Source organism: Callospermophilus lateralis, chromosome 19 (genome assembly GCF_048772815.1).
Source record: "Callospermophilus lateralis isolate mCalLat2 chromosome 19, mCalLat2.hap1, whole genome shotgun sequence".
Lineage (NCBI taxonomy): Eukaryota > Metazoa > Chordata > Mammalia > Rodentia > Sciuridae > Callospermophilus > Callospermophilus lateralis.
In genome coordinates this window covers 5,912,048-6,162,809 of record NC_135323.1, presented here as the reverse complement: position 1 = coordinate 6,162,809, position 250,762 = coordinate 5,912,048, and the positions used below count along the sequence as shown (strand labels likewise).

General features: G+C 45.1%; 4 protein-coding genes across 22 annotated transcripts; 1 reads left to right on the top strand and 3 right to left on the bottom strand.

Annotated features, from left to right (window-relative positions):
- Positions 1-14,261: 14,261 nt before the first annotated feature.
- Slx4 (SLX4 structure-specific endonuclease subunit) lies at positions 14,262-37,544 on the bottom strand. 4 transcript variants are annotated; one of them, XM_076840622.1, is made up of 15 exons: positions 37,474-37,544; positions 34,868-35,634; positions 32,964-33,188; positions 30,127-30,316; positions 28,810-29,022; positions 27,184-27,392; positions 26,738-27,054; positions 26,034-26,253; positions 25,531-25,619; positions 24,236-24,382; positions 22,914-23,080; positions 19,756-21,914; positions 16,149-16,251; positions 15,198-15,611; positions 14,262-14,839 (listed from the first exon to the last, which is right to left on the bottom strand). In XM_076840622.1, exons 2-15 carry the CDS (start codon positions 35,223-35,225, stop codon positions 14,485-14,487), a joined length of 5,166 nt encoding a protein of 1,721 aa, XP_076696737.1. In that variant the 5' UTR covers positions 35,226-35,634; positions 37,474-37,544; the 3' UTR covers positions 14,262-14,484. The 4 variants fall into 4 exon arrangements, with proteins under 4 accessions (XP_076696737.1, XP_076696739.1, XP_076696740.1 ...); XM_076840624.1 differs by having other exon boundaries at positions 16,149-16,248; XM_076840625.1 differs by having other exon boundaries at positions 32,964-33,137.
- A 135-nt stretch (positions 37,545-37,679) lies between these two features.
- Positions 37,680-53,677, top strand: Dnase1 (deoxyribonuclease 1). 14 transcript variants are annotated; one of them, XM_076840295.1, is made up of 13 exons: positions 37,680-37,799; positions 39,769-46,064; positions 46,592-46,656; positions 48,550-48,670; positions 49,752-50,717; positions 51,089-51,246; positions 51,524-51,612; positions 51,739-51,822; positions 52,195-52,310; positions 52,493-52,605; positions 52,685-52,839; positions 52,930-53,026; positions 53,123-53,677. In XM_076840295.1, exons 6-13 carry the CDS (start codon positions 51,100-51,102, stop codon positions 53,174-53,176), a joined length of 855 nt encoding a protein of 284 aa, XP_076696410.1. In that variant the 5' UTR covers positions 37,680-37,799; positions 39,769-46,064; positions 46,592-46,656; positions 48,550-48,670; positions 49,752-50,717; positions 51,089-51,099; the 3' UTR covers positions 53,177-53,677. The 14 variants fall into 14 exon arrangements, with proteins under 14 accessions (XP_076696410.1, XP_076696406.1, XP_076696403.1 ...); XM_076840291.1 differs by having other exon boundaries at positions 39,769-40,734; positions 42,331-48,670; XM_076840288.1 differs by having other exon boundaries at positions 39,769-41,294; positions 42,331-48,670.
- On the bottom strand, positions 53,259-82,407 carry Trap1 (TNF receptor associated protein 1). Of its 2 annotated transcripts, XM_076840285.1 has the most exons (19): positions 82,291-82,407; positions 75,547-75,714; positions 74,328-74,410; positions 73,088-73,228; positions 70,463-70,534; positions 68,295-68,455; positions 66,864-66,973; positions 66,343-66,416; positions 65,752-65,907; positions 64,008-64,128; positions 63,080-63,149; positions 58,959-59,106; positions 57,429-57,614; positions 57,019-57,157; positions 56,463-56,548; positions 55,216-55,361; positions 54,061-54,130; positions 53,608-53,680; positions 53,396-53,488 (listed from the first exon to the last, which is right to left on the bottom strand). In XM_076840285.1, exons 1-19 carry the CDS (start codon positions 82,376-82,378, stop codon positions 53,481-53,483), a joined length of 2,100 nt encoding a protein of 699 aa, XP_076696400.1. In that variant the 5' UTR covers positions 82,379-82,407; the 3' UTR covers positions 53,396-53,480. The 2 variants fall into 2 exon arrangements, with proteins under 2 accessions (XP_076696399.1, XP_076696400.1); XM_076840284.1 differs by lacking the exon at positions 54,061-54,130 and having other exon boundaries at positions 53,259-53,488.
- Positions 82,408-86,870: 4,463 nt separating this feature from the next.
- On the bottom strand, positions 86,871-219,906 carry Crebbp (CREB binding lysine acetyltransferase). Of its 2 annotated transcripts, XM_076840620.2 has the most exons (31): positions 219,742-219,891; positions 195,934-196,646; positions 164,304-164,480; positions 147,528-147,768; positions 146,187-146,300; positions 135,744-135,986; positions 134,166-134,268; positions 133,718-133,864; positions 131,929-132,046; positions 130,790-130,961; positions 130,431-130,469; positions 128,187-128,311; positions 127,386-127,574; positions 125,179-125,595; positions 123,240-123,419; positions 122,111-122,300; positions 116,302-116,420; positions 115,010-115,249; positions 114,485-114,573; positions 108,839-108,919; positions 105,967-106,023; positions 102,238-102,315; positions 101,751-101,818; positions 99,378-99,528; positions 98,974-99,120; positions 97,959-98,072; positions 96,604-96,769; positions 95,691-95,858; positions 93,427-93,588; positions 92,705-92,986; positions 86,871-91,628 (listed from the first exon to the last, which is right to left on the bottom strand). In XM_076840620.2, exons 1-31 carry the CDS (start codon positions 219,824-219,826, stop codon positions 89,469-89,471), a joined length of 7,335 nt encoding a protein of 2,444 aa, XP_076696735.2. In that variant the 5' UTR covers positions 219,827-219,891; the 3' UTR covers positions 86,871-89,468. The 2 variants fall into 2 exon arrangements, with proteins under 2 accessions (XP_076696735.2, XP_076696736.2); XM_076840621.2 differs by lacking the exon at positions 146,187-146,300 and having other exon boundaries at positions 219,742-219,906.
- Positions 219,907-250,762: the final 30,856 nt, after the last annotated feature.

Genomic DNA, 250,762 nt, shown 5'->3' with positions numbered 1-250,762 from the left:
ACCTGGAAATGATAAGGTTATGAGCAGTTTTCTCCAAAGGAGGGAGAAGAGGAAGTGGCCTGCCCTGTCCTGTGGGAAGGACACGGACTGTGTGACTCCAGCTAGTTAACATGGTAGAACTATAGACTGGGAGATAAAGAGGCAGCCAGGACTGGGGGTGGAGCACAGGCATGACAGTGCTCTGTGTGACACTGCGTTGTGGGTACAGGTCATTTTGCAGGTGTCCAGCCTCAGAATGTCCGACACCAAGAGGGAATCACGCTAGACTAGGCTGTGGGGTCGTGGGGTGTAGGGCATCATCAGAGCAGGCGGAGCCTCTGCAGGGGTACATCTGTGGAGGAGGCAGAGGCACAGCTGCTTGTCTTGGTCTCCTAAGCCTCCTTGGAAGCCCGGGCTCCCAGCCCTCAGGCAGCTCCGCTAGCAGCAGGAGATGATGATGCAGAGGCACCAGGAAGCAAAGCCATGCTGAGACTCAGTCTCTGGCATCGCTTGGCCCTCTCTGCAGCCAGGTGGACACCGAGGACTCCAAGGCCACCCCCACCCTCTGTCCCTCCTTGCCAGCCACAGGGCTACAGCAGTCCTTCCAGCAGGGGCCCAGGGACTCAGGGGGTGGGGACCAGCCACCATCATCTATGGTTCTAGGAGAGAAAACATGATGTGAGGTCAGCAGAGAGCAGGGCTTATTGCTGCTTCATTAAAAATGGCCCAGGTGGGGGCTGGGGTTGTCGCTCAGTGGCAGAGCACTTGCCTCGCACGCCTGAGGCCCTGGCACCACAGAATAAAATAAAATAAAGGTATTGTGTCCATTTACAACTAAAAAAAAAAAAATATATATATATATATATATTTTAAATGACCCAGGTGTTGTCACTGCCAAAACATTAGCCAGGGTGAGGCCACCCTCATTGTGCTTCAAAATCCCATTGACTGGGGCTGGGGATGTGGCTCAAGCGGTAATGCGCTCGCCTGGCATGCGTGCAGCCCGGGTTCGATCCTCAGCATCACATACAAACAAAGATGTTATGTCCGCCGAAAACTAAAAAATAAATATTAAAAATTCTCTCTCTCTCTCTTTCTTTAAAAAAAAAAAATCCCATTGATTCTCCTTACTCTTGTTCTTTTGATGCAAGCAACAGTGTGTACATAGATTCACGTGAGTGTCTGGAGGTTTTTATTTAGTCCTTTCAGTAAGACTTGGGATTTTCTTCTTACCTAGATCTTGCCAAACAACAATTTCTCATTTGTGTAGAGGTATTTTTTTAAAGTTTTTTTTTAAAGATGTTTATGGACCTATATTTTATTCATTTACATTGGTTTTCATTTGTCAATTCATTTTCTTTGAGTTTTCAAATTTCTTTCACAGGAATAATTTTATATATTCATTTCTAAACTGTCACTCTTATTTTGAACAGTTTTACTCCATCACCCAGCCCCCTTCCCGGGAGCAGTGCTGGTCTCAGCCACTGTGCTGTGCTCCTGCTGTATCCGGGCAATACCAGGAGTGGTTCTAGCCCACACTGTTGGGCATGGCAGATTTTTATGACAGTTAATTTTCTTCTTCCATTGAGAAAGATCCCTGCTCTCCTGTTACCATTCAAATAATGCCCCATACTGTATATCAAAGTCGACAGCGTCACAGACATTCTGCTGAGCACCGTTTTGTTATTTAATTTACTTCTTATGAGAAATCTCATTACCCTTATTTTTCCCATTTTATAGATGAGGGCACTGAGACTCAGAGAGCTAAGTGACTTGTCTCAGGATACATGGTGGGAAGAGGTTGAGTTGAGATAGCACTGACCCCAGTGTTGTGCTGTATTATCTCTATCACTTGTAAGAGGTTTACACATCCTTTAAAAATTAGGAACGTCTGTTAAATTAGCAAACAGCTTTTTTCTATATATTGATATCATCACTGATTTATTTCCATCATTCATTCAATGAGGAAAAAAATTATTAAGGGCCTCTTGTGTGTTCTAGGCACCGGGGGTGTGAAGCTGAATAAGTTAGGTAAAGTCCTTATCCTGTGAGAATGTGGGGCAGGGTAACGGAGAGTGACCACAGATCGCAGCCCAGGTGCAGCTCAGTGGAGAACACAGAAGAAGACAAGTGAGTAAGCCAGGGCTTCTGACAGTGACCAGGGCTGTGATGGAGGAGGTGGAGGGCAGGGGCGGGCACGGCTGCTTCAGTCACAGTGGCCAGGGATGGCCTCTTCGAGAAAGCTGCAGAAGACAGAGAAGGGAAGGAGTCGACCGTGCAGAGAGCATTTGAGGCAGAAAATTGCAAGTGTCCTGCGCTCGAGGAGGAGGCAAAGGCCAGAGCTCCTGGGGCACAGTGAGTGAGCAGGTGGCCCACCCTCGGGCCGGAGACAAGGACAGAGGGGAGCAGAGACCAGGTCACTGTCACTTGTTTGGCTTTGTGCTAAGCATGGGGGGAGCCACTGGAGGAGAGATGTGATGAGTGTCCGTAGACCTCCCTGCCAATCCACGAGCTTCACAGGAAGACTTGTGGCTCTTAGGAAGCCTTGCATCTAGATTATGGGACGGTATAAGAATAAACGCATGAGCCAGGGGAACAGAAGAGAGTCGGGGAGAAAATACGTGTGTATATCCTTTACACATGAAGGAGTTTGGTAATGTGAGAAAAGTAGCATTTCAAATCAGTAGAAATGGAACTGGGGCCATTGACCAGCATATGAAAAAAAAAGTAAGAGCTTTTAGTTCACATTAATATAAAACTTAATTTTAGAGGGCTAAAGAGTTTTTAAAAATATGAAACCATAAAGTTCCATAAGAGAATATGAGGAAAATCTTAAAATAGTCCTTGAGCAAGAAAGGCTATTTAAAGTTAGTCATAAAACCCAACATTCTTAAAGAAAAAGACTAACAAATTTGCCTTAAATTACTTAAAATACTGAATAATTAAAATATTTCCAAATAACAATAGGTGCTGTAGGTAAAGCTGGAAAAAACACATAAACCAGGAATAATATTTACAAAATACATGAAAGAACATCACTGTCAATATGTAAAGAACTCTTACCAAGCAACAAGAAATAAATAGTGAAAAAGAAGTATGGACACAAGGGTTACCATAGCAATTCCAAAATCCAGTGAGTCATCACATGCTTCCAAATTTCCCGCTCTGCAGAACAATGTGGGAGGGAAGTTTTGTTTGTTTGTTCAGATATTTTAAATTAAGGAAAAGAATAAAATAGCAAGTTTATGGATAAAGATCCATCTTAGAAAAAAAAAAAGAATAATGGACATAGAAGTAGAAAAATATATATAATTCACAGGTGGCGCACGCCTGCAATCCCAGCTGCTCAGGAGGCTGAGGCAGGAGGATCATGAATTGAAAGGCAGCCTCAGCAAAACTGAGGCACTAAGCAACTGGTGAGACCCTGTCTCTAAATAAAATTCAAAATAGGGCTGGGGATGTGGTCAGCAGTTAAGTGTTACTGGTTCAATCCCTGGTACCAAAAAAAAAAAAAAAAAAGAGAGAGAGAGAGAGAGAGAGAGAAGAAAACATACTAGGCTGCCTTATTGAGAATGTGGTAGTAGTAGGAATCTTAATACATAGTTTGTGTTAAATATAAATTATTATAAAAATTATGGCTGCCTTATTGAGAATGTGGCAGTAGTAGGAATCTTAATACATAGTTTGTGTTAAATATAAATTATTACAAAATTATGGTTTATTTTCCAGTGCTGGGTATTAAGCCTGGGGTCTCATGCATGCTAGGCAAGCTCTATCACAAAGCTCCATCCCTAGCCCTGATTGTGGATCTTAATTTGTCATTTAGTGCCACTAAATAACTTTTGCTCTAGAAATTCCACACGTGGGAATTTATCCTAAAGAAATAACCAGACAGGTGTTCAAAGACAGGACTAGGAGGGTGACCACAGAAACATTGATTGCAGCAGCAAGAAAGGGAAGGGGTAAAAGAGTAAGTATCTACCCAGAAAGGACTGGTAAAGTGAATGACTGCCCTGTTCTGCTGTGCTGAACCATGAGATCACACAGAGCACAAGGCCTGTGTCACACTGGAAGAATGTCTCTTACTATCAAGGTTTTAATCACTTCCTTGGGTTACAGAAAATGGTTTGATTTTCTATTGTGTGAATTTGCAATAGAATGTGCACATTTTGGGGCTGGGATGTGGCTCATGCGGTAGCGCGCTCGCCTGGCATGCGCACGGCCGGGGTTCGATCCTCAGCACCATATACAAACAAAGATGTTGTGTCCGCCAAAAACTAAAAAAAATAAAAAATAAATAATAAAATTCTCTCTCTCTCTCTTTAAAAAAAATATTAAAAAAATGTGCACATTTTAAGTATACAATAGATGAGTTTTGACAAATGTATCCTCTAAGTAACAATTGTCACAATCAAGACATTAAATATTTTTTTCTCCAGAAAGTTCCCTCCGCCCCTTGGCAGTCTCTTCACATCCCATTCAGGCCTGTGGCCATTAGTCTATTATTTTGCTATAGTTCTGCCTCTTGTAGAATTTTGTATAAATAGAGTCCTATAGAATCTCCAATATATTTGTATGTGAAAAAAAAACAAGGTGCATAAGACAGTTGTGATAAGATGCAATTTTTGTACACCTATAGGAAAAAGATGTAGAAAGAAGTATATGATAGTGAATTAAGAAATTTGTGAATTTTAATCACTTAAGTTTTACTAACAAACATTACTTCCCCTCTCCAATTTAAACAGGTTGTTAGCAGAATTATAAATGTAATAATGCTCATTAACAACATTTATTTTTTATTTACTTATTTATTTTTGTGGTGCTGGGGATTTAACCCAGGGCCTGTGCATGCAAGGCAAGCACACTACCAACTGAGCTATATCCCCAACCCCTCATTAATAACATTTAAATAGCTGGGTGTGGTGGTACAGCCCTGTAATCCCAGCTGCTCAGGAGGCTGAGGCAGGAGGATCAGAAGTTAAAGGCCAGTCTCAGTAACTCAGCGATAACTTGTCTTAAAATAAAAAAGGCTGGGGGTATAGTTCAGTGATAGTGTACCCCTGGGTTTAGTCCCCAGTACCTCAAAAAATACCATAAAAGTCAAATGTCTATGAAACAATTTAATAAAAAATTATAAAACCTGCATACTGAAAAATCTTAAACATTTCTTTCTTTCTGGTATTGGGAATTGAACCCAGGGGTACTCAACCACTGAGCCATATCCCTGAGTTGCTTAGGGCATTGTTGTTGCTGAGGCTGGCTTTGAACTTGTGATCCTCCTGTCCCAGCCTCCTGAGCCACTGGGATTTCAGGCATGTGCCACCAAGGCCAATAAAAAATATCAAACATTTCATTTTTTTTTTTTAGAATTTTTTTTCACAACACCTTTATTCTATTTATTTACTTTATGTGGTGCCAAGGATGGAACCCAGGGCCTCATTAGTGCTAGGCGAGTACTCCACCACTGAGCTACAGCCCCAGCCCCAGAATATTAAACATTTCTAAAGGAAACTTTAAAATACCCGTGGAGACATGGGCCTTCTTTAAGTTGATGGTTTAGAGGACTCGATATTATTAAGATGTCAATTCTCTCTAAATTGATCTATAGATTCAATGGCATCCCAATCAAAATCCCAGCAGCTTTTGGGGGAACAGGGGCTAGAAATTGACAAACGGATGCTAAAACATAGCTGGAAATGGAAAGGGCCCCAGAATTTCCAAAATATTTTTTTCTTCTGGTAATGGGGATTGAATACAGGGTGAGGAGGATCTACCTGAGCTACAACCCCAGCCCTTTTTATTTTATTTATTTATTTGGTACCAGGGATTGAACTCAGGGCACTGGACCACTGAGCCCCATCCCCAGCCCTATTTTGTATTTATGTAGACAGGGTCTCACTCAGTAGCTTAGCTCCTCACTTTTGCTGAGGCTGGCTTTGAACTCACAATCTTCCTGCCTCAGCCTCCCAAGCCACTGGGATTACAGGCGTGCGCCACAGCTTCCAAAGTGATTTTGAGAAATGACGAACAAAGCTGAGGACTCCCAGTAGACAGAGTCAAGACGCACTGTGGAGGAGTGAGGAACGGGCACAAGGTAGACGGATAGACCAGGGCAGTGCACTGAGAGCCAGAAGCAGACCCACATCTACACGGTCACCTGGCGGATGACAATGCGCCACAGTAATTCAGTGAGAAAGGATGTTCTTCGCAGTATATTGTGCCAGCCAATGAAATGCGCACATGGGCAAAATAAACCTTGACCCCCAACTTACACCATACATAAAAATTAATTTTAGGGCTGGGGATGTGGCTCAAGCGGTAGCGCGCTCGCCTGGCATGCGTGCGGCCCGGGTTTGATCCTCAGCACCACATACAAACAAAGATGTTGTGTCCGCTGATAACTAAAAAATAAATAAATAAATATTTTTTAAAAATTCTCTCTCTCTCTCTCCTCTCTCACTCTCTCTTTAAAAAAAATTAATTTTAGCTGGACTATCGACATAAATGTGAAGTCTAAATAATAGATCCTTTAGAAAAACAGTGTAGGAGAATGTCTTTATGAACTTGGGCTAGGTAAAAACTAAACACAAATAACACTGACCATAAAAGAAAAGGAAATTGGGCCTGAGGTTGTGGCTCAGCAGTAGAGCGCTCGCCTAGCACACGTGAGGCCCTGCGTTGGATCCTCAGCACCACATAGAAATAAATAAAATAAACATATTGTGTCCAACTACAACTAAAAAATAAATATTAAAAAAAGAAGGAAAAGGAAATTGGGTGGGAGTATAGTTCAGCATGCATAAGACCCTGAATTTGATCTCCAGTATTAAAAAAGAAGAAAGAGAGAAAAGAAAGCTAGAAACTATATTGGAATTAATTCATTAAAATTAGGTCTATAGCTGGGCATGGTGGTACAAGACTGTAATACCTGCTACTCAAGAGGCTGAGGCAGGAGGATCTCAAGTTCAAAGCCAGCCTCAGCAATTTAGCAAGGCTCTAAACAACTTAACCAGACCTTGTCTCTAAATAAAGTACAAAAAAAGGGCTGGGAATGTGGCTCAGTTTTGGTGCCCTGGGTTCAATCCCTGGCACCAAAACAAAACAAAAACAAGATGTGTATTCTCTCTGGTTCAGCAGTTCTCCTCCTGAAACCCAACAGAAATGAGCATTTATGACTGCCAAGAAACAGTTACCACACATTCTCTTTTAAAAATATGTTGTTATAGATGGACACAATACCTTTATTTATTTATTTATTTATTTAAATACCTTTATTTTATTTACTTATTTATATGTGGTGCTGAGGATCAATACCCAGGGCCTCACACATGCTAGGCAAGCACTCTGCCACTGAGCCCCCGCCCCAGCCCTCCAGGCTTTCTTTTTTTTTTTAATATTTTTTTTTTAGCTTTTGGTGGACACAATATCTTTATTTTATTTTTATGTGGTGCTGAGGATCGAACCCAGTGCCTCATGCTTGCCAGGCAAGTGCACTACTTACTTGAACCATATCCCCAGCCCCCCACCAGGTGTTCTTAATAGCTTCATTCATAACCTCCCCAAATAGTAGGACCAACCAGTTTTCACCCACAATCACCTGGGGTATGTTCATACTATCAAATACTATATAGCAATGAAAAAGGGACGAACTGGGCTAGGATTGTGGCTCAGCGGTAGAGCGCTCCCTTAGCATGGGTGGGACCCTGATTCGATCCTCAGCACCATATAAAAATAAAGGCATTGTGTTGTGTCCATTAAAAAAAAAGTAAAGAAAAGAAAAAGGAACGAACTCTGGACACCTTCACCCATGTAGATGATTCTCACATTTTCATACAAAAAAAAAAAAAAATGCTCCATCTAGGATTCTGTTTATGGGGAGTTTAAAATCAGGCAAAACCAATCTTTAGATGCCAAAACAGTGGTTACCCCTGGGGGACGGTTCTCACCGGAACCCTCTACGGTACTGAGTGGTATTTCCACAGGTGTATAGGTGTGTACAAAGCCATTGAGCTCACCATGTCATGTGGAAGTTACACCTTGATTTTTAAGCTAGCAACTATCTAAAAATCCAAAAAAGTAGAGTTCAAAAGGAAGCAGTGACCATTAGTGCCTCAGGCCAGGATACCAGGGGCCCCTTGTGCTCTCAGGCCAGGCAGTCAGGGTGTGGCCCTGGGGTGGATTCTCAGGTGTGCCCACCAGGTGACAACTCTGCTGCTATTGGGGACAACTCTGCTCAGCTCTGAATGACATTATCTAGAGCATTTTTTAATTCAGTTTTTAAGTTGTTACAAAATATGCATAATATAAAGTTGACCATTTTAAGCATTTAAGAATGCAGTTCAGTAGCATGTATTACATTCACATTGTCAAGCAACCATCGCCCTCACCTGCAGGACCCTCACCTTGAAGAATCGAAACTTTGTCCCCATTGAACAACTCCTTGTCCCCCTCCCCAGCCCCTGGCGCCCACCAATCTGCTTCCATCTCTATGAGTGTGGCTGCTTAGGGACTTCACAGGGGATCATGGGTCTGTCCTTCTGTGTCCGCTGCCTTGGCTCAGTGGAAAGCCCTCTCTCCGGCTGGCTCCTCTCCCTTTCATGGTTGGATATGGTATCTGGTAGACCACAGTTTCTCTACGCATTCATCCAGGAGTGCACACCTGGGTGGTTTTTACCTTTTGGCTATGTGAATTATGCTGTTGTGAACACAGGGTACAGACATCTTTTTGAGACCCAGTGTTCAGTTCTTTGGGGTGTGTTACCAGAGGGGGGATTGCTCACCACATGGTCATTCTATGGAGCGTTGTCTTTAACACTCCACTGTTCAAGCCCAACCACCCTGGGATTCCACTGTGAGGCAGGGCCCCAACATGGACCTATTTTAAATCCCCTAGGTACCTGCAGGACCCCAGCAGGAGAGAGTAGCAGGCTAACATGGATGCGGAGCAGGGTCGGGACCTGCATGCACCTGAGAAGGGGTCCCAGCGAGCACCCTGCCTCTGTGGTCTTCTGTGGTCCTCTGTGTTGGGGGCCAACATTCTCTCTTGATCAGCCACACATCTTTTTTACCCCACCAACCTCAGGCCTAGGGTTGCCAAATTAGGAAATCACTTGTGAAATTATAATTTCAGATAACAAATAATTTTTAGTACAAGCAAATAATTTTTAGTACAAGTATAATCCTCGTGATATATGACAAAAAAATTATTGCTTACCTGAAATTCAAATTTTACAATGTCCTGTATTCGAGCTGACACCTCTGCCCAGGCCCTACTCCAACAAGACCCTAAGCCTCCCCAATCTGGCTTTTCCCTGTGGACACTTTCTCCAATAAGGACAAAGAAGGAGGCGCAGGGGGACCCGCAACCCTTCATCTCAACCCCACCCCACCCCAGGGCGTCTACCTGGCTGCCTCTGCCTGCAGGCCCTGAGGGCCCCAGAGCCTCTCTGTGGGCTGGAGCCTCCCACAGACCTCTGAGCTGATGAGGTCAGGAGACCACAGATGCCATCACAGTCATGCTGCAATCTGCCCAGTGTAAATGGCTTCCAGAAAAGCTGCAGGGGCCCTGCAAGCCCAGTTACAGAGGGGAAGACTGGGAACATATGGGCTTCCGGTGGTCTTGGGGGATCCAAGTTGTAGCAAACAGGGCAAGGCTATAGGGACAAGGGGTGGTCACTGCCATCTTTGGGAGCCTTCCAGGTATCCCCATGGCCCATCTCCTGAGCTCTGAGTGGGGAGGGTGGTTCTAGGGACCTCCCTGGGGTTGGTGTGGCTCAGACCCCGCCGCTCAGGCACAACACCTGAGCTTCCACCCTCAGAAGGTCTGGTTGGCTGGGCTCCCTGTTTCCACCAGTGGGTCCTGGGTCCTTCAGCCCTGGGGCTGCAGTGCTACCTGAGCCTGCTGGGCCCTTCCTGAATGGCCAGCCTCCACTCTGCCCACCTGTAGCCCTGGACGGGTGCAGCCTCCCTTACTGGCCACTGCCTGGATGCCATGTGTCTGTGGCCACAGCTCCTTAGGTTCACCTTTCTTCCGAATCTCTCCCTCCCCAGGCCTGGAAATTTAGTACTTTAGCCCCCCTGAGATGGCCCTAGCGCCATGGCCAGCTGCCTAACCCCCGAGTGAAGCCTCCCCAAAGGGAGGAAGAAGTAGCACCTGTCCTCAGATAGACCCTACTGTACTGACCCTGGAGCACCAGTGGGAGGGCAGGCCTGATCCTGGGAGCCAGCACCCCTGGGTAGGAGAGGGGTGCCCCACCTGCAGCCTGGGATGGTCAAAGCTGAGCTCCAGGCTGTGGGAAGCACACGGCTCCAGAGAGGGAACTGGGAAGAGACTCAGGACCTGGGACCCAGGAGCCTGTCCAATTGGGTGGGCCTGACAGCCAATACTCCAGCATGGCCAGCACCCACCTAGCCCAGCTTGGCAGCACTGTTCCAAAGAAGGCCCTCAATGGGTATGTATCTCAGAATGCCAAGTGTCGATTTCCCTGAGGGTGCAGCTGGGAGAGGCCCAGAGGCTGCACACCAACACAAGCACAGCATTTATGGGGCAGGAGCAATGAGCTACACCCAGAGCCACTGGGCACCTCCTCCCTTGACCTCATGACCCTTAGGGAAGGTGCTGATGGTGTTACCTCCATTTGCAGGTTGGGAGCTGAAGCATAGAGAGCAGGTGGACCTGCTTAGGGTCCTCATCTGGGGGAGGAGGGACAGCACAGCTTTCAGCAGCACAGCCTGCAGGGTGCTCCGCTGCCTCCTACCTTTCCCACCCTTCATTGGTACCTGTGGGGACTGGGCTTCCTCCCCTGGGCCTGTCCCTTGGGCATGTTTGTTTATTTCACACTTTGAAACTAGTCTGGCCTCAGCAGCTCCTATCACTCAGGGGAAAATTAACTGGAGACTCCTCTATGCCCAGAGTAACTCAGTCCTTAAAAGTCACCATTCCAGGAAAGCACAGTGGCTATACCTATAATCCCAGTGACTTGGGAGGGGAGACAGGAGAATTACAAGTTCAAGGCCAGCCTCAGCCACTTAGCAAGACCCTGTCTTAAAGTAAAACATAAAAAGTGTTGGGGATGTAGCTCAATGGTAGACCACCCCTGGGTTCAATCCTCAGTACATAAAAAAAAAAAAGAATGAAAAGTTACCATCCTTCCTGCTAGCTGCCCCACCTCCCCGCCTCGTCTGTCCCTCACTGAGGTGGCCTGGACTCTGCTTACCTCCTGGGCCAAGCTGCTGCTCCAGAGATGACAAGAACGGGGAGCCAGGGAACTCCATCTCCTTGCCACTGGGCTTTGCCCTGCCCCAGTGCTGGGCAGCAGTGGGAGGCCCTGGGTATCCCTGTGGCAGGCTATCTGAGTCCTTGGGCTCTGTCCGAGGCTGAGGAAGCCTGGTCAGAGGGATCCGGGAAGCTTAATGCGTGCCGTCACCTGTCACTACGGCCCTGGCTGCTCACCTCTTCCTGTGCCGCCAGGCTCCACCTCGGCCTTCCTTCCTGTCTGATTTCAAAAGCCAACAGTCTCACACAGATCAATGAGCTGGGTTTGCCTCGGGCTCACCTCGCTTTGTCATCACCCCACAAGTCTAAGAGCAGGGAGTGACACTGGAGCCTCGATTCTGGGACCAAGTATCCCTGCAGACTGTGCTTGGCAGAAAGTGGTACAGTGTCAAAGCTGTCCTCATGTCCCTTCCTCCCGCCAAAAAGGGAGACAGGCCATCAACAGATGGCAGGTGGTGGGGAAGGTCAGTGACTGGGTGCCAAGACCTCTGGGGCTGGACTCCTCCCACCTGTGGTGAATCCTCCCTTTCTCTCCCCCTTCTGTCACTCCACAGACACTTTCAGACTAGCTGGACCCCACAATATCTGTGAGTTCAGGAGCCCCTGACGCCAGGTCCCCTGCACCTTGAAACTGCAGAATGTGGCTGTTCATGGCAGGGATCACCCAGGCCTGCAGGCAGACCCCCCAGGTGGTGGATCCCGGCAGGGAAGGGCGTGGGAGGGAGGAATGTGGCCCAGAGTGAACATCCTGAGAAAACTTACAAAAAGGAAAGATGCGGAACATCCTCCTCTGACAGGGAGCCAGCCACTTAACACGTGGACACCGTGGACACCGAGGGAAGTCGGTGACAAGGTGAAGGATGGGGGCCTTGGGGATGCATTTCCTCAGGAAGCAAGCTGGAGCCAGCAATGGCTGTGGCGCAGAGCAGTGAGTCAGGTGCACACAGCAGCTTGTCGCGGGGGCAGGGCACGCACCAGTTCTCCGCTGGTTCTCCAGGTGATGGAGGGGGAACTGGGTTTCACGACACCCTCCATCTGCCTCCCCCGCTCGTTTCCAGTAGTGCTTTCTGAGCACCCAGGGATGTGCCTGGTGCTGAGAGGATGCGACTTTGGGCCCCCAGAAGCCCTGTGAGCCTCCAGGCAGGCAGAACCCAGAACTGGTGGCTGTGCCTAGGCCCTGGGGTGCAGCAAAAGCTGAAGCCAAGCCGCCTACAGGATGCTGGAAACCACAGGGCCTTGGGTCTGTCACATGAGGAGGACACAGAGGCTCACTCTGCCTCCTTCCTAGGTTCCTGCGGACAGATGCTGAGCACACAGGAGAGGAAATGATCTCGAGGAGCCTCCCAGAGCTACACCCCAGCTCACAGGCATGTCCTTCAACCTACACAGAGCTGATCCCTGTTCTTGGCAGTTAACTTGGCGGGGCATTCTGGTTCCTGGGGGTTGGGGATGGATGGGGGATGAAGAGGCTCCTGAGTCTTTAGTGGTCTGGGGCTTTCTGTCCACTCAGCAGCCGCATGAGACATCCTGCCTGCGGAGCCCAGGGCCCTTCCCTGTGAGCCTCGTTGCTTGGGCCAGTGGTTCTCCTCTGACTGTTCTCCTCTGAGTGGATGAACGCAGGCTGTGGCCAGGACCAAGGCCACAGGAAGTGGGCAGGTGTGGCAGTCTGGTCACATTGCATCAAGATTCAGGCAATCCAGCGAACATTCTGCAGGGGCTCAGGGCTTTTTTTCCTGTCAGGGACAGGAAGCCTTTGGAGGGGATGCTCCCTGACTTGGGCTTGAAGCAGCCCCTCACCACCATTTTCAGCTCAGTAACTAGGCCCCTCCATCTGCACTGTTCCTTGACGGCAGCGGCCCACACTACCCCTCCCCTTCTGGAAGCAGCAACCTCCTCCTCAGTTACTGTTTCTGGGTGCCACAGCAACGTAAGCCAGGTTGGGGTCCCTCCTTCTGGTGGCCACCAGCACACACACTACATATTTATGAAGCCCCATTTTCTCCTAAGTGCTATCTGCCCCTAATGCCCAGTTCACAAATCCCTCTTCCAGGAAGCTGTCCCTGATGTCACTCCAGGCCACGGATCCCTGACCCCCATGCTAGGCAGGGGACAGGCCAGGGGCTGCCTTTTGTACTAGGCAGGACAGGATGCAGCCAGGGCCCAGTGTACAGGCCAAGGCAGTGATTGACTGTACAAAGGCAGGTTGACTGGCAGGTCTAAGCACCCCGCTCCTGAAATAACCCCCAGATAAGGCTGGGCACAGTGCCCAGGCCTCCTGAGCACAGCCAGTGAGGGCTCCCTTCAGTGTGGGGACAAGTGAGCACCTGTATCTGTTATCCAGAAACCAGAAAAAGGGGAGACGATGGCCTGGAACCCAAGAGAACAGGCACAAAGAAGTCTCTGCCACCTCAGGTGGGCAGCAGGGGCTGGGGCTCAAGCTCCTGCAAATTTTTCCAGGGCATAGCATTTGGCTTTTAGTCTTTTTTATGTTTATTGCACATCATATAAAACCAACTGTGCTGAATTTGACAGACGAGGTCATTCACAGGATGTGGAGGCCCAAGCTCTGCTCCCCTCCAGCTACGCCGGCGCTCCACACTACTCCCAGGCCAGAGGCAGCTTCCACCCATGGACGGAACCCACTAACAAACAGGGGTCTGCAGGGGTGTGCCGGGCCCTGTGTACTGTTCAGTTTGGAGACTGCTGGTGACAATGACAAGTCTGGGCAGCTGTGCCAGAAGTTGCCCCTGAGGCATGGTGGCGCAGGCAGCCTGCAGATGCCAGGGTCTGCTGGTGGTGACTGGGATTCGTCTGAGTGCAGAGAAGGAAGACAGGCTGGCCAGCTGGGGCAAGCTGGACCTGACAGACACCTTGGGACACACTCATGGGGCAGTCTGCCTGGACCTAAAGGACACCGAGTGGCAGAAGGGGCAGAAATGGCCTTCCCTTGGCCAGCTGGGGTGGTTTACTGCCCCTCTGGAACAGACTGGCAGGGCCTGACAGGCACTATGACCCTCTCACAGGACCCTAACTAAGTGGGCACCATGCTCCAGCTACTGCAGCAGAAGCAGGTCAGGAGGAGGCAGGTGGGCTGATGTCCTGAGGCCCAGGCATGCCTGTGGACATCTGATCCTGGGTACCCAGGCCCTCCTGGAGATGGCCAGAGTGGGTGACTGGTGCTGGGCACAGATGCCATAGGCCACTGGCAGTGGGGACGGGGCAGGGCCCTGTCAATCCCACTCCCCTCTCTTCCTGCCCACACGCCGTCGCCCCTTCTGCTTGAGCTTCTCCTTCCGGGCTGCAGCGGTGGTGAAGGTGATGCAGTGGGCGTCCAGGACGTCCAGCAGCTTGCCTGTGGCCACGCGGATGCCATTCTGCTTCAGTTCGGCCTGCAGCTCTGCCAGCTCAAGGGGCTGGTACGTCAGCACCTTCCGGTATAGGGCTGGTGTGGAGTGGATGTAGCGTCTCACAGCCTCCTCTGTGTCCACTGCCTGGACGGCTGCCTGTGATGCACTGACCGCCTCCTCACCCTCCGCGTCTTCACCTGCAGACTCAAAGGTGGCTCCAAACTCACAGGAGGAAGAACTGAAAAGAACACATGATGTTTTGGAGTGCCCTTCCTCTCTAGCCTGGGGCCAGAAGCCCCTCTAAGGGAAGAAGTGTGTTTCTGTGTCCCTGTGGGGCATGGCATGGCAGAGATGACCACCCCCCAGGGTGGCAGGATCTCCTGATGGTACCCCACAGCTGGGCTGCCTGAGCTGGATCCCCCGTAAGCCATAAACTCTGGGCGTGTGGGCAAGAAAAGGTCTGCCACACGGGCTTCCTACAGTTCAAGCCCAAGACAACGGGCTTCTGAACATCACCATCAGGCCGCGCTGAGCCCACCCTCAGCCCTGCTAGTCAGAGGACACATGAGGCAGCCTTGTTACTTCCATCCAGTTACCTCTGTGAGCTGAAGGAGCTGTCACTGCCGTCCACATAGGTGGCCACGGATTCCTGGGAGGCTGGGAGCTGAGCGTCACCATCAGGGCCTGGAGATGGCTCCTTAGCTGCTGACTTCCTTGGGTGCGGAATGCTTTCACCAGGCTGGTGCTTTGGATGTCGGGGGCCCTTGGCCTTAGTGGGACCTTTGGACCTTTGGGTCCTAGGACCTGTAGTGGCCTTGGACTGGGTGTGGCCTGCCCGTGAAGGCCTATAGGTCTCAGTGGTCAGGGTCTGGCTGCAAGGTGCCTCCAGTGGCACTTGTGAGGACTGGATCTCATCCTCAGAATCAGACTCCAGGGTCTGGTGAGTGTACTGGAAAATCTCCTTCAGTTTCAAAATCATCTGGCGTTTAGGGAGAGGGCGGACTCCAAACCTGGATGGGGAAACAGGTAAACTTTGACACAGCTCTGCAGCCTGCCTACACACTCCAAGCTGTTCCATGTCAGCACAGAGCAAACACCAACGGATTCAAGGAACGTTTCAATGGGACTGACACTGGAGACACCTGTCCTCCAAGAACACTCATGCATCAAGGAAGCTTATGCTGCACAATACCCACGAGGGCATTCCTATAGTGCTCTGCAGCGAGTTTCCCAGATGCCACTCACCCTGTGGAGCATGGAGACCTGTTTCCTTATGGTGACACAAAGGAGTCTCATTGGTTGTCTTCTTTTGGGCTCATGTAATCTGGGAGCAGTATGCAGATAGTCCCAGGCCGTTCACCCCACCCCAAGAGCCACACACTTCCTGCAGAGCTGATGGCACAACTTCTTCCCTGTCCTGGCCCAGCAGTGCCCATCAGATCTGAAAGGCCACCTGTTGGACAGTTTCACTCCCAGTCTTGCTGAGCTTGGTAATGTGCAGGAGGGAAAAGACTACATGCAAGCAAGCTTTCAAGAGCACCACCAACCTGTCCAGCTCTTTCTTCAGCAACGGGGTCTCCATGATGGAATACCTTGGCATTGGAGTTATGGGCACTTTGGGGGGCAAGTTCTTCTTCTGATTAACACCTTCTGGGTAAAACAGGAGAAGCAAAAATCTCAGTCTGAGATGTGGATCTGTGACCACTTCCAGTTCTGCAAGTGTCACCAAGAGAAATACATCTCTCAAAGACTCCAAGCAGCACTTGGCCCCATGAGAGCAGAAATACCCACCCTTGTTTGGAGTCACATCTTCCCGCTGGAAAGCAGCCTAGAGCACAACCTTCTATAGTGCTGATGCCCAGGAACTGGGCCCCTGGGGCTGCTCAACCCAACAGCCCAACACCTGATACAGTGCTGGCTTCTGATAATGGGCAGCACTGACAGGCTTAGACATTAGTACTTTTTAATAATTCAACAATAAAGACAAATAATTAAAAATGAGCAAAAACCTGGGCACAATGGGGTATGCCTGTAATCCCAGCTACTTGGGAGGGTGAAGCAGGAGTTTGAGGCTAGCCTAGGCAACTTAAATCCGGTCTCAAAAAGTGCTTGATGTATATGAAGACACGAATCGATGTGAATATACTGTGTATACAACCAGAGATATTATATGTAATAAGAATTGTAATGCATTCTGCTGTCTTTATATATATATATATATATATATATATATATATATATATATATATATATATAAAGTGCTTGATGTGGCTCAGTGGTACAGCACCTGCCTAGCATGTGCAAGGCCCTGGTTCCTCAAAATCCCCAGCACCTAAAACAAAACCAAACAAACAAAAAAACCAGGCAAAGAATCTGAGCTGGCGATTCTCCAAAGATATATGAATGTCTAAGAAGCACATGAAAAGACACTCGGCATTGTGAGCCATCAAGAATATACAAACCAAAACCACAATGAGATGCCACTGGGAACCCACCAGGCTGGATGAAATGACACAGCAGTGAGTGCTGGCAAAGGCAGGGGAAATCACAACCCTCACAGCAGCTGGTTGAGAAGGATGGAAAATGGAGCAGCCGCTTTGGCAAACAGTCTTGCACTTTTTTCTTTTTTGGAGGGTACCAGGGATTGAACCTAGGGGCACTCTATATGAAGTGTGCAGAGCAGTCAATTCAAAGGGACAGAAAGTGGATGAGCAGCTGCAGGGCTGGCAAGGTGGCTGCTGATGGGCTTTGGCTCTGAGGCGGTGAGAACCTCTGGAACTGTACCACGGGGCGGCTGCACAGCACGGTGACTGCTGCAAACTACCCAACAGTACATTTTAAGAGGGTGAATTTTATACCATATAAATTGTATCTCAATAAAGCCATTGCTTTTAAAAAGAGAGACAAATGAGGGCCACGCAGACTCTCCCTCTCATCCTTCTGTGGCCACAGGGCCTCTCCGAGGCTCTGCCTCTTATGGTTTCAGAGTTTGTCTCTGAGCCTCCCTCAGATTCCAACTGAGGTGTCCAGGTCTCAAGCTGCTGCAAAAGTTCTCATAGCACCACTCTGGGAACTGGTAAGAAATGCAAATTCTGAGTCCCCAGGAGCCTTCTGAAGCAGAAGCTCTGGCATGTTAAAATGGCACATGCACTTTTTTTTTTTTTTTGGACCAGGGATTGAATTCAGGAGCACTCAATCATTGAGCCGCATTCCCAGCCCTATTTTGTATTTTATTTAGAGATAGGGTCTCATTGAGTTACTTAGCACCTCACCTTTGGCAGAGGCTGGCTTTGAACTTGTGAGCCTCCTGCCTCAGCCTCCTGAGTGGCTGGGATTAAAGGTGTGTAACTGGTGACACATGCATTTAAGGAAAAAAAAAAAAAAAAAAAAAAAAAAAAAAAAATATATATATATATATATATATATATATATATATATATATATTGGTAGCTGGACACAATACCTTTATTTTCTTTATTTATTTTTATGTGGTGCTAAGAATCAAACCCAGGTCTTTCACATGTCCTAGGGGAGCGCTCTACTGCTGACCCACAACCCCAGCCCCAGTGACACATGCATTTTAACAAGCTCTCAGCAACTCTGAAACCACTGAAGGGTAAGCACCATCAATGGCCTGACTGATCTGGGATCTTGGAGAGAAGGAAGCACCAGGCTGCAGTGCTGCGTGCTGTGTCCGTCACGTCTCAATTCAGCAGGCCCTTCCTCCCTTCACTCAAAGTGCCTGGCTGGGAGCCGAGGCTTTGAGCCTCCTAGGGTGTCTGAGATGAGCCCCACTTCCCAGAGGGGGTGAGGAAGAGCAGGGGGGCTCACAGTCTCCCCATTCCTTTTTTTTTTTTTTCCTCAAGTCCAGGGGATTAAACCCAGGGGCACTTTACCACTGAGTTATGTCCCCAGCTCTTTTTATTTTCCATTTGAGACCGTCTCAAGACCTTGCTAAATTGCTGAGGCTGGCTTTGAACTTGCAGTCCTTCTGCCTTGGCCTCCCAAGCCGCTGGGATTATAGGCGTACACCACCAGACGCCACCGCACCAGGACCCACTCGGGCTCGAACCAGGACCTCATGCATACTAAGCATGTGCTCCGAGTTGCCCCTAGCTCCTCTTTTGTCTAACGAGAATGGAATTCACATTAAAAATGTGTCACTATATTCAGTGTTGGGCAGCCACCCTCTATCTGGTTCCAAAACATCTGCATCACCCCAGAGGGAAACCCTGTACCCAGTAAGTAGTCACCCATCCCTTGGCTCCAAGCATCTGCTGGTCTTCATTCTATCGCTCTGGATTTCTAGGTATTTCATAGAAAACGAAATCATAAACCATGTGGTCTTTGCTGTCTGGCTTCCATCACTTAGCATAACGTTTTCAAGGTTCATCCACACTGTCGTGTTTTTTTATGGTTGAACCTTCTACAGTGTGGATAAAGCACATTCTGCTTGCCCGTTCGTCAGTAGAGGGACATCTGGGTAACTTACACCGTCTATCAACACTAGTGCTGCTGATGTGCCATAAGCAGCTATCTGAGTCCCTGTCCTGGAGGACTGTGGACACACCGGTGAGTGTGGAATTGCAATTGTGATGTTTGCTGCTGGGAGCTGCCACCTCTGGGGATGCTGGTCCAGGGCTCTGGAGGGGAGTTCGTAAGGTACAAAGCTTTTTTTTTTTTTTTTTAATGGGTACTGGGGATTGAACCAGAAGCATTTAACCACTGAGCCACATCCCCAGCCCTATTTTATATTTTAGAGATAGGTCTCACTGAGTTGTTTAGTGCCTGGCTTTTGCTGAGGCTGGCTTTGAACTTGTGATCACCCTGCTTCAGCTTCCCGAGCCACTGGGATTACAAGCCTGCACCACCACGCCCAGCTGGTACAAGTTCCCAGGTGAGCACTAGTGAGATCCAGGTCAGCTTAGGAACGCTGTCCAACTGGCCACGGAGAATGAGCTCGACAGCCTGCCAGCTTCCCAGCACTGTGGAAACGGTCTGTAGGCAATGGAAGGAAGGCCCCCAAGGTGAGCTCACCCCCCCAGGTGAGCATGCCTTCAGCATCATCAGCCCCGTCCCATTACTGCTCTCCACACCCCTGCGGGGTCAAACAGCCTACAAGACAAGATCCCTCCCCACCTCATGGCCACTCACTTGGTGTCTCTGGCCCTTCTGACCGCTGAGCTCGGTGGGCACTTGGTGTCTGGGCCACAGGCGAAGCCTCTGGAGACTTCTGCTCTTCCCCATCCCAGTTGTCCCACAGAGCTGTGTTCAGGAAGCTGCTCCCTGAGGAGCCGGCCTGTGGGGACTGCTGCTGAGGTTCTCTACGGGCAGCACAGCTTCCTCCAACTGGAGTGGTGCTGGGGAGTCCTGGGGAGTGGCAGTCACTGCTGTCTAGAGCCCCATGGGCCCGTCCGCTGGGACTGCTGGTGCTCAGGGGGCCAGTCCGTTCGAGGTTCAAGTGGTCAATTGGAATTGGTGAGAGGGGCTCAACATGCCAACAACAGTCATCCACTGGAACTGAGGGGTCACTATCCTGCAGTGGACTGCTGTTTCCCTGATGGGAGGCCATTTCCTGCTCATCTTCACTGTCCCCAACTTCCACCACTTCGCTTGCTGCAGCCTGATTCAGCAGGAATGGCCCCAGTGGTGAGAGTTTCTGGAACCTGCTGGTGACATCGGTGAGGCCTCCTATACCCGGCTGCTGTGCACGTGGAGAGGAAAGTGAGCAGTACCTGGGGCGGGGACCGGAAGGGCTTCTGTAGACCTGCCTTCCACTGTCAGAGGCTCCTGGGGTGACAGGTGACATCTGGGGCATGATCACTGAAGACTGTGCAGCTTCCTGAGCGGCCCTGTTTTCTGAGGCGGCATTGGGCATGTGCTGACCCGTCTTGTCCCCTGGAGTCCTGGGGACAAGGCTTGTTATCTGGGTTTGTGATGAGCAGTCACGGCTTTTACTGGCCAGTGGGGTGGCAGGCACCAGCCATGAGGTGTCTGTGCTGTCCTCGTGGAGGCTGCTCTCCTGGTCACACAACAGCCAGGGGACCATTCCACGGCCCAATGCATCCTGATTTTCCAGCTCTCCCTCTTCTTCCTCCCGCTGTATCCCAGCTCCTTCCTTCAGTGGGCTGCAACATTCCTGATCTGCATCAACATCAATGACTGAAAATAGTTCAGAGGACCTGGGGCTGAATTCTAGAACTTTCCTTTCCTCTGGGAGATCATTAGAAATGGACTTTGTTTTGGTCTGTTCCAGTTCCAACTCTTCATCTGAATCCAGTAAAAGGATAATCTCATTCTCTTTGCTCAAGTGGGATGGGAGGTCCTGGGAGCTGGTACTCAAGTGGTCAGGCTGTGACTGGGTCAGGTCAATGGGTGAAGATTTTTCTGGAGAAATCGGGACACCCTTGGTTTTGCCTTCTAACATGGAACTACATCCTTTGCCTTTCCAGTGACCTGGCTCTGAGAGTGAAGTGAGAAAACTATTGTCCCTCTTCTGCCTTAAAGGTACAAGTGGGGACAGTGAGCCTGGGGAGGCCACCCGGGAAGCACCACCGGGGGGCTGTGACAGGAGGTAGCACGGGTGTGGCAGGGATATCTGCTGTGGAGCCAGAGGACAGGCCATCTCCACCTGCCTCTCCCTGACAGTGCCACTCTGCTCCTCAGGGCTGCTCATTATTTGGGACAGTTCAGATCCTTGAGTTGATGAACAGGCCTGTTGGTGATTGTGGATCTTGACTGGATGCAAAAGGAAACCTTCTTTTCCCCCTGCCTGGCAGCCCCCAGAGGGGCTCGGGCCAGGTGCCCCTGTTGGCACCTCTTGCTCGTGGGTCTCTGCCTCCCCTGTGCTGACTGAACGCAGGCCCGGGAGCAGCGGAAGGGAATGTGGTGCGTTTCCCCAGGTGGCCGAGGCCTCCTCTTTGCCAGGCCCAGACAACTCCGATTGTTCTTGCTTTTCTAACTGTTCGTCACTCTGGACCCTTCCCAGCACAGGCCCAGCCACTGGACTGTCCTCCCTGGGGTAGTCACTGTCTTCCTCTGTGTCTGCTTCTCTCTCCCACTGGAGTAGCTTTCGCTGAGTAGCTGCAAATTCATAAATTTCTTCCATCTCTGCTTCATTGACCTGCACTCTGTCTTCTTGGTGGCTCTCTGCTTCCTCCTCCTCCTCATCCGCCCACACTGCCCTCAAGAGCTCTTGGAGACTCTCCACTCTGCTGTCACAGTTCTCATCTTCCTTCTCCTGCTGTTCGCCCTCGGAGTCCATCAGGACAGGCACCTGCTCACACAGGTGAACGAGGTCATTCACACCAAACCTGCAACAGGAAGTACTGTGTCACCACCACTAGGGTGGTGGCCCAAGCTGTCTTCAGGAGGAGGAGCAGCCAAGGGATTCGGCTGTGGCCTTCCCCACTCTCCTAAGATGGCGCCCACTCTCCTGCCCAGGACACCCCAGCCACTAGCTCTAGGAACCAGAGACCTACCACATTTACTGGGCTGCTACAAACACAGGGGTGTGTAGACAGAGTACGGGATGGAGGGGTTGGCAGGGCTGCAAATCTGCACAGTGCAGGCTGCCCTGAGAGGCCCCTGGGACAGTCAGTCAGAGACAGACCAGAGCAGGCCAGTCAGCCACTGCCCCGAGGCTCTGGGACTCAGCATTGCCTCTTAAACACGGGGGCTGAGCTGTTCCTTCACAGGCACTGAGGAATGGGGCAGCCTGGGAGGAGCAAGGCTTCACCCCCAAGGCCCTTGAGGTGGCTGGGAGGCAGGATGCCTGCTGCTGCTGCTGAGCTCACAGGGGATGATCAAGAGGCTGCAGTGTGGGGATGCTGAGGCCGCAGGCCAGCCTCTCACCATGCTTGTGGCCTGGCAGAATCCTCCCTATCCAGGGCTTGGCATCCCAATTTTCAACTACCATACTCTATTCAGAGTTGTCACTGGTCATAAACTTGGGATTAAAATTGGACTTTCAAAGTTTTTGGGGGGAAGGGAGTAATGGGGATTGAACCCAGGCATGCTTAACTACTGAGCCACATCCCCAGCCCTTTTTATGTTTTATTAAGAGATAAGGTCTTAGTAAGTTGCTTAGGGCCTCACTAAGTTGCTGAGGATGGCTTTGAATTTGTGATCCTCCTGCTTCAGCCTCCTGAGCCACTAGGACAATAGGTGTACTAACAGACCTGGCTAGGACTCCAAGTTTTGACAGCCTCAGCCCTGACATTCTTGCAGTACAATCTTCCCCTGAGCTGTTAGTCTGCCAGCCCTCACCACTGACTCAAAGACTGCGAAGCTGTGGAAGGAACAGTCCCAACCTGAGGGCCAAGGAGCTCAGGGCAGGGACCAGGCACGGAGGCAGGCTAGCATCTGCAGTGTAGAGATAGTGCAGGAATGCACAGGCAGCCTCGAAGCTCACGTTGCTCAGTAGGACACGCTGGGTCACATCACCATCTTCTACAGCAGAGAAGCCTTCATTGTTCACCTGAAAATAAAACAAAATACAGAAGGTTAATTGACTGGACAGTTGTGACTTGGAGTGAGCAGATTGTCCAGATGTCCGTGTGTCTTGAGCCTGGGCCTTTGCTGTGCATTTAGTTGGCCACAACTCTGGAGGATGGGCTATAACATTTCTCTTTATTTTTTTTGTACCAGGGATTGAACTCAGGGGTGCTTAACCACCGAGTCACATCCCTAGCCCTTTCTATTTTCTATTTTGTGACAGGATCTTGATAAATTGCTAAGATTGGCCTTGAACTTTCAATCCTTCTGCCTCAGCCTCCCAAGCCACTGGGTGCCACCATTCCTGGCTTGGGATATAACAGTTCTTATTTTCAAAGTCACATTATGGGTGGATGTTTAAGGAGCTAGTTCATTTTCCTTTGACAGGGTCTAGAGTTTTCTGACACAGACTAATTTCTTGGATTCCTATAAGTTAGAAGATGTCTGAACAGCAACTCAATCTTAAAGAGACTGATGTAAGACTTTTTTAAAAGAGTACAAATGGAGGAAAAAGGGAAAAATTCTGAGGGGAAAATAAGGAATTGAAAATCTGGCTAGTTGCAGTGGTACACGCCTGTGATCCCAGAAGCCCGGGAGATTGAGGCAGAAGGATTGTGAGTTCAAAGCCAGCCTCAGCAACTTAGCAAGGTCTATAGCAACTCAGCAAGACCCTGTCTCTATTAAAATACAAAAGGGGGACTGGGGTTGGATCAGTGATAGATCACTTGTCTTGCATGTGTGAGGCACTGGATTTAAAACTCAGCACTATATAAAAATAAATAAATAAAGATATTGTGTTCATCTATAACTAAAAAAAAAAAAGTACTAAAAAAAAATACAAAAAGGGACTGAGGATGTTGCTCAGTGGGATGTTGCCCCTGGGTTCAATTCCGAGTACAAAAAAAAAAAAAAAAATTGACATTTCCCAGCTCTGCAGTCCTCCCTTCTCCACAGAACCACAGAAGCAGACCCTGCTGGCAACCATCAGGAAGCCTGCTCTGCGACAGGACAGCAGTGTGGGGTGAGACGAGGAGTGAGGAAGGGAAAAGGCTGCATGAGACATAAGAGAGGACCCGGTCGGAGAAAGGTGGCAAGGGAGGGTGAGAGGTACATGCTGGCCACTGCCCTGCATACTTACATACTGAATGAGAAGTGGACATCGGGCATAAAGCACAAACTTGTGGGCATAAAGCACCTCCCCACTGTCCATCTGGAACTGGACGTCACTCAGGTGTGGGTTATTGACCATGGCACTGAAGTCAGCAGCCAACAGCCCCAGGGAGACCTGCAGAAGAAGAAAAGGAGGAATCCTAGCTTTTCTAACTGGGCCTTGAGGGCCCCAACAGCGGGGGCGCTAGGGTGGGCTGAGCCAGGACGCTTGCTCTCCTTTCTAGAACATGCCTGCACCACCTCTGGGTTACCTTAAAGCCCTCAGTGATCCAGAGGAGCAAAACACTACTTCTGTCTCAGGTTCCCTAGCATACTGTGCTCCCTGATCCACAACGGGAGGGACCTGCAAGTGGATTATGATAAGATGTCCTCACAGCCTCTGGGATTGTGTGTGCACATGCTGTCACACCCAAGTCCTCAGAGCAGCCTGATGTAGCAGACCAGAACCCTGAGCTCAAGGTGCTCGGGGACCTGCCATTTCCTGACTATACGTGGTGACATCACCAGGCTGGCCCATGGCATGAGGTGCTGGGTCTCCTGGGATGATGTCCACTCTAAAAAGTACCCAACTTCTGGGGCTGGGGTTGTGGCTCAATGGTAGAGCGCTTGCCTAGCATGTGCAAGACATCGATCCTCAGCACCACATAAAAATAAATAAATAGGGGCTGGCGTTGTGGCTTAGTGTAGCGCGCTCGCCTGGCAAGCGCGGGGCCCTGGGTTCAATCCTCAGCACCACATAAAAAACAAATGAGGGTATTGTGTCCAACTACAACTAAAGAATAAAAATTTAAATAAATAAGTAAATAGATAGATAGATAGATAAATAAGTAAAGGTGTAAAAAAAAAAAAAAGTACCCAACTTCTAATGCTCTCTGCCAACAACATGGGACACTGGACCATTAGTTGGAGCCCAGGACCCACACACAGAAGGGTCACAGCAAGTCCCTACACAATGAAGGAAACGAGCATGTGAGCAGATGCCAGGATGAGAAAGCTGCAGTCAGCAGTCCCACTGGGCTCCCAGGACAGAGAGGCTCCAAGGCTTTGGTGCTGAGGTAACCCACAGCATCCAAGGATGAAGGGACAGAAGCACCAGGAGGGGACTCAGGAGGGCAGGTGGGCTCTCTGATGGCTCCATTCAAGGGCCAGTCAGGGTGTCAGTCATCTGGGAAGCAGAGACCAGTATTCGAGCACCAGTCGCCAAGACCATGGAGCTGGAGCAGAGCCAAAAGCCTGGCCTGTGGCACAGAAGCCCATCCTTACCGAAGTGTGGTCACCTCTTTCAGGAGGCTTCTCCTTGAATGGCAGGACAAAGCCAGTCAGTGGAAGGCTGCTGGGCACCGAATCTATCCCTGAGAGAAGGAGTCACTCATTAGAACATCACTTCCTGGCAACATCAACCACCAAGCAGGCAGCACCACCTTAGGCTGGGCTGCACCAGCAGTGCCCTGGCAAACTGCCAGCCAAGGCCACCTGCACTTAAAGCACACCCCCCCAAGACTATTCTCACCACCTTCCTGAGGGGGAGGTAAAAAGACAGTAAAACAGACAAAGTTAGCGAGGATGGCTCAGTCTTTGGTTGAACTTCTTGCAAAACTGTGACAGACAGAAGTGTCCTACATCACATTTCCCTCTAAGGAAAACACCCAAGGCCTGACCCTCACGTTGAGCTGGGATGAGCCTCAGGTCTGAGCTACCTCACAGCTCAGTCTAGCCTGGCCAGCCACATCAGGTAGGGCTGGCCCAAAACCCCACCCAGGGCTCACCTGCAACTCCACTGCAGGGCCATGGGCTGCCACTCAGCCCCTCCTCCGCCAGGTCCATGAGGTCCTGCAGGGCTTGGTGCTCCCTCTGGCTGGCAGAGAGCAACGGGTTCCTGGGGCCAAGGCCTGCAGGGTGGCTGCCGTGGAGAGCAGGTGACTTTTGCACGCTTGGCTCTGGCTGCTCCCACAGCACCAGTGGTAGCTCAGGTTCCTGCCTGGGATCCTGCAAGAAGGTGGAAAACAGCAGTTTGATCACTGTCACGCACTGCAGCAGTCACCTCCCCGCCACATGGCTGGACCTAAAACTGCATAGCAGGAAAAGGGCTGTTCTGAGGGTGGCCAGTCACAACCAGGAGCAGTCCTGGGAGGCTTTCTCCTATCCCTGTATCCTGGGCTCTGTCATGGCCCGGCTGGGCCATGGCATCCATGTCTGCAGTCCATCCCTGGGCTGGAAGGGGGCCTAATGTCATCTAAATGGCTGCATGCAGTGAGTGTTGACTGAGGACCTCCTACAGGAGGATCCTCTAAGGAAAGACTTTACTAGTCCCCCTGGGGGTGGAGGGCACGCTAATTTTTGGAGCCAAAGTCCTTCCTTTCTTATCAAGAGAACCACTTAGTTGCTAGAAGGAGAAATGAGTGACAGCTGGTGCCCCTTTGGCTTTCTCCCCTTCTATTTCCTGTCCATGTGCTAGGAGGGACAGGCTCACCTTGGCTGGCTGCTGGGGCACGATGGGAGGTACCAGGCCCATGGTGTAAAAGGACTCCACAGCCCAGGCCCCAGTCAGGGCACTTCCCTCCCACAGAAAGTTCCTCTTTCCTTCAGGCAGCTGTAGATGCCAGCCTGCCTCTTCCCATTCTTCCTTGAAAATCCTGCTGGCAGGAAGTGGTGGCGTGCTGGACAGCTCAACTTCCTCTGAAAGCAGCTGGGCCACGCGGTCCTCAATCTGTCTACCTGTGGTCTCAGAATCCTGAACTAACAACTGTGGGGGGGATGCCAAGGGTTTCTTCTTGCGACTCTTTTTCTCTAGAGATAAACAGAAGTGTCTCAGTCAGTGATGGATCTATCTCCTTGTCTGGAAGCCCCCACTAAGAGGAACTTAGTCATGGCACAGCAGCGAGATCTCCCGGGGGCCCTGCTCCCAGCCACTCATACCTGCTCCTGGTCTCATTCTCTCAGAAAAAGCGTTTTCTAGTATGAGTGCAGGCACAGCTGGACACTGCTCTATCTCAGATCGGGACAGAGCCATGGCCACCAGCAGGTCCTCGGATGGCATGCTGGGCTTGCTAACTTTCCGCCTCTTCTGTGGCTCCTTCTTATTGGTGGCTCCTTTCCGTTTCAAACCCCTAGTGTGACTGCCGGAGCTAAAAGGCACAGAGAAAGGCTGGTGAGGGCATCCCCAAAGCCTGGGCCTCTTCCCTTTTAGGGGTGACAGGAAAAGGATTGATATGCCATCAGTCACCTCAGATTCCACTGTGCTGATTCTGTTCCTCCTGAGCTCACGCAATCCTAGCCAAAAGTTCAGCATGGGTGGGACACAGAAGGATCTGGGCCCTTTCTATGACTGTTCAGTTGGGTTCTTAGCAGACAGACAAAGCCATTGGTGGTCCCTGTAAACCCTAGTTGTGTCCAAACCTTCTGGTGTAGTCAACACTTGATGGCTCTGAGCTGGCTCCCTAGATTTGCATTGAAACTTCAGGTGGCTCCAAAGCAGCCCTTCCTTCAGGGGCTCCAGGGCAATGTCTCTACCCCAGGCCTAAAGGAAGGGCCTCCTTTCCGTCAACAGTGAGCAGCCTCAGCCAGTGCAGCACCGCTGACATTGGCAGTTAGTGTGGAGGGGTCTCTGGCTGGAGGGAACCTGCCTGCCCTGGCTTTTGCAAATGCTGTGTTCTTGCTGGGTGAGGAAGGCTGGAGATTCCCAGGGGTGGCCTTGGAAGATCAAAGCAAGCCTAGTTAGGACTCAGCTCCAGCTTCCTAGGAACCATAACTGCCAAAGGGAAAGGGGCCAGCTTGCTCCTATGAGGGCAGCAGGGCCTGAGCTCCAGGAAAGCAAGTGAGGAGCTCAGGGGCTGGGTGCCCAGTCAATATAGGCACCTAGGCCAGCGAGCCTGCCAGAGAGCCACATGTCCAGGCTTGGCCTCAGGAGGGTGAGTTCAAAGACCCCTCAAGGGTATCCAATTCCTGTAGCTTTCTATTCAACCTGCCTTCTAGGACCCACATATGTCTAGTTTCACTACTTGGGAGAATTTTAGAAGCAGACATTTAATCTGATTGGCAAGCAATGGGTGAGACAGTCTATTCACAAGCCTCAGGCTGCTCATCCTATAATCTAGTGTGGATGTCTAAATATAAATGGGCTTCTCAGCTAAGAGAACCCTTCTGCCTCTGCAATCTCAGCTTGACCAAGCCCAGCTGCCCATGACCCACAGGCAAGACAGTGGTATAAACAGTCCCCAACCTTCGTCTTCCCTATACTCCTACTAGCTGTCAAAGAAAAGAAGTCCCAAACCTAAAATAGTCTGAGGTCCACAGTGCCTTTGTTCCCTCTAAAGTTGGGATCAACTTGGGTGTCCTGAGCCCCAGGGCAGTATGAGCAGAGCTAACCTGTTTGAGGCACTGGGTTTTGATCCTTTGCACCACATTAAAAAAACAACAAACAAACAAACAAAAAAAAATAGATAAAAGCATTCTGTCCATCTACAACTACCCCCCCCCCAAAAAAAAGTACAAACCACATTATCAACACTATCATTTGGCTCCTTTTTTCTTCATCTGTCTCACCTGGGTACAGGAAGACTGCCGCCTGCCTCCAACTGAGCTGTCTGCAGCCGCGCGGCCTGCAGCAGGAGCTGGGGGCCCACCTCCATCTTCACTGCACACTGCTTCAGGTGACTGATTCTGCTCTTGGAGCTGAGAAACGGTTTGCCACAAATCGGGCACTCAGGGATCTGAGGTATGGAAGGTTTTAGTGCCTTTTCAGCCTCATCCAAGCACCTGAAGGAAAACAGTAAATAGGGGAGAGCCAGCCTACCCAGGAACATAGAAGGCAGCAAATGCTGGTTCATGTCAACATGGATGTGCTGTGGTCTAGGCATGTCCCCAAAGCCAGTCCCCCACAGTCTCCTCATCTCCCCGGCAGTTGGCTCCAGAAACTAAATTTAGACATCTATTAGAAAAGTGGCTAAAGAAAGTAAGGAGAGACCCAACAGAGTTACCTTGGGATCCAGCAACTCCACTCCCAAGCACAAGCCCTGAAGAACTGAAAACAGGTGTTCAAACAAATACATGAAACCTCAATCAGAGCAACTCTATTCACAAAACCCACGAGGTGGGAAACATACAGGGATGAAAAGATAAATATGGGATGAAAGGATAAATATGTGGTGGCTCCATACAACGGCTGTTACTCAGCCATGAAAAGGAATGACACACTGATACATGCACCACACAGATGACCTTTGAAAACATTATGTTAAAGGAAAGAACACATGAAAACATGTAAGTGAAGGAGGAAAACAAAAGGACCAAGTAATGCCTGACTTTACATCTATGTAGTGTCCAGAGTGAGCAAACCCACAAACCACGATCTGTGGTTTCCAGGGGAGTGACGGAGGGGCAATGGGGTAGAGACTTCTTTGGGGTGATGAAAGTAACCCACAATTGATACTGGTGACAGCCGCACAACTGTGTGGATGTAACAAAAGCCTCAGGATTGTACACTTTTATTTTCTTGTGGCACTGAGAATAGAACCCAGGGTCTCAGAAGTGCTAGATAAGCACTGAGCTGTATCCCCCGCCCTTTCTATTTTTATTTGGGGATAAGGGTGTTGCTAATTTGCCTAAGCTGGCCTCAAACTTGTGATCTCCCTGCCTCAGCCTCCCAAGTAGCTGGGATCAGGGGTATGTGCCACCACACCCAGCTGGAATTGTGCCCTTTAAATGGGTGAAAAGTATGATATGTGATTATATCCCAATAGAGTTGTTAGGTGGCAGGGCATGGTGATGACACCCAGGTGCTAGTCTCAATTCCCTCTGGAGTGGGCTGTTCCCCACTTGGGTCGTTTAGGTGGGAGACAGGACGGTCTGTGTTGTTTCTACCTGTTCACGTGCTGCTCCCTCCGGGTCACGTTCATGGCTGAGAGGTTCTTCTGACACATTTGGCAGAAGAACAACCCATTCTCCTCTAGGCTACCATTGTGCGCAGATGCTGCTTCCCTTCCAAACTCCTGCTGCAAGGCCAAGGCCACAGCAGCATCATTGTCTGTGGCAGGGAGCCTGGGCTCATACCCTGTGGAGAAGCAACCAAGATCCATGAGGACAGGGCCACCACCAGACTCTGCCATGTCTATGCCTCTCACAGAACATGAAGAAACCAGAACCCAGCACCACTGTGCAGGCTTGGTGATGGGGGTGCGGCCCACTGAGACTGGGCACGGGGACACTCCTGGAACAGCTCTCCCAAAGTCCAGTATGCACACGAACCACCTGCGAGGCTTGTTAAGATGCAGGCTCAGATTCAGGAGGTCCAGGTGGCACCTGGGACTTTGCATCTCTAATAGCCACCAGATGGGTGATGTGAGTGGTCCAGGCCACTCTGAGTAGTCCTGCAGAAGCTGTCCTTCATCTTCCACTAAATCCTGCACCTCGGGCACTACAGGGTCACATGGCTCCTAGTCCAGCAGAACTAGGTTTTCCTAGTCCAGCAGAACAGGTGCCCATGACAGAAAAACCACAGCAAAGTAAAAGGCCTTCAGTGGTTAAAGGCAGAGTCTCCAACTTAGAATTAGACCAAAGGAGGAACTGATTCTGACCCTGAAATGGCTGCCAAGTGGCCCATCTGATATTACTGGAGCTGAGCATCACTGTGGCCTATCACTGCAGCCACAAAACCAGGAAGCAGCAGCACCCCTTCATTGGCATCCTGTTTTCCTTTCTTCCTGTGGTGCTGGGATCCAAACCTAGGGTCTCACCCATGCCAAGCACATGTTCTACCACCAAGCTTGCTCCCAGGTACCTTCCCTTTTTTTTTTATTATTATTTTTGGTACTGGGGATTGAACTCAGGGGCATTTAATCACTGAGCCACATCCCCAGCCCTATTTTGAATTTTATTGAGAGACAGGGTCTCACTGAGTTGCTTAGCACCTCACTTTTGCCGAGGCTGGCTTTGAACTTGCCATCCTCCTGTCTCAGCCTCCCGAACCGCTGGGATTACAGGTATGCCCACCATGCCGGGCAGCCCTCCCTTTCTTTTCTTTTTTTTTTTAAATAAAGAGGTGGAGCCAGGCACAGTAGCACATACCTGTAAACCCAACACCTAGGAAGACTGAGGCAGAAAGAGCTCAAGTTCAAGATTTGACTTGGTAACTTAGTGAGAACCAGTCCCAAAACTTAAAAAATAAGAAAAGGGGGTATCTGGGGACATAGCTCAGTGACAGAGTGCCCTGGGTTCAATCACCAGTACTGGGGGCAAGGAAGGTCTATCCCTTCCTGAATCTTAGTTGGGCATAATGTGAAAACACCTGGCAAACAACTGAGTCAAATGTATAGCAGGTGCCAGGCTTAGGCAATTGCTGAGTGACTCCTCTGTCCCCCACTTGTGTCACAAGGATCAATGCCTCTGTAGGACATCAACTCACATGCTGTAGACCTTTGTGGCAGCCCAAGAATCCTCATGCTCTTAGGTGAAATCAGGAAATATATTACCAATCTGTATTTATTAGCTGTAGTTCTATCACAATGGTTTCTTTGTACTTCTTTTCCTGTTGTTATGTACTTATCAGAGGATCCATGCTTTTTAGGCGATAAAGAGGACCATCTGACACTACAACACTGACACACTTGCAGTGGCGCAATACAAAGCACACAGCACTGTGCAGTGTGGCTTCACAGTGTTTAACCTGGGCCAGTGGAGCCCGACCCACCCACAGTGCACCACAACCCAAGCACCAGCAGAAGGCATGAAATGACACCAGAGGAAAGAATCAAACACATCCAGAAAGTGGGAGATCTCATAGGACAATTAGCCTGGACTCCTAGGAAAGTTAGTGTTAAAACAAAACAAAACAAAATACAAATAAAAACCAGGGCACTTGGGGCTGGAATTGTGACTCAGCGGTAGAGCGCTCGCCTAGCATGGGCGGGACCCGGGTTCGATCCTCAGCACCACATAAAAATAAAGACATTGTGTTGTGTCCATCTACACCTAATAAATAAATAAATAAATAAAACCAGGGCACTAGTCTAGAATATGACCTTAAGATACCACAGAGCTATAACAATACAAAGTGTATTACTTATACTGAGTCCTCACTAGGAAAAAACAGTTATGAGAGACAGCCTGAAGCAACTGGGAAATAGGACTATGAACTGCATATAAGTTTAATTGTGGAATCAGATGGACGTTGGTGGTGTGGTTATGCAGGAGAATCCAGCAGTGAAGTATCATAATGTCTATAACATTTTCAAATAATATAAAAATATACATTTTTAAAGAAACATACAACAGGAACATTCTGCACCAACTTTGGGACTACTGGCCAATTCTAGAATCACAAACAAAACCAATTAAGATCTGAAAAACTAAAAAAAAGGGTATATATGTGGCAAAATGTTAACATATTGTTGAATCTATATAAAGGTATAGAGAATTCACTGTAATTTTTTATCAATTTGTTGTGTTTTAAAAAACTTTTCTGTAAGCAAAGACTTATATAATGAAATGTCAAAATAAAAAATTTTTTTTAAAAAAGGTACTTTTGTCAAGGAAGCCAATTGAAATGACCAAGGGACCCTTCATCCTTTGGCTGGAAAAGTTTAAACAATAGGCAGAGAGCCTGCCTACAACAGAAATGGAATGAACACTGGTTCCTTTCTGCCCCCGTACTCCAGTACTATAACTTATTTCTGCTTGGAAGAAGAACATGCTTCTCATACCGTTTCCTGCCACCATCTCCTCTTGAGGACTTTGTGGGCTGTTCTCTTCCAGTGCGGCTTCCACGGAGCACTCTCCTGAAGCATGCCTCAAACGCTCAGGGTCTGCACGCTTGAACTGCTGCATCCTCTGGAGAACCAGCTCTGCAGTGCGGGGTTTGGAGGGACTTGGCACAGCTGCTGTCAAACAGGTTGGAGCAAGGTGGGAGTCACCACTGGGAGCATTCTCTGGCAGAAGAAAATATTCAGTGTCTGTACTACTAGAGAAATAAGACTTTCCCCACCAGAGGCAAGTGACCCAAGGTTCCAAGGGATACTTTATCAACCAGTTTAGGTTGGACCTGCAAGTGTGAGCAAGACTGTTTGCTGGGAACTTGTTTGTGGCAATGACAGGAGGAGGGATGTGACTGCTGATGAGCTTGGGGTCTATTTTTGAGGTGTTTAAAAATGTTCTAAAATTAGGTAGCAGTGGTGGTGGCACAACTCTGATTATACCACTGAACTCTACACTTTAATAAGTGAATTAAATTCCAATACATTTCACAGGAAGTGAATTATATTTCAATAAAACTTATTATTAATGACAAATGTTTCTCTCTTTCTAGATCCATTCTCCTTTAACTTGGAATCCACAGAAGGCCTTCAGTGGAGACCATGAACCCTCTGAAGCTGGGTCAATTTTACAGGCATAGGGTTTTCTGGGAACCATGAAGAGCTTTCATTAGATACGCAAAAGGGAGCATGAAGGGCCAAGAGTGTCTAGGCAACATTACTGCTGCCGTCTACAGTCTCTGAGCTAAGGTTTGACTACCACTCCTTAGAGGAGCTTCTGCCCATGTTAGGGGGAAAAATGCTATTTCAGGTCAGGAAGTGAAGGTAAGGAAAATTTAGAAACAGAACAGTAGCTCAGAGGACTTGTGGTGCATTATTCACACATGGCTGGCCTTCAGTTCTGCATGCAGAACTTATGCTGAGGCAGGCCTCAATGTGCTGAGGGCAGCAGGACAGAATGGCTACCTTAAACAAAGAGAAAAGGAAAAAAATAATTAAAGGTCTTTGGAGAAGAGTTAAGACCTGAAGATGCTCCTGGGATCTAGACTCAGCACAACTTCCTCAGCCTTCTCAGTAACCTAAACAAATTGGCTGGCCATTCCAACTTACCCACACTGGAATGAATTCAAGAAAATCACAGCATTATTTTCAGGTTGTGTAACTCCCGTTAGCTACGTAACGTAAACATTCATGAGCAATTCTCAAAGAGCAAAGGGCTCCAAAGAGAACTGCATGGGAGATTCACAAAGGGCTCATGTTTTCTATAGTTACAGTTTATAAGTTGGCAAACTCTGGGCCTGGGGCTGGCTGCCTGTTTTTGTACATGAAGTTTTACTGGCACATGGCCACACCCACTGATTTCCATACGGTCTATGGCTGCTTTCACACTATAGTATCAGAGTTGGGTACAGTGATCCCTCTAGGGAACTGGTTCCAGGACCCCCTACAAATATAAAAATGTACAGATGTTTGAGTCCCTTATATAAAATAGTACGATATTTGCAAAGGACCTTTAAGTCATATCTAGATGACTTATGACACTTAATATAATGTGTTAGGTAATTGTTACACAGTATTGTTTAGCAAATAATAAGAAAAAAAAGTCTGTACTTGCTCAGTACAGATGCAGTTGTTTTTCCTCAAATATTTGCTATATGAAGCTGGCTGAATCTTCAGATTCGTATCCCACCTATAGGGAGGGTCAATGACAGTTCTAACAGATTGTAGGGCCCACAAAATCAAAATATTACTATCTTTGGCCTTTTTCAGAAAGTTTTCAACCCATGGTTGGAGATAGTGCAAATCACTTCTGTGGTCCTCTCTGAAAGGTGTGGCCATGGTTCTTGCCTGGTTACCTGTCTGGATGCTCTGTGCTCTTTCGCAGAGGTTGGGCTGATTCAGAGCAGGAGCAAGCACTCCTCCCTCCCCATTCACAGAGAGAGCTTGTTCATTTTCTTGCAACTTGGTTGCCTCTGGCTTTTTAGTGCTAAGGTCCTGGCTGCCTAATTTAGGTTTCTTTCTTGCAGGGCCAGGAAGTGTTTTGCTCTTGGTGGTGGATTGTTTGTTTTTTTTCAGTTTGTTTCTGATCTGAGTGCTGTTTGAGGCCTTCTGGGTCTTCTTTTCTCCTGACACTTCCTTGGTCCCATTTTTTTTTACCCTTTGGAAAAAGTTGGCACAGAGTTCCTTAAAATCATCATCTGACTCATCCATCATCTGACCAGTTTTGAGTTTTAAGGCTTTGGGGGGGGGGTCTTCAGGGGAGTAAGGACTGATCTGAGGGCATTTCCACAGTAAGAGAGAGAGAGAGGCTGCCTACAAGCCCAGCTTCAGTCACACTTTCAGCTCCGCCAGCTTCTTCCTCGCCTCACCAAGTCCCGTGGAGAGTGCACAACTGAGCAAAAAGTATTGTTTTCCTCTCCGTAATGATTTAAATATCTTTCTTCAAATTGGGCCCATGGTTAAACCACATATTTAAAGCTTCCTTCTGCTAAAGTTCACAGCTGAGAAAATATTCTGCTGTCCAACAGAGGCCTCTGACATAAAACACACATGAACTCCATGCTCAGGTGAATCTCCAAGATCTCCATGATAATGAAGCACATGGGTTGGTTTGATTTCATATCTGTGGAAAACCAAAAACAGAACTGTAATTCAACAAACATTACCATCATATGTCATTTCTTCCAGGAAGGTAAAAACCATGCAGGGTGTGGGAAAAGTCTTCAGAGTAATAACATTCTACAAATGCTCTGTATGGCCTTATTAACATAGTATAATCATCCCACAGGACATCACAACACATCAGGGTATCTAGAAACCTGCCAATGCAGTCTTCCATAGGCAGGAAAAAATATGTGCATCTTAGGAGAGCTTTGCTTTTACTGAAATTTGGAGAACCTTACAAAGGACAGTTGCCAAAGAAATTGGGTAAGCCCAAACCTAGGGAACCTATCTCCCTACACAGGCCTAAAACTACCAGATTTATTAATGGATTGGGGCTCCATGAATAAATGCTGCATAAAAGAAAAAGCATATAACCCCAAACATGTAGCAGAGAAAAGGCCACTTCTCTACCTTCTCAGCCCACAAGAGCTCTCCAAACCCAGAGAACCAGAATACTGCTTATATGCAAAGGCTGAACCAAAGGGCATTATTATTTACTTCAGCACACTATTTAGTGTGGTTCAAAAATCAAAACTGAATTATCAGATGGCAAAGTCCTTCATTTCGAATTCAACAAAATCTCCAATGCCCAGTCTAATTAATCATTTAGTTTTCCAGAACTGGGCAGATAAAGCTGCCCAGAATCTCCTTTGTATGGTGGCTGGCTGAGTCTCATCTTCCATGTTATCTCCTCAGAGCAGCTTCCTTTGATGTTTAAGTGAACACTCTCCATATATTGTCACACATGGTTTTCAAAATGGCACTTATCAAGGTTATAGTCATATACAATGAAAAACCTTTACTGAGTGCTTACTGTGTGCCAGACTGTTCCAATTGCTTTTCAAGTCTTTAACTCATTTAATCCTTACAACTCTAAACAAGAAAATCAACCGTCATCTTTTCTTTACAGCAAGGACCTATGCACAAGCTGAATAAGGAACTAGCTCAAGTCATACAGCTTTTCAAGTGTCAAGGCAGAGATCAGACTCAGGCAGTGTGGTTCCAGAGTATCACTCTTATGTTTTTATTCATTGACTTATCTGTCCCCAACTTAAGTTCAACACTTCAAAGAGGGCACAATGAATTCTTTCTGGCTAATCCAGCACCTGAGCTGTAATAAGGTGCTCAACAACCATTTGTTGATCATGAACTGCAGAGAGTTTGATATAATCGAAGTGAAGGAAGTGGTAGGGAGAAGGTCTGCAGGGAGCAGCAAAGATCGGTTCAGGAGAGCGAGTAACATCAGGCTAAAGCAAACTGATTTCGTCTTGTTGGGGTGGGGGCGGCTAGACCAAATTCCACACGCCACAGTGAGGAGCCCCCACGCCTCGGTCGGTGAGTGTCAAGGCGGTCGGTCCCCGGTGGGTGCGCAGTCACTACCTGCCGGATGACAAACGGACAGGGGCCGGCAGGACAGGGCGCTCTGCGGGCGCGCTCCCAGCAGGCGCCGGAAGAATGAATGAGTCGGGGCAGGGGGACGCCTCCCCATCCCGGCCACTACAGGCAGGGGCTGGGGGTCCGTCTGGGGAAGAGATGCCAAGGGCCCTGAGAGCCCTAAGGCCAGAGAAGGACCCCGATCGCTGGCCGCATCCTCCCGCCCCGCCTCCTTCCGAGCGGCCCCCGGTGCAGCAGGCGCGGCTCCGGCCTCTGGGCCGCGAATGCGGCCCTGCCGAGGCCAGGAGGCCCGCCAGAGGCGGGTGAGTACAGATCGGCCCGCAGAAGAGCGGGAACGGCTCGAGGGGAGAGGCCTTCCTCCTCCCGAGCGCGGACTCCCAGCCCCGAAGCCGGCTCCTCCTACCTCGGGCGCCGCCGCGGCACCTTCTCAACGGAGAGCCTTGCGCTGGCGCATGCGCCCCCCGGCGTCCCACGGAGCACGGCTTGTGCGCAGGCGCAGAGCGGTGGCGTCGGGGATGTGGAGGGGGGGTCTTCCCGTCTTCCTTTGCGGCCTCGGGGGCGCGCTACGGCGTGGGGCAGGGCGAGTGGGCGGGGCGAGGCGCGGCTGTACCGCTCCGAGGAAGGCTGCTCAGGGTCGGGGGCAGAAGCCGGGTGCGCCCCACGCGTCGTGGTTTTGCGGGGACGCTTACGGGTGCAGCCGCGGCCCCGTCGCAGCACCTGCCGCGGAGCGTGAGCGCCGGGAAAGGCGGTGGCGCGGGCGGGAGCCTCACCCAGGGTAGCCCCGAGCCCCAACCTGTTGCGCCGGCAGGACCTGGGGGGACGTCGAGGCCCGCGTAGGGGCCCCGCTGCAGCCCGAGGCCTGGGCGGCAGTGCGGACGGCCGCGCTCAGAGGAGGGGAGGCGCGGGGCGCGAAGGGCCGATGCCAAGGGCTTGGAGCGGCCCGACCCGGTCGCTGTCGGTTACTTTCTGGCCGAGCATCTGAGTTAAGTGGGATCCCAGGCACTGTACGAGTGACCGCTCAAGGAGAAGGAGTAGGTTTGAGGAAAGATAATGTTTGCTGTTTTTTTAAACGTGTGATGCTCATAATGTAAAAGTCACCCCTTGAACCTGTGTGATTCCGTTGTTTTTCAGTCACAAGATTGTGCTTCCATTGCCCCTCTAATGACCCCAGGTGGAAACTGTCTGCTCTCCCTCCCCGTTTCCTTGTGTTCCGTCTCCCCTGAATCGTAAAACCAGGAGTTTTCTGTCTGGCTTTTACTAATTAAGGTTCATCCATGGTGTAACTGACTTAGCACGTCATTCCTTTTTGTGACTGAATAAACATTCCCTGTAGGCATACACCACATTTTGTTAATCAGTTAATTGACTTATGGGTGCTTCCTTTTTTTTTTTTTTTTTTGGTTACTCTAAATAATCCTGCAAGATTTTGTGTTCTAGAAGTGGCCTTACTTGGGTAAAACTATTTCTGGATTTTTTTGGGTAACATTTAGTTTTGCGTTTGTGGGGGGCAGACTCAGTGCCTCCTGCATACTAAACACGCATTCTGGGCTGGGGATGTGGCTCAAGCGGTAGCGCGCTTGCCTGGCGTGCGTCTGTGCGGCCCAGGTTCGATCCTCAGCACCACATACAAAGAAAGATGTTGTGTCCGCCGAAAACTAAAAATAAATAAATAAATAAATATTAAAAGAAATTGTTTAAAAAACACACACACACACACACACACACACACACATTCTATCACTTAGCTTCATCCCCAACCCTAGCTCTGACTGTTCAATTTCAAATGGTAGAAAAATTCCAAGATTTTTTTCTGTGTGATTGAGCTAGGAGGTATTACTTGGTCTCTGGGTTTGGAAATCTTAGTTTGTAGTATGGTTCCCAACTGGACTAGTTAAGTAGATAGGACAAGCCTGGAAGGCAGCAGGGAAGCATGGGTTGTCTGGAGGTTTAGCCGATGGAGATGCCTGCCTGACAATGTGTAGAGGTCAGTGCCATCAAAAGAGGAACTGAGTAGTTTCTCTAGAAGAGAGAGCATGCCAAACCAGTCAGGGCCACAGGGGAAGCCCCAGGGTTTGCTCAGGAGGAAGCAGGAGCAAAGGGAAGCCTAGGTGAGCACTTCCATGGGGCCTTGGCAGGAAAGGCACCTGGGACAGAGTGGACATAGGATTGGCTGATTTTAATAAGTTGGGGGTAGGGGTGCTAGGGCTGAAGCTCAGTGGAGAGCACTTGCCAAGCACATGTGAGGCACTGGGTTCGATCCTCAGCACCACATAAAAATAAAGATGATGTGTCTACCTTAAAAAAAAAATCTAAAAAAATGTATTGTGTCCATCTATATAACTAAATATGTGCAAATATATATGAGATACATTTTATGAATAAATAATTCCAGGGGCTTTGGGCTAGAGAGGGTTGTTCCCCAGATGCCTGGTATCTGGCCATGGGATGGTTTAGAGGAAGGAAAATAATGGTGTGTGAGTTAGATAAAGAGGGCAGTGGCTAGCCTATGAGTCGTACACTCCCTAGTTAAGTCTTGTACTCCCTAGGAATTAGCTAGTCCTGAGAGAGGCGGTGTTTTCCCAACAGCAAGATTAAATATCATAAGATACAGAAAATTTTTAAAAATGACTTGTATTATCTGGACATGGCTGGGACAATGGGAAAGTCAATTATGAGAGTATTTTTTTCCTCCAAACAGATTGGAAATGAAGTACTTCAGTTGCTTTTGGGATTTAACTCTCTTGGAAGCCAGGTGAAGAAAACCCTTTCTACCTCCCCTCCCTAAACCCATGTATTTAAGTAAAATGGATCAAAATGTGGCTTAAAGAAGAGAGTGCTTTAAACTTGGGATTCTCAACTGAATCACCATGTGATTTTCCGCACTTAATGGGTGGTCACTATCTTTATGCTTGAGAAACCTTGAGGGAGGAGCCCTGTTCTCAGATGATTCTGGTGGCCTCTAGATTAGGAAGCACTGTGTTTAACCACAGATGCTGAGTAGATTCTGGAAGCTGAAAGACATGCCAGAAGTCTCTAGGAAAAGGACAACTGGAATTTAATTTTAGGCCTAATCCTTTGAGAAGTGGAGTTATCCCTAACTGGGACAGCTTTCTCTTTGACCCAGGGTGAAGGATGTGAGCCTATTGACCAAGACCCTGTTGTGATGAATCTCCAGCAGAAACACTGGGATTAGGCAGAAGTCATCCACTGTGACTAAGCTGAGAGACAGTGTCCAGAAACTGATACTGGGTCCGTGTTATTTCCATGGGAATATTACTGTATATTTCCTGCTTTGCAAAACCCATAACCCAGGGAGGTAAAGGGACACTTCAAGTATTAAAAAGTGAGGCTTGACCTTGGATGGATGCAGAAGTGTGTGGGAGAAGCCTGTTGTTCCAGGTGTGGGCTCTGTTTTTCTAACCTACTGGAGTAGGTAATTTTTTGAGTCCAGGGGAAAAAGCAAAGAGGTTGAATGCTCTGATTATCACAGCCTAACTGTCCTGGAATAATTACTTTTTAGAAAACTTTTGGCATCTTCCACTGAGTTGATGTTTGAAGCAGTCCTGTGGAAGAAGTGAAAGCACTTGTCTCAGTTCTGCAAAGCCAAAACCTGTCCAGCTCCTCCTCGTTTATCTGGGCAGGGGTCAAGGAGAGTGCAGATTGAGTAAGCAATAATTGTCTTCTCAGTTTTTTTGGTTGTATGTAGTAATTTTACTTTTTCCTTTTTTTTTTTTTCCCAGTTGTACTGGGGACTGAACCAGGGGCACTTTACCACTAAGCTACATTCCCAGCCCCAAGGAGAGATGTCTGCTGGGTTCTTTTGAAACTTGGGGTGCTTCGTTTACTCTCTGCATAAGCAGCCTGTCCTCAGAGGCTCTGTTTGCCTGTTCTGAATAGGACCCCCCTGTCCCTCCAGGCTAATGATTCTCTCTCCTGGGTCTGTAGCTGGGGTGCGGGTTGAGGATTCACAAACACCTTTGTAGCAGGGGGAGGGAAACAGTTGGTCAGGAAAGGCAAGAAGTGTATGTAGAGATTGAACCTGGTAGAGCATTTATATTTTTATTTGGTGGTACTGGGGATCGAACCCAGGGCTGCTCTAGCACTGAGCTACATCCTCAGCCTCCTCTTTTATTTTATTTTGAGACAGAGTCTCACTAAGATGCTGAGGCTGGCCTGAAACTTTCCATCCTCCTGCCTCAGCCTCCCAAGTAGCTGAGATTACAGGTATGCACACCTGGCTGGCTGGCTTCTTTTTAATGATTTGCAGTACAGTAGGTGGAGCCCAGGGCCTCCTGCATGCTAGATAAGTCCTGTGCCCTGAGCTGCACTGCAACCCTCCTCAGTAAATAGTATACTTTTTTTTTTTTTTTTTTTTTTAACCAGGGGATTGAGCCCAAGGGTGCTTAACCACTGAGCTATATCCCCAGTACCCCCCCCCCTTTTTTTTTGAGATAGGGCCTCACTAAGTTGCTAAGGCTAGCCTTGAACGTGTGGCCCTCTGAGTCTCTGGGATTACAGGTGTGCACCATGTGCCTGGCCGTAGTGTGCTTTTTAGCAGGGCCATCTTTAAGATTTTATTTTCTTTGCTAGACCCAGTGGCACAGCCAGTAACCCCAGGGACTGGGGAGGTTCAGGAGTTTGAGGCCAGTCTTGGCAACTTAGCTGATAAGGCAGTGGCTGTGTGGTGGCGTCCCCTTGACTGAGGTCTGTTACAGCAGAATTGGTGTGTCACCTCCACTAAAGGCCCCTGTGGTTGCTGCGGGTGACACCCTCCTTCCTTGCTGCCTGCTGATCTGCTGGGGCTGGAGGAGCATCCTCTGTGCTGCTGCTCTGCTTATGCCTGTTGTGTGATAGGCTGGCCTGTGGGAAACTTGGGTGCGTTAGGCAGGTTCTGTGGCCCCAGCTGGCTCCTGGCTACTTTCTGGTGAGTTTGTGCTTCAGAAAAAGCCAGTCCCAGTGTTTGAGAACCAGCTGCCAAAGGTGGAAGGCATCACAGACCAAAGTAAGAGGACGACAGATCCAGTAATGCACCGACTGCAGTCTCCTGGGGACTAGAGGACGGAAGGTGTCTTGGGTGGTGGTGGCAGGAGGACGGGCTTTCATGCTGAGCTGGACGGAGGTGGGCTGTGCTGTCTGGAATGCACTCGGCCTTTCCCATGAACTCTGAACATGTCCACACAGTAGTCAAGGAGCAGTCCAAGCATGGGTCAAGGGCACAGCCCACTCAGCTGATTGTCTTAATGATCTATTTGCCCTTTAGGAGTTGTGACTCGTGCCAGGGTCTCCTGGTGGCAAGACCAAGATGGCTGCACACTTGAAGCTGGACCCCACACAGCACCCCCACCTCAGGTTTTCCCATCCCTTCCACGGAGAGCCTGCCAGCTGGGTTCAGCACCCCCAGGGGTTCTCGACCCTTGGTCTGGGACACCATGGCAGGGCACCTGTGACACACCCTCCCTAGGTCTGGATCCTTCCCTTGGTGCCTCTCTGCCCTAGGGATTCTGTGGAGTTCTCTTTTGTTGGTTCCTAGTTAATTTCTGTAAGTAATTAATTGTTCTCTGTACTGAACGGCCCTTGTCTCCGCGTTGGACCCACGGACAGACCTGGATTGAAGATATTGTGGATTTTAAATCGCTGGCTCTGGGATTCTATATTTCCTTCAGCAGTGTCGAGTTAGGATCTAGCAAAGCTTGTTCGACTCGGGGGTCTTTAGAGGTGTGCTTCTGGGCTTTGCTCACAGCTGCCTTTAATCCAGCTTTAATTTTTTTTGTTATCAAGGGCCATGCTCCTCTGAGGTTCTACCCAGTCTCCTGTGAGTTAGGAACAGTGACCCACGTGGGTTCTGGGGACTCTTAGTCCACTCCCTGCAGGGTCCTTTCCCTTGGGTCCTTTCCCCCTCACAGGCATTGATTGACTAGTCCCCAGCTGCAGGCCCCAGGGGACCCTCTGGGCATTGTCCTCTTCTCTACCCGCAAATCCTCATCTGTGTTGTCCATGTGTTCAGGGGTCCCTGTTGTCCCACTTTAAGCCTGTCAGGAGCTTGAAGAACAGGTGGCACCCACTTGCCAAGCTGGCCGTGTCAACACCCCTCTTCCCTTCCTTAGGACCCAGCCACCTGGGAATGGGAGCAGCAAGATGGCAGAGGCTGTGAGTGGTAGCCAGGAGGCAGCTGGAATCTGCCACCCCAGCAAGCTTGCACTTCTCCAGTGTCCCACAGCTATGTCATTGGTGACCTGAGGCCCCTCAGCACCTCCGCACAGAGCCTAAGTGAGGAAAGAGCCCGATCACTTAGGAGTTTATTTTGGTACCAGGGATTGAATTCTGGGGCCCTTGACCACCCAGCCCCAGCCCCAGCCCTGTTTTGTATTGTATTTAGAGAAAGGGTCTCACTGAGTTGTTTATCACCTCGCCTTTGCTGAGGCTGGTTTTGAACACACGATCTTCCTGTGTCAGCCTCCTGAGTCACTAGGATGACAGGCATGCCCCACTGCACCCGGCTCACTCAAAGCAGGGTGCTGGTGTTGGCGGCACATGCTGGAACTCTGAACAGGGACGCAGGGAGAAGTGCTCACCCCAGTGGACACCTGTGCTTCCTTGCATGTCCAGGAGAGGGAGCCTAGGAAGTCACCTTCCCAAGGTGAGGGGACTCTGGGAATGGTGCTGCTTCTGGGCCCCCTGATGCAGATGTCTGGCTGCTACATTTCCCCCTCGGTCAACCTTTCCCTTTCCACAGCCAGGCCTCTGTGTTTCAGGCCCTGCCCTGGACTGTTGCCTGTGCTAAGGTGGGAATGGAGGGAGGGCCTTGGGGAGCCCCTCATGCCAGTGGGGGATAGGGACAGGAGGGAGCATGGTGTATTAATTGCAGCCTCAGAAGGCATGTGTCCTAGAGGCCACCATGGGGCAAGGCCTTTCCCTGAGCACTGGCTCCCCACACTGCTGAATCCCCTGGCTCTCAGGGAAAACAAGTGTGCTTCCTGCACATGTCCCTGCCCCCAGAGGAGAGGTCAGTTGTGGAGAATGTAACAGCACATGACTTCTCCTGGGCAGTGCAGGTGGGGGAAAGACCTGGGTGAGCTCGGCACCATGGCCTCCTCACAACTGGAGCTGGGCTGCCCTGGCAGGGTCACATTGCCCCAGTGTCCTGTGCTGAGATCCTGAGGTGCCTGGGAGAGCAGAGGCTGGGTAGGAGCAGCCGCTCTGGCAGCTGCAGAGGGACATGCAGCCCTCAGAAGGCCAAGAGGGCAGAAGCCATCTTCACACCCTGCACCTGTGTCCAGGAGGAGGCCCGAGGACAAGCACAGGCCCTCTCGCTCACTTCAGGAGCCAGTGGGCAGCTTCTGGTGGGAGGACTGACCAGCTCCCGGCACATGCCATCCTTGTTAGGACGAGGCTGCCATGGATGCAGAGGCCACTGTCCCAGAAAGGTACAGCTCAGTCCCTGACTGCCCCACAAAATGGGCTTGTGTCCATCCTGATTCTCCCTCATCTGGCACTGTAGACAGGACATCCGTAACTAGGGCTGTTCAACCGCTACTGGTTGGACCAGCCCCACTGGTGTCAGCCCATCTCAAGTGACTCGGGGTGTTGCTCACAGATTAGCTGCTCCCGTGGAGCAGCCTGCAACAGACTAGCGCTGCCAAGGACGCGAGGCCCCAACACAGGACAGCCACCCCAGTCACAGGAAGGCTCCTGTGTGGGGTCCCTCCCCCCAGGGCCCTGGCCAGGCAGGATGCTGAGGCGTGAAGCCGAGGGCTGTAGGCAGTATCCCAGGGTGGGCCCCAGCTGAGCAGCAGTACCCCAGGGCCAGGATCCCCAAGGAGGAGGAGGCCAGAGAAGAGACAATCCCAAGCACCAGGAAGAGAATCTGGAAGTGGAGAATCTGGGAGAGGTCAGGCCTGTTGGGAGGAAGGGCCTAAGGTAGAACACAGGCTTTTGGTCAGGACAGGTGTGGGGCACGTGGAAGTGAGCAGGTCACAGGGCAGCTGGTCTTCACAAGGTCCCTGAGTGCCCCCCAGTAGGCTGTTCCTCTGGCCCTCCAAGGAGGTAAGTCTTTCGTGGAGGGGACACACCCAGACACTGCCTTCTGTCACAGTGGCTAATGCTTAGTCGAAAGTGACGAGGCACACTAGGAAATGGGAGCGTGGGAAGATGACTCACAGATGGGCTTGGGAACAGCTGTGGCTGACCCCTGAAGAGAAGGGGTGAGGGGAGTTCAGGGGCATTGGAATTCCCAGAGAAGATGAGGAGAGGGTTGTGGCTGGAGTCTACCTTTGGGTGGCTCTGTCAGCAGAGCAGGCCAGCAGAGCAGGACTAGGGAGCTGAGGGGAGGTCAGTGGAAAACACTATGGCCTGAGCCTTGGGACCCTGGACCTGTGTACCTCTCTATAGCTCCAGCCCCAGGGTGGACACAGGGAGCTGCCCAGAGCACTCCTTGTGCCTGTGGGAGGCTGAAGTGGCTTTGGAACTAGGGGATTTGAGAGGCATTTTCATGGTAGCACTTGGGGCCCTGCTGCATGCCCAGGAAGTGCAGCTTGTGGCTTGCACCCCAGAGGCATGTGCTGCAGGGGTACCCACGTACCCAGCATGCACTTTAGAATGTAGCTTTTAGGCAGACGACCTGTATTTGTGTTTTCCTGAAACCAGGGTGCAGAATAGTGGTGTGCTCAGGCTGGCAGAGCCCTCCTGGGAATGCTGGCTCCTGGCCTCCAGATGCCGTCTGCCCCCTAACGCACTGGGTTTGGCATGACTGGCCGAGCATGACAGAGCAGCCGTCACGAGTCTTGGCATTTCATGTGTGTTGTTCTGAGGAATTTTCCACCCTGGGTGGAAATGAGCAGAAATGAACTTGGGCTGGCAAGTGCAGGCCAGTCACGGGCCAAGGGCAGCACACTGTGCTGAGCGAAGCCTGTGACCTCCTCAGGGATTACAGTGACATGGCAAAGACAGGGCCTTTGTCCTCCAAGATGTATGGGGGCAGTGCATGTGCCTCCTGAGGTACGTCTAGCCCATTGAAGGGAGCTATGCCTTGGATGCCCACAGTGTCCCCTGTGCCCAGTGTCTCTGAGGACAGGCTTTTCTCTGGAGGGTCCTGGAGGAAGGGACATTCTCTCAGCCAGGAGGAGCAAGAAAGCTGAGTGCAGCTTAGCTGTGGGTGCCCTGGGCCTTCTAGGTGTTGCTGTGCGCACGGGGGACCTTACATGGACAGAGAGCCAGGGTCTCTGCCACAGAGCTTTCTGCTTGAGAAGTCGGCCATCTGGGAGTGTCAATGAGGAGCATGTTACAACCACTGAGCAGCAAGGGCCCCGTGGGCAGGGAGGGAATGGCCTCTCTGGGAGAGGTGACATTTAAGCTGAAACTGGGATGACATGACAAAAGGCCCCAGATGCTCAGGTGAGCAGAAGCTCTGAGCTGGAATTGCTTAGGTCATGGTAAGCATTGATTTCTCCTTAAGGACAATGAGAAATTGGTGACAGATTCCAAGCAGAGGAATAACGTGTTATGTGATCTGATTACACACTTAGGAGATGTTCTGGGACCGTGTGGACCATGGAGGTGTTTCTGGAAGCTGGGAGGCCACACAGCAGTGGTGAGCGGGCCAGTGTGGTGGCTACAGGATTGGAGAGAAGTGGACTCTGGATGTTTGGGGGAGGGCTGGGGACGGCAAGGACCTGGAGTGCTCTCAGGAATTTTAGCATCTGCATATGGTGGGGTCACTGCATTGGGTCAAGAAGGGGATGTTCCTGGGTTCCAAGCTAGCGCTGCAGATACTGGATAGCATAGAAAGGAATAAAGTGGGATGCAGCTTCAGGACCTTGGACTTCCCTGAGCAGCACACGCCTGATCTGAGAGTGACTTCGCACAGCTCCTTGCACCCTGCCTTGACCCATGTGGCCTGTGCCACTGCACATGTCCCTTTGAGGTCCTTTTATTATGGCGAGATTGCATTAAATCACTGAGTAGATCTTAAAGCAGGACATGGAACCATCTTTATTCAGCAGCCTGTAGTTGGAATCCACCAGCTGGCGGGTCAAGGGGCAGGCTGCAAATCTACACCCTTCGACTCCCTCCTGGGGTTAGAGCACACCTTTACAGTCCAAAACCACATTAATCATAAGTGGCTGTTGCTGATTCAAGACCATAAGCAAACATCAAGAGATCATAAGCAGAAGGGGAAGTAGGTCAAAATGATCCTCATTTGGTACAAGTTAAAGAATGGTTACTAATATCTAGACAACCAATCTGACAGGGTACATTGTCCAAGAAAAATGGGAACCAAAGAGAACAATTTTACATTGTATAAGAATTGCCATTTTGTGGGCTGGGGCTGTAGCTCAGTGACAAAGTGCTTTAGCATGCGTGAGGCCCTGGGTTTGATCCTCAGCACCACATAAAAATAAATAAAGGTATTGTGTCCAACTACAACTAAAAAATATTCAAAAAAAAAAAAAAAAAAAAGAGGGGCTGGGGATGTGGCTTAAGCGGTAGCATGCTCGCCTGGCATGCGTGCGGCCCGGGTTCGATCCTCAGCACCACATACAAACAAAGATGTTGTGTCCGCCAATAACTAAAAAATAAATATTAAACTTCTCTCTCTCCCCCCCCTCTCTCTCTTTAAAAAAAAAATTATAAAAACAAAAAGATTGCCATTTTGTGTTGCCAAACATGCTATGCTGTTTGATGGGCACAGAGGCAGGTATTCCCATGGGAGGAGCATTTCTTACATGATGTGGAGTCTCAGGGCAAAATGGAGTCTGTTTGGTCATTGCCTATAAAGTCTGGCCCATAACACTGTTCCTGATGGCGGTGTTTATAGGATTTTCTTTACACTTTGTTCCTGACTGCGGTGTTTGTAGGATTTTCTTTATCCTGTGACTTGGTTCATACTTGAGACCATTGTCAGGAGCTGCTTCCCTTTGTGTTTCTGTGGAGGAGACAGGAGAAAGCTGCAGATCCTTGTGGCTGATGTAAAAACAGCTCACCCTGATGTAAAAAAGGGGCCAGCTTCCACACTGTGGGCACTGGCTCTCGGCACACATATCCTTGCTGATACGACTGGAAATGCCAGGAATGCCATGCCTCTCTCTTCCCTGGTGCCCATCTCTGCATCTGCAAAGTAGGGGCCTTGAGAAGAGTGTACTTCACTCCTTTCCGCTCACCTTGGCTTGGCGTACTGGCCTGCCAGGGCCAAAAGAGTGGGCAGAAGAGACAGCACGGAGTCCAAGCCTAGGCCTCAAGGAATGTCAGGTACCCTGCTTGCCCCTTGGGACCTTCCAGCCCAGCCCCAGCAGCCCCAGCGTCATCCCCACTGGTCTGCAGACCTGCACACAGGAAAGGAAATGCATGCTGTGCACAGAGACTTGTGTTTGTACCCCCCCATATCTGGGGTTGAACCCAGGGGCACTTAAATCCCCAACCCTTTTTAAAAAATTTGAGATGGGGTCTCACTAAATTGCTCAGGCTGACCTTGAATTTGCCTCAGCTCCCAGGTTGCTGAGGTTGCCAGCATGTACTGTTATGCCTGGCTGTGCACACTCGTTTTGGGGCAGCTTGTTACACAGCAACAACTGGCTGAAACAAATGGAAATACCCAGAAGGGAAAGGTAAGATCATTGGTGGTACAGCATCTGAGAGGGCTTGTCCTCAGGGAGCGGGGGACTTTTTGAAGAGCTGCAGTGATTCTGTGGGAATGGTGTTGTGTCTACTGCTACTTAAACCTCAGGACAGCAGTGGAGGTGGTCCCACCCCTTCTGATGGTTGGGACCACCAGTGCTGAGTTGGGGGCTCACACTGAATAGGAGCCCTTGTTCTGAAGGCTGTTACATGCAGTGGGTGTCCAGGGCCCAGTCGTTTGTATAAGGCCTGAGTCCCAACCTTCTTGGTGGGTAGGAGGAGGGTGAGGATGGTGCCTGGGAGTTCCCAAGAGTAGGGAAGGGATGAGAGGCCCCCAGGCACCCTTGTCCAGTGTGCTGCAAACCCGAGCTACCTTTGACACACTGTGTCAATGGTAATCGGTGCCCCACATCCACCTGGAAACTGAGCAAGTCACCTCTGTGGAGCACAGTGACTTGCTAAGCCTGCTCCTGAGAACTCTGGTTTCTGACCAGAAACCAGACCTTTGAAAAAGTCTGATGGGGCTTCTGGTAGCTGGAGCAAGTTGGTGACTCCCATCTCTCAGGTGCCATAACAAAGTCCAGTGAACCTGTGCTGATGGCCAGAGGCACTTCTCAGTGCCCTTTGATTCCTTAAAGTTCAGGTTTACCCTCTGTTAACCCTCACTGAGCCTGCACTTAGTTCCTGGCCAGCAGGCCAGATCTGTAGTTTCCTGACTGACCTTAGCCCCTACTGACTCCTGCCCTGGAGGCCACCCTGCTCCCTGATCTCCCATAGCACCCCCTCCCCCAAGGTTCTTGAGCCTTGATCCTACAATTTCTGCCAGGCCCTCCCATTTCCCAAGGAGGGACCAAGGCCTCCCACATGGTTGTCCTTGGAGACGCAATAGCTCTTCCCACATGGGGCAGAGCCCCCTTAGATGGACTGCCTGAGCATGGTACCTAAGAAATACCCATGTCCTAAGCTTATGTGGCAAGAGGACTTCACAGATGAGACTAAGGATGGTGAGGTGGGGACATTATCCAGCTGACCTGGGAGGGCCCCCAAATGCAACCATGGTTACCTTTCTAGAAGGAGAATTGACAGACTGACAGGCCACATGATCACAGAGGCAGAGTGGAGAGCAGCACCCATGGCCATGCTGATTCCAGGCCTCCAGAACATGAGAGGATCAATTCCTATTGTCTTAAGCCACTGAACCTGTGACTTGTTGCTGTAGCCTCAGGACACAAACATGCATGGGAAGGCCAAGGATTCTGAAATGACTGGACCAAGGTGTGGCCTTGTGACCTCTTCACTGAAGGTCCCTGAGGCTTAAGCCTCTCCTGTTTCAGAAAGCTCCCTGCTGCCTGGCCCTGCAGTCCTCACCCTTACCCAGTGACACTGTCATGCCACGGCCTGCACCCCCATTCACAGCCCTGCTGCTGCTCAGCTGCCAGCCTGCCGCCTGTGATGGCTGATGAATTGGGAGGAACTGGGGTGCCCTGAAGGTCCTGGGCCAGAGTGGTGGGGCTCCGCTGGCAACATGCAGCTGTGTTCCTGGCTTTGGCCTTAGCTCCAAGGTGACCTCCAGGATCCTAGATCTGAGGCAGACGGTGGGTGAGAGCAGCCCTGCCCTCCAGCACACACCTGTGCCCATCCCTGGTGGGGAAGATACTGGATGGGCAAAGGACATTTACTAGATAGACACTTTACAGCCAAGTGCAAACATCATTATCAGCTGCTGTGTTCACCTCCATGATGGAGCCGGTCTGTCAAGGGCCACACAGGTGGTGCCATTGTTCTGCTCAGGTGCAGGCGCACGAGTGCCCTGGGGGCGGTCTCGCTGCCCGAACCCTTAAAACCCTGGCTGGGACCAGCAGTGTCTGGACAGAGAAGGAGCCTTGGCAGATCTGCAAGTCCTCGCTGTGTTGTTTCTTCCAAGAGCTCCCTCTGGAAATTAACTTTTTCTTAAAGCAGCAAAAGGAGAAAATTATCATCAAAGAATATTCCAAATTCTTAGCAGAAATCCCATCATCTCTGCAGACATCACCTTGGGTGAGTGCTAGGCTTGGTCATCTGTGGAGTCCTTCTAGGTGACCAGCCAGTCCCTGAGCAAGGAGGGGAGGCTCAGCTGTGTCCCACCAACAGAACAGGTTCTGCTTGGCAAGTGCAGGCTCTGGGAGGCTCTGGTGGCCCCAGTGGCTCAGGATGGCATGTTTCTGGGGCTTGTTTCCCCTGGTGGGTGAAGGAGGAAAACCAGGGACTTCTGTGGCACTGGGTGCTTGTCCCTCTGGATATGTGGTGAAAGCACTGAGGGTCTCCCTGGCCTGTGCTCTTGTAGCACAGCCATGAGGGCAGATGCCCTTGACCTTGGGGAGGCGGGGGCGAGGACGACAGGTGATGTCCCACTGTTCCCTATAACTCAGGTTCTCCCAGGATGAGGGGCACAAGGCCCATGATAGTGCTGCTTGCCTTGGCCAGCCTGCAGCTCGTGGTCACATCTCTGAGAATTGCAGCCTTCAACATACGGAGTTTTGGGGAGACCAAGATGTCCAATGCAACCCTCTCTAGCTACATTGTGCAGGTAAGTCTGCTCCCGAGGGCAGACCTCAGGGGGAGGGTGTCACAGCCCCATGAACACAGGGCCAGTGGTTTGGGCAGGGCAGCTCCGTGGGGCAACAAAAGCCCCAGGACCCTGGCAAGGTGAAGACGGGGCCTGCTGCACCATGAAGAATGTCCCAAGGAGCAGCCACAGCTCTGGCTGCGACCCTTGAGATGGGCAGGACCCGATGCCCCAGGCAGCTAAGGGCTGGAGTCACCACCCAGCTCCTGCTCAGTACCCGTGCGGCCCTGTCCCCTAGATCCTGAGTCGCTACGACATTGCTCTTGTCCAGGAGGTCAGAGACACCTACCTGACAGCTGTGGGGAAACTGCTGGATGAACTTAACCGGTGGGTGACAGTGGTAGGGTTCTGGGAGAAGAGACTTCCATGGTACAGCTTCACTTCATTCCAGTCCCAGGGACAGGAGGCAGAGCCCTGCTGAGGCCCTGATGGACCTTTGTTTCCCCCATCCAGAGATGCAAAGGACAATTACCACTATGTGGTCAGCGAGCCACTGGGACGCAGTAGCTATAAGGAGCAGTACCTTTTCGTGTACAGGTAAAACCTGGGCCAGTGCAGTCTGTGACTGCCAGGACCAGGACGAGAGAAGGACCCCGTCTGTACCCACAGAGCACCTCGCAAGTCTCAGGGGTAGTCCAGAGTCCAGTAAGCCCCTCCCTCTCCTGGGAGGATCCTAGGAAAGTGGGAGGGATAAGAACCCAATAAAAGAGAGCACTCCAGGTGGAGCCGACCACCCCTGCTTCCAGCCCCAGAGTGAGCCGGTGGCTGGCACCTGCTCCTCCCCAGGGCCACCTGCTAGTGCAGACCTGGTCCCTCCTGTTGCCCCAGGAAGCAAGTTCATTGAGATAATGTGAAGGAGCTGGCTGGTTCACCAGCCCCAGGGTCACCTCCTGCCTGGCGCTCCCACAGGCCTGACCAAGTGTCCGTGTTGGACAGCTACTACTACGATGACGGCTGTGAGCCCTGTGGGAATGACACCTTCAGTCGAGAACCAGCCATTGTCAAGTTCTTCTCCCCATATACACGTGAGTGTTGCTGAGCCTCAGCCCTACCCAGGCCGTCCCCACACCAGTTGGGATCTTGTTGTCCTTAATTGTTCAAGTCATGCAGGGGAAAGTCCACACCCTGGGGCACCATTGCGTGTCCTTTATCCCAACAGCTGAGCCTGCTTCTGCCTGTCAGGCGCTCAGTGTGTCTGTCTCCTCAGATGTCAGGGAGTTTGCCATCGTGCCCCTGCATGCTGCCCCAGCTGACGCAGTGACAGAGATTGATGCTCTCTATGACGTCTACCTGGATGTCCGGCAGAAGTGGGGCCTGGAGGTGAGACGGTCCGTCCTGTGGGCAGTGGGCTCTAGCAGCCCAATCAGTCCGAGGGCCAACAGGCAGGTGTCTCCCGCAGGACATCATGTTGATGGGTGATTTTAATGCTGGCTGCAGCTATGTGACCCCCTCCCACTGGTCCTCCATCCGTCTGCGTACAGACCCTGCCTTCCAGTGGCTCATTCCCGACACTGCGGACACTACAGTCACGTCCACACACTGTGCCTACGACAGGTGAGTAGGACACATCATGGGCGCCCAGCCTCAGAATGCATTACCAAGCCTCTGAAGCCCAGCCTTCACCTCCTGTCCTGTGTCACACAGGATTGTGGTCTCTGGAGCTCTCCTCCAAGCTGCCATTGTTCCCGACTCGGCTGTCCCTTATGACTTCCAAGTGGCCTACAGCCTGAGCAACAAGCTCGTAAGTGTGCACCCTGCCAGCTCGGGGTTGGTAGATGATGCGCCTCCTCCAGGGGAGGGGTGGGGCTAAGTCCCGAAGCCCTGTGTCTCCCTTCAGGCTGAGGCCATCAGTGACCACTACCCAGTGGAGGTGACGCTGAGGAGAGCCTGACGTCATTGAGTAGCATGGCTGTGCAGCCTCCAGCCAAGGCGGCTACCTCACTGGACATCTCAAAGCCTAGACAGCCCAAAGGTGGATTAAGAAATACTTTAATGGAGGTAAATAAAGCTCAAGAAGGTGGTGGTCTCTTGTCCTTACTGTCTCTGCTTGGGGACACTTCCCAGGCACATATCTCCTTTGTCACCTGGGAGGACCATGTCATCAGTGTCTCTCCAGGGCCTTGACGAGAAGGTCATTGAGGCGGCCAACCATGGGCCTGGGGTCGTCCACTAGCCCTGCTGCTATCATGGCGTTGTCATAGATCTGAAAGGCAAGGGTGGAAATGTCATTGGGCAGGGGACCCAAAAAACAAAGACAAGAGAGCAGCTTCCCACCTTCCAGGTGGGGCAGGGGCTGTCCTGGGCGGGCCCGGCTCCTCTCACCTGGTTGGCCAGCAGCTGGGCCAGCTCTGGCTCCTGCTCTCTCAGCTGACTGAGCTTCTTGATCAGCATGTGCCTGCAATATGGGAACCACAGGAGCTGTTGGCTCAGACCTCTACCTGCATACTGCTGACCCTCTGAGGGGGTTAACAGAACATTCCGGAAATGGCCAGTGAATCCCCAAACAACCCACCAATTTACTAATAGACTGTTAAAAACCACAGAAGAGCAAGTAGCCAAGAGAGCCCCTGGAGGATGCTGATGCACGGCAGGGCTCGGGGAAGGCAGATCAGCTGGCCTGTGGTGTTGGGCTCACCATCAGCCAGCCAGAGAACGACGAGACTGGATTCCTGCCTTCTTCCTTAGACCAAAATTAACTGGGATCAAAATAAAAAGCACAATTCAAAAAAGCTTAATCTCGGGCTGGGGATGTGGCTCAAGCGGTAGCGCGCTTGCCTGGCATGCGTGCGGCCCGGGTTCGATCCTCAGCACCACATACAAACAAAGATGTTGTGTCTGCCGAAAACTAAAAAATAAATATTAAAAAAAAAAAAGCTTTATCTCAGAAGAAAACAGGTAAATTAAAAAAATTTCATAAACCCAGAAGCCCAAAACAAAAGAATGACAAAAACATTTTTCCTACAAAGAAAAATAACTTTATAATAAGAAACATACATCAAACTGATGAGACTTCACTTAGGTAAACTGAGTGCACAGGGGAAATGGGAATTAACTATGATCTCTACAGAGACCTGAGGTCCACAATTATGCACAGATGGTGTCCCAGAGCAGCAGTTCCATCTGCAGACTGCACTGTAGCAGGAAGCACCTCTAACGTACGTCCTTACAACAGCATCGACACAGCTGGACAAAGGAGGAGGGCATTTGGGATGCTCTAGCACGGGGGTTCCCTCGTTACACCACTGAGTGAGAAAATCCAAGTGGCGACCTGCACGCTGCCCGGGAGGAGCCCCAGCTGCTCCCTAGGACAGGCACTTCTGGCTGCACTGGGGACAAGGCCAGGAGGGAGTGTTTTTCCTATCAACTCCAGGTACATTCCAATTCTGGACCACGTGGGAGGGTGTCCAGTCTGTTTAAATCTCATGGGGTACAGTTCAATGGTGTGAATCTTGTGTGGTTTGGGTCTTAAATATCCCCCACGTCTCCTATGTCAAAGGCTTGGTCCCCCATGAGTAGCACCACTGGAAGGGGATGGAACCTTTAGGAGGTAGGGCCCAGCAGAAGGAAGTTAGGTCACTGGGGGCATGCCCTTGAAGGGACACTGGACTCTGGTCCTTCCCCTCTCCCTACTTCCTGGCTGCCATAAGTAGCTTTCCTTACCGCATACCCGTGCCATTTTCTGCCTTGCAACAGACACCAAGTGACCAAGCCAAATCAATGCTGGCTAAAAACTCTGAAATCATGAGCCAAAGTAAACTTTTCCTCTTTTTAAGTTGAATTTCTCAGGTATTCTGTCACAGCGACACAGGCCTTCTCCTTATAAACAGTCGTCTGAGTGAAACCTTTGTGTACTTTCCCATGCCCGAGAAGGATGCATGCTCCTGTAGGATAAAAACCCCTCAGCAGGTCAGAAAAGCGCCTGGACTGCACCTGGGGTTGATCTCCAGTGTGGGCTGTAGGAGCTGAGCACGCTCCTCTTGTGTCTTGGCCAGCTGCTGCATGCGCAGGAAGTGCCGGGCGGCCCCCATCTCTAGCACAGTCACCATGGCAGGGTGGGTGTCCAGGCGGAGAGTCACCTGCAAGCAAGGCCAGGGTGGAGCTGAGGGGGACTGCAGGGGCAAAAAGGCCAGGCTTGGCAGGGTCTAAAATGGGGGGATGCTCTCCCACACCACAGGGTAGAAGGCAGGGTCTCAGGGACAGTCCCTCATAGCCTGGAGCCAGCCTTGCTTGCTCCCCCTCCCCACTGCCCACTAAGAAGGGGATCACTGAGGCCCATGCCGCCTCCCTGAAGCACCAGGCCCTCGTGTCTCTGAGGGCCCAGCCCCAGGGCAGGTCCTTCTCGGAAGTTCCTCCTTTGCTCTGTCCTACAACCCTACTCTCCCTCCTCCCATCATAAAAAGACACCCTCCCAGCAAGGCACCCCCTCCAACGTCTGGAGTGGCTGGGACCATGGACTCTTGACTCAGGCTGAGAACCCTCCTACCTGCCAGCCTGGCCACTGGGGAACAGGCTCTGAGCTCCAATTCAGACTCTGCCCGCTGATGTCTAGCTGTGGTCCTCTTTCCTCACCACAGACCAGGGACAATAGTTGCCCAGGGCTTAAGGACCTGGCATTTGTGAAGCAGGGACACAACACGCACCACAGAAGCAGGTGCCACATGTAACCCTGTCTGCACAGGTTGGCCCCAGTGTCCTGCAGAGGTTCTTTCTCTTCCAGCCAGGGCCACCCTCACCTCACTGCCTTTTGCTTGAGGTCACTCCTGCACACCCTGAGCCAATGGCCCTGCACCAGATGCCCTTTGCTGCTGGTTGTCTCTCTCCTTTCACTGAGCTAGCCAGCAGGTTCTTAGCTCTATGAAGCCCACCAGAACCCCATTAAGACCCCAACTGAGAACATGAACTCTCCTCAGGCAGAGGGGAGGCACTTCCCTTCTTTGGAACCCCCACTTTAACCATTACAGCTTCTACAAGGTCCAGAACAGGCTGGCCCTGGGGTACCTGCTGGGGACCTACTGCCTTCACCTGTCCTCCAGGGCCCTGGCTACTCCTTCCACTTCCTCAGTTCCCATGACCTCCGCCATATGCTGTAGGTTTCCACCACTACCAGGGCCGATGTCCACCAGGCCAGCAACTAAGAACCACAGGGGTAGAGGGAAACCCGCCCAGGAGGGCCTGACCTTTACGTTGGCAACTCGAGATCCCAGTGCGTTCCTCATCCAGGCCATCAGCTCCTCTGTTTCCTTCTCAGACAGGCGGTCACTGGCTGCACAAGAATGAGCATGAGCAAGCCCAGGGGCCACTGCCCACAGCACTGCTCCACGGACTTCTTCCTTGGGCTCTCCCCACACCTGCCCCACCGACTGCCTGCTGCTCCAGAAGACTCATTTCATCTACAGTGAAAACCTCAGGAGGGCACTTTGGTTGCCTGAGGCCCAGGTTTTGGTGGTGGAACCAAACCTGGTTCTCTTGGGACACTTGGTCAACAGTAGAAGCCACCATGAAAGGAGCATCAGAGAGGCCCTAAGACCTATTTTCCATGAATTACTAAGGTGTTCCCAAGCACCTTCTTTCATGGGTTGGTGTCCCCAAACCCAGGTGAAAAAGAACATCCCAGGTCAATCAACAGACAAGACAGGAAAGGACCTATAGGACCAAAGCATCAGTCCCAGGCCACCTGCTACTTAGGCTACAACCTGTGCTAGCCCTGTGCCCTGGAGAGGAAAGCAAGCTCACCTGGTGATGTGTCCTCAAACTTTTCCTCCTTGTACTGATCGACAACAATGTCTGTCTCTACAGAGATTAGCTTCTTCTTGTCAAACTCTCGAAGGTGCAGCAAGGTGAGCTCATCAAACTGCTCATAACAGAAGAGGACCTGCCGACGTCACAGAACCTCAGTGGATATGCGACACCTCTTAGGTCCTGAGGCTAACTCTACTCATGAATGAGTTCCCCTGCCATGTGCTGGTGAGAAATGCGCCACAGGGCAGGAGAGGGTCACTGAGGAAGGCCTGGCTTATACCATGTGGCCTCCCAGCCTTGGGCACACTGGGCTGGGACATTTGAGACCTCTGCTCAGGGGCTCTAACCCTGCAAGGGAGCCTGGCCAGGACAGCGGCCGCAGGGCAGCCCCACTGCTTGCCCACCTCTGTGTGCTTCTGTTTCATAGCCTCGTAGTAGGGCGAGTGCTCTGCCAGGTGCCGGCTGGGTGCGCACAGGTAGTAGATGTTGCGGGTGCCAGCCTGCATGCGGCTGGCATAGTCTGACAGACTGGTCAGCTGCCCAGCAGGCAGTGCTGAAGACTCGTAACGCAGCAGCTTCGCGATGTCCTCCTGTGGACAGACATGGGCAATCACTGCTTGCTGCAGGGCTACTCCCTGAGCAGCTCCACCCTGCAGGTCACAGGCCTCCCTCTGCCCATGCACCCCCACCTAAAGAGGGACAGGGACCTTGGATTGGACCTAGATACGAAGTCCACATTTCCCAACCTCCTTCACAGCCAGGGATGGCCAGTGACTAGCTCTGGCCAGTGGGGTGAGAGTTAGAGTGGGCCTTGGAGAAGGCCCTTAGGAGGGCTAGGTGGAGTGTGACGGCTAGACTCCATGTGGGCTGCATGTGAAGAACAGGAAGGAGCAGCAGCAAGCTGGGAGCCTGGGCCTGATGTCCCCAGCCCAGACACTGCTGTACCCAAGCTGCTGTCACCACTGACAGTGCAGCAGAAGGGTGGCAGGGAGTGTGGGACCCAGGAAAGGGTGAAGAGGACACCCAGGGATAGGTCCAAACTAAGTGCCAAGCCTGGGACTCAAGGTGGACAGACACAGACAAACTGAGGGAAAGATGAAGACCAGGAACGGCCCTGGAGCGGCCACAACACAGTCCTGCGCATGGCAGGCATGGGGCCCTTCCTGGTAGGCACAGTTGCACATTCACAAAGCACTTGGAAAAGACCAAATCTACCAGGTCTATGAAGCAAAGGCCGGACCAGCAGGAACAAGGGGTGAACTGGACAGGGGAGCGCAGTCTGCTGCCTCCGGTGGAGGTGTCAGAGGCAAGCCACTGAGCCCATGCCCCAGTGTTTAGCCTTCTTCCCTGGCCTTAGGGAGGATGCCGTGGGCAAGGATGAGGACGTCCTGGGACAAAAGGGTGCTGGAGCTAGCACAACACTATGGCTGTGTTGGATGCCACTGACCCGTGCATTTCAAGAGGGTGACATTCATGGGTTTAAGGTATGCAAATGACACCTCAATAAACAATAGCAGTGTTGAGGGGCTTCCACTGTCACGAAAGGCAAACTCCTGGTTAACACCAGACCCCTTCCTTAGCCTGCCCTGCCTTTCTGTGCCTGCTGAGCCCCCAGCAAGCTCTCAGAGAGTGTGCATCCCTCTTCCTGCAGCTTCAGAGGCCAGGGCCTCAGGAAGAAGAGGCTCAGCCCTTGAGCTGAGCGCCATGGTGCCTGTGGGACCAGGGACGGGCATGCAAGCAACATGTGCTCGGCCTGCTGCGTCTGCCAGCAGAGGCCCAGAACCCAGCATTTAGTGCACTGACCCCTGTGGCAGTGGCCAGGTGCTGGCTGCCCCATTGCTGCATTCACAGAAGCAATACCTCTGAAGGAACCAATTCCTCTGAAGCCCTAGTGCTGAGGCAGACCAGAGGAAGGCCCAGAAAGCCAGTCTCACCTTGACCTCCTGCTCTGCAGTGGTCACAATGCCTTCTCTCATGAACAAGCCATAATCTTCAAAAAACTTTGCGTACTTCTCAGCATCCCTTTTGCTCTGGTCAACGAAGAACTTTATCAGCCTCTGCTGTAACACGTCCCGGAGCTTCCTGGGAACAGAATTTACTCACGGTGAATGACAGCTTCTGTGACACATTCAGGTAAATGACTAGCCCACCCTCAAAAATGTGAGAATAGCAGAACCACTGGGCCTCCTGATTCTCAGCAGAGGGTCACCCTGGAGGCCCAGAGCTGACCATGCTGCCCCTCTGCAGGCCCAAGACACCTGAGAACATGACCCTCTGCGCGGGTCATTCCAACTGCAGGGCAATGGGCAATAAGGGGAGCACCAGACTGTGTGAGCAGGACCTCACCTGGCACACAGATGCAGAGCTGCTATAAGCAAGGTCCTGCAGCAGTGGGAAAGAACAGCACAAGTGGTGTGCTGCCACACAGCCACCAGATCACCTGAGTCCCAGCAGCCTGAGACATGCCAAGGAGAAATCAGAGCCATCCCAACAGGACAGATCATAAGACAGAACAGCTCCATCTGTCCACATCTGTTTGGAACCAGGACCAGTAGTGTCCAGACCATAGTGTACTCTATAACTTGGGATTTATTTCCTCATCAATCCAAGGCAGGGGACAATAATGTCTAAAGCTCATTTAATCCCCCTCCTGTACTCCTGTCCCAAACACTCATCTTCAGCCCCTGAGCAGAATGGGACAGGGTGGGAATCCTCATCTGTGAGAGCACTCACAACTGCCCAAGATGGGGAGGGATTGTGTGGAGTGTCCAGGCCTGGGAGGGGAACACCCAGAAAGGAGGGTGGGCAGGCAGGGGGTGTCATAGCCAAGCAAGGTGATGTGGCCCCCACAAGGAGGGTGGGGACTATGCCAGAGCAGTTATGTGGAGGAGATCCGTCAAATAAGGAACCACGTTAAGAATAATTAGAAGCAGATTTCTCATGTCAAAAGGGCGTTTCCAACATGGAGAGGGCCAAGTCCAGAATACACCCATACTACTGGCTTAGCACTGGAGGTATTGGTATGGGCTTCACAAAACAAGAGGGAAACACAGATGGAATCATGTGCGAGCTCACCCGCACGTTCACACGCTTCTGAACTCTCTCCCAGGAGGGCTGGGAGCAGTAACACCTCACTAGCCACGAGCTTCCCCAGTTCTCAGATCTCAACCAGGGTTCTTAGGGGAAGCAAGGAAGGACTTGGAAAAGAGGCATCGAGGTACCAGAAGGCCTGGAGCACCTCGTGCCAGCAGAAGCATCCAGAGCTCAGTGGAGATTCATCAAATGGACAGGAGCCTCTCACCTGCCTTAGGGGACAATCAGAGATCAAATCAATGATGAACAGATTATTACCCTTTGATGAAAATGGAAAATCAGACCAGAAAGAAATTATGAACATTTAAGGATCATAAACGAATACGCTAAAGTTTGAAGATGGTATGACACTGCTTCAAATCACCTGAGTTGATATTCATTAACAACACGGTCAAGAGACACCATGTAGAGACACCTGCAGACACCCCTGAGCCAAGTGTCACTGTGAACCTCACCGGCATGGGACAAGTCAAACCAATGCCACACCAGACAGGACTGTCCCCGTGTGCTTTCACCAGAGCATCAGTAGCAAACACAGGGTCACTCCACAGAACCATAGACCTCCTCTCCAACAGTATCCTGGGAACTGAAGTCAAAGAAAGCCCAGGTGCCCATCTTCAGTGGGACAGCATGGGGACCTGGACTGGTTGGAGGACAGACGGTGATAGTGACATGGCAACACTGAACCCTGACCCTGAGGCTGCACTGGAGCTACACAGGACCCCAAGGTATCTAAAGGAAGGCGAGGCAGTGAAAGAAGACTTGAATGAAGAATTCAGGGGAAAAATGTTCTTTGCAGACTTTGCAATTCTTTCCAAATTTTTCATAAGGTGGGCTCTTGAGCTGTCAGACTGGCAAACTGACAACCACGATCAGAGACAAGGGGCCTCTGCAGGTGGGGCACAGTGGGCTGTTCGGCAGACGCTGGGGCCATGGCAGTCAGAGCTGCAGGTTTGCTGACGCACATGACCTCTCCGTGACGCACGCAGGAAGGGGCTGTGTGACAAGGCCCACGCAGTTCTGCTATGGTCAGCCTGGGGTCACTTCACCAGTCTCCTGGTTCTAGGGTTGCTCTTGTCTCTCCATCTCCAAGATGTGGTTGGGGCCTGGAATCTCCCTGACTGTGGTACCCTGGGCTGAGAAGTAGGGATGTGCCACAGTGGAGCCCCCGACCCTTCCCATTAACGAGGAGCAAAGCAACAGACTCACCAGCCCCCAGGCTCACTTAGCACCCTCATGCAAATGTACCAAAGCACTCTGCCCTCAGCAGTGGAAACTGCCCTGCGGCCACTGGCCAAGAAGCAGAGGCCACAGCTCTCAGGAGGATGGCATTGCTGGCATGGACTGGAACAAGGTACTGAGGTCTGTTTTTTATTTATTATACCTTGTGTTTTTTTTGTTTGTTTGTTTTGTTTTGTTTTTTTAAGACAGAGAGAAGAGAGAGAGGATTTTTTAATATTTATTTTTCAGTTTTCGGTGGACACAACATCTTTATTTTTATGTGGTGCGAGGATCGAACCCAGCACCCCGCGCATGCCAGGCGAGCACATTACCACTTGAGCCACATCCCCAGCCCATTGTGGTTGTTTTTTTTTTTTTTTTTAAAGAGAGAGAGAGAGAGAGAGAGAGAGAGAGAGAGAGAGAGAATTTTTTAATATTTATTTTTTAGTTATCGGCGGACACAACATCTTTGTTTGTACGTGGTGCTGAGAATCGAACCCAGGCCGCACGCATGCCAGGCAAGCGCGCTACCACTTGAGCCACATCCCCAGCCCCATTGTGGTTGTTTTTAATAGGAAAAATAACTGGTTCTACTCTGGGGGACTGGATACTATACATATCTGTGAGACATACTACTACGCAGTTATTAAAAGAGCCTCCCAGCAAATTAATAGTGGTTGGAAATAGCCAAAATAAACTACTACATAAGGAAAATAGTATAAATATGAATTATGTAAAAAACAAGACAAAAGCATCTGCATGGTGACATCTGCTCCTAAAGGGCAACCCTCGCAAGTGGGAGCCAGTGGCCCTGGGATGAGACAGCCCTGGCTCCTCTCCAGGCAGGTGTCTCACCAGCAGAGCTGCCCCTTCTCTACGCAGGGAGCACATCCTCTTGAGGATGGAAGAGCAGTCCCTTGCTGCGAGCTCTTGCAAGACTCAGTGAGGCACGCTGCTGCTGCGTCTCATTCTATAAGGGCAACCTGGAGACTCTTGAAGGCCACGTTCCCAATTTGGTTTATTATTTATTTATTTGGGGTGGTGTTGGTATTGGGGATTCAACCTAAGGGCACTCTACCACTGAACTACAACCCCAGTCTTGTTTATTTTTTGAAAAAGGGTTTCAACTCAATTGTCCAGGCTGGTCTTGAACTTGTGACCCTTCTGCCTCAGCCTCCTGAGTACCTGGGATTATAGGTGTGTGCTACACCACATCTGGCCCCGATCTGGTTGTTGTGCACTCTAGCTCTAAAACCTCTGCTCCTCTATTCTAAATCCTAAAATGCCAACCATGGCCATTTCTGGGTTAGGATTACAGGTGAGACATATGTCCAATAAAAGCAAACAGAACTTTCACTAGGAAAAAAAAAAAAACAGTGAATGCAGTTTGAAAAAACTATCTGGAGAGCCTGGAACCAGAGTGGGTGCAGTAAAGATGTTGATGGAGAATCCTGCACTGGAGTTCCACCTTTGCACAGGGCCTGGCCTGCTGTAGCCCACTGCCAAGAGCCTTGGCCCCGTAGCCCCTGTCCTCTCTAGACTCAGCCTAGGTGATGATCAACTACTCCCAAACTCTTTCAGATCACAGCCTGAGTTGTTCAAGAGTAGGCCAGGCCCAGCTTTCTGCTCTTTACATCGCTCTGGGTTCCTGTAACCAAGCTCAGGCCTGAGAGGCACAGCCTAGCTGGAGTGCCTGGTCCTCAATTAGGAATCCCGCACTGCCCCTTTCCCCCAGGCTCACCGGATGAGTGCACTCTCCTGCAGGAGCTCCCGGCTGAGGTTCAGAGGGATGTCCTCACTGTCCACCACACCTGCAAGAACAGGACATGTCAGAGCTTCCCTGCGCCTGTGGCCCCTCAACCACTACCCAAGAGCTCTTAACTGGCCCTTTGCCTTATGTGGTGAGAAGAGCAAGGAAGACAGGAGGCTACAGACAGCCTGGGGACAAGACACATCTGAGACAGGCCCGGCCTGGGCTGGGGGTATGCCTACCGCCTCAGAAGCCCTTCAACGCTTGGCAAACACACTCGGGATTCGACCTTAAAAATTCTAGCTGCATCAGGTGCAGTGGCACATGCCTGTAATCCCAGTGACTGGGGAGGCTGGGACAGGAGGATTGTGAGTTCAAAGCCAGCCGCAGCAATTTAGCAAGGCTCTAAGTTACTTAAGAGAGACTCTGACTCTAAATAAAATGTAAAAAGGGTTGGGATGTGGCTCAGTAGTAAAACACCCCTGCTTTCAATCCCTGGTTAAAAGGGAGGGAAAAAAAGGTGAAAAAAATCCTAGCTATATCAGGGACAGTAGACACCTTTGTGCTACAATGATATAAAGATCTAAGCACTGAATTCTTTACTCAACTTATGATCTCAAGTTCAAGGTAATTCACGCATGAATCTGAAACTCACATGATAGTTCTAATCACTGAAAGAACTCAACTCAATCTCCCCTGCCCTCTTACCCAAATCAACTACAACTAATGTGGAGGCTGGAAACAGTCCTAGAGGCAATGAGCTATATTTCTCAGCCACTCCATAAATACGGCCAGTGCACTGAGGCATGCTTAGGAAAGCAGATCTGAGAGCCAGACCAGCAGCCCGCTTTTGCAAACAGTGAGCAATGTGAGGCCGGGAAGCCACTCACAGACTCAGGGCCAAAGTCCAGCACAGTACCTCGAACGAAGCGCAGCCACTTGGGTAGGATGTCTGCAGCCTTGGTCTGGATGAGGACTTTGCGACTATACAGTGCCACACTGGAGCCCAGCTCCCTGCTCACGTCAAACATGGAAGGTTTCTGAGAACAAAAGGACAAGGTCAGGAGCAGTGGCAGAAATCCACGGTAGACACAGGGAGGCAGAGCCCAGTGGCAGGATGAGAGACAGCGCTTCTTAGGCTGCCCTGGGCAAAGAACCCAGAAGGCAAGGAAGGCCAGGGGACAGTTCCACCAGAGGCCCCAGTCCAGGGAGGACACTTCCATGACACTAACACCAGGGTTCTGCAGGGTGTGGGTGGCATTCTTTGGGCAGCTGCTACCCTCCCCAACCCACTCCCACTGGAGAACATAAAAGGACATGCATGTCTCCAAGAATGGAGCCAAACTTGGTGATAAATCTGGGGTCAGAAAACCACAACCCAGAGGCCAAATCTGGCTCACTGCCTATCTGTATGACCTGAGGATGATATAGTTTTAAATATCTGGGGGGAAAATTAAATAATTAATGACATGTGAAAAGATCTGTATCTTTTTTAAAAAAATTTTTGTGGTTGTAGATGGACAGAATGCCTTTGTCTACTTTTACGAGGTGCTGAGGATTGAACCCAGTGCCTCACACATGCTAGGCAAGCGCTCTGCCGCTGAGCTACAGCCCCAACTCCTGTAACTATATCTTAACATCTACAGGCCCAGAGGCCCTGCTGAGTGGTTCCCAAGGCACTGTCTATGGGGCTCTCTCACCACAGTAGCAGGGTCAGTGGCCACATAGAGACCGTGTGGCTGCAGGGCCAAACCCAGTGCTCTCTGCTCTTACAGTAATGTGTGCTGGGGTGAGCTGGGTGCAGTGATGTACACTTGTAATCCTGGTTACTTGGGATGCTGAGATAGGAGGATCACAAGTTCAAGGCCAGCCTCGGCAATTTAGCAAGACCCTGTCTCAAAATTAAAAGGGCTGGGGAAGTGGCTCAGCAGTACAGCACTCCAAATATTTAAAACTATATAAATCATCCTTAGGACACACATCACCAGTACTGCCATCTCCAAAAATATTTAGAAAAAGAAAAAAAAAAAGGCTGTTGGTGCCCACTCTGCCTCAGCACTGGGTCCTGCTCATGTGGGCTCTGATCTAGGAGGTCTTGATAGGCTAAGACTCTCAGCATTTGTAACAAGTCCAGGAGATGCTGAGGCTGTAGTCCATGGACCTCACCTGGAGGGAGGACACAGTCCAGCTCTTTCTCAAAGGGATACTAAGAAACCGGCACTATTACAGTTTGGTCAGGTGAAGGCACAGGAACCTATATGCCCACACGAGCCAGGCTGAGGGACGAGTGGAAGCACACAGTGACCCTGTGGATCCACCAGAGCCCTTTCTGCAGCATCCTGGGGAAAGCCTCACAAGACCTGCAACACAGCCAGCACAGCGGCTCCAAGGGCCCCTCACCATGCAAGCACCTGAGCCCAGGCCTGCTCCGAAAGATGTCACATGAGACAACCTTGCATGTGGGAGACTGAAGAGACTGCATTCCCCACCCAGAGGCCTCTGCTTTTCTTCTAATCCTGCCAATGTGGTGGCATGTCTGCATGAAGAGGTGCCCATTTGGGGCCATCATTGTGGCCACAGGAACGTCCTGGCTCTGAGAGCAGAGGGGTATCTCTGCAGCTGTACCGTGTGAGGGCCCTGCAGGCCTGAGCCAAGTGCCTCACCATCTCTGGCACATAGAAGAGGCTCCGGATGTTGAGGGGTGCGTCTGTCCTGTAGTGCAGGGTGTAGCGGGGCTTATCATATGCCTGAGCGATGTAACGGTAGAATTCCTCATGCTGCAACTCGCTGACATCCTTGGGATCCATCGTCCAGAGGGCCTGGTGATGGAGATGGATGGGGAGCACATAGAGCTGCATCTCCACCACAACCCCATAGGTTGGTGGAGGAGTACATGCCCCTCGACAGCCTGGGGTGGGGAGGGGCCTGCCCTCCACCTCCAGCTCCATCCCCTCTAGTACCTAAAAGGCTCTGGCACAAGCGTCCCTTCCCCAGGGCAGTGAAGTTGGGCAAGGGCCAACCAGGAGGCTGGAGCAGAGTATGAGGGAGAATCATGCCATCTACCAACACAGAATGTGGACTGGGTGCACTGGGACTGGGGACCCTGCCAGCACCACAATCTCATCTCTCCACAAATGATGCCTCGTCCTGGGATTCTGGGCAGTGACCCCCTGTCATCTCTACCCTTCCCTCCATGGAGTAGGCACACCTGTCTCCAGGGCTGCCTGAGCCCTGCAGGCAGCTCAGGGCCTCACCTGCAAGGTGTTAATCCGCCTTCCATTAAGGTACAGAGGGAAGCTGACGAAGTTACTGTACTTGGTCACCACATCTGCAGGAGGTGGAGACAGAGGAAAGCAAAACTGCTCCAGTGTGAGGACAAGGCTTGTTGAGTTGCACCCACCTCACAGGTGCAGGCCAGGGTCCGACAAAGACACAGGTCCTGCCCACCAGTTGCATGGAGGCGGTGGCAGAACCTGGAGAGAGCAGACTTCCCAGGGCCTGCTGTGAGACCATGTGGGCTAACTGCATCAGAGACTCAGCGCTCTCTGTCAGACCCACCAAGTTTACAAAAGATGGGGGGCTACACTCCCTGTCTACCAGCAAGCCTTGCCTTTGGTTCTCTGAAAGAGTCAGTGAGAATTTTGTCCTCCGCAGACCTACTGGCCAAGCTGGAAGCCCAGTCCTTGCCCAGCCCTTCTCAGCTATGTCTGCTTCACCAACCCACCTGGCTACCACACAAGTCCCAGAGCCCAGCTGGGGCCCAGGTGCTACTCACCTTGAACCCGGGCTTCACTGGCAAACTCTCTGCAGTCTGACTTGAGGTGGATGACAATTTTGGTTCCAGTTCTGACTCCTGAAGCTTCAGCAATTTCAAACACTCCAGAGCTAAGACCCAAGGAAAAGAAAGGCAGTGTCATTGTAGGGCAAAGGTAGTTGCTTTCCTGAGCAGAGCCCAGGCCAACATGTGGGAGACCAGATGTGCCTCTTCTGACCTAGTCAGAACCCCTCAGGTCACAGAGTGCACACCAAATGAGAACCTCTGTGCTGGGGTGCAGGTACAAGCCCCCAGGCTCCCTTGGAGAATATCCTGGGCTTGAGTGACCAGAAAGCAGACCCAGGGCACCAGTGAGGCCTGGCCCAAGTATAAATCAGCATTAGATACCTCTGCTGTTTCTGAACTGCAGCAGAGGCCAGGGGTCCCTGAGAAAAGCAGAAGCCACCTCAGAAGTGAGGGAGGAGGGGATGCCCTCAGACAGGGCCTTGATGACGCCTTGGCCATGTTCATGCTGAGCAGCCGCTTTCATGAAATTTAGAGACCTCAATATGGACTAAGGGAGGAGGCAAGCTATGCTCCAGCCAGGTCTCCTACCCCTGGGGCTGCTATGCACAGCCAGAAGGTCAAACTCAGAGTTTTGGGGTAGAATGAGACGAACATCATTACCCTAGGTACATGTATGATTGCATGAATGGTATGACCCTACTTCCCGTACTACCAGAGAAGTGAAAACATGTGCTCTATTTGTGTACAATGAATCAAAGAGCATTCTGGTGTCATTTATAACTGATAAGAACAAATTTTAAAAAAAGTTTATATATAAACTGATTTTAAATTGTACCCTAAAAAAATACAACAACAACCTTTCGGGGCCAGCTGAAAACAATGCTTAAACTTGGCCAAGATCCCACTCTCCTCAAACACAGCTGAAGTGCTGCTAAAACACCTACCTAATCAACTCGTCACATATGGGAGCAGGAAGTGAGCAAGTGGCTCTTAAAGAGTGCCACCACCTGTTGCACAGAGGCATCCTAGAACCTGTGGATGGGGTGGAGTACTAAGGAAAAGAACCTAGAGGGTGGGGAGAACCAGAGGAGACCCCATAGAACTCAGGCCAGAGAGGCTGTCTACAGGATGGCCCAGGAGGAAGGCCCATCCCATACCCAGCCACCGAAGGGGCTCAGCCTGGACGGGCCAGCACCACAGAGCACAGTGATTGGTGTCAAGTCACATAGACTGTTTGGAGCCACAAACTACTTTCCCAGAGTAGGAGAGTCAGGTTTCACACCCATAAACCTGTTTTTTGCATTTTCTCAATAAAGTCTCTTTCCAAACTCAGTGGTCAAACTCAAGTGTTAGGTAACATTGACTCCAAGTGTTACCAAGGGCAAAGACACTGCCCATGTGATGGAGGCTTGCTTCCTAACTTACCCATCTGATAGCCACTGATAACCTGGGTTCCCAGGGGCCACTGAGCGGGAATAGACTTCAACTCTGTCAGCCACCATGAAGGCCGAGTAGAAGCCCACTCCAAACTGGCCGATGATCTTGCTGCTGGCCTCCGCCTGGTTCTGCAGTGCTTCCAGAAAGGCCTGAGGGGACAAAGGCTGGTCATAGGTAGGCCGCCCCTCTGGCACCAGGAGCCGACATTCTTACTTTCTGTGTAGGTTCTCTAGCATAGTCAAGATCTCAGTAAATGCTGAGGCGACCATGCTGAGATGCCCTCTTCCCATGCTATACGTAAATAACTAAGAGGTGGGACAACCCACCTAAAGACACACAGCTGGGCCAAAGCGGGAGGGTCCTTATTCATCATAAAGCTCACACTTCCCCTTGTCTCAAGGCAAGGGCAGACCTGCAGGTCACACTTGAGTGGGCAGAGTAGTGCCTCCACCTATCAGGTCACTGAGGAAAGAATGAAGACTCTCCTCAGTTTGTCTTTTGCCCCGTGTCTCCAAGACTTGAAGCCTTGGGGGAGACAGCGCAAACCCAGCACAGCTGTCCCTCAGCACCAGGGGGTAGTCCCAGGACCCCCACAGATACAAAAGCCCATGATGCTGAAGTCCCTTGTATAAAATGGTGTATCATCTGCTTATAACACATCTTTCCCTGTATTTTAAATCACCTCTAGATTACTTAAAATGCCTAATACAATGCAAATGCTGTGTAAATAGTTATACCATACTGTTTAGAGAACAATGACAAGAAAACTGTCTGTACATGTTCAGTACAGACATAATTAAAAAAAAAAAAAACAAAAAACTTTTTAAGATTGGCTGAATCTGTAGTTGCGGCACCCCCGCACACAGTAGGCTGACAGTGATTGCAGAGCATTCCTTGTTCTGAGCTATCAACATTCTGAAGGCTAAACAGGAAGCAAAATGCACATACTCTGCCGCTCTGCCAACTCAGCTCAGCCCAGTGTCCTGCCAAGATTCGGACATTCTACACCTGCACCAAGGGGCTGTGGAGCACCTGGAGTGTGACTGAGGAACTGAACTTGACATTTTATCTCCTCTTACTGCATTTAAATGTAAGCAGCGGGGCTGGGGATATGGCTCAAGTGGTAGCGCGCTCGCCTGGCATGCATGCGGCCCGGGTTTGATCCTCAGCACCACATAAACAAAGATGTTGTGTTTGCCAAAAACTAAAAAATAAATATTAAAATTCTCTCTCAAAAAAATAAAAAAAATTAAAAAATAAAAGTTTTGTGTTTACAACTAAAAAAAAAAAAAAAAATTTAAACAAACAAACAAATAAATAAATAAATGTAAGCAGCCACACCTAGCTCACAGCTGCCACACAGGGCAGCGCATACTATCCCTGCCATCATGGTCACAGAAGTTCTTTTTCCCCCCATTTATTTATTTATTGATTTACTTATTTATTTTAGTTGCAAGTGGACACAATATCTTTATTTTTTTTAATGTGGTGCTGAGAATTGAACCCGGTGCCTCACACATGGAAGGCAAGTGCTCTACCTCTGAGCCACATCCCCAGCCCCCTCACAGAAGTTTTAAAAGCAGAAATTTCTGAGTCGATTTGGACTGACAATGGTACCACTTAGGCCAATAAAAACAAACAGAAAAGCACTCAGTCACCAGGAGAGGCAGCAAGGGCCTCCAGCCCCTGTGTTAGGCTGGAACAGACACACTGAGAGGACTCTTGGACCACTCATCTCTTCCCAGCATCAGATTGTGCCACACTGGTGGCCACATGATCCCCGCGTGGCTGGCAGAGCAGAATTGCTGTACCTGTAGACTGTGGCCCGGGCTGCCTGGGAGGAGGCAGTCCACCTCTGCTGTGGTGTCAAGCCCACACAGCTCAGGCAGGGGCCCAGTAGCCGCCACAGAAAGGCACCAGGAGGTGAATGGCACCCTCAAAATAGACTGACAGCTGTGAACCTGCCATCCTGTTTCCCACTCTGGGCAAAGTGCTTGTCTGAACCCTTCCTGCCCAGCAGTGCCTGGGACCTGTGACGCTAAAGGGAAACAAAGCTGCTCTCACAGCGCCCTCTGGGGGGCCCACCTGACCAGGCCTCACTAGCCTGGCACCCACGCCCGCCCTGTGGAGGAGAAGCAGTGACTGCGCCATCTTACCTTTGACCCTGATCTGGCGATTGTGCCCAGATTGGACACCAGCTCCTCCTGTGTCATCCCGATGCCAGTGTCCTAAGGAGAGAGACACTAAGTGCCAAGCATGGCCCATGCAGCACAAATAGCCTCAGTGATGGGGCCCAGACGGGATCTGGGAAGTACACTTCACACACATCAGAAAAGCCCAAGTCCAGTTATGTGAGCCCTGCGTCCCTGGACAATTCAGGGGGATGGGCAGAGCGCAGTGGGGCTCCATCCCCAGCACAAGCAAATGAAAACCAACCAAGGAGGAGACGCTCCATCAGTAACTGGAAGGAAAACAACTCTTGCCCTAGATGTAGCCAGCTCTGCACCCTCGGCCTGGCACACACAGGCTACGGCCTGCACTCCCCAATGCCCCTACCCCCAGGTGGTGATGTCATGAGGAGACTGGTCAGTGGCCACCAGCGGCTCCCCTCAGGAAAGGGGACAGGATTCCTCTGCCTCATGTGTACACACAGAAACACACCACGTCTGCTGGTGTGGCTGTGGACTGCCCGGCCTCATAACTCCAGCAACCATTAGTTCTGCTCATCAATGTAACAGCCCCAACAGACAGAGACAAGCGACATGCTAGTGAGGCTGCCACGGGCCCTCCCTCTTCCTCAGACCTCTGCTGGCTGGCCTGCTCCCACGTGCAGACACCCCACACAAGGCACAAGCTGCCTTGCCACCATCAACTTGGGAAGTGGGAAAGCATGCAGAAGCAGCTTTTGCCCTCTTATAGCAAGTCACTTCTAGGTGTTCTTCCTGAGAACAGCCCATGGGGCAGCTGTAGCCCACTGAGTGCCGGAACCTCCTGGCTGCCGTCAGGGTGTTCTTGCACCTGTTACACAGGCCCTGAGACCCACCAAGAAATGGGACACTGAGAGGCTTCTAGTAAATTCTGAGGTGCTCGTAGAAGAGTCCAAAACCTGGCCTGATCCATTTATTGAGATACATGTAATAATTACAGATAAAGAGCTGATTTAAATTAGCTTCTGGTTGGTATTAGTCATTAAATATAAAATTACACTAAGATGCTTACTTTCATGCACTAAAACTTTCTTCATTTTGGGTGCTGGAATTGAAGCCAAGGCCACCTGCAGGCCAGGTAAATGCCCTACCACTGAGCCACACCCCAGCCTCATGGCCCTTCCCCTAAGGATTCTGTTGAAAGTTCTAGTATAGGACTGGGGGTGTGGCTCAAGCGGTAGCGCGCTCGCCTGGCATGCATGCGGCCCGGGTTCAATCCTCAGCACCACATACAAATAAAGATGTTATGTCTGCCGATAACTAAAAAATAAATATTAAAAAATTCTCTCTCTTTAAAAAAAAAAAAAAAAAAAAAAGAAAGTTCTAGTATAGAGCTGGGGATGTAGCTCAGCAGTAGTGTGTTTGCTGGGGTTGATGTTAAGGAGAAAAAGCACCTAATGGTTCCTGTTTTCAGCTTACAGTGATTTCTTCTGAGATTGATCTATAGATTCATTGAAACTCAGTGAAAATTTTCACAGGTTTTGTGGAAAATGACAAGAGAATTCTAAATTCTATATAGAAACACAAAGAACCTAGAATAAACTGAAAAAGAACAAACCCGGAAAACTTACACTACCTAAATTTAAGCCTTACCATAAGCTACAACAGTTATGTTGCCAGGACGCGGACACTTAAGGACAGACACACAGATCACAGGCACTAAGCTGTGGTGCCCCCAATTTCTAACCAAGGTTCCCAGACAGAGCAGTGGGGATGAAAGTACTTAAATAGACAGTGCTGAAGCAACTGCACACCACACACGTGAAGCCAATGGCAGTCTCAAACCACACCCAGATTCAGTGGAAATGGATCACAGACCTACATGTAAGAGCTAAAGCTACAATCCTTCTAGAAGACCATGCAGGAGAAACTTTTGGCTTTGGAAGAAGCAAAAAAGTCCCAGACAAGCCAGGCGTGGTGGTGCATGCCTATAATTCCAGTGGCTAGGGAGGCTGAGGCAGGAGGATCTCGAGTTCAAAGCCAGCCTCAGTAAAATAAGGCACTAAGCAACTCAGTGAGACTCTGTCTCTTAAATAAAATATAAAATAGGGCTGGAGATGTAGTCAAGTGCCCAAGTTCAATCCCCAGTACAAAAAAAAAAAAAAAAATCTGTCCCAAACAGATCACTAAAAACATGAAGTATAATAGGCAAAAGTCATAAACTTGACTTCCTTAAAATTAAACAACTTAAGGGGATGGAGGTTAGCTTAGTGGCAGAGCACTTGCCTAGCATGAGGGTTCCATCCTCCGCACTGTAAAAAAGAAAACAACAACAAAAATCATTTGCTCTTCAAAAGATAATAAAGACAAGCCACAGACTGGTGATTTTAAATTCTCTTCAGCTTTCTGTGTGTTCCAAATTTTGTATGATGGGCATGTGTTAATTTATAGTAAATTTAAGGCAGGAACCCTCAGAACAGGAAGGACAGTCCATGTGTCACTTGAGTCTAGATGTAACTGGAAGGCAGGCATGGCCTCCCTGTGTCAGCATGTTAAGCAGGGCTGCTGCCCACCAGACCATCCTGGTCAACTCTGAGAGGTGGGAAGTGGATCTGGGCATCAAGAGGGAGGTACCTGGATGGTGATGGTGCCTTTCTCAGAATCTGTCTGCAGGTGAATTTCCATTTCTGGCAGGGTCTGGCCATCAGACACCAACTTGTGTCGCAGCTTTTCCAAGGCATCGCTGGCATTGGAGATGAGCTCCCGTATAAACACCTACAAGACAGAAGCAAGAGGAAGGACAACAAAGGGCACTGACTCTGTGGAACCTGCCTGGCTGGCTGCATCTGCCCTAGCTCCAAGTTGAGACCTGATACAGATCACTCAGCCCCCAAACACAGATGGTCAAGGCAGGCCCACACATGAAGGGTGGGTCGCTCCTCCCCAGCACAGCTTTCTGTGGCAAACTGACTTCTACTGATCTTTCCTTTGGGGTTTTTCAGTCAGGCCTGATATTATTACATGTCTATTAACTCAAATTATAGTCATTTTCTTTCCTGTCTCTTGCACAGCGATGACAAAATATTGTCCTCAACATCTTTCTCTCCTACTTAAGAGGGTCACTGCTTCATTTCATCTAGTGGGGTCATCAAACATCAGAGCCCTCCATGGTCTGGAGGAAGAGGGCCCCAGGCCCAACAGTCCTCTCACAGTCTGGGAGGTACCTCTGCCCCACGCAGAGCTCCCACTCAAACTATACTAGAGCACTCAGGGGAGGTGGGGGAGGCAGCTGGCCAGGCAGTAGGAGACCTGTGAGCATTCCTGAAAAGCCCCTTCCCACTTTGATTAGCATAGAACCTACAGCTTATTTGTTCTCTGCTTTATCCAAGTCCCGTCACCCTTAAATGTGTTTTAATCTCCTTGAAAAGTTCTTTTGTCACCCTCCCTGCTCTATGCCACACAAATAGTGTGTCCTCCAGCCGCTGTTGCCCCACTAGTCTTGCATGTAGTCATGCCAGCAAAGAGGTAAACAAACAGGGGCCCCAGGGCACACCAACAGCACCTCAAAAATGGACCTCAGCACAGCTCATGCCAGCATTTGAAAGATTTTTAAATTATCAGCAGAATTCAAATAACTCCCAGATTGACTCTCCCAGAGTCAATCTAGCCCCTCCAAAATCATCTGGATACACTTATCCATGAAGCTGAAGCAGATTTTGGTGAAAATACTCCCTGTGGTAGATTAGGATCAGGGCCTACCTGCAGCCTAATGCATTCTCACAACTAAGACATATCCCAGAACCTCGGCAAGATGGTGTAAGAATAATTCTGCCACAAAACATGTGAGACCTGAAAGCGATAGATGGCACCACACCTCTTTTTCTGAGTATAGGGAACGGGCCACGATATCCAAAAGCTTCTTTGTCTCCGCCTGGAACTCGTGTCTGGAGATGGACCCTGGTAATCAATCACAGATGCAGCCAATAAAGCTATGTTTCCATCTCTGTGCAAGAACATGCTATAATACCACTCAAAACAATATTTAAGGGCTGGAGTTGTGGCTCAGTGGTAGAGCACTTGCCAGGCATGTGTGAAGCCCTGGGTTCAATCCTCAGCACCACATATGAACATATAAACAAACAAAAGATCCATTGACAACTTAAAAAAAAAAAAGTTTAAGGTTCTAAGTTTTAAATATTCCTTTTTGTGTTTTTGGTAGTAGGGACTGAACCCAGGAGCACTTTACCACTGACCTGCATCCCCAGCTCTTTTTATTTTGAAGACAGGGTCTTGCTAAGTTTCTCAGAGCCTTCCTAAGTTGCTGAGGCTGTCCTTGAACTTGTGATCCTGATCCTCCTGCCTCAGCCTCCCATGGTGTTCCACCATGCCCAGCTAAGTTTTAAATATTCTTCAAGAGTGAACAAAAAAGAAAAGTGGACAGAAAATAAAATCTCTCAGGTAAGGAGTCTCAGGAGCAGGACATCTTCCACATGACTCTTGTCTCCACGGAAAGAAGCGTGCATGTGGAAAAGCTCTCCCACATGAGGTCAACACACTTAAGTGGGCTGTGGAGGCCAGCTTCTCAGAGCTGCTGGTCATGAGAATCAGGCTGGCCCTGACAACCAGATCCTGCATCACGGTCTCCAAAAAAAGTGGCATTCTATTAAATTACTTACAAAAGGAAAATGACAAAAACTCAGTTCTCTCAACATCAAAGATTCTGTTCTTGTTGCATCATTTAAAAGTCAGAAACAGAACCCCTTCAGGCCTGGCTCTGGAGGCTAACTTGCCGTACCTCAGAGTTCAGTCGTGTGGAAGCTGGGCCAATACTCTGCTTCCATGGTCATTAGCAGAAGTGAATTGCCACTCGGCACACTCCCGGGTGACCACCAGAGGGGGCAAGGCGCAGCAGGAGAAAGCCAGAAGTTGTTTACTGGGACGGAAATGGACACTAGTCTAGGGATCGCTCCCCACAACTGAGACCTACATGGGGCTGTAGTCAATAAGCAGCTCTGTCAATCACTGCCTCTGCCTCAAAAACCTCCCCTACCCTGCCACCAGTGACCCAAGAAAGACTCCCCAGGCCACATCACCTTGCACGGTCTCAGTGCTGCTAATGATGGAATGCAGGGGCTCCTCCTTCTTGTCCTCAGCAGCCTGCGACGTACTATACAGACGTCCGGGGTAGAAGCTGGAAACCAGGTTTTGCCTGGGGCTCCTGAACTGAAGTGGGGTCCTCTGAGGACACAGAACTGACTTTCCTGAAAAGGCAAATGTGTGGAAAGGATGAAAATTAATACTCAGAAGCAGAATACCCCAATTTCTTCACATCTCCTCTGTCCAGCAGAGGAATGAGGATTTCTCTAAGGCAGCCTGTTGCTCTGGAGGAATGAAAAGCGACTGAGCATGGTGTGGCTGCAGTTTTGGTGACATTTCCTCACATGTACCACACAAGTGTGTTTTAATGAAAAACAGCGAAAGATATGTTCTATCTCGCAGCCAGGGAGTCAGCAGCTCACCACTGGGTGCTGATGTCTCCTCCAGTCTCCTGTTCACAGACTCCTCTGCCTTCATTTCCACAGAAACCTCACAGGCCCAGTGCTCTCGCCAGCTGGGTGGACCCAGGAGCCAGTAGGCCAGGGCACTGGAGTTGCTTAGATGTTCGACACAGAATGGTCAAGGATATGTAGACAGTTAACATGACAGTCTGCAGGAATCCGGGCCTAAATGAATGTATCTGCCCAGTCAGGTACTCTCCTACTTTTTGGAAATTTGTAACAAATAGAAAGGAATGGGGGCTGGGGATGTGGCTCAAGCAGTAGCGCACTCGCCTGGCATGCGTGCGGCCCGGGTTCAATCCTCAGCACCACATACAAACAAAGATGTTGTAACCGCCAAAAACTAAAAAATAAATATTAAAAAAATTCTCTCTCTCTCTTAAAAAAAAAAAGAAAGAAAGAAAGGAATGATGTAGAAGGTACAGAAACAAGGAGACAGGTTTTTTTCTTTGTTTTTGTAGTTGTATATGGGCAGCATGCCCTTATTTTATTTATTTTTATGCAGTCCTAAGGATTGAATCCAGTGCCTCACACATGCTAGGAAGTGCTCTACCACTGAACTATAGCCCTAGCCCTGTTTTTTTCCCTCCATTTATTTATTAATTTTTTTGGTACTGGGCGTTGAACTGAAGAGTATTTACCACTGAGCTACATCTCCAGCTCTTTTCATTTTTTAAGACAGGGTGTCACTAAATTGCTAGCCTGGAACTTGCGGTTCTTTTGCTTCAGTCTCCAAAGTCGCTGGGATTATAGGTGTGGCCACCGTGCCCAGCCCATCAAACATTTAAGATGCCAACACTCCTGCATGGTCAGACCATGCCCTGGGTTCTCTCTTCCCACCGTCTATTTGGCAACCCTTCCCCACACCTCACACAGAAGGCCACCCCAGCAGCACTCATGGCCCTCCCCTCCTCTGGCCCAGTGCTGCATCCCTTCACAGCAAGAGCTGCAAAGCTTTAACTCTACATGGTCACCTCAACATCGCCTGGTTCCACCTTGTTGTTGAAATTGTGGGGCACTTGTGACCCCAACCACATGGATGCAGGCTGCTCTGGGCTGGGACTCCCACACTCCAGTCACAGCCTGCCAATTGCCTCCTGCCCCGCCCTCCAGCAGGTGTGTGATGCCCCTATACCCACACTTTCACCTGAGCCCTGATAGCACATGAAGCACTTGCTAAGCTTCTGTACACGTACATGTGTATACACACACACACACACACACACACACACACGCACACACGGTGCTCCAGCAGGGGCTGGCATTCCACTCTGGTGGGTCGGACCTGGGAAGAGCAAGCCTCGGTCCACTCCAGCCATGGAGCACACTTCCCGAGACCACCACCTCCCTCCACCCGACCTCTTGCTCTGCTGGAGGCCCTTTCCTCACCACTGGGGCTCCTGGTCCCCTCAGCTCTTCTTCTGCCACCTTGCTCTACTCCAAAAGAACACCTGAAATCAGAGGCATCTGTTTCAACTAGTTCACAGGTATCAGTGGTCAGGGCCTGAAATGTCTTCTTGGGGACACAATTCAAAACCACAATAGACTGGTTACCTACAAGGAGGTGTGTACTGTTTCCTGTGGCTGCCCTAAGAAGTGCCGCAAACCAGATGGTTTAAACAACAGAAACTCATTATCTCAGAATTCTGGAGACCAGAAGTCAGCAATCAAGGGGTGGGCAGGGCTGGCTCCACCTGAGTTTTCTGGATGGCCATTCTCCACATCCCCAGCCCTATAAGGATGCTAGACTGGGGCCTGCCCTAGTGACTTCAGCATAATTTGATCACTGCAAAGACCCTATCTCCAAATAGGTCACATTCACAGGGACTGAGAAGACTTCAGTTTTGTTTTTTGTTTTTTTTTGGTGTGTGTTGGGGATTCAACCCCCAACTGGTATATGTGAATGGAATGGAAAGAGGGAGGGTATGTGACACTCCTAAGTATACCTCTTTGTATATCTAACTCTTCGAACTATAGCAATGTTTTAAATGAGCCATTAACCATGCAGGGCATGCAGGAACACAGAAGGAAACACAAACAGTAGCAAAGGTGTTACAGATGATACAATGAGCCTAAGAGGAAACAAGAACTAACCTAAGTGATTACAGAAATTGGTGTTTATTGTGAAGCTAAACTCAAAAAGGACTGCATATAACTACTGTTTCCTATCCCTGTATTGTTTGGTGTTCCTCCACCCCAGCTGTTGGGGAGCTCCGTGCTGCTTTATTCTCAGCACTGCATGTAAATAAATTTTTTAAAATAAAGGTGCAGCCAGACACAGTGGTACCTGCCTGCTCGACAGGAGAGTTGAGTGCCCGCCTGTAATATCAGCAGCTTGGGAGGTTGAGACAGGAGAATTGCGAGTTTAAAGCCAACCTCAGCAATAGCAAGGCACTAAGCAACTCAGTGATACCCTGTCTCTAAATAAAATACAAAATAGGGCTGGGGATGTGGTTCAGTGGTGGAGTGCCCCTGAATTCAATCCCAATTTCCCTGTGCTTAATCCTGAGTTACTCCACATTGTAAACCAGTAATTTGCCATAAGTTACTCCTTTTTTAAGTCCAAGTACCAAAGTGGGATAACTCCATACCTTGTTTTTACAAGTCAACAACCACCATCTACCTGGCACAACTATAAGGTGCAAAGTGATAATTTGTGCCAACTTATCAAACTAAATCAGAAGCAATCACCTGGACACCCCAAATCATATCAGAAACACTAGACACAGGAGCTTATCTACCTCAGAAGATGTAACACCTTCACCTAAGATCCGTAAATGAAGGAGCCCCTGCAAACTGGACTTAGCAGCACCCTGGCCCAGGTCACTCACCACAAACTCTGGAAAACTGTCACAGTGATGAACCTCATCTTCCATCTCCAGACTTCAGCAGAGCTTGGGTTTTCCCATCCTCATGACCACCCAAGTGTCAGCCCGCTCCAAGCTGACACTCTGAAACTGCCTTCTGTATTTCCAGACCCACATTTTGACAACTCTGCAGAACTGGCTTGTTAAAATTCTTATGTGACCACTTATAGTGACTCTCCTTATCTGTTCTCAGCCTGTGCTCTTGGCACAGTATCCTGTAACCCTGTGACTGCCTTAACCCTTTCTTAGTCTTTCTGTGATCTGTGTGTATGTATATATATGTGTGTATATATGGTATATGTATATCTATCTATCTATCTATCTATCTATCTATCATTGTGTAAAGTGTGAGCACCACAGATATCAGAAATTTAGATTAGAACAGAATAAAGGAACTTGTGATTCGCCAGCTCTATCAGTGGTGTAGCTAGTGAATCTGTTGTTCTAATAAACCCTGACACTGTGGAAAGAAACAAACGTTTGGTATATGTCAATAGCACTGCTCACTCACAACAGCCCCAGAGAAGGCTGCCAGGTTAAAGCTACTGCAATGGAGGATAATAACTCCTCAGTACTCAAGACACAGTTTTGGTATGGAGGCATTTCACAGATGAAGTGTTCTTCAAACTCAAAGCCCTGCAGGGGCCAAAGCACTCAATGGAAGACAAGGAACTGACATCCAACAATACCTGGAAACCACCAAAGAATGGCTCAGTTATGTCCCAACTAACCAATAGGTCTTTTTGAAAGACTTCCAATCATATAAAATAAAATATTTAGGTTGGGCACAGTGGCGCCGACCTGTAATCACAGAGACTCAGGAGGCTGAGGCAGGAGGATGGCAAGTTCAAGGCCATTCTTAGCAACTTAGTGAGACCCTGTCTCAAAATAAAAAGGGCTGGGGATGTAGCTCAGTGGTAGAGTGCCTATAGGTTCAATCCCCAGGACCAAAAAAATTAATCAATAAATTAATGTTTAACTTTAAAAGTAAGCTTTATGGAAAATTTACTTGCTAAGGCTAGACTACTGGTGGATGAACTAAAACAGACATGTGCCTTAATTTCTCCTTCTGGGTACTATATCACATTCAGGTACACTAGGAAGATGCACACTCTTTATTTTGTTCTTAATAATATTAATATCTAATTTTCTGCCTTTTTAATATGGCATTTTGGCTATCTCAAAATTAACTATATTCTAATCACAAGGTTGCTAAAGGTGAGCCATTCTCTTAAATCAGTTACACCCATGACTAAGTTACACTTGCTTTCAATTTCCCTCATCTATAGGCATCTACCCAGCTAAAAAGCATATAGAGAAAAGCCCCACACATAGATCCTGGATCTGCAAGCTATGGCTTTCATGATCTGTAATTCCTAGTGGGTTCAGCAGAAATAACCAGCCACCCCAGAAACAAATCTCCTGAAATCTGTCTTTACTAAAAGTTGCAAAACTATAAGAAATCCTGACAGACAAAGAAAAGCAGCTTCCTTGTGGAAGCCAAGTCCTCAGTATCAAGACTAAGTAGGACGGAGTGTGAAATGGATACAGTTCACTTACTATCAGAGCACTTGTCAGTATTCCAAGAAGCAGAGGAGCACTGCTGGGTTCAGTGCAAATCTCCCTTACAGAACTTACCTCTGCACCTGGTATTTACTGACATTCAGGGTATCAGAATTTACTCTAGTTTTCTCATCAGCTCAACACACACTCCCTCCTCCTTCAAGCCATATTCCCTCTTCTCGTCAGGGGGCAGCAAAACTCAGCTAGGGACTAAAGAGGTTTTAGCTACTGTGTCATCTGGGTTGATTTTTCCTTTCTCAGACAGCTCAGATATTTTGGTCCCCTTGGTCTTCACCAAGCCAAGGCCCACTCAATATCTTGCAAGTAGTTGTGCCACATCTTCCTCCTCTGCTTTTGTCTATGCCCTTATGCCCCAGCACCCGAATCACACAGATGGCAAAAACATTAGACACTAAACCTGTACTATCATGTCATCTTAGGAACATAAAGCTGTTTCACAGAGAGGGTAAAATCTGACAGCAAGCAGCAACCCCACTCCATCCTGAGAAGTCCAGTCTGGGAACACCACGAATTCACCTGGATTCTTGTGAAGGCCGCAGCACAAGAGGGATAAAAATTAAGCAGCACAGATTCCAACCATAAGCAGAGAAAGAAAACAAAATAAATCAAGGAAATAAAGTATGAAATGGGAGGCTGCAGCCAGGCAATGCCACCCTCAGGAGTTGTAGATGGTCACAGTGTCTTTATTTTTATGTGGTGCTGAGGATTGAACCCAGTGCCTCACACATGCCAGGCAAGTGCTCTACCACTGAGCTACAACCCCAGCCCTTTTTATTTCTTGTTTCTAAAAAAAATAATAAGTTTTATTTAAAAAGGGGGGGGCGCTAGGATGTGGCTTAGTGGTAGAGTGCCTCAGGGTTCAATCTCCAGGACCAAGGGAAGGGGGGGGGAGTGCTCACTGTACTCTTCACTGTAATAAAATAACCTGAAATAATCTTTATTGCATCTAATAGGACGTTAAGCGAAGAAACACACATCCACAATACAAAACTCTGTGTTGCCACTGGAAACACCCTGGATACCTGTATACTGATATTTTCATTTCAGTACAAGGAATGCCAGGAGTATAAGGATATACGTGAGTGTATATAAAGATGTACAAGGGGACTGGGGATGTGGCTCAAGCGGTGGCGCGCTCGCCTGGAATGCGTGCGGCCCGGTTGATCCTCAGCACCACATACAAACAAAGATGTTGTATCCGCCGAAAACTTAAAAAAAAAATATTAAAATTATTATTAATAAATAAATAAATAAAGACGTACAAGGAATACTGGAAGCGTTAAAAAATTCTGGAGCAGGATGCATATTTGACTCAGGCCTTTTTAGGCAAAAAGTTATACACGTACACGTGCGTAGCGTGAGTGTGCAGAGCCCACCAGGAACGCCAACACCTGCACCGTGGTTATCTCCCACTGGCAGCAGGAAAGCGGGGCTTAAGGTCATTCTGCATTCACTGCTCCACCCACCGATTCCTGGCCCTTGGATGTGGTGGTCGACAGCCCAGAGCCCAACCCGAGGGCCAGGATGGCCTTCGGGGCCCCAGAACCCGAGCCGGGCTCAACCAGCGTGCGGCGGCATCCGACGAACCACACGGACCCAAGCAGCGCGGAGCTCCTGAACAGCTGGGGCGGAGGAACACCAAATCAGCGCCCTGACGGGCCCCGACGCGGCAAGCGGCTCCGCTCTCCCGAACCCTGCGCTTGCCCGCTCTGGGTCCGGCCGGCCCGGGACCTCCAGCCCGCGACCCCACGTGTCGCACGCCGGCCTGCTGAGTGGCCGAGAAAAGAAGCCCTACCCTGCGCCCGGAGGGACGACCCGCTTCCCTCACCTTCCGGAGCGGCCGCCTGCGCGGGAGCCCGCAACGGAGCCCGAAGGCGGCGGCCCCAAATCAGAAGCGTCCGCAGCTCCCTTGCCATGTTGTCCTCAAGCTCCTCACGGGGAGGAGTCGCGGGGGCGGGCCTACCTTGGGCGCGGCGCGCTGACGTCACCGCGCGCGCCGGGATGCCCGGGGCGCTGCCTGCGCGGGCACGGGGGCGGGGTCGGCTCCGCGCCCGACCCGCGGACTTGCGGGCGGGACTTCCTTGACCTTGGGTCGCGTAGTCAAGGGCGAGGGCCCCCTACGTTGATCCCCGGGAGGTGGTCGTAGTTGGGCCCGCGCCGGCTGCGAGCTGTTGGGCGTGCGTCTGTCTGAAGTGGGACGAGGTCGGCGCCCGTGCAGGGCCGAGGATGGGAAGAAGCCGGTAGCATTTCTGCAGCCCCCGACTAAGCCGCTGGAAAGTCTCTCCTGAACCTAGCCGACCTAAAGCTAAGAAGAACCAATAGCGGGGTCTACAGCAAAACGTGAACTCCACCACCGGCACAACGGGATGATTCGTATACTCCAGCTCTCTCCCTCCCTCTTAGAAGTTAGGAGTCTGGGTAGAGACCGTGAACCTGGTCTCTAAGGTTTGGTCCTAACCCTGCACCACTTCATATGCAGATTGCCTTGCACCACCTGTACCCAGGAATGGAGTCCTGACAGCTCTTTTTACATAGATTCTCAAATGATCCTGAGGCACGTTGGAGGTCTGCTGCTGTGACCAAATAACTGCACAAAAACATTTACTTGAGGGCTGGAGGGGTTGCTCAGTGGTAGGGTGCTTGCCTAGCACGTGTGAGGACCTGGGCTTATTCCCGCCGCTGCTCTCTACAACCGGACCCCGCCTGCACAAAAACAAAGCAGAATAGAGGGCTGGGGTTGTGGCTCAGCAGAAGAGTGCTTGCCTAGTATGTGTGAGGCACTGGGTTCGATCCTCAGCACCATAAAAATAAAATAAGGGTAGTGTGTCCGCCTATAACTAAAAATATTTTTTAAAAAATTAAAAACCAACCCATAGTTCCTTGAAATTGGTAACAGGAGCTGCTGCGAGAAGTGAAGGTCCCAGGACAGCTCCTATATTGATCTTGGACAGAGTTGGGGTGTTGGGAGACAGTGTGTTTGGGAATGTGTCAAGATGGAAAGCATAGGGGATGACTCTCCACTGTACTGGTCTAAGCAACTGAGAAGGGGAGTATCCAACAAACCTGGTGGACACTGTTGCATAGAAGGCAGAAGCCCTCTCACCTGGACACTCTTGGCACCCCCATCCTCTGAAGCCAAGTCCTATTCTTTTTACTCAGTCCTCAATGGTCTCCCCCAAACTTTTTTGAGTGGAGGTATTTGGGATTGAACTGAGGGGCACTATATCACTGAGCCACATCCCCAGCCCTATTTTGTATTTTATTTAGATTCAGAGTCTCACTGAGTTGCTTAGCACCTTGCTGTTGTTGAGGTTGACTTTGAACTCACAATCTTCCTGCCTCAGCCTCCTGAGTCGCTGGGATTATAGGCCTGTGCCACTGTGCCTGGCTTTTTTTTTTTTTTTTTTTTTTTTAATTTTAAGAGGGGATCTTGCTGGCCTTGAACTTAAGATATGGGCTTAGCCTCCTGTGTCACTGGGATTACAAGATGTGCCAACTATGACTGTACCTTCCCTCAAACTTAAAAATCAATTTCAAATTCTTGTCTCAGCCCACAGGCCCTGTATCACTTGCCCCTGCCTCTGCCTGTTTCCCTCCCCATCACCACTCTCCAGAGTGGTCTCCAGGATGTTCTCACACAGCTACTCCCAGGGAAACTGCGAGGTGTTTGCTTATTTTATTCCTTTTTCACACCATTTAGGAAATCATCTCTTGTGTAAAACCAAACACATTCATCTACAGGCACTTCTGGCTTGGAAATCCTTTCATTTCAGCAAGGGGAAGTGGTGTTTGGCAAGGGGAGGAAAACCTGGGCTCCATTTAGGATGGGACATGAAACAGCAGGACCCAGGTCCCCTGGAGGATAAACCTACCAGGTTCAGGACAAGATATCTAGGGCTCTCTGTCCACTCCCAGCTGGTTTCCTTGCTCAGGAAACCAATGCTTGGAACTCATGTTATCTATTGAGGGTCAGAAGTAACTTCCCACAAAGGTCTGAGGTTCCTCTATGCTCCAGTCCTGGCTGCCTTCCAGTGCTTTCTGGTGACACCAATTCTAGCTGCCTAACAAATACCTGTCAGCTTCAAATGTCTCTTTGACCTATGATCTTTTCTTTTCCTTGTTCTACCTCCCAGCTTTGGGAGCATGTCTGGTTCCCAAGACTTTTAGCAGCATTTATCTACTCTCCCTCCATTCCTTCCTCAGGAAGCACAGGAAATAACCTTCCTCTTCTCAGGGGCCCACTCCTGTGTCAAGGTCTGAGGCATCCTTGGTGGGGTCAGAGGCTACAAGGAAGGAGTCCTAGCAGCAGGAAGCCTGGCTGACTGGAGAAACAGAGAAAGCACTGATGGCAGAATACACCTTCAGTCACCCTTCCCAGATTCGGTGGGCTTCCAAAGACCTTCAGATGTGGATTCTCATCCTGGCTTGGCATATTCCCCAACTATCTTCTTCAAGCCTTCTTTCATCTGAATTTCATGGACATACCTGGATTTTAAAAATCATTTTTTAAACCGGGCATGGTTGTGTACGTCTGTAATCCCAGTGGCTTGGGAAGCTGAGACAGGAGGATAGTGAGTTCAAAGCTAGCCTTAGCCATGGCGAGGTGCTGAGCAACTCAGTGAGACCTTGTCTCTAAATAAAATACAAAATAGGGTGGGGATGTGGTTCAGTGGTCAAGTGCCTGAGTTCAATCCCCAGCACAAAAAACCCAAAAACCCAAAACCAAAAAAATAAACCCCAAAATCAGTTTTTAAGAGGTTTCTTTGTGAGCCCAGGGACATGGGATGCAAGATCAGACTACAAAACTCATTTCAGTTTCAATCCTCTCACAGGCATTGGGCAGAGGATGGGCCAGAGTCACCTACACCATAATCTTGTTGCTACGAACACTGGATTGACCACTAGGATGTAAACATTTTCCTGATTCCAAAGTTAACCAGCAACTGTTACCACTTACTGTCTGAGGGGGTTACTATATAAGGTTGTTCTCCTAGTTCCCCAAACACCCCCACGGTGGGTTCAGGGTAAACCTGGGTAAGGATGGCAGTAGGAGCTCCAAAGACTAGAAGGGCTCCTCTTCAAGCACAGGGCAAGAGCAGAGCTCAGGGCCCAGGTGCCTCTGCTCTGCTCTGCTCTGCTCTGCATGCTCTATGGACTGGGCTAAATCACTTACCCCACTTACCTTTTTCTACCTTACAGGCCAAAGGAGTGAATCCATTTAAACTATTTGCATATATTATAATGCTTTTTCTATGTCTTCTCTTTATTGTCTATATCAGGAAGGCAGAATTTGGCAAGCTCACTTGAGGTCAAGGCTAAGGCCCAGGGCTTCTTGCTGGGATTGTTCCTTAGTGCCCCCAAACCTCAGAGGCCTTGTGCCAACACTTCTAAGCCCTCTCCAGGTTCTTCCTGATCCCTTAAAAACCTACCACACCAGGTCCTCCCCATGCTAGGCAAGCACTCTACTAAGTTGCACCCCCAGCCCCCTGACATTTTCTAAATCAAAGTGTTCAGTAGCCATGAGCTCCCTATGAAACTGTTTAGTGAAATCAGTCAATAAGATTCCTACTAACTCCTAAGATTGAAGCAAGCTGAAAGCATTGTTTATGGACAATATAGGTAAACTGCAAAGCATCCCCATCACTCATCAAGGTCCTTTGGAGTCTACTTTGGGTGTTAACCTTCACTCAAGTTATCTTTCATTCAACTAATTTGTTTCCCCATCCTTGACTTCTTATTATTCATAATGGAATCAAACAGGATTAAAAATGTGTAATTAACAGCAACATCTGTTAGGAGGCCACTACATCTTTTCAGGCCCAGGTGAACAGAGTTTATTCTCATTCCTACATGCCCCCACGTATGAGTCTGCTACAGTATTGAAACTGTACCTCCACTTCCCAGCACACTATTCTGTGTCAAAAGCATTTCCTGGCTACACAGTGGATACCAAATGTACAATCACTGCCCTAATGAGGTGTTTGTTCTAAACAGCAGCTTATTTTGCAGTGCAGTGCTAAAACTACATTGTTGTTCAAATGAAACCTTTGGTTTAATTGTACAGCAATCAGAAGACACAGAAGCCAGGCACCAGGGCACATGCAGGTAATCCTAGATGTGGGAGACTGAGGCAGGATGAGTTGAGAGTTGGAGGCAGCCTGGGCGACTTAGTGAGACCCTGTCTCAAGTTAAACCTACCAGAGAGCTCAGGAGAGCTCTGGAGAAGCAGCAGCTTTGGTAAAGCATGCCTTCCAAGGCATGTCATTCGATTCCAGCTCTTTAAGGGTAGAAGTTCAAAGAGAGCATCAAACACATATTTAGTCCAGACAATTTCAACTGAGCAACTCCAGTCTTTCAGTGACGAGCTGCTGAGCTAACGCTAAGGATCATTAGCCAATCTGAACCATCTTTGAATCCAAGCAGTTTTACCAGCTTTTATTATAAACACCAGCACATTTTAAGTTCCCTCTTTTTGATCACAAATATAGGACTTTTTTCTTCTCTTCTTAAGTATACAGCATGAGACACAGCATCTGGGCTCTCCAGTTCTTAACAGAAATTTCTTTAGGATTAGTATCCACAGCCCCACACCCTTGACATTGGTTGCTCGGGACAGTTGCATAGGATGCAGACTCCAAAGAGGATGAGGTTGATACATAAGTTTTAAATTCCAGGATAACCTGAAAAAGATAACCCCATTGCCCATTAAAAGGCTGCATGTCAGAGAGCACCACCTTCTGAGCAGGGGCTGGGAGTGGCTCCTCCAGGTCTCCAGATCCGCTTTTTGTTTGTACACAGGGCTCAGGTCTTCCCCCTCTGATGGAAAAGGAAATCTGAAGAGGACTTTGAATGTGCAAGGACCTAAGTAAGTTGAGCAAGATGGCAGATCTCCACAGGAGGGCGTGCCATCACCATGGTGGGGGGGTTGGTCAGGGGTGTTGGATGGGTGATTTTATCCTTACCTGATTAATTCACATCATTAAAACTTAAGATTGAAACCTGTATGCTATATCTACATTGCACTCTTCCAATTTCTTTGAAATCTTCAAATTGAGGTTCCCAAGCCAAAAGTCAAGTATTTTGAAAATACTTCTGTGAACATAAGGGCCACAAAAGGGAACCTATCAGGGCCACAATTTCTAAATCCAACACCACAAACCCTGCTCTTCTCATCTAGACCACTCTTTGATGGATTCCTGGGGGAGAGGGCAGCAGACTAGGTGGTTAATTTTGGCTCCCCTGGGGTTGGTCCTCCTCTTGGATGAGATGTCATCCGAGAGCTCATGTCATCTGCTCAGTAAGGGCACAACTGGACCTCGGAGAGGGTAGGACCTGGCCTGTGTAAAGAAGGCTCTGCTGAGGCCAGATGAGACAGGCTGAAGGAGGTATCTGCCCTATGAAATCAGGATTTTAGAGCGGGGCAGGGAATGGGGTCAGGAACCACCCTGAGTCCCTTGAGCACCCTTTTCACCAATTCTGGGATTTGCAGATAGAAACAGGTGGCTACCTGAAGGGCAGGAAGTCCTCCCCATCACCAGGGTGACTGGCTCCAACAGAAGGCAGGACAGGGGAAGTGGGCTGGAAGCAAAGTGCTGTTTCAGACCCATTGGTGGGACCTCACAGCACAAGTGAAATTCACCTGTGAGCATCAAAAGTTGAGGCTGAGGCCAGGCTGTTGTCTCAGTCTCTGGGAAGGAAGCCCCAAGAGGCTGTTGGCCTGGGATGTTTCCCAGCTACCCACCACATTGCCACCATGAGCGCAGCCCCAGCCTCTCCACTCCGAGTGAACAATCAGAACCATATCTTACAAAGAACAGACTCCAAAAATATATATAAATAAATAAAAACCTTAAACATTCTTACAGGGATCTTAAAGAACAGAATACATGTTAAAAACTTCAGTAATTTATATCAATTTTAAGCGATACTTTATATACAATGGGGGAAAAACACATGCATAGTCCAAATACAATGTTGAAAACAGCATTTTCATAACAAAAACCCCAACACCAAGTGTTAATACCATGTACATGAATTCAAGAAGGACCACCCTTTTTGTCTGTTGCACACAGTTTATTTAACAATATGATATAAGAAATGAGTTGGTACTTTACCATTCTATACAGTGATTGAATCTTCTTGAATTTTCTTATTTATAGTAATTATAGCGCTTGCATGATTTACACTAGAATTGCTTTTCCTCATTTCAAGTTTCACATAGAAGAAAGAAAAGAATGCTTCTTCTCTATTAACATTAGCATGGTCTAAGAGAGTGATCATCCCTATTTTTGTCTAAAACCAGTTTTATCAGAGAAACAAAGCAACAATTTCTACATCTGCAAGACAAGAGTTTGGCTTAGGCCAGCATGTATAGATAGATGTGTGTGGGTGTGTACGTGTGTGCACGCCGAGTCAACTCCTATCGTCCAGGGGTAATACTTGGAGACGCCCACAGAGTTCACTATAGAAAAAAAATCTTCCCGCAACGTCAGTTATCGGGATACATTATAAGATGCATTATTTCAGGAACCAGTTTCTGAATATTATTTTTCTTCTCACTTTTAAACATAAATGTTTAAAGTCTTGAAAATACAAATAAAAAATATGAATATAATGAACTTGCTTTTCCCATTAAAAAAAGGCATGAGTCACCAGTAATGACGACAAAAAGAATCCAAACAAGCCCCCCTCCCCCCAAAATAAAAACAGAAAGAAAAAAAAAAAGAATGGAAAAAAAAACCAAAATAAACCAAAAACAGAGAGAGAGAGAGAGAGAGAGAGAGAGAGAGAGAGAAGCGAGAGCGAGAGAGACAGACCAGATATTTAAATCAACTGGTTTTTAACAAAAAAATATATTCTTTGTATTGTTTCTTTAAACATCAATCCACCCTTCCATGGCCTGGAAGTTGCAGTTCCATCTAGGAATAAAAAGAGCCCAGATGCCTGGATTTTCAGTACAAAAGGTCCAAGAACATGAAAGGGACAAAAAGTGATGCTCTCATAATGCTACAAACCCTCCACAAACTTTTCTAGCGTGTCTCCCGTGGTGTCACCAACCAGGGAAAGTTCGCTGGATAGTGCGCTCCTGTTGGGGGTGTTCAACTGGGGGAGCATTGCACTCTGTTCGGGGTTCCCCAGGTGTCCCTGATCCATGGAGCTGGCCATGGTGACTGCGAGTCCAGGGTGGGGGGAACCAGTCTGGGGTGAGACATGGTGTGGTGAAGGCTGGGGCTGTATCCTTGGTGACGGGCTGGAATGTGGAGGCTGGGACTGGGGCCGCGGAGACTGGACAGGGGCTGGAGACCGCACCTGGTTACTAAGGGACGTGGCGATCTGCTGGCCAGGGAGATGCGAGGCCTGTGGCTGTCCTGAGAGCATGTGCTGCTGGGGGCTCATGGGGTTCGGTTGGCCTGGGGACCCAATCTGCTGCTTCATCTGTTGCTGCTGTAGAATCCGCTGCTGCAGGGCCTGCTGGATATTCGGGGTGCTGTCTGCCCCCAGCCCAGGCTGCCCCATCTGGCTGAGCTGTCCCATCTGAGCGGCCATCTGGCCCATGGAGCTACCCTGGATGGGGAGATGTTGCTGCATGCGCTGCTGCTGCATGGCTGGAGTGTAGCCTCCGGGTCCTTGTGGCTGCTGGAACTGGCCATGCCCAGTCATGCCCCCAGCCATGGTGGCATTGCCTTGCTGCTGCTGCTGCTGCTGCTGCTGCTGCTGCTGTTGCTGCTGTTGTTGCTGCTGCTGCTGTTGCTGCTGTTGTTGGAGCAACTGCCGCCTCAGCATCTCTCGGTACTGTGGATTCATACTTGCCATGTTGGGGTTGTGTCCTGGGTTCATGATATTCAGAGCCTGGCCCTGGGGGTTCAGGCCTCCCATTGCCTGCTGCTGCGGAGGCACACCAGGCCGTGGCACACCAGCTTGCATTGCGTTCAGGTTCTGCATGCCAGGCTGCTGGTGCATGCCGGGCTGGGGCTGCATGCCAGGCTGGGGCTGCATGCCAGGCTGATTTGCCACATACTTGGCTGTGCGCTGTTTGATGAAAGCTGCCATTAGCTGGGGGTTCGACTTAAGGATGTTCAGCACCTGTTGCTGCTGCTGAGGGGAGCTGGGAGACTTCAGGGTCCGCAGTAGGTCTTGCAAGGCGCTGGGAGAGATGCTCCTGGGTGGCTGCACACTGGGCATTCGAGGCCCGGCTACAGCTGCCTGAGCCTGCATGGACATCACAGGCCTGGGAATGCCTGGCATTGGCTGCTGCTGGGGGATGGGTGCCTGTTGCCACTGCCCAGGTGGCATGCTAGGCATGACAGGCCCACTGACCTGGTTGGGTCGGGGCACATTCAAGCCTACAGGGGCCATTTGGCTCCCTGGGGTTCCCATGCTTGTGCGCCCTGGGGGCATGCCATTGTTGATGTTCACTCGGTATAGGTGTTGCTGCTGTTGGGCCTCACGTTCAATCTGCCGGGCTGCTTCCACTGCTGCAGGTGGGGGCTGGGCTGGGGGTGGGGGTGCCTGTACTTGGTTGGTGGGCTTCCCAGCAGATACCGTTGTAGGGGGCTGAGTCCGGGCCACACTGGGGAAGCCAGCTGGTGACATGCTCACAGGTGAGGGCTGGGGCTGGGCAGGGGGCTGTGGTGTCTGGGGTGTGCTGGGCTGCTGTGTGGGGGTCCCAGGTGGTGCTGAGGTAGGAGAAGGCAAACTCTGCTGAGGCACATTGCGGGTGTTCATGGTGGCCATCCTCCGGCGCATGAGCTGGGCCTGCTGCAGGCGGTGCTGGATCTGCTGCTGGCGGAGCTTGTGTTTGATGTTGAGGCAGAAGGGTACGGGGCATTTGTTTTCTTGGCAGTGTTTGGCATGGTAGCAGCAAAGAGCAATGAGCTGCTTGCACACTGGGCAGCCTCCATTGGTCTTGCGCTTACAGCCCTTGGTGTGCTGCACGACCCTCTTCATCTTCTGGCAGGATGGCAGTGAGCAGTTGGCATTGCGGCACTGGCAAGCATGCACCAGGGACTGGATGCAGCGTTGGATGCTCAGACGCCGGGACTCCTGGGGACTCTTGGACTGTGGCTCACCCTGGCTGCTGCCCTCATCATCCAGGCCCAGGCCCCACTTCACCATCTTGTGGGTGTGGCTCTTTGTGTTGTAGCAGTTGATGCAAAGATCATAGTCCTGCAGACAAGGAAAGGAAATAGGCTGGCATCAACACAGGGCCCACCATGACCAGACATTCTGGCTGTCCCTCCCCACGCTAGTGTCTGCATGAGGTTCCCAGGCAGTGGACACCTGTCCCCTTCCTGTCTTGCTTCCTCTGCTGTGGGAAAAACATCAGGTCCTGCTACATCCCTCCGACTCCCACACCCAGACTGTGAACGCTGCAACCATTTCTTCCACACTCCACCAGAGACCATGGGACCTCTTTCCCAGGAAGGCATGAGTGCCAAAAGGTCCTTCCCCAACACAGAAGCCCAAGTGACTGAAAAGTGCATGCACCTGAAAACAGAGAATAAAGCACTAAATCTGAAGAATATAGCCCCAGGATGGGTATGAAAACTGCTCACAGGAAGAATATGAAAGCCCCAGTATTAGGAAAGTAGAAAGAAGGTGAGAAGGTGGGAGGAGGTTGGTAAAGAGAGGCACTCAGAGGTGGGCAAAGGAGGGGCCAGGCATGCACATGGGTAACCCCAGCCCTGCCAAGGCAAGCTGCCCACATGGCAGTGACTGTGGGCCATCCTGGGAGGAAGTGCAGGTGGAAAGCATGGCATCAGTGACTCTTTAGAAAGGGAACCAGAGGGCCCAGCACAGTCTGACCTACCAGCCCACCAAGGGGCAACCAGTGAGCCTGTCCATGGAGTCCATTAGGGACATGAGAGGAGGGGCTCACGTTCCTGACCCAAGGTGCCCAACCTGCCAGCAGGGCAGAGGACATCCCTGATCTCTTAGCAAGACTAGAGCTGGAGTCACAAGGAGGCAAAGAGATCTGAATTACCATAGGACCAAAGTACCCCACTGCCCCTTCCAAGCCTGCCCAACCAAAACCATAGGCTGCCCTGGGGGTACTGCAGCTGTACTAGACATAGAGTAGGAGCCAGTGAAACACAGGGAAGAAGACAGCATCCCGACAGGCTCCTTGTGCTGAAAGGGTCAGCAGAAACACAGCTGGGCAAAGATACCAACAGTGACCTGTGTGTGCTCAGTTGGAACTCTGTGTTAGCTGCTGGAGAAGGGAAGGAAGTGGTGGGGCCTACCTCACACACAGTACAGTGCCAGCGGGTCTCCACATGGTGTTTGCACTCGTTGCAGGTATAGACAAAGCGGTCCTGGCCCTGGGTGTGCAGCTCCACCAGCATGCACAGTGTGGACCACTTGGAGCGGCGCAAGGAGGAGAACTCCCAGTGCTTGTCTCTGGCCAAGGTAAGGAAGGCATCACGTCCATCCATGAGGTCACAGCTGAGCAGGGGGTCAGGGTCCACGATGGGGGGCAGGGTGTTGATGACAGGCCCAGCATGCAGGTGAATCACAAAGAAGACCTGCAGAGAGGAGCTGCATTAGCCTCCCCTCCACCTGCAGAATAGGCAGGCAGCAGAGCCCAATGCCTGCTTAAGGGCCCTAGCTTCATGGGATGGAACAGAATTGATGACAAGTAACAACCAGCCAGTTCTGCTCTCTATGAGTAGCCCTCCTCCCTTCCACTGTAGACCTACACAGGGTACCTGGAGATAGCCGGCCTTGAGCCCTCTCCATCTCCTGGCTAGAGGCAGAGCTGCTGCTTCATCTGGTCCCTGAGCATAACCAATACCACACCCACAGCCTGTGCCACTACCTCTTTTTTTTTTTTTTTTAGTTATAGATGGACAGACTGCCTTTATTTTATTTATTTTTATGTGGTGCTAAGGATAGAACCCAGTGCCTCACACATGCCAGGCAAGCACTCTGCCCCTGAGCTACAGCCCCAGCCCTGTGCCGCTACCTCTTTGTGCTTCTCCATGGTAGCATAGAGCTTCTGGGACAGGTCGTTGGACACATTGGGCATGCTGGGCTTCTTCTTGTTGGCGCGGCTAATGCTACTTTTGTTCTTGTTCGTCTTCTTGTTGTTCTTTTTCTTGGCATTCTTGCTGTCACCCTGACTGCCCTGCAACCACAAACAAAGTTGTCAGACCAGCTTCCTCTCCCACACTTGGTACTAACACCCAACTCTCAGACCATAGGGCTCCAGGAAACCCAGCCTAAGGAGGGAATGCTGGGCAGAACCAGTCTTCAGAGAGAAAGGTGGTGAGGATGGGAGCAGAACTTATACTCAGCCAGGCCTGGCCATGTCACCTGTAGTGCCATGTCACCTCTCAAGGGAAAGTGGACCGGGAAAGCTAGTTCAAGATCTAACAAAGGAGGAGGGAGCATTTCCCACTGCTCCCCACTGTTCCACTGGACACTAAATTGCTATACCCCAGCTTGCACTCCCCAGTCTTTTCTGTGCCTGCAAAAGGGCTCTGAACCACTTGGAGCGGCGCAAGGAGGAGAACTCCCAGTGCTTGTCTCTGGCCAAGGTGAGGAAGGTAAGTCAAAGCAGGTAAGTCTTCAACAGAAGGATGTGAAGAAGGAAAAAAGCCATGCTGGAAAGAGCAGGAACTCTCATGAATCTCTTCCAAGTCCCATTTAAGGCCCAATGTTCTATCACTGAGCTTCATCCCCAGCCCAGAACCTTCATTTTTTAACAGGTGGGAGGGGATGGAGAGTCCTCAGGGCCTCACTAATTTGCCAAGGCTGGCCTTAAACCTGCAAGGCTGTTTTTGAACTTTGATCCTCCTATCTCAGCCTCAGAAGTTCCTGGGATTTCAGGTGTGCACCATTGCACCCAGTTTCAGAACTTATTTTGAGAGCAAAGCAGCATTCCACTCTAAGGGTTAGTCATAAATAAAATTATGGACATCCTCAGGATGTCCCTGAGGAAGGCAAGTCCTTGCCATCATGTTTAAACTCCACATAAAGAGAACAGCAAGTCCACGCTTCAGCACCTGTGGCACCTTGCCCTCCAACCATGTGTGCGTCCCTGGTACATGGCCAGGGATGGCCCAGGGATAAGCCCCTCTCTACCTCCACGCTCTGAACAATTTTGCTGCCATCAAACCAGATGCTTCCCTGGCTGGGATAAAGCTTGGCCTGCGATATTCCTCAGAGCCTACCTCCTATGGCAACAAGGCTCTCCTGCAGGAACTCAGCAGTCAGGGCTCTGATTCTAACCAGGCACCATAACCTCCCAAAGTTGGGCCCAAACCAGATCACCTGGTTTCTCCTGCACTGAACTTTGAAACCTGCCAGATTTTCTAAGGTCAGCCCAAGTATAGGCTTCACCCTAAGGTGAAGGGACTTCTAAGAACCGAGTCACCAACCCCTGATGTGGACCAACCATGCTCCAGAGAAAGGCCATCCTCTGTCAGTCTAGTGTCAGGAGGTCAGAAAATTACAAAAGTCCTAGAGCTCTTGTTGGGAATCACCAGGACAAAAGCTTGTGAGTCTCCTGGTCAACACTCTCTGTTCTGTAGAGACTGAGGGCTGGCAGGCCAACAGCATAACCAAGTTGCACATGGCCTATTACAAAGCATCCATGCAACTGAACACAGTACATTTCCTTCCCTGTCTAGAAGGCTCTTCCTCTGCATCTTGTGTGGTGGGGGTCTCTGAGCTCCCATGTCACCTGTGTGACAGCACCCCAGACCTCCTACCCCAGCCCCTGTACTTTGACTGCTTCTCAGAGCTCTCTCACCACTGCAGCAGGAGCCACGCAGCTACCCAGGCCCTTCCTGTGTCTCCTACTAGAACACACCCCGGGGCAAGGATGGAATCCTGCTTAGTTTGTGCTGTAGTGCTGGGTACAGAAGGATAATTATCAGTGAACAGGCTGAGCACAGGAAGGCAAAGGAAGAGCTGCCACAAAATGCAGGAACAAGGTTCTCCTGGTTAAGTAACTTCTGTTTACCTCTGCCTGCCTTCCTAGCTCCCCAACAGGACACCTTCCCTTCTCCTCTCTGGATCTAACTCCCATGCTCCATCCCTGCTCCCAGCGCATCCTTTGTGTAAAGACCCCGGGCAGATCCCCTACCATAGGTGGTGACATCCTGAGCCCATGAGTCGAAGACACCATCACATAAATAACACAATTGCAAATGTGTGCTTCCTGGCCTGCTACTTAGCATGCCTGGGGCCTGCTAGGGCTGGGGTCTTGGGGAGGGCCTGCACCTCGGGGGTCTCGCTAGCTGCCGTGCTCTCCTCTTTCTTCCTCTCTTCTTCTTCTTGTTCTAGTTCCTTAATGCTCTCTTCCAACACATTGGGCCAAAAATCTCCTTCAAAATAGGGCAACTCCTTGGCACTTGTGAGCCTGTCTTCGGTTGCTTGTTTGAAGATGTCCTGGGAGAAAGCAAAGCACAGCAGTGAGAGGACAGCGCTTAGGCCCCTGGGAACCAGGCACACCAGCCACTGATAGGAGCAGACTGCACTGCCGAGATCTACTATAGACACCTCTGCATTTTCATTCTATACTGCCAAGTTTTTGCTTTTCAATCTTTTTACATGTGTCTGTGGTGCTGGGGATTGAACCCTACTCGCTACCACTGAGCTAAATCCTCAGCCCATCTTATTTTGAGACAGGGTCTCACTAAGTTGCCAAGGCTGGCCCTTAAACGTGTGATCCTTTGGCCTTAGTTTCCAACAAGTGTGAGTCACTGTATCTGACTTTGTTTTCTAATTTTAATTTACTTTTTTGTGGTACTGGGGATGAAACCCAGGGCCTTGCACACGCTAGGCAAGTGCTCTACCACAGCAGTATATCTCCGGCCCCATTTTCTTTTCTTTTTTTAAAAATATTTATTTTTTAGTTTTAGGTGGACACAATATCTTTATTTTACATTTATGTGATGCTGAGGATTGAACCCAGTGCCCCATGGATGGTAGGCGAGCGCTCTACCACTGAGCCACAACCCCAGCCCCTCCCATTTTCTTTTTTAAAATTTTTTCTTCTGTTTATTTTCAGTTTCCTGGCCCCATTTTTCTAATATTTTTATGTGAACACAATTATAATGCACATAAGCAAAAGAGGAAAACACAAAAATGAATTTCAATCAGCTATGAAAAGCACAAAACCATTGGTAGCTACCTTATAGTCATGAATGATCCGCTCTGCAAATGCCTTGTCCAGCATCTTCTTATACCACTCCTGTAGTCGTTTTGGTTTGGGGATTTTTTGATCAGGGGGGTGGCAATGGAAGATGTAGTCATCTCCTTCACTTGGGGGACAGGCCCAGATGTGTCCTGTTACATACCTGCAGGACACAAGCATCAATGTAATAGGCCCTACCTTCAAGGAGTCATAGCTAAGGATCAGGAGCCAAAACAAGGAAAGAAATAATTACAAAGAAAGAAGAAAATAAAGAAATTACCATAATGCTTATGGTGGAACCTGTGAGAGACCTAGGTTCCAAGCCAGTGTGCTGGGGGTGGGGTGGGTGGTGGGTTATCACTTGTGAATTCAAGCCTGGATGTGGCCCTGAAACACTTTGCTCTCAGAGATGCTCACAGGAAGAGGGCCAGTCATGGCCCTGATCACCTCATCACAGAGCCTCGAAGCGAGTCAAGGCACAGCAAAGGAGTACATCACGTGTGTACTGTGCTTTCTGCTTATGTCCTTAGCGCACCAGAAAGGCAGCTCAGTTGAGTATTTCTAACGGGTTATGGTCAAATCACATTTGTTCTAAGACATTATTTTTTAAAGTTGTAGATGGATACATTTTATTTATATTATTTTATAAGGTGCTGAGGATTGAACCCAGTGCCTCACACTTGCTAGGCAAGCACTCTAACTGAGCCACAACCCCAGCCCCTGTTTAAGACATTTTGATCATCTAGAGAGCTCTAACCTTTTCAAGTTTGGGGAAGGAATGTGATAGATCTGTAATGTAAAAGTCAAAGTACTGCAGAAAGAAGTCAGACATAAGGGACACTGTACTGTAGGGTACCATTCCTATGGGATATCTAGAAAACACAAATTTACAGAGACAGGAAGTAGATTAGTGGTTGCCTAGGGCAGAGGTGGGACAGGGATTAACAGCAAAGGGGCACAGGGATCTCTTGGAGGGGATGGAAACATTCTAAAACTGATTTATGATGGTAGCTGCAATATTCAGTAAAGTCACCCAAAGCCACTAACTTGTAAACGTGAAATAAGCAGATTTTTGTGACATATAATCATGCCTTGATTAAGGGGAAAGAGAATGAAAAGCAAGCGAAAGCAGGCAAAGAGCTTGAATTGTCTCCTCTTGAAGTCAGACATACATGCTTCCAAAAGCACTTTAAAGAAGGCTTGGAAGACTTCTGAATTGTGATATTAGAAATACCACACACACACACACACACACACACACAAATTTAGGTGAAAAAACTCATTATTTCACAAGATAAACATGCAGGAAAAAACAAAAAGTTTTTATTGGTTCTGAATAATTTAATCCTTACCCCAATTTCTTCACATATTCTAGGTATCCAATAAGGATCTCGTGGTAAACAGCTGTCCGGAGGCATCGTGGCCGGAAGAAATGAATACTGTCCAGATAAGATATGTAAACACGCCTGCAGGGGTACATTTTAAATTCAGGATCGCAAAGAAACACCAGCATCCAAAAACATTTTCATAAAGGCTTTGTTTTGTTTTGTTTTTGCAGTACTGGGAATTCATCAGGGCCTTGTGTATGCTAGGCAAACACCCTACCACTGAACTATATCCCTAACTCTTTTTTAAAAAATTGAGACTAATCTAATGCCCATGCTGGCCTCTAACTTTGAGATTCTCCAGAGTCAATGGGATTATAGGTGCATATCACTACTCCTGGTGATGCTATTTTGACAGAATGGGATAAAATCCCTACCATAGACCCTGCTGCCAACCAAGGAAACAGTTATCATTTTCTGCTGCCAACAGAAAGGATGGCATCCCCTACCCAGGCAGAGCCAAGGAAGGACTAAGGCAAACTTGGGAGACAACTTGCAGGTTCCTCTCACCAACATTCTTTTTTTTTTTTTAAATTTTTTCGATATTTATTTTTTCAGTTCTCGGTGGACACAACATCTTTTGTTTGTATGTGGTGCTGAGGACTGAACCCGGGCCGCATGCATGCCAGGCGAGCGCGCTACCGCTTGAGCCACATCCCAGCCCTCACCTACATTCTTGACTAAACCTGTACCAACTTCACTTGAACAGGTGCATCCAGGTGACCCCATGTCCGGGTAGGATAGAGAAGACAGTAAGACAAAGGCCCATGTGCACTCACAACCCAGACACATGCCATGGTCATCAAGACCCTTTGATTCCCACTAGTTTAGAGGAAAACAAAACTAACTGGTTTGGTTAGTTAACTGTGGCTTATTTAAATCTAGTACTGAAGAACACATGCTCTCTAAGGAACCTGAGCTTGGTCTGTGTGCATACAACATGCGAGCGATGCACTTCTTTAGAAAGGAGATGGAAGGCTACCTTGTGTTTGGTGGGGGACAATCAGAGCCGTACTCCTGGACGTGCATTCCAAAAAAGCACACATCCACGCCATCGATCTCCTCGAAAGCAAAGAGTGCTTTGGTTCGATAGGGAAAAGACTCAGACATTTCTCCAGAATCCACAAACCTAGAAAGAAAGTCAGACCTGGTGTTTAAAGACATCCTTGTCTACGAGATGCTGCTGATCTAACCTGGTCAGGAGAGTGAAGGTCCAACCACCTCTGGGACTGGTCAGAGAACCCCCCTGACCTGACCACCTCAGGGCTGTAAGCCAGTTCTTCCCGACCCTACTTCCTGGACCAGGAGACCCCTTCCATGGAGGGAAGCCTGGCCAAGCAGATGTGAGGACTGCTTCAGCAGGGTTTAGGAAGTGAGCACACAAACCTTGACTTCATCCCAGGTTTGACCTCCACAGTCTTGTCTGAGCTGGCCACTACTCTGACAAAAACCTCCCCAGCTTCAGGGTGATTCTGGCGCCGCAAAAACTTGTTCACTCGGTCTTCTAAGTGGTTTCCCAATCTTGTGGTCTGCAGTCCTAGAAGCCCAGAAGGAGCAGGTAAAAGGATCAGAGAGCAGCTGAGACCACAGATCCACTTCTCCCAGCACCACCTGAGGTTCTCCAGGGTTAACATCTTATTTGAGATATATGTGCTTATGAGGGAAAGCAGACTGTGAAGTCTTAGGGTGTTTACCTTCCCAGATGTTTGTTTCCATTCTTTTCTAAAAGGCAAAGAATCATAGACACAGCCTGAATCTGTTGAGGACTGTGAGGAGAGGATGGGGAGAGCCAGACCTGAGAAGGAGCGAGGCTGCACCCTCCTTGTCTCCTACCCCAGGTGCTGGGAGGCTACAGCTTGCATGACAAGCCCTGCTCTGGCATTGTGTGGAAGGCCAGCTTCAAACTTGTCTCCCATGGATGTCAACAACAGGCTGCTTCCTGCCCCAGAATCATACTTGAAGAATTCTTAACAGCAAACGGGAACACGGCACACCTTCCGGATAGGAATGGTGTTAAGTATGTTCAGTAACTAGGCCTCCCAGCTCTATTACAGCCCAGTTCACTGCAGTCTAAACAGGACACCAACATTCTGGGGCCTGCTAGTCAAGCGTCGGTCAAGAAATTGTTTTATGAGTGCTCCGATTACTTAGAGGGAGGCAGGATGGGCACCAGGTCAGAACCCACTCTGGTCCCAGTCTACAATCTCCACGAGGAAGCCTGTACTGGGTGACTTCTCTCCTTCCCTCTCCACACCAGGGACACCCCTCATGTGGCCACCGTGATAGGAACAACCAGAGGTAAAACAGCAGTCAACGCAATTAACACAGGGGAACTGGTCAAGAATAGACAGAATAGGACCAGATAGTGAAACATTCATGGTGATTACTTATAGGTGATGAATTTTTTTAAAAGTTTTTTTTAGTTGTAGTTGGACACAACACCTTTATTTTATTTATTTATTTTTATGTGGTGCTGAGGATCAAACCCAGCGCCTTGCACATGCTAGGGGAGCACTGTACTGTTGAGTCACAACCCCAGCCCCAGGTGATGAATTTTTTTGTTTTGTCCTGTCCACGAGTACTGCGGATTGAAGCCAGGGCCTCATGCATACTAAGTGTGTACTCTACTACTGAGCCAAGCCCCTGAATGATAAAATTTTAAAGCTTTCTTCTTTACTGACTTTTCAATATTTTCTGCATTAGTGAGAAATGTAAAAAGTAAAACCTATTTGGGATCTTAGAAGGTTTCTTGCTAAGAACAAGAAATACCTGGAAAATTTAGACTATTTCATTTTTTTTCTAAAATAAGCCTATCAATAATGGTGCTTTTTAGGTATGTAAGTTATATATGAATTAAAAAAGCTCGGGGTGGTGGCACACAACTGCAATCCCAGCAGCTTGGGAGGCTGAGGCAGGAGGAGTACAGGTTCAAAGGCAGTCTCAGCAATTTAGCAAGCTGTAAGCAATCTAGTGAGACCCTATCTCAAAAAAATAAAAAGGGCTGGAGGACTGGGGATATGGCTCAGTGCTCCTGGGTTCAGTCCCTGGTACTGAAGGGAAAAAACAAAACAAAACAAAACATGGAACAAGAGCTGGGGTTGTAGCTCAGTGGTAGAACACTTGCCTTGCATGCATGAGGCCCTGGGTTCGATCCTCAGCATCACATTAAAGAAAGAAAGAAAGAAAAAAAAATATGGGACAATAAAAATGTATAAAGTTATAAAAATGAGGATAAATGGCTTGAAGGTCTATTTTATTCTTTGATGAACTTCTACACTTCACATGGGCCGTGAGAGCTTGAGACCCTGTACTTGGCATCCCCTAGTGGTTGAGAACCATCTGATAGGTTGAGATGTGAGTACAAAGGAACTCAGCCAACTGCCCATACCTGCTGAAGCCCTTGAAGGAAACCCACAAATTCTCACACTGCTGCTGAGCAAGATAAGTCCCTCATGAGGCAGACTCCAGGTCAGACTCACAGCAGCCCTTTCCTAGGAACGAGGACTCAGAATAGCTCTAAGCTTCTGGAGGAAGATCTGCCAACAAATCTCTCAGAATTTACAAAGTTTACTGTCTAAGCTTCCTTAACTTTTGTTGAAAACACAGACTGGTCATAAATGCTAGTATTCATGTATGGATCAAGCCAAATGACAACTGAGCTCTAAAACCAATGTGTTGAGAGGCACCAAAAGAAGACTAGGGGAATCCATATAAGCTCTACTCCATACAGCCCTGGAGAAAAGTCTCCCATAAACTTACGCTTAGCGCTGAATTTGTTTTCTTTCCGAGGTCTGCCAGTTTTCTTCAAGCAGTTGTCACACACAAAGCTGCAAAACAAATAATGGTGTCATCAGATCACATTCCACAGTACCTGTTGCTGGACCAAAGAAACGCAGCATCAAAATACACTGATGGGGACTGGGGTTGTGGCTCAGCGGTAGAGTGCTCGCCTCACATGTGTGAGACCCGGGTTCGATCCTCAGCACCACATAAAAACAAACAAACAAACAACAACAACAAAAAAACATTGTTGGTGTTTTAAATCCTGTGATTGTAAAAGATGAAAGAGACAGAAGGCGCTGATTCTACAACTCTTAAAGCAGGAAAACACTTAGGTTTAGAACCAACTGCCATCTCCCTTAGTGAACTCTTGCTGATAACAATGAACACAACAGTCACTAAGCTGCATTCCCATCAGCTCCATGCAGAACTGCCCTCCCTTCCCCAGATCACAGGAAATACTCACCCTGAAGGCCAAATGATGTCATAGTGCAGGACACAAATCTGATGCATCTTGCGGCCACACTCCTTGCAATCAACGAAACTGGGAGACAAAGAAACAACAGAGTCACACCAAGCCACACAGCAGTCGTCTTGGGTATGACCCTATGTGTGCACCCACACCCTCCCTAGGTCACTTTGAACATCCAACATTGGTGCATCTGTCAACTGATCCAGCTGTATTTTACATTCTATGTGATATTTTCTACAGAAAGAAACAGATTGTGTCCCTTTCTTTGTACAGTGTTTAAGTCCTCTTTTCTCCTAGTCTCCCTTTGCAACCAGAAATAAAATATTACTTTTAAAAGTTACTATGATAAAGGCGTATTTCACAGGCCAGACATTCGGACATTAATATGCATTTTCAAGATTGACACCTTTTCTAGGTAATTTCACAATATTTAAACTGATACAGGAAATAGAGAACAATATTTTCAGTGTTATGAACACTTGCTCTTAAGAATTTTGTGGATACAAGCTGAGTGCAGTGGTGCACACCTGTAATCCCAGTGGCTCAGGAGGCTGATGCAGGAGGAACATGAGTTCAGAGCCTAAGCAACTCAGTGCGACCCTGTCTCTAAATATAATACAAATTAGGATGTAGCTTTGTGGTCAAGTGCCCCTGGGTTCAATCCCTGGTACCAAATAAATAAGTAAATATATATATATATATATATTTTTTGATGGGGGGGGTGCAGATATAAACAGGAAAGTAGACATATAAGAGCAGCACACTGGCATGGAAGAAGGCTGGCCCACACATTCCACAATATTCTATGCAGCCGCTGCCATCAGAATTGGGCTCCATCATCTCCGGGAGCTGCTTCCTAAGGAGACCTCTGCAACAAGGTGCTGGGAGGGCAAACCTTCAGGTTTTTCAGGTCTCTCTCTCTCACTGCCACCCTGGGAGGTCTCAGGGCAGCACAAACTATCTCCAGGCTCTTCTGGAATATGACCCACGCCCTTGCCCATGAACGTTAGGCTCCCATCCTTCATTCTGCCACTGAGTGTGCTGTGTAAGCTTGCAGCCATGGTCTACCCTAACCCTGCCTCTCTATCCCCATTTTCTTAGGGGGAAAAAGGTCACAAATGCAATGTGCAAGAGTGGCAGCACTGTGACAATGCTGAAGGCTCCCACCCCACCCCACAAGGCAGCCGTTCTGGGCCTTCACTACTTTCCTTCAGTGCAGCATCACCATGGCCAGCATCTGCAATCTCCATAACTGAGTTCAGTCCCACACTGAGGCGCAAGGGGAGGCACAGTAGTAATTCCCTCAATGACTGGGTCATCTCCATAGACACTCCACTCTAAACTCTCCCTCCCACATCAGGAAAAGAAATATTGAAAATATGCCATGTATTCTTGACCTCAGAACATCACTGTTGAATTTCATCCCCCCATTACTATAGATTGCCTGGACAGCACCCCTGCCCTTAGCCCCACAGTGTGGTCTCTCCCACCTGCAACAGTTCCTGCTTTAGTTCAGGACTTGACTTGTTGCCCGAGTTGCACGTGAAGTCTCTTAATGAGTTCCCCTTCTAGAATCCTTTCCAGTCAATTCACCTCCCAGATCCAGGTGATCTTTTTGCACCAGAAACCAAAATTTTTCTTCAAAACCTCCCCAGCTATACGGTATGAAGTCTAAATGTCAAAAACAGTGTAAATGGCCCTTCTATAAGGACCTTTGCCTCTGCATCCCATGAGGGTAGGCCTTCACTCCCAGGGCACCAACCAACCACTCCAGGAGACCTGCAGTTGTACTGGACATCCTGTGTTCTTTGGTTCCTTTGTGTCTAGAATGTTCTGCCCCTCCCCCCAGCACCTGCTTCCATATGACTGTCACCTTTTCCAGGAAGTAGACCCTAACTGTGGTGGTGCCACTCTGCCAGACCAGTGCCCCTCACCTTTGACACCACTCTTCCTGCCTCCTGCTGCCTGCACTATGATTCTCTGCTGCTAGACTATCAATAGTTGAAAGGAGGAGCCCCTCTGTTCATCCACACAGTCCACTGCCTGGCACCTAGCATGTGAATATATCTGAAATTGAAAAGTGAATATAAATTGTAAAGAACTAAAAAACTCTGCAGGGAAGGTAATAATGTGAAAAGGAGGTGGAGAATAAGAAATAACCACCCAGTTACGAAGGTCTTCAAGGGAAGTCTCCACAGGTACCAGCATTTCACCATGGCTACCAATCTGGGTTTTATTTATTTATTTGGTGATAACAGGATTGAACCCAGGGGCACTCTGTCATTGAATTACATCTCTAGCCCTGTATTTCCAAATGCCTGGATGGGAGGTCTCTTTCACCGTAGTAACTGAGCTCCTAGGAGTGAGGAGATCAAGGGAGGGCAGAACCTGTTTCTGGGCCTTGGATGTGTCTTTATTCACACTTCCCAGAGAATGAATGTGCCTGGAGCCAGTACTCCCCAAGCAACCCCAGACACTGTCCACCCTAGGGTCAGAAAACAGTGGGTATCGTTAAGGCCCTAGGGTGCCCCTCAGCATTCAACTCTGAGTACCTGGGACATATCAAAGTCTTTTAAAAAGCTATTATAAAGCAAATTTTGCAGATATAGCATTCTTTTTCTTTCTTTTCTTTCTTTTTTTTTTTTTAAGATATAGTATTCTCATTATCAAAGACAGTGATAATGACAGACACTCAGCTTCCCATTATATTTATTTGTTTATTTTTAGGTACTGGGGATTTAACCCAGGGGTGTTTAACACTGAGTTACATCTTCAGCCCTTTTTATTTTCTGATTTTAAGACAGAGTCCTTGGGCTGGGGATGTGGCTCAGGTGGTAGCGCGCTCGCCTTGCATGCGTGCGGCCCGGGTTCGATTCTCAGCACCACGTACAAAGATGTTGTGTCCGCCGATGATTAAAAAATAAATATTAAAAAAAATTCTCTCTCTCTCTCCTCTCACTCTCGCTTAAAAAAAAAAAAAAAAAACGCCTTGCTAAATTGCTGAGTCTATACTGAGCTTGGGATCCTCCTATCTCAGCCTCCAGAGTCACTGGGATTAACAGGTTATTTTTAGAAAGTGGTTTCTAAGAGGTTTTCTTTCTGAAAACTTCCTAAGTAGTTTTCTGCCTGTGGTCTCTAAAGAATCACACTCAATGTATCCTTTTTTCTTCTTTGCTCATCCCCCCCCCCACCCCCGCCACCCCATACTGAAGATTGAATTCGGAGTGCTTTTACCACTGAGCCACACTACGAGTCCTTTTTAAACAATTTAAATTTTGAAACAGGCCCTCACTAAAAGTTGCTTTGGCTGGCCTCGAACTTGCAATCCTCCTGTCTTAACCTTTGGAAGTATCTAGGATTAAAGGTGTGTGTCACTCTGCCAGCTTGGTTTCTTGAAGACAAAAATGACCAAATTATTATAGAGCTCTAACAGAACCAAAACATCCATCTGATCTTATCATAGTTAAAATTCAACAATTGGAGAACATGTGACAGAGGCATATCTATTTTGTAAGAGTTAAAAAAAAAAAAAAAAGAAAAAGAACTTATTTCTAAAAGATAACTGTATACAAAAATTCTACTTGGGGCAATGTATCTTTAATGTTTTCTCCCTCAACTTAATCATAAGGAGTAACTTGCTAGATCTGAAATCAAAATTAAAAGTTAGAAAAACAAAAACAAAGAAAGAAAAAGAAAAAGAAACAAAAAAGGTTATATACTCACGGTTCAGGGTCTAAGGTATCATTTTTCTTCTTTTCAAACTGATCCTTGGAAATTGTCCTTGTTAAAAAAAAAAAAAAGAAAAAGAAAAATGTGAATCAACAAACATTTATCTGTGGAATGTAAACTATTGGGTCTGTTCAAATACTAGTGAGTGAGCTAAAATCTTAAATTTTTTTTTTTTTTTTTTGTGGTGCTGAGGATTGAACCTAGGGCCTTATACATGAGAGGCAAGCACTCTACCAACTGAGCTATGTCCCCAGGAGTGAGGAGATCAAGGGAGGGCAGAACCTGTTTCTGGGCCTTGGATGTGTCTTTATTCACACTTCCCAGAGAATGAATGTGCCTGGAGCCAGTACTCCCCAAGCAACCCCAGACACTGTCCACCCTAGAGACAGAAAACAGCTGAAATCTTAAGCAGACATAATAAAAGGATGAAACTTCCACAGAAGTACTGCCCTTTATTTCCCCACATATTCCACTACCACCTACCCTCCATGTATTTTCTTTTTAGGGACTATTTCCTTCCAACTACTATCAGCTTTATTACAAGATTTAATTAAGACTAGTTAATATATGACAACAAAATTGTGTTAAGATTCCAACCTGTTAATTTTCAATCAAATTTGCATAGTGAATGGCTACTGAATTGGACTGACAGCAAAACCACAGTTAAACTGAGACATTTCCTCAATACAGCAAGGTCTGTGTGAGGTATGTATCTGGGTTTCTACTGTCTTGCTACTATGATGACTGCATATGTAGGTTACTTCTGAGTCAAAGAATTATATGATCTAATTATTGTATTTTTGCTGGTTATTTTATTTTTTAACTGATACACAAAAACTTAAGAGTTGAAGGCAAAAACAGAAGTCATACAAATTATTATTATTTTTTTAAAGTTAAATTCTTTTTTAAAAAAATATATTTATTTATTTTTTTAGTTATCGGCAGACACAACCACTTTGTTGGTATGTGGTGCTGAGGATCGAACCCGAGCCGCACGCATGCCAGACAAGCGCGCTACCACTTGAGCCACATCCCCAGCCCAGTCATACATATTAATGGGGCACCATGGTACAGGGGATTGAACCAAGGGCCTTGCACATTCTAGGCAAGCCCTGAGCTTCATCCCCAACCCTTTTTTATTTACTTTATTTTGAGAGACTGTCTTCCAACTTGTGATTCTCCTGCCTCAGTCTCCCAGCTGGCTAGGATTACAGATGTGCACCACTATCCCTGGCAACTATGCAAATGTCTGATTGACATACACTAAATGCTGCTTAAATCAGGTTAAACATGTTAGTTCACATTTATCATTTCTTTGTGTGGAAAACTTCCAAAAAAATATTTTTAGTTATTTTAAATGTATAGTACATAACTGTTATCCACAGTCACCATATCATGCAATAATACCCCAGAGCTCCTTACTAACTGTACCTTGGTACTCCCTCACCCTATAATCCAATTGTTCATCATGTAATTAGACCAAAGAATTAACACAGCAAGGGAAGTAAAAATAAATTCAATAAGCAGAATTGTAGATGTTTGGGTATCTATATGGTTTGAGTGGTTAGGCTTGCTGTGTGTGAATAATGGCAAGTCTGCATCACAGTAAGTTGCCTCTGCAATGAAGCCTTCCAGCTTGTGGTGCACAGCCACTCTGCAGCCAGACTTCCAACATGGCCAGAAGCATGGAGGACTAGAGGAGAGAGAACTACAAAGCAGTGGCAGGCTATTTGGTATTTTAAGCACAAATGAATTGATCATCCATTTGTGGGCTTCCCCTTTTCTTCCATTTCTGGCTATTCTACCACTACTCAAAAACACTGGGGAGGAAAATGTAAACTCAGTACAGGAATGAATTAGAAAACTCATACCTGTCTACGTTGGAGGCAGTAAGCAACAAACCACTAACAGGGAAGGACACACGTTTATATTTTGAGCCAGAAAATGGGGATGAAAAGCAATGGACTCTTGCTAATCTGCATTAGCCCAGTAATGTAAAAAAATGGAGGTTTCAGTGGAAGATAAAGTCCAAGGCACGCCTTCAAAACTCACTTTTTGCTACTGCATATAAGGCTGTCTGATTTCTTAGGCAAAACTGGAAACTTACAATTTCCAAAAATGGACCTTGTCAATCATGAGGGGAAATCAATTTCTTCTTCTTCTTTAAAAATTTGTTTAGTTGTAGATGAACACACAGTATCTTTATTTATTTTTATATGGTGCTGAGGATTGAACCCAGTGCCTCATACATGCAAGGCAAGCACTTTACCACTGAGATATAGCCTCAACCCCAATTTCGTTTTTGTACTGAGGATTGGTCCCAGGGGTGCTTCAGCACTGAGCTTTATCCCTCGTCCTTTTATTTTTTGAGAAAAGTTTTCGAGGCTAGCCTCAAATTTGCAATCCTCCTGCCTCAGCCTTCTGAGTTGCTGGGATTATAGGTGTGTGCGACCAAGTTTGGCTTTTCTTTTTTTGACATAGGGTCTTGCTATATTATCCAGTCTGGTCTCAAACTCATGTGAGCTCAAGTGATTCTCCCAACTTAGACTTCTGAGCAACTGGAATTTCAGGTGTGTACCACTTGCTTGGCTCAAGCAATTTTCTTTACCAGAAGAGATGTATGAAGGTCAAGAGACCACTGAAGTAAGTGGGAGGCTGCAGTACCCTTGCCTTGAATGGAGGAAGAATGTTTATGGCTGTTTATGAAAAAGACCCTTCCATCTTCAAGTATAAATGTCTACACACACACACACAATTAAATGTGGGCATAGTTAATATGAAAAAAACTACACTGAAGTCAAAATGGCACACTCTGATTTCCCTTTTAATCACAGGCAAGAGGAAAATATGAGAAAATTGTACTTACGTCTGGGGCTGTGAAGGGTCGTCACCCAGGGTCACATTCTCGCCCTGGATCTCTGTGAAACACTTCTCACAGAAATGATACCTGTCAGCAAGAAGGCCATACTTGGGTGAACTGGTCCATCATAACACACAGCCACCCAAGCAACGAAGCCACCAATCAGAGCAGGGCAGAGCACCACGACGAAGGGGGGGCGTTGTTGGTTGATTGATGGGTCAGTGAGGACAATGGAAGGAACAGGGGCAGGTGGGGAAGGGCAGGATTAGAGAACAGGGAAGGGAACAAATAGCACAGACACAGAGGTAAGACGCAAACACGAGACAACACAGAGCAGAAAGCCAAGGCAAAGCATTGATTAGCATTCGGTCTCATTGCACACGTCACAGGCCATCATCACTAACAACGACAGGTTGTCCGGCTCCAAGATGCAAATGCTTTAGAGTTGTTAATGCTAGGATTGCATGGAGCCTAAATTTAGGAATCTGAATTTGTCATAAAATCAAATATAACGCCAGGGTTTGAGATGGAGCAAAATAGTCTGACAAAAGGCCTTAAAAAGCAATTTAAACTGAAATACTTTATTTTTCAAAATAAAAATTTATGCTTCACAGCAATTCAAAGGTTTTATTTCTGATATTAAGCCAGCTCTTGAAATATGTGATAATGTTGAGCACCCAGAACTGGTTTTAATTTATTCCTGTTATTTTTCTCAAGTTAATCACTCAGTTTATTGTATTCTAATACAAATGAAACCAAATCCAAACTCTAGACAAACATTTAACAGAAATGCAGTCAGGGTCAAAGACTTTCCAGCCATTTATTAATAAGTATATAGAAAAGTGATATATTGTATAAATAATACAATATATGTAAATACATGAACAATCTTAAAGACTTTTAAAATTCAGTTCTAAGCTCTGATTTGAAGTTTTGGTGCTGGGACCAATCATTCATCAATCTCAAATACTTGGCGAATGACTGTTCTGACTTGGTGACTACCCAAGTTAAGCAAATTTAGAGTTTATTGTTAAAGCACAATCTGCATTTGAGAAATTATCCATCACCCCAATTTCTTATACAATAATAACACAGAGCCTGGGCTCAAGCTATCAAATAAAAACAATTAAAATAAAAACTATTAAATGTTTGGAAAGGACATGAATCAGAAATCAACAAAAATGCAGGTGGATGTCACTTATACAAGATGAGTACACAAGAATACTATAAAATAAACAAGCTGAATGGAGAATGACACAAGCAAAAAGAATGAGTGTAAGATAGTGATGGCAGCACGATAAAATGCAGTTTTAGAGCTCAAAACTACGTCAACGAGATGCCAACAAGGATTAGTAGTAGAAACACTGTGACAAGACACCGGGCGTCATGCTGACCCCGGGGCAGAGGGAGGCACTGATCCTCATCACTCGCTCAGCTACAGATGGAGGCACAGCCAGGAGAAGAGGCCCCAACAAGTCCCAGTGCCCACTTCAGTCAAACACACCCAACATTTGTCTGCTGGGTCTCACTAACTGAAACACACAGCAAACAAAAAAATGAAACCTGAGAGCATGCAATATCTCAAGGTTATTCAATTTCCCACACTCAATCGATGAGCACAGGGTGGAATTATTGCAATTAACAACTGTATTAATAACAGTTTCTTGCAGGGACTAGTTTATTTGGGTCCAATTCAATTCATAAATTCTGCCAAGATTAAAAACTCTGACTAGCAACAGACAGATTAACAGTTTTTAAATATACACATATATTTATATGTTTCTGGATGAACTATAGCCACATCCTGGACATTCACTATTTTGCAAATATTCCTATGGAGACATTAAATCATATAAAACAATTTCCACATGTAGGAGGGCATGATTATCGCTGGCAAGAATTAAAATACAAAACTATAGACCGATTCAGTGGAAAGAAAACAAAATTCGAAACAGATATTCCCTCAAAGCAAGTATTTCCTTTTTAAAAATAAAGCTCAGAATTAATTGCATCACTCCTTATACAAAATGCAGCTCTGTGGGCCAGTGAGAAGACTACCACTGGACAGTTAAAAGTGAAATTACCACCACAATTATAAGCAAGTTCAAATGGCTTTAAAATCCTGGGCAAATTCTTTGCTTTTATTCAAGAAGGGCATCAAGCCCCACAACTCTAGGAAAAAAGAACCATGAACCCATCCATGTAGCAAACTGAGGCGGAATGAAGTATTGATAGTTAGATGGCAGCCTCCTGAGACATCAAGGAAACCTAAGTAAGTCTCTGTGTGACCCATGCCCACCCCTGGGAATCTCAGGTCAGTAAGTGGGAAGGACAGAGTGTTAACAGACTCTCATGTCTGTCCCAAAGCACTGTCTTTCAAGAAATCACAGAATTTAGCCTCTTCATGTTTAAGAAGGGAAGAGGACATGGATCAGGCACGCCTCTCTCCTTCCTCACCGTTCAGAGAAACGAAGACAGTGAACAGAATGGGGAGGGGCTGCCCATCAAATCAAACCAGCTAAAACCACCCTGACCATGGGTAACAGATACTAAAACAGATAGACTGTCCCTATCTATTACCTAGTCCAAACTTTATTCTCCCTGGAAATAAAGGTTCAGAAGTCCACTCTTCAACCATAACAGCCTAGGTGGCATTTTGCTTGTGTGAAAGAAGCAGTTTGATGAACATGGAGCTGTGAAGGAGAAATCCTTCATATAATCTGATGAGGATGTACATCTGGGTGGCTAAAGTAGCACAACGTGACTGCACAGTCTATTTGAAAGGGTAATTTATCACATGGAGTAAGTTTTCAAATGCAGATTGCTTTAAGTATTCTATCTAAGTGTGTAACTGAGGTATCTATAAATAATCCCCATATTATCTATAGATAATTCCTGGAAAAGCTGCAAGTTTCCCCAGCATGAGTTAGTTCTAAACTTTCAAAGCTTAGCAACAAGTGAAAACAGAATTACATACTAGTTTATACATTAGGGTTTCACTTGTTTAAATGGTCTGTAGAATTTTCTATTGTTCTAAGTGCCCAAATAGTTTAGCACAGGTGATAAAACAAATATTTAAGAACACCACAGTGTTCATAAATAGTCGAAGTTGAGAACAAAAATGCAGTTAGAATGCTCATCACAGAACAGGGCCATTGCTTTCTTAGAATAACAATGTTAATCTACTCAAGTACAGCATTCCAGAGAGCAGAGGTACATCTAAAGCTTTTAAAAGCATCATTCATAGGATACAACTATTTTATTTGCATTTTACTCAAGAAAAACATATTATTTTTATTTGGTAAAAGTGAATTTCTATGTAGAAATAAAACTGGACATTTCAGAACTTTCCAGAAAGTTCTATGTTTGTGCTCCATTGATGACCTTCCCTGAGAAGGCATTAGTATGCCCTGATCCCATCAACTCTATCTTTAATTGCTCTCAGCATCTGTGGCCAAAGTCTGTTCCTATCAGCAAAGGCAGGGTCCCAAGGACCCAGGAACAGTGAAAACAACAATGAAAAGGCCCCGACCACTTAAAGATAGGAGCAAGTACTCTTTTCTTCCTTCCAGACCAAAACCGTGCTGGGTGACAGAGCAGTAAACAGTATTTCTCAGGGCTTAACATGTGGCTTTCAGGGAAGATGCTACTGCTCCTGTGTTTCAGATAAGTTTAAGCTTGATATATCATGACAAGTGCTAAGGACCATGGGGCTAAATTGTAAACGGTGGGGCCAGACTTCTGAAACAATGCCTGGTCATTAGGGAGGGATGCCATGACAAATGGGCTGTGGTATAATTTTAAAGTTTGCTTTAAAATGATAAAGGGGATGCTGAGACAGAAATCAAACTCTGTTAAACTGGTTTTGGCAAGACAGCTGCACAGGCCGCACTTTCAGGAGAGCTGACCTTATATTGTACAGGAAGCCAGTGAAGCCTCTCAAACCATTTTTGTGTCAACAGCCCCCACCCCCCACTTCCTGTGGTACTGGGGATTGAACCCTGGGGTGCTCTGCCACTGAGCTACATCCCCAGTCCTTTAAAAAAGTCTTTTTTTTTTTTTTTTGAGACAGGGTCTCAGTAAATTAAATTGCTAAGGCTTGGCTCAGCCTCCCAAGTAGCTGGAATTATAGGCATGTACAACTGGGCCCACCAACAGTTTTATTTTATTTTTTAAATAGGATTTTGAGCCCTGTGATATGATACAATCCTGTAATCCCAGCAGCTTGGGAGGCTGAGACAGAAGAATTACAAATTCAAGTCCAGCCTTACCAATTTACCAAGGCCCTTAAGCAACTTAGACCCTGTCCTAGATAGATAGATAGATAGGGCTGGGGATGTGGCTCAGTGGTAAATTGCCTCTAAGTTAAGTCCTCAGTTTTTGCAGTATGAGGACTGCCTTATAAAAGGATTGTGATGAGAGTTATTATTTTTAAAATAGTCATATTTTCTTCAAAAAACAAAAAAACTGGAGGAAAAATAACCTCAAAATTCCATATTTGTCAGGCCTGTGTATATACCTTTGAACAAATAACAAAATCCCTCTTATCTTTTTTGAGCTATCATAACACATGTGATTACTCTGACCCAAAAAGAACAAAGTAATCAAAACACCAAACTCTAACACCAACATTTAATACTCGAACCTCAAGACAAAGCATAGGCGCAAAACTCTACCTTGGTCTCATAAAGATTCTAGCTGCCAGATCACAAAATGAAGCTGCTGTTACTAACTCAACAAGACAGTTCCTGCTATGGCAATGTGAGGCCACTTACAGCAACGCATACAAAGGAGTTTAACCTTCAACACAACCTCAAATTGTGGAAGCTCAATTTGTGTGGGGAATCAACAACAAACATTATTTTCACTTTCCCTCTGTTTAAAACAGGAGATCTCTTCTCTAACCACCTTCATATTCCAAAAGGATGGCAACTGCCACTTCCAAGTAGGACTACCACTCTCAAAACCCTGAAGTAGCCATCCTAAACAGGAGGATCATTTTTGAACTCAATTTAAAAAAAAATGACAGATCTCATTTTCTATTGTGCTTATAATTTAAATTAGATAATAAAATCCTTAGACTTTTTTTTTTTCATAAAGGAAGCAACACTAATGCAAATCTTTCCATCAGATCAGCCAGGCCAAATTACCTAAGCAAATGTTAGCCTGCAGAATTCTATTCTCTGAATATCTTGAAAAAGACATTTCAATCTTTATCAGAGTCGCTCTCAAATTCAGTCTCGTTTTGAGTTACATTTTATTTTTTATTATTATTGTTTTCTTGTGTGTGTGTGTGTGTGTGTGGTGTGGGGATCAAACCAGGCCTCATGCATGATGGGCGAGGACTCTACCTCTAAACTACACCCCAGCCCCAGGGTTATATTTTAGAAAGACTGTGACTTACAAGTGAGTATGTCTAATCCAAACCAGTGTGGCCAGTGGCTCTAAAGTTTAATCTTTACACTATACAAGTGTGATTTTAAAATTAGGAGACCATGAGCCCGAGTGACCAAAAACAGCTGAGACTGTGTAACTTTTCTTTGGAACTTCATTCAAAAAAAGAAGTAGCGTAAAGTAGGCTAAAGTGAGATGAGCACACCTTGCCCAACCCTTTTTTCTGCCCTGTAGTGCAGGGAAACTACTGAGGCTTACCTATTCTGATAGCTGTAGTAGGCTGCATCTCGAGGAATGGTACACAGCTGCTTTCCATAGCAGCACAAAGTCTGTGGGGAAAACTCATACTGCAAAAACAAAGAGAAAACACTAAAAATAAATTCCACTTACCATCCTGAAATATTCTAGTCCATTGTGGAGAGTTACAAAAAGCCATTAAATTATTTGTTAGCATATTGAGTAATTTCTAATAATTTTCATAGCTATTTTAAGAAATTTTGGGATTAAATATGACCATTAGTGTAACCTGGCTCTGAAACAAGTATTACAGACAGAGGAAATGAGCAGCAGGCAGACAGAAAGGTGTCACCCAAGGCTTCCTCACAACCAAGCACTCTAGCCTTGACCATGTTATCACTTTAGGCAGTCATCTGTGCTACAAAAGACCAGGTGCTCCTGTGAGTTTCTAGCACATGTGTGGTCAGAATGCCAAGTCTCCTCAGTATAACACCCTGGGCTTAATTAACCAGGAAAGTTTATTTTCTGAAAAACCTAAGACTGTACCTTGCGTCCACAGCAATATCCAAGGGACTGCATGACAGGGTCAATTTCTTGCTCAAAGACCTCTGCAAGTTTACTGCAAAACTTATAGACACGGGACGTCTTGCGGTTGTAGAGCCAGGCATTATTGAACATGAGCCAGACATCATCCACATACTGCCAGGGCTCCTGATACTGCCCTGTGTCCAGCTTCCGCTTGATAGTAGAGAGGTCCATGGGATTCTTCACAATGTCAAAATAATCCTTAAAAATAAAATGTTCTTAGTCTAGTGGATCCTCCAAATTTTAAGTGCTAGCCTCATCTGGCAGCTCTATCTATCTATCTATCTATCTATCTATCTATCTATCTATCTATCTTTCTTTCTTTCTATTTTTTAGCTGTAGTTGGACACGATACCTTTATTTTATTTATTTATTTATATGTGGTGCTGAGGATTGAACCCAGGGCCTTGCACGTGCTAGGCGAGCGCTCTATCGCTGAGCCACAACCCAGCCCCTTGTAGCTTTTTCTTAAAATATAATAAATACAAATATGTACCAGAATAACTTTCATTCTCAATAGTAAGAAATGAAATGTTAATCAATTCCTTCAATATGATTCATTAAAATCATACATATTTGAAGTGTAATCAAATCACTTAAAAGGAAAACTTAAGAAAAAAAATAAAAGGATTGTTTAATAAAAGATTTTTTAATAAAAAAATTTAAGTGAAGATTTTTAACTCGCTGAATTAAAATGATGAACAAAAGTGTACTTCTAGATGTTCACTAGGTCCTAGCACATAGAATGCAGTGGTAAACTGATAACCATAGTTCAACATAACCTGTTGGATCCCCATGACCTTTGGGGGGCTTTCCAGGGACATCAAAGAGGGTTAGGTATATATTTCATAACTTATATCCTCCAATTCCTGTGTTTTGTGGTGCTGGGGATTAACTCAGGGCCCCACACAGGCAAGGGGACACTCTCCAACTAAGTGGCACCCAAGCCCATATTCTCCAGTGCTTTAAGACAAAGCTTACACAAAGCCCCAAATACAAAGCAAGACCTTGGGCATCTTGAGGTAGAGTGAGTGGATTGGGGGCCCAGTGCATGACTTCCCTGACCCAGACCTGGGATTTCATGGATAAGTGAGACTGTATGAAATAAACACTTCCATAGATAACTGCTGACAGGTAACAGTTTTCACTATTAGGAGAAACATCTTCAAAGCAAGGAGGATATTTTACCCAACTATCAGAGATAAAACAACAGATGCTCAAAGATATAACATATTTTTATTGTGTTAACTTACTGGAATTCCTAGGAGCTGGGGATCTACAGGCTGCCGAAAAGGTAAGGACTCTGGGTCCTGTCGATAGAGTGCTTCTAGGGTTGGCATAAGTGCCTGGCGTAGCTCCTCAGGTTTGAAAACTGCAGGTAGAACACCAAACAGACATATGTAACAGCTGCCCAGAACTCTCTGAGATAACATTTTAAATGGAAACCAAAGCAGCTTCTATCTCCCAGCCATACATCTGAGGCATTGTGGGAGCTCCCAGGAATCAACCTAAGAGTCCATGGACAAAATGTCAAACTCAGGGCTTCTGGAAATATAGTAACATTAGGGTTTTAAAAAACTGCATTCAGGTTGTGAGGCAAAATACAACACTGGGTGGTTTGCTTCTTTAACAACAGGGTTTCTAATCTTAAAATTTTTTTTGGAATAGAAAACAAACCTACTCCCACATCTGTTTCATTGATCAAACTGATAAATAAAGCCAATTCATTGAAAGAACCTTTAAAAAAATCCTGATGAGACTTTTCTATCCTTGGCTATATTAAATTGAGGCCACCTGAGACCAACAGTTCTGTATTACAATCTCATTTAAAACATGCATACAGTAATTGGGCTACAAAACCAAGTATTCTCTCAAAAAAGTTCCATACTATTCTAACCCACATTTACCAATGCCCACTGCTCCAACCCTATAGCCACTGCATTCCTACTGTACCTTTTGGTATTGGGGAATGAATTCAGGGGCACCCTACTGAGCTACATCCTTCAGTTCTTCTTCCTCCTTGCCTTTTAGAGACAGGATCTCATTAAGTTGCCCAGGTTGGCCTCAAATTTGCAATCTTCCTGCCTCAGCCTCTGGATAACACCATGCCCAGCCCTACCTCAGCTTTTGTTGTCACCAATACAAGAACAAATACTGCCAAATACTTTAAGGTGGTATGTTCATACAAGACCCACATGGGTCTGAATACTACAGGCAACCAAGTGCATGAGGCAGATGAGTAAACAGTAAGCAAGTCATCATCCTGTCTGGATCACAGAACCTCTTTTACATAGAAAAATGGTCAAAGGCAACTGTGTTGAAAAAGTTCCGAGGAAACAAGTTCTTAAGTAATGCAAATTTTCTTCTTTGTGTTTTCTGTATCTTGAAAATATTTTCTAGACAGGTACAATGGCATGTGCTTACAATCCTAATTGCTCAGGAGGCTGAAACAGGAAGATTGCAAATTCAAGGCCAGTCTCAGCAACTTAGCAAGACCCTGACTCAAACTAAACAACCTAAAACCACTGGGGGTGTAGTTCAGTGATAAAGCAACCCTAGGTTCAATTTCTAGCACCACCCCCCCCCAAAAAAAAATACCCAAAATATTTTCTACAATAGATACATGGTAAACTATAATTTAAAAATCCAGTGCAAGTTACAAAGATCCACTCTCTGTGCTCACAGTCAGTCAGTCAAGAACACCATCCAAGTGCTCATCAACTGCCACAACAAGAAGAAAGCCCCGGGTGGTGTGAAGGCTTTTGATAGGCATTGCAACGTGGTGCCAGAGAACATGAAGGAGATGTGGACCTAGGTCCCCAAGAATGGCAAGGGCAAGAAGTCCAAGCCAGTCAACAAAGACTTCTACATCTCCAAGATGTTTCTGCACTGGGACTCTGTCATAGCGGTCCTGCGGAACCCTCTCATCACTGGCAAGTAGGTCCTCCCCACTGTCAGAACTTGCTGCCCCGTACTGTGAAGGTCTGCCCTTTGTGATCAAAATAATAAAGTCCTATGTTTAAAAAAGAAAAAAAAATCAGATCTAAAATACTGTAAACATTTAAACTTCTAGCGAGGCAGTGGCACATACCAGGTCCAGGAGTCTATCATTTTTCTGAGGGGAGTCTAACTTGTTAATTCTGGAAAGCACCACCTGATTTCCAACAAGCGAAAGTCAAGGCAAAAGGTTAAAGGAAAAATCCATCTCAACACCTCTCATTTTAGAGATGGAAACTCCATGATCTAAGAGTTTACCCAGAGATGATTCCCTGGGGAGCCAGGGACCCACTAGTCTCCTGAGCACCTCGGCAAATGCTGACTCCTCTCCAGGACACCGCTGTTTTAGTCCTTGGACTGCTGCTCAAGGACTAGGTGAGCATGGTAAAGGCCCAACTGCAGCACTCCCCATGCACATACTGCCAAGCGCTCTACCACAGCATAAAGGCCTGATCTAGTAAGATTTGCCATCCAGCAGCCTTGGAGACACGTGCACATCTTTGCTCTTCACTAACCCTTTTGTTCTATACTGTTTTTATATGGAAATAAGGAAGCAATTGGTATTTTTTGAACAACTCATAATTATTAGGACACAATTAATAATTTTTTCATTCTTCTAGTTTCAGGGTTGGCAAATTATGACCAAGAGGCCTAATCTGGCCTGTTGCCCAATATATGTGAGTTGAATGCTAAGAATGTATTTGCCTTTTTTAATGACCAGAATATTTCCTGACGTGAAAATTACATAAAATTCAAGTTTTAGTCTCCAGAAGCAAAGCTTTATTGGCACAAAACCACATTCTTCCATTGGTATGTTTTCTGTGGCCCGCTTTTGTACAATAGCTAAGTTCAGTAGTTTTAGTAGAAACGCTATTATATGCAAAGCTGAAATACAAAACTTTTTTTTTTTTTTTTTTGAAACTAGGGATTAATCCCAGGGGTGCTTTACCACTGAGCCATATCCCAAGCCCCCCGACCCACATTTTAAAAATTCTCAGATGGGGTTCTCACTAACTTGTTGAGGGCCTCGCTAAATTGCCCAAGTTAGCATCAAACTGGTGATCCTCTAGCCTCAGCATCTTGAGTTGCTGGGATCAAACATGCATCACTACACCCAGCACAATGTGCCTTTTTACAAAATAAAAAGTGTCTTCTACACTTGACTCTGGACCATGTCATCTCCCTAATGGTGATTTAAAAAGTGATATGGCCTTGCTGGGCAAAAAGGCGCAAGCCTCTAATCCCAGCTACTAGGGAAGCTGAGGAAAGAGGTCAGCCCTGCAACTGAGCAAGAGCCTGTCTCAAAAAATTAAAACAGAGATAGAGCTATAGCAGAATTTGCTTAGCATGTGTGAGGCCCTGGGTTCAATTTCCAGTCCAAAAAAAAAAAAGGCCTTCACTGGGCAGCATTCTGGTTGATCATTCATTCCATAACTATATAAAACCTATACTGAGGAAAACATTTGCACACTCCTGTCTCCAAATGGGCTGAATGAGAAATATCAGGAGGACTTATTAGTTTGTGTGTCATAAATGAGTCATTGTGCTTCTCTGGCCTCAAGCCTCCATTCAGTGAGGATGGTGCACCATACCCAAAGTTCTCACATGTGGCTGCTGGCCACCATAACAAAGAACACAGATTTGTAACACTGCTGTTAATCCAAAAAGTTCTAGCATTGCCATAGGTCCTTTTAGGTGTCTGTGAGATCAAAACTATTTCTTTAACACAAAAGTGCCCTGTGTTGACATTCACACAAGTGAGTCAAACTCAACAGAGAATAAAACAGCTAACATTAAAAAAAAATATTTTTTCAGTTGTAGATAGACACAATTTTTTTTTTTAAATTTACTTTTATGTGATGCTGAGGATTGAACCCAGTATCTCACAAATGCTAGGTGAGCGCTCTACCACTGAGCTACAACCCCAGCCAAAAACAGCTAACATTTTGGCAAGGCCAAAAAAAAAGAAAAAGAAAAACCAAAAGTAAAAAAGGCAACAACACCAAACTCAGGGGTCACTACATTCTTTGTGGCCACCCTGCACTCACAGGAAAAAGAATGCCAGCCATTCGAGATTACTCTGGATGAGGCAGAAAAGTGATTATTCTTACTATATCTCAACCTCTGACACACCCTAGTTCTGTGTGATGTAACAGGAAGTCTGCACAACATAAGTGCTGCTCGCAGGCCAACTTCAGAGCTGCACCTGTGCCAGTGGCAGGCTGAGCTGAAGGAGCTGCTTTTTCTCATAGACATACACACCCTGCAAGAGCAACAGATACACAAGCTCTGGTTATTGGGTTCTGGTGTGTGGCAGACATTTTCTCAAAAACAAACTAAGACAGCCAGTTATTTCAAGGATAAGTGACAATATTGAGGCTTTCATCAAAAGTTTAGAATTTTGAAAAACTGTCACATGAGCTTGACACTTCCCAAAATTTATAAAATTTGAAGAGTTTGGTGACATTAAAGAATGTGGTCTTTTGCTTTTGTGGGTTTTTTTTTTTTTTTTTTGGTGTGTGTATATACACACCCAAACTACATTCCCAGCCATTTTTAGTTCTTATTTTGAGACAGAGTCTTGCTAAAGTTTCCCAGGGTGACCTTAAACTTGCAATCCTGCCTCAGTTTCCCGAGACATGGGGATTATAGGGGTATGCCACTAAACATGGCCTTTTTTATTTTTTAATTATAGAATGAAGTATGTCAAAAATTGGAAATTCTACACAATGAACCAATACTTCTCAGGGGACCAGAGGATGATGTCACACACACAAATTGAATGTGTATTCTTTGAATACATAGACCCCATGAATCCTGATGGCACAGGCAGAGTTCAAAAAACCCAGTGCTATGGATTCCACACTGCAACTCACCTTCAACAAATGTCCACTTTTTGGTGTAGTGTTAAAAGATACCCACCATTACCTGAAAAAGCTATGAAAACTGAGTCTCCCTTCACTAATGACTGATCTGACAGGGACTGAATTTTCTTCACACAGTTCATCCCAACCATGTACCACAGCAGTGAACACAGGGTACATCTATGAATCCAGCTGGGTTCCTTTAACCCTTTTCAAAACATTGCAAAATTATAAAATAATGTCACTTTTCTATTTGTATTTTTCATAAAAATGCATTGACTGGCATAGGTTATCACACACTGTTGGATGGGAATTAAAACTTTCATAAAAATGCCAGTCAATGCATTTTTATGAAAGTTTGAATTCCCAACCAACAGTGTGTGATAACCTATGCAATCTAAAACTCTCTGGGGTAAGAGATACAGAGGCCTAAGGTCTGCTGTCCTCCACAATTCAGGTCCCTTCCAGCCGTGAAGCTCCATGGTTTCAGCTGCTGACACTTCTCTGCAGTTTTTCCCAAATGTGACATTCACCACCCTCAACTATCTCCCATGGAGAAGGGTCACTTGCCAATTTTTCAACTCCCTGTTACCTCCTTGCTCTGGATACATCTGAAGGGGGTTTCATCCACCTTCCCCTGCATGGCTGGCTCATCCCAAAAGCTTCTTAACCCCTCCCACCTTCCCATCCTGCAACACCAGGTCCCTAGGGCTAAGCAGCCCCTCTTCTCCACTGCCCCAATACTGTGTATGCACTTCCCTCATAAAGTCAGCAGAAACCTGCCATCTCCAGGCCACACTTGTGTTGCCAGTAATCATTTTCCTAAAACCATAGCTATTTTGCCATTTTTCTAGATTCTTCATTGGTTTAATACCTTGCCAAGAACCCATACTCATTATCCTGCTCAAAGACACAGAGGCATTTTCAACTTTAACCCCTGTCTGTAACACATCACCTCAGGAGACAGTTCTGTGCTCTGAGCTGCCTCCACGGCAGTGTCCTGTCTTGCATTCATACCATAAACCCTGTGCATTCTCGTGGCTCACTGTTGCTATTTCTCAGAGGTAAAACTTAGGGAACGGGAAGCAAGAAGATAAAAGGGGACATGGAGTTATTCTGCTCTAGTTCTCAGTCCTTAATATGGAAGCTCAGTGTAATGGAAGGCAGCATAGTCCAGCAATTTAATGAAAACACAACCTACTCTTTTTGCGTGGCTGTGAAGGGGATGTTGACTGAGAGGAGGCACCATTAGCGCTGCTCTCTTCTTCCTCTTTAACCTCCACTTTCACTTCGGGTTTCTTCTCATCTACTTCCATTGGTTCTGGCTTCTGTTCTGCTGTGTCTGTTTCTTCTTTAATTTGGGAAGACCCTTGTAAATCCTCCTCCATCATCTTGAGAAAAACAGAATCACAGCTGGTAGATCAATCCCCAACCTCAATCAGATCTCCTGATGTCCATGGCTCAATGCACCCTTCCCAGGCCCAGGTGCATTCAGCGTTCCTTTCCTCCCCCAAGGAAGTGTTTGGTTTCTACTGAGTCCCTTCAACACAGGACCAGTGCAATTATAGTCCTAATTGAAAAATTTTAAATGTGAACAGTACTTGTATTTTCACACATAGGTATTTCTAGCATAGAATAAGTATCTTTGAAAACTGGGAAGGGGTCAAAAGCTCTTGCTCAGAGGTGAAAGGTGTGGTATGAGACAGCAAGGAGCAGTGAAGACCAGCTAGCTAGAAAGCCCATGACCCACACAAAGGGTTCATCCAGATCAGGGCCCACATCCAGACTGTTGCCACACGGCTGTAAGCACAATGACAACATAGCTAGCTGCTCAGTTCTCAAGTCAGCAAGCTAGAATCTTCTTTGTAATTTCCTGATTTTTAAAATACTATAGAGGCTAAACAAAACTCACAAACAGACTAGATTTGGCCCACAGCCTGCCACAGATTAACTAGTAAGTAAACCCCCACCCTTCCTGCAAAACTAGAAATGAATGAGGAACATCAACAAAAAGGTTGGATAATTCAAATGTTTAAAATGTAAGCCGGTGCTCTTCATTTCTGGGAAAGTAAGATAAACCCACACCTCATATTTTAGAAAGAACAACCAATCTCTTTTGAACTCATATTTAAACAGATTAAAACAAAATCTGATCTGGGGATATAGCTCATTGGTAGAGTGCTTGTCTAGCACGCATAAGAGCCTGAGTTCGATCTCAGCACTGTAAGCAAACATAACAATAGCAAAATCCAGAGATACCGATGAGGAAGGCTTCCTGCTATCTCCCCAACAAGAACATGTGGGATTTAATTCTAAGGAAAAACACCCACCTCAGACCGAGGCTCCCCCTTGGATTCACCAGGATCAGGTTCAGTGTCCTCAGTTTGGACCTCCGTCTTCATTTCCAGCACAGGTACATCAGGTCCTGGCTGCTGGGAGTTTGTTTCAGCACTGGCCACCGAAGACGGGGTGGGGACCCTGTTATCAATGCTAGTTGCTGCCTGAGAAAGCTGTGAAGAAACCAAAATCATTCATCTCTATAAAGCAGACAACACAAATGGCCTTCAACCCTGTTGCTCATCTGATCCCCAACTTCTTGTTACCATTTCTCACTACTAACCTAAGAGGCACATAACAAGAGAACTAAGAGAAGTTACCAGGAGGAAGCTCTGGTTAGGAAGATAGTGACAGAACAAATCTAAGTTCTAATATAAAATTATTTTCTCCAAATTTTTTTAGCCAGGTGCCAAAAAAAAAGGCATAAGAGCCTGAGTTCGATCTCAGCACTGTAAGCAAACGTAACAATAGCAAAATCCAGAGATACCAATGAGGAAGGCTTAATCCCCATATCAAACAAACAAAAATTTTAAGGGAGGGTAATTTGCCTATTACAAGCAGGATATCCAATGGGCCTGTATTCATTGTAGAATGATGACAGTGGTGGAATAGGAAAACACTAGGAAGGAACCACAAAGCATTCTAAATTTTCAAAATCTTGGGGCTAGGTTGTAGCTCGTTGGCAGAACATGTATGAAGTATATATGAAGATAGTATGTGTGAAGCTCCAGGTTTGATCCCCAACCCTTACCCGACAAATGAATAATTTTTTAAAGTCTTACCCCAATGAAGTTGCAAGTAAACAAGCAAAAGACACCAAAAAATTTATAAGGAGATTACTTAGGAATTGGGGATGGCATTCATAAGCCTCTGGGCTCAATACCCAGAACCACAAAAACATAACAAAATTAATATTTTTTAAAAAATATTTTTTAGTTGTAAATGGACACAATATCTTTTATATAAAAATATAAAAGTATATATATATGTGTGTATGTGTATATATATATACACATATATGTTTGTTGTTGATGGACCTTTATTAATTTACTTATATGTGGTGCTGAGAATTGAACCCAGTGTCTCACATGTAATAGGTAAGCACTCTGCCACTAAGCCACAATCCCAGCCCCACAATATCTTTTCATATATTTATTTTTATGCAGTGCAGAGAATTGAACCCAGTGCCTCACAAGTGCTCTATCACTGAACTGTATTTTGGAAGGTGACAGGTTTAATTTAGTCTGTAAGAAAGTGATACTAAGCTTTCAGTGAAAACTTGAGAGCCAGATGTGATAATGACAAGTGCCGTCTTGAGGCACCCAGGTCAGTGGAGGCAGCCTTGCCTGGAAGGGCACCTGAATTGGCATTTTCTGAGGCCTGGGATGCAGCAGGCAGACATAATCATGCCCCTGCCACCTCTGAAGATGAATGGGAAATTCTGAGCCATAAGAGGTACAAGTTTGGCTCTGCAACTTTGTTATGAAAAAGAAAAGCCTTCACTAGACTGAAAAAATTTGATGGGAGGATGCAAGGTCATAAAATTAGGAGTATGACTTGCTTATCAAATCCTCAGAACAGCAGAAAAACTCTAACAACTCAGAAGACAGTAATCTAGGACAGACAAGGGGAAACACTCTGGATCTATGTATTGTTTAAAGATTCTACATATGACCTGGGTATGGTATCTCAATCATTAATGATTTCTACAAACTCCTTTAATTACGGGGGGGAAAACATAAGTCTTGTTCTGCATACACAGCGTTTGGTGCCAATGCTGGAAACAAAGCACAGCTTGTGACAGTTCCATTGGGGTACAGGTGCTTTCTGGTACTGCACCAAGATGGAGTAGCAACTTCATGACAGAAAATTCTTATGGGAGAGTATCTTCTAAGATTCTTGGCCTTAAGACAACAGATTAGAGAGGCTCACCGGAGTGCCAGGAGGCTGAGCATGCACAGGTGTTGGTTGCTGCTGCGATGACTGAGGGGTGGCCACAGATGGGGGCTGAACTGGGGTCTGAGGCTGTGGGGTCACCTGGGCCTGGGCTGCTGCCTGGACTGTAGGGGTGCTTTGGGTTTGGGCAGCACTGGGTACTGAGCCAGGAGTTGGGGTGGGAGTCTGCCCAGAAGATGACGCGGGAGTGGATGGTTGAGTGGGAGCTGCTGGCTGGGGAGGCGTCATCCCAGGTGGCGTCGGGTGCTGAAGAGATGGCATGCCAGCAGCTGTGGATGCAGGAGGGGGCGTCGGGTGCAACGGTGACTGCGTCACTGGTGGGCAAGGCAGCTGGTTGGCCTGCGGCCCCAGCATGTTCAGAGCATTAGGGATAGCAGCACCAGGCACCTGGCCCTGAAACAAATAGAGAATGTTAAAACCATTGGGACAACAGACTGAAAAATCGCTTATATAAAAATTTAATCATGGTTTCTTAACAAGGCCTGCAAGCTTCACAGGAATGTTCCATTTGTAAAAATTTATCAAGTTGTATACTTATAGTCATATGTCCTTTTAAATAAAATTAATGCTATGAATGTTTCTCATACTGTAAAATTTTTGGCTTAAACAAACATACATACAATCACTCAGTTTATTAGTTTCATGCCCCGTAACAGCTACTCATAGCTTAGAACATGGAAAAGTTAATCCTCTTTTTTTAAAAAAGTGAGTTATTTAAACACTAAAACTTTTTTTTTTAATCCATCCCTCTTTTTTTTTAATATTTATTTTTTAGTTCTCGGGGGACACAACATCTTTGTTTGTATGTGGTGCTGAGGATCGAACCTGGGCCGCACACATGCCAGGCAAGCGCACTACCACTTGAGCCATATCCCCAGCCCTAAACACTAAAACTTTTGTGTAGCGGCTCTCAATTCCTCAACCCAGGAGACACATCAGAATTATTTGTAGATGAAGGAAAGAAGAAAGAAAGAAGAAAGGAAGGGGGAAAGGGGAAGGGGGAAGGGGGAAGGGGAAAGGGGAAAGGGGAAAGGGAAGGGAAGGGAAGGGAAGGAAAGGAAGACAAGAAATCTAATCACTGTTCTAGAGCAGAGGTTAGCCCAAATGCAGTTGGCTGCTTGTTCCTGTAAGTCAATTTTTAATAGAAAGAACCATAATTGTTCATTTATGTGCTTTTTTATGGAAGCTGCTTCACTACAATAGCAGAGATAAATAATTAAAACTAAGACTATGGTACAGAAAGAGGAAAATATTCACTCTCTGGCTCTGTACATAGAAAAGGTTTATTGAGGGCTGGGGATGTGGCTCAACTGGTAGCGCGCTCCCCTGCGTACGTTCGGCCCAGGTTCAATCCTCAGCAACCACATACCAACAAAGATGTTGTGTCCCCCGAGAACTAAAAAATAAATATTAAAAAAAAAAAGAAAAGGTTTATTGACCTCTATTCCAAAGCAATAAGATGTTATGAAAATTTTTAAAAAATGGTCATTATATAGTAAATATATCTACTGTATTCAAAGACTCATTCAACATTACTTCATATTAAAAAAAAATAAGATGTGAATTTTATCTAAAAGATAAAAAGATTTGACCTGTTTAAACACATCCAAGTTTTGTATACAGTAGTAATCTGATGCACTACAATTAACAAAAGGGGGAGAGGAAGCAGTAAAAAGAAAACAGTTGTCTTCAGCTTTAGATTAAATAATTAAAAACATGTTCAGCAAGAAGTGAGCTACTCCAATGATTCTGTTAGCGTGACATCCCCCAGGCAGTGAGAGACAGGCAGCAAGATACATAAACTAAAACACTAAAAGTAAACTCATCCCTTTAAAAAATCCCAGTGTCTCTCAGGATCACATGTTAATCTTAGATTTTAAAAACCACAAAACAAATAAATAAAACCAAGAAAACCACCCCAAACTCAAAGATCAAAACATAAAACACATAAGACAAAAAATCACACTCCAATCTACTATTTGCATGAAGTTCACCAAGAAAGGACAAGAGGAATTCCAAATAGATTAAAAATTATTGGATAAACTAGGAAAAAATGAAGAGATGCTGATACATGAAAACTAATATTCTAAAATTTGAATTTCCATTAAATAAGACTGCTTCACACTGCAGGGAAGCTGGAGCTATATGGATGCCAACAGCCAAGGTCCCCACAGTAAACATACCTGTGACACGGCTGTCTGGGCAGCTGGCTGCCCCATGCCCACACTGTTCACACTCATGGCCCCACTGGATGATGGGAACTGGTTTTGTGGCAGAAACTGGTTCTGAGTGGGTGTCTGGGCCATCATGTTGTTGGCGTGTGCACCCATCATGTTGGGGGGCTGAGGCATCCGGGAAGGAGAAATGGCCATCTATAAGATAATAAGCATTCAGAGAGCTACAATGCAGACGGTATGGAACACGGTTTTCCAGACAAACAAAGCAACCAGAGAACCAAGGGCTTACAGAGTGCAGAGCACATGGCTTCAGTGCTGGAGACTGCCACTAGAAACCCTCCTAGTTCACAGACACTTTTCCTCGCCTTCTCAAGTAGTCTCTCAAATGAGCCAACTTCAAATTGTCCTACGAGCAGCAATCAATAGCATGCCAAGCTCAAACATTCCTTTTATTAGTTCAGTAAAGTGTTTAGAGAGCAGCCTCAGGAGAGCAAGCTCAAGTCAACAGACATTGGCAATCTCTGTCTGGCCACCTATCTGAGGATGGCTGCCTGCTCACTTTCAGAGCACCTTCCTTCTTACAAAACCAGGTATTTCTATGAATGTTATTCCAATAAAAATAAGTAACAACCAAATAATCTTCAATGTCATAACAAAGATTTTAAAAGAGAGAGAGATGTACGAAGTAAAGAATAACCCAAACTCCAAGGAACAGGTCCCACCATGTTCTCAGATGACACTTAGAATTCCCTGCTCAGACAGCATTCCTAAAGAGACAAGGGTTGAGAGGAGCGGAGAAGCACTCACCCCTGGAACTGAGGCCATGCTGTTCATCTGGACAGAGTGGTTCATTGGGGAAGCTGCACGTGGACCCATGGGTGCTTGTGGCAACTGGACACTCCCCAAGGACATTGGGTTAAATGAATTCATCCCTGTAAACACACCCACAATGCACTCTCAAGAAAACAGAATTACAACTTCTCAAGTAAAGAAAATAGAACACATAGACAACATAAGACAACCAAGAACAACTCACTCAGCTAACCAGAGAAGACAGTTAAGCAAGCGACTTCTCTACACTTAGGGAAAATGCACACATGTGGCATGAGAGAGTGGGATGGTAGGGAGAGCTGGGCAGAACAGGAGATGAGAATAGAAGGCCAGGTAAAGACAACAAAGGAACAAACAAGAGCTGATGTGCACTAAGCAAAAAAGCAGGTGAGGGGCACCGCAAAGGAATCCATCTATGTAGGGAACATTTCCTGAATCCAGGGCCAGCACCTGAATGTAGCCTCACTTGACATCACTTGGAGCAGCTGGCTCCCATCCTCCCAAGATTTCAAGTTTCTTGGCTGGGTTTACATTTATTGTTAGAATCTACGCTAAGACTAAAAGCACTGTTTCAATACTTTATAAGCACTTTTAGTGTTCAGGAAGTGCCCAAGGGCCAGCAGGTCTTACACCAAGGCTCTGTCAGTTTGTAGAAACTCCAAGCCACTGACAAAGACTTCATTAGGCAGCAAGTATCTCCAGATCACAGTGGCTAGTTCTTACTAACATCCAACAAAATTCTGCAAATTGTGAGCTCTAAGTAAAGGTCAGCTCAAGAGATCTTCCACCAAACAATGGGATCTAAAAGAAACCTTGGAGGACTTTCTGCAAGCACTGCCTTGACACTGGTATAGCCGTGACAGGGTCAAGAACATCTGTGTCTTGTAAACTATCTTCAGCAACTACCCAAAAAGTGCCATCAAGGCCCATGAGGAACTCTAAAGGAGCCTATCATTTAAAAACAACAACAACAACAACAACAACAAAAAAAAAAACCTTCCTTGACAGAAATGAGAGAGAGAGAGAGAAAAAAAAAAAGTTGGTACAAAGAAACAACCTCTAAAAATCCACATTTCCACAGACCTGGGTGTGCTGGTAGGGAGGCCAGTGGGTGCTCACGTAGAAAATGTCTTTCTCAGTAACCTTTAACCAGTGCCTCATGCGTGCTAGGCAAGTGCTCCACCACTGACCCACAACCTCAGCCCCCTTATTTATTTTTTAATTTTGACATTTTGACCAACAAGCTGTACCATCATATCCAAAGCATTCAGACCAAAGGCCAGAGCATCCCAAGATGGCACATAGAGCTTCCAATTTTCTAAGCTCTAATTTTCAACTTTTTGATTTGATTCACTTTCATATCTAGTGCATACAAATGGGTCCCTGATGATTCTATCCTATGTCTATTTCAGTATGTAGTAAGATTGCCACAGCTTTAAACAACCTTTCTCCTCTTCCAAACTACTCTGAGAGTAGTTTGCCTTGTCAACACTGCAACAAAGCCTCTTCCCTTAGAATCCAGATAACGTCACCACCTCATTTCACAATCTAGAGAAATAAGAACTGAAAGGCTTGCAAATGACTCCGGGCTTTGAACTCCCAAAAAGAGACCACAGAATCCTCCTGACTTGAGAAAGAGCCTATAAGACTGTTTAGAAAGATGCAACTATCTAAGCCTGCTGGGGCTTTCTGCACACAGGCTGCCGAAGCCAACATCCACCAGCCCACCTTAAACCCCACACCCTGGAATGGTCAGTGCACGTCCCTACCCGGCCTGCTGCAAGTACTCACCATCCCAGGGCTGGCTCTCACATGCTCTCCTGAGCATTTGGAACTGCCTCTTCCCCCATGTAAAATGCTTCTTTTTTGTACTATCCCTAAGAGCAATGTCTGACCCCCCCGACCCATTCATTTAAAGAAAGTTCTAAATCCTATAAAATAAATGATTTTTATTTTATTTAGTTACTTTTATGTGAGGTTGAACCCAGTGCCTCATACATGCTAGGCAAGTAAATCCTACTTTTGATCTCTTTTGAGATCTTTGCTATAATTTCCAAACTTCCAACCACAACGAATTCACACTACCTGTAGAACTGAATTCTCATCAACAAAATGAATGGAAAGAGTAAGAAAAGGTTACAGAGACATTGACAGAGAAAACAGAATAGAAAAAAAAAAATGTGGCTACTAAAATATGATATGCACCAAATAGTTAAATACCTTGAGAAACCTGCATGCGATTCAGGGGTAGGGGTCCATCTATAATGGCAAAAAAAGACAACTCTGGTTACTTAAAATAACCCTTGATTTAGGAGTCAGGAATTTTCTATGGAGGACTTCAAACATTAAGAGAAATAGTGAATGGGTCTCACAACACTTGCATTCTGATGCCAGGGCACCCTTTAAAGAGCCCTCCCCCAAGAGAAACTCAAATATCCCCACAGGCCACTGCCATACAAACAATATCTGAAGTGAAAGCTTTTGGAGAACATAATTCCAGTCTTTGAAATATATCCCAGACACAGAAGAAAAGCCAAGTGAACAGGCTAAGGGCTGGTGGGAGGAAATGCAGTCCTTACTTGGAGGTCTCACAGACTGGGCAGGTGGGATCACAGGGGGTTGAGCCCCAGGGGCGGGTAAAGCCGGCTGGTTACCCAAGATGCCTTGTTTATGTAAACGCGATCTCCGTTTTTCCTCGAGTTCTTTTTGTATCTTATAGATTTTCTCTGCTAATAAGTGATAGTATTCATCCTAAAAGGCAGTAACATTCAATATTAAGCATAAAAATAAATAAACAATCTATTTTGTTTTGGTGCTGGGATCAAACTCAGGGTCTTGTATATGCTGAACAGGTACCACAGAGCTACACCTCAGCCCAATTTTGGTGTGTTGAGGGGTGGTGGAAGGGGTACTGAGGATATAACCCAGGGGCACTTTACCACTAAGCTATATCACCAGCCCTTTTTATTTTTTGAGACAGGGTCTCCCTAAGTTGACTAGGACCTTGCTAAACTACAGAGGTTGACATTGAACTTGCAATCCTCCTGCCTAAACCTCCTGAGTTGCTGGGATTACAGGCATACTCAGTTCCTAGCCAATTTTTTTTTTTTTACAAAATTTATTTATTTATTTTTGAGAGAGAATTTTAATATTTATTTTTTAATTATCGGTGGACACAACATCTTTGTTTGTATGCGGTGCTGAGGATCGAACCCGGGCCGCACACATGCCAGGCGAGCGCGCTACCGCTTGAGCCACATCCCCAGCCCCCCAGCCAAATTTTTAAAAGTATATTGACAAAGATAACTGTTTAACATGTCTGATAAATCACAGGGCCAAATTCTTTCTGAATTTCTAGTGATTGATTTTATTGGACTTATCAAACAGTAGGTACTAAATGTTGTTATATGTCATTGTACAATGGAGCTTCCACTTGGGTATTCATTGATTCAGGCAATAAAATAACACAAGCATTATAAAGAACACCCACTATGAAAAGTATGTGCAAGGGATATTCTGTGATTGCACCCACCCCTTGAACCCCTGTAGATAAGCACTTGCAGTTAACAAGAGTGTCATGCAGGAATCTCTTATCTGGATCTTCAAGGCACAGGGTCCCCACACAAGTTCCCTCACTTCTTGACAATAACCAGACAGATGTAGCTCTCCCCACCGAATGTGCTATGCAGGCATGGCTACTAACTACATGGTGACCTACCCTGCTGTTAGCAGACTCATACATGTCTCCCTCCACTTTCTTGGCATAGGCAACCAGGTTCTCCATGCGACGATCCTTCAGAGCTGCAGGGTCAGGGGTTGGGAAGATGGCTTGGACACTGAAAGAATAATACACTCTATCAACAACCTACTTTCTTTTTTTTCTTCCTGATGGTACTAGGGATGTAACCCACTGAGTCAATTTTTACCCCCACTGAGTCATTTAAAAAAATTTTTTTTTTTTTTTAGTTGTAGACAGATACAATACCTTTATTTATTTATCTTTATGTGGTGCTAAGGATAGAACCCAGTGCCTCATGCGTGCTAAGCAAGTGCTCCACCATTGAACCACAACCTCAGCCCCCTTATTTATTTTTTAATTTTGACATAGAGTCTTGTTAAATTGCCAAGGTTGGCTTCAAATTTGCAATCCTCCTGTCTCAGCCTCCTGAGTCACTGGGATTACATGCATGTGCCACATGGATGCCCATCCTCAACCTACTTTCAGGGTCATCACATGAAAACTACAAAACCAGGATGGGCTACCTGTGAGGGTGACACAGTGCTGAGAAACACCCCAAACTCTCACCTCATACATGAACATGGGAAATAATCCTGACCTTCAATTTACTACATGTCAAACACACCACTATTTTGCTGCACCAAATATGTGCAGAGTCATTTCAAGAACAACATGATTTCAAGTCAATCCCAAATAACCAAAGGCCAATGCTCTCTCTGATATGTGGATGCTAAATTCACAATAAGGTGGGGGTGGGAATAGAGGTATTTTGGAATAGACACAGGGGAGGGGGCATAGGGGTAGGAATGATAGTTGAATGAATCAGACATCACTACCCTATGTGCATAAATGATCAAATAACCTGTGTAATTCTACATCATGTACAACTAGAAGAATGAGAAGTTATAGTCCGTTTATGTATGATATGCCAGAATGCAGTCTACTATCATGCATAAATCATTAGAACAAATAAAAAACATTATATATATATGTTATATATATATATATGTTATATATATATGAGAACAACATGATTTCAAATTCCCAAGCTTTAACACCTATTTATTATAAAAAAACATGATCAAAATAAGAGAGGAAAAACATTCAAAGAAATCTAGTTGATTAACTTCACCTTCAACTTAAATTAACTAGCTTTAAGATAGTGGATGGTCATGCTGTCTATACTCAGCAGGTCCAAATTCCCCCCAATTCTCAGGGGTCCTTTTTTTTTTGTACTGGGGATTAAACTCAGGGGCACGTTATCAGTGAGATAAGTCCCTCCTCTTTTTATTTGAAACAGGGTCTCCCTAATTTGCTTAAGGCCTTGCTAAGTTGCTGAGGCTGGCCTTGAACCTGTGATTCTCCTGCCTCAGCATCCCAAATCGCTAGGATTACAGATGTGTGCCATTCCACCCAACTATAAGTTTAATCTGAGCCACAAAAAAGGTAAAGCTCTTGAGCTAATCCTCAGAGCTCAGAGGTAAAGAAGCCGTGCTATAGTTTTTGCCCCTCTGCTATCTGATGCTTCTGCTCACTGGGGACCAAGGATCTGTGAAACCCAGCATGCCCAAGGAAGCCTGGGGTGGGGGGGTGGCTTTTTAAAACAAGCATGTGATGCTTCTATAGTTCTGTCACTTGAGACCAATGGGAAAATAAGAAATAAAAACAGACATCTATGAAACTGCAAAATTACAATGTTGCCTTCAGCCACAAAATGTAAATGGGGTGGTTGTGGCAGGGGTGGACGGATGGATGGATGGATACATACAGTTTATGCACTAGATGGCTCCGAAGGTCCTGAGTGACATGTTCATGCCAGCCTTTCCGAACTCCAGTGCTGGAAGGAGGTGCTGCTGCAGGTATCGTGCTGAGGTTTCCGATATTGCCAGAGTTTGAGCCATCGTTCATCAGTGGGCTAAGGAGGACACACATCTAGTTATTCAAGAGATTCAAAGGCTTTCCATCTCAGCAAAATATAACTTTAAAGTTAGGAGAAGCAAGGAATGTATAAACAAAACTCAATTTATGCTTAATTGATTCTGTTCCACATTTATAATTTTAAAGGGAGAGAAAAATGCCATTCACCCCCCCACCCCATTAAACAATCTTCCTCTCTACCACATGCTGAGGAAGGCCACAGAGTTGTGTGTGAGCCCTGCTCACTCTCGTGCCCATCTGTCCTTCAGATTAAGAGCTAACCGAAACCTGGGTCTTACTTGGTGGCCCCCAGGGAAGCTGGAAGAGCAGATTCTGAAAGCAAATTTGGTGGCTGCTGATCTGTTGTTATTCCTCCTGCTGGAATGTTCATCGGGTTATTTCCTTTAAAGACAAAGAGAAAAAAAGTCAGTTAACTTCTAGATTATAACATACATTTCTAAGTTCTGAAAACAAACAAGTCACCACATCAACAAGTGATTCACAAATAACAAATATAATGACAGGTACGCTGGGAGCTATATTTTCAGTAATGGTGAGCAACTCCTACAAATTCTGTTATTTTCTCACTCTGTAACCAAAATAAGACACGTTCAGAGGCTGGATGTTGTTCTAAGTACACTCTATGGCTGTAGGGAAAAACTATAAATGGCCCATTTGCAGACTCCAACTTTGATGTTTTATTAATGTTACACCCTAGACAATTAAGATAACTCAGTCATATCTTTGGGTCATTTTCTTTTGGGGGAATTATCAGAAAATAAAATCACAAATTAAATATAGGAGAAAAATATAGAAGGCCAATTTAGCTTCAGTCTTCACATGAAAGTAAGAAAAAGTTGAGATTCGAGAAGAGCAGTTAATAAAATTGTCAAAAATTACACTATTTGCAGGAGTGGGATCAGAACAGAACTTGGGTTGTTCTTGAGTCTTTTATCTAGTCTCCAGGCCAGTATTATATTTGATAGTCATTAAGGAAGCTGTTTTCCAAAATGCAACATAGGAGATGATTTTAACTGGTCATGTGGAGAATCATTTTTTGAGTCTCAAAACTCTTGTTCTGGGGCTGGGGATGTGGCTCAAGCGGTAGCGCGCTCGCCTGGCATGCATGGGGCGCTGGGTTCGATCCTCAGCACCACATAAAAATAAAATAAAGATGCTGTGTCCACCGAAAACAAACAAACAAATAAATAAATAAAAACTCTTGTTCTGTTGGGAAGAGGCTAGCCCAACTGCCTGCCTTCCCAGGCAGGACTGCTCATGTAGCCTAAGCCTGAGATTAAAAGCACTGTGGTCATTTGGAGAAAAACAGTAAGGAAACAATATGCAGAAATGGTAAAAACTGAGCAAGATACTGAAGGCTGGCAACTCATAGGCTGGAGTGACAAGAGCTGGTAACAGGAGATCCAGTCAGAAGTTTGACTGTAGAGTACAATTTCTGAGACGCCTATTGCTGACCAGTCCAAGTATAGATTGGTTAATTCCAGAGGTGGGTGAACCATGGTTAAGATGTGCCAGGAAGTGTCCATAGTAAGTTAGTATCCACCTAAGTGATATAACTGTAAGTATGATTTGTGAGATTTTTGCATCCTGAGCCACATGGCACACCCTTTATGAAAACTATTCAGGCAGAAGCAGCACAGCAAGCAGCAAAGCATTGCTTCACTTGTAAATGGTGTTCGTTTTACAAGCATGGTACACCTTCCTTGCATCAGATACCTTAGCTTTTTCTTAGAATTTGTTATTTCAACTATTGAATCTGAAGTAAAAACAAGAACTAAAAAGCCTTGGGTTCCAATAACAGTTATCATCCATTCACTGCATTTAAACAAAAGAAGGTCTTGAGCTCCTTCACATACCCAGGGGATTGAGAGTCCTCATCTGCTGGTGGGCTGGAGGCTGTGCTGGTTGCTGGCCAGGAACCTGAGGCTGCAGCTGCGTCTGAGGCTGGTTCATGTAGGGGAGTCCAAGAGCAGCATAGGCCCGCTGCATGGAGCTGGGGTCTATGGGATTTGGGTTACTTAAAGAAGTGGCATTTTGCTGCCCTGTGCCAACAGAACCAATTGTGTTTTGAATTCCACTAGCTGGAGACCCCAGGATGGCTAGAACAACAAACAGACAGGCAAAAAAGGTAAATAAAAGAGAGAAGCCCACATGGTATTTAAAAACGAATGAGAAGCAAATAAAATCTTACCAAAAGACTATACATACATGTCATAAAGTGTTAAAACAAGGCTATTGAAAAAGGAGCTGTGCTGAAAGTAAGAATCCTGTTCTATTCAGCTATTCTGGCAGTAGCTGAAGAATAAAAAGCTAAAGAAAATTTATGCTTCTATCTCAGAAAGCAACAGACCATAAAAATTGCAGAGATCACTTAATAAATATTAGCAGGAGGGAGTGCAGCTCAGTAGTAGAGCTCTTGTGTAAAATGCACAAGACCCTGGGTTCAATTCCCAGCACTGCCCACCCCCACAAAAAGTATTAAAGTATTATCTAGTAACTCCTAATACGACGATTCAAGAAAGTGGCAAGTGTGTGACAGGCAAAATTCCACAGGGATTGGCAGCCATCACTGAGACAACAAAGGAGTCTTCTTGTTGCCACCACCCCACATCCCTCATTGCTTCCATGCACAGGTACAGAGAGATTAGCAGAGGTAACACCTGGTACTTTCCAAATAACAAAATTACAATTTCTCTAAACTTACTCATACAATGACAAAACTAACAATAAGCCTTTCCTGTGGGAATTGTACAGAGAGCACAATGCTGGGCTCTCTACCTATTTGAAACTATTCAAGAACTACTGCTCCCCCCAAAACAACCCAATCAATAAATGGGCTAAGGAGCTGAACAGATACTTCTCAGAAGAAATGCATTCAATCAACAAATATATGAAAATAGGTTCAACATCTCTAGTAATTAGAGAAATGCAAATCAAAACAACTCTAAGATTTCATCTCTTGCCATTCAGAATGGCAGTTATCAAGAATACAGACAATAAATGTTGGCGAGGGTATGGGGGGAAAGGCACACTCATACATTGCTGGTGGGACCACAAATTGGTGCAACCAAACTAGAAAGCAGTATAGAGATTCCTCAGAAAATTTGGAATGGAACTACCATTTGACCCAGTTATCCCACTTCCTGGTCTACACCCAAAGGACTTAAAATCAGCATACTATAGTAACACAGTCACATCAATGTTTATAGCAAGTCAATTCACAATAGCTAAACTGTGGAAGCAATCCAGAAGCCCTTCAATAGAAGAATGGATAAAGAAACTGTAGAATATTACTCAGCATTAAAAGAGAATAAAATTATGGCATTTGCAGGTAAATGGGTAGCATTGGAGAATATCATGCTAAGCGAAGTAAGCCCCCAAAGGCTGAATGTTTTCTCTGATAAGTGGATGCTGATCTATAATGGAAGGGGGGGGGCATGGGAAAAATGGAGAAACTTTGATGGGGCCAAGGGGAGGGAGAGATGGGAAGCGGGAGTGGGAAGGGGAAATGGGGGCAGGAAAGATGGTGGAATGAGATGGACATCATTACCCTAGGTGCATGTAAGACTGCACATATGGTGCGATGCTACATCATACACAACCAGAGAAATGAAAAATTGTGCTGCAATTGTGTACAATGAATCAAAATACATTCTTGTGTTATATACATCTAATTAAAATAATTAAATAAATTAATAATAATTTAAAAAAGAACTATTGCCCTTGACAGACTTAACTGATGTGGCTGAGATTAAGGAATGGAATGAGCTCTGAAGATTCTGTTCTGGTTTTCATTTATCCAGGTACCACCCACCTCAGTACCCCCTGATTTTCAGGACCTGGATCTGTCTCACCACCAGTCCCACAAGTGCCAGGTAGACCAGTTGCCCCACTTAGTGGATTAGCCCCAAGGGACTAAAGGAAAAGCCAATGTCAGAATAAGAAACTCTGGTGGCCAGAGTTGTGGCTCAGTGATAGAGCGCTTGCCTAGCATGTGCGAGGCCCTGGGTTGGATCCTTGGCACCACATAAAAATAAATAAAATAAAGGTATTGTGTCCAACTACAACTAAAAAATAAATATTAAAAAAACAACAACAAGGAACTCCACTCTAAAAGGCTTTCAAATTAATTGAGAGATGACCTTAAACTTTGATTTCCTTGGTCACTGGAGGTTCAATTCCATCTATCCATCCACCCATCTATCCATCTGTCCATCCCAATGTCCTCATTTGGTGAGTATTTACCACATGACAGAAGTTTTATGTCATACTATTTACTGTTACTCTTTATCTTTACTTTTGGAGGTACTGGGGATCAAACCCAGGGCCTTATGTAGGCTAAGCAAGCAATCTACCACTGAGCTACAACCCCAACCCCAACAGTCCTATTTGTTGTAACTCTGGAACTTCAAAGCCATGTTAAAAATAACAGCTTAGCCTGGTGAGATGGCACATACCCATAATCCAGTGACTGGGGAACACCAGTTCAAGGCCAGTGATGGCAACTTAGCCAAGACCCTGCCTCAAAATAAAAAATAGAAAGGGTTGGGATATAGCTCAGTTGTAAAGTGCCCCTGGATTCAATTCCCCAGTCACACCCTGCCCACCCCCCCACCACAGCAGCTTACAAAATTAATACATCTACATAATATTTTGACATCATAAAACACTATCACAAAATCTTTCTTTCAAATTCAAACCACTAATGTATAAGCACTATTCTGTCATTCAACTACCAGTGCAAGTATAAACATTTATCAGAGCAACTTAATTAAATCAAAACATGTGTTTAAAAAAAAAATAAATCTAGGTAATTACCCATTCCATACTATTAACTTTTCTAATAAGGATAGTCAGATCTCAAACTCATTAATGTTCATTAGACACAATTATACACACTAAGCACCTTATTATTATAAAGGAGAATCAATTCCCAAGATTCACCTTGCCAAGTGTGTAGGTGAAATAGTCATATACCTTTAGAAGTATTTTGTCCAATAGCTAGTACTCCTGGAAACTTTAAGCACGTGTCTATCATGCTTCTGAAACTGACGTGCTAATTTTTTAGGAGGGTGGTGGTGGGGTATTAAAGATTAATCTGGGGACCCACTACATGCTGAGTTAGATCCCCAGTTGTATTTTATTTATTTTTTGATTTTTTAGAGACAGGATCTCACTAAATTGCCCAGACTGACCATTATCTGTGATGATGCTCCTATCTCAAGCTTTCTGAGTAGCTGAGATTACAGGTGTATACCTCTGCACCCAGCTCTTGCTGAACTTTAAAAAAAAGAACTATGATATAAAAAAAGAAAGTAATAATGGTTGGCTGGTTTACTCTGGAGGTGGGAGGGTTCTGGGGATAGAACCTAGGGTCTCATGCATGCTAAGCCCACTTCCATGCCCCAACCCAGAGTAGTTCACTATCACCTTATGGTGAACAGATGCAGACTGCATTCATATACAGAGTGGTGAATTGTGGCCAGGAATGTGAAGAAACAAAGTTATCTATGTAGCCTTCTACATCTGGGTGATAATACCATAGCTCTACTAGATTCCTCTTTCATTCACACTTTCCCAAATGACATCCATTTAGCTAAAATGCTCAACTAAGGGTGAAACACCATTCTTTAGCCTAAGGCCACCTGCCAGGCCATCAGTGACTCATTTACAAAAGGCCTCCCCAGGGAAGCTGCTGACATGGTCACTGTATTTTGTGTTTGTATTATAAGCGTTTATTTCCTAAATGTCAATGTTACCGTATTTTTTGAAAGAAAATATATCTATCAGAAGACAGGCACATGTTTGGAACTTAGCATTTCTAACAATTCAGAGCAAGGAAAAGAAATTACACAGGCCTCTGGGTTTGGGGTTGTGGCTCAGTGGTAGAGGGCTTGCCTAGCATGCATGAGGCACTGAGTTCAATCCCTGGCACCATATAAAAATAAACAAATAAAATAAAGGGGCTGGGGATGTGGCACAAGCGGTAGCGCGCTCACCTGGCATGCGTGTGGCCCAGGTTCAATCCTCAGCACCACATACAATGTGTCCATCGAAAACTAAAAAATAAATATTAAAAAATTCTCTCTCTCTCTCTTTAAAAATAAAATAAAGGTATTGTGTCCACCTACAACTAAAAATATATTAAAAAAAAGAAAAGAAATTATAAAAGACTGTGACATTATGGCCACAACATGTGACCCAAATGATGCTGCTGGATAAAAGGGCACACACAACTTTAGGATAAGGGACATGGGGCTTCCTGTGGGGTGATGGCTGATTGTCAGGGGAGTCATGTAAAACAACATCAACTGTTTTGCAACTCAGGATGCCACCAGAATCTGTGAAGGTTTTCCTAAGCCTTCTCTAAATTCCTATAGGGCCCACTAGGCCTCTGCTTAAGGCACTTATGTGTGTTCACTCACTCACTCAAGCACAAAATAGACTCAGGAGCATATTCTACCAGGCTCCCAAGTACAGGTTAAGCACCAAGTCTCTGCACTGTCTGAGCTTAGAATCTGCTGGGAGAAACAGAAAAGTAATCCAATCACCACGCAACTCAAGTCAAACTGAAGCTTTTAACAATACTTGAGTAAAACAAACAAACAAACAAAAAAAAAACATGTTCATATCATTGTCCCTGGACATCCCTGAAAGGTAGGAACCCATGTGAGACTCAAGCTTATTCTTCACCTGCCCCATGGAACCCTATGAAATGCCATGTAGACTCCAGGGGATTGGCAGCCCATATAATGCAGTGAGTAGCCATATCCATGCTGTCCTGCACGCAGCACGCTGGGAATGAATAAGAATGGATGGAGTGCTACAGAGAACAATGCATCTATCTGTATCCCCAAGAATGAGGTGTTCTATAGTCATCAATTTTTCATATTTGGAAAATCTTGGTCTTTTTGTCATTTTTACATCTTTTTTTTCCTTTCTAGAGCTTAATGCTATAGGATGTCACATCACAAGCCACAGTGTCCCAAAATTTCTCTGTGTGCTGAGGATACCCTTTTGTGCATGAAAGCTGATCAGTGTCAACCTGTAGCCCCTCTCAGGAGGAGGGTCGGATACATGAGAGAAAGTCAGGTGGGCTACACTTGAACTCCATTCCAGGGCACTCTCGGGATCTAAGTGCTAGTTCACCTCTCCCTGAGCCACTCACAGAAAGTCAGAAAGAAAAGCAGCACATGTTCCCCAAGCAGCAGGAGCCCAAGGAAGATGATGGAGAAGACTTAAGAATGAATATTTGGGGTTCTCCCTGGCATATCTTATAGTGTACCTGAATTCACACACCGTATTTGCTTTCTTAAAGAGATCTCCAACATCCTGCATCACCACACTCCTTCTGTTGTAGCTAAAATAGAGACCCAATGGCTTATGAAACAAAAGGCCAAATTTACCATCATTCTTCATGTCGGGATAAGGCAGTCTTTTCCCAGTGAGCACACTAAGAGGCTCCCTATATAGCACATAAAGCTTACTAGAAACATTCAGCAAACTAGTCCCTGATCATTTTCAATAAAACTGAACTTGATGTAGAAATTTAATGAAAATTACCACAAATTAAATTTCAAAGCTTTGTCAGGATGATGGAAGATATGTCACTAAGCAGACAAGGAAACTACTCTATTTGTCTCTTAGATTTCTATAGGAAAAGTGGTGCTAGAATTTATTCAGACTTGCAGATCTCTGCCAAATTTGCAGGAATCACCACAATGCCTTTGTGAGTCCTGTGTAGGTCAGCACTTACCTGTGACACAGCTTCTCTCTGTGCATAAGACAGAACTCCAGAACCAAGAACAATGCTCAAGTGTTCAGGTATCACCCAATTGTTCAGACCTGTCCTCACCACTGACACTATATCATATCTCAACAGAAGCCAAGAGATGCAGAAAAAATGATTCTACATAACCCAAAAGGCCAAGAAGCAGTCATTCTGATGAAATCTTTCACCAGAATCTGATGCTGAAGCCAGGGACAGCAAAACCACTGCTTTGCTATAGTCATATAGTCCCAATTTCTGGTACCTCCATCTCCACCACAGTCTGTTAAACAGGTGTCTAGAGACTACGAAGGGCTCAAGTGAAGCAAAGGGCCTGGCCAGCACCCAAGTAAGGCACTGGATGAGGGCAAGTTTTGAGGAGGAAGATTTTGACTCAATGTTAGCAAAGGAAGATATCTCAAACAAGCAGAGGCACAAAAACAAAACAAAAAACAAATAACCAGGCCACGCAGTGAGGGCCAAGGCAATGGGAGGTATTGGAGCAACAGGCTGGAGGACTACTTAGGTCTAGGGCTGGGGTTAACCTTTGAAGCTCTCACCTAATAATTCCTTGTGGGATTCAGAGTTGAGAAACCAGGTTTCGTTTAGAGAAATGCCTCTTCCTTTCTCTACAGCTTCAGTATGCAGGCATCCTGAGCAGAACATCTCAGGTTTTTTTTTTTTTTTTAAGTTTTTGGCGGACACAACATCTTTGTTTGTATGTGGTGCTGAGGATCGAACCCGGGCTGCACGCATGCCAGGCGAGCGCGCTACCGCTTGAGCCACATCCCCAGCCCTCAGCTTTTTTTTTTTTTAACATTTAAGTTTTTAGTGGACACAATACCTTTATTTTTATTGTTTTTTTTTTTTAATGTGGTGCTGAGGACTGGAATGCATGTGAGACGCGCACTCTTCCTCTGAGCCACAATCCCAGCCCAACATCTCAGATTAAAAAAAAAAAAAAAAAAAGTTTATTTTTTAGCTTTAGGTGGACACAATATCTTTATTTTACATTTATGTGGTGCTGAGGATTGAACCCAGTGTCTCATGCATGCTAGGCGAGCGCTCTACCACTGAGCCACAACCCCAGCCCCAACATCTCAGATTTTAATGTACACGTAGACTAAGTACCTGGGAATTCATTAAAAATGCAGATTCTAACGGGGTATGGTGGTACTCACTTATAATGCTAGTGACTCGGGAAGCCGAGGCAGGAGGAGCAAAAGTTTCAGGATTTGAGCTGGGGTATAGTTCAGGAGAAAAGCACCCCTGGGCGAGGGTGGGAGCGGGCCGGGAGGGGGGGAGAGGGAGGGGGGACGGGAGAAGAAGGGAAAAGGAAAAGAGAAAAGGAAAAGGAGATTCTAATATAGGAGGTCTGGGATAGGGCCCAAATCTCACCCAGGAGGTCACATGGATCCTAGCAAAGGAACTGAGGCACATGTCCACTCAGAGTTTTACTAAAGGTCAGATGCCAGGGTTGACAGTAGAAAAAGACCTAATTATTGAATAAAAGTTGAATATCTCTATAATAAATGTATAACTCAAGATCAGAGATTACAGAATTTCTAAAAAAAGTAATTCAAAGAAAAAAAAATCAAACAAGAATCTCAGCAAAAAAACATTCTCTGGGTAGAGACACCAATTACATGATAGAAGTTAAGAGTGGAGTGTGTGCCAACCACAGAGGTGTGTGTTAGGTAAGCTCAGCATCTGTGGGAGACACTGCCCAGAAGGCAGAGCCCCAGGTTTGCCTGGTCACAATTCTACAGAACAGGTTCTAAGGGGCCTCAGTAGAGCCTGGTCTTCAGCAGCTCACCACAGCCCACGTGATTCCAACCAACCCATCCTCACAGGCTTCCACAGTGCCAGCACTGTTCCTGCCATCCAGACTGTGCTTCCATTGATACTTTGTTTAAGTCAGTCTAAGCACACACCAAATCTCACCCCACCCATGGACCACCAAGAACCTGGCTTGCTATCACTTGAATCCTGAGTGAGGAAACCATAATATAATGATGGTGGTGGTAGTGATGATCAAGATGTGTGTGGCACTTGGGATTGAACCAATAGGTGCTCTACCACTGAGCTGTTTTTTTTGTTTTAGTTTTAATTAGCTTTAATTTTGAGACAGTGTCTCCAAGTTGCCAAGCCTGGCCTTGAAATTGCCATCCTCCTGCCTCAGCATCCTAAGCTGCTAGGATCAAAGGCATGCACTTCCGTGTTCTGTGCCTGGCCATCATGTTCTTTTTTTATTTTTATTTTTTTATTATTTTTTAGTTGTTGATGAACATTTTTATTTATTCATTCATATATATGGTGCTGAGGCTCAAACCTAGTGCCTCACACATTCTAGGCAAGCGCTCTCAGCCGCAGCCCCAGCCCCATCATGTTTTTTTTTTCTTACATACATGACAATAGTGGCCCATCACGTTCTTTTTTTATGCATATGTTCTGTCTCTAAAATCCAATCTTAACCTACTGAAGGATCAGATTCTCATTTATCTCTCAGTTCCTACAGCAGGTTCACACACTATGAGTTCAATTTGCTTTAGAAGACAAAAATAATAACAAAAATCAATATTGCTAAAAGCTTTCCCACTTTATAAGCAACTCTACTCATAAAACTATAGTGCTAGAGCCAGCTGATACCTAATTTAAGAAGCATTTAGAATTTTAAAAGTATTAGAATTCTCTTTTTTTCCATAGTAAACTACCAACACCTTTTGTGGAGCTCATCTGAACCTTCCCTTAGACTCTGCAGTAGGAAATGACCCTGGCAACACCTCCCAGTATGACTAGTAGGAAGACTGCGGCTTACCACTTGAGAGAGCATGTACCAAGTCAGCTTTCACAACATTTAAGAAGTTGTAAGGATGCTAAGAAAAATAAACCACATACACTTCTTTTCTTTATTTGAAACAAAAACCACATAAGTGGTTCTTAAAAAGAGAAATCATAAAAGTTTACAATTGTTATGGCAGTACATACTACATACACCTATAAATTAAACAACTATAATTTCAACAATGAGTATTGGACACTTAAAAAAGCCTTATACTGAAATGTGTCTTAAAGTACAAGATATTTAAACAATACAATATACTTAAAAAAATGAAGTTTTATAATAACTTAGAGGAAAAACAGACTATATTCCACAAGACATATTATTCTAAATATAGGAAGACCTATGATCTCAGAACTTTACTTTATGTAAGAAATGTCTAGGGCAATTGTGCATTAAAAATTCAAATTTTGTTCAATCAAAGAAAAATTTAACAGATTCAGGAAACTTTCAAAAGAAATTTATTGTGATTCCTCTGTTGGGAGGAAGGATAACAGGCTCCAGCAACCTGGAAATTTCTCTGTGTGCTGAGGATGACCTGTTGTGCATGAAGGCTGTTCAATGTCAGCCTGTAGCCCCCTCAGGAGGGTGGGATGCATGAGAGGAAGTCAGGTGGGCTGCACTTGAACTCCATTCCAGGGCACTCTCAGGATTCAAGAGCTAGTTCACCTTTCCCTGAGCCACTCAGAAAGTCAGAAAGAAAAGCAGCACATGTTCCCCAAGCAGCAGGGGCCCAAGGAAGATGACAGAGAAGCATTAAGAACCATTCTCGGAACAAAATCAGGGAGGAAGAAAGATGGCACAGATGAGAGAGAGTAAGATGAAGACTGCCACGCTGAAAGATTACTGAGCGGGGGCCTGAGGTGCATTTCCTAGCTGTCTGTAAGACAAAGACCACAGTTTCACCTCTGAAATGACAGGGCAAGGCCTTAGAAATGGGAAGAGATATTCATCCTTCTTACTGTTCTGAAGCCTACAAACAGCAGGGACCCTGGAGACCACATGCAGGCCTCTTGATGAACAGATATAAGCATAAAACTAAATGTACCAAGGGTTACAGAGACAGCTTCAAAGATGACAAACAATGGGAATGATTAAGATGTGCCAGTCCTGGGCTAGTGGAAGCTGAATAAATTGTTAGTTATACAAGTAGGTCTGGGAATTCCATTTCTATGTAGAAGAAAAGGTTCACAAATGCCTGCAGGTGGGATTATACCGACCCATCCCGGGTGACAGGGCCTTCAGACATACTTTTTAGAAGGGGATTCAATTCCAAAAGCAGTGCCTATTTATATGTCCACTGATGTCACCACCATTAAAAGGGACATGGCAGTGAATTCTTAATATTTGGTGATACTCAGTGAAATCACTTAGTATCTGGTAGAAAATACCATGTCTTCAAGTCAGCTCTTTGATCAAAGTGACCTTGCCGTTTTGCGCTCCATCAAGTACATGTACGCAAGGCGGGGAGCAGTGAAGATGAACGAAAGTCCAACGGCCATTGCCATTCATGTTTACTGGCAGCCCATCTACCCTCTGAGCCTGGCTGCACCTGGGTCTCTGTCCACCCTGCCTCACCCCTGTGCTCTGTGGCTGAAAACCCCTGCCCACTCCCTACCTACTCTAGGCACTCTCTAGAAACAGCTTCTAATCTCATCTCCGAGCTTCTCTGCCCCCGTGCTCACTTACTTTGTTGGTTTCGCTTGTCACTGGCATTTTTCAAAGGGAGGCAAACAGGACAGTCATGTCGTGTGCAGTTCTTCCAATGAGAGATGATTTGTCGTGAAGATGCACAATGGGCAACTATGACCAGAAAAACAACGAGATGTTATTTTTCTATCCAAATCGTCACACTTTCAATTACACCTAAATTATAATGCCAGATTCCATAAGAAAATGGTAACAAGTGTAACCGTAACACAATATAGGCAGTCCTCAACTTACAAACAGGCTGTTTTCCAAAAGGTTTGTAAGTTGACTATTGAAAATTCCAAACAAAAACTTCCCAAGGAAGCAATGTTATGAATGATGGGTGATTAAAGTTCAGCCCACAAAACAAAAGCTATTCAACCTAAAATACATAACAACTGCAATGAAAAGTAGAACAAATGTAGTTCTGTAATGCCACTATTTAAAATAAAAATATTAATTATGTTTAAAGATGAAACCACCTAAATACAACAGCTGAAGACTTACAGCTGGAGAAGCAAATGAGAAGACTGTGGAGATTCCAGAAGGGAGCGTAGGTGTTTGGAAAGTACTTGAGAGGGCACTTGACCCTGGTGATTTTCAGTCTTCATCTTCTAGCATCTAACCTTACCCTTTTTTCTGTGCTTCTATCATAATCAGGGTTACTCTGGGAACTCACAAATGTGAACATAGATAGAGAGGGAGACCAGGGAGATATTCTCCCCAGGGTTTATGAGCACAAGAAAGAAGAGAAGCAAAGAGAATAAAGATACTAGGAAAGTACAGCTGGTAACAGAAATATCTGGTAAAAGAGGGGAAAGGGGGCACATGATGTGCCTGATTCACTACCTCCCTAGGGATGACAAGGTGAGTTCCCTGTGTGACTGCCAGTCACTCAGGACAACCTGGTTGTCACTGAAGTAGCCTCAAGACCTAGGGCAGAGGAGCAAGGCAGTGGGCCACTGCTGGCCTGAGTCTTTGAAACAACCACAAGATAGACGCCAGGGTATGGGAAGGGTTCGTGCCCGACTGTGCATGTGCTGTGTTTGTTGCCCCAAACCGAACAGTCTAGACATTTACATCACGGATTACTCAAGAAGTGACAAAAGTCTTCCATGAAAAGAAGGAGGAAAAGAGCAAACTCGGGCATAGCCTCAAGCAGAAGGTTGCAGAGAAACAGAAAACCAGGCTGCCTTTCTCCTCAGCAGGTAAGCACACATCCTAAGCTACATCAAGGATGGGACCTTGGCCACAGGAGTCTTCTGACCTCAAGAGTGCTGAACAATAACAATGCCACATTCCACCCTGGTCACTGCCACCAGTTCAGAAAAGGGCACTTACCTTGGCAGGCCTTCCCAGCCTGACAATGAGTCATGTGATTCAAAACGTTTTTCATGGTTCGACAATGTGGGAGAGAGCAGGCCCGAACCTCTCCATTGGCTTGTTCTCGTCGCTGACATTTATGAGCATGAAGCAGTAGAACCAGCTGCTGCTGTATCAGTTTGCGTTTTTCAGGGTCTGCTGTGGGGCCTGTTGCAATTGCTTGTGTGGGTACAATTCCCACTGATGTCTGCATTTGAGACTAAAACAAAACAAAATAACAAAAAGTATTTTATTAAGCTTTTAAGAGTTTCAATTCATACTCATTTCACAAATGTGAAAGTTGTCAAATAAAACCAACTACAGAGAGGAGGTTGGTGTGTTTCTCTTATCCATCAGTGACTTTAAGAAGGTCCAGAAGCCAAGAACTCTATCCAACTCAGACGTAAGGCTGATTCAAGTTCCATCATTCAAACAAAAAAATGACACTATGAATGGTAGCAACCCAAACCCAACTCACTCTACACCACATACAACTACTGGAAAAGCTGCGTATTAAAGCAGGCTAAATTCACAAGAAAATTCTGCTTTTGTAGGTCTCCAATGGCCAAACAGTGGCAATTTCACAGGCTCCACCAAATTAAGAAGTTTGCCAGGGCAGGATGAACTACAACATACTACAATATCTGAAGTCACAAAGAGAATTACCATCACCTTCTGTTTTTTGGATTTCATTTGCAGTTTGACAGTGGTCCCTGCCTTACAGTACCTATCCTTAATACAACCATCCTGTATGAGTCTTGATGCTTTTTAAAGAAATGCTTTAAAAAAAATTTTATTTTTTAGGTATAGATGGACACAACACAATGCCTTTGTTTTTACATGGTGCTGAGGATCGAACCCAGGTCCCGCCAGTGTTAGGCGAGTGCTCTACCGCTGAGCCACAAAATCCCAGCCCCAAAGAAATGCTTTTGACTTTCAAAAAATTGCCATTCTGACATTTGAAATCTTTTTCAAAAAATATTTGATGATCTGCTAAAAATACAGAGTTTGCTTGTCTTTATCTTTCTGAAACAACAAGCCAGACCAAACATATCTCTTTAATGCAAAGAAAATGGAAAAAATGACCTGCAGAGTCTTATTCTTTACCAACTACCAACATTCTTCAGACAAACTTACTGCAAAGACCAAGTAAGAGAAATATAATCCTCCTACTATGTAGTGATAGCATCCACAGTTCAGAGGTTCTGAATATTCTCTAATATTCTGATACACCTACCCTGAGTCCACCGCACCTACTATCTTCCCTAAATCACACCACCAGTATGATGTTTTTGTATAAGAATCAAAACTATACAATTATGAGAAAGAAACTAAAAATGTTTCTTAATCAAGACTCATTTGCTAAAAGTTGTGATTTTCTATCTGGGTTTTATCCTCATGAGAATTCAGAAAATAAGTGTGCAGGAAAGCCACGTGGTTTTGCTAAAGAGCACAACCCCTAGAAGCCCAAGAACAACCCAAAGCAACAGCGAAATTCTGGCTATGGCAAAAGAACCTGAATGCAGAAGCACAGGAATTCTAGGAGAAAATAGCCTCTATTTCTTCTGTTTATCTTTTCCTGGTTAGGTATAAAGGCAATAAACATATACTGCAGATTTCATGCTCAGGATATAAAGTGCCCCTCAAAAGATTTGTGCTGAAGGCTTGTCCCCAATGCAGCAATGGGGGTGTGTGTGTTAGGAAATGACTGGATCACGGGGCTCTAGCCTCATCAGTGAATTAATAATTTGAATGAACTACTGGGAGATGGTAAGAACTAACAGGTGGGCTACCGCTGGAGGAAGTCCTGGCCCTGTCCTCACTCCCTCCTCATTGTCCCTGGCTGACATGAGCAGTTTTCCTCCAACATGCCTTTCCATACCATGTGTTCTGCCTCACTTCATACCCAAAGCAATGGAGTATTAATAAAAAGTATAAATAGGTTTTTGTTTCTTCTAATCTTTTTCTATATGTAGATGCACACATATGAACCATAATTAATACTTTCATATCTGACATGTAGATATGTCTGGTAAACACAAACATGCATATGTCTTGTTTCTCCAGGTCCTACCCTATACCACTGTGTTGTCTCATAGGTGTTGGTATGACCTGTAATGAAAGCACAGCATCTTACAATATAACCGTATGTTTATTTAACTAGCTTCCCACTGTGTTGTATAAGCTGGAAGCCCTTTCCTCTCCAAGGGTTTTTGCAATTTTAAATAGACAGTCTATAAGCAAAGTCTGTGACTGCACCCCTGTGAGCATTCAGTGTCAGTGCTCAAAGTCCAATCACAAGTCACTGGGAATGGAGACATGAACAAAAGTGAGATATGTATGGCCCTTGTTCAGGTATCTTTCTTTTGCATTTATAATTTCAAACATGCAGAAAAGTAGAAAGGACACCATCACCGGTGAACAAGTAACTGTTCTTCCCTATCAGCTAATATCCAGTCATATTCCTTTACCTGCCCACAAGATGTCCTCTACATCTGGTTTGCACAAACCAAGACTTAAGGCCCACACCCTGTATCTGCTCATCATCTTTAAGGTTCTTCATCTATTGATCTATCCCTTCTGTACTCTTGACAACCGGCTGGCACAAGAGATCACCCAACCATCTTTCCACTGCTGCTTAAACTACAGAAAAACCACACATAGGAAAACATAAAACTTAGGTACAAATTCTAGTAATTTGTAAATTATAAGCAGATTTTGTTAAATTACCAAAAATGATCTCAGGGCCTTTCATTTGGGATGTTTTTAATAGCATCTTTTACACCATACTTGACCATATGTCAACACAGTTGGAAACCATATGACAAATTAAAAACCTGCTCTACTATTTGCCTACCTGTGGATGGAGGACATGACTCACACAACATGCATCTTTAAAGCAGCCTGGAGGGTGGAGCTGAGCCAACAACAAAATGGAACAGAACATTTGTCTTGTGTCCTGGGTTTTGCTCTCCCCATGTAACTTGCTATGTCCAGTGCTCTGGTTTTTGCCAAGTACTCACAAATATAAGAGGTACATTTACTGCTCACCTCTCCCAGGCTAGTGTTCAATGAGCTAAAAGTGCTATGATGAACTGCAGGTGGCCTGCAAAAGCACACTTCAGACTCTCCCAAAGTCCCAACTGCCCAGGTAGGCACCAAGAACAGAGGGAAAGTGCTTGGACAAAGAACTTCCCTTTAAAAGACTGGAAAAAACTTAAGTGTTGTAAGTTCCCCAAAAGCCATCAACATTTATACAATTTTGTTTTGGCAATAGCCAAGAAAAAATTTTAAAACAGTGAGAATAAAGAGGACTCTATATTGCTAGAGTCTAAAACACACTCTAGAGTTCTTTGAGTAAATCCAGAAACAGACACGTGTGCACATGAAACCAGCATCTGATAAAGATGGTGCTCCAACCTGGGGAATGGCAGGCATCTCTGACTGCTATTTACCTGAAATACAAAAATAAACTCCAGATGGAATAAAGTATGTAAAACACACTAAAATTCATAAAAGGAGTATCTTTAGAATATGAGGATAAAAAAATTTCTTAACACAGGCATACAAGAATAAAGAATAAAAAGGGGAAAAACTGAGAAAAATTTTGTTGCTATTCTCATACACAAACAGCCTTTAAGAGATTAAAAAAATCAAACTATCCTACTAGAAAGCTGGGCAAAGAAGATGCACAAATACTTCATAAAATATAAAGAAACAACAAGCACAAAAAAATCTCCTCCTTGCTGCTGAGACAATACAGAGGAAGAACAGTCTTTTCAACTGGTGGCGAAAAAAGGATGACAACAGGGGCTGTAGTGCAGCTCAGCACCACCTGCAAGAGGCCCTGGGTCCTACTCCCAGCACCCCCACACACAAAGAAAAGAAAGGAAAAGGAGCCTACTGCAGTGGTGAATGCCTGTAACCCCGGAAGCTCCAGAGGCTGAGACAGGAGGATCATGAGTTCAAAGCCAGCCTAAAGCAAGGCACTAAGCAACTCAGTGAGACCCTGTCTCTAAATAAAATACAAAACAGGGCTGGGGATGTGACTCATTCACTGGTCAAGTAAGCTGCCACTTCATGCTCACCAGGATGGCTATAATAAAAGAGACAGATGTTTAACAACAATAGTGACTGTGGGAGAGAATGTGGAGAAGGTTAAACACTCATGCACTGCAGGTGGGAATATACAACTGTGTACAGAACTACCATATGATCTCATAATTCCACTCAAAGAGAATTAAGAAGACATGTTTGCACTTTAATTTGTTGAAAGGAAAAAAAGAGCAAACATTCATAGCATCATTATTTATAAGTCAAAAAATGCAAACCAGGGGCTGGGGATGTGGCTCAAGCGGTAGCGCGCTCGCCTGGTGTGCGTGCAGCCCGGGTTCGATCCTCAGCACCACATACAAACAAAGATGTTGTGTCCGCTGAGAACTAATAAATAACTATTTAAAAACTCTCTCTCCCCCCCCACCACTCTCTCTTAAAAAAAAAAATGCAAACCAGTCAAATGCTCATCAACTGTTGAAAAGATAAAATGTGGTATAACTAAAATGGAATATTATTCAACCATCAAAAGCAAATACTGACAAATGATACAACATGAATTTTAAAAACAGTATTTTCATGGAAAGAAGTCACAAAAGAACATTTGTTGTTATGATTCCATTTCTATTAAATAATAGGGGCAGAAAGTAGGTTTGTGGTTGGCTAGAGCTGGGGTTCAAGAGAACCAGGGAGTGACTGCAAGTAGTGCAGAGGTTCCTTCTGGGGTGATGAAAACTGCTATACAAGTGACTGTGAAAATGACAAACAATGCCATTTGAGCACTTTAAAAAAAGGAATTGTATGATACATGATCTACATCTCAATGAAACTGCTGTGAAAAGTTCCACTTCACTAGTTATCAAAGAAGTGAAATAAAATGCTGAGCTATTTTCCATCTATCAGTATGGTCAACATCCCCCCCCCCACACACACACACAAAGAAAACAATCAGTGGCGTAGTTAATGAGGGTACCGAGAAATGGTAATCTCAAGTACTGGTGAAACTGCAACTGGTATGCCTTTGGAAAAGAATGTATCACAAGGAAAAATGTGCATTTCTTTTGATCCAGTAGTTCTACTTCTTATAATAGATGATTAGAGAAGTAACTATACCAGGGTGTGCTAAAATGTCCATGCAAAAATGAATATCACACCCTGACTAAATACTGAAAAACTTAACGTCTATCAAATTAAACAGATCTATAGTAAGGATCTACAGTGAAATAATATGCAGCCATAAAGAGTAAGGCAGAACTCAAATGACCCCGGTTTTATAAAGTCATGTAGGTGGAAGAATGGCATGCCTAAACTCCTGGCAGGCAAACAAAACAAAACAAAAAAACAAAAAAAACTCAAAATGGGCAGTAATACAAAACAGCTATTTTTGTTTTGGGAGGTACTAGGAATTAAACTCAGGGCCCACCGAGTTACATTCCCAACACTTCACATTTTTTACTCTGAGGGGGTTTTACTAAGCTGCCAAGGCTGGCCTCAAACATAACTGTGATGCTTCTGGCCTTAGCCTCTCAGCAGCTGGAACTTCATGTAGGTGCCACCATACTTGGAAAAATAATCATTATTTAAGACAACAAATAATAACAGCATTGTTTTTAAGCCTTAACAAAAAGTTACTAATTATATTTTAAGTAATTAAAATATATTAAGTCAAAAAAGATTTCAGAACAGTACTATAAAGTAATTCAGTTTTTTCTTACTGACTTTATTTTTTTTAATATTTATTTTTAATTGTAGTTGGACACAATATCTTTATTTTATTTATTTATTTTTATGTGGTGCTGAGGATTGAACTCAGCACATGTGAGAGCTCTACCGCTGAGACACAATCCCATCCCTCCTTACTGATTTTATTTGAACTGGTTCTTAGAAAAACCTCAGTAAAGCTCTCTGCTGGTTATATCATGGGGGAGGGTCTTTCACAGTTTACTTTTTAATAATTCTGCATTGTGGAACCCAAAAGCATTCCGCTTTGAGGGAAAATCCTTAAATCAAAAGAACCAGTAGAAAATTATCAAGAATATAAAAAAATAAACCTGTACAGGTACTAGAAGACAATTAAGATGAATATTCTGTAATGTAAGGTCGTAAAGGTCTTAGTCATGAAATGTCCCCAACCATCATGGTCCCCAACCATCATGAGTAAAGCTTTTGTGTGTGTGTGTGGGGGGGTGCTGGGTATCAAACCCCAGGACTCCTGCATGCTAGGCAAGTGCTCTACCACTGAGGTACATCTCCAGTGAAACTCTTTTTTTTTTTTTTTTAAAGACAGAGAGATAGAGATAGAGAGAGGGAGGGAGGGAGGGAGAGAGAATTTTTTAATATTTATTTTTTAGTTTTTGGCGGACACAACATCTTTGTTTGTATGTGGTGCTGAGGACGGAATCCGGGCCGCACGCATGCCAGGCGAGCGCTCTACCGCTTGAGCCACATCCCCAGCCCTCCAGTGAAACGCTTAAAAACACAGGTCCCCGCCCCCCCACATCTGCCAAGGGGCCACAGCCATTTCTATTTGTTGAAGTTCCACAGGGGATGTATTATTATTTTGATTGATGTTTTACCAAATTTTCCAAAATTTACATGTATGTACCTTTACAGTGAGAATAAAACAAAAGATTTAAGAGGAAAAAAGTCCAAGGCCAATTATCATACAGCAGAGCACAGTTCCCTAAAGGGAAACTATGAGGCCAGATTACGTAAAAACTCATGCTCGTTATGACTAAACCCACTGGGAGCAAACAGGACAAAGGTAAAGACTGATAAACCAGGGGAAAGACCTGAAACACACAAGGCCATACAAACAGTACTGCAAAAAATACTCTTTTCCTCTTGGCCCATCTTCATTTCTCAAGTACCCTGTGCCAGGCTCTGAGTTCCAGGCCCAGCAAGCAGTGCTCAGTTAGGGGCTGTCCCTCCCAAAGCACTCAGGACCAGTCCCAGAGCCCTCATGCTGAACCTTTCTGCTCCCCTCCTCAACACAGGGTTGACTATCTTGCTAAAGAGTTCTGAGCAAATCTAACAGGATAGGAACTAAGCGACTTAAGTAAGTAATGACCATGTCTCTAAACATAGCACTTTAATTCTACTAGTACTAAAAAAAAAAAAAAAAAAAAATCAAAAATCAAAATAAGATGACATCATTTTCTCCTACCAAGAACAAGGTGAGAGCCCCCAGATTTGGGAAGATGGTATGATGTAAGCAACCTGATACATGGCTCTTGTTGAAAGGCAATATAATAGCATCTATCCAAAGCATTAAAATACACATACTAGGTACTTCATGCATGAGAATCAGTTCATGCCAAATTCATAAACACAGAAGAAGGAGGTCAGTAATGGCCAGGGAGTAAAGCTGGCTAAACATTCTGAACTACTGAAGAACTGCTTGTGAACAAAAGCTCACCAACCCTCAGGCTTCAGGGTGCAGCCCACTCACCTACCTTGGTCTTCTTCACTCAACTTAACCACATGCTCTTTGCCTGGGTTGCTTGTCACCATAACTTACTAATCCCAACATCAGTCACATTCCATTCATCAGACCACGTGTAAGGGCAAACACTCACTTGCCCTTGCATTCATTAAATTTTAGATTTCAACATGCATTTTTACAAGGATCGTTAGTAGTACATAGCTTTGTATAACTGGTCCCAACTGTTTCTCCCATATACCTTGTATTCTACCCTAAGGAAATAGAGATGTGCACCAAGAATGAGCATAATAAAGTTTATTCTGGCATTCCTCATTAAAAAAATGTTATTTTCCAGTAAGTGCCCAAGTATACATTATAATGCCTTCAAAACACCCTATGCTCCAAACACTGAGAAGAGAGACCAAGAAAGAACAGTAAAAAATGCACTACCTCCTTCCAGAGCAGCCCTCGAGACCCAGCCAGCGCCCACCTTCACATCCCAGTGAGGTCCCAGAACCATGCTTCTTGGATACTCCCTCCCTGACTATCTAGAATGTGTGACCCTCCATAATCTCCATTTAGTATTAGAAAATGACACCAACATCATCAGGTAGGACAACACAGCTCTGCAGTATTGCCTTTCTGATTCTCCCAGAAGGACCCTGCAACAGTTGACTATGCAAGCTCTGGAATCACAAAATAGAATGTTCCCCATAAGAGTTCACCGCTACCAGTGTAGGAAGAAGGATGATCATGCTGAGATGATGAAGATCAACTGGTAAGAAATGGAACACAGCTATTCATTCAGATGGATGGAATAAGTTCTTGAGTTTCTGTATTCTTGATTGGTGTTTACTGATTTTTTTTTAAAAATAACATTATCTTAAATTTTAAGATCTCAATTCAATAGGGAAATAACTTAAAATGAGCAAGTGGGACCAGAATCATTTCTAGGTAAATCTTCCAGCTCAAAAAAGTTGGAAAGAAAACAGAATGGCCACAGCAAAGTTGAGGCAAGTAGTTCTGCTACTCCCTTTACCTGTTCCATGGTCACAGCCTCCAGAACTGGAGAGCAGGTCTAACCAGGAGGGGTTCACACAAATGAAAATCAGACAATGCTCAATCTAGTCCCATGGGGACAAGGTGATGGACCAAGCCAAATGGCAGGTCTCAACACAGTTACAGGGTCTTATCAGGCAACAGTCATTTGCCTACGACCAGTTTAAGGATTACCAATTGACTAAAAATTTGTAAAGAAACAGTCTTCAGGAATATTGACTATAGACTGGCTTCACAAAGATCAACCTGGCTCAGAACACTTCAGACACTGAGGCACTGTGTGGACATGGCTGACTATGACTATCCTCATCCTGCATCATCACACTTATCATCTACTAAGTCCTAACGATCACTAATTTCTCAGAAATGCCTGGTAAACACCTCTTCTGCTTGCTGCTAACAGACAGGCAGACATTGTGGTACTAGTTCTAAGTAAGTACAGAGCACATCTCCTTTAGTCTTTTTAATTTCTTTGTGTGTGTGTGTGTGTGTGTTTTAGATGGACACCATGCCTTTATTTATTTATTTATCTATTTATCTATCTATCTATCTATCTATCTATCTATCTATCTATTTATTTATTTGTGGTGCTGAGGATCAAACTCAGTGCCTCACAAGTACAAGGCAAGTGCTTTACCACTGGGCCCCAGCCCCAGTCCTCCTTTAAAGAAATGTCTGACCAGGTCTCTACTTTTTATGAAGTGAAAGAGCTATGTATATCTGTGGGCACAATTTATGCTTCCAATGAGGAGGTTTTGTTGAAGAAAGGGCTATCCTAAGCAGACTCTGGACTCTGCAGTCATTCCTAGTATTACAGGAGCCTTGTGGATAACAAAATCTATTGATGCTCAAGACCCTCACATAAAGTGGTCTGTCCACTTATAACCTAGGCATAGCCTCCTGAATTCTCTAAATCATCTCTACATTACTTTAATACCTAATAGAAGGAAAGTTCGACATAAATAGTTCTTATACCATATTGTTTATAGAATAATGTATGTGTTATTTAGAAACTAATTTCCATCTGAGGTTGGCTGAGTCCACAGATGCAAAACCTACAGACACAGAAGGTTGACTGTATTTATGGTACACAGAATGTTCCTATACCACAGGACTGCCTAATTTCCTCCAATTTAGTTTCCTATTATATGCCACAAGCCACATACTATAATTTGTACTTAGACTATGTTTCACAGCTGATATTTATTGCCAGAACAAATGAGGATAAGTCCAAACAGAAAAAAAGGATTTACACTAAGCTACTGTTAAGAATTTTAGACCAAAGGTTATTCTTTGAAGGTCCTGCATACTTATTTTCTCAGCAATTTTAATGATACAGGTGGAGCCAGTATGATAGAAGAAATAGATATAAATTCTTAAAAATACACAAACATTTAAATTATTAACAATTATGGTCAAAGGCTTATATTCAAACATTTCCCCACATTATCCAATTTGATCAGTGAGACACATTCACAATTGCAGTGTGGCTTTACACAGAGCTGCTGTCACAACTACTGCCTGGTCACCCCCGGAGAACTCTGCAAGCACCCTCCCTAGTGGACAGAGGCAAACATTAGACAAGCAGCAGTCTTCCGATTTTCACATAAAGAATGGTGAACTTTAGCATCTGTGAGAAAAAATCTACGCCATGAAATGAGCCCACTGAAGACAAGGACAAAGAGAGTCCTGGCCTTCATGCAGTTTCACCTTGATCCCCCAGTCATTAGAGACTAGACCCAAGGGAAAGGCAACGATGAGAATATGATGAACGTAGCTGGCAGGGGGGATGGTGAAGGCTTTTGAAGTATTAAGGTTAAGGAGGACACCAAAACCAACAAGGTAAGCTCACTCTGTAGCACACAGGAGGCCACTTGACCACTGACACATTTCACACACAGTGGCTCTCGTGAGCTTTGTTCTACATCAGAATCACCAGAGGGGCTATTTTAAAGTGCAGATTCCAGTGAAAGGACTACAGATCATCTACTTGAGAATTATGTAAATTATATCGGAGGGAAATAAGAACCATAAACTGAGAAACTGAATAAGAAAAAAACCTGAAGTTTCACAGAGTGGCCACAAAAACTGAGATATTCCTAACTTTCCTCCTGAAAGATTCTGAGTCAGAGGACGAGGTGAGGCCCAGGAACCACTGACATACAGAAGAAAGCTATAGCTGAACCGCCTGAGCAAAGCCTGTTGCCTATGGTTTGCCACTCAAATGCTGCTAATGTCACTGCCCCAGCCAGGTTATTCCAGCAGGACAGAAAAGACACTCCACAACCTTCAACTGCCTGAACAGTCTGCCGCCAGCCATACTTTCCTGTTTAGAGACGTCAGCAGCTGCCAGAGGCCTTGTCTAAAACCTCCACGTCAATACTCTGACACACAATCAAAAAAAACCTCTGCTTTCATGAACATTTTTGCATTTTTTAAAAATTTGAATCCAGTGGCACTGAGCTACATCCCTAGCCCTTATTTTTATTTATTTATTTGTTTGTTTATTTTTTTATTTATTTTGAGATGGGATCTGGCTAAGTTGCTGAGACTGGCCCCAAACCTGTGATCCTCCTGTCTCAGCCTCCTGAACTGCTGGGATCACAGGTGTTTCCCACCACAGTTTTAAATAAGCAGCACACCTGATGAATCACTACATGATGTTGTTTAAATTTTTCTTTAAAAAGTCCACACAGGAACTCCATATCAGAAATAACTCTGTGGGAAACCATATGGGGAAACCTGGAGACAAGGCCCCTCTGGTCACAAAATGTTCTCGGTCAAAGGTGAGTCCCACTTCCAAAGAGCACTCTGTGGAAGTGGCAGAAAGTCCAAGCTGAAGCTTAGATAGGACAAAGTCACCAGGAGTCAAGCGGCACCTCTTCCAAAAGAACTACTCTTAAATGGCCTGTTCATCCCTGCCTGCTTGTAGGGCTTGAGTTCCCAGCATGCACTTCCTGCTCAAAGATAGGTCTGGCACACCTAAAAGGGTGACTCAGCCTCTCCCCCACACAGCCTGCTCCTCTTCCTTTGTCAAAAAAATTTAATTTCTAAATTCTTACATCTACTTATGCTATCCTAATAAACTGTAACCTTGTTTAATAATTATGTCACTCTATTAATTCAATTTATGGACAAGTCAAACCGCATGCATTCTGCATGTCATTAAATCGAAGACTTGACTAGGTCTAATACACACAGACTTCAGAGATGTACATCTGCAGAAAAGTAAGCAAAAAAAGGTGCACCTAAGAATTATGAAATAATATATGGATATTTTTAACAAACCTCTAAATCTATATAAAGTAAGAGACTTCAAATAGAATGGCCAAAGATAAGAGCTACAATGAGATGCATCTGAAAATTTAAGAAAATGTACATTTCCTTTTCTTTTTTTTGTAGTTGGGATTAAACCCAGGGACACTTCATCATTGAGCCACATCCCCAGTCCTTTTTTTATTTTGAGACAGTCTCACTAAGTTGCTTAGGGCCTTGCTAACTTGTTGAGGCTGGCTTTGTACTCACGATCCTCCTGCCTCAGCCTCCCAAGCTGCTGGGATTACAGGCATGCATCACTGTGCCTGGCTACTCACAGCTTCTAAAGCATGACTTTCCTTTTGAGAAAGTCCTCAAGAATGATGCTATTTCCAAGAGAGAAACTAACCCTTTCAGTGCTCTTGGCAACACAGCCTACAGGAAAGGAGGCTGGGAGTGTCAGGGGTGGCCACAGAGGCTGTTGGTCCCCAGGTCTCTGTGCATGTAGATTGCATCTCTCAATGGCAGACTGTGCTCCCCACAGATCAACCTTCACTCTCTAATGATGCCATCTGCCCTTATCTTACTCAGCCTCTCAGCAGCTACCAAATCCTGCAGCCTAGAGGTCTTCTCTTAGCTGTGGTAACTCACTCCCGTACTATCCCCTTTGCTGGCTATTCCTTCATGTTGTCCCTAGCCAGGCTGTCTAGTGCTCTCCCTGGGTCATATTATTCACCCTAGAGTTGTGAGTGCACTGTGTGCTTTGTGAGCGCTGCTGACTCCCAGAAGGCCAGTGTTTGCTCTACTTGTATGCCTACCTGCTTTCACCACCTCTTGGGAATCCATAAGTATCCCCAAAGGTACTAATCCCTCCGTCCTCTCCACCAGCTCCGTAAAAGACTTTTCACCATGTCTCCCATACAGCTACCCAAATGGCAAACCTCAGCTAGTCTCCCATACCCCCAGTGCATCCAACCACATCTAGGCCACTAGCTCCTCCAGCCTTCAGCAGTGCACTCCATCCTCAACCTCTCCAGCTGAAGGGTATTAAAAAGGCTCTGAAGGGTATTAAGACCGCAGATCATTTCCCTGCAAGCCAAGGTCTCTCCTTCTATCCAAAAGCCCTCTGGCTGGCTCCTACTTGGCCCTGAGCCTTGGCCTTTTCCCCTCCCCAAGAGTCATCTTTCCCATGCACTAGACTTCTGCCACTTTCTACACAAGCCAATGCACTCCTGGTGCCCTGGGGTCTCTGTGACATCAAATGTCCCTTTCTCGGTGCAGCCTTCTCTGAGGGCTCCATGTAAGGTGGCTCCTGTGTTAGTTTCAACCACTGCATGCTATGCAAACTTTGGTGCAGTTTTCGGCCGGGTTTCTGTTCTCGCAACTAAAAGGCTCAGGGGTCACTCCAGTTGAACTGGGCTAACTGGGCTGCACGAAATAACCACACAAGAGACACAAATACCTTTTTCTCCAGGATTGCTGTGACGGCTCCTCTGACCTTAAGGGTTCACAGGAAGAGAGAGAGCGAGAGCACACGCTGACCCCTTTTATTGAGGAAAAGCTATTCAAATGAGGCAAGGGGTCAGGTTTCAGGGGGCTGAGTGTATCTTCATGATGTTCACTGTCAGCAGGTTGACTGACACCAGGGTAGGCCACACCCAAGGGCACAGTAAGAGAAGGGGACACACACAAGGGACTTCCATAGAAGATTCTATCGTAAACAGGGCAAGGGGTTATATTACAAAGAAACAGGTGAGCGTAGCTTCACCCATGGGGCTGTAGCAAGACACATCCATGCAGGAGACACCAACCCTCGAACCCAAGAAGGGTGGAGAAATCTCTGCCATATTTCTGTGACTGAGCGCCTCAGCACCCAGCCAGGGAGTGTGACTCAGTCCCGTGTAAGGTTGGTCTCCCACAGTTTTCTACTTATTTTCTGTCACCACTGCAGTCCTAATTTCATGAAAGAGGAGCATACCCTGCAACATTCATACCTGTATTCTGGATGCCCACACCAGTACTCGGGCACATAGAAGGACCCCCAAAATGGGACAAATTAACAGAAAGACCCTATCCCTTCCCTTTCTTAACACCATTCAGCAAAGTTGGTATCCTGTAGAAACTAAAAGACAGAAAAGCAAGAGCTCCTAGGTCAATGACCATGTAATTTAAATTATTCCATCAGAGCCTGACCTGGTACAACGTAATTTGGCATCAAAGTTCATACCTAAACTCTTTGGTACCAAATCTAGTCAAATTCCAAAGGTTACCCAAAACATGAAAAGAAGTACAAGTGAGTTCAAGGCTTATTTTCCTTTTTTTCATTGAACAGACCTAGTTTTTCTGTAACCACTTTTCTGCATAATGCAAAAATCTGTGGATTTCAAGAGGCCAGATATAATGGAGAAAATTTGAGGAAGATCACAAAACAAAAATGGAAGAACTGCAAACAAGCCGAGTAAACACAGGCAAGGGGGGTATTCCCAGGGGACCCAGGGCTTCTGAAGCATGACATCCGGACTTAATTAAAAAGAGCTTTACAGCTGGGTTTGGTGGCACACGCCTGTAATCCCAGCAGTTTGGGAGGCTGAGACAGGAGGATCAGGAGTTCAAAGCCAGCCTCAGCAACAGGGAGGCGTTCAGCAACTTGGGGAGACCCTGTTTCTAAATAAAATACAAAATAGGGCTGGGGGATGTGGTTCAGTGGTTGAGTGACCCTGAGTTCAATCCCTGGTACAAAAAAAAAAAAAAAAAAAAAAGAGCTTTACAGACAGAAAGCTATATAGTCTTGAACAAACCAAACTCCCTCAAGCTTAATGTCCTCATCTATAAAATGGGGCCTGTAATGATGCCTCTCACGAGGCCACTGCAGGAATAAGGTTAATCAGAGGGCATGAACACTTAAAAAGATGCCAGGCAAACCATGTGTGCTCATGTCCAACCTCCCTGCCAGCCACTCCGGTTCCTACCTCCAGCAGGGCACTGAAGGCCACACTGGGATCATGCTGCCTCCCAGGCGTGAGGGAGCTCATCCTATCCTGGAGCCTCCAAAATAAAGGGTCCAGGCCAACAGCAGAAGTAGTCACTCAATTTTGCCCTTTGAGGACATCTATGGTAGATCTCTCTCCTTAAGTCCATATGGGCTTTTGTGAGAAAGTGGCCCCCAAGCAAGCAGCACAATTCCCGTGGACAAGAACGCTTCCTCAGTTTACCATGATCCTGGGAAGCCCAAGAGAGAGAAAGGGGAAGGTGAGAAGAGAGTAAGGGAGGGAAATGGTTAGACTCCAAAAGACAGACCAAAGAATGAGACTTCACTGTTACTGCTTCCCCCAATCACTCTCCACAGTAGGAGTTCCAAATGGTGGGTGTGTGCACACTTGTATGTGAGCACACAAGACTGTGCCCCTAGGGAACTTATGTCAATATCTGGACACATTTCTGATTGCTACAAATGGAGTAGGGAGAGAGGGCCATGGGTATCTATCTCATGGATGCTGTTAAATATCCCCAAGGGTCCAAGAGGCCCTGTAACAGAGAACCGAGAGTCCCCAGGGCAGAGAGGCCCTGCAGCCCTAGTACAGGAAGGAAAGAAGCCTCTGTCCACTATCTTGATGAGTAGACCACAGCCAGCAGATTCAGTCCTACAAAGCAGTAGCCCAGGCTGGCAGAGTAGAGGGATTGCATTAGTCAGGTGTAGGTAAAGAAGAGAGGGTGAAGTGGGACCAGCAGCCAGATTTTTTTTTTCTCCCCTGTGGTGCTTGAACCCCAGGACTAGCACATGGTAGGAAAGCACTCTACTAGTTAGCTACATTCCCAACCTCAAACAGAATTTTAAAGGAGAAAGGAAAGCTAGGCATAGTGGCCCATATCTGTAATCCCAGCTACTCAATAAGCTGAGGCAAGAAAATCATGAGTTTGAGGCCAGTCTGGGTAACTTAAGGAGAAGACCCTGTCTCAAAATTAAAAATCAGGGCTGGGGCTATAGCTCAGTGGTGGAGTAAATTGCCTAGCATGTGTGAAGCACTGGGTTCGATTCTCAGCACCGCATAAAAATAAACAAACAAAATAAACATATTGTGTTCATCTACAGCTAAAAATATGTTTTTTAAATTAAAAATTAAAAGGCCTGGGCTCAGTAGTAAAGTGCCCCTGGGTTTGATCCCCAGAACTGAGGCAGGGGTAGGGCAGATGACAAATGTTTTTGAACATAATCCTCTGGCTTTCTTCTAAGACTTCCCAAATTGCTACTGCAGAAATATGTGAGTGGCAAGCTTAGAAGGTCTGACCACTGGCAATAAGCCCAGGAAAGAAGACAGTTGTCTGTTCAGGGCTTGACCAATCACCAAACACAAATCAGATGTTCAACAGTTGGGGTGTACACAGTGAGGATGGACCACAGTAGGCATTGCTTCCTCCATGATCTGAATTAACAAAGATTTTACTTTGTGGTGCAAAAGGAGGTATTCTCCCACTAATATCTTGATTAGTTAGGTTAGAGGGTTCGGGGACAGTTCCTGTTTTATAGGGAGAATGAAGATGTGAAATCATCCATCAACTCAGGCACAAGACCTGTCTCATCAACAAAATGAAGTCGCTGGAAGACAAATGTCATTTGTTTGACCATAACACAAATTGATGGACTTTTACTGATAGCTTCAAATCACTAACAAATAGCAATCTAACAAAAAGCCAGTGTTGCTGATTCTGGTGATTCTGCAAAGAAAGGTAAAGTAATTCACTTATGTATATTTTCTTCATAAACAAAGGAAGTCTGTGAGGAGTGGCTATCCCATCTGCTGTCAGCTCATCACAGAAAATGTAAAGATCACTTAGAGAGTAACTTAATCATAAGAAACATGGGTTATCTTCCCTTCACCCACTTAACACACTGTCGGTGCAATAAAATCCATATGCCAAAGCACCCACACCAAGTCCCACAGCACTGAGCACCAAGGGTACCTTACCATATTTGGCACATTGGTGACTGAAGTATTCTTGATGTCTGTAGGGAAGGTAGGCAAACTATTGACCATGCTCTGTTTGCTGGATAATTGGGGGTTCACTCCAGTGGCTCCCATTTGCTGCCCTCCAGGTTGACTAAAAGGCTGTCCAAATGGACTTGTGTTACCAGTCATTCCCATCTGAAACAAAAACAGGTAAGATCAACTGTCACAATGCAAACATACATTAAAGGAAGGGCCTCAGAAATGTTCACTTGATCCAATGATGGAAAAATTGTTTATTTCCTATGAAATCCTCATTTCGATTACAAACTAAAGGCTCATTATCAGAGTCCACAATCAGGATTATAAACACAGCAAGTTGCTCAAAGCTATCACTTCAGGGAGAAAGCTAATGAAGAAGCTTCAAACAGTTATGTCCCATCCTAAATACTACCCCAAAAGAGGCAGGACTTTTCTCCCTCACTCTCAGCCATATTCCTCCTTCCCAGATATGGATCCTTCCAGAATCTCAGGGATTTGGTTCAGATGTGAACTAAGTGTTCATTAGTTCAAAATGCAAAGTAGAAATATTGGTAATGAAATATCTTGGATTTGCCTTAAAATGATCCAGCAAGGTAGCTGGTGGCATCAAGAGGGGCATGCAGGCAAGGATTAGTAACTGCCAAATATACTAAGTAGACAGGATTACATCGTCCCCTCTAATAGTATACATGGAAATTTCCCCTAATAAACCTTTTTTTTAAAAAAAATTAAAGCAAACCAGGCATGGATACACATCTATAATCCTTTGGAGGCTGAGGCAGGAGGATCACAAATTTGAGGCTAGCCTCATCAACTTAATAAAATCCTGTCTCGGAAAGGGGGGTATGGCCGAGGATATAGCTCAGTGATAGAGCAATTGCCTAGTATGCATGATCCCTGGATTCCATCCTCACTACTACGAAAGAAAATAAGAAAGAAAAAAAGTGTAATAAAACTAAATATATGGTAGATTAGGCAAGAGTGGGAAGGAGGAATTCTCAGCTACGCCTCCAGGAGACCAACCACAGACCTAGGTCAGTTTCCTCAGGTCACATAAGTTCCAGCCTCCTTAGATACATTAGGAATCCCCAACACATTACCCTGATGCTTTCTTGTCCCCTTGGGGAGGAACAAAGACTAATCATTAAGAAGCTGGATATCTGAGCTACTTGCCTTTGTTTTCTCACAAGCTGTCCAACACTTACTCTACATTTCTAGCATCCTGGTCTGTTTGATGTCTGGACAGGAAAGAACCCCAGGAGTGAGTTTCCATCCAAGAACTCACCACCAGCCTCACATGGTGACTACATACCAGCACATCCACTCTGGGTAATTTAGATCCCTCTGGGAATTTCCATCTCCTTATCGGCAAAGTGAGTGTCTTGAACAAGACAAGCTATGTTATTTCTTTCAGCTCTAAAAGTCTACACTGTCAACAAACCAACGTGAAACACGGCTAACTCCAAATGTCCCCTTTCTGCTGAAATAGGTCTACACACAGAACCAAACACATAGCACCAAAAGTACTTCAACCAAAAAGATATTGCTCTATGCATTCTTATACACAGGTGGCTTCCCTCTACCCTGAGCCCTCAGAGTTGGCATTTCTCACCTTTCTGAAAGTGATATCTTTCTAGCTACCACTTTTGCCCTATGTGTTCTATGTGAGTAAAGTGAAACATAAATCCTTCACCACACTCACCAATGAGCCTCAACCTTCAGCTCAGGAGAGTGAGCAAATTCTCAGCTAGGTTCTGTCAAGTGTTATCTGAAACTCAGACTGAAGCAATAAATGTATTTTCAGAAAGTACTGTGCTAATTTCTAGTTAGCAAGTTCTTAAAGGCCCAGAATTTGAAAACGTTAACAAACATTATACAGTTAAACTTTTCTAATTCCTCAATTTGTCTACTTTGGACCACTTATATCAGAATACATGACCTCAGTCACCCTCCTCAACTTGTCCTCCTTGTCAACAGCATTCACCAAGGTTCTGCTGTGAGCCAAGCCCAGTGCTGAGCACCAGGAGACAGCTTTCCTACTCACCATGGAACTTGTCCCTTATACCACAAATCTGGCAAACAAGAAATCAATGTCATTTGGACGTTTCTGATTAATTAGGATTTGACTAGCATCAAGCAACCAATGTGGCTGGCATGGTGAAGGGTCTTTCTACTCACACCAAATGCCTCTTCAGTGAAGAAAGGGAAACCGAGCAGCTGGGGTTATAGGCATATGCCACTGCACCCAGCATTTCTGACCTGTTTTGAAGATCCACTTCTAAAACTTTGCATTTCTGACAGCATTCCAATGATCATTTTGACAAAGTAAAGAAAATGGGATGGGTATACCTGGTCAGTAGGGTAATACCACCTGGTCAGACTATGTAGTACTTGCTACATGGTCAATTTCAAAGAGGAACCTTGTGTTTGGAAGCACTATAATAGATTTCTTTAGGAAATTTCTCTGCATCTTTTCTCCTTGGACATCAGATAGGATATAAACTGCTTCCACACAGTTAGAATTTTTAAAAGGTTAAATGCCCTGGCAAAGTCAAAGGTCACATATGGCATATAAGAAACGTCCACCTCACAGAGATTCAACCTGAGCCATGACAAAAGCTAACAATCCTAGTGTCTGGCCCCAGACTTTCCTTAGTCAGCTCAGGGTCAGTAAACAACAAGGCCAAAGAGGCCACAGTCCTCCAAAGGCCCACTGATCACCTTCAAGCAGGCTATCCTTGACTCATCCCAAAATGGCTCCAGGGAAAGTCAGGAAGAACTCAGGGCCACACTCCAGTCCTCAGTTGAAGTTTAAGGGATAAGCCATTTGCTTCTGAGATTCTAAATTTCTAAATTCTTATTCTATATCTATTCTTCAAAATCAAATCGAACATCTGTGGTCCTCAAGTCTAGGCTAACACATGTGTATTTGGAGCCCATATACTCAAACGAAATAGTAAAATCATAATGTCACTTCAATTAATTAAAAACCTTCATTTAATTTCCATACAGTTACTTGATGATTATCTAGTGAATGTGGCTTTATTTTCCATTGAAGTTCATCAAAATTTGGTGTTAGACTTCTAGAGAACTTCTGAAATAATCTTTTCAGTAAAATCCAAAAAGCAGAACAGAAAAGAAACAGGGAGTACTCATGACTATGAAAGGGACACACGAACAGGTCAACAACGATGGAATGCTAGCACCCTCCAACGGCCCATTCGTGTTTAAGTGTTTCTACTCTGTCCTTCCAAACAGCCCTTCATACTCATGCATTTAATTTACATTCAATCTCAGAAAAATCTAACTGCAATAAGAACCTTAAAAAATCTCTCTCATAATGGAATCGATTAAATAATGCCTTAAACTCTACCAAATTGTCCAACAAAAAAGCACTGTGATGAAATGTACCAGTCATTTGAACACCTGCTTGTGTCTTCACTGAAAGAATAAAAATACGTAATCTACAATTCCTGTGCATAAGGAAAGAACACACTAGAGAAGATTGGGGGAGGGGGGATATGAATACCAGACTAGAACTTACCCACCCCAGGGACGAAATGGGGTGGGGTGAGGTACTTAGCATGACCAAGTTATGAGACCTGACAACCACAGCTCCTTTAGAGCCCAAGAGCAAGGCCCACTCTATTCTTTCTTACTGATACAAAGGCACCTGCAGCAAACTGGCAGCAGCACCTAGCCATTGGCCAAAAACAGCTTGGGTCCTAATGTATGGCATATAATCAAGAGACAGTCAACAACACAGCAGAAGAAAGGGTGAACTATGCTTCTCCTCTTCTGGCAGATATGGTGAGGCAGAGCACTATACAACTGGCATTATCTATCATAAATAATATTTATGATGACCCATCCTGAGTCTGTCTTGGACTCAAAACCAGGATAAAAAGTACTGCCCTCCTTGAACATTTGTCTCCTCTGTAACTCTAACACATATCAGCACATAGTGGGTACTTCGTACTTGTGGAAAGAACCCAAAATGAACATTCCCAAGACATCACTGCCCTCAAGCCCTCAGGAAACAGAGCCCTGTGTGTCAGCCCCGAGGAAGGAGGTGGTCAAAGAACATCGGGCAAGTCAGTGATGCTGGGCACGATGGCAGTCGGAGTGCACTGGGAAAGACAGCAGGACTCTTTCTAACCATCTTCTGAACTTCCACAGACCTGAGTTACTAAAATGAATTGACAGACAGTTCACTTACCCATGTGAAAAGTTGGGCAAAATAAGCATATATCCTTTAAGTTGATTTTACAGAATGACAGTTTTGTGTGTGATGGAAGCAAGACAAGAGAGCAGTCAAGCCGTCTGGGTCAACTGTGCCACACCTCCTGGGCCAGCAGATCTTTGGCCTAATCCAGAGCCTCTCACCTGGGATCCAAAATTCTGAACCATCAGCCTCAGTGGTCATCATCTCTGACTTCAGAAAGTGTTCTCTGTTTACTTTGGTGTAGAGGACAAATATAATTTTCTACTTGCAATGATATGACAGCTATTAAAATATTAGTAAGAAAACATGCTCTGGATCCCTAAAGAGCAGAAAGATCTGTCTCCATTGCATTAATCAGGGAAACATCCCTACTGCTCACATTTCCCATCTAATTCATCAAGTAAGACCCAGTCTATAAAGAAGGCAGTGGACAGAAATCTGAGAACTATCTAGGGGTTAAGGAGGACCAGCACTGAGTGGAAAGATGAGACTGAAAGAGTGCAGGCAGATCACACAAGAGAAGCTTCTCCCTAGAACAGGCTTCTGCAGTGGTAGCAAGCCACAGAGAGGCACTTTCTTCACCCAGGACCACACTACAGCAGTCCAGGCTCTACTGGGAGGAAACAATGGGTAGGGACTGCCTGGGCAGTTGGTAGGGACACGAGAGAGAAGTCTGCTTAATGACACCTATGCAAAGTTTTGTACGACATTCGTTTTGGAGTGGAAAAGAACATTATTCAATTTCCCCACAATGCTCAAGGAAGAGCAAGACTAATCCTGATCTCACAGGACCATGTGCCACTCACAGGACTATATGCCACTTGTGGGAGACTTAGCACACAGTCTCCTTCCTCAGAGGCACTGCCTGTGTATGAAAACCACCTAGTCACAAACCAATTCCTCCAGGAAACTGCTTGGAACATGCACTCACAGAAAGAGTCCAACACAGCTAAATGCCTGAAGGGATACTGTGCAACCAGCAGGAGCAGAAGGACAAGTAGACAGTGCTGCCAATGCAGGACCTCACTTGACTCAGCGGGGCCGTAGGAAACACATCCAGTGGCAATGCTGAGTTTGATGTGGTTTCAGTGAGACCACTAATCACACTGCTTTTTCAAAAGTTGACTACTTCAGTTTCCTCACACCTTGAAATACACTTAAAACCACACCACAGTAGAGTGCTCAGAGGAAGCAGAGCTTTGTTGGTCAGAAAGCATAAGGGGGGGAATATATAAGCAATAAGGTTTGTGGGGATGACCAGTCAAGTCAGGGTATTAAACCTGCCACTTCATTCATGAGGAAAGGATCAGCCAGAAAGCTCAGAATACACCAAATCAGCTCAAGAACTCATCCCAAAGCTCCACACATCTCCAGTACAGAGACCGTACCCTGAACCATGAGGGTGTTCCCTTCCCACTGAGGCCCTCCAAGCAGACTGGACTTGAATGAGTACCACCGGCCAGAGACCAAACTACTGCCATGGGACAAAGCCAGCACAATGCCCTTTTTTTTTTTGGGGGGGGGGGGGGGATGAAAAAGTTCTACTGGAACACAGTGATGGTACAATTTTATTCAGAGAAGTGGGACAACCTCATGGTCAGATATATGGACTTGGGATATTTACTTAGTCTTAACAGTGGCTCTGCCACTTACCATGTCACCTTTGGAAATTTATTTAAATTTCTCTGTGCCGTGATCTTAACATCTGAAAACTGGAGATAACTGTACTTCTTAGGGTTGTGTGCAGATGACACAAACTCACATGTGAAGCACCCAGAAGAGGAGCTGACATGCAAGAGTGTTATGGTGTCAGCTGCTCCAGCACCATGATTATTCTGAGACTTTGGGACGGGTCGCTTTATACTTTATGTTTCTAAGTACACCTATGGTAATAAATGAAATAAAGAAGTTTCCAGGAACACTGATGGTGAGGAGTGGGCAGCCAGGCCAGGTGGACTCACTGCATTTAATCATGACATGTGCTCACAGCAACATCAAAAGCCCTGTGACAGCCCTGTGAGTTTACTCCTTATACAGATACTCAAGAGGCCATTATTTCAAAACTGTCCTGGTGCATTACCAGCTTTTCCAGTCTTTACTCTCGCTTGTTTTCCAGCTTTAAAAACAATTAATTCAGAATATTCACTTCAAACTTAGAATATATCATAAGCAATGTAATCAAACTACCCTGATCTAACATCATCCCTGGGTTGAGATTTATACCAAAATGTGGACAAATTGAACAAGAATGCTCTCTTGAAGAAAAAAACTGATGTGCCTCCATCTCATAAGTGACCACACCATCACAAGCACTCTTAGACACGGTTCAGCCTGCCCTGACACGTTTGTTGAGTTGAGGTTTTCAACATCTTCCCCAATCACTGGAATACACTTAAAAACTACAAATGTATATAAGGTGTGTAAGAACACCACCATTCAGTTTGTAATAACCAAGTATTTGTAAACCATTTGAAGGCCAAAGTATTCATTCTTTTCAATGACATGAAGAACCAGAACTAACTGAAACTATGGCCACATCATTTGTAAAGCCACAAGCATTTTCTTTTGGCAACCTACCAGTGTTGGAAGGAAGCCAAGAAAAGCAGTTTTTCATGGAAAGACACGACTGTATTCAGTTGTCCGCTGTCACCGCTTGCTCCTGGAATCTTTCCAGCACCTCAACTTGGCAAATGGAGAGTAAAGGACAGAGGCCACCACTGATAATGCCACAGGCAGCACTAGCTGGCCTGAGTGCCCCTGGTGCAGAACTGGGCAAGAGCACCTGAGCACTTGACCCCATTCTTACAGCTGCCACCTTGGAGAGCACTCAGCAAACCACATCCCAGGTCTGAAGACTTCCCTTGAAAAGATAAATTCTAACTGAGAGGTGAATAAGAAATATCTAGCAACTCTCATCACGCTTCACTTGGATAACATGTCTTCTTTCAGGAAGCTGTGACCAAACTGAGCCTTAGAGCAATGGATACTCAAGACTAGAGATCTTTTGATAATGAAGCTGGCACCCTAATATCAGTGCTATAGTTCAAGAGACCAGGGCTTCAGGAAATTCCAGCTCCCCAGGGTGCAGTCTGCATTAATTCACAAGCAAAAACACTCACCCAGCCGAGAGTGGTGGAAAGACGATTTCTAAGCCTCTTCTAACCAGCCATGTAGTGGGGATAAACTTCTTGCTCCTCTAAGCTTTAGTTTTCCTCATGTATAAAACAGAGGAGAATTTAGATGATCACTGGCTAACTTTTAAAGTTCCTTCTGATCCTAAACTCTGATGGCTTTGGTTTCAATATGTGCTTGATTTATGTGAGGTTAGGACTCCTAGGAGAAGCAGCTACTCAAGGGGAGTAGTAGTAAAGGGGAAGAGGGGGTAAGGGGAATAGTCAGGCATAGCGGCACACATGCTGATAATATAATCCCAGCTACTCAAGAAGCTGAGGCAGGAGGATTTCAAATTCAAAGCCAGCTTGGGCAACCCAGACCTAGTCTCAAAATAAAAAAGGGTTGAGGATATAACTCAGTGGTAGAGTATTCACAAAGCCTTGAGTTCAATACCCTACACAACAAAGAAAGAAAGAAAGGAAAACAGGGGGAGGGGAGATAACAAAAAAAATCATTTCAAATATAAACAGAGAATCCATAAAAATTCTTTTAATTAACACTGAAGCTCAACTATAGCACAATGAAGCAGAGATGAGAGCTGGCCATAAGTCGCTAGATGAACTAATAAGCATGTACCCCAAATCCTCTGCAGCAGAGAGCTCTCATGACAAGCAGAAATGCACCTTCCTCCGGAGATTGACAATTCACTCACTGATGACAATGACAGAAAACATACACAGAGGAAGCCACAAAGGAACAAGGTTATCTGAGTAAAGGTAATGAAGGAATCCACAGTAAGGAAAAGTAAAAAAGGGTAACCTGAAAGAAGATGTGAGAGGAAAAGAGTCAAAGGAAAAGGTAAGGTGACACTCCGAGAACTGGGCACCCCCTCTCCAATGGAACAGGAAACCAGAATGAGTTCTTGAAACAGGCTGTAAACTTTACCATGGGAGCAAGGAAACAGTATAAGGGGATAAGCCCTAGAAGACAACCTCGGGAACATCCTCAATTCAGGTTCTGTGTCACCTCCTCCTGGAAAGCCTCCTGGCTAGGGTGGCAAGAGGAAGATGAGTAGAAAGCAGCGGCCCTAGAACGCTGAACACCATGACCAGAAGGGTAAAGCACACACAGAGAGCAGTACAGTCATTTCAAAACATCTGTGGCTCAACTTCTTATAAAACACTGAGCTGTGAAAAGTCCTATCAAAAATACAGCTGGCACAGGAAAATATCTTAAATCAAGTCCTCCTGACAGGTGATATTGATGAGGAGACTCTGAGGAAGCCTGGAGCTAGCTTAACACCTGGTTCACAGAGAGATCACATTCAAGGCATTAGGGCAAAAGGAACTGGTGGGGTTGGTGAGCTGGCTGTGTGACTGCAAGTCACTCTTGATTACTGGCAGGGGGAAAGCTCCTTTAAGTTTAAAAAAAAAAAAAGAGGGACACAAAAGACACAATCCTGTAGCGCAAGCACGCACACACACACATAATAAAGAGAAAAGAATGTTAAAATGTTTAATAGTGATTACTCTGGAGTGTTTATTTTCTTTTTTATATCATTCAAAACATCTATACAAAGCATTGTTTTAAGGAGGAAAAACTGGTTTTTAAAGTCATTCTCCACTCAAACACACTGTCGATAATGACAAATGACTGACCCACTGTTTAGCTATAGGGTTGTATTTAAAGTATTAATTGAAGCTGTCAGCAGACACTGGATACAACTACTTAGACTAAACTGATTGTGACTGTCAAGAGATTACTCTGGGGTGGCAATTTAAATCAAATGCACCCTGACTATAACATGGCTATCAAAATTGTCACACTTTGCTCTAATGTATTATTCATATGACCAAAAAAGTCCAAATAAATGAGGCTCAGCCATTGCTATTAGACATCTACTACCAGTCTTCACAGAGAAGGCTGGAAGGAAAGAAAGAAAAAAACAAAACACAAAAACAAGCAGGACACTTAGAGTTGTCTGTTGTCTAATAGTCCACCATCTCGGCAATCACACAACTGGCTCCTAGTGCATCAGGGGTACAACCATCCCTGCTGTCTGAATCTGATGTGTGAGCTTCAGAAAGCAACAAGCAACAGAATGGATCAGGAATTCACCTGAGCATGTTTAGTTACCAAATTCAGATTGCAACATGGTTATTATTGGAATATATCTGTACAAGGAACAGGCCCTCATGGCAAGAAGGCCACCCAGCAGTTGTCACAAGGTCCCCCTGGCCTGGGATAAACACTCTGAAAAACATGTGGTAATGTAACACTTATCAAACAGGAAAGTGACTCCTACTAGGCCTCTTCCAGGGTCAGGTACTAAATGGTGATGGAGGCAGGCAATACAAAGGGGCCAAGTTCTCCATAGTCCAAGGTAAGAGACACAAGCCACAAAGAAATAAGATGTAGGCTGTCAACAGGTGATACCACAATGACTGTAAGGTGGATCTCAAAGGAGCTCAAGAAGTCATCCTTGAGCTGTGCCATAACAACATAAAGCTCAGCTGCAGGTGCTCTGCATTGTTGGCAAGAATGAGAACGTATTGAGACACTTAAGGAAGGGGCCTGGATATCCCATTATTCTTGCAGTTTCAAAGCCTATCTCTACTCAAATAACTTAAATGTACATAAAAACAGACTGGAAGGAACAGGAGTAAGTAGATTATTAAGGCTGGTAACTCATCTTAAAAGGTAAGCACTGGCTCAGAGAGCATCACTCACACTGACAAACAGGACAAAAGTTACTTGGCTTGCTCCAGTTGAAAGCTGAGGACATGATCCAAGAGCCTCTCCACCTCCTGGCTGCTCCTTCCTCGGCTTACTGTGGTTTCAGTGAAACCCCCAGGGCAGGGCAGAATACCAAGGTGAAGCCATTCCCTGAAAACCCAGAGAGCACAGCTGCCAAGCAGACAATGACTCCTGATTTATGAAGACCCTCTCCGTACCTGGTTTTAGGGGAAAATGCACTCTGTAACCTCCCCCTGGTCTGTCCTTATCTCTGTGCTCCAAGCCTCACCTCCTTGTACTAGATCAGGACACCTGTTTACAGCTGAGATTATATACCTGCTCTCCATTCACACAGGGTTGCTCTGACTTCCTGTTTCCAACTTCAATGGCACAGCAACATATAGGAAAATGCTCTGAAAAAACAAAAGGCACTGCACAATCTTGGGGCAGCTTTAAGGTCTCTTTCCAGATGCAGAACGCACACACACACAAAAAATAAGCTCTAACATCAGGTAGGACTCTGAAATGAACAGATCATCTACAGTTAAAAACAAACAGGAATGCACTCAAACTGCAACAATGATCAAGTCAGTAATTCCAGACAATGTTTGAAGACCACATCTCTCAGTGCTACTGATCTCTTGCTCTGGTCTAGGAAGAATTTAAGCTAGCCTGTTCTCCAGTTCAATCTTCATTACTTGCAAAAAACACAAAATGAATAACATGGCTCATTACTGAGCACATGAAAAGTTTCCACCTGGTTAACAAAGCAGCCACTGCAATCATAAACTTGAGACCAAGTGCCACGTTCTCATCCTAAAACGTGTAAGAGATTGCCATCCACTGATAAATACTTGTACTCCCTGACAAGAAAATGACACCAGCATTCAATTCCTGGTTCTAGTCAGGCACTAGTTGGAGGGTCTAGACATTTTTCTTAGAGCCTGCAACCAAAAAGGAAAAGTGAACCTTTATACAGTCAGAATGCATATCACACCAAGAAAATCAAAGACAACCAAATATACTTGGGGAAAGACCAATATATAAGTATGCCTTTGTTTTTAAAAGTATTAAGACAAAAATCTCTTGTTCCTGCAATTCATTCATATCCACTATTTGAACCTCTTATAGAAGGCCAAATTTTCATTTTAGAATGTTATTACAGACCTTCAAAGGATGAAGAAACAATAGAGAAGACTAATTTTAAAAAGAAAGAATGAAAAATATAGCCAGACACAGTGACACACACCTGTAATCTCAGAGGCTTGGGAGACTGAGGCAGGATGATTGCAAGTTCAAAGCCAGCCTCAGCAAAAGCGAGGCACTAAGCAACTCAGTGAGAACTTGTCTCTAAATAAAAATACACACACACCCACACACCAGGGGTTGGTGGTGTACCTCAGTGGTAGAGTACTTGTCTAGAATGTGCAAGGGCCTGGGTTAGATCCCCAGCACCAAAAAAAAAAAAAAAAAAAAAAGAGAGAGAGAGAGAGACAAATTTCACATGCAGAATTCCAAATAAAATGTGTCAACACTCTACCCTAAAGTAGGTAAAACATAATCCTCCTCACCCTAAGTGTTTACTGCACTTAGTGACTCCTTTCAGAGAGAAAGTATGGAAGGGCAACAATGAAGTGGAGAAGCCCAAGACACAACCACAGCCACGTGACCAAGGGCAACACCAATTGCAGTGCACCCCTGAAGTATGTGATGAAAACAGTTCTTCACCTCTAGGATATTCCCCACTACCCCGGTCTATCTTGAGAAAAACATCAAGCAAATCCCAAAAAAGGGGTATCTTACAATATACCTAAGCAGTTCTCCTGAAAACTGTGAAGGTCATCATATGACCAAGGAAAGGCTAAGAAAATAGCACACTTAAGAAAGGTCTGTCCTAGAAGGGCTCCTAAAACAGGAGGAGGACATGAGGAAAAAATCAAGAAAATCCAATTAAAAGTGGACTTCAGTTAATCATCATGTATCACTACTGGTCAATAAATACATCACAACCATGTGAGATGTGAACAGGAAGCTGGGTGGGTGTGATTCGACGAGGTACGGGACTTTCTGCACTTTCAATTTTTCTGTAAATCTAAAACAGGTGATTTTTTTAAAGCCAAATTTTAAGAATAAAAAAAATGATAACTATCAACAGGTATTAATTCGGACTAACAGAAATACAGATGTTGGGGCTGGGGATGTGGCTCAGTGGTAGAGCACTTGCCTCACATTCATGAGGCACTGGGCACTGGGTTAGATTCCCAGGACCACTTAAAAATAAATAAATAAATAAAATAAAGATATTGTGTCCATCTACAACTTAAAAAACATTGAAGAAAAGAAATACAAGTGTTAGTTATTCTTTGTTCTTTTGTGTTTTGAAATTTTTAAGACACTCAGAAAGTTCTAAATCAAACCTTTCTCTGCTACCATAATGTAAGCAAAGTTAAAAGAGGCAAGGTAACTTCTTAGAACCACCTGTAAATCATATTTGTACTCATGCTGGCCTCCTGCATGTAAGGCAAGCACATACTTTTCTAGCTAGGAGAGTCCACCTTCTCATGGGTCTGGCAAAACCTATTTGCTCTAAGCCACAGCTCAACTGGACCATGGGCAAAACACAGTGAACAGGGTGTGTTTCTATAAGGTGTAAGTAGTAAATCCTTTCACACAGGAAAAAATACTCCCAGAAAATAACTCATTCTCCCAGATATTTGTTCCATAAACTGTGTATGGGGAATCCTGCTCCACACACAGAAAGTAAGGCATCATACACTTCCTTGTTTTATTACAGATAAAATCATGTAGAAAAAATTCAGGATTTGGAGTCAGTCACTGGTGGATGTGAAGTACAAGTCTGCCACTTTCAAACACATATAATTTGAATAATCTCCTGGATAGTCAGAAAAGTAGCTCAGCAAATTTTATTCCTTGTGTAAAATAGATCTGGTATCAACCTCACAGGAATATTAAATAAGAGATGATACAAAAAGATTTGCAAAGCACCCAGTACAGTGCCCAGTACAACAGATGTGTCCTTTCCTGCTCTTCCTTTCAGGAATACAGTTATTATTATTCTCATTCACAAGATCATCCTGAAAGTTTAGGCTATCAGCACACGCGCACACACACATATATATTTTAATGCCAAAAATGTTACATGGTAATCTACATAAAAACCCTTAAGTATTTTAACTTGATGTTAGATGGACAGCAAATTAAAGTCTACAGTAAACATAACTCTTTCCAAAATACAGCAAAAACATTTTGGAAAGCTGGTCCTTGAAGTTATGCTCTGGATCCATTTACATTAAGAATGTCAAGAACCAGGCTAGGGATGTGGCTCAGGGTTCAAGAGCTTGCCTGCCATGAGTGAGGCCCTGGGTTCCACCCCAGCACCACAGAAAAAAGAAAGAAACAAAAATGTTAAGTGCAGCAGTGACCAGGTTTCTACAGCCTGTGGACCATTCAGTAAATAACAGATAATTTTTTTTTAATTTTTATTATTAGTTGTTCAAAATATTACATAGCTCTTGACATACCATATTTCATACATTTCATTCAAGTGGGTTATGAACTCCCATTTTTACCCCGTATACAGATTGCAAAATCACATCGGTTACACATCCATGTTTTTACATACTGCCATACTAGTGTCTGTTGTATTCTGTTGCCTTTCCTATCCTCTACTATCCACCTTCCCCTCCCCTCCCCTCCCATCTTCTCTCTCTACCCATCTACTGTAATTCATTTCTCTCCCTTGTTTTTTTTTCCCTTTCCCCTCACTTCCTCTTATATGTAATTTTGTATAACAATGAGGGTTTCCTTCCATTTCCATGAAATTTCCCTTCTCTCTCCCTTTCCCTCCCACCTCTCATCCCTGTTTAATGTTAATCTTCTTCTCATGCTCTTCCTCCCTGCTCTGTTCTTAGAGACATTTGGCATTTGTTTTTTAGGGATTGGCTAGCTTCACTTAGCATAATCTGCTCTAATGCCATCCATTTCCCTGCAAATGCCATGATTTTGTCATTTTTTAGTGCTAATACTCCATTGTGTATAAATGCCACATTTTTTTTTATCCATTCATCTATTGAAGGGCATCTAGGTTGGTTCCACAGTCTAGCTATTGTGAACTGTGCTACTATGAACATCAATGTAGCAGTATCCCTATAGTACGCTCTTTTAAGGTCTTTAGGGAATAGTCTGAGAAGGGGAATAGCTGGGTCAAATGGTGGTTCCATTCCCAGATTTCCAAGGAATCTCCATAATGCTTTCCAAATTGGCCGCACCAATTTGCAGTCCTACCAGCAATGTATAAGTGTATCCTTTTCCCCACATCCTCACCAGCACTTGTTGTTGTTTGACTTCATAATGGCTGCCAATCTTACTGGAGTGAGACGATATCCTAGGGTGGTTATGATTTTCATTTCTCTGACTGCTAGAGATGGAGAGCATTTTTTCATGTACTTGTTGATTGATTGTATGTCCTCCTCTGAGAAGTGTCTGTTCAGGTCCTTGGCCCATGTATTGATTGGGTTATTTGTTTTCTCATCGTTTGATTTTTTGAGTTCTCTGTATACTCTGGATATTAGGGCTCTATCTGAAGTGTGAGGAGTAAAAATTTGTTCCCAGGATGTAAGCTCCCTATTTACCTCTCTTATTGTTTCTCTTGCTGAGAAAAAACTTTTTAGTTTGAGTAAGTCCCATTTGTTGATTGTTGTTTTTAACTCTTGTGCTATGGGTGTCCTATTAAGGAATTTGGAGCCCGACCCCATAGTATGTAGATTGGAGCCAACTTTTTCTTCTATCAGACGCAGAGTCTCTGTTTTGATATCAAGCTCCTTGATCCATTTTGAGTTAACTTTTGTGCATGGCGAGAGAAAGGGATTCAGATTCATTTTGTTGCATATGGATTTCCAGTTCTCCCAGCACCATTTGTTGAAGATGCTATCCTTTCTCCATTGCATGCTTTGGCACCTTTGTCTAATATAAGGTAGTTGTAATTTTGTGGATTGGTCTCTGTGTCCTCCATTCTGTACCATTGGTCTACCTGCCTGTTTTGGTACCAGTACCATGCTGTTTTTGTTACTATTGCTCTGTAGTATAGTTTAAAATCTGGTATCGCTATACCACCAGTTTCACTCTTCCTGTTTAGAACTGCTTTTGCTATTCTGGGTCTTTTATTTTTCCAGATGAATTTCATGATTGCTTTTTCTATTTCTGCGAGGAATGCCGTTGGGATTTTGATTGGCATTGCATTAAACCTATAGAGTACTTTTGGTAATATGGCCATTTTAATGATATTAGTTCTGCCTATCCATGAACAAGGTATATCTTTCCATCTTCTAAGGTCTTCTTCTTTTTCTCTCTTTAGGGTTCTGTAGTTTTCGTTGTATAGTTCTTCCCCACCTCTTTTGTTAGGTTGATTCCCGTGTGTGTGTGTGTGTGTGTGTGTGTGTGTGTGTGTATATATATATATATATATTTTTTTTTTAGGATATTGTGAATGGGGTGGTTGTTCTCATAACCATTTCAGAGAATTTGTCACTGATATACAGGAATGCCTTTGATTTATGCTTGTTGATTTTATATCCTGCCACTTTGCTGAATTCATTACCAGCTCTAGAAGTTTCTTGGTAGAACCTTTTGGGTCTGCTAGGTATAGGATCATGTCATCCGCAAATAGTGATAATTTAAGTTCTTCTTTTCCTATCTTTATGCCTTTAATTTCTTTCATCTGTCTAATTGCTCTGGCCAGTGTTTCGAGAACTATGTTGAACAGAAGTGGTGAGAGAGGGCATCCCTGTCTTGTTCCAGATTTTAGAGGGAATGCCTTCAATCTTTCTCCGTTCAGAATGATGCTAGCCTAAGGCTTAGCATAGATAGCTTTTACAATATTGAGGTATGTTCCTGTTATCCCTAGTTTTTCTAGTGTTTTGAACATAAAGGGATGCTGTACTTTGTCGAATGCTTTTCCTGCATCTATTGAGATGATCATATGGTTCTTATCTTTAAAATGTGGCTCAGGGTTCAAGAGCTTGCCTGCCATGTGTGAGGCTCTGGGTTCCACCCCAGCACCACAGAAAAAAGAAACAAACAAGAATGTTGCCTGGGGATGTGGCTCAAGCGGTAGCACGCTCGCCTGGCATGCGTGCGGCCCGGGTTCGATCCTCAGCACCACATACAAACAAAGATGTTGTGTCTGCCAATAACTAAAAAATAAATATTAAAAAAAAAAAAAAGAATGTTAAGTGAAGCAGTGACCAGGTTTCTACAGCCTGTGGACCATTCAGTAAATAACAAATAATTTTTTTAAAAAAAATTTTAAGTTGTCAATGGACCTTTTATTTATTTATATGTGGTGCTGAGACTCGAACCCAGTACCTCACACATGCTAGGCAAGCACTCTACAGCTGAGCCACAACCCCAGCCCAACAGATAACTTTTAAAGCATGAAGTAATCAATCACCACAAGGTACCCTATACACATAAGTTCACACCACCAAAACAGCATCTCTTGGTGATCTACACATCACAACCACAAAGTCATCACCACCTAGAGCCTCTGCAAACTGTCCCCATGTGTATGCTGACTAAGATGCTGTGAGCCCAACAGACTCCAGAGGCATCACCCCTGGTCAGCTCTCTTGCTGACCACCTCAGGTACTCAACTGAGAAACCCCAAAACGATGTCTAAGAAGGATGACTTCTCAACTAACCTAACGAAGTTTAAAAACAGCCTTAAAAAGATCAAACTCAGAGCTGGGGTTGTAGCATAGTGGTTGAGGACTTGCCTCACCCATGGGACACACTGGGTTGGATCCTCAGCACCACATAAAAATAAATAAAGGCATTATGTCCATATACAAGTAAAAAAATATATATACATATTTTTAAAAAATCTGAAAAGTGTGTAGGGGAGGAAGACAGGCATGATGCACATCCCAGTGAATCAGGAGGCTGAGGCAGAAGTTCAAGACCAGCCTCAGTAATTTAGCCCAAGTAGCTTCGTGGTAGAATGCACCTGGGTTTAGCCCTCAGTACCAGGAAAGAAGGAATGAAAGAAAGGGAAGAGAGGAAGGGAGGAAGGCAGGCAGACACAAATTAAAAGGGTGAAAACAAACACTATGCAAGCACTAAATCATAAAAAAAGTAGGAGTGGCTATGTTAATATGAGAAAAAGTAGACTTTAAGACAAATATTAACAAAAAACAAAAAGAAATCATGAAGACTCAACTTATTAGGGAAACCGAACAACCCAAAATATATATTCACTTCAAAACACATGAAAAAAGACTTCATACTGATTAGGAGAAAAAAATGAACAAATCTACAATTAACATTGTATATTTTAACATTCCTCTCTCAGAGCAGATAGATTAAAAAAAAATCCAATAGGTATTTGAACACAGCCAATTTACTCAAATTGATATTTACAAAACACGATAGCCCACAACTGTAGGATATACAATCTTTTCAAGCATACATAGAGCACTCACCAAGAAAACCATCTGCAGGGCCCTAAAACAAGTCTCAATAAACTTCAAAGAATAAAAATCATACAGAACATGTTCTCTAAACAGAGTGGAATTGGAAATCAATAACAAATTTATGTCTGCAAAATACCCAAATATTAAAAAAAAAAAAAAAAAAGAAATACACTTCAACATCACCCAGGAATCAAAGAAGAAATCACAAGTGAAATATAAGAATATTCTGAACTAAATGATAGTAATGACAAAATATATGAAAATTAATGGTAAGTAATTACAGCAATATTTAGGGAAAATCTTTTTAAATATCTACTGTGCTTATTATAAAGAATTCAAGGATGGGCAGGGAAATGAAAGACATAAATGTTCAAATGTTAATAAGTCTAAAATCAATATCTAAGCTTTTATTGTAAGACACTACAAAACGATAAGAAACACAAAATAAGCAGAAGAAAATAAAGACAGAAATAAATAACACAGAAAACATAAAAAGCCAGGTGTGGTAATACAAGCCTATAAGCCGCTGGGCTGTGTGTGTGTGTGTGTGTGTGTGAGAGAGAGAGAGAGAGAGAGAGAGAGAGAGAGAGAGAAATGTGGTATATACACACACAGTAGAGTTTTATTCAGCTGTAAAGAATAAAATTATGTTCTTTGCAGAAAAATGGATGAAACTTGAAACCATTATGTTAAACAAAATAAATCAACTCAGAAAGTGTTCCATGTTTTCTCTTACATGTGGAAGCTAGAGAGGAAAAAAAGAGACCAGTAGAGGAAATGAACCAGGGGGTGAAGAGAGAGGGAAATACTGGGGAGAGACACTGGCCAAATCATATTGTTATATTGTGTGCGTATACAAATAGGTAAGAACAAATCCCATCCTTATATACAACTATAATGCACCCAAAAATGTGGGGAAAATATTAGATGAAATGTATAAACTCCTTGAAAAAAAATATGGATTATTAAAAGCAACATAGTAAGTAGCAAATTTGAATAGCTTAATATCTATTAAAGTAATTGAATCATAAGAAAAACCTTCATAAGTGAATTTATCACTTAAGGAATAAATAATAATAATCTCAGATAAACTCAGAAAAGGGGAATAATTCTCAACTAATTTTATAAAGCTAGTATAATTTTTTAAGTATTTTTAGTTGTCAATACATCTTTATTTCATTTATTTACTTATATGTGATGCTGAGGATCAAACCAAGGGCCTCACACATGCCAGGCAAGTGATCTACCACTGAGCCACAACTCCAGCCCAAAAGTTGGTATACTCTTGATACCAAAATAAATAAGATCATTATAAGAAAATAAAATCACAAACTCATATTCCTCATGAATTCAGAGGCACAAATACTGAACAATATTTTAGTAATGAGACCAAATAATATATATATTAAAAGAATAATTCCATTTTGTGACACACTCCTATAATCCCAGTGGCTCAGGAGGCTGGGGCAGGAGGATCCCAAGATCAAAGCAAACCTCAGCAACTTAGCAAGGCCCTAAGCAACTCAGCAAGACTCTGTCTCTAAATAATATATTTAAAAGGCTCAGGGATGTGGCTCAGTGGTTAAGAGCCCCTGGGGTCAATCCCCTGTATCAAAAAAAAAAAAAGAAGAATTCCATAATCAAGAAGTTAGGGTTATCCCAGGAATACAAGGTTGGTTCAGCATTCAGAAAAATGTAATTCACTATATCAACATAAATAAAAGAAGAAAACATTAACATAAGGAATTTAAAGAAAGAATAAGAAAACCCCTACTATCATCTGATGAAGAGAAAATGTGATAAAATTCAGAAGCTACTTATGATAAAAGACTCAGCAAACTAGGAAGAGGATGCTTTCCTAAACCTGATGATGGATGTCTAAGCCTACAACCAACACCATACTTAACACTAAAAGACTGAATGCTTTCCCCCTCCCATTAAAACTAAGATAAGAGAGACTCATTCTCACTTTCTGGATTAATTCTAGAAGGATGAAAAAAATGAATCCTTTCTTGCTTTTCTATTGAATCTAAATTTGTACTGTATCATATGAATAGTTTTTATTTGAACAGGCACACACAAAAAAGAAACACTATACCAAAGGTACTAGGCAGAGAAATAAAGACAGAAAGTTGAATAAAATGCACAGAGATCGACTGAACTAATAAGTACATCTGCAAGGTCATAGGACACATCTAATGCAGAAAAATCACCACGTGCAGCAGGGTATATCTGTAATCCCAGCTACCCAGGAGACTGAGGCCAGCATCAGCTATTAAGCAAGACCATGTCTCAAAAAGGGCTCAGTTGCAGAGCACCCCTGGGTTCAATCCTTAGTACCCCCCCACATACAAATAGAAATATCAATTGCATTTATCTGCTCTAGTAACAAATCAAATAATGACCCAAAATGTAGAAATTGAACAGAAATGGAAATGAGAAACTAAGCAATCTCATTGTAATACCTACAGCAAAACTAAAGTACATAACAAGTTGGAAAGAAATAACAAGTTGGACTTCATTCGAATTAAAAACTTCTGCTCTTTGAAAGACAAATAAGAAGACAAGCCACAGACTGAAAAAATGAGAAGCATTTGATAAAGATCTGCTATCTAAAATATGCAATTTTTAAACTCAACAATAAGAAAGCAGACAACTTGATTAAAAGTGGGTCAATGACCTTAACAGACACCTCACCCAAGAAGATACACAGATGACAAACAAGCATATGAAAAGATGCTCCTGATGCTAATTACAACCATCAAATACCACTACACATCAAAATGGTCAAAATGCAGAGCACAGACAGAACTAAATCTGGTGAGAACCGAAAGCAACAATTCACTCACTAATGGCAGGAATGCCAAATGGCATTACCTTTGGAAGACAGTTTTGCAGTTTCTTACAAACTGATGAAACTCTAATACCACATGATCAGCAATTTTACTCACTGGTATTTATCTAAAAGAACTGAAAACTTACATCCACACAAAAACCTGCACATGGATATCAATAGCAACTTTACTTATAACTGCCAAAGCTTGGAAGCAACCAAGATGTCCTTCAGTAGGTAAGGAAAGATGCCATGACTTAAGTACAAGGCATTCAAACTACTGTATGATACTGTAATGATGTACACTAATATAGTACACATTTGTCCAAATCCAGTAGTGAATGAGTGGAAACCCTAAAGTCAATTATGGATTTGGAATGACTATGATGTGTCAATGTGGCTTAATTGGTTCTAACAAGCTGTACTCCTCTGGTGAGAGGTGCTGATAATGGGGAGGCTACGTGTGTGGCAGGGATTAGAAAGGAAATCTCTGTGCCTAAAAAAATAAAAAAGCTTTAAAAGCCTTAAACAAAGAGATAAGTAGATCAATGGAAAAGACTAGAATAGAAACTGGGAGATTGTTTTTCCTCAAGTGCCATTAGTAAATTATTTCAGTTTTTTTTTTTTTTTTTTTTTTTTTTTTTTACAGGCAACTTACAGTTACCACTCCAGATTTTTTTTTTCCCCTACATAACACTTAAAAATACAACCCCATTCTCAGGTGCAGGCCAGATGAATGTAAACCACAGGCTACAGCATCTCCGGACCCCTCAAAAAGAATCCAGAAACAAGTATTCCCTCTCCAATCAATTCCATTCACAGGTATTTATCTAAGAGAAATGAAACCCAGTAGCCCACATAAAAACTTGTATAAAAAACCTCTGCAGAAGCTTTATTCATAATATCTCCAAACTGGAAATTGTCCCAAAGTTTATCGATACAGAAACAGATAAGTAAATTGTGGAATATTCATAATACTATTTAGTAACTAAAAAAACAAAAGAAAACAAAAACAACTACTGACTCATGACTCATGAATCAACATGAATCTCAAACAGCATGTGGTAAGCAAAAGAAGCCCTGAAAAAAATCATCATACTGTACAATTCCATTCATAAGCAGTTTGGGCACAGGTAAAACCAGTCGGCTATGGAGGACCTCAGCAGTGAATGCTAGGGTGAGGATGAGAGTTCAGGAAAAAGGAACTTTCTAAATAAAAGAAATACCCTACATCTTGGGGGTTGGGGATGTAGTAACACAATTATGTGAATTTTGACAAATGCCAAGATCTGCTTTCACCATGTAATTTTACCTCCAAACATATTAAAAGTAAAACAATAAAATATAAGAGTTAACATAGGTAGGTCTTTAATCATCAGAGTTGACCTTTAATTGATAAAATAATAGTCAAGGGTGGTGGTGCATGCCTATAATCCCAGCAGCTCAGGAAGATGAGGCAGGAGGATCACAAGTTCAAAGCCAACCTCAGCAATTTAGTAAGGCCTTAAGCAACTTAGTGAGACCCTGTGTCAAAATAAAACAAAAAGGGCTAGGATGTGGCCGGTGGTTAGATGATTAAGTGCTCCTGGATTCAATCCCTGGTACCAAAAAAAAAAAAAAGAATAAAATAACAAAGTTGATTAGGTCTTAAAGGAAGTCACTGGGGAAGTTACCAAAAAAGTCTCCATTGTTGCTATTAGTAAATATCCATTCAGGTTGAATTACAGAGAATCAGCTATAAAGTTAACTGGAAAAGAGAAGTTATGGCTAAAACTTGGGCTTTAAAAAGATACATAATTATAGATAACATTGACTAGTAGGAAATAGAATACATCCAATGGTTAAATGCAATGGCAGACACCTATAATCCCAGTGGTTTGGGAGGCTGAAGTAGGAGGACTGCAAATTCAAAGCCAGCCTGAGCAAAATCAAGGCACTAAGCACCTCAGTAAGATCATGTCTCTAAATAAAACACAATAGAGCTGGAGATGTGGCTCAGTGGTTGAGTGTCTCCTTGCCCCCAGTTCAATCCAGGGTACCAAAACAAGAACAAGTACAACTAGGTGATGGGTTATAGGCAACATATTCTTTTCTAGACTTCCCAAGCTTTCCAATTTTGTAAAATAAATATCAACTACTTTTATGATTAGAAAAGTTCTCTGAAAACATTACAAAAGAAGGCTCATTATCACTTCAAATGTTTGTAGCTATATCAAGACCTTCATGCAGCAAAGTCTTTGGACTCCTCAACCTTCTTTGAAAGGTTCAGAGTTAACCTAGGGCACTGTGTTGAGTATTTCACATATACATCTTATTTACTTAAAACAACAATTCTGGGGCTGGGGATGTGGCTCAAGCGGTAGCACACTCGCCTGGCATGTGTGCGGCCCGGGTTCGATCCTCAGCACCACATACAAACAAAGATGTTGTGTCTGCCGAAAACTAAAAAATAAATATTAAAAAAAATTCTCTCTTTCTCGCGCTCTCTCTCTCTCTCTTTAAAAAAAAAAAAAAAAACAATTCTATAAGATAGACATAATTATTATGATTCTCTTAATTGACACCATTCTCAGAAAGAGGTACTATTATTATCCTCATCTAGAACACAAAAACCAAGGCTGAGGTAGGCTAAGTAATTCTCCCCAACTGATCATCAGTGGAGCTGCACATGAACCAAAGCAGCTCACCCCAGAGTCCAAGCTCTACTCTTCAGACTTAGCTGTCCTCTATCTGCAAAGGCCATCTGGGCTGCTACTGTTACTGAATGGACTGGGCACTATCTGTGAGTCACTCCATTTAATTATACAAATACAATCTTATTTAATTTAAAACTTCTATAATGAAATCAATTCATGGATAATTATCATGGGGAATTAGGCACATCTTGACCCATACATTCTAAAGGACACTTAGGATCACCTTCCTTTGCAGTCACAGTAAGATTACTGAGCCAGTATGAGACTGCTAGATATTTCTACCAAAAAGCTATGCTTAGTTGGGCATGGTGGCACATGCCTGCAAACCCAGAGCCTCGGGAGGCTAAGGCAGTAGGATTAAGAGTTTAAAGCCAGCCTCAGCAACTTAGAGAGACCCTGTCTCAAAATAAAAATAAAATTTAAAAGGGGCTCTGGATGTGGTTAAACGCTCCTGGGTTCAATCCCTCAGTACCATAAAATAAAATGAAATAAAAAGCTAAGCTTAAATGGAGATGTATACAACCCATATTGCACTGTATTAATTCACTGCACTGCTTAGTTCCACTCTATGTATTATTTCTGTTGTAATCTTTTAAAAGACCAAATTAGGATTTTCTTAATATAAAATTCCCTTATTTTCTTTACATTATTTTAAGGATCAGATATCATTATATGAAAAAGTGGAAAGCATCAAGACAAATATACAGTATTATTTCTCTTGATACTAAATATTAGAAATTCCCAACTCTCCAAAATAGAGAAGATGGATCAACCATTCCTCTAAGAGCCAACTTGTCTCTACTCATCATTTAATGACTACATTCTAATAATCTACTCCTTTAGAGCAGATTTTCAGTGTGTTCCCTAACCACAATCAGGGTTATCTGCAAGCTTGTTAGAAATACCCATCCCAACCTGCTGAATCCCAAAGCTTAAGGAGGGCCTAGCACTCCTGTGAAAATCTGCAGATCATTTGAGCACCTGGCAGAATAATGATGGACTGCACTGGAGCCTAAATCTAAATGAATACCTTGACTCCAGGAAGAGTTCCCTGCAATATCAAGCCCTACATCTTCAGACTACTTTCTAGAAAAGAATAATATTTCAGAGACGGTACCTGAACAAACCAAAAGGCCCTTCTAAGACACCTATGAAATCCACCTCTAAGATACCTGTGAAGTTCTCCCCTGATGCACCTGTGAAGCCTGCTTCTAAACACCTGGAAAGCCCTCTCCTAAGACACCTGGGGTAAGTCCTCCGTTATGACACCTGGGAAACCCCTCTAAGATAGCTGTGAAAAAAGATGATACAAGTTTATTTTGGTCCCTTTTCAGATACACAATGAGAAAGAACAAAAAGGATTTCTGAAACTACAAAAGAAAATTTTTATCAACCTTAAAATGAGAAGATTCCTTTTGTTTTTAATTATAGATGGACACAATACCTTTATTTTTTATTTATTTGTATGTGGTGCTGAGAATCAAACCCGGTGCCTCACATGTGCTAGGCGAATACTCTACCACTGAGCTACAGCCCCAGCAGAGATGATTCTTGCCCACTTGGCGAGTTAACATAACACTTTCCTCTTTCTACCAGCCACCTTCTCTGTGCAGAGCAACATCTCTCACCACCTGCAGCAGGAGAAAACTAATCTGAATGTTCATGTGGTTTCTAAATCCCATTTAAGTTAATCCTTTTTGCTTTCCTTCTATAGGCCAAGTATTTTCTACTGAAAACTACCAAGTTTGAGTTATTTTCAGTAGAAAATTGGAACACGCCCTCTAAAAAAACAGCACATCAAGTTTTGCTGCTGTTGAAATGAAGAAATCATTTTATTTTGTTGCTAGTTTTAATCAAATCAGGCCTTGTTATCACTGCCATGTTGTTGAAATGGCTTATTTCTGTTAAAACAGAAGAGTGTTTTGTTATAGAGCCACACAAAATTGGGAACAAGGGGGGAAAACAAACTGAGAATGTCTAACAATTTTTGCACACTTCTAAGTTTAAAATTTTTTTTAAAAGGAAAAAAAATTATATTAAAATGTAAACTGTAGGAGCTGGGGTGCTTAGTGGTAGAGTACTTGCCTGGGATCATGAGTTCAAAGCCAGCCTCAGCAACTTAGCAAGGCCCTAAGCAACTCGGAGAGATTCTATCTCAAAATAAAATATAAAAAAGGGCTGAGGATCTGGCTCAGAGGTTAAGCGTCCCTGGGTTCAAACTAAATAAACTGACCCAAGTTTTCAAGTGGGTTCTGCTTTATAGGCTGTGCAATGATGGAAAGTTGTTCAATACCTGGGTGCCTCCATTTCTTAATCTGTAACTTGATACTGTGATAGCATGTACTTAACTACCTACTTTTACAAAATGGACTAAAAGAGTTAAATATTTTTAGTTTTTTTCAAAATCAGAGTACACTTTACACACACACACACACACACACACACACACACACAAGATTGATACGATATAAATATGTATCACTACAGAGACCACAAGGGCCAATATCTATAGGAAACATAGTAAGAAAGTTGTCAAAGATTTCAAGTCAAACTCCATGGAGGAGCGGATGAGGGAAGAAAGAGAATGAAAAAACAAAACCAAAGTTTCAGGTCCAAGCATCTATATAGGTAAAGCCTCACAATTCTTCAAGGTACAAGTGCTACTTAAACTGTCCAGAGAACGGATATGAAAGACCTCCAAACTCTCTTTGACCAAGTTAACATAACACTGGCAGACAAATATGACAGCACTAAAAGGGGTCTATCTCATTAATGATTAGTAATAAAAACTAAATGAAACATTTGCAAATAAAATTCAGCAACACGATATCTTTTAATTTTATAATTACAGGAATGATTCAATTGATAAGAGAAAAATCAATATAGATATATACCAATATAGATATAGCAACAAAATCCATAATATATCTAGACATCAACTTAATAAGACAGACAAAACTATAATGCACTTCTGAACAACATAAAACTCCATGAAAGGATATGATTTCTAAGTATGTTAAGAGACTCAGGAAGCTATAAAACTATTAAAATGTTACATTTCTCCTAAAATGATTTACAAGACTCAAAAATATTACCATAAAAATGCCAGGTTGTTTTGGTGGGTTAGTTTTTTATTTTTCTTTGGTCTATTTTTAAGAACTTAAAAAAGGGCCCTAGTATTTATCTACAAGAGTGGTTCTGGGGGCACTGGAGTTGTAGCTCAGTGGTAGACTACTTGCCTAGCATGTATGAGGCACTGAGTTTGCTCCTCAGCACCATGTAAAAGTAAATAAAGACATTGTGTCCATATACAACAAAAAAAAAATAAACACTTAAAAAAAAAGAGTGCTTCTAGGGCTGGGTAGCTCAGTGGTAAAGCACTTGCCTAATGCATGTGAGACACTGGGTTCAATCCTTAGCACTACATAAAAATAAATAAAATAAAGGTATTTTGTCCATCTACAATAAATAAATAAATAGATAGATAGATAGATAGATAGATAGATAGGAGTGGTTCTGTAATAGATAGATAGATAGATAGATAGATAGATAGATAGATAGATAGATAGGAGTGGTTCTGTTGCCACGAAAGTCACCTGAGGAACTATAAACTATTTTAATACCCTATCATACCCTAGAGACTCTAACTTAACTGGTCTGTATGGGGTTCCGGCACTATATTTTTTAAAATTCCCCAGGTAATTTTGATGTGCAGCCAGGTTTAAAAACTGCACATCTTAATAAGCAGCACCATCAGATGCTAAAATTCATTGTACAAACAGGAAGTAAGTTTCTGGCACAGAAACAAGCAAAGATCCCTACAACTAAAGGAAGAGTCCAGAACTTTACCCAAACCTTGCACTATCTGAAAGGTGAGTAAAGTATATACAAAAATATAAAAAATAAAAATAAATAAAAGCCAGGCACAGTCTGTAATCCCAGCAGTTTAGGAGGCTGAGGCACGAGGATCATGAGTTCAAAGCCAGGCTCAGCAACTGAGCAAGGTCCTAAGCAACTCAGTGAGACCCTGTCTCTAAATAAAATATTAAAAAGGGAGGCTGGGAATATGGCTCAAGTGGTAGTGCGCTCGCCTAGCATGCGTGGGGCACGGGATTTGATTCTCAGCACCACATAAAAATAAAAATATCGTGTCCATCTAAAACTATATATATATATATACACACACACACACACACACACATATATATAAATACACACACACACACACACACACACACTAAAAAGGGATAGGATATGGTTCAGTGGTTAAGGACCCCCCCCCCCCGCCGGGTTCAATCCCTGGAACACCCCCTCCCCCAAAAAAACCCAGCACATCAAATTGGTGGGAAAAAAGATAAGATTATCATTATCTAAATAAACTGTATTGGGACGACTATAACTGAGAAAAACAACAACAAAAATGCTAGATTGGGCTGGGGATATAGCTCAGTTGGTAGAGTGCTTGCCTTGCATGCACAAGGCCCTGGGTTTGATCCCTACTGCCCCCCCCCCCAAAAAAAAACCTGCTAGATTTTCTTTAGCCAAAATTAACTAAAGATTCACAGATTAAGGAGGAAACTACAAGACAATATTTCTTTCTTTTTTTTTTTTTTTGGTGCCAGTTACTGAACACAGGGTAGGGCCTCACACACACTTAGCATGCACTCTACCAATGAGTTACACCCCCACCCTTTCTTCCTATTTTGGAGATGGGGTCTCATTATGTTAACTAGACCAGTCTTGAACTTCTGGGTTTAAGTGATCCTCCTGGCTCAACCTCCCAAGTATCTGGAATTACAGACATACTCTAGTATGCCTGGCCCAAGAGAATATTTATAATCTTGGGATAAGAAAAGCATTTCTGACCATGACAAAAATCTAAAAGCAATAAAGGAAAAAAAAAATGGATACTTGGTCCCCCACCATCACCCCCACCCCCCCAAAAAAAACAGAAACATAGAACTAACACATTGTAACTTAAGTGACCTTAAGTGACTATATTCCTAGTAAAACTAACTTGGCAAATTTAAAAGGGGAATAACGTTTGTCAAAACACACAGTGGGCCTGTTACAGTAGCACATGCCTATAACCCCAGCCACCTCGGAAGCTGAAGCAAAAGGATCACCTGTTTGAGGCCAGCTCTGGCAACTTAATGAGATCCTAAAAATGAAAAAGGACTGCAGATTTAGTTCAGTATTAGAGTGCCCAAGTTCAATCCCTAGCACCAATAAACAAAACTGTGATAACAGGGATAGGGGTATAGCTCAGTGGTAGAATGTTTGCCCAGCATGCTGAAGAGCCTGGTTTCAATTCCCATACCAAAAAAAATTTAAACCTTATTATTTAATACACAAAAATAATAAGATCATAAACCAATAAGAATAAAATGTGAGGGGTTCAGCGGTAGAGTGCTTACCTAGCACCTATGAGGCACTGGGTTCAATCCTTAGCACTACATAAACTTAAAATAAATAAAAGTATTGTGTCCAACTACAATAAAAAATATATTTTCTTAAAAAGGTATCTAAGGGCTGGGATATAGCTTCACATGCAGAAGGCCCTCAGTTTAATCCCCAGCACCAAAAAAAAAAAAAAGATACTTATATAGAAACAATATTCTACGTGGGGGTACTTTTTAATTTTCTGAATTATTTTATATGAATTACATATTTTCTTTGTAATGATATTTTAAAACTGAATTATCTTTTTAAAATAAGTTTTTTGTGTGCATTTTTATCACTGCTTTGTTTTATTTACTTATTTATTTAGATACCCAGGATTGAACACGGGGGTGCTCTACCACTGAACTACATCCCCAGCCCTTTATTTTTTATTAATTTTTTTACTTTGAGCCAGGGTCTTGCTAAAGTTGCTGTGAGCTTAAGTTGCTGAGGCTGGCCCTGAACTTGCAATCCTCCTGCTTTAGTCTCCTGAGTCCCTGGGATTATAGGCTACACCATCATGCCTGGCTTGCTGTGTGCATTTTAAAATCTTAAGGAATAGTATGAAATAGACTTGTCTTTTCCTTTTACTACTTGACCACCACTATTCTTTTTATCCCACTCAAAGGTCATTTCAAATATGCTAGTCCCCATCACCACCATGACCGCCTTGGGAAAACCACAGGTAATAATGTGCTCCCCACACACTAATTTGGCTTACTTTCCAAACAGTGAACATTCACAAAGTGCTGTACGAAAGAAGATCATTCCAAACAAAGAAATGAAGCTCGGGAAGGAATGGAAAACTTCAGTGAACAGAGGAACATAAAGTACTACAGGTATCATAGGCAACTCCAGACCACAGGGAACTCCAAGGACAAAAAGGAAACAACAATCAAAATAACAGTTTCTTGGACAAATAAACCGTGAGGAACCTATAGACTAATTCATAGGAGCCATAATCACTGACTGAAACACACATCATTCAGCTTTTGAATGAAAATTTGTAAAAACAAATAATGACATACAAAACCACCAGGAACTTGAATATGTAGTGGATCCTGGATGACGTGAAGTATTAATTCATTTATATGTGATAACGATCTTGTGTTCAGGTCACTTTTATATACATCTTCTCAATGGCTCTCCAAGTGCAGTATAGGGAACCAGACACTTTCAGGGGGACCATACTGACAAAACTGTTTCCATCAAACATGAAGACATGACTTGCCCTTTTCATTCCCACTCAAAAGAGCACAGTGGAATTTTTCAGACCCCTTGTGATATGTGATGCCACTGAGCTAGCAAAATGTATGCTTGTGTTTTAAAATCCTCATAAACACCAATTTTAAAGAAACCTCTCTGGGGTCCTTGATAATTTTTAAGATTATTCAGGAATCCTAGGACCAAAAAGTTTGAGAACCATTGCATTACGATAGTATGTCTACTTTTTTTCTGTATGATTTAAATTCTCCAAAAAATAAAAAGTTTTTTTTAAACTGGCAGTGTGCAGTGATGAATGAATTAGGAAGATAAAAATATCCATTTAACCCAGGAGCTAGAAACCCATTAGAAATCCCCTCTTGACCCAACTCACTCAGGTACACCCAGACCCCTCCTCAAATGTCAAGGGACAACTAAAATTAAAGTTCATGTTTCCCTCTGTTAACTTCTCAAAAGAAACACATGCAATTACTTCACTTTTATATTTTAAATTTAAAAACCCCTCTCCCTTGCCTAAGACAGTCACAAGACTTCGTAACCACCAATCATGCTAAAGCCAACCTTATAGAAACTGTGCTCTTATCTCTCTCTCTCCCTCATTTAGGACTAACCAGATCCAGGGTCCAAACTCTGTTCTGTTCGGGAATTTGCTGGACCACACTGAAATAGGTGTCCCATGGCTGCTGTTCAGAAGTCTTTGGTGGCAGGGCTTGTGTGGGGTTTAGCCCATCAATGGCAATCAGTCCATTCTTTCTCTGCACTCTCCTCCCTTGCCGGCCTCCATCCATTCCAGCTGTCTTGCATAAAGCTTGGCATTTGTCTTTCCTCTTCTCCATGTTCTAATCCTGCTCTAGAAAGCAGCTACAAAACTGGTGGCTGCAGTTGGTCAGTATGGTCCCCCTGAAAGTGTCTGGTTCCCTGTACTGCACTTGGAGAGCCATTGAGAAGATGTATATGAAAGTGACCTGAACACAAGATCATTATCACAAATAAATGAATTAATACTTCATGTCATCCAGGATCCACTACATATTCAAGTTCCTGGTGGTTTTGTATGTCATTATTTGTTTTTACAAATTTTCAGCTCAGGCCTTCCCCAAGCACTGGGTCTCAGAAGCACTTGGTGGCTTCCTAAAACTCACAGTGCTGGGCCCCACCCCAGTTTCTAAGTCAGTGGGTCCAACTTTCCCATAAGCTTAAGGGAACGCTGATGCTACTCCTGCTGCTCTGGGAACAACAAATCGAGAACCACTGCTCTGCTGTTTCTGCTGAGACCCAAAGGCCCGTGTTTCCCTATGGCTCTGTCCAACCTCTTAAGAGCAACAGGTAGCTAATCACCCTGGAACAGCTTCTCCATGAATAAAGCAGACTATGAAAGTAAACTTTGTTCTCCAGAGGGTGCAAAGGAAAAGGTATATAGGAGGAAAAACTTCATCAGGTGGGTAAATTGAGGTAAAAGAATTTTTTACCAGATCCACTGATACAATAAAAAGCTAATTCTCAGCAGAAGTTGCCTCTTTCAACCATGTGGTGCTATTTCTACACATTTTCCTCAGAGATTGAAAATTGGCAACTAGCCCAAAGATATACTCCCTATAGTTTTCCAACTACCTGACCTGCAGGCTATTCTGGCGGCTTCTTTAGGAATTCTCATTTTAAAGACATAAGGAAGAGATATTTATCCCAGAAAGCAGAGCTCCAGATAACAAATCTATCTCTCACACTGTAAGTGGCATGTGCAAAGTCCGATAGTAGGGACAGGAAAAGGCCAAGTAGTCCCATGTTGCCATGTTGCTTGGAGAAAAAAAGCCCCCAGTTAAGCAAAAAACAAACACTTCAGCTCACTTACCTTGGTCATGCCTCCTGCCTGTGCCGTGTTCAGTCCCGCATGGCCGGCCATTTGCGGGGAAACCTGTGTTAAAGTCTCGGCCAACACACTGCTCGTGGCACCCTGCATGGCTGGAGTAGGGTATGGCATTCCAGCTCCCCTTCCTCTGCCAGCAGCCCCAAGAGATCCATTCATGACTTGCGCCTGCCCTTGCTGAGCTTGATTCATTAAGCTATGGCCAGAGTTACTATTGAGGAGGCCTGGATGGGTCTGGTTAAAGTTAGCATTCATGCAGATCCCAGGTCCAGTCTGCGATGTGGCAGGGCTGCTGGTCACCAGCCCCACTTGCTTTTGTGCTTGTGGATTCAGTGCTTGGGAAGCAGGGGGAGTGGGCCCAGAGGTGCTGGCTGCCTGTTTGGGCAGGCTGGGGGCTGATGAATCTCCCTGGTTCAGAGGGCTTTTGCCCATGGCCCCCAGGCTGGCCATGTTCGTACTGTTCGGCTGCCCTTGAGCCTGGCTGCTTAGGCCCTGCTGCACAGGGCTGCTGGCACTCACATTTCCTATTCCTGGGTTGATACTAGAGCCACTGCCTCCTCGAAGAAGCTCCGACAGCTGTTTATGTTTTGAAGCAGCATCTGGAACAAGGTTCCCACTGTTTAAAAGGCCTAATTCTCCTCCATTGGGGATCAGTTCATCAGGAAGATCATTTTCCAAGTCAAACAATGATCCAAAATCTAGAAATTAAACAGAAACGGAAATGAGAAAATAAGAAACCATAATAGCTTTCCTACTGTCACATGTTACTATGATTTTTAACCTAATGGGCATTTGAAGCAGAACACTAGGGTGCCTTCAGAGTAATGTCAAAATGATCTGAAATTTTGGGAAAATAAAAGAAGGAAAAAGATTTTTTCATGTTCTAAAAAAGGAAATGTTAAAGGTGGAGGAGAGCCAGCCCCACTGGATTTTATCATATTCTAAAACAATTATATAATACTATGTGAGAAAAAACTCAAGATATACAAGGATAATAAATAGGAAGACCAAAAAGTCACTAAAGTTAAAATGGTTTTAAGAATCTATGTGTATTAGAAAGTAACTGGACATTAAATTAGTTAAATAGTAGTTTGGGGAAATGAAAGCTCAACCTTAAGTGATTGTACTTTTTTAAAGTTAAATCATTAAAGAAAAAAAAACCATAATGGAAAACAAGATTAGTGATTTCTCAAAGTGGAAAGCTGCCAAAAATACTAAAGATACATACAGAATTAAAAAGTTAAAAATAGAAGTTTAAAGAGTTGTATTATGAGAAGTGTCAATCATACAGAATAATGATAAGCATAGCCGGGCATGGTGATACACGCCTGTAATTCCAGTGGTTCGGAAGGCTGAGGCAGGAGGATCCTCAGTATATAGCCAGCCTCAGCAACTTAGCAAGGCCCTAAGTAACTCAGCAAGACCCTGTCTCTAAATAAAATATAAAAAAGGGCTGGGGATGTGACTCAGTAGTTAAGCACCCCTGGATTCAATCCCCAGTATCAAAATAATAACAACAAGGGTAACCACAAAGACTCCCAAGTGGACAAGGCATATAGCAGATAACCATCCCAAAGGAAGTGTGTGGTCTGTGTCACCTCTACTCCCTCACCTCTCTGAGCTTCCCAACCCACAGTAAGCAAGCTGCACATTCATGTACAACGGATGAGATATGCAGAATGATGTTCACCTTGGTATTATCTGTAAAAGAAAATGCCAATAACAGAAAAGAAAAAGCCAATAACAATAAGAAACAGTTTAGCCTGATGTTAGAGACTAATTGGTCCTGCTTACACCTTAACCTTTGCTTTCTTCCAGCTTCCCACTTACCAACTATAAAACCTTGGGTAGGTTACTCAGCCCTTCTGTGCCTCAGTTTCCTCACCTGAAAACTAGAGATGATGATGGCCCCTACTCCTAAGGGTGCTGTAGGAACTAAATGAACTAATGAATGGAAAAGAGTGCTATTATAGGTGACACATGAACTCAATAAGCATTACCTATTACTACTATTATTGTTATCCAATAACAGAAAACTTAATTGCTTGGGCTGGAGTTGTGGCTCAGTGGCAGAGAGCTTGCCTAGCATGTGTGAGGCACTGGGTTCAATTCTCAGCACCACATATAAATAAAGATTCACCAACAATTAAAAAAATTTTTTAAAAAGAAACTTAATTGTTCTGTACTATAAAACATTCTATTTAATACTTAGGATGACTATAGAAATGTAGGGAAATGTTATAAAAACATGCAAATAGAAATGTATGCCAAATGTACACAGAGTAAGATTAGAACAATGGCTGGAATGTAACATATCAAAAATAAAATTAACTGTGCTTCTCCCCTCCCCCACAATTAAAAAAACTCACCTGCCCTCCCATCTCCCACATTTAGAAGTTTAACAACAACTTCTCCAGGGTGGCAGGTCCTCGTGTTTGCTTACCCAATTACCCCTCCCCCTACACTGCTGGCAAACCCATGTGTTCTGAGGTGGCTGCCTTAGAGTTTCTCTGGGATCGGCAGCACTGTTCCCTGGCCACAGGAGAGAAAGTGGCCAAGCACATGTCCACCTCCCCCGTGCAGGTGACAAAATCCCAGCTCAAGGAAGTTGAACAACTGTCAATAGAAATCATTCTGGAAAAGGTTTTCCTGCACAATAGTAAGGGAGGCTCAGAAAGAAATTTCTTTTCTGACCAGATTCGTCCTGGACCTGTGGCAGTCCTCCTGCAAACAGAAGAAACCACTGCTACTCTCACACTAAAAAAATACTAACACTTGAGTCCATGAGGTCCGAACTGTTCAATTATCCAATCCTGGAACCTACTGATTGAGAAAATACACTGCCTACAGTTGAAGCCATTTTAGCTACAGTCTAATATAATCACAGCTGAAAATATCCTAATATATCATCAGGTCTATGGATGAGCAGAGCACACAAAGACCATCACAGTGGACCCCCTCCCTCTTCTCAGTACTTTACCCAACCCCCTCCAGATGCACCCTACTTTCCAGCCATAATACAGTGACCTGTCACTTAGATTGGAAGTCTTTTCTGGATATTCTCTTGGGCTAGAAAATGCCACCCTAAACCCCACTCAGTGACTATGAACAGTGGCCATGCAGACTTCCTTCCCCTACAGAACTGACTAGTGCCTCTTTTTCACTGCCCAAGTTCTCTGTACTCTCCTGCCTGGCAAACCATCTCTATTTAATACACACCTATTACTCCCCATCTGACCACAAGAAATGAGGCACTACTTACCATGTATACACACACACACACAGTTTCCCCAGAACCCTGAGAGTAAGCTACAGACTAGCAGGATACTTTCTTCCCACATACTTCAGTATGTATCACCTAAGAACACTCTTTCACATAACCAAGTATATTTGTCAAATCTAGAAAGTGTAATACCGAGCATATAATTAATATACTGCCCTTACTCAAATTTTATGGTCCAAATAATGTCTTTTGTCATACTCATTTTCCTGATCCAATTCAGAATCCCAGTTGTCCTGTCTCTAGTATCTCATCCCATCAAGAAAAGCGCTTCAGCCTTTGTCTCCCATTACTGACATTTCTGAAGAGTAGAAACCAGTTGTTTAGTAGATAGTCCCTCAATTTTGGGTGCCTCTTCAGGACCTGTCATTGTGAAGAGACTGAATATAATCCTGGATCAAGCAAACAATTCCATGAAAAAGCACAGGTGGTACCCAGAGGACCACCCCACTATTGCAGGTCAGTCCACAAGTTTTATGCTGCTACTTTGTCCTGAATTTTGAGATTTATTAAGTCTCCAGATATAAACCGTACAAAATAAAGTTCAAAAAAATTTCTCCCACCATAACTAACATTTTGTCTGCTGCCTTCCAGGCTTTGTCCACATGCACCCACACTTTCTACTCATCACTCTACAAATACATGTTTTTTTTAATGCAGTGCCCCTTAATCCATGAACATGAAAATGAAATTTCATCCAAACCAGAAAGTGGAACACCAAAATAGAGATTCTTTCCTTCATATTTGCTTGGAGTAGGGATGAAGAGTGTGTAAACTAGAAACAAATACACTCCAAATTCCAAATATTTCATACTTAAAGTGCGGAACAACCTGCAGAATTTTCTTTCTTTCTTTTTTTTTTTTTGGTGGCATTGAGGATTGAACTCAGGACCTTGCACATACTAAGCAAGCACTCTACCACTGAGCTACATTCCCCAGCCCCCTGCAGAATTTTCTAACAGGCCCTTTCAAGCATCCCCAAGCACTCCTCCAAGGAGAAGGTGCCAAGCCAAGGAACAGCAGACAATGCCACAAGAACAGTTAAAATAAATTTGCAAAGTTAGGGCCCCGGCTAGGTGTAGGACAACAGGAAAACTGAAATCAGGAGTTCAGATTCTGACTTAACAATTGGTCATGGGTCCTTGAGCAAATAGATTAATTTCTTCATTGCTTTACCCTCATTTGTAAAGCAAGGATAATATTCCAGGGTTACATGATACACTTTGCACTAAGACATTGGGTGCCATAGATAGTGGTTATTTTATAATATCCTGAAGAACAATTTCTCACCTTTAAAAATCCACCCATCATGGGCTAGGATGTAGTCTCAGTGGTAGTGTTTGTCTAGCATGCCAAGGCTCTGGGCTTAAAAAAATTCACCCATCATCCTACCACTCTCCGATCTACCAGTTTTCATTTATGCCTTATTCTAGTCCTTACCAAATACATGGTCAATTTTTGTAGCTGGGTACTTTTCTCGGGCTAGTGTTTTAGTTTGGTTTTGACTGGTCTGTCAAATTGTGTCCACTTTGATAACACTTTTTCCTCATTCTATTTCAGTCCAAACACAGATATCTAACAACTGTTTGGGTTCAGTAAGAGTTGACTAATTCTTACATCCTCATCCACCAGTCCAAATATACTAGGTGTGGTTTTTTAAAAAGACAAGACAGATTGAAGGGAGATCGGTAGAGTAGATGAAAGGGAAGGGACCAGGACAAAGGAGGAAGGGAAGAAAAGAGGAAACACAGGGAATAATATTGGCCAAATTATATTGCTATATTGTGTGCATGTATGAATATGTAACAAGAAATTCCATCATTATGTGCAACACAATAAAAAAAAAACAGAAGAAAATAAAGACAGGACAGGCTGCATACATTCCCTCAATACCACCCTTCTTCTCACAGCTGTTCCCTATACTTTTGTTCAAAAAAACTAACAAAGGAGAGTGAAGAAAGCACATCAGGATATTACAACATGCACAACTACGCTTTCTACACAACAATGTCCCAACATGTGGACTGAGCAATAGCAATCTGAGTCATCGGAAGTTCCTAAGGTTCAAGATGAAAGCTATTAATTCCAATCCTGGGTAAATTCCCTTCTCTCTGCCAATCCTAAGGCAAAGCTGAAGATGCACAGATCACGGGTACCCTGCTTTCTGAACTGTTGTCCTTGGCAAGAGATTTCCGGGTCACACATCAAAAATACCAAAAACCACCTGTCACATTTCCATGGTTAAGGACAAGAGTATTCTCTCTTCTGGAGCTTCCTGGCCACTAACCTAGAGCCCACCCCCTCACTAAGCTAATAAGAGAGAAAACACAAACTACAGCTTTCCAATTTTGGGGGAAGCCTGATGAGGAAAGAGGAAAATTTAAGGTTTTAGAACAGAGAAAGTCATAACCAACCAAACAACAAAGGACATTTCACTGCTAGCTGGGAAACCTAAACCAGCAGAGATCCTGCTCACATGATGACCACTTCTGAACACATAAAGATAAATGGTATCCCAAAAGGAGCTGTGAGACCATTTTTATTTATCATGATCAGAATTCAAATCTACCTTTTTTTCTTTGTACCTTGAACCTTGGGGCACTTTACCACTGAGCTATATATCTCCAGTCCTTTTTTTATGTTGAGACAGGGTCTCATTAAGTTGCTTAGGACCTCACTAAATTGCTAAGGCTGGCCTCAAATATGTGACCCTTGAACTTGTGATATTTCATCTTAAACAAGGCACAAATAACTAGCAGGTACTTGGGTGAAAAGCTTCTCATTTTACAGAAATATATATCAGGAAGAACAGGTGCAGTCATGCAACCCCTGGTGGTCCCAGCTACTTGGGAGGCTGAGGTTGGGGGAGGGGGGTTGGGGTGTCACTTGAGCACCAAATCAAGCCAGCTCAGGCAACAGAGCAAGACTCCATTTCAAAACAAAAACAAAATCACCAGATGAGTAGCAAAGTCAATCTGTCCATCCAAAAACATTTGAAAACTGTTTCAAATATACCAACCAAATTACCCACAAAATATACCTTTCTTCAGAATTTCTGAAATCTCCTCTATCTTAAGATCTTTTTCCTTCGAATTACATTTGGCACCCCAAATTCTCTAAATTACACAACTTGTTTTAATATCAAAACTTGGACAAACCGTTTTATCGTATCTTCTATGGCCAGAAGTATGAACTCTTGTACTCAATAAAGATACTGAACAAATTAAAATTACACTATCAATTTCACATGCAAACTCAGGAGGGCTTAAGCTCCACTGAGGGAGGGATGCTGGCTGTCTGGCTCACCACTATCTACTTGCTAAAGTACTTAGTATGGATCAGGTACTCAGTAAGCATCTGTGTGTTAAATCAATGTGTGAATTAACAAGAAAATCACCAGTTATGGTGGAGACATACACTGTCAATTTTAATAAGTCGCTCCCCTAGCTAGTCAAAGATATAAAGTAAGAGTCATTTATTACTACACTCTGAAAACAGAAACAAAGAGAAGTAAATTAAATGATGAATTCTCAGGGCTGCAGTTGTAGCTCAGTAGTGGAGTGCTTGTCTCGCAATCAGGAGACACTGGGTTCGATCCTCAGCACGAAGGAAGGAAGGAAGGAAGGAGGAAGGAAGGAAGGAATTAATTATGTCCATCTACAACTAAACATTTTTAAAAAACAAAGAATTCTCTTGGAATGTTACACTGTTTTACTCATCTGTCTCTTTACCCCTCTTTATGTTCCAGGAACCATTCTGGTACATTTCACTCTACCTCAGTATCAATGAAGACTGATGCAAAGATTATATGTAGTAAGAAATAGTAGTGTGAGAAATTACAGATAAGTTTTAGATGCCATTTTGTTGTGTGTTCACATTTCTCTACTTCCAAGAGTCTGAAACTCCCTTCCCATGAATATTTGTTTCTCTCCACCCACTCCTTAATTCTCTCTAGCATCCCTATTCCCTGTGAAAAAAGGTCTGCTTTCTTAAGAGTTTTTCAGAGTTCTTTAGGGTTTTTCTTTCGGCATTACCTGCACTATAAATAACTACTCAAATCTTTCAAAACTGAGCATTTTATTCAGCCACCATGGAAAAACTTAAAAGAAGAATTTTAAATTCTTAAGCATCCACTGGACACAACATGAACTAAGACAAAAAAATCATTAGCTGATTTAGCCAATCCACGCTGTATGTGTTTCAAAATATCGTGTTACATATGATAAAACATGCAATTTTTACCTGTCCATTTCAAAATTTTTGATGCCTGCCCTCAAAAAAAAAAAAATCAATACAAAAATGGATCTAACAGGGGTAAGGGATGCTGAGAAACTCACATCTTAAGAGAGAAGGGTATGTGTTTCACAGGGCTACAATTCTTAGAGAACCTGGAAACCATTCTAGACCCTGTCAGTACCTTTATCAAGATCTTCTAATTAGAGACAACATGGAAGCACTTCCTGGTGCAGTAAGAAGAGACCCAGGAAGGTGTGCATTCAGATCACAACTGTCACTACTGCTGCTACCTTCCTGTCCTGCATATGCTTTCCTCGGTGGAAAACCAGAAAGCAGCACCTGTCCAGCAGGGCAGTGGATGGAAGAACTCCATCCTGCAATGTACCCAATGTGTACATTGTGTACACATGGTGCTCAGCACAGAATCACTGTCACAAGCTCATCTCCCATGGCAACTGGGACTGAAGATAACACCTGTCAAGAACCTGGCACCCATGCCGGGCACAAAGCAGGCACTCAAAAACCACTGCATTTCTATGGTACAGCCCTGCTATTATCTGCAGCTTTGATGACCTGTGGCAATTCTGGTAAATTAAACCCCACTTTGCCTTGAAAATTCTTAGGGATTATATAAATATATAATGGAATAAACTCCTCAACAATGGAGAATGAAAACACATGAGAGAGAATTCTTTCATTAGCATTTATGCCACTATAAGTAAGTACCATCTAGCCAATTAAACAAGTTCCCAAAAGACATCTAACATTTTTTTTAAAATAATACTATTAGGAAATAATTAAAGCAAATTCCTTCTAAAAATCTTCTGTGATTCAGGCTTCTTTTATGCAGACACACCACCCGCTAATTAGTACAGAATAATGAGGTTTTACTTCATTCTGAACAGTGAGTGATCCGATATGAGCAAAAAGTTGTGCCCCTCCTCAATGGTCCTCACTAATCCACTGGAGGTTGGCTCCACTTGGCTGGACAGTCGCTGACACTCACCGCCCCCCACAGTGGGGAGGCAAGTCCCTGCTCTGGGCCTTTACTCTGGGAAGGTCTGACTAGGACTGAGACTCCACTAGAAGAAATCTTCCTACCCAGAGGGTCATAACTAATTGAGGAAAAAGACAATCCATGGACACCAAGTCACAAACTTAGATTGATAACACACATATCATATTTTACAGCCAAGTGGAATGGGATGAAGATCCATAAAGACTTCAAATAATAGGCAAACTCTGAGTAGAACATGAAGGAAAGAACACTGAGAAAAGAAGAAAAGAAGATTCCAATCAGGCAGGTATGTTAAGACATAAGCTAAGCAGCCACAAGTTGGTTACTTTGCTATGGTGAGTTCCAAGGAAAAAACTTCCAAAATCTCAGGATCCACACACCTGATCAGATAAAGAATGCTCTAAAAGGAATGGACCTCTGGGGAGGATCACTGCAACTATCTACCCACTGTTCAGCAGACAAAGCACAGCAGATGACAGACAATAAGGCCCAAACCCTAGCCTTTAACATAAACTTAAGTTCTGTGTTGAAGGCTAGACAACAATTCAACTTATTAAACCTGAATGTACAGCTGAACTATGGGACAAATGTCATGTCCCAGAAGTATCCATGCAGGGGTGCTCACATGAAAACCTGCCTAGCAAGTATATTTCAAACTTTTTACATTACAGGAACTAAAATGTAAGTCTGATTTATCAAAAAACACACTTTTACAGTTTTCAAGAATCATTTGACTTGTGAAAAGGTAAAGGTAAATTCTACTTCACATGATCACTTACTATCAGAACTTCAGTATTTTGTTTTTTCATTGTCATATGGGCTTCCTGGCCACTCTGCATCAGGTACCAGGAAACCTCGCTTCAATGAATGCTGACAGTTCTTCTTTCATTCAAGAATCCAAAACGGACCCAAATGAAAGTGCTCTGTTGTAATGGACCTAAACCATGCCATCCTGGATATGTACTGAGCCTCCTATCTTCATTCTGCACACCAAGAAGTCAGAGGGGAAGTGCCATTCTCAGCTGCAACAACTTAAGTTTCCCAGGCATGGTGTGTGTGTTAAAGGATGGAGAAAAGCCTCACAGGTACTAGGATGGAACCAGAGGGTGGCTGTCATAGTAAATGACCTTGCATTCCCTACAAATTATCTCAACTGTTTAGGGCAGGAACAGTAGAAAGGGGCTCATTGTTCTCTCTTGACCATAGCTGAGAGGGACACCAAGACCCCAATGAGGCACTATTACCAGCTGCCTGCCTTCTCTGCAATTAGTAAACTGTTGGGGAAAGGATTATTTTGGCAAGAACAGTCCTGGAAAGGAAAGGCTGAGCTAGGATCCAACCCCTCAGAGCAAGCCCCAGACCTCAGATGCCCTGGCCACACATCAGGACAAGCAAGCAGACCTGGTGGATCAGGTCCTTGGGCCAAATGCTTGTGAGCTATAACAGGCAGGCAGCAACACCAAGTCAGGAGAAAGGGGGAAAGTGCATTCTGGCATGAAAGTAAACTTAAGTGACAGTGTAAGAAAACGTGTGCACTATTTGGAAGCCAAAAAAAAGAAAATCAATGCCTTAAGTTCAAAAGCAAGTCACTAAAGATAAATCAGAAAAGACTGCATAGCTCAAAATGATAAAAAAAAAACCCTAGGGTAAGCACTAATTACTAGACTATGTTAATAAAGAAAATATAAAACCTCCAATGATTCTTATATTGGGCACAGGTGTGCTACTTTTAAGACTCTGCCAACATACAAGGAAAGTTTGGTAAAATTAAAATTACAAATGTTGCTGGGTGCAGTGGCACAGGCCTGTCACCCCATCAGCTCAGGAGACTGAAACAGGAGGACCACAAGTTCAAAGCCAGCCTCATCACCAACAAGGCATAAGCAATTCAGTGAGACCTTGTCTCTAAATAAAATACAAAACAGGGATAGGTATGTGGCTCAGTGGTCAAATGTGGCTCAGTGCCCCCCAAATTCAATCCCCAGTACCAAAAAATTTACAAATGTATATGCCTTTTAACCATGAGACCCATTTCTAGGAATTGTTATATACATGTGTACTTAACTTCACAGGGCTACTTATTACAGCACTGCTTGAGGGAGGACAAGACTGGAAATTACCTAAATATCCATCAGTGAAGCAGATTAAATCAGTGATGGCACAAACTCGTACAACAGACCACTAAGCAACTGTATAAAGACACAAAGTTCTCCCATGCCAACATCTAAGGCCATGTGCACAGTAAGCTACCTCAGTTTGCAAGGAAAAGGCAGGAAGAAGGAAGAAAGGGAACAGTATGTGCTAGAACACAGATCTACACTGGTAGGGAGCATAAACTAGTCCCTGTGTGACCTGGGAAAACAAGGTAAGAGGGAGGGAGGCTCTCAACATCTGCCCTACAATTTTTGAGCCATGTGAGTTAACTTCTAAGTAGTAAGTGAAACTGTTGTTTTTAAAGGCAGCCCCTACTCTGGGGTGCCTGGGCCCAGATTATTAAGTTTCAGCACCTGGTGAGAACATCTGGAATAGTCCCATGTGCTCCAGTTTCCAGTGGGAGTGTTTGAAATTTGAGGTTAAAATTTGAAATGGGTTCAATACTAGTGGGCTGGGATTGTAGCTCAGTGGTAGAGCACATGCCTCTCACGCATGAAGCACTGGGTTCCATCCTCAGCACCACATAAAAATAAATAAATATATTGAGTCCATCTACAACTAAAAAATATTTTTAAAAATATTTCTGGTATTCACACAAGCTTAGAAGGCTGGAAAAGAAAAAGCACTTTAAAGACGGACTTTGTTTTTTTCTAAAGGAATATGACAATCTACATGTAACATTTTGTACCCAAAGTAGTAGCAGAATGAGTGTTTCTCACCTTCAGAAATCTGACATCATTTCAAAATACTCCAAGAAACTGTGGTTAGCTGTCAAGACTTGTAGTTTCCAGCACATCAATGAAAAACCTCTTATAAAAAGATTGTTAGGGTCTGGGATTGTGGCTCAGTGGCAGAGCACTTGCCTCACACGTATGAGGCCCTGGATTCGATTCCTTAGCACCACATAAAGGTATTGTGTCCACCTACAACTAAAAAAATTAAAAAAAAAAAAAAAAACTGTTAAAAATGGAGCTTATCCAGGAGGCTGAGGCTAGAGGATTTTAAGCTTGAAAGGCCAGCCAGGGAATCTCAGTGAGACTCTGTCTCAAAAAATTAAAAGGGATGGTGATATAGCTCAAATTCCCAGAACCATTTAAAAAAAAAAAATGATCTTGTAACAAAGGAAGTGGGAACTGGATAACCGGACATAACAAAAAAAAAAAAAAATCACATTTTCATATCTCTGAATGGCACCTCTCAGGTAATCTGTACTTTCTTTAAAAATTCAAGGTTTTTATTTATTAAAACTCTGCTATCACCATGTCACAGATTCTCCTAATCAAAAATACAAATACTCACACATGTACATATTCAAAAAGGATGTTCTGATTTGGATTAATTTTTAACTAGATTTTCATTAGGTTTGTGTGTGTTTTAAATGCTGGAGATTGGACACCCCCACACACAAGGACCTCATGTATGATAGGCAAGCATTCTACCACTGAACTATATCCCCAGCCCAGATTTTGGTTTTTTTAAAAAAGCACTTGCAAGAATATAAAATGAAAGAGAAGTCCCAAACCCCCAGTTCCTCAATTCCCTAAAAATACCTAGAGCTTGTTATCTGAAAACTTTTTACACTGCATACACATTAGCATACATCTTCTTACCCTTGGAAAAGGTTCTTGTTTTTATTCACCCTTTCCTTTAATAGGATTTTGGGGTCATCTTCAGTGTTAACAATTTTAAGATTAATTACTAAATTAATGAAAGCTGTGCAGTTAATGTGAATGTTCTTCCAAGGCCCACCAAGCAAGAAACTGTTTTTCACTCTGCTTGGTGTAGGCTGTTAAGCTACAGATATCTGTATATCAACTAATAAGCCAGATTTTAAGAATCTTTTCCAGGAACTGAGAAACCATAAACACACCACTAGTGTGAACTGGCTGCATGATATACATTTTGATAACAGTAACAAAAACCCTAACATATAAGATGACATGAAATTAGCTTTTTTTTAAACCTTCAATTCTTCCTATTTACATAGTTCAAACAGTAAAATCATTTTATTTATCTAAGTACAGCACCAAAACACTTTACCATTAAAGTAAGATTTAGAATAAAGTCCACTCTTCTGATATTAATATTTTTTAAAATATTTTTTTAGTTATAGTTGGGCACAATACCTTTATTTTGTTTATTTTTATGTGGTTGCTGAGGATCGAACCCAGCTCCTCGCACATACTAGGCGATCGCTCTACCGCTGAGCCACAACCCCAGCCCTGATATTAATACTTCTAATAGTACTAAGGTATCTATCAGTTCAAAATGCACTTGTGTAGAACATCACATATAAGCTCTTTGGGTAAAGAGTATATGGAGGGGCTGGGGTTGTGGCTCAGTGGTAGAGCACTCGCCTCGCATGTGTGAGACCCTGGGTTCAATCCTCAGCACCACATAAGAATAAATAAGTGAAATAAAGATTTTTTAAAAAAAGAGTATACGGAGACTATATTTGCTTAGTGATGCATAGCACATCTCTTAGAATGAGATCTAAGCAAAGTTGAGGCAGGCTGCTATGGGTAGGTGATTCCAGAGACACAGGAGGAAGGCTTTTCACCAAGTCTGGTTTTTTGTTTTGTTTTTAATTTTGAACCATATAAATACATTGTCTGTTCAAAAATAACTTTTAAAAAAATCTATCTGTACCAAAATTCCATAACATCTTCAATATAACCACTAATTCTGATTCTTGAGCTGCTTTCATGTGGCTCTTTTCCTCCCCAAAATGGGATTAGGGGTAGAGAGGCAGTTGTCAATCTTCTGCAGATCTGAGCTTAGATGGAAAAGTGGACTTTGGGAAAAGCTGATCCATATGTCTAGGAAAACAAAAAAATCATGATAGCATCTCCCCAGTCACTTTGGGCAAGGTCAGTATTTCAAAAAACTGTATTGTTCTTTAAGCCCTAAAAGACCTAGACTCCCTGGTTTGACATCCAAGGCTCCTGTTAACCTTACCTCATCTCCAGATGTCCAACCTGCCTCCTAAAGTCAGTTCCCATGTTCCCCCTCTGTCAAGTTGCCCACCCACCTGAAACACCCAGCTCCACTGGTCAGACAATGACCTCAGTTTGAATGATACTCACTGGTGGGGACTGGCAGGCTGCCTGACCACACCACTAAATTCTGAGTTCCCTGAGGCAAGAGAAGCTTCTGTCACCACTGTTATCACCACAACCCAATAGAATGACCCGCATATAATACACACTGAAATATTTGTTGAATGAAATAATGAAGCAGTAGAATTGATACTGGATCCCAGGCCCAAACAACTCCCCCAGGGCAGTCTCCATCCTCACAGAGGCAACAGGAAGTTACCTAAATTTTGGTGGCCCAAAGAATATTAACAAAAAGCAAAACCGGTGTTCACAAAAATATTAAAACAACAATCCAGAGGTTACACCTCCAGACCTTCACACTTGCTAATTATGCCATTCCCTATGCCCAGAGAAGTACCACCTGCCATCTCCTCTTCATCCTTAGGCCCAAGAGGCCTCTCCCACAGGCTCAATGGCTGTCCTGTACACTGCCATGCTCAGTGCCTCCCCTCTGAAGTCACACCTGGTTATACTTGGCTTCCCAGGAACTCTTTCCCAGAACCACAAGAAGGCAGAGTTCAGGTCTGTGATGTCCCCACTAGATCATCAGGGCCCATACAACTATCTACAAAATATTTTCTGAGGCTGGGGATATAGCTCAATTGGTAGAGTGCTTGCCTCACATGCACGAGGCCCTGGGTTCTAATCCCTAGCGCGAACACACACACACACACACACACACACACACACACACACACAAAGGTCTTCTTGCAAAATATTTTCTGAGTGGATAACCCATGAAGAGAGTAACTAAAGCTATAAATATTTCTCAAAGTGTCTTCCATCTTTAAAAGATGGTCCTTTTAAAAGGAGCATTTATTATTATTCCTGCAGGTCATAATTATCTTAGAGTAAAAATTCAACTAACAGGAGAAGCACATGTACTTAGAGTTGTACTACTACAGTAGTCATTATTCACATGGGGCTATTTACTTAATTAAAATATTTTTAAATTTAAAATTTAGTCTCTGGGGCTGGAGTTGTGTCTCAGTGGTGGAGTGCTTACCTTGCATATGTGAGGCACTGGGTTCAGTCCTCAGAACCACATAAAAATAAATAAACAAAATAAAAATATAAGAAAAAAAAATTTAGTCCCTATAGAATACCAGGCACATTTTAATTAACAACGCCAAACGTGGCTCATCATTCCAGTCTTCGGTGGTGCAGACAGAGAATATGTCCACTGTCACAGACAGTTCTACTAGACAGTGAGGGGACCTAGAGATTATCACCAGTGTCATCTCTCAAACAAGAGAATGCCCAGATCTTCTCTGGCTGTTGAGAAGGAATGCTTTTTCCTCACATACCGGAGACTAAGAAAGTTATCAGTGAGAACTAGAACACTGACTTCTCCTTCTATCATTTGAATGATTCCCTGAAGATGTTTCAAGATAAGTTCAACTATTTTGAAAGATAGATCCTGCTCTTCAAACAAAACCCAACTCCCACAACAGTAGAGGAAGACCAAACAACACAGAAAAACTCTCAATATTTTATGCATTCAGTTTATTTCCAATAAAAGTTACTTACTAAAGATTTAAGATTAAGTATAAAGATATAAGTCAGGAGGGAAATTCTTTGTTCAAACTGGGATAATTTCTACTAGTAAAAAATATAAAGGACCACACCTATAATATCTAGGAGAATGGAAAAAAGAATAATCTCCTTTGAAAGAACTTCCCATTATAGAGTTTGTAGGAAAAGGAAATTCTCAACACAGCCTAGAGCTGAATCCATTCCTCTTGGAATTAGTGGGAGCCAAACCAAAGAGGAATGAAGTCTCACTGGCACTCCTTTCAACCAGTCAACCTGACCAAACTGGACAGTGATCCCAAAGCCATTCTCTCCTCTGACTCTGCTTTCTAAAAAGAAAGATGATTTTTATCATTTCTCTGAACTTGCTTTTTCTTTCACTCTAAGGTCTAACCTAAAATAAATCAGTCCTTGTTATGAAACAACTAGAAAAAGTTCCATTTAGATAAGATTTCAATTTGCTATGAAGAATAGCTGCACTGCCAACACAGACTAATCAAAGTAAATCAAACTATTACCAATTTTGTAGGATTCCTGAATCCAGCTCTTAATTCATTCTTTTGCAAACTGGAAATTGAAACTGCAATAGACCTGGTACTAGAAGCAAAAGAAGCAGAAGCAATAGCTTCCTATTTACTGTTTCAGTAAGAAGCTTCTGCAGGTCTGGCTCTGGCTTAGGTCCTCACCTATATCATTCCAATCCTCACTGGCCTGAAACGTAGGTGATGTCTGATATTCTCCCATACAACTAAACAATAATAATGGCTGTCTCAACAGGCAGTATGCCACGCACCATAGTAGCCCAACACAAAGTTAATCGAAGTAGGAAGAAGTGGAGTACAGCAGCAGAAACCTCTCTCTTCTCTCTCATTCCCTCTCTCTCTCTCTCATCCCCCCTCCCACACACATATCCAAGTGCGAGTACCCCTTGTCCCTCAAAACTCAGAGGTGAAAGCTTTAGCCCCAGTCATGAGTGAGTAGGCTGGGAGCTCAGCTTGTGCGTCCAATGAGCTGAAGCTAGGGCTCCTTCCCGAGTATCACACTGTATGCTCCCAGTATAAAAAGCACTGACATTTCCTTCAACTCTGAGTCATGCTTACAAGGTTCCACTTTTAATCAGGTGACAAATACTCAAAATATTTTAATCCAAAGGAATTGGGTCAAGCTCTTATAGTCCATAATTGTCAAAGCAAACCCTAATTATTAGATTCCTATAGTTCCTGAGAGTCATCATTCAGTTTGTAATCAAAGACCAAAATCCGCTCTGCTGAAATGTTGTACAAGCCGTCTCCACAGGCTGTCATAAAGAAGAGCAGCTTATTTTTCTTGATATTTCACTGGAGAGTCTAACTATAAAGTTAAGACATGTACAGGTGGTGCAGTTTTAGTAAGAAAAAGCCTAGCTAGTTATGGGGAAGAGGGGAAACTTAAATACTATAAAAAGAACTTGTGCTGTAACAGAATTGTACAACCCGTTAAACAGCTCATTTTCTATGATTACAGATTATTTAAGTTCAAAAGGCTGATTGAGATGAAGATCCAGAAAGTATCTACTATCCAGTAAGGAATACGATAAGGTATATTAGAAAGACTAGCAAATTAAGACATTTCCAAACAGTAGCAGATGGAAACCCAGAGCTGAGAGGAGGGAGGGAGGGAGGCAGAGGTACTCAAGAACAAGTATTCACCACTACATTTTACTGTTCGTGGAAATGGCTGGACTAAACACTCCTTTGATTAATGTAAATGAAACATAGGGAGGGGGACACATCACAGAGGCCAATAGCCAATATACTTAAGGGTAAGTTTAAAAAGGAATTCAACTTTTAAACACAGCTCAAAAATAGTCTTGCTTCCTAAATTTAGAACCAGAAAATAAATACCCTGAAGGCAGTTTTTCAAAGGTTAGCAACAGTCATTCTCCACATTGTCTAAGAACTTTAACAAGGGCAAGGGGCACCTTGCTTACTTCCACATCTTCCCCACACCCTTCTGTAAGTGCCACACTCAGACCCCTTCAAGAAAGTCCAAACTCAAATGCAAGACTGCCTACTCCAGGAAGCTTCTACAGGACCCTGTGATCCCTCTTCCAGCACTCCCCAGAGGAAGTGAAATATGTGAAAGCTTATTACCTGTGGGGTACTTGTGCAATGCTTACACTTCCCAATCAATGTCAGAGTTCTCTTGAACACCAAGCTTAATACAGAATGAGGAGGGTAGATCTCTTCCCCCACTTGAAGCAGGAGCTGTGGATAGGCCACACCAAAGCCCGTGGAAGACGGATGTATTCAGAAAAGAAGGGATGCACACAGAGGGAAAGGCCTTAGTGGCCTGAAGGTAGCACAGGGCGTGTGTGCTGAAGCCAGAGAGCATGTCCAGGAGTGTAAAGGTTTCCCAGAGATTAACTGGGACAACTAGAAGAGGACTTAGACAAGGGTCAGAACCTGTAGTGACATCCAAGGACACAAGACTGTCAGGTCCAGGATGCTATTCCCAACCTAGGAGGCCAAGAAGACAAGCAGGTTTACCCAAATGCATGCCTGCATAGCAGAAGAGGCTGGGGAGGCAGCAGAGAGGGGAAGGGAACCAAACTACTCAAGGCCCCCAACTCGAGGAAACAAATACAACCCTCTTTGGATTGCCCCACCTGAGTGTGTTTTACATTCTTTTCTCAAGTTTTGTTCTAAGCTACTGAAGGGAATCTACCAAAATCCTCTGGTACACTGCTATTGCCCAATGTGTACCTCAAATTGAATTATAACATATACAGCAAGAAACAAAATCAGATATTCATTTATTGCTTAAATAGTCCATGGAATATGTTTCAGAATTATTAAGTATTCTCAGAACACATGACACACTTAAGTTTTTTCTAATTTTAAAATTTCATGGCTATCATGTTCTCACTTAAAAAAAAAAACAAAACTGAGGGCATAGCTCAGTTGGTAGAGTGCTCACCTCAAATTCACATGGCCATGGGTTCAATCCCCAGCAACACACACACACACACACACACTTAAAAAAAAAAAAAAAAAACTAAAAACGGAGGCAAAATCAGCGGCACTGATTACAGAATTCCTGGCTGTGTGTCTGGTAACAGGCTACACAACATATGTGCCTGCAAAAGGGCCTCTGTGGACGTGCACACAAGACTATTTGTCGCTGTTTCCAGAATTACTAACAACAGGTCTCAGTTCCATTGGGCCAGCACTCCTAGCAAGTCAGGCAATGACAAGGCACACCCACTTTTCCTGGTAACTGCAAATGCTAGATCCAGATCAGGCCTCTTCCAGAAACCACCACAGTCCACCCTCAGATGCCCTTTGATATGGAAATCATTATGATCTCCATTTTACAACTGAGAAAATCGAGGCTCAAAGACCTGATGTGACCCACCCCAAACACTAGCCAACCATAGCACAGAATGAAAATACTGTAGAAGCCACTGGGATCAGCAAAAAAGCAAAATGGTCAGCAAAGAACCAAAAGAAATCTGTTTACGAAGTTACCTAGCTTTTTGTTAAACTTACTTGATTTTAAATGATGTATAAAACTATAAGAAAAAAAATATACATGTATAAAACTGTTAAAGAGAAATAAGAGGGACAGAGGAAGAGGATCCTACTAAATTCCAAACTGTTCATCTCACCCTGCTGCCCCCTGGCTTCATCTCCAGGTGAGTGTCAGGGCCAGCACATAGCATGGGCTCAGAGCACAGCCCAGAGCTCTCAAATGGGTGAGTCCCACCATCACATCAAGGTTATCAAGTGAGGTCATGGCCAAATCCCCTGGATGTCACAGAAAGGCACAGCTATGCCCATTCATTTACACACTATCTATGGCTGTTTTCTTGCCAAAATGGCAGTGTACAGTAGTTGCAACAAGAGACCAGATGGCCCACACAGCTGAAAATATGTGCTTTACAGAAAAAGTTAGCTGGTCCACATATTACATTTAAAAAGTTGGGTTTTCTTTTTTTCTTTTTTGGTTGGGGAGCGGGGGGTACCAGGGATTGAACTCAGGGACACTCAACCACTGAGCCACATCCCCAGCCCTATTTTGTATTTTATTTAGAGACAGGATCTCACTAAGTTGCTTTGCACCTCACCATTACTGAGGCTAACTTTGATCTCATGATACTCCTGTCTCAGCCTCCCAAGCTGCTGGGATTACAGGAGTGAGCCACCGTGCCCAGCATAAAAAGGGATTCTATTGATAACAAGGTTTGTGAATGAGAAACACCTCTTAACATCCCCTCTAATTTCCTGGAACACACTCCAAGTGCTGGCTGCAGTAAGATAAAGAGGTGGTGCCCTCACTAATGTGACCCCAAGAACTAGACTGGAAAGCTTTCCTAGTCTTTACAAACTCATAATAAGGTACATTTCACCTAAACAAAGTAAGCACACTTCAGCTAAACCATTAACAATTTTGTTTTCAAACACATTAAGTAAAAATACAAAGTCAGCACTTGTAGAGGCCCAAGTAAAGACATACTTTAAAACACAATTGTAACCGCAGATCTTAAAAGTGTAAAAATACAGGCTAAAGATCTAAGCATCAACTTCCGACTGCAGGATTAAGCCAATCATTTTCAATTATGTTTAGCAATCAGAATCAACTCCGAAGGTTAAACAAGGAGTGACACCCATCTTCTGCTCTGTCTGAGCCCCCCCCCCCCGCCGCCCCCCATGCTTCACACTGACTGGCCTTAACCTGTGAGGGGCTTCCAGTGGAGCCACAGGCATTCTCCACCTTGCCAAGTTATTAAAAAGTTCCCTCCACCTTTTTATTAGAGCATGATAGTCTTACATATTAAGTAGGTTCATTTTGACAAAATCCTACATACATGGAATCTGATTTACTCCATTTCATCCGATGACCCCAGCTTTTCCCACCCCTCCTCCCTCTACTCTAAGATCTTCTTTTTATTTCTGATTGGTGCTTTCTACATATACATAAAGGTTGGAATTTACTGGGGTATATGAGGCAAAATCATGAGAAATCCTGGCCCTCAAAAGTCTCCATAAAAACTTTTTCTTCCTATTCATCCAGGACTTAGCGATGAGGTAAAACAACTTTAGTATTTCTCAATTATCCTCTGCAGTAGTAAATAGGTGTGTGAGCCCTCATGATTCAAATGGAGGACAACACCTGAACTAGAAGAAAAGTGGATCCATGCTAGGAAAAACACACCCTACTCCCCCTCCACTATAGCCAGTTATAAACTTTCCCCACAGGGTTTTAATTAACTGACTGGAGTGATGGTACTGAAACTTGCCAAATACCAGAGTCTCGTGGGTTTGTGATTCAAGTAAATTCAACGTTTACAGATGTAGAATTACAAATTAAATATACAGAATTCTTTAACAATCTAGGTTCTGATTTTGACCCTTCCTATAGCTTTAGGCAGATCACCTCTCTGAAACCAGGATCCTCACCTAGAAAATAGCAGTAGTAATTTCTTCTCTCCCCCCACCCCCCAGGATGGAGTGAGGATCACAGAGAGATGACAGGGAGAAAGCACTCCAATATGTAAAGTACTGCACAGGCAACCAAGATTGTCATCTGACTGTAAAAGATGTGTGGGTTGGTAATCATATCCACCACAAGTTTTCTTTCAATACATTTCTTTATTGCATTTAAAGGGATTCATGGTCTGGTGCAGAGTGGTCCCAGTTACTTGGGAGGCTGAGATAGGAGGATCATTCAAGCCCAAGAGTTCCAAGCCAGCTGGACAACATAGCAAGACCCCATCTCTTAAAAAAACTTAAATGTTTTCAAAAGAGCATTCACATTATAAAATGTATTTACAACTCTTTAGGATAGGATGAAATATACCCATGTTGCGTTTTCACAAAACAATTTTTAAAACTTTTTAAGTTGTTTACTTGTACAAATTTTGCCACGATGAAGTTGACCAAAAAGAGAAGAAAGAAAAAAGTCTACCACTTGCTCATTTATTTCTCTTACCCTATTCATCATGAATCCCTGCTGCTGAAATACACTGGTACGTTGTTTTAATTTGGACATGTTAAAGAAAAAATTTTCTAAAATATATAACCAACTACATAGTATGAGTAACAAAGTCCTCATTTCTTATTAAAGGGTGCCAAGAAAAGGAAAATTGCATCTGGGACACTGTTTAAGACTCCAATGTACAACTAAAAAATGCTACTTCATCAACATCTGATACCATGAAACTCTGCCACTCCAGAGCTGCTGCTTTAGTGGCATGGCAAGTACTGCTTCTCCTTCTTTCTCTTGCTACTCTCCTCTGGAGCACATTCCCTCTTTCCACATATTCTTCACAAGCTCTCCCCAGCCTTCGGTGGTGACTACTGTCGGTCTCTAGTGACAATGGCATTCATTACTCAGATGCCACTTAGCCCTACTAGAGTACACTGCAGGCAGTGCCTTGGCTGGTAAGCTCCACAATCAGAGTCACGCTCTTAGGCTTACTACCATCCCTGTGGTCGCACTTAAGGAGTACCAAGGGATTCACAGGCCAGTCCTCACAAAAGTCCATGTTACTCCTGTTTATAAGGCTCCAAGGCTGCCATCTCCCTCTCTTTCCAACCCTGCATCTCTTCCCAGGCACGAGCTCCCCTCCCTCAAATTTGATCATGTGTGCAAGACACACATCTTGCTCCACCCGGCTCAATATACTCCTGGAAGCCCAAGACATCTTCTCACTAAAAAAAGGTTAAGTCCCTCAAGAATGTTTTCTTAGGCCTCTCTGTCCCAACTAACCAAACACCTTCACTCCTTTCAATGTATTTAATATAAATACTTAAGCCCTTATTTGCTTAATATGCATCCTTAAGATCTCGGTCCATCTCATTACTAGATATATTAGACTACTAGTTACTCCTGAAGATTTCCCCTTGTTTAAGGTGCTCAGGAGTCCACAACACACCCTTTCATGATAATGTGATGGGGATTTATATGTAACCAAGGACTCAATTTAAATATGATCATTTTAGTTTTTGGATGATTTAAATTAGAGCCATTAAAAATGGTTACTTTTTGTTTCTCATCTGGAAATAAGATTGCCCTGTAACTTTCGGGGCTCAAAACTGGAAAGGAAGGGGGGGAAAGTGGTTAACTGTGGAAAGTCGTTTCTGATAACCTCTACTGTGATTAGCAGCACACTAATAGCTGATAGCTCAATACCAGAAACTACCCCTAAAAGTCCATCTTTGGGGCTCCATCTTGGAAACGGCTTGATGTATACAGTAGGTACAAGAACTTGCCTAGTATTATCTACATTTCACATAATTGACGACTTTTTACTCAAACATGTTGCGATTAAAGAAGCAAATAAAATCTGTTCTGCAGAAAAGCATTTTATCTATTGTTTTTCCATACTTCTCACATCAGTAAGTTGATTTTATAAAATTAAAGTCAAACTCAACTTTTTAACCAGTTAAAAAGAAAAGCATTATCAGTGACTTTTACACTTGAGAGTCATTACTCCTTCCCACTGGTGAACAAATTTTAATTCAACAAGAATCTCCTTTAGACTAATTTTTTAAAAAATCATTTTCCTCATTTCTACATTAACTTGATAATACATGACACCTTTCACAGCTGGATTCCAGGAACTGTAGTCACACTGAAGCCACAAAATTCCAGTTTTGTTTCAAAAGTAGAAATAGATTTTTTTAATACGTTAGTGGCCAGTCACAGAAATAGTTTCACAAGTTGAACAGGTGTGTCTAGCACGAATCTGAAGGCAGCAATGCAATTCAATTTGGACCCATTCATCAGAAACTGATTTTCGGATGCTACCACTATAAGACTGCTGGAGGAGCCAGGCTGCGCAGGAGGAGCCAGGCTGCGCTGAGATGGCAGCGTTCGCACAGCGCCTAGTTTCCTCCGCAGAGGACAGCTTCGAAGAGGAAGCAGGACTCGCTGGTAACTTCCCAGGAACCAGCCCAGAGCAACTTGGAGGGACTGAATGAACTGAGCACGCTTGCACACCTGATATCATTCTCCAAGAAAGTTTCTAAGGAAGCTGCTTCATGAGGGGGGAAAAAAGATGACTCGGTCGGTATACTGCTGATTTCTTGAAAAATCAGAATCCTTACATTTCTTAACATTTTTTTTTACATCGATATGGTAAATGCAACGCAAGCTCAAAGGCAGACTGAAGTCCGGAGGGATTTAAAAATGTGCCAACTTTGTTTTAAAGTTAGATATGTAAATGAAACACACCACAGACACTTTGATGACATCTTGCTAACCGAGTTTGGGGTTTTGGAAAAGCAACAACTAGGTGACCCCCCCAGAAAAAGTTTTCAAAATAACTGCTCAGCGCGTTCCAAGGCGCACATTCCAAGAAACTTCCCAGTCCGCACTCGAGCAGGCTGCGGAGCCCGGCGACTGCGGCCCGACCCGCACGCCAGCGGCGTCGCAGCCCGCCTGGCCCGACCGCGGCGGGCGCTGACAGCGCGCCGGCCCCCGCTCACCTGTGCTGTCATTCGCCGAGAAGCCGGGCGAGCTGAGTTTCGCTCGTTTGGGGTTGGGCGGTCCGTCCAGCAAGTTCTCGGCCATCTTCGCCCGCTCGCGGAAGCAGCCCCGAGCGCAGGGCCGGGCGGGGGTCGCGGCGGCTGCGAGCCGCGGGGCGCGGGGCGCGGGGCGCGGGAGCGCGGGCCGGCCGAGGAGGGCGCAGGCCGGGTGGGGGAGGCGGCGGCCAAATCTCAGCCTCAGCAACAGCGCCCCGCAGCGCTCACCGCCCGCCCCCGGCCGCCGCCGCCGCCGCCACCGCCGCCGCCGCCGCCGGCCGCGGCCCCCTCATGCCCTGCCCGCCTCCCGAGCGCGACACTCCGCGGCGGGGGCGCCCCGGCGGCCCGGCCGCCCCCCCGGGCCCGGCTGGCAGCGACGGCGCCCGGCCCGGCGGCTCAGGCGGCGCCCGGGAACATGGTGCCGCCGCCGCCGCCTCACTACCCCCCCGCGCCCCACTTAATGAACCAGCCCGCGGCCCGACGCCCGGGGGGCTCCGGGCTCCGCTGCCGGCCCGCGGCCCGCCGCCGCCGTGAGGAAAAACAATGCGCCGAGCGGAGCCGCCGCCGCGCCGCGGCCCCCCCACCCCGCGCCGCCGCCGCCGCCGCCGCCGCCGCCGCCGCGGCCGCCGCCGGGCTCCGGGAGGCCGAGCCGAGAGGCGAGCGGGGCCGCCGGGGCGGGCGCCGAGGGCCGGGCGGAACGGGCCGGCCGGGCGGAGCGGGGTGCGCGGGCGGTTGTGGGGCCCGGGACCGGCGGGGCCGAGTAGATCGCGCTCGAAGCCCCGGTCGGGTCCGCGACAAGATGGCGGCTGTTGATTCCTCAATTAAAAAAAAAAGAAAGTTTTTTTTCTTCTCTTTCCAGAGCCTGAACGGGGAGGGGGAGGGGGCGGGGCACGCCGGTGCGTCACCCCCCCGCGGCGTCACCACGCACAGCCCCCGCCCCGCCCCCTCCACCTGCGCCGGCTGCGGCGGAAAGAGCCGAGCGCGTTCGAGCGGAAGAGCCGAAGGCGCGGCGGCAGTGCGTGGGGCTGCTGGCTGCCGAGCGGGGGCCGGGCCTGCGGGACGCCAAACGCCATGCGAGTCACCACTTTTGTTCTGACGGCTATCCCGGGGTCCGGCTTGAGACTGGAGGACGGCCAGGCGGCAGGCGAGGCCCCCAGGCCCGGAGTCGGTGCCGCCCGGGACCTAGCTGTCGCGTTCTGACCCTGCTCCGGCTCCTCGCGTCCCTGTCCGCGATCCTCCACGGTGACATCGGGCGGGACCTCCGAGGAAGGACCCAGGCCATGCCGTGCCACTTCTCGTTGCACGCCAGCGGAGTGGCCTCTACAGGTTACAGGCCAGCCTCGGGGCGGCCGATCAGCGTTACAGATGGGGAAACTGAGGCAGGAAGGAGCAGAGCAACTTCTCCAAGGGCACGATGGGAAGAAGTTACAGGGCGAGATTCGAGCCCCCTCCCCAAGTAAAGCGAAGAAGACGCGGGGGTCCTGGGCGCCTGTCTCCAACTACAAGATGATGGGGCCCAGTTCCGACACCCTCAACTGCAAGAGGAGGGTGGTGAGCTCTGCCTGCCAGGGTCAAAAAGGGCCTTCGCATCAGGACTGAGGGCAGGAAGCCCCGGGCTCACTCAGGGCCACGAACAACCTCCTGGCCCCTCGCGGGTGCCCAAACAAGGATGGGACACCTGGAAACCGGCACACAATGGCCACTGCCCGTGGGACACGTCCACAAAACTAAGGTGTACCCATCTCATTTCTTTATCTGCCCCTCAAAACTTGCCAGCTTCTCCCAGAAGTTCTCATCTTGAAGGTGTCACCAGCATTAGTTTCCTGAGCCAGAAACCTGTGAGTCAAGTGGGCTCCTCCCTCTCTTCCGCCCAGGAAGCAGCCAGTCTACCCAGGTCCTTTACCTGGGAGAAACAGCTCCTTCTTCCCTGCCCCTCTGCCCGGACGTTGTCCCTCAGGGTCTGGAGACTATGGTGGCAACTCGTCACTTAAGTGTGCAGTGAGCTTCGGTTTCTCCTCATGTAGCACCAGAGTTAACTTCCTGGAAAAAAAATTGAAATATTTAAAACAAATAGCTCCTATACATAGAAAAACAGATCACTAAGAACATACATGAAGTCTGTCAAAAACTGTATACCTACATGGTCATACACATGTTTACACACATGTGTCTCCAGCATCAAGATGGAGTGATCTACTTTTTATGCTCATGCCCTTCAACACTTGCACTCCTGGATCTGTCCTTACCAGTTTCCATTGCTCATGTTACCATCAGCATCCCAGCATACTCAGTCACTAAGTAGTTCTAATCATTCAGGCCATTTTACACTTTAATAAATGTTGTATCCTGTGCTGATAAGCACATGTGCTTGACCAACTCTAACCTCCTCCAAGACCCAGTTTCAATGTCATCTTCTCTGGGAAGCCCCAACATCACTTCTGGATAAACTCTGAGCACATAACATACCCCCTGCCCCGTTCATTCATATTTTTTTATTCATCAAATATCTCTTTAGAATTTCCTGAGGGCATTGCCACTGTGCTAAACATAAAGAAATCCCTATACACTGTATTTGAAAAGTTAAAGTAGCAAACCCTGGAAGTCACAAACAATATTCAGAGAATCGGTTTTTGCAGGAAAGGCAGGGAGCATATGGAGTCAGAGTGACATGGGGTTAGCAACATCCTGCATCTGAATGTGCCCATCTTACAATAGATAGGGCAAGGGCTGTAGGTTTGTCAATTTGATGAAATAAGTGATGAACAGTGTCAGGTCCCCTGTGTCCTGGAAGCTTCCAGGCCTCAGAAGGGTGGGCCCCAGCCAACCTACTGCCCTATAGAGGAAACAAGGTGTCTAGAGGCCTTGGGGTGGGGCAATGGAGACACCACACAACCCAGAGAAGAGCTTGATAAGGCACTCACACTGCAGGGCTCACAAGTTCTGATTCCCTACTGTTGAACTGAAAGGGTACGGAGTCACACAACATTTTACAGAGGAGGAAACTGGGGGACCCAGTGAAAGGATTCTCACAGAGTTCATGCAAAGTCCAAAGACCATGCCACACTCCAGAATCCCACACAAGAGATTTCTTGTAGGTAACAGGAGGCAAACCAACAAAGCTGTCCCTCCAGGGGAAGCAGCAGCCTGTCGGCACTCTCAGAGCAGCTTTATAGCCACAAGAGGAATCTCATAAGCTGCTTAGGAGTTTAAGCTGGGGTGGGGTTGATTATAAACTGTTCAAACTGGGGTGGGGTTGACAGCAGGCACGTGTTCTTAGCTTTGCCTTAGAATAGAAACTTTGGAACCTCTAGTTATATAACGGCTCCTGGCCTGGGGTTGTGGCTCAGAGGTAAAGCACTTGCCTACCATGCGTGAGGCACTGGGTTCGATCCTCTGTACCCCTAAAAATAAAGATATTGTGTCCACCTATAACTAAAAAATAAAAAATGGCTCCCGACCTAAAGTGGTGAATCTGATGCCAATATTTCTTTTTGTTTTTATAGATGGGGTGGGGAGACAAACAATGGTCTTCTGTAGCTTTTTCCTGCTGGTTAGAGGTGAAGAATCTCATTACTGTAAAGGGGGTCAGGGAGGGTTTTAGGTGGGAGCAGAGTCTCTGGAGTTGGAGGAGTTGGCTATTAGGGGCTGATAGTCTTTGTAGTAGACTCCTCTGACCGAGAAATCTTTAGGAATGGGCGGGGAGTTTCACAGGTTTTGGAGATGCGCAAAGACAGAAGTCCTGTGGGGGTTGCCATATAGTGAGATGTGAACAGTTTGAGTTGGGAGTTGTGAATCCAGTGTGGTTTGGCCGTGGAGGGGGTAGTTAAGATTACCCAAAACGGTTTCTTCCATTTTGAGGTTAGTGAAGAAGAGGGGGTGGGGGGGGAGAGGGAAGATAGATCCCTAGAAAGGGCTTGGCCAAATAGATGGGGACTATCTCTAATCCTTGGGGTAGATAGTCCAAGTTAACTGGGTAGAGGTGTGAGTGTCTGGGTCTGTCCAGGTGAAGGTGAAAACATCCTGGGGTTGGGGGTTTAAGGGAAGGTGTCCTTTAAGTCCAAAACCAAAAAGTGAGTGGCATGTGAGGGAATGGAAGAGAGGAGGGTATACGGGTTAGGAACTACTAGGTGAATGGGGATTAAGGCTGTATTGATGAGGTGAAGATCCTGCACAAGTTTGTAGGATCCATTTGGTTTCTTTACTGCTAGGTTGGATGTGTTAAAAGGGGAGTTCAACCATTTGGTGTAGGAGACCTTTTCGGAGAAGATCAGAGATTAAAGGTTTGAGACCCCTGAGGCTCTGGAGAAAAGTGGGTATTGGGGTCATGCTAGGAAATAGGCGAGGTCCTTGAAATGTATTATCAAGGGAGGGTGGTGGGCAGCTATGGAGGGGTTTTGGAGTTTCCAGATCAACCTCTGATGTAGGTAATGGGTAAGGGAAGTCCGCGGAATTTGTCTGGAGTACTAGCAGGACAGGAACCAAAGGCTAGCTGGGGCTGAGGCGAGACTCAGGAGTGAAAGTAATGGAAGCTCCAACTTTGGCTAGGAGATCCCTGTTTAAGAGAGGAAATGGGCAGTGGGGGAATCACCAAGGAAGGAATGGGAAAGGGTAATGTCCTGGAGTATGCAGTGAAGCAAAGGGGTTTTAGGGGCTGGTCTGTGTTCCTTCTACTCCAACAATAGAGGGACAGAAAGCGAGGTAGGTCCCAAAACTCCTTTAGGACTGAGTATGTGGCTCCACTGTCCAAGAGGAAAGAGATGGGCCTACTTGCTATCACAATGGTTACCCTGGCCCCTGAGAAGTGATGGTAGTGGTCCGGTAAGGGGATCCTGGGCCTCCTCAATCATCTGTTGCCAGACCTAGAAGATCCACTTGAAAGATATCAGAGCAGGATGGCTTAGTGCCTCTTGGTGTGTGAGGACAGTTGACAGCCCAGTGTCTTTCCTGATGGCATTTTGGACATGCACCAAGAGGCTTTCAAGGATTTGGGCACACTCTGGCCTGATGACCCATTTGACCACATTTGAAGCAAGGGCAGGGGGTCCTCCTGGCTGCTTCCTAGGGAGCAGGGAGGCCGAGTATCAATGGTTAGGCAGGTTGAAAGGCCTTGGCTAGCATCTGGTATTTTTGTTTACGGGCCTTCTTTTCTCTCCCATTTACACCTTAAAAGCCACTGCCAGAACCTCTTCTTGAGAAGTTAGGGGTCCCCTCTCTAGGCATTTGAGTTTAGCCTTAATGTTGGGGAAGCTCTAGGAGAAGAAGTAGGTCATTAGTAATTGTTTCCCATCTGGGGTTTCAGGGTCTAGATTGGTATACTGTAAAAGGGCTTTTGTAAGATGGTCCAAGAACATTGAGGGGTTTTCTTTTTTTTTTTTTTTTTTTTAATTTTCAGTGGACACAACATCTTTGTTTTATTTTTATGTGGTGCTGAGAATCGAACCCAGCGCCCTGCGCATGCCAGGCGAGCACACTACCTCTTGAACCACATCCCCAGCCCCAGGGGATTTTCATTTTTGTCCTGAATAATTCCTTAGAGTTTCTCATAGTTAATGGCCTTACCGGCCGATTTTCTTAGTCCTGCCAAGAGGCAGGTAATAAATTGGTTCCTACTAGTGATCCCTCCAGCTGAATTTTAATCCCAGTTAGAGTCACCATCAGGACTGCCTCAGGGCCAATTGGGAGAGTGGGATAGGTTTTGTGGACCTCATTGGTTTAGTTTCTGGCCTGCTCCCAAACTCCCTGCATTCCTCAGGTAGGAGGGTGTTAGATAGGATCATATGTTCATATGATTGGGTTAGATATTGGAATTCCTTAAGGTACCCTTAAGAATTGGAGGTGAAGGACCCTAACCTTCTTTTGATTTGGGAGAAGTCACTAAGGGAGAAAGGGAATTGTACCCAAACAATTCCCTCTAACCCTGCTACTTCATGAAGGGGAAGCAGAGGTATGAGCTGGGTAGAGGGGTCCATGCAAGAGCAAGAGTAACGGGTGGCCTGAAAGTAGGTGAGGGTGGTCCCGGAGGAGTCGGAGCAGAAGGTGGAGAACAGTGGGGAGGGGGTCCATCAGTAGGGTCGAAGTTTGGGGTTTCAGGAGGGTCCTGAGGTTGAGAAGAGAGAGTTTCAAGAGCCAGAGAACCTGGGCCGGAGAGCAGAAAGAGCAGAGGGACCGTTTGGAAAAGAGAAGGGCTGAAGGTAGGGGACATCTTTCCATTTCCCTAAGCACTCTCAAAAGTTAAAAAGGTCCCTTAAAATATTGCAACCTAGAGTGCTGTTAAGCAGCCATTTAGAATCATTGTCTAAGGTATAGAGAGGCCAAATTTGGTTGCAGAGACTAATTCGTTTCCATGCCTTTAAGTTAGGAGTAAGGCGAAGTGAGTCTAAATTTGCTAAAAGGCAACCCAAGGGGGTGTCCGAGGGAATGGCAGAGGTGGCTGCACCATGGAAAGAGAGGGAGCTGATAGGGAGAGCAGAGGTGTCCCTCTGTCTTCTCACACTAAAGGAGGAAGAGCTAACCACTCTGGGCGTCCCCACTGCCTCAGGAGGGCAGCTGGGACTAAGGTCTATAGGGTTCTCAGTGCCTGGCACCAAGGCTTTGAGCCGAAGGAATATCAAGACCCAGAAAGAGATCTTTTGCCAGGGTTGAGACCTTCTGAGTTTGTGGACTCGGCCGATGGTAGGGACTAACGGTAGTTAGCCAAGGTTGGGAGTGCCCCAAACTAAACAGGAATCCTGGGAGTGCTGGATGTTCTACTGTCACTTCCCGGTACCCACAGGTCTTTTTTGTTGACCGGTGGTAGGGAAACTTACCCAAATCAGTGGGTAAAATGGAAGGTGAGTTTGTGGTAAGGGCAGCCTAAGACCAAGTGTAGGATCCCAAAGCAGCTCAGATCCCCAAAGGGAGGGCAAGGTCAATGGGAGAGCCTATCCAAGTCACGGCACCAATGAAAAGACACTCAGAGTTCATGCAAAGTCCAAAGACCAGGCCACACACAGGAATCCCACACAAGAGATCAACTGTATGTAACAGGAGGCAAACCAGCAGGGCTGTCCCTCCAGGGGAGCAGCAGCCTGTCAGCACTCACAGAGCAGCTTTATATAGTCACAAGAAGAATCTCATAAGCTGCTTAACAGTGTAAGCTGGGGTGGGGTTGATCCTAACCTGCTTAGGAGTTTAAGCTGGAGTGGGGTTGATAGCAGGCACAGGTTCTTTGGGGGAATTAAACAGCTTTGCCTCAGAACCAAAACTTCGATAAAATGGAATATGTAGATAAAATGGCTCCAGACCTAATATGGTGAATCCGATGTCAATACCCAGTCCCCGCCACTTGAAGTGGACATGTCGGGGCAAATGTTGGGTCACAGGTCTTCAGGTTCCAACACCCCCACTCTTCTGCTTCTCCAAGACTAACCCTAAAGTGCAGCCTGCTCTCCGGCGCCCAGGGTCATTGCTCTCCCTCTGTCTTCCCCATCAGTTCCTCTGATCCTTCCTGTTATCTATTTTTTCTTTCTTGCTGTTTTTTCTCTCTTTAGTCTGAGTTTCATCAAAGAGCCCTGAACTCTGACAAGGATAGGGAACTAGCAAGGGAAGGGGGTAGGGTCCTGCCTGTACCCATTCATTGGGCCTCACAGCCCACTGCTGATGCCACTGCTCCGCCTTCACATGGAGAGCACTTCCCACAGTCCTGCAGGACAAACTCATCCTTATCACAGACAAGGAAACTAAGTCTAGAGAAGAACAAGCCACCCAGCCACAGAGGGGTTTCAGTGGGGTGCACAGTAAGGCTGCCCCCTCTTCTTCTCCTGTCTATAACAGGAGGCAAACCAACACCCTCCCCCGTGTCAGAAACCACACTAAATGACCAAACAATCCCTATTTACAGAAGGCTCATGAGCTAAGAGAAGGAGGTGGGAAGGAGTATGCAGAAGAGTGAAAAGTGGGAATAAATCAGAAAACGCTTCTTGAGAAAAAAGGGTCACAGATTTTCCACTTGAATCCATCAGTTGATAATGGATGAACCTAATGTCTATCCACATGGCAGAATAATATTCAGCCATGAAAAGGACCATACACTGACACCCACTACAACATGAGAGAACCCCAAAATCATTATACTCAGGAAGAAGCCAGACACAAAAAGCCACTTATTGTATGATTTCATTTATATGAAAAGTCCAAAATGGGCAAGTCCATAGAGACAGTAAGCACATTAGAGATTACAGGGGTCGGAGCAGGGTGACGGCAGACAGTGGCTACAGGAGATGGGGGTACCTCTTGGTGATAAAGATGGTGATGGCAATGAAAATGTCCTGAGACTGTGTCAGTGGTTGTACAACTCTGAATACACTAGAAACCATTGACATCTACACTTTAAACCAGTGAGTAGCATGAGATGCAATTTATAACTCAATAAAGCTGCTTTTTAAAAAGTCAGTTTGGGAGGCTGCAGTTGTGGCTCAGTGGCAGAGCGCTCGCCTAGCATGTGTGAGATACCGGGTTCAATCCTCAACACCACATCAAAACAAAGAAAATAAAGGTATTGTATATGTACAACTAAATTATTTTTTAAATAAAAAGGAAGTGAGAGACAAGGCAGGGCAGAGAGGGGCTAATGAGTCAGGACCCCGATCCTAGATGAGGGACAGGATGGGGTAGAGCTGATGTACTTGATAACTCTAGGCTTTTCTAACTCTAGGCTAGGGAATGAGGAAGAAAACGGGGCTAGATTCACAGGCTGAACTGCAAGGACAGGACATCAAGGGAGGGAGGCCTTTCTTCTAAGCCCCAGCCCCCTGTCCAACTGCTGCCTGCCTCAGACCCCTGCCCATACTTCCTGCTCAGCAGACTCTACACACATGCCACAAGCTCCCCATCCCGGCTCTTTCATGTGCTTTGTCTCCCAGGGAATGGCCCTGGTTTCCATCAGCTGCCTGAGTCAAGCACCTGGACACAGGACCAGCTCCATCATTTGGGGAGTCCAGTGCAAATGAAAGCATGGAGTCTCTTGTTCAGAAAGTGTTAGGAATTTCAAGACAGCAACCCAGAGCATTCAGCCTTGTGAAAGCTCTTTCTGAGTTCAGGATGCTGTGCCACCACACAGGTCTCACACCCAGAAGCCAGGCATTGCTATCCCTTGCTGCTACTTTCTGCATATCAGCAAACCTTACCCATTCTCCCTCCTCAGGAAGGTAGCTCTATAAAGTCTGGACCCAAAGCCACCAGGAGGGTGAAATTAGGGGCTGGGGTTGTAGTTCAGTGGTAGAGCACTTGCCTAGCATATGTGAGGCACTGAGGTTGATCCTCAGCACCACATAAAAATAAATAAAATACAGGCATTATGTCCATCTACAAATAAAAAAATATTAAAAAGAAAGGATTAAATTAGGTTTGAGGTGGACATCCATCCAGAAACACAAGGGGCTTAGAAACTTGGTTTGGATTTTGCCATGTGATGTGATGCAGGCCTGTAATCCCATCTACTTAGGAGACTGAGGCCGCAAGGACCACTAAATTCAAAGACAGCCTTGACAATTTAGTGAGACCCTTTCTCAAAATTAAAACAAAAAAAAAAAAAGGGAGGCTGCTGTATTGGAGAAAAACAAACAAAAAGAAAACAAAGACATGGGACTTCATGCAATTTTTTTTTTTATTTTAGAAAAAGGAAAAAGAAGGTTTATTGCTTTGCTAGCAAAGGAAAAGCACAGGGAACTCCTGTTTCAAAGGCTGTGATGTGATTCTGCCCATCGGCAGGAACAGGAGCTAAGAGGTGACAAGGCTACATTCCATGTGTTCTCCGTCTAGAGGTGTGACTCACTTGTTAATTTGGGAGATAGTCATTTCTGAGGTCTTCTGGTGCCATCCCCAAAGTCTGGGTTATTTTGTTCCTACAATGGGTATGTATACTCCAGGAAAGAAAGATCTGCCTAGGATGGGGAAGAAAGGTGATCCTGTTTCCCCTGAGATTAGGGAGGTGAGAGATTAGGGAGGAGCAGGAAGAGAGGAAGAGAAAGAAACATGTCCTTTTAAAGATCGGTTGCAGTGGCAGAACAGCAAGGCCTATATTCAAAGCATAAAGTGAACACTGTTACACTTCCCCACTGTCAATTTCTACATTCCATTTCTATGAAGAAATGATCGATGACATCTCCAAACTGCTTCCTGCTGAAAGGGGTTGAAGTTGAGGAAGTAACCCAAAGTCCTTGTTCTCTATCAGGTGGGACATGAACAGGAGCATTCAGCATCAGAGCAGTTGAGAGGTCCACAGTGACAGATGGCAGGTGACTGGACAAGGCATACATAGGAAAGGGATCATGAGACATAGCTCCTTTGGTTTGACCTGAGGCATACTCACCTGTCTCCTGACTTACCAGCAGTCAGCTTTCAAAGAGTTTGCCTTACATCCTCAGCATGGAAGTGAGGTTCCTTGGAGAGCCAGGGGTGTCCAAGAAAGCCAGAGCGGGGGCTGATCTCAGGTCCCATCTGGGGTGCCAAATTTGTTGCCAAAAGCTTGGTCCTTTTTCTCAGTGCCAATCTAATAATGAGGACACAGTTTTGAGAAAAAGGAAAAAGAAGGTTTTTGCTTTGCTAGCAAGGGAGAAACATAGGGGACTGCTGTCCCCAAAGGCTATGATTCTGCAATTTGGTCTTTATTGTCTCTTTCTATGCTTACAGTAAAAACATCACACTTTAACCTGACCCTACTCACCTCTTCCACCCAGCCTAGCCTCCTGAACCAGACCCCAACACTGGTGGCCACCGGCACTGCTTTTCTTCTATTTTTATTCATGAAAAATTTCAAGGAAGTTACCAAAAATAATACACAGGTGCCACAGTCTGGCTGGGCACAAAATAACCAAGCCGCCACGAGGCACTTGTAGGTTCAAACAGAAACTCCTTTATTGCCCGAACTCCCCCGAACGCCACCCACGCGGCCCTTCCAGGAACACCACACACCAACTGGAACTCTGTTCATTGGAACTTCACCAACCAACGGGAACTCTCCAGGAATCCCCAGGAGAGCTCAACCGGAACTCTGTGAGAACTCAAAAGTAGCGGGCACCCGAGGCAGCAGGAGCCTCCCTATTGCCAGACAGCAGGGGTCTATATACAACTGAATACACAACCTGTTTCAATCTAGCATCATCCAGTCTCAGCAATTATACACAGCTTAACTTAATTATTATCATCGCTGGCATCACCTCTCAACCATTCCTTCTGGCAAAATGCCAGGGGCCATTCTGACTGGGCTGTGGCTCTCATTACACAGGTGCTCATAAATACATTACTGGGTTAAATAATGTTAACATTTTGCCACCTCAGCTTTGGATTTTTTTTTTTTTAAGAAATAACATGTCAGATGTAGCACACCTATAATCCCTGCTACTCAGGAGCATGAGGCAAGAGAACCTCAAGTCTGAGGCTAATTTGGGCAATTAGCAAAATAAAAAGGGCCAGGGATGTAGCTTAATGGTAGAGTTCCCTGGTTTCAATCCCAGTAAGGCAAAAGGAAAAAAGAAAAGAAAAAACATGCCAGGGGGCTGGGGTTGTGGCTCAGTGGTGGAGCGCTCACCTAGCACACGTGAGGCACTGGGTTCAAACATCAGCACCACATAAAAATGATATAAAGATATTACGTCCGCCTACAACTAATAAATAAATATAAAAAAACAAAAACCACGCCAGTGGCTAAAGCCATTCCCCATTTCCTCCCTCATCTCTGCAGGCTGGCACTTTCCTGGAGGTGGATCATTATCACGCATGACATGAATTTCTGTTAAGTGAAAGCACACGCCATTGCCAATACTTGAATGTTTCTGATCCTCCAAGATGACAAGTCCACATGGTTCATCTCATATGACCTAGGTGTTCAACCATTAGTAAAATTTGTTTTGAATATTTAGACATTTTATATTAATGGCATATTGCATGATTCTTTCTGGAAATTGCTTCTTTGCACTCAATATTATGTTTATTTAATTGTGGTAAAATATGCATAACATAAAATTGACCATGTTTAAGTGTATAGTTCAGTGGCATTAAAACAATGCCATGAAATTCTCACCTCCATCTAGCTCCAGAATTTGTGTGTGTGTGTTGCTGGGGATTTAACCCAGGGCAAGCACTCTGCCTCTGAACCAGACCCCAGCCCCTTCCAGAACAGTTCATCTTCCTGACTGGAAACCCTGCACTCACTAAACGATAATTGCACATCTCTCTCCCCTGAAATCCTGGACACCCCCACTCTTCTCCAGGTTTCTCCTGCTGTAGCGTGTGTTAGAATTGCCTCTTTTTAAGGCTCACTGTATGTATATATCACACCTTGTTTATCCACTTATCTGCCAGTGGACACTGGGTTGCTTCCACCCTTTTGCTGTTGTGAATACTGATGTGACAGGTGTACTGATCTCTCTTTGAGGTCTCACTTTCCATTCTTTGCTGAATATACCCAGAACTGGAATGATTTCTGCCTCAGGTAGGATTTCCATTTTCAATTGCCAGGGAACCACCGTGCTCTTGTCCATAGTGGCTGCACCATTTCACATTCCTGCCAGCGGTGCACAGGGCTCCAGTTTCTCCTCACCAGAATGGGTTTTCTGTCTTTCTTTTTGATTCCAGGCATATTAATGGATATGACATGGTATCTTCTAGTTCATTCTTTTAACTGCTAGGTTGAATTCTATCCCAAGAACAATCACATTCTATTTGCTTACAGTCCTCCTAAAGAACAGTTAGTTTGTTTTCACTTTTTTCTTATGACAAGAAGGGTTGCAATGAATATTTCCGTTTAGGTCTCTGTGTGCACCTGAGAGTGGCACCAGTTGAACACTAAAAGTGTTCTTCTAGAAGCTAACTTGCAAAGCTCTTCATATAGGAATCGCTCACATAAGTTATTCCAGCATAGAGCAGCTGAGCTGCCACCACCTCCCGGACCCATGGGGCATGGAGTGCAAGGCTGCCCAATTCTGCAAGGTGAGAAATTGTGTAGAGATGGCCACCTGAACAGGAGGAATCTTTAGCTAAGGGATTCAGCTGGCTTTGGGTGAGTAAATACCCTGATCTCCCTCTCCTATGTTCTGTCAGGTTGGCTGCTGGTGAACCCAAGGCCAAGGGCATGACAGCACCTGGCAGTCAGCCTCCTGAAGCAAGGATGAGGGTGATGTGGGTGGTGGAGAGCATCTGTTGAGGGGGCACATGGAAGATGTCTGGTCCAGAGGATGTACCCCTCCTCAACATTAAGAGGAACCTCCAATTTGCTTTCCAAAATGAAGTGATCACTTTGTGTTCCCACCGCAACATATGTTGTTCACATTTCTATATCTTTGCCAACACTGGCTATTATTTACTGGACTTGATTTTCATTCATTTAATTTTTTCCAAGTCTTTGGGGAACAAAATGGTGGTTTTTGCTTTGTATTTTGTTTGTGGTGGGAATTAAACCCAGGGCCTTGCACTTGCTAAGCAAGCACTCTACCACTGGGCTGTATCCCCCAACCCACAGTGTCTCCATATTTTAATATTGAGTATTTGGGGGGAGTTTTATATGCTGAGAGCCATAGCCAAGTAGGAATGATGCATGGCATTTTGGGTTGAAAGGTGACCCTGCTCAGGGATTAGGGTGGCTCCGGGTTTAGGGTGGATCTTGCTGGGAATAGGGTGGCTCCAGGATTAGGGCGGATCCTGCTGGGATTAGGGCGTATCCTGCTGCCTCAGGTGCCAGCTCCTTTGGAGTTCCCGTTGAGTTCTCGTGGGGTTCCGACAGAATTGGTACAAAGAGCCCGGTGGAGGGAGTGTATTTCCCAGGTAGTGAGTGTAGAGTGTCGGTGAGAGTTTGGGAATAAAGAGTTGCTGTTTGAATCTACAAGGCTTTTGTGGTGGCTCAGTTATTTTGTGCCCAGCCAGACTGCAGCATTTATATACTACAAAATGCCTTATCCTTTACTCTTTCGCTATTGGGGATCATCTTTCTCTTATTCATTAGTGAGTTTCTCTTTAAATTTTGGATGTTGATCCTCCCTATGTAGCTATTTTCTCCTGTCTGTCTCATTTTTTCATTTGTGGCATGTTTCTTCACACAGAAGTTTTCAGTTTTAAGGTCTTGAAATGTATTATTCATGCCTTTCATGGTGTGTGTTTGTAGCTGAAGATACAACCTTCCTACCCTGACGTCATAAAGATGGACTCCTAGTTTCCTTCTGGAGCTCTTCACACATTGGAAAGTGATCTGGAAATGTGCAAGAATATTCAGTGCATTCTGGGACTGTGCTTGTGCATAGCATGTGCAGTTGAGGTAGGGATCTGTTTTCATCTTTTTCCTGACACAGAATCCGGTTCCTGTCCTGAATACTCCATCCTTTTTTCTTTGGTGGGTAATGTCTGCTCTTCTGTGCAATCATCCTGCAGCAATATTACAACGTTTCCCACTCGAGTACCTCCTGATGTCTGGGGAGGAGAGTTCCCCCCACACCTCTTCCTCTTCAAATTTGTGCTGGTGGTTCTTGGCATTCTTACTCTTCCATATGAATTTTAGGGTCGGTTTGTCAAAGACTGTGACAAAAAAGGTGGGATTTTCATTTAAGTTGTATTGAACTTGTAGATGAACTTGAGGGAAGTTGCTATTTAGAAAATAGTGCATCTTGCTACCAACTAAGCAGCAAACAGAGGACAGAGGTTATCACGGGCAAAATCCAAACTGTGGGAAACTTCAAAAAGCATACCTGGTGTCTTTAACAAATAAAGTTCAAAGGAAAACAAAAAAACAGACGAAGGGAGAACCTATAGATTAAGAGACATAAGCAACAACAACCAACTGCATTTGGGTTTTGTGTAGATTCTGATTCAAATCTATTCAAACAATGAGACAATGGAAATGGAAACTAACTGATAGGGAATGATACTAAGGAGTCCTATTGGGCTGGGGCTGGGGCTCAGGGGCAGAGCACTTGCCTAGCATGTGTGAGGCTCTGGGTTCCATCCTTAGCACCACATAAAAATTAACAAAAATAAATAAATTTATTTAAAAAAAAGAAGTTACTGTTAATTTTTTGAAGTGTCATAGGGATATTTTGTGTTCTTAGTCCTTATCTTTTAGAGAAATAAGCTGAAATATTTATAATCTGTAAATATGATAGTATATAAATATATAAACATAAATCCATAGCATAAACATGTATATGCTGGGGATCAAACCCAGGGCCTCCCACATGCTGGGAAAGCACTCTGCCACTGAGCCACATCCCCAGCTCCGAGTGAGTGATTTCTCTAGATGAGCTTTCAAATTTACCACATCTTCTATCAGCTCTTGCCTTTGTTATGGCCCCTCAGTGAATTTTACCCAGCCCTGGAATAAGATGTGTTCTCCATCTCTATTTATCTGCTGAAATTCTGTATTGGTTCATACTTTGAGACCATATTTATTTTTAATTCATTGGATATAGTTTTCTGTAAGAATATATTTGTAAGAGTTTCTTTAAAGATCAGTCTGTTAAGACCACCTTCTAGGGCATCTTTTGTTCTGTTTCTGTTGATTGCTTTTGTTTTTCTTGACTTCAGACCATGCTTCCCTGATTATTTATATATCTAGCAATTTTTTAGTTATAGTAGATATCGTGGTCAATTCAACAGAGCGACAATGGCTTCTGTCGTTGTTCTCTGAAAAATGTTGATTCTCACTCTAAAAGATAATTGCTACCAGCCGATCAACTTGAACCTCAGTAGACTTTTCTTCAGTTTTCAGGGTGGATTTTCAGAAACCAAAGTTTTCCTCTAGCTCCTGGGTCTTCACGGGACTTAGTCTTTAAACCCTGCCTGTGTTGTGAAACTTGGTAGTTTGGTGGGGCCTTCATTAGAATGAATGGAGAACACATCTTATTCCAGGGCTGGGATTGGCCAGCTCTAAACTATCGGCCAAATCTGCCCATTGGCTGGTTTTTATTTTGTTTTGTTTTAATTAAGTTTTATTGGGACACAGACATTCCCATTTATTATGGTGTCTGTGGCTGTTGTCACACTACAAAAGCAGAGCTGAGTTGTGGCTAAGACCAGATCACCCACAAAATTTAAAATGTTTAATATTTGCCTCCTTAAAAAAAAAAAGTTGGCCTTCACCACTGTTGGGTCCTGGTCCTTTCTTCTCAGACGTGTCTCAAGTGGATGCCAGGAGTGTTGAGGAGATGTGAACGTGGCCTCTCCCCGCCAGCAGACCGGCTCCAGTGTAGCCAGCATGTTCTTCCCCAGTCCTGCTTGATCCTCTTGTCTGGAAGAGCCATGAAACATGAAAGCCTGGGGTGGTTCCATCCTGCTTGGGAACAGCCTGGGGAAAAGAAAAGGAGTGGGCCTGTGGCGGCAAGGTCACTTTAAACTTTCTTGACAAAGTGCTTTGGAGCAGGCTAAGGAGGAGGGAGGGAGGAAGGGCCAGAGGACTGGGGGGGGGGGCGGGGGGGGCGGGGGGGGGGACTGGCAGAGGGAACAGGTCAGGGCTAAGGCAGCAAGGTGACAAGTGGCTGGAAAGATCAGAGGGAGCAAGTAGGTCAGAGACATAATGGTGGACCCACAAGACTTCATAGGACACTGTTAGGACCTTAGCTTCTACTCTGAGATGGAAGCCTTTGAAGATCCCATGCAGAGAGTGATGTCATTTGGGCTGAGCTGCCCAGATGGCCTCAAACTCCTAGGCTCAAGTGATCCCCTGGCCTCGGCTTCCCAAGCAGCTGGGACTACAGGCACATGTCATGGCACCCAGCTTGACTGCTGTTTTTTAAGGATCTCTTTAGTTGTCAGTCATGTATTTGATGAGGGACTTGCATCTAGAATGCATAAGAACTATCATGACTCCATACTGAAAGACAAACAACCCAATTAAAAAATGGGTAAAGACTCTGAATAACAGTCCTCCTGAGATCACAGCTGAGTGGCCGACAAGCGCGTGAAAAGGCGCTCAGCAGCACTGGCACCAGGGAGACACAGCCGAACCCCACGGCCGACCATTCCACAGCTGCCTGGACGGCCATAGCCACAAAGATGGGCAATGCAGTGGACAAGGCTATGGCCGGCCCTCCCTTTGCTGGAGGGAATGGAAAATGGTGCAGCCCCCAACAAAAACAGTCTGACAGCTCCTCAAAAGGTTGAGCCTATGGCCCAGCATGTCCAATTCTAGGTATATACTAAAGATAAAAGAAAACTTGTGCCTGCACTAAAACTTCTTCACGTGCATTCACAGCAGCATTTTTTTAAGAGTCAAAAGGTGAAAAAACAACCAAATGTCCACCAATCCATGCATGTATAAATAAAATATGATATAGCCATTGGATGGAATATTATTTAACAATGAAAAGGAATGAAGTACTGACACATGCTACAGCACGAGCTGATCTTGAAAACATTATGCTGAGTGAAAGAAGCCAGTCACAGAGAGTCCATATTATGTGATTCTATTTATATGAACTATCTAGAATGAGCAAACCTCTAGAGAAGGAAAGTAGATCAGCAATTGCCTGCTGTTTGGGGATACGGGAGAATAGAGCTAATGTTTTAGAGATGCAGGATTCCTTTTTGGATAATGAAAATGTTTCAAAATTGCTAGCCGCCACAAAGCACTTGTATGTTCAAACAGGAAACTATTGCCCGAACTCCACCAGCACTCCACGCACACTTCCCGGGAATTCTCTCCGCTCTCCTCTGGGCTCTGCCCCAACTCCCTCGGAACCGGAACCCCGCGAGAACTCTATGGGAACTCCAAAGTAGCTGGCGCTGGAGGCAGCGAGAGCCGCCCTATTGCCCAACAGTAAAGGTCTAACATACAATTGAATACAAAGCTTAACATAACCATCAACATCTCAATGGCTCCCTGGCATCACCTCTCAACCACTCCCTTCTGGCAAAATGCCATGCTTCATCCCAACTCGGCTGTGGCCCTCAACAATAAGAGATGCACAACTCTGTGAAAGCACTAAAGGTCATTGGAGGAGGGGTACAGAGGACCGAACCCAGGGGCACTCTACCTCTGAGTTGCATTTTAAGCCCTTTTTTATTTTTTTGATTTCGAGATAAGGTCTCTCTAAGTTTCCTGAGAAGGACCTGGAACTTGTGATCCTCCTGCCTCAACCTCCCAAGTGACTGGGATTATAGGTGTGCCCCATCACACCTGGCTTGTCCCATGAAACTTTTAAATCGTATTATAAATAAACCTATCTCAACAACAACAAAAAATTTCTTAAAGATTCCTTTAGATGCTGCATTGAGAAGAGATATGGAGAGCAGAGCTGGAAAGAATAATTCTAGAAAGGAAACTATTATAGTAACTGAATGGGAGTGGCTTAGTCCAGGGGTGAGAAGATGCAAATGGGGAAATGTGATTGGATCCTGGCTACATTTTGACGTTTGGTCAAATGAATAGGCAGCGAGGGGTCAAGGATGAACTCAACTTTTAGTCTGAGCAACAGGAAGATGGGGTAGCTGTGGACTGAGATGGAGAAGGCAAAGTGAGGGCTAGTGGGTGGAGCCAGTGGTAGGCACTTGCCTAGTATGCTCAAGGCCCGGGGTCTAACCACCCCCCCACCCCCTTCGACCAAAAGAGGACCAAAGATTAGGAGTGAAATGGTGACATACTGATCCAGGTTTGGATCTAGACACCCTTTCTCAGGTTAAGGAAGTCTCCCTTCTGATCTTCGTAGCTGAGTGTTATCAAGAGTGTTGAGTTCTATCAAATAGTTTGCAGAACTTGAGGCTCTTTGTTCATTTTCTCTCCTTGAATATGTCGATGCTGTGAAACACAATAGTAGATTTGGTGATGTTAAACTTTCATTTTATTCCTAGGAGAAACCTTACATGATCTTAATTTGATTGTGAGTTTGTTTTCCTGTTGATAATGTTTTTAATATATTGCTAGAATTAATTTGTTAATATTTATTTAGGATTTTGCTTCTAGTTTCATAAATGAGATTGGCTTGTAATTTCCTCTGTTTAAATTATCCTTGCCTCATAAAATTATATGAGTTGTTTTCCTTTATTTTTTTTTTCTTTTCTGGAATAGTTTGTATTAGATAAGATATAATTGTTCCTTGAATATTCAGGAAAATTCACATATAAAACAAACATTCTTTGTGTGTTTCGCATTGCTACGGTGTTTGATTTTTTTCTCTTATGGGATAAAATTTTAACTATTGAATAAGATGTTTTTATGATTATAAGTTAATGCATATATTAAATCATTTTAAAAAAATTGATTAATTTCCATTTGTGTGTGTGAATGGTGCTGAGGTTCAAACCCAAAGCCTCACACATGGTAGGCAAGTGCTCTACCACTGAGCTACATTCCCAACCCCAATTTATCTGTTTTTAAAAGTACTGTTACAGCCAGTTGCAGTGGTGTATGCCTGTAATCCCAGCAGGTTGAGACAGGAGGATCGTAAGTTCAAAGTCACCCTCAGCAATTCAGTGAGGCCCTCAGCAACTCAGTGAGACCCTGTCTCTAAATAAAATACAAACAAGGGCTGGGGATTGTGGCTCAGTGATAGAGCACTTGCCTGGCATGTGTGAGACACTGGGTTTGATTCTCAGCACCATATATAAATAAATGAATGAAATAAAGGTTCATCAACAACTAAAAGAATATTTTTTTTAAAAAAAGTATTCTTACAAAGTTATTTCTAGAATTCTCTTGTCCCTAAAACATCTGCTAGAGCTGTAGCTACATTGTTCTCATATTTATGTTTTGTCTGTTTGTTTGGTATTAGGGATTGAACCTAGGGACATGATACCACAAGCTCTATCTCAGTACTTTTTCTTTTTAATTTTAAGACAGGGTCCCACCAAATTGCCTGGGCTGGCCTTGAACTTGTGATCCTGCTGCCTCAGCCCCCAAGTTGCTGGGATTTCAGGTCTGAACCACTGTGTCTGACTGTTTTCTGTTTTTTGAGTGACTCTCTGTCTCAAGAGAGGTTTCTCTATTTTACAAAACAAGCAACTTTTGTTTCTGTCGACCCACTTTATTGGTTCTTGTTTTATATTTCATTCATTCCTGCTCTACATTAATAACTTTATCAATGTAAATGGCCTGAGTACCCTAATAAAAGCAAAGAAATTATTGCATTGGATGAAAAAGCAAGATACAACCACAGGTTCTCTAGCAGGTTCCAGAGCTTCCCTGGGACAAAGAGGAACATTATTTTTTTTTAAAGCACTTTTTTTTTTAACCTTCATTTTATTTATTTATTTTTATGTGGTGCTGAGGATCGAACCCAGTGCCTCACATGTGCTAGGCAAGCGCTCTGCCACTGAGCCATAACCCCAGCCCCCACAAAGAGGAACATTTCATACTGATGCTAAGTAAGTGGATTAAAAGAACATAACAATATTAATAGTACCTGCACCTGCAAGCAGGCTTCAAAACATACAAATCAAAAATGCTGGGCTGGGGTGTAGCGCTAGGCAGGGGCTTGCCCAGCCGACACCAGGCCCTGGGTTCAGTTCCCAGAGCAAGAAGAGAGAACCAGTCATTGAAGCAAAACCAGATATTACTGAAAGAACGCGGAGGAAAATCCATGTTTAAAGTTGGCCCTTCCAATGCCCCTTTCCCAGCCATTGATAGAGCAAGTAGACAGAGACTCACTGTCAACAGGGAAGACTCAAGGATGCAGCAACCACCTGACCCCGCTGACCTTTATGGAGCCCACAGTCTGCAGCTGTACGGGAGCCTTGTTTTGGAATACCCACAGACAACCCAGGAGAGACCACGCTGGGGTGGAGAGCAAGCTGCAATAGATTCAAGAGGACTTAAATGACCTCAGATGTATGTCCTGGCTTCAATGGCAACTAGAAACATATAGAAAGATGTCTGGAAAATGTCCAAATGTTTGGAAATTAAACCACCTGATTCTAAATAACCTGCTATTCACAGAAGAAACAACAGGATATGTTGGGAAACATTTGTCACTAAATGAAAATAAAACCATGACATACCAAAACATGTGGGATGCACCCACAGCAGTGCCAAGAACGATGTTTTTAGCACTGAGAGCTTATTTTTTTTCTTTTCTTGGTTCATTTTTTTAAAAATTTATTTATTCTAATTTGTTATATATGACAGCAGAATGCATTTCAATTCATGTTACACATATAGAGCACGATTTTCCTGTCTCAGGTTGTATACAGAGTCACACCACTTGTGTCTTTGTACATGTTCTTAGGATAATGATGTCCATCTCATTCCACCGTCTTTCTTATTCCCATGCCCCATCTCTTACCCTCCCTCCCTTTGCCCTATCTAAAGTTCCTCCATTCCTCCCATGCTCCCCGCCATCCCCATTATGGATCAGCATCCTCATATCAGAGAAAACATTTGGCATTTGTTTTTTTGGGAGTGGTAACTTCACTCAGCATAATATTCTCCAACTCCATCCATTTACCCGCAAATGCCATGATTTTATTCTCTTTTAATTTTGAGTAATATTCCATTGTGTGTGTGTGTGTGTGTGTGTGTGTATGTATGTATATATATATATATATATATATATATATATATATATATATATATATATCACATTTTATTTTATTTATTCCATTCATCTACTGAAGGGCATCTAGGTTGGTTCCACATTTTGCTATTGTGAATTGTGCTGCTATAAACATTGATGTGGCTGTATCCCTATAGTACACTGTTTTTAAATCCTTTGGGTATAAACCAAGGAGTGGGATAGCTGGGTCAAATATTGGTTCCATTCCAAGTTTTCCAAGGAATCTCCATACTGCTTTCCATATTGGCTGCACCAGCAGTGTATGAGTGTGCCTTTTCCCCAACATCCTCACCAACACTTATTGTTGTTTGTATTCTTTATAGCTGCCATTCTGACTGGAGTGAGATGAAATCTTAAGAGTAGTTTTCATTTGCATTTCTATATTTGCTAGAGATATTGAACATTTTTTTCATATATTTGTTGACTGATTGTATATCATCTTCTGAGAAGTGTCTGTCTATTCAGTTCCTTGGCCCATTTATTGATTGGGATATTTGTTTTTTGGTGTTAAGATTTTTGAGTTCTTGGGCTGGTGATGTGGCTCAAGCGGTAGCACGCCCGCCTGGCATGCGTGCGGCGCAGGTTCGATCCTCAGCACCACATACAAACAAAGATGTTGTGTCCGCCGAAAACTAAAAAATAAATATTAAAAATTCTCTCTCTCTCTCTCTCTCTCCCCCTCTCTCTCACACTCTCTTTAAAAAAACAAACAAACAAAAAAAAAACAACAAAGATTTTTGAGTTCTTTATATATCCTAGAGATTAGGGCCCTATCTGATGTGCTTGTGGTAAAAATTTGCTCCCATTCTGTAGGCTCTTTATTCACCTCACTGGTTATTTCGTTTGCGGAGAATAAGCTTTTTATTTTGAGTCCATCCCACTTATTGATTCTTGATTTTATTTCTTACACTATAGGAGTCTTATTAAGAAAGTCAGGGCCTAATCCAACATGATGGAGATTTCAGCCTACTTTTTCTTCTATTATGCACAGGGTGTCTGGTTTAATTCCTAGGTCCTTGATCCACTTTGAGTTGAGTTTTGTGCATGGTGAGAGATAGAGGTTTAATTTCATTGTATTGCATATGGATTTCCAGTTTTCCCAGCACCATTTGTTGAAGAGGCTATATTTTCTCCAATATATGTGTTTGGCACCTTTGTCTAGTATGAGATAACTATAATTATGTGGGTTTGTCCATGTGTCCTCTATTCTGTACCAGTGGTCTACAAGTCTATTTTGGTGCCAATACCATGCTGTTTTTGATACTATTGTAGCGCTTATATTTTAAAAAGGAAAAGAGGCATTAGCTCAATGATCTAAGTTTACTTGCTTAGCAACCACAAAGAAAATAAGTAAAAGAAAGGAAATAAAGGTAAGAGTAGAAACCAATGAAAGAAAAAGTAAAACCATAGAAGAAAAATTAATGATGATATAAGCTGGTTCTTGGCAAATATCAATAAAATTGGTAAACTTCCAGGAAAAAAAATTTAAAATTTCCCATATCAGGAAGATAGATAACAAAAGGAAGAGAGATAACAAAAGAATACTGTGAATATCTTTATGCCAACAAATTCAAAAATGTAGATAAAATGGACAAATTCTTTGACACAAACTACCAGAACACACACAAGAAGAAATGGGTTTAATTTCTATGACTATTAAAGCTCATTGAATACTATCACATGACTTTTTAAAAAAATTTTTTTAAGGAGAGAGAGAGAGAGAGAATTTTAATATTTATTTTTTAGTTTTCGGCGGACACAACATCTTTGTTTGTATGTGGTGCTGAGGCTCGAACCCCGGCGGCACGCATGCCAGGCGAGCGTGCTACCACTTGAGCCACATCCCCAGCCCCCAGACTTTTTTTTTTTTAATCATTAAGACCTCCCAGCAGCAGGTGGCCTTACTTATGAACTCAACTAAACATTTAAGGAAATCAAATAAAAGTGATACTACACAAGATTCTCCAGAAAACAGAAGAGGAGGGAACATCTGCCATATCATGCTTTGAGGCTGCATTACTCTACACCAAAATCAGACAAAGATGTCACAAAAAAAATCTACAAGCCAGTATCCCCAAGAAACATGAACCCAAAAAACAAACTTCATGCATCACAACTTGCAAGTGGGTTTATTACAAGAAGGCCAGTTTTGTTTAACATTTGAAAGTCAAGCATTATAATTAGACAGATTAGTTGACTGAGGTAAGCCTAAAAATGAGAACTCCAGAACCTGGAAAGGTTACCTTATTTGAAAAAAAAGGACTGTCCAGATGTGATAGAGTGAAGGATCTGGAGATGAGGAGATAACCCTGAAGTTATCTTATGTGGGCCTTAAATCCAATGATGAGTATCCTTGTGAGAGAGAGGCAGAGGGCTCCGGAAGACACAGACCCAGAGTGAGGGCTACGTGAAGACAGAGGCAGAGGCAAGCCAAGAAGTGCAAGGATAATGGGAGACTGAAAGAGGCAAGGAACACACTGTCCCCATAGTCTTCAGATGTAGAGTGGCCCTACTGACATCTTGATTTAAGAACTGTGGCCTCCAGAACTGACAGAGGATAAATTGTTGTTTAAAGCCATCAGGTTTGTGGTAATTTGTTATAGCAACTGCAGGAAACGAAAACACTAACTAAACAGAAAACTCTTATGATCATCTTTTTTGATGCAAAAGTCATGTGATAATATTCAATTGCTGAGAATAACTCTCAGCAAATCAGAATAAAAGGGATTGTCACTTGAAAGAATGGAACTGCATTAGATATTTCACATTTCAGTGGCTTCACTGAAGTACCTGACATTCAAATGGTTAGAACCTCAATGGAAAAATCATGGTCTTATTGTTTTGAAGAACCAGAGGACAATTTGTGAAAACGATGGCTGGTTGGAAAATCAGGAGGGAGAACCTGAAGAGAAGAGAAATCAACAGAGGGAGAGGGCCCTCCCTCCGTTCTGTGTATTAACCACCCAAATGTCTGGGTGACCTAGGAACAATGGCTATACCAGTGGACTCCAAGCTGAGGCCAAGAGAACTGAGCTGGGGTCTAGCTCCCTCCCACTCTAGCAAAGACAGAGCCGGGCCCCTAGGCCCAGCCGAACTCATGTCTGCTGAGGAAAACAATCTACATTCTCTGGAAGAAGACAGAACTCCATGCTGAGAATACAATTCGATATCACTAGACATACCAAGATGTAGGGAAATGTGACCCACCCTCAAGAGAAAGCACAAGCAATGGAGACCAACTCCAAGAAAAGCCAAATGCTGGGATTAGCAGCTAAGGATCTTAAGCAATCACCATAACTTGTATTAGTCTGTTGGGATCGTCATGACAAAAATGGCAGAGACGGGGGCTTGAACAACAGATCTTCATTTTGTCTGAATCTAGTTCAGGGAGCCAGCAGGGTTGGTTTCATCTGAATCCTCTCTCCCTGGTGTGCAGACGTGGCTTCCCCGTGTCCTTACCTCTTCCTGGGCATGCACATCCCTGGCACCTCCTTCTTTTCCTTTAAGGACAGGAGCCAGATTGAATTAGGGCCCACCCAGGTGCTCTCACTCAAGTTTAATCACCTCTTACACACAGTCATATTGGGGATAGGCTTCCACATATGTATTTGAGGAGGCAGAGTTCAGTTCACAACAGAAACGCTCTCCAAGATAATTCCTATGTAAGAAATACACCTGAGATGTGCTATCTCAGGACAGAAACAGAAGCCAATCAAGGGAACCAAACAGAAATCCTGGAACTGAAAATTATAAAATCACAATCTTTTTGGCCGGGGGTAGGTACTGGGAATTGAACTCGGGGGCCCTCAACCACTGAGCCACATCCCCAGCCCGATTTTATATTTTGTTTAGAGACAGGGTCTCACTGAGTTGCTTAGTACCTCACCTTTGCTGAGGCTGGCTTTGAACTTTCCATCCTCCTGTCTCAGCCTCCCGAGCTGCTGGGCTTAGAGGCATGCAATACCATGCCTAGCCAAGATTACAATCTTTAAGAAAATATTTGCTGGGCGCTGTGGTGCAGGACCGTAATCATGGGAAGCCTCACAGCTTCCCATGAATGCTGGGAGCCATTAGCCAAGTAGGTATGACAATTTCCTTGCCAGCGTACCCCCATGTTTCTTAGTGGAAGGACTCCTGGAAGGTGACCTTGCTCAAGGACCAGGGCGGATCCGTGTTTAGGGTGTTCCCAGTTTAGGATAATCCGAGTTTAGGGCATTCCCGGTTTAGAATAGGGCGTATCCTGCTGCCTGAGTTCCCCTTGAGTTCTCACGGGATTCAGAATATATTTGGGAGACAGAAGCCCAGTGGAGGTGGATTTGGGCGGAGAATGTGGATTTCCCCAGAACGTGTTTGTAGACGGCTGGTGTGAGATCAGGAATAAAGAATTGCTGTTTGAATCTACAAAGCTGTGAGTGGCTCATGATTTGTGCCCAGCCAGACTGCGGCACATGAAGTCAAACCTAGTGTGAGCACGTGACCCACAAATTTCACTCCTAGGCACATACCCCAGAGAAATGAAAACATGTCCACATTGAGCTTGTACATGAATGTTCTTAGTAAGATTATTCATAATGGCCCCAAAGCAGAAACATCTCAAATGTCCATTTACTAATGAATGAATGGACAAATGTGGCCTATCCATACAACGGAGTGTTATTTAGCTATAAAAAGGAGTGAAGAGCTAACACATGCTACAACATGAAAGAACCTTAAAAACATTATGCTAGATACAAAAGACCACCAATTATACGACTGTACAACTGAGTGTATAACAGAACCATTAACTTGGAAAAAGAATAAGTTTAAATGTAAATTTATCACACAATGGAGAAATTTCATAGAAATTAGGTATCTACCCAAGAGCCAAGAGAATGAAGCATTATGTACATAAATGTTTGCACACAAATAGCTTTAGCATTCTTCTTTTAAATTCTATTTATTATTTATTTATTTGTATCCGGGATTGAACCCAGGAGTGCTTAATCATTCAGCCACATCCCAGCCTTTAAATTTTTTAAAAAAATTTTTATGCAGGGTCTTGCTAAGTTGTTTAGGGCCTCTCTAAGTTGCTGAAGTTGGCCTTGGATCTGCAATCCTCCTGCCTCAGACTCTCAAGTTGCTGGGATTACAGGTGTGCACCACCTTGCCTGGCTGGCATTATTATTCTTTTTTAATATTTATTTTTGAGTTGTAGTTATAAATAAAATGCCTTTATTTTATTTATTTATTTTTATGTGGTGCTGAGGTTCAAATGTAGGGCCTGGCTCATGCTAGGCGGGTGTGATACCACTGAGCCACAAAGCCCCAGCCCAGCATTATTATTCTTAATAGTCCCAAACTGGAAACAATGTAAGTTCCATCAACTGCACAAAACTTATTTTATCCAGGAAATGGAATATTCTTCAGAAGTTAAAAAAAATTCACAATGAACTATTGCTACCTGCTATGATGAGGACAAAACTAAAGAACAGTAGGATGAGTTACAAGAGCCCAGGTGCTAGAGAAGATGAAAGAGGGGGTCTTAGGACCAAAGAACACAAAGACGAGTTGAAGCTGAAGGGATGATGCTGAGAGCCTGAGAGCCGAAGGGTTAAGTGAAAGTTCACGGGCCACTGTGTAGGTCAGCCTTGCTCCCTGGGATCTCACCTGCCAGCCAGGCTGGTGCCCTCCAGGGGAGAGGACAGGCTTCCCAGGAATCGGAGCAGCCCAAGAGAAGACGCTTAGAGGGTCTACCACTGGGGTTCTCGTGGCTCAGACCTGGCCAGAGCAGCAACGAGGGACTTGACAGGGCTCCCACCTGCTTCTTACCAGCCCACCAGCCCGCTCTCAGATAGGAGTGGGCAGTCAAGGATGAACAGACACGTGAGAAGAATCTCTTATAATTGCACTTTCCCCTCTCATAAAAATAAGAAGAGGAGGAGGAGGAGGAGGAGGGGAGGGGGAGGAGGAGGGGAGGAGGAGGAGGGGGAGGAGGAGGGGGAGGGGGAGGAGGAGGGGGAGGGGGAGGAGACAGAAAACCCAGCAAACAAACAATTAAAAAAAGATTAACTTGGAATACAGACAACGCAGGGAGAAGACAAAGTAGCTTGTTAAATAAAGAGATTGTATTTTAAAAAGAGACATTTAAAGAACATGAAATTGCTTTGGGGAATTAAAAACATGATAGAAGAAATGAATAACTTAAAATGGAAAGTCTGGAGGAATAAAAGGTAGGAAAGGCTGGGGAGGGGTGTCGCTCAGTGATAGACTGGGTGCCTAGCAGAAGGGAGGCCAGAGGTCCAATCCCCAACCTCAGCAAACAAACAAAAACAGCAAGAAAGAAAGGGAGAGAAAGGCTAAGAAAATCAGAGCCCTCAGAGAGGAGGTCCAACATACAACTAATCAGGGCTCCAGAGAACAGAGGAAGTGGCAGAGAGGGAGGGGCACCGAGGGAGTCAGAGAATGTCCCAGAAGGACAGACACCAACCCCCAGATAGAAGCACAGCCGCCTGTGCCTGGGGCCAAGCCCACCCCAACACTTAGAGCATGTGGGGCGGGAGTGTGGACAGTGGCTCACATATCCCTGTATCTAAATTTTTTAAGGTTAAAACTGAAGCCAACACACTATTAAGTTCAATATGTTCTCTCCTCCTACCTGGACAAATACAGCTTCATGACCACCCAGAAGGCAAGACCCTGGTCCAGAATGCCCAGGCTTCTTGAGTTCTGCTGTAGAACGTGGGGTGTGGGAAAGCTGGCATTCCTGCACCCACTGCCCTCGCTTCCAACTCTTGCATCTGCCCCATGTCACGGGGCACCCCTGGCATGTACGTGGACGCCCCACCCCACACCTCCAAGCTCCATCTCTGTCTCCCACACAGAGCCATTCCTTGCCTACCTCCATAAGCTTAAGGGGCAAACAATTGTGGGTGAAGATGCCTACATCAGCCTTGGAAGTAGGCTTTGGGCTATTGGGCAGGGAATTCCAGGTTTCAGGAAGATACCTAGGTCATTGCTAGGGGCAGGGCTCTGAACTGTCTCAGGAACTCATCACCCTGTGGGAGGGAATACAGCTGGAGGATTGGGGGGCTCCCTGAAGTCAGGCGCCTAGGGCAGGGACCTTCCTGCCACATCTCAGGATGGCCCTTCCTAGCTTGATGGATGAAACAGACCCACATTGAAAGGTCTGTTTCATTATTGTGACATTGTGGAACACTGGGGCAAAGGAAAGATTCTAAAAACTTCCAGGAGAAAGAGAGAGAGGGAGAGGTGAGAGAGGACAGGTTTCATACAGTGAGCCACTGTCAGAATAACAATGGGTGTCCCAACTGCAAGGCCAGAAGACAAGGAAGCAAGGCTTTCAAAATTCCAGAGGAAAATGGCTTCTAACCTAGAATTCTATATGCATCCAGCTAATCTTCAGTTGGGAATGAATAAAAGCCATTTTGGACTGTGAGTGTGTCCCCATGCACCTTCCTTAGGAAGCTACTGGTGGATGTGCCACCTTTAAAGAAGTAAGCAAAGAGGAAGATAGAGGACCCAGTAAACAGAGACCAACTCCAGAGAGAAGACAGAATCCCAGGATGGGTGTGCTTGCTTCCTGCTCCTGTGTAACCATCACCACAAGCTCAGCTTAAAACATCATGCATTTCTCTCTTACGTCCATGATCCAGAGATCAAGATCAGATGTGACTGGGGCCCCTGCTTAGAGACTTTGGAGGCTGAAATCAAGGTGTTAGCTGAGCTGTTTCTTACCTGGAAGGTCTGGGGAAGAATCCACACCCAGGAGTGGTCGTGGTTGCAGGACTGAGCTCCTAGGAACCACTTTCAGGCTCTTGCTTCATGGTCACTTCCACCCCAGCCATGGAGAATCACCTCCTGACCATCTCTCATTCTTGGAATAGCTGATTTCTATTACCATCCAGAGATTAAATCCACCTGGACAGAGTTCCTGTGATTAGATCAGGCCACCTGGGAAGCTCTCCTTATCTAAATGTTAACTGATGAGTAAGCTTCCACCTGCATCATCTCTTGTGATGTGCAAGGTAGCATAAGCACAGGAGGTGCATCCCGGGAGGCCCCTCACTGGTCCTGCCCACACAGAGGGGAGGAGCTTGCGTAGGGGCCAGGGTCACTGGGGCTGAGGGAGAATTCTGCAGCTGCAATGAGGGCGAGGAGCTCCTGGGATGACCAGTGCAGGCAGACTTCAAGGGCAGCTGGAGAAGCCTGAGGGCACAGGGTGCGGGGCACGGCGGGCGGGGGGAGTCTTCTTCAAGGTGTGATTGACTTGAATGGATTTGGGTATATGGGGAGGGGGGAAAAGATTTTTCAACAACTTCCTGGAAAATAAACCATTGTTCAGGAAGGAAATCATAACCTCTACATGGTCATAGTAACATACACCTAAATATTGTTACAAAAACATTTTTGGAAGCTGGGGCAGAGGAAGCATGTGAAGGAGAGTGTGTTGGAGCCGTGGGTATGAAAGGGGGAGACCCTCCTCTTCCAGACTGGAAAATGTCTCTAATTTAGAGACTAAGAACAAGGGACATAAGCTCCTTGTGAGAGATTTTTGGAGGTAGACAACCCAAAAATCAGTTCAAAGAGTTAAGAGTGGGGTGTGGAGGCAGGGGATGACCATTTCTGTAATGTCTTACGGAACTCCTCGATTCTGTGAGTTTATAACTTATATAAAAACTGAACTTTAATAAGGCATCTGAACTCAGCCACCTTCTGCAATCACCTACGTCCTCGTCATCCCCTGGGGAGTCAAGGCTCATTTCCTTGCTGGAGACTCCCAGGTCCCCATCTTCTTCTGAAGGTCTGTGTTTGGCCACACTCCCCCCGATGTCACCCAGTGGATTCACAGTACCTCCAGCTCAACTAATGCAAACTGCTCACTGTCCCCACCTCCAAACCTGCCCCTGCAGCCCCTGGCTCAATGCATCCACCCCCTTGTTCAAACCAGACAGTGGGACTGGAAGGAAGGGTGGGGCCCCAGGTGCTGTTCTCCCTTCACCCCACATGAAATTAACTTGATGTCCAGCCTGTCACTATTACTGAGGATCTTGTCTCTCATCTAGACCATAATAGTCTCCATAAATTGTCTGCTTGCCTCATTTTCCTCTCTCCTATTCATCTTTACAACCCTTCTGGAAAGATCCTTCAAACTGAAAAATAAGACAAAAATGCTATGAGTTTAAAAATCTTGTAGGCTCTTCCCGTAGGATAAGATCTGCCACAGGAGTGCAGAGTGTAAGGCTCCATCCCCCAGATCTCCACACCTGGCCACCCACTCACCCACATGGGGCCTGTGTGGTGTCCATACCAACCTGCCTGCAACCCCAATCTGCTTTCTTCCTTCCCATCTTTGCTGTCTGCAGGGCTCTTCCCCCTCCCCTGAAAAGACTTGCCCTTCCTCCAAGGCCTAAGGCCACTCCACTCTTCTGAGAGGCAAAACCTGCAGGGACAGCTGGTAACCAGCATTTGGTGCTGTGGTA

Coding starts and splice junctions, on each gene's coding strand:
- Crebbp (XM_076840620.2), bottom strand. CDS start 219,826: ATGGCCGAGAACTTGCTGGACGGACCGCCCAACCCCAAACGAGCGAAA. Junction 130,470..130,789: donor CCAGTCTGTGAGACCTCCAA/GTAAGGACTGCA, acceptor TTGCCATTATAG/ATGGACCCCTACCCCTGAAT. Junction 93,589..95,690: donor CAGCTAGCGAGACCCCCGAG/GTGCAGGCCCTC, acceptor TTGTGGTTGCAG/GGCAGTCAGGGTGACAGCAA.
- Dnase1 (XM_076840296.1), top strand. CDS start 51,100: ATGAGGGGCACAAGGCCCATGATAGTGCTGCTTGCCTTGGCCAGCCTG. Junction 52,606..52,684: donor GGCAGAAGTGGGGCCTGGAG/GTGAGACGGTCC, acceptor TGTCTCCCGCAG/GACATCATGTTGATGGGTGA. Junction 52,840..52,929: donor ACACACTGTGCCTACGACAG/GTGAGTAGGACA, acceptor TGTGTCACACAG/GATTGTGGTCTCTGGAGCTC.
- Trap1 (XM_076840284.1), bottom strand. CDS start 82,378: ATGGCAAGGGAGCTGCGGACGCTTCTGATTTGGGGCCGCCGCCTTCGG. Junction 63,150..64,007: donor GTGGCTGCGCTTCGTTCGAG/GTACTGTGCTGG, acceptor CTGTTCTTGCAG/GTGTGGTGGACAGTGAGGAC. Junction 53,489..53,607: donor CCCAGCTGCTGGCCAACCAG/GTGAGAGGAGCC, acceptor CTTGCCTTTCAG/ATCTATGACAACGCCATGAT.
- Slx4 (XM_076840622.1), bottom strand. CDS start 35,225: ATGATGGATGAGTCAGATGATGATTTTAAGGAACTCTGTGCCAACTTT. Junction 27,055..27,183: donor GAGAATGAGACCAGGAGCAG/GTATGAGTGGCT, acceptor GTTTATCTCTAG/AGAAAAAGAGTCGCAAGAAG. Junction 21,915..22,913: donor CTGAGCTCCTTGGCCCTCAG/GTTGGGACTGTT, acceptor TTCCTGTTGCAG/GTTTGGTGTGAATGACCTCG.